Here is a 282,156-nt window from a genome sequence, read left to right as displayed (position 1 = left end):
GAACCATCAGAAGTATGCCTCACACATACATTTGTGGGCAAGGGAGGGACATGAAAATGTGATCATAAAGTCATTGAGACTGTATGTCATTCAGCCTTGATTGAAAAACACTACAACTTCATCCATTTGGTGAAGGCTACCACGTTCAAATTTTGCAAGATAGGCTGTTGTTCAGTTGCTCAGTCATGTGCAACTCTTTGTGACCCCATGGACTGCAGCACACCAGGCTTCCCTGTCCTTCACTGTCTCCCAGAGTTTGCTCAGACTCCTGTCCATTGAGTAGGTGATGCCATCCAACCATGTCATCCTCTGTTATCCACTTCAATAACTGCAAATCCCATTTGTGTTCCCTAGTACATTATTAGTACATTACTAGTACAAGAAGATCCAACCAGTTCATCCTCAAGGAAATCAGTTCTGAATATTCATTGGAAGGACTGATGTTGAAGCTGAAACTCCAATACTTTGGCCACCTGATGCGAAGAAGTGACTCATCTGAAACAAACCCTGATGCTGGGAAAGATTCAAGGCGAGAGGAGAAGGGGATAACAGAGGATAAGAAGACTGGATGGAATCACTGACTCAATGGACATGAGTTTGAGTAAACCCCAGGAGTTTACTGGAGACCAGAAGTCTCCAGGCTTCTCTGTCCATGGGATTTCTGAAGCAAGAAAACTGGAGCATGTTGCCATTTCCTTCTCCCGGGGATCTTCCCAACCCAGGAATCGAAACTGTCTCCTGCATTGGTAGGTAGGTTCTTTAACACTGAGCCATCAGGGAAGTCCAAAAACCGGATTAAGCACTACAGTATTTTATAACAACATAAGGTAGCTGAAGATACTACATGCTAACAAGCAATATGATACATAACCCCTGGGGGAGGAGTCAGCAGGGCATTTGGCTGAGGTCACCTGTTTAGACTAAGAGCCTTTCAGTGGACTGCTGCATAGATTGGATCTGCTGCTTCAGCTGTAAGTCTTCTTTGAGGGTGACAGAACAAGTGATGACAGGTCTGGAGATGCCACAGGCTTGCCCCAGAGCCTGCTTTGAGCCCCCTTCCTTTCACGAGTAGCTCTTGGCCCTCTTTAGTCACTTGGCCCAGCTCATCCAGCATTCCTGCCCAAAGTCCAGAGTTCACAAGAGGCAGCTTGATAGTTCTGCATAGGCACGTGGACACCTAGGTCAGGGCACATGGGAAGGCCCCAGAGTGGGCCTTGGTGGAGGTTTCCCATATTTGCATTCCCAGAGCTTGTAGGGCTGCAGGCCTAAAGGGAAAACAGCAGAGGACAATTACAAATGACGTTGATGCCATAGCAGGAGAAGCTTTGCCCAAAATAACTTTCATATCTTCACTGACCCTCCTCACCCACAAAATATAGCATTTTGTACTTTGAATAAATCTGCTTGGATGGCCCATTCTTGAAACATTGTTTTCTTTGACCATGGGCCATGTTTCTTGCGGGCCATGTTGGGTTAGCAACTAAGGACATTAAAATTCTGTTGATCTCAAGTGGAGTTTTAAGTTGAAATGATTTGTCTTGAAATAACTCCTTGAGGTTCTTCCTAAGTGCTTTTTGTCCTCTGCAATTTTCTAACTCATTATAAGTCTAAAACATTCTTTTTCTAAAAGTGTTTTTCAGACTTTGTCCTTGTCTCAAGATTCCTTTACACACTTAAAAATTGTTGAAGACCCTAGAGAGCTTTTGTTTATGTGGGTTCTATCTACTTTTTTAGGGGTTACAACTGAGAAAGGTTTTACTTTTTTAATTAATTTTATAATATTAATAAAACCATTTTGTGTTAAAGTGAATAATTAAGAAAAGTCACTATATTTGCCCCCCAATTTTTGTGTTTGAGAAGAGTGACACGTCTACGTTTTCACAGACCTCTTAATGCCTGCCTTAATGGCCGACAACTGGATTCTCATTCTGTTGTGACATCATAAGTCATACAGCCTCTGGAGAACTCCACCATACACTTGTGAGAAAATTCTAATGAAAAAGATAAATAACATCTTACAATTATTATGACTAACAGTTTTGACCCCTAAGGAGTCTTGAAAACCCCCAGACCACATTTTGAGCATCAATACTGTAAGATGACAAGCTTTCCGAGTTTGATGCACAGCTTCATTTAATCCTAAACTTTCTTCCCTTTGAAGCGGGGCCAGTTCATTACTGTTTCTCCTCCCCACCCTTCCATCTGAACTCACTTTTCTTTTGCCTGAATAATGAACACTGATTTTTTTTTAATCTGCAGATCTACTGCTGATTATTCCCTCAGTCTTAGTTGGTCCAAAATGTCATTTCGCTTCTTCATTGAATGCTAACTTCCTCATGCATAGAATCCTAGATTGGCAGTTATATTATGGCAGACTTTCTTGCTGTTCCTCTCTTTTGTCTGTGTTCCTGAATGGTTTTTTCTAACCCAGCCTCCAATTCAGTGATTCGTCAACTGTCTAATCTGTTGCTATAAATCAATCAAATTTCTATTTGGCTCTTTTTCAAGTCAATTAAGTGCCTTTCTTTTGTTTTTTTTTTTTTTTTTTTACAATTTCCAGTTTTCTGCTTAATTTTTCAGCCTTATTTTGTGTTTCCTTGTGCATATTAAGCGTGAGTCTTTTTCAAACCTACCTTTATTAGGTCCAGTGTCTGAAGTCCCTGTATTAAGTCTTTATTTATATTGTCTATTGAGTAGAATTACTATGCACGGAATTGATGCATAAAAACATGCAGAGCAAGAATGTTGATAACACAAAGAAAAATGGCAAGAAACCCAGAGGTGGGAGACTCGGCTTCTCGGCCATTAACACAGAAAGCAGAGACTCCCGTTATCAGGTAGACCAACTCGTCCTGTTTGTCCAAGCCCTTCCCAGTTGCAGCGCAGGAAGCCCCACTCCCGGGCAAATCCGGACGGTTGGTCACCTGATTAAGACCCAAAACCCCGCCACGTCCCCTCCCCCAGCGCTCGCGCTGTTGGCGTCCATCCGGCCGAACCGCTGGGGGCGCTGTGGTGCGCAGGCGCGGTCAGGTAGGCGCGCTGGCCGGGGTCACCGTCGCTCCTTCCGCCTTCCCGGCAGGCCCCGCGCGGCGTCTGCGCGCTGAGTGACCTTTCCCAGTCTGCGGTTCTGAGTTGGGGCTTCCTGAGCCTCTGGTTCTTGGCCGAGGTGAGTGTGTGGCCGGGATCGGCGCTCGGCGCGGGGCCACCGGGATGGTGAGGGCTGGACCGCGGGCGGCGGAGATCCGGGGCCCCGTATGGCCTCCACGGCCGCGGGCAGGAGCTTCCCCGGCCCTCCCACAGCCGCACCTCGACCCCCGCTGACCTTGGGGCCCAACCGCTCCCGCTGCCCACGCGCGTTTTCCCCCGCGGCCCCGCACTGTAAAGGGAGGCCATGAAAGTCGGCCACCTCTCCCGAGGTTACGGGGCTAGTAAGTGATGCAGTCAGGATCCAAGCCGAGATTCGGCGCCACGTCTAGTGTCCTCTCGCCTTTATTCCTCAAGGTGTCCTCGCTGCTCACAGTTCTCAGAGCTACCCTGTACGTATGACAAGGCCATGGGAGGGGCGAGATGGGGACCAGAAGGGGATCCGAGGTGGTGACTGCAATTGCACGGACTTTCAGCCTGTGAAGCCTGGTCCGGGCTCAACGAGTCAGACGTTTCCGGTCTTACGTGTAGGTTCAGGTGACGGTTTACTGTTAACGTAGCGCGCCAGAAACTGCAGACTTAAGTGGCACAGTGCACTCCCATCTGGCTTTTGACTAGGATGGGCCTTTGAAGGAATGGGCGCTCATAAAACCCACGCAGAGCTAGGAAACGTGGCTGGACAGAGTGGACTCAGGCAGGAGAAGTAGGGGACCTCTGGGACACTCTCTTGTCCGACCTAACGTGGAAATCTTGAGTCAAAGGCGGATGGGAGGTGAGCATTTGCAGTATACCTGCCCTGTAGCAGTCTCAGTTCGTTTTAAGTGAGAGAAGGCCAGGGGCCTGGGCCTTGAGCAGCAGATCCCAGATAACAGGAGGTTAGTTTGGTCTGTTCCTGGGGCCTCTGACCTTCCCGGTTTGCTTTGCACTTTCCTTCTAGGTCTTCCTCTGGCCTTGCTCCAAGGCCTCTAGTGGGCCTGGGCCTTGCCCTCATCTTCTTAAGCTTCAGTCCTCTGTAGAACCCCGAGAGCTTAGTACTGTTGCAGCCAGCTGGCCTTTTGCAGAGGTTCCTTCTGTGCTTGTTGTGATCATTTACTGAGTTTTTATTCCTCACCAGGCAGTAGGCCGGGCTTCCCTGGTGGCTCAAAGGGCAAAGAATGAGCCTGCAATGCTGGAGACCTGGGTTCAATCCTTGGGTGGAGAAGATCCCCTGGAGGAGGACGTGGCAACCCACTCCAGTATTCTTGCCTGGAGAATCCCCAGGGACAGAGGAGCCTGGTGTGCCACAGTCCATGGGGTCGCAAGAGTCGGAAACAACTGAGCGACTGCACAGGCAGGCCAGGGTCCTTTGTGTTTCCTCCTGAAATTCCATTGAGAGCCCCTCAGGGCAAGTAGAGCTGTCTGTGGTTCACGGAAAGGGAAACTTCTGAAACGACATCTTTGAGACTTGCCCAAGGTGGAGGGCAAAGTAGGCAGAACTCATGTAGGAACCCAAGGTTCACAGGCTTCCAAGCCCGCTGGTTTTCCTTCCCAGTCAGTGCTGGATGCAGCGAGGAGAGGAATACGCTCAGCGCCTCTGAACTCTTCCCATCTGGGGCTTCCAGAGGCCGCCTCCATGTCCTGTGGCATCCTCTCTGGTGCCTTTCGAGGTGGGACCATTGGCTTCTTGGAGTCTTGTGCTCTGACAGAGCATCCCAGTACTGCCTGGGGACAGGACGTATGAGGGCACCGCCACGTCTTCCCAGGCCACTCGGGGGCAAGCCTCCAGGCCTGGGCCTCAGCCTGGGTCTGTGCTCTCCTGGGAAGAGCTGGGAGCCAGGCCTCAAAGCAGATCCTCAGTCACAAGGCGCAGATCCAGCTGGGTGAGCTCGGGCAGCTTCCTCCTGGGGTGCAGGCGATAAGTGTGTCAAGTGCTTCACAAGTGTGTTAGGTTTGTGTGACAGCCTTAGGGTAAGAACCACGCTCTCTGCTGCGGCCCCCAAGGCCCTCCGTGCTCTGGCCGCCTGCCACCCCGGTGCAGCTGCAATGCCACGTGTGTGAACGCTTGCCGTGGCACAGCAGGTGCTGTGACGCAGAGCAGCACCTCTGTCTTCCCCACAGCCCTTCGAGGGCGGTGGTGGTTTTATCCCTGCTTTAGAGATGAAGAAATCAGGATAGTTCAAGTTAGCTGGCAAGAGGGACAGTCCAGACGTGAGCCCCGGCAGCCGCCACGGCCTTCCCGAGGGCCTTCCCACTCCAGGCACGTCCTGACCGTGGGGTCTCGGCCTTGCCTCTGCTGAGGACAGTGCTCCCCCAGGAGCTCCTGGCTCTTGAGGAGCCTGTGTCTCAGCTCCGGAAACAGTGCCTGCCGCCTCTTACATGCACACTTCACATCTGCTGAGTAAATAATGGTCACACTATACGGGTTTCACTCATGGAAAACCAGAGGAAACTGAAGTGAAATTCTGTGTAGCCAAGTAGAGATGTGAAAGGAACGGTTGGTGAGGCGCGATCAGCCTGGGGCTGGGGCAGCCTTGCTAACTGAAACCAGAGCAGTGTTGCCTAGTAAGATGAGAAGTACTTAGATGTCAGTGTTCCTCACAATGATTTGAGTGGCAATAGTTTAGTAGATCACCTTGGGTGTTGCAAAGCTTATTAAAATGAAAGTGAGAGCACCTGATGTTAGAGTCTTGTGAATTATAAACATGAGCAAAAGCATTGCTTTGAGAACTGCACATAAAGTCGAGCTATATCAGTTCAGAATGTGATGGCTTTTCCTAATCAAATCCAGTAATTATTGATTAAATAAATTATTACTGCATCTCTTTTGAAGTGACAGCGTCCTCTCAGGCTTTCCGTATTTAACAGTAGACTTCAAGACTGGGATGCGTGTAACACTCTGTAGGTCCTAACACTGAATTGCATAGTTGAAGTGTGCTAAGAGAATAGAATTGAAAGTTCTCTTAAAAAAAAAAAAAAAAACAACAGTGAGGTGATGGGCATGTTACTTAACGGGATGGGGGAAGTTCATCCACAAGGTGCACGTGTCAGGTCTCCACTGTGGTGTTCACCATAAATACCGCACAGGCTTATGTGTCACTTATGTCTCAATACCGCTGAACTTAAAACAGAGAAGGATTGAGATTCACTGGATGAACGTGAGCCCAAGTCTGGGTGTTACTGTCACAGGGAAATCACCACGTTCTTTTTCAGCATTGAGTGCAGACAACTCTTAACACGGTGATGCAAATGTACTAGTTTTAAAGTTTTAGAAGTGTGTGGTTTTGGGCATGATTTGGGGACACTGGTGGAGGGTAGCCTTCAGAGGCAGGCTGCCAGGGACAGTGTAGGCTGGGAGAGCGCTGGGCCTGGAGGAATGTGAAGTGGCCGAGTGCCTGGGTGGCCAGGGCCGGGGGTGTTGCCAGTGTGTGGAGCTCAGAAAGCTGTTGAGATCGGAGCCCCCACGTAGATGTTGGGATGGCTTTGGGGAGCAGGTCTGGCATAGAGGCTGCTGCCCACTGAATAGTTTGAGAAATAGGGTCAAACTTAATAAAGGGAAACGTCTTAGCAGTTAAGTTTATTAAAACAGCATTCATGGTAATACTTAACCACTGTGCTCCTTTTCAGATGCTTCAGAGTCTTATTAAGAAAGTGTGGATCCCCATGAAACCCTACTATACCCAAGTTTACCAGGAGATTTGGGTAGGAACGGGGTTGATGGCCTACATCGTTTATAAAATCAGGAGTGCTGGTAAGTTTCTTTGTTTGATTCATTAGAGGTCAGGAAGGAAATTCCTTTCAAAAGGAATCACAGTTCATATTGTAAAGAAACCATGGCCCTTAACTAGCAGGGCACACCAGAAACCCTGCTGGTCCTTTGTCAACACATGGGGCGTGTGAGAGCTGTGTCAGCTATGAGAGAGATTTGAACAAGGCTTTGATATCAGGGAATTGTGAATTTTCTTAGGTGTGACAATATTCAGAGTGCATAGGAGACATCCTTAGTTTTAAGAGAGGCAGGTTAAAATTTTTAGGGGTGAAGTGTCATGGTATACACTATTCTATTGTACCTTTTCCACTGACCTGAATGAATGTTTTCATAATAAAACTTGAGGCAGAGCAACCAACCTGGTTCTCAGTAGAGCAGAGATGAGGCCCAATTGTGTATGAATAAGAGTGAAGAAAGGAGAAAACTTTAAATGCAGGACTGGAGTTTGGGATGTGGTGGGGACTGAAGAGTCCTGCAGATCATGAAGGGCTGTTTAACTGTTCAGAGAACATCTGTGGTGGAGCTTTTACCACTTTGTGGCTTTGAAGCACTATAGGATTACTATTTTCTGAAAGCTTCACGTAACAGCTTTACCTAAGGTATGAACTTTTCAGCCAGATGATGATTTTAACAATAAGTTGGCTAAAGGCATTTTTGCACAGAATTGATATGACCAATTTTTCTTTCCATTTATTTTAGATAAAAGAAGTAAAGCCTTGAAAGGTAAGATTTCTGCTTACAATGGGTGGGGAGTGAAAAACACCATCATACCTTTTCAGGACAAGGTACCTTGTTATTGTGAATTGAAGTCAACAGCTGTTTCAGGCCCAGAGGGGACATGTCAGAACATAGAGTGCTCGTCTGCTGAAGCAGAGCCTGCTGTTCTGCTTCCTGTAGACTGAGCTTAAAAACCATTACTCAGCCCTTGGGCTGAGTGAAGTGAGTTGATCAGAGCTAGCTGGTGCCAGCAGTAGGGGGACGCAGGAGTTACCTGTGTGAGTGGGCTGCCCTGAAAATGTAAAGTTGTACTCTGGTGCTGGATACCTCTTCACTCCCCTTCCACGTGACAGTGGAACTAGCCGTCTGAGCCCTAGACAGACGCGGGGCTGGCCCGTGAGCGCTCATTGGGCAGGGGCACTTGCCCGCCCGCGCTCTTTGTGCCCAGGTGGGTTCCCCGGACCCTCCGTGTGCCCTGCCGTAGACACAGCCCTCCTCTCACCTCCTGGTACCGGAAGTCGTCCTTCTCACCTCTGGCTTGTCAGAGGCTTACGTGACAAACTGCAGTCTGCCCTTCCCTCCCCTCCTAAACACCCTCTACGTTGTGCTTCTCTTTGGAAAGCTTCCGGCCCCGCGCCAGCTCACGGTCATCACTAACCAGCTTTCCGCGGACGGGACATCGGCCTGGCTGTGCTCTGGGAACGTGGGACCCCGTGTTGACGTGCTGCGGCGCCGCTGCCCTCGGGCATGAATAAACGTACCTGTGAGATCCACGCTGTCTGCACCCGTGTCCCTCCCTGCGCCCCTCGCCCGCCCTCTGCCCGCCCCGCCCCGAGCAGGTCTGCACGGCAGGTCGGCCATCCTCAGGGGCCCTGAGGGGCTGAGGAGTACGCACCCCAGTGAGTCGGGGGTCACATCTAGGCACTCAAGGTCAGTAAATGTTTGTTGAACAGATGATTCTGCTGCTTAGTACTGTGACCTCCCTGAGCCTCCCTTTTCTCATCTGGAAAATGAACAGGGAAGTTCTAACAGGGTTACTGTGGAGCTTAGTAAGAGGAGGTGTGGAAAAGCATGTGTTATTCAAACTGTAAAAGGCTTCAGAGGTAAGGCAGTGTTAAATCACATAGTAGGTGGAATGGGAGACTCCGGGAGAAGATTTTGTCCAGAAGTCACTTATAAGGCAAGATACATAATAAAAAAAAAAACAATTGATACTTCTTTTAGCTTGACTGATAGCAAATGAACACTGCATAATGTTTTTCTCCATCTAAGACAATTACCAGAACCCCTAGAACTGCATTCAGAAAGTAGATCCTGAAGCAGCAAGCGTAGGGTAGAAGTGCAGGTGGTGGTGTCTACCTGTCGAATAGAAATGGTGGCCCAGGTCTTGGGCCTGGTCTCTGGCCAACTTCTCTTCTTTTAAGAGCAGTGACCATCCCTGCTTTTCATTTGTTCTCCAGGACTAGTGTCAAGTCAGGCACATGGATGGTGCCTGAGAAACGGCTGCCACTCTCAAATGGGGTCTCTGACGTAAAACAGGGATAAAACCCACTTTTCAGCCTCACTGGCTGCAACAGGGAGCTGGTGTGAAAGTGTCAGACAGTCCCAGAGGGCCTTGGCGTTGGAGCTGGGAGCAGGGTTCCATTCTCTTGCAGGAACAGCATTTTCTTTGATAACTGCCTCCAGAGGATGAGTCAGCTCTGCAGTTGAGAAGGACCTCGTTTTAAGATTTGCTCATCTGGGCCGTCTGTCTGAGACGGCATCCCCTGGAGGGCTGTCAGCAGGGGCAAGCAGTTCCCAGCGTTTGCAGCTTGCTTGGGTGTAGAAGAAGCCTGAGAACTTGTGTTTCTCACAGGTCCCCAGGACCACACTTTGAGAACTGCTGATCCATACAAAAAACGCACCCTACCCAGAACCCTTAAGGTCCACTCCACCAGCGTTCACCCACATTCCCCACGGTGCTGCCCGTCAACACATGCAGTCCTGAGAACCTAGCGAGGTGGGGCTGTCGTCCCGTATTACAGAGGAGCACACTGAGGCTGAGGGGGGCAGTGATGCGCCAGGGGTTGGCCGGCCAGGGCTGGGACCAGGACCTGGACTCTGAGAGCCTGAACTCTGTCCGCAGAAGGAGACAGTGAGGCCGGGAACAGGCCCTGATGTCAGCAGAGGCGTTGGTGTTTAGGAGGCTGCCTTTGCTGCCTGCAGGTTCCCGTAGTCAGTCATGGGAAACAGCCATCTGTGAAAGATGCTCACCCCTCCTTTAGGGCCTGTGCGGGAAATGGGCTGAGGGGCTGTTGGGACTGTGGCCCTGTGGCTCCTGAGTGATGCGCAGAGAGACCCACCCCTGGAGATGAGCCACCTGGTTTCTTGCTTTCCTTTTTTTTTTTAATTGAGTTTTTTTTACAATATCGTTTGTGTTACGTTTTGATTTTTTTTGGTCACGTGGTATCTGGGATCTTAGCTCGCTGACCAGGAATTGAACCCTCATCCCCTGCATTGGAAGGTGCAGTCTTAACCCTTGGACCAGCAGGGAAGTCCCACCAGCTGGTTTCTTGTCCCTGACTCCTACTAAGTAGAGGCAGGGAGGTAGGTTGTAGAAAGAAGCACTTTTATTGCTGCTCAGAACCCACTTGCTGTTTGCGCCCAAGGCAGCCTGTAGGGGGAGCTGCTGCTCGCCGCCAGCCCGTCTTCCCCAGGCCTCCTGTGGGCGCCGAGCACCAAGCGGGGACAGCCTGGAGCGGTGCTGGGGACGGGAGGGGAGCGCTCAGAGCACCTCTGAGGGGGTGCTGACCTGAGAGGTGTCCACAGACGCAGAGAGGGCCTCGAGCTCGGCTGCGAGCAAGAGCGGCCAGTTTCCTTTCCAGACGGTGCTCCAGGGGGCCCTTTATCCTGAGGTCTCCCTGCCCCGGTCCTCGCCTCGTCCTCTGCTCTTCACCCTAACCGTGGCGCATCCTGAGGCAGGCGGGGGAGGACACAGCTCCAGCATCTGAAGGGCTAACTTTGAACAATGTGTTTCAGCCTCAAAGAAGCTTCTGGGAGGAGGCACATGTTTCTAACTTGTCATTGTATATCCCAGGGGTACAAGCGCCCCAGTCGAGCTGTAAAGCAGCTGTGAGGTGATTGATTATACATTCCAGATTTATGTGGAGGACACTAACTCACCTCTTTCCACCTGGTATCTCATGTAGGACCAGGTGTTAGCATTAGGCAGTCGGTGAAAGCAAAAGCTTGTACTTTGAGAAAATAAATAAAATGGACAAACCCTTTAGCTGAACTGGTGAAGAAAAAAAAATAGTATCAAGAATGAGGGAGCTGTCATTACTATAGATTCTAAGATATTGAAAGGATAAGGAGGGCTTTCTGGTGGCCCAGTGGACAGCAGTCCACCTACCAATGCGGGAGACCGGTCCCATCCCTAATCCAGGGAGACCCCGTGCGCCCGAGCCGTGCGGCACCAGTACTGAGCCTGAGCTCCGGAGCCCAGCCTACAACAAGAGGCCGCCACGGTGGAGAGCCCACGCGCCCCAACCAAAGGCCCCCTCCTACCACGGCCACAGACGCCCCCCGCACAGCAACGAAGGCCCAGCCTGGCCAGTAACAAAGGTCAAGGGGGTATCACAAAGAGCTCTAGACCAGAAAATTCTACAGGGTGTGTGAAGTAGACAGATTCTTGCACAAACCACTAAAGCTCACTCCAGAAATGGAAACTGGACAGCGCTGCATCTGTTCAAGAGGTGTAGCCTGTAGTTGAAAACGAAACTCCAGGCGCAGATGGCTTCCCTGGCGAGTCACACCAGATTTTGATGAAATAATAACCAATTGTACACAAATTCTTCCTTAGTATAATGGGGGGAAACACTCCCCGACTCATTCTGTGAGATCAGCACCAGCTGCTCTCAAGGAATGGAAAGTAGAATGACATTAAAAATCAGACACCAGTATTCCTCCTTGAATATAGATGCCAAAGTCTTCAGCAAAATTGTAGCAAATTAAATTCCATCAAAAGTAAAAAGAATAATCATGACCAATGTTTAAAATTTAAATATGTTTAAGATTCAAAACTCAATGGGACATGTAGGAATTCCCACATAGCACAGCTGGTAAAGAATCCACCTGCAATGCAGGAGACCCCGATTTGATTCCTAGGTTGGGAAGTTCCAAGAAACCCTGACTAGGGTTAGGCATAAGGTTATACTAGCAGATCCCCCAAGAGAAGAATCTGGCAAACAGCAGAGAACATACTAATTCTTAAGAACAAAGACAGCACAACCCTCAGCAGACTGCTAGTCTGTCTACAAGATTGTTTTCTCCAGGGAGTAGGAATCACTGGCATGCTCTTTAATAGGCATGCATGCTCACCTGTATTTTTTAATACCTGTTACAATGCCAAAACTAAAATAGTACTAGGGAAGGGATGGAGTGGAAGGTTGAGGTTTGCAGATGTAATAAGAATCCATATGGAAATTAACATTGTAAATGAACTATACATCAATTGAAATAGTTATTTCTTAGGCATTATGCTGTTATATATAGCAGAAATAAGGAGAAATAAGGTGTTCTTTGCTTAACTAAGGAAAAAATCAATGTAGCTCATCATATTACAATAACAAGGAAACACTGGTCATCTCAAGAGATGACAAAAGAATTAGACAAAATTAAGCATCCCTTCATGTCAAGTTTCTCATCTAAGCAAGGATAGAAAACAACGTCCACAATTTAAGTGCATCTATAAGTGCGTCTACTTCCAGCGAAGGTCATCCTCAGTGGTGAGACTGACTGCTTTCCCTTTATGATTGGGAAGATGAGGTTATCTGCTCTCATCACTCCTATTCCGTGTCGGGCTGGAAGTCCAGGCCATTCCAGCAGAGCAAGATAAAGACGTAAAAACACATAGAGAATGGGATACAGTAAAACTATGCACAGACAACATGATCGTATGTAGAAAACCTTAAGTCATCTTCCATAAAGCCGCCAACTCTATTAAATAGTGTTTAGCAAGTCTGCAGGATCAAATGTCAAAATACAAAAATCAGTTGTATTTCTCTGACAGCCTAGACAGCGTATTAAAAAGCAGAGACATCACTTCGCCGACAAAAGTCCATCTGGTGAAAGCTACGATTTTCCCAGCGGTCACTGCTAGGTGGCTCTCTGAAGCCCCAGCCGCTGCCTCGCCCCAGCAAGGGACGCGGCAGGTCTGGGGCGGGGCCTGGGGACCTGCATTTCCCACGGGTTCCCAGGTGCTGCCGCCGAGGCAGGAGCCCCAAGACCCCGTCCTGAGAGCTGCCGCTGTGGCCGAAGCCATTGCAGAGAGGACTCGTTTGCGGTCACTCATCGGCTGCTCCCCTTCAGAAGGACCCGCAGCCCCATCCATTGCGAGTGAGCCGTCTCTGCTGGACCGCTGGCTCCATGGTGCGGAGCTTGAGGGCAGGGCCTCCCTTCCGTCCTGAAGGTGGGTGGGGGCCTCGAGGCACTGCCCGGGGCTCGGCACCACTGACTCGCGGCAAGGGGGTCTGTAGGGATGGAGGCCCAGGGACGAAGGACCCCACCTCCACGACCAGGGGCGCCTCGGCACGCGGGGTGGGCTTCGGAGCCGCTGCGGCTCCCTGGGTGGCGGCAGGGGAGGCCTCGGTGCTGGTTTCACTGGCAAAGTCACTGGGTTTCAAGGCCACTGGCTTTCTGCCGTTTTCAAAAGGCAGAACGGCCGCACCTTAAGGGCAGTGTCTGCTCTGAGTCCGGCGTTGTTCGCAGCAGGCAGACCTCAGCCGGAGGCCAGGCGGCTCCTCTGCGCCGTGGTCCCCGCGGGAGCCCCTCTGGGGGCCTCCGCCAGGCTCCTGGGCGCTTGAGGACGCCGGCAGGCCGTCATGACACCCCTAAGTCACGAGCTGGGCTGTCAGGTCACTTGAAGGAAGGTATTGTGAAGGGCGGGAGGCTGTGGTGGCCGTGCTGAGGCCCCGTGTCTGGGGCCTTGTCCTCGGCACCCCTGGGGTTCCTCTCACCTCACCTGAAGGGTGTCAGGAGGCTGAGGACGGCCCGTCAGAGGCCGAGCCCAGGTGGGGACGCAGGTGCAGGTGGCTCCTTGGGGAGGTGTCCCAGGAGAGGCCGGGAGGTGGAAAGGAGCAGGCCTGGTTTAACACAGTCTGGAGGAGGAAGAAGCCAACCCGGGGGGCCCGGGGAGTGGCCACTCTGGCGGTCATGCACAGCCAGCACTCCTGGCCCTCCTGGGACCGGCCCCCAGAAGCAGCGTTGTGGGGGCTGCCCTGGGGGAGAGCGGCAAAGCCGGGAGGGCGCTCAGGGCCGGGAGCGGACGGATCTGGAGCAGTAGTGACAGGCTGCACCTCATCTGGGTCCTCCCCAGACCCTTCAAGCTAGGGAGGAACATGTCCCCGCAATGATTCTTTCAAGAAATTCTTGTCATCTACTAATGAAGATGTGTAATGATTAAAAGAGTGTAGTTATAATAATAATGGAAAAATCTGAAAAAGAATATGTCTGTGTATGTATAACTGAATCACTGTCTATATTCTTGAAACCAACACAACACTGTAACTTAATTATACTTCAATTTAAAAAAATAAAAGAGCTTAGTGATACCAGAAGGGCGTATGCAAAAGAGCTTAGGCCAACGCTCACCATGAAGAGAGAAGACCCAAGTAAACAAAATAAGAAATGAAACAGGAGAAATCACAATTGATACCAAAGAAACACACACAAAAACTAATACTATGAACAATCATATGCCAACACCAGTTGAACAATCTAGAAGAAATAGACAACTTCCTAGAAATGTGTGGTGGGTTTAGTTGCTAAGTCATGTCTGACTCTTGCAACCCCGTGGCTCCTCTGTCCATGGGATTCCCCAGGCAAGAATACTAGAGTGGGTTGCCATCTCCTCCTCGAGGGCATCTTCCCAACTCAGGGATCGAACCCTCATCTCTTAGATTGCAGGCAGATTCTTTACCACTAAGCCACCAGGGAATCCTGTCAGAGTCCACCGAAACTGAATGTAGAAGAAATAAACAACTTGGACAGGCCAACCACTGGAAGTGAAATAGAATCTGTAAACAAACTCCCTACAGACAAAAGTCTAGGAACAGGTGGCTTCACAGGTGAATTTTACCAAACATACAAATAAGAACTCACTGATTCTTCTCAAACTCTTTCAAGAGATTAAGAGGAGGAAACACTCCTAAAGATATTCTGTGAAGCCACCATCACCCTGATACCAAAGCAGATAAAATTACAGGTCAACAGCAGCCTGCAGGGAGGCCGACAGGTGGGGCTGGGCACGAGCCCGGTGAGCGCAACGTTGGATCTGCAGCCCAGGGGAGGGCCGAGCCCGGGGAGTGGTTAGCACAGGGCCCTGATTGAGATCTGGCCTCATGCCGCCCCTTAACCGCAGCCTGCTGACCTGGGAGAGGCCCTGAGCAAGAACCCAGGTTATGTCAAGCTGCGCAAGATCCGGGCAGCCCAGGACATCTCCAAGACGATCGCCACCGCACAGAATCGTATCTGTCTCACTGCTGACAACCTCGTGCTCAACCTGTGTGCATCTGTCTCACTGCTGACAACCTCGTGCTCAACCGACAGGATGAGTTTCACCTGGGGAAGTGACGGTCTCATCAAGGGCAGGAAATGAGCCTGGTGACCAAGAACTCTGCCTCCAGGGAGTAAGTGGGTCTGTTTCTGCCTTGGTGTTTGAGGACCCACCTTGGGGCCCACCCCGCCCCACCCCGCTATCGTGAGAGGGTCCCTCTGCGTCGCTCCTCTCAGCCCTTCTGATGAGCAAGGACTGACCACTTCTGGGCAATGACTTTCCTCCCCGTGTTGGCCAGGGGTGTGGGGACAGTGTGATTTCTCAGTGATTTGCTACGGTGTTGATTCCTCCCTCGTGGTCCGGAGGCGATAACCACCACCCCAGGAATTCTCAGTAAATTTTTACCACTGAAGCTGAAAAAAAAGAAAAAAATTACAGGTCAAAATCTTTGATGAATACAGATGCAAAAATTCTCAACAAAATGTTAGCAAACTGATTCCAACAACACATAAAGATATACCACGACCAAGCTGAATGCATCCCAGGGTGACAAGGATAATTCAGCATACACAAATCAATCAGTGTGATATACCACCTCACAAAAGAAAAGATAAAACCACATGATCATCGTTACTACAAACAAAGCTAGTGGAGGTGATGGAATTCCAGCGGAACCATTTCAAATCCTGTAAGATGATGCTGTTAGACTGCTGCTCAATATGCCAGCAAATTTGGAAAACTCAACAGTGGCCACGGGACTGGAAAAGTTTCATTCCAATCCCAAAGAAGGGCAATGCCAAAGAATGTTCAAACTACCATACAATTCTGCTCATTTCACATGCTAGTAAGGTAATGCTCAAAATCCTTCAAGCTTGACTTCAGTAGTACATGAACCAAGAACTTCCAGATAGACAAGCTGGATTTAGAAAAGGCAGAGGAACCAGGGATCAAATTGTCAGCATCCATTGGATTGTACAGAAAGCAAGGAAATTCCAGAAAAACATCAGCTTCATTGACTATGCTAAAGCCTTTGTGTGGATCATAACAAGCTGTATAAAATTCTTAGAGAGATGGGAATACCAGACCATCTTACCTGCCTCCTGAGAAACCTGTATGCTGATCAAGAAGCAACAGTTAGAACCAGACATGGAACACAAGTCTTGTTCAAAATTGGGAAAGGAGTATGTCAAGGCTGTATATTGTCACCCTGTTTATTTAACTTCTATGCAGAGTACATCATGCAAAATGCTGGTCTGGATGACTTACAAGCTGTAATCAAGATTGCTGAGAGAAATATCAACAATCTCAGATATGCAGATGATACCAATTTAATGGCAGAAAATGAAGAGGAACTTGATGAGGGTGAAAGAGGAGAAGGAAAAAGCTAACTTAAAACTTAACATTCAAAAAATTAAGATCATGGCATCTGGTCCCATCACTTCATGGCAAATGGCTGGGGAAACAGTGGAAACAGTGACAGATTTTATTTTCTCGGGCTCCAAAATCACTGCGGATGATGACTGCAGTCATGAAATTAAAAGACACTTGCTTCTTGGAAAGAAAGCTGTGACAAACATGGACAGTGTATTAAAAAGCAGAGACATAACTGCTGACAGAGGTCCATATAGTCAAAGCTATGGTTTTTCCAGTGGGCATGTACAGATGTGAGAGCTGAACCATAAAGGCTGAACACCAAAGAATTTATGGTTTCTAATTGTGGTGCTGGAGAAGACTCTTGAGAGTTCCTTGGACTGCAAGGAGATCAAACCAGTCAATCCTAAAGGAAATCAACCCTGAATATCCACTGGAAGGACTGATGCTGAAGCTGAAGCTCCAGTACTTTGGCCACCTGATGCGAAGAGCTGACTCATTGGAAAAGACCCTGATGCTGGGAAAGACTGAAGGTAAGAGGAGAAGGGGACGACAGAGGATGAGATGGTTGGATGGCATCACTGAAACAACAGACATGAGTTTGAGCAAGCTCCGGGAGGTGGTGATGGACAGGGAGGCCTGGCGTGCTGTAGTCCATGGGGCCACAGAGTCAGACATGACTTAGCAACTGAACAACAGAGCAAGAAACAAGTGGAAAAGAAGTATCTTAAATGCCATTTAAAATATTATTCTGGGGCAAGGCCATATGTATGGATACATTTGATAAAAGATGTGCAAGACCTGAAAAGTAAGAACTATGAAACAGCACTGAGAGAAATTAAGACAAATAAATGGGGAGGTGTACTCAGGATAGGGCTTCCCTGGCTCTCCAGATTCTTTCAGACAGTAAAGAATCCTCCTGTAATTGGGAAGACCCGAGTTCAATCCCTGGGCCGGGAAGATCCCCGAAGGAGGGCCTGGCAACCCACTCCAGCATTCTTGCCTGGAGAATCCATGGACAGAGAAGCCTGGTAGGCTACAATCCATGGGGGTCGCAAAGAGTCAGACATGCCTGAAGCAACTAACTCTTTCACACACTCATGGATAAGAAGACTCAGTCTTGTTAAGATGTCAAGCATCTTCAAATTGACCTATAGATTCAAGACAATTCCAATCAAATCCCCAGTAGGCTTTTATAGAAATTTCCAAGCATATCCTAAAATGTATATATATGTGACTGTTCATAGCAATTTCCTTAATAATAACCAAAAACTGGGAGGAGGGGAAATCAAATGTCCATCAGCAAATGAGTGATAAATTGGAATATCCATACAGTGGATGATTCCTCAGCAATGAAATCTATTATCAATACATACAGCAAGGGTCAGTCTCTGGATAACCATGCTGAGTGACAAAAAAACTAGGAAAGAAGACATACGGTGTGATTCCACTTTAATCAGTTCTAGAAAATATGCACGAATGTGTAGCAACATGAAAGGCACCAGTGGTTGCCTGCAGTGGGAGGGTGGAGCACAAAGGGCAGGAGGAGACTGGAGTTGACGGAGGTGTTCATTTTCTTGATTACAACGATGGTTTGACAAGTATATACATATGTCAAAACTCAAATTGTACATTTTAAACATGAAGTTTATTGTACATCAATTATATCTCAATAAAGCTGTTACGGGCTTCCCAGGTGGCGCGGTGGTAAAGATTCTGCCTACCGTGCAGGAGACGCAGGAGACTTGGGTTCAGTCTCTGAGGTGCGGAGAACCCTGGAGGAGGAAATGGAAACCCACTCCAGTATCCTTGCCTGGAAAGTCCCCTGGACAGGGGAGCCCGGCAGGCTACAGTCCACGGGCCACAAAGAGTCAGACAGGACTGAGCACATGTGCAAAGCTGTAAAAACGATTTTCAAATTTCTAGTCAGACCCCTTCAAAAAATAAAGATGTGGTTCAGTGAACCGAAGAGGCTGGCATGCCAAATCCCATGAGTTCAGCCTCCACTCACCTTCACTTGAGCAAAGCGTGTCTCAGCAGATGGAGATGATGTGGGTTTTTCAGATGCAAGAATAATATTAAACACTTGAGGAGACCTGAAATTTAAGTATACATGTGCATTTAGAAGTACACATTCACAAAATAAATGAGGGGTTGATTGTACATAATCCTTACTCAGTAATGCAAACTTAAGATACGTGTGAACTTGCAAACGGCAAAAACTGGCCAAGTTGAGAAGTAAATGAGCTATCAATAAACCTAAAACATTTTATCAGTCTTTCATGAGTAAAACTTCCTTTCTCTTCATTTCAGTGCATAAGTTTCACTATAATCACAGGTTGAATTCAAAACAATTCACTTAGGGTTGATTTGGGAGCAAAACGAACTCAGAATAAACACGGCAGAGTCTATAGTTGTCACATATGTAAAGGGGCTCCTATCACCATAGCGCTCAGGGGTCCGGTGGAGAAGCCGCCCTGGGAATTGCGCCCTCTGTTGGAGAGAAAGTGACGGTGCCCACGATCCCGTTCAAGACTGAGTCCTCCAAGGGGAAAAACTCTAAGGAGTTTAACCCAGAGTGTCCCAGCTGCGTGAGACCTAGAAGCCTCTTCCTCCCGGAGTACGGTTAGGCATCGCCAGGTGTCCTGCCTAAATCTCTTCTCCGAGAGGCTTTGGCCCTGAAATTTTTTTTTTTAAGCTTTATTGAAGTATTGCTGATTTACAGTGTTACTAATTTCTGCTCCACAGCCAAGTGACTGTTACGCATGTATGCTTTTTCATATTCTCTTCCATTTTGGTTTATCACAGGGTGTTGAACACTGTTCCCTGTGCTCCACTGGAGGACCTTGTTGTTTTATCCATTCTCCATGTGACAGTTTGCATCTGCTAATCCCAACCTCCCAATCCTTCCCTCCCCCTCCCACCCCCACCACCGCAAGACTGTTCTCTATGTCTGTGAGTCTGTTCCTGTTTCATAAATAAATTCCTCTATGTCATGTTGTAAGTTCCACACATAGGTGATGTAATATGCTATTTGTCTTTCTCTTTGTGAATTTGCTTCGTATGATGATCTCTAGATCCATTCATGGGTTGGTTTTTTTTTTTTTTTTAATATTTATTTGGCTGTGCCAGGCCTTAGCTGTGGCTCATAGGATCTTTTATTTGTGGCATGCGAACCCTTAGTTGCAGCATGTGGGATCTAGTTCCCTGACCAGGGATTGAACCCGGGCCTGCTACATCGGGAGCACAGAGTTTTAGCCACTGGACCACCAGGGAAGTCCCTGTAGACTTTCTGATGATGGCCATTCCGACTGATGTGAGGTTGGTACTGCACTGCAGTTTTTATTTGCATTTCTCTAATAATTAGCAATGATGAGCGTCTTTTCGTTGCCTATTGGCCATTTTGATGTCTTCTCTGGAGAAATGTCTATTTAGGTCTTCTGCCCATTTTTCATTCTGTTGTTTGTTTTTGTTTCTTTGTAATTGCATTATAGGAGCTGTTTGTATAATTTGGAAATTAGGCCCTGGTCAGTTGCATCATTTGCAAATGTTTTCCCCCAGTCCATAGACTGTCTTTTTGTTTCACTTATGGTTTCCTTTGCTGTGTAAAAGCTTGTAAGTTTGATTAGGTCCCATTTATTTCTTCTTGCTTTTATTTCTGTTGCCTGGGGCGACTGACCTAAGAAAATATTGGTGTGATTTATGTCACAGAATGTTTTGCCTGTGTTCTCTTCGTCATGGTGTCTTAGATTTAAGTTTAACCTATTTTGAGTTTATTTTTCTGTATGGTGTGAGAGAATGCTCTAACTTCATAGGTTTATATGCAACTGTCCAACCTTCACAGCACCACTTGCTGAGGAGACTGTCTTTTCCCCACTGTGTATACTGTCTCCTTTATCAAAGATTAACTGACCGTCGTGTGTGGGTTTATTTCTGAGCTGTCTGTTCTGTTCCACTGATCTGTATGTCTGTTTTTGTGCCAGTATGATGCTGTTTGGCCTTCCCAGGTGGCTCAGTGGTAAAGAATTTGCCTGCTAATTCAGGAGATGTAGGTTCAGTCCCTGGGTTGGGAAGATCCCCTGAAGAAGGAAATGGCAACTCCAGTATTCTTGCCTGGGAAATCCCATGGACAGAGGAGACTACAGTCCATGGGGTCACAAAAGAATCAGACACGACTTAGCAACTAACCAACAGCCAATCTGTTTTGATTACTGTAGCACTGAAGTATTGTCTAAAGTCTGAGAACGTTCTGCCTCCAGCTTTGTTCTTTTTTCTAGGATGGCTTTGGCAGTTCTGGGTCTTTTATGTAGTTTTTGTTGTTCAATCACTAAGTCATATTCGACTCTTTGTGACTCCACGGACTGCAACATGCCAGGCTTCCCTGTCTTAGGAGATTCTGATCACAGTCAGAATTTTCAAGACCTTGGAAGAGCCCGCCTCTGAAGGAAGCCTGGAGCAGAGGCTGTGGCAGGGCCGTCAGCCACCTGGTTCTGCCCAGGCAGTGAGTCACGGCGGGCACACTGGGTTTTCCTAACACGGGGCCCCTCCACTCAGCACCCAGATGTCACTGGGGAGCGGCTGCAGGTCCGAGCTCTGGTCTCCTTTCCCTCCCCTGCCCCCATTCCTGGCCGAGGCTGGGAGCCCACCCCACCAGTGGGGGGGGCCACAGTCAGTCTTGTGGCCCTAGACTCCATTTCTGGGGGACTTGGGCCCAGGGTCGTCTCTCCTCCAACCCCCAGTGCGTCCAGGCAGAAGGCTGGGCTGTCGTCTGCCTCCCAGCCCTGATTTGAGCATGAAGCTGGACGTCAGAGGTCCTGCCTGGTTCCGTCCTCTCTAGGAGGGCAATCACCTTCCAGTCCCCTGTTTGTGGTCAAGTCTGTGTATAACAAATATGGAGCTAGTGTTGCAACTGACCAGAACCTCCCAAGCCCACCCCCCCCCCACCGGCCCGCACGGCCTCTGTTCTCGCCAGAACGCTCTCACAGGTGGGCCACACCCCACACCCACTGCCAGGCGCCAGCATCGCAGCCTGTGAGCCAGTGAGAGCCGACCCGTGTTTCCCAGGAGGTGGACGTTGGACCCACACTGGACTAGCCCAGAACCGCCCCCCTGTGCAGGGGCCAACCCAGCTCCACCCCTGCCCCTCCTGTAAACCCAGACAGGCCAGGAGGAGAGCAGCCCCGGGGTCCACAGGTGTCTGTCCCAAACGCTCTCACTGGGCCTGTCCACTCATGTCGGCCCAGGAGGGTCAGGGGGTCCCTGGAAACCCCAGGAAAGCACTGGGGTCCCTGGGCCTCCTGGAACCAGAATCGGCTCTGGGAGGTGGAAGCTCTCCGCATCCCCCCAGGCCCCACTGCACGTCTTCCCCCTGGTGCCTGAGCCGCCCACTCCTCTCCTCTTGGCCCGAGGACACGGCCATGATGCCATGAGGGGCCCATGTGACACTTTTGCTGCACTGCCCTCCTCCCCAGGGCCTCTCCCTCTCTTCCTGGTCCAGATACCTGCGGGGGACATCCGACTGGCCCAGTCCATCTTTCTACACCAGGCCAGTGGGCGCGGCCATCCTGCGCACGGCCTGCCTTCAGGTCCAGTGTCGAGCAGAGACTGAAAGCATCTTTCCTTCACGACAGCTCTGACCATCACCTCTCACTCCATCATTGAGTAGGCTTTGAAAATTTTGATTTGTAAAGCTCCCCGGTGGGTGTGTCAAGTATGCCAACACAAGGCCCCTGACCCAGAATTCCAGGTTTGGTGGCGGTTGCCGTGGCTGCGGGTTGGGCCCTGGTGCCAAGAGCCAGCCTGGACGTCTGCAGTGCCCCCTTCTCCAGCCAGGAGCCCAAGTCAGCTCGTATTCGCTCCCAACGGGAACTGAACAGACAGGTTTCTCACCTCCCAGAGGAAAAAAAAGTTTGCTAAGCCTCTGGTTTCACTGCCCAGATAGTGAGGACTCCCTGCTCACTTCTGCTCTTCTTCAGGGAAGGCTGAGGGTGGCCCACGCAGGACCAGCGTTCTGGGGGGGAGGGACTTGGGGCCCCAGGGACAGCCATGGCCAGCTTCTCTGACCACCACAGGGAGCAGTTAATAACCACTTGGGCTGGCAGATGCCTACCTTTCTTCCAGGAAATTAGTTCAGGAGAGCTTGGTGACCTGGATCAAGTCTCCTGTTAAAGAGTAACTTACACCCCATATTACATTCAAGTCCCGGGAGTAAATATCCAGGGGAAGTGTTTATTTTAACGGGGAACAAAGCATCCTTTGTGGGCCAGCTCCGCCAGCGCCCGGATCTCCTTAGATAGGAACTGGCTGGCCCAGCCCCCTGGGAACATGCAGCCTTGTGGTTGACCAGTTAACCTTTATGAGTGGGTTCACACATTGTGGTCTTCGCTCTCCCTGAGCGCAGGGTCAACAGAGCTGTCGGCAGCCCCTGCGGGCCCCTCAGGTCCAAGCTGGACAAGACCCCTGTCCATGTGTGGTCTCCCCCTCATCGGGAGTAAAAGCATCACGCACCCTCTGAGTGGCCCGTCCAAGCCCGGACATGCCATGTGGGCCTCACCTCGGGGGCTCACAGTGTCACCTAGCCTCTCCTGGAGGGAGCACCATAGATCTGCCAGCTCTGAGCAGCCCCCCAACTGGCTGCATCTCTGTACCTCCCAGGAGGCAGTGCTGCTAAAATACACTTTTTTGGGGCCCCAGCCTGGATGACTCAATTAAACTCCTAGGAGTGAGTCTGGAACTTGTACTTTAAAAAAAAAAAAGGAAAGAAAAAACAACTTTCTTTGCCTGATTCAAAACAATGTAAGGAGAATTGTGCAGAGTATAAATAAAACAAGATGGGCATGAATTGAGTTGATCATTGACATGAAAGTTCATTATAAATCCTGTTTCCTTCTGATGGAAGGTTATGCCTGATGGAAAATATTAACAATGTTTCACATGAGGAAAAATTTCTAAATGCTCCCCAAGAGATTCACCTCTGCAGCCAGATTGAGAACCCCAGAAAGTGAGCCTCATGGGCCTCGACAGGACTGAGCCGGCTTGCTCCAGATGTAGACCGACCCAGCACGCGAGTGTCCCCAGCGCAGCGGACTGTCGCCAGCCTGCTCCGCTCCTTCTGAACAGATTCCAGTCAGATCCAGGTAACAGCACCTGAGACAGAATCACCCTCCGCTGTAGGTCAGGAGGCCTGCAGGCCAAACCAAGGTCCTGTGGGGTGGGACGCTCCTCCCTGGGACCCCTTCAGGAAGACCCGAGTGACAGCCTGCTGCCAGCGGGGTCCCTGAGCCGCTGGGCCCAAGTGGCCTTGTGAACGGGCCGGTGGCCTCCCAGGAGATGCACAAGGTGGTCCGGTGGGGAAACCGGGCCGAGAACACAGCCCGGCCGCACCCACGCCGCCGCAAACCCTGGGGATCGCCGCGGCCTCTTTCAGCCTGGAGAGTGGATCAGCCGGGAGCACAGGGCAAGGTCCTTCAGCGGAGGTCCGGGGATTTCCGGCGGCCGGCGGGCGGGCCAGCAGTGAGTCGAGGACACAGTGCCCGCGGGAGGCTGGAGGCCACTTCCCCGCGTCCTTCCGCCTCCAGGGGAAGCGCGCCCCAATTAGCACCTTGGCCTCCGCGGGAAGCGCCGCGGGCCACACCCCGGCCCACCCGGGGGCCTGGCCTTCCCCGGCAGGCAGAGGCCACCCAGCGCAGGCGTCATGGGGCGTGGGGAGACCTGGGCCCGCACCTGGCCCGGCAGCGGCCCGGCTGGGTGTCCTGGAAGGCGGGGCCCCCGCGGTCGGCGCCCAGCCCTTAGCACCAGGCCGCGGGAGGGGAGGCTGCGGGCAGCAGAGCCACAGGGAGAGCGGCGGGGGGCGGGGCGAGGGGCCCTCGGCTTCCGGCCGGAGGCCAACTTCCGGCGCGCGCTCTGGACCCGCGGCCAACTTCCGGCGCTCCGCGTGGGCTCGCTGAGACCCAGGGAGGCCCGCGGACTTCCTCCTTGGGGCCTGGCCCGGGTGTCCCCCTCAGCTGCTGCAGCTTGCCTTGTGCTCCACGCTCAGCAGTCACGCCTGCCCCCCTCCCAGCCCCTGACCTCACACTGCGGGACGCGACCCGGGGCAGGTCACACAACCTCCAGAGGAGGAAGCCTCACCTTCCTCCTCCACAGACAGGGTGCCTACTCCTGTGGTGGCCATCGCTGCAGCCCGGGGCCCTCTGCAGCAGACGCAGGTCGTAAAGAAGATCTCTGCACACGGACAGGCTCTCCAGGGTTGAGTCTGCTCAAGGCAAAAGCACATCCAGAGCGACTCGGTTTGAGTTTCAGCACGCCCACAGGCACAACACTCAGATTGTGCGTTTATAGAAGCACGAGCTTGTGTTAAGTTGACCAGAAAAGTTCGGTTGGGTTTTTCTGTAACATCTTCTGGAAAAAACCAAAAGAACTTTTTGGCCAACTCAATATACAAGTAAGGGATGGGATGCGTGTGCCTGCTCAGTCGTGTCCAACTCTTTGCAACCCCATGGACTGTAGCCTGCCAGGCTCCTCTGTCCATGGGGTGTTCCAGGCAAGAATACTGGAGTGGGTCGCCATTTCCTCCTCCAGGGGATCTTCCTGACCCGGTGAGCAAACCCGAGTCTGCAGCGTTTCTTGCACTGACAAGTGGATTCTTTGCCACTGAGCCACCTGGGAAGCCACATCTGCCAAAGTGGACGCCAAAACTAAACAGCAAGTACACCGGGAGTCAGGGGCTTGATCAAGATAGACTTGGATTTTATTGGTAACACCTTGATTTTTATGAGACTGCTCAAGAATTACTGTGTGATCTCAAATAAAAATGTAAATTGCACCCTTCTTGCAAAGGTGTGGGGAGAATTATACCCTGAGAGCCTAGCACAGCCCTGCCCTCCTACACTGCTCCTCCTCAGCACCTCCATTCCAGGAACCAGCCCAGAGCCAGGTCATTTATTCACTCAACAAGCTGGTGCTGCTGCTTCCTCTGTGCTGTCCTCAGCCTGGATTCTGGGTCAGAGGTGGTTCCAAGGTGGGCCTGGCCTGGGCTGGAGAGTCTCCCGGCCCCAGGGGACATGGCAGGCGGACTTGATGCCCAGCCTGGCTTCCACATATGTCTCCTAAATGTTTGGAAGTGCTAAAAACCCAGTAATAGTATTTTTCATGCCAAACACCCATGAATAAACATTTTCTTCCAAAGAGACAATTTGTGGGACTTCCCTGGCAGTTCAGTGGTTAAGACACCGAGCTTCCACTGCAGGAGGAATGGGTTCATTCCCTGGTCAGGGAACTAAGACCCTGAGTGCCCCTCAGCATGACCAAAAAGTAGAGAAAAAGAGAGAAAATTTGTCAGACCGAGACTGATTAGCCAAACAGTAAAACACAACAAAAATAAAGTTTTTTCTGGAAAAACCTAAAAGAACTTTTTCGCCAACTCAATATATTAGTAATGGATGGGATTCGTGTGTGTACTCAGTCGTGTCCCCAACACCCAGGCCAGTGAAGTTACAGGAAACAGGTGGCTTGGGGAGCTTTGTCAAGCATCTGTGACACCCCTGCAAGGTGTTCTGAACTTGAGATCCTTCTTGTTCCCTGCTGTTTAGTTACTAAGTCGTGTCTGACTCTGGCAACCCCATGAACTGTAGCCCACCAGGCTCCTCTGTCCATGGGATTTCCCAGGCAAGCATACTGGAGTGGGCTGCCATTTCCTCCTCCAGGGAATCTTCCCCACCCAGGGATCGAACCTATGTCTCCTGATGGGCAGGCAGATTCTTTACCACTGAGCCACCGAAGACTCGGTTCTAGCAGCCCCCTCGGGCACCAGCGTTGACTGCAGCGCACACCAGCATTCCACACTTGGCCCTTCCCCACCCCGCCACGGACCACCAACCCTGTCTTGGCACCCCACCCCATTCTGAAACCCTTTTCCAGTCCCTCCTCTCAGCCCAAACCAGGCCCAGGCACCTCTAAACCAAGTGCACCCATGATCCAGCTATCCCCAGGGCATGGTTGACAAACACAGAGGACCTGCTTGGCAGGATCCTGGGGGCGCAGCATCCAGATACCAGCCCAGCATCCCAGGTCACCCCAGGGGCTCTGGGAGTTTCCCCAGGTGTGGCCACCCTTGCCTGAAGGTTCACACCTAGGCCTGAAAAAATGTGTGTCAGATTCAGTGGAATGCAGTCCCCAGGAGGGCACCAGGAAAAACAAGTTCCAGAGCTGGCCTCCCAAGAAGTCACACCTGCTGCCTGGTCACCGCTGGGCTCTGGGAGCTCCTGCTTCCGGAAGATGGGCAGCAGCATCGTGTCCACAGAGTCAGGGCCTGGGGAGCCCAGTGTGTGTGGGAAGCTGGGAGAGCTTTGGACATGCGGGCATCATCCCCCAGGCCTCAGCCTCCGTACCTATAAGACGGGGTTGTGCTGTCCCCATCAGCAGCTCTGGTGAGACTGCCCGGGAATGAATGGAGGCGTCCTGTGAGCCTCAGGAGGGGATGGTCTGGGGTGGGGGAGGGGGATGTCCCTAAAATCGGGGTCACAGAAAGTCACAGCACAGAGCTCCTCTGCATGACCCCTGCCTCCAGGGCTCCCCAGAAGAGCCTCACACGCACAGCCCAGGATAGGTCTTCAGGTGCCTACACATGAAGGAAGGGGGTCAGCCCACGTCCACCAACTCTCAGTGACCTCCCCCAAGGAAGCACCCAAGTGTCAGAGCAGCCCTGCCCCGTCTTCCCCCAGTCCCAGATCCGGCAGCAGGAAGCAGCTGCAGAAGCAAGATGGACAGTCACCCCGTGGGCCCCCAGTGGCCATGGGACCGTGCCAGCATCTGCTGTGAGACCCCCTGCCTCACCTCCCCAGAGTTGTGAAGAAAATACCCTCGCTCTGGTCAGCTTTTGGTTGGGAGGGTCCCTATGCAGACTGTGTCTGTCTGCCAGCAAGCAGCCTTCCCCAGCTGTGTCCCAGAGGACAGTGGCTAAAGCCTTTTTGTCATCCTGCTGCTGATCCGATGAATTGCAATGGGCAGCGTCACCTCCCCATTCGTGAACCGTGAACCGAGCTAATAACACCACCCACTCAGTGCTCACAGGTCTTTATCATGAGTGTGTATCGCTTCCGTAATCAAAAATAACAACAGGGCACTTTAAAAACAATGAGGCAATAATCCCCCAGCCCAGCCAGCCTGGGCGGCATCCCTGAGGCCACTTGGGGAGGGCCTTCCTGAGCTCCGGGCCATTCAGGGTCCAGACATCCTACCCTGGCTGCCTGACCCCCGGGATGGGGCAGGACGGTTCAGCTCCCCCGCCCTGCCCTTTCACCAGCGGCTGGGCGGTGTCCCTGGTCCAGGAGCGTCTCTGCCCCTTTGTCACCAGCTGAGACCACCCAGACGCTGCCTCCTGCCAGGAAGGACAGACAGACCCCGCTCCCAGCGCTGCCCTCAGCGGCCCTCGGGCGGTCTCTGAGGTCCGCGCCCCGAGCCGGCTTCCGACTCCCGTCCCAGACCCAAGTGTGCGGAAATAGGAGAACTTGCAGGGCTGGGACTAGGGTCAGGGGAGTGAGGCGCCCAGGGCACCCCGCGGAAGGGCTGCCCACTCTAAGGGCCCATGATGCTGCCCGGGGCTGCCCCCGCCCCCAGGACCCTCCCTGGCCTGTCCCAGCCCTGGGAGCGTAGACCTTTGAAGTGGCTTTCCCAAAGGGCCTCAGAGGCCTGCACCACTTCCACCGTAGAAGGATTTAGGTAAATTTATTTATTTTTTTAATTGAAGTAGAGTCAGTTTACAATGTGGTATTAGTTTCAGCTGTACAGGAAGTGATTCAGTTATTCATATAGGTGTATATATATATATATTCTTTTTCAGATTCTTTTCCTTTGTAGGATATTGCAAACTGTCGAGTATAGTTCCCTTGGGTAAAGTTTTTAAATGCCAAACCCGACTTAAAAACCCTGCGATGCAGTGTAAAGTTTACATTTCCCCGAGTGTCACCTGTCACTGGCTCTGAACCCCCTGACCTGACCTCACTGGAGCAGGTGCCACAGGCTCACAGTCTGAAAGGAGGGCTCCGGGCGGGGGGGCCCAGCTCCCACGCCCCTCTCCCTGGCTCCACCCAGCCTGGACGGGGCACCCGGCCCGGGCCTGCGGCCCTCTCAGCCAGGGCCCAGCGAAGGCTGCAGGCACGGAGCAGGTGCAGAGGGGACCGAGGGCCCGTGGGGCTCCGGCCGGGACCTCCTGCGGCTGAGGTCACTCCCACTCTCGGCCTCGCAGAGAGGCAGTCCCGGTCATCACCCACTTCCTCCTCCTGCTCCGTGATTCACCTGCTCTCGGGTCATCATCACGCCTGACTCACCTTCAGCATCAGCTGAGTGAGGCCGGAAGCTGACAGACGCTGTGGGGGCCAGGGGCGGGGAGGGAGAGGGGGGTGGCAGGAGCTTGGGGGATTCTCTGCTGCGGCCTCAGAGAGGAGCCCCGCTTCCCACAGGGGCAGCGGCCCCGTGTGTGCACCGCTCTCTACAGTGTACACACGCCATCTCCCATTGTCTCAAGCGGGCGGAGGCCGAATGTCCCTTTGGCTGATAGGGAAACAGGCTGCAGAGGGGCCTTGACTTCCCAGAGAGCGACAAGGCAGGGCAGGCAGCCAGCCTCGGGCAGTGCCTTCCTGCTGCGTCGTGCAGAACCCGGACCTGTCCATCCCAGGACTCCAGCCCCAAGCTCAGGGCCAAGGAGGGCCGGGGGGATAGGCTGGGTCGGGGGCACAGCACTTGCTGGTCTTGGAAAGATCTTCATAAGACCCGCCTGCCCCACCTCTTCCTAGACCTCCCATTTAACTCACCTGGGAAAGGTTAGAGGTCAGAGGCAGCTCCTGAGGGGGTCACCCCTCTGAGGGGGGGATTGGGAAGAGGTGAGGGAGGCTCCACCTCTCTAGCTGGATGGGGGCTTCCCAGGTGGCACAGGGGTAAAGAATCCATCCGCCTGCCAATGCAGGAGATGCAAGAGACCCGGGTTCAATCCCCGGGTCAGGAAGATCTCCTGGAGGAGGAAATGGCAACCCACTCCAGTATTCTTGCCTGGAGAATTCCCTGGCGGGGGCTGCAATCCACAGGATCCCCACACACACACACACACACACACCACTCTCTAGCTGCATGGAGGCGGCAGACTGGCACACCCGCCGGATGCTGTGTGTGTGGCTCACCCAGCTTCAGCGAGCCCTGGGAGGAAGCTCCTTCCAGCAGGTGGAGGCTCCAGTGCATGGAAGCCATGCAGCACCCCCAGCGATGTGCCCGCCTGGAAGCCAAGCGGCCCCTTCCGTGTGCCTCCTGGTACAGAGGCCCCGGGGTGCCCACGAAGCTCGAGGGAAGGGCGCCCAGCGGGCATCCTGCCCACACCGGGCATGCCTGAGCCCCGCCTACAGACGAAGGAAGACGTGAGGCTGGACACCTCCAGGCCCGTCCTGACCGGCTGGAGCTTCTATTTTTACATCCACACATCCCGCTTCTTTTCCTGTTCTCGGGAAAAGCTGATGGAGAAGAAGGGGTGGGGCCTGGGGTCGCTCCCTGGGGTGGGAGGCAGCCGGGCAGCATCCATGTCCTGGTGCTGCTCTCCGGACAGAGCCGTCCCCAGAGGGACTCCGCCCTGCGGGGCGGCCTGGGGGACACCTCTCCTGACCTGGGCCTCGCAGGCTGGGGGACTCAGGGATGCTGCAGTAACTGGCCTCGTGCCCAGAGCGGGGCACTCGACGGGGTCTGGAGCGGCCGCTGCCCACTCATCTGGGGTGTCCCGCCTACACCCTCCTCTCAACCCCAGACTCATCCTTCCAGCCCCATCCGGCCATGCCCCTGACCTCAGAGCAGACGCGGGAAGAACCAGGGAGGAAGGAAAGCGTGTGCAGGACAGACTTGACAGGACGCTGCTTGCCTTTCTTACAAAAAAAAAAAAAAACTGCACGCGGGTTCTCGGAACCTGGCTCGGGACCTACTGCGCGGACCCCGGCAAGGCGGCTCCCTCTCCAGGCCCCCGTGTCCTCACCTGTGAAGTGGGACCCACAGCCTTGGCGGGAGGGCTGTGTTAGTCCTTAGGCTGCCAGTGCTCAGATGCCAATTCTGGGCAACTCAGGCCACGAGGAGACAGAGCGGAGAGGTGAGGCGTCTCCCAGGTCAACGCGGAGCTTGACCATCAAGCCCGCACCGCTGACCTCAGGGGCCTCCATGGAGCACAGCTGGTTCGGCGCCCCCAGAGATGCTTTTATTTCTTCTCAAACAGAAGGAAAATAAATAAATAAACTTTTAGGTTGAAGAAAATGTTTCCACGTATGATATGAACATGCTTACCTTTATCACAACACAGCTATAAAAGGTCCTTTTTAATATTCATTTACGGAGGAGGCTGGGGCCCGTCTCCAGGTGTGGCCCCTCCATGAGCCCATCCGCAGCCAGGTTCCAGGGAGGAGATTCAGACCAGTCAGCTTGAGTCAGGACCAGCGACCGAGGCCAGCAGGCAGGGCGACCAGGTCCAGACTCGGCCGCTGGGCAGCCCGCGTCGAGGCCCTTCCTGGAGAAGCCAGCGGCGGGAGCCCCCCGAGGTGAGGAGCGGTGCTCTCCACCCAGGCCTGCGGCTTCCCCGTGTCCCCTCCGGCCCCGGGGCCCACGCGCTGCCGTGGGGTTCACACACAGCAGCCCTCGGAGCCGGGCCGGGGTAGTGGCAGGAGCAGGAGGCCGCTCCCCAACATCTGGAAACATCAACTCCTCGGCCGTGCGGTGCCAGAGGTGACAGCCTGTTGCTTTGGGGAGACACAAGTCCCTGACCCTGGGTCAGGGGACCAGCAGAAGGGCGCGTGGCGCTGCTGGCCTCTGTCTTCACTGGACGCCTGGCCCAGGGAGAGGGGGCTGACTGCGGCCCTCTCCTGGGCGAGGATGCCCCTCCTCGGGCAGGTCCACGCTCACAGACTTCCCTCCAAACGTGTCCAACTTGTTTATGTTCAGCGCCTTCATCCCTCGGGGATGCGTCTGTGAGTGAAGCTATTGAGTAACCAACCAGCTTCCTGCAAACCCTGCTGACCCCAGAGGCTGCCTGACCCCTCTGATCGATCTCTGCACCACTTCTTGGTGGGTCAAGTCCTTTAAGATTTTCAATCTGTTCCTAAAGCAAGAGACGAGTCAACAACTCAAATGCAAGAAGCAGGACCGCCATCTGCGCTGGTCCAGGGGGCCTGGCACAGCAGGGGTACCGAAGAGAGGGTGGGCGTGGAGGGGACTTGGGGGGTCTGCTCCCAGCGAGGTGCCTGCTGGCCTCCCTGTGAGCACCCCCGCTCTTGGGCAGCAGGGTCTGGCTCCCCTGGCGGAGCCAAGCACAGGGCCCGGGTCCCGCAGCAAGACAGGGGCGGGGTGCAGGGCCCTGGGGGTCCTGCCTGAGCTCTCCTTCATTTCCTGGATTTCTGGGAGGCTTCTGGGGGCAGTGGGCGAGCCCGTCCACCCAGGGCATGCACACTCTGCAGCCCCAGACGGCCTTTCCAGTGCCACGGGAGCCCCATCCACCACCGGCTGGAGCCGCTGTGAGTGTCTGGCCACTGGAATGGGGGGCGGCTGGTGGGGAGGCCCCGAAGCCTTACCGGACAGCAGGGAGATGATGCCCAGCGGCCAGGGTCACAGAGCGGAGCCCAGGGGAGGCCCGAGGCCGCTTAGGGGAAAACAGGCAGTGGCCGCGGCCGCGCCCAGGCTCTGGCCCGACTCTCAGTGTCCCCGGTCCCCACGGCCCCTCTGGGGTCAGAGTTGTCCCCAGCCGAGGGCGGATCACGTGGTCACCCCTGAGCAAGACCACCCGGTCCCCCAGACGGACACCGCGGCGGAGGGCGGGGACGGCCAGCCCCTGGGGACCTGCGGGGCAGGGGCAGCCGGGGGTTCTGAGGGTTCAGTCTCGGGTTTCTGGGGGCGGCTGCAGAGGTGCAGAAGGGCAGGAGGGGGGCGTCCAGTGGTTCTGGGGGTGGGGCGTGTCCTGGGCGGGGAGGTGGTTCTCGGGGCAGAGGGCGAGGGGTCCCCTCGTGATGGTGACCGTCAGGCAGTCAGCATTCGGTGACGATAGGGGGTTAGCTGGGAGGGAGTGGAGAGTGGAGCCCCGCAGGGAGGCAGAGGGCCCCCCGGAGACAGCGAAGCACCACCCTCCTCCCGAGCAGGCTCCTCTTGGCCAGCCGCGCCCTCCAGTCCCGGCCCCCTAAATGCCAGAGCGGCGGAAGCACAGGGGGGCTGCACCAGGAGGCCACTGGGCTCCCAGGGCTCCTCTGGGGGGCGGGGAATGGGGTCTGGGTGGGAGTCCGGTGTCAGGGGTCAGGGGAGGAGGAGGGGACTTTGGCACCAGCATCCGGAGGAGCCCTGAGTGGGCACCTTGAGCTGGAGGCTGGCCCGGGCAGGGAGCTCACTCCCGCACCCTGCAGGGTCCACAAATCTCAGGAGGAGTGAGCAGTGGGCGCTGCTCCCTGGGCCCCCGCCTGGGCTGAGGGCATGGGGGAGCCGTGAGTCCCCACGGCTTTTCACTCGGGGAACCAGCAGCAAAGGGGTTGAAGCTGCAGACGCCGACTTTCCCGGCTTCTGGGAGGCCTGCCCAGAGTGGGGACTCTGGGAGGGGGGGTGGGGGGTGCCACCACACAGCCATGGAACAGGCCACGTTCTGGGACTTCCCTGCTGGCCCAGTGGTTAAGAATCTGCTGCCAGTGCAGGGGACATGGGTTCGATCCCTGGTCCAGGAAGATCCCACGTACCGCAGAGCAACAAAGCCGCTGAGCCACAGCTGCTGAGCCGGTGCCCTAAAGCCCGAGCTCCACAACAAGGAAGGCCCCGGCAACGGGGAGCCCACAAGCAGCAGTGACGACTCGGTGCAGCCCAAAATCAGCCAATGAAAATTTGGAAACATATAAACCAAGGAAACATTACTTTTTAAAAATAAAAGAAATAGAAACCATTTCCCAGCCCCCAAAAGGCGTCCCCGCCCACAAAGGCCCAGATGCCAAGAGGCCAGTGTGGCTAAGGGATCTCTCTGTAGGCCACCTTTATCAGCTAATGGCAGCTAAGAGTGATTTTACACAAAATAATGTGTCGGAGGTAATTGCTCCTGGGCACAGCTCCCAAATTCCAACCTGAAACCAAAGGCCAAATGTGCCCGTTAATGATTAAGCCTCTGGAGTGGGCGCCGAGGTGCAGAGCAGGAGGGGGAGGGGGCTGGGGGGGCCGCCCCACGGGGGAGGGGCAGCACTTCTCCACCCAGGGAAAGCTAAATATTGTCTAATCCAGCCCCCGGGGTGGCAAACAGGCCTCCCATTGTCTGTCTGGGAGCAGGTCACAGTCACGGCCCAGGCTGCACCCACCTGAGGTCAGGATGAAGGCCAGGGGAGGTTGGAGCATCCTGGTACCAGTGGGTAGGACAGGGGTGAGATGGTGGGGTGGAATGTGGGGGGCTCGCATTCACTGCCTTCCTCTGCACTGAGGGACATTCTTGGGGATGTGGCTTGCATCCTTCAGAGGGTTTAAACCACAGAAAATGAACAGGGCTATGTGAGCTCTGGCTTAAGAAAACCCACACTCAGAGACAGAAAGCAAATGTGGGCTGCTCTCCCAGGTGGTGAAGAATTTCGGACTGTCACTCCGAGAGGCCCGGGCTCCGATCCCAGCTCTGCCACAGTCCAGCAGTCAGGTGACAGCTCTAAGTCTCAGTTTCCTCCTCCATAAAATGGGGACATGATACCTGAGCTCAGGTCATGCTGAGGCTTGACAAGAGGATGCATATGAACCACAGAGCACCGCCCCCTGGCACGGGGTGAGTGTTCAATATGCAGCGACTGTTTTTAAATCACAGTTATGATCCCAGCAGGATTTTGCCTCTTTGCAAGATCCTCTCCTTCCCTCAGCCTCCCACCATCTGTCAGCGTGAGTCCATAGACCAATGTTGGACAGCGTTCAGGTTCGGTGTTTGGGGCTGATTGAGGAGGTTTGGAGGGGTGGAGGAGAGGGCACCAATGACCCTGCCTCCCCAAAGTGGGCTCAGAAGTGACTGTAAACAAATATATATATAATATATATACACCTTATATATATAATACATACATATATATATATGCACACACATTATATGTCATATTCTTTTCCATTATCATTTATCACAGGATATTGAATATAGTTCCTCGTGCTCTACAGGAGGACCTGGTTTATCCATCCTACACATAATAGCTTGCACCTAATCCTCTGCACCTCCCTCCCCCTCAACAAGTACAAGATTGTTCTCTATGTCTGTGAGTGTCTTCCTGTTTCGTAGACAGGGTCATTTGTGTCATATTTAGATTCCACATATAAGTGATCTCATATGATGTTTGTCTTTCTCTGTGTTGCTTACTCCACTTAGTATGATAACCTCCAGGTACATCCATGTTGCTGCAAATGGCATCATTTCGTTCTTTTACACGACTGAGTATTTCACTGTGTGTGTGTACCACATCCTCTTCACTCAATGAATACATATTTTTACATATGTTACATATAACAGCTTTATTGATACATAACTCACCTAGCATAAAACACACCCTTTTAAAACATATGATTCTGTGAGCTTTCACACATTCGCAGGGGTGTGCAACCAACCATCACCATCTATTTGCATCAATTTTGTCACCCTGCAAAGAAACCCTGTACTCATTAGCAGTCCATTTCTCCCATTTCTCCCTCCCCTCCAGCCCTGGCATCCACTACCCTACCTTCTTTCTCTATGGATTTGACTGTTCTGGACATCCCACATAAATGGAATCATACAATATACGTTTTTGTGTGCGTCTGGCTTCTTTCACCAAGCATAGTGCATTCAATGCCAGAACCTGTCTCAGTACTGCCTTCCTTTTTATAGTCAAATAATACCCCCTTCTGGGCTTCCCAAGTGGCTCAGTGGTAAAGAATTCAGCTGCCAATGCAGGAGATGCAGGTTCAGTCCCAACTCAAGAAGGACATGGCCACAGACTCCAGTATTCTTGTCTGGAAAATGCCATGGACAGAGGAGCCTGGCAGGCTACAGTCCATGGGGTCATAAAAGAGTCGGACATGACTTAGCAACTAAACAACAACAACAATATTCCCTCTGTGAACAAACTGCATTTGTCTCACCATTCATCAGCTGCTGGATATCTGAGCTGTTTCTCCCCCCCACTTTTTTTTTTTTTTTTACAGTTGTGAGTCATCCTGCTATGAACATTAGTGTACAGGTTTTTATGTGGACACGTTTTCATTTCTCTTAGGTATATATGTAGCAGTGGAACTGCTAGGCTATATGGTAGAAAGAAGGTTTCCCAGGTGGCACTAATGGAAAAGAGCCTGTCTGCCAATGCAGGAGACGTAAGAGATACAGGTTAGATCTCTGGGTGGGGAAGATTCCCGTGGAGGAGGAAACGGCAACCCACTTCAGTGTTCTGAACCCGCTCCAGGTAACTGGAGAATCTCCATGGACAGAGGAGCCTGGAGGGCTACAGTCCATGGGGTCACAAAGAGTCAGACATGGCTGAAACGACTTAGCACGCATGCACATGGCAGAAAGAATGTTATTTAAAGTCACCTAGGAAGGGATAGTTACGGAGTTTGGGATGGACATGTATACACTGCTATATTTGAAATGGATAACCGCCAGGATCCTCTGTCCATGGATTCTCCAGGCAAGAATACTAGAGTGCGTTGCGATTTCCTTCTCCAGGGGATCTTCCTGACCCAGGGATTGAACCCAGGTCTCCTGCATTGCAAGCAGCCTCTTTACTAATTGAGCCACCAAGGAAGAATGGACAACCAACAGGGACCTATTGTCTAGCACATGGAGCTCTGCTAAATGTAATGCGGCAGCCCAGACGTGAGAGGCTTTGAGGGGAGAGTAAATACCTGTGTGTGTGTGACGGAGTCCCTTCCTTGTTCACCTGAAACGATCACAACATTGTTGATCAGCTACACCCCAAAACAAAATAAAAAGTTCAAAAGGAAAAAAAAAATAAAGTCACCCAAAGAGCAGTAGAAGAATAAAAGTAACTATGTGAGAGTCTTGTAAAGTAGCCTCTTGAACAACATGGGTGTGAATGGTGTGAGCTCACTGATGCTCGAGTGGTTGTTTTTTCCTTCACTCAATGCCTACCATGTCTGTGGTGTGCTAAGTCACTTCAGTCCTGTCTGATTCTTATGGACTGTAGCCCGCCAGGCTCCTTTGTCCATGGGACTCTCCAGGCAAGAATACTGGAATGGGTGGCCATGCCCTCCTCCAGGGGATCTTCCCGACCCAGGGATCGAACCCACATCTCTTGAATCTCCTGCAATGGTAGACGAGTTCTTTTACCAATAGCGCCACCTGGGAAGCCCAATACCTACCATGAAGTAGAAGTAAGTGAAGTAAAGTTGCTCAGTCGTGTCCGACTCTTTGCGACCCCATGGACTGCAGCCTACCAGGCTTCTCCCATGGGATTTTCCAGGCAAGAGTACTGGAGTGGGTTGCCATTTCCTTCTCCAGAGGATCTTCCCCACCCAGGGATCGAACCCGGGTCTCCCTCTTTGTAGGCAGACGCTTACTGTAGCACTACCCAATCTGAGGTTGGTTGAATCCTCCAATGTGGAACCTCAGATGGGAGGGCCACCTGTAAAGTTATATTCAGAGTTTTGACTGCAAGGGGCTCAGTGCCCCTGTTTCATCGTTCAAGGGTCAACTGTAACATACTTGAATTTCCACCTTTCCTATTGAGGAGACCATAGTATCTGAAATGTGAAAAGTCAGAGACAGAGTGTGTAGAGCTGCAGGGGCCACACGAGGCCCAGGGAGAGAGGAGCGGCCCCAGGGAGGGCGGCCGGGGTGGGGAGATGGGTGGGTACCATGCGGCTTTGCACCATAGGCACCTCTGTGTCATTCATCCGGGACTGAGTGTATTGCTTGCAACAGAAAGATACTTTGTTAATTAGAACATGTTTGGAGTCACAGACAAATTTTGGAACTGAAAATGTAACTTAGCAGGAAAACCAGGTTCCCTGTGTACCATTTGTCAGGAACACAGCAGGAGAGGAGGCGGGTTCTAGCATTTGGCTTTGCCTCAAGACACCATCTGCGTCCCTCCCACTTCCCCACTAGTCCTGGGACCATCGCTAGAGTCACAGGCTCAGGAGGGGGTGTGCTTGCCTTTTCCCAGGGGAGAGCCCTGCAAACCCTCAAAGGCAGCTCTCCTGCTCCCTTGAGGCTTGTCTGCTGCAGGCTGAACTTCACCCACCTCCTCAGCTGTTTAATGAACAGCCTCGATGACTCCTTCCTGGCCAGGCACTCTGGGGCACTCAGGGTGTGCAGGGAGGCAGGGGTGTTCTGCTGGCCTCTTGAAAGGAACATGATATCTGCCCACTCTCCAGCCATCCACCCATCCATCCACCCACCTGCGAACCCACTCACCCACCTGTTTGCCCATCTATCCATCCATCTACCCATCCACGCACTCACATATCCAACCATGTATTCGCCCTTCCATCCATCCACCCAGTCACCCAGCCATCCACCCACCCACCCTCCCACTCACCCATCCATATCTACCCACCCACCCACTTACAAAACCATCCATTCCTCCATCCCTCCATGCTTCCCCCATGACTTGCTGAAGTCTCCTCAGAGCCAGCCCCTCGGGCTCTATCCTCAGAGAAAGTCCAGTGAGAGGACCAGACACAGCTGTAAGCCAGCAGTAACCACCTGGTCTGAGGAGAGCCAGGGCAGAGGTCAGCCCTGGGAGCATCAGTGAAGAGTTTCTACTTGAGGGACCCAGAGAGGGAGATGCTTAAATAAACAGCCTTGGAGTCAAAGCAGCAGAGAGCTGGAGAAAGGGGGTTGCTCTGCGGGAAAACTAAACCTGACCAACCCAGGGGTCAGCTCAGGATGGGAGCAAAGGTGCTACCAGCTGTAATGGCTCCTTCAGGGGGCACTCTGTTTTCAGGGACCCCCCCTCCTCACCCCCAGCTCCAGGACAGCACAGCAGTGAGGCCCGGGACTTCCCGGTTGTGGGGGCTGGGAATGCGTGTGGTGTGCCCCTTTCTCGTGGAGACCCGGTCCTGTGGCCACGCAGGATGTCTGCTGAGGACCCTCCAAGGGCAGGGGCCAGGGAAAGGTGGGGGACAAAGCTCTCCTTATCGTCCATGTTGTCACTGTTACCATGTCTAGGACACAGGATCGGAGAGGGGGGCGCAGGGAAGAGCAGCACAGTAGAACCCCGCCTGGCCAGACAGTTCAGTTCAGTTCAGTTGCTCAGTTGTGTCCAACTCTTTGCGACCCCATGAATCGCAGCACGCCAGGCCTCCCTGTCCATCACCAACTCCCGGAGTTTACTCAAACTCATGCCCATCGATTCAGTGATGCCATCCAACCATCTCATCCTCTGTCCCCTTCTCCTCCTGCCCCCAATCCCTCCCAGCATCAGGGTCTTTCCCATGAGATGGCTCTTCCCATCAGGTGGCCAAAGTATTGGAGTTTCAGCTTCAGCATCAATCCTTCCAATGAACACCCAGGACTGATCTCCTTCAGGATGGACTAGTTGGATCTCCTTGCAGTCCAAGGGACTCTCAAGAGTCTTCTCCAACACCACAGTTCAAAAGCATCAATTTTTCGGCGCTCAGTTTTCTTCACAGTCCAACTCTCACATCCATACATGACCACTGGAAAAACCATAGTCTTGACCAGACGGACCTTTGTTGGCAAAGTAATGTCTTTGCTTTTTCATATGCTATCTAGGTTGGTCATAATTTTCTTTCCAAGGAGTAAGCGTCTTTTAAATTCATGGCTGAAGTCACCATCTGCAGTGATTTTGGAGCCCCAAAAAATAAAGTCTGACACTGTTTCCACTGTCTCCCCATCTATTTCCCATGAGGTGATGGGACCAGATGCCATGATCTTAGTTTTCTGAATGTTAAGCTTTAAGCCAATCCTTTCACTCTCCTCTTTCACCAAGAGCCTCTTTATTTCTTCTTCACTTTCCGCCATAAGGGTGGTGTCATCTGCATATCTGAGGTTATTGATATTTCTCCCGGCAGTCTTAATTCCAGCTTGTGCTTCTTCCAGCCCAGCGTTTCTCATGATGTGCTCTGCATATAAGTGAAATAAGTAGGGTGACAATATACAGCCTTGACGTACTCCTTTTCCTGTTTGGAACCAGGCTGTTGTTCCATGTCCAGCTCTAACTGTTGCTTCCTGACCTGCACACAGGTTTCTCAAGAGGCAGGTCAGGTGACGCCCCCACTGAAGGCAGCGTGGCCTGCAGGAGGGGACTTCCGGTTTCCGACAGTAGGCCCCGCCCCACCGCCGAAGCCACGCCCACCCTCGGGTTTCTCCCCTCCTCGCCCCGCCCCTCCCCTTGCCTCTGAGCATCCCTCGGCGTCCCTAGTGACTCAGACCTTAAAGAATCTGCCTGCAATTGCAGGAGACGCAGGTTCGATCCCTGGGTCGGGAAGATCCCCTGGAGAATGACAGTGACAGTGGAGAAGAAGGAGGGTGAGGAGTCCAGGGTGTGACATCAAGTGCTCCCGAAGGCTGCCAGAGGCAAGGCCCGCCCTTCCCTCCCCACCCGGCTCCCAGCTCTTGCCCACAGGCCTGGTTGATGAACAGATAAGCTGTCTTAGTAGCAGCTACCAGCCGCCGCCAATAGACGCAAAGCCTATTGAGTTACAGAGGCCTGACTCGCTGCAACTTGGTCTACCTCCCAGCAGTGCACACCTGGGCCTCGAGGGAAGTCTGGGTTACCTCTAACTCAGAAACGAGGCGGCAGCGGGTTCGCGGGGTGCGTGTCGGTGAGTGGCCGGCTAGGGCGGCCCTCAGCCTTGATGGAGTAGGAGTGCAGGCCCGCGGGCCTGAGTGGACAGGGGGCTGAGAACCCCTCCTGGCAGGCCTGGGCAGCCGGCCGGGAGAGCCCTGGGAGTGCAGCCCGGGGCCCGGGCCGGCCCACACCCTTCCCTCTGGCCTGCCCTGAGTTTCGGAACAGGAAGTGCGCCCACGGCTGATGCGCACGCCCGTCCCGCCCAGCAGGCTGTGTCCGGTGCTCTGGGGATGTCATGAGATTAAGCCTGCCGGTGGTTTAGGAGGATGCCGCAGTAGACAAGCTGAGAAGGGGTTGGGCCGGGGGCGGCTTTGCCGAGCAGGATTCTGAGCAGGGAGGATGGGAGCAGGGGGACGCTGGGGTCCAGAGACCGCGGGAGCAGAGGCACCGGGTGGGGCGGGGAAGGCGGGGAGGGAGAGACCAACGGCAGGCTGAAGGGGGCCGGCCGCATCCCAGAGGCGCAAGAGTGGGGGCCCCAGGGATCAGGAGCCAGGCCCCCCCGGCAGGTTCCCTGCCCACCCCCCGCCCCAGGTCAGCGGCAGGTGACCTCTATGCTGAGCTCTGAGGGGCACCGGGGAGGCCTGGCAGCATCACACCGCTGCCGTTTGCCTGCCAGACCAGCCCCCAGGGCAGCACACTGGGCCCGGCTGGGACCCAGCCTGATCAGTGGCCTCTGGCCAGGAGGCTGTGGAGGTGGTGAGGGGACCAGGGGCCCCAGCTGGCTGGTGGAGGAGATGAAAGTCCCTCTGTGATGAGAAGTCTGGGTGCAGCGTGTCAGCAGATGGATCCTTTTCTGCCCGCAGGCCCAGGTCCAACTCCACCCTCCAGCCCCACCCCAGCCGGCACTGCCTGGCACCTGTGTTCAGCTGGGCCCTGGGCAGAGGCCTTTGCTGCTGGAAACACAGGCACCGCTGCCTGCAGGTGTGGGCACTGGGCTCCAGGCCCCCTCCCGCGGGTGCGACCCCAGGTGGCCAGTTACCTGTCCTCTCTGGCCTCCGTCTGCTCATCCATCAGCTGGCTATGTGGTAGCAGCACTCGCTTCCCAGGGGCGGGAAGAGGTGAGGATAAAAGATGCTGTGTGTCAAAGCGCCCCCAGGGAGCTAACAGGAGGCAGACTCAAGCAGCGAGCTCGCCGAGAAACCGTCAGAGTCCGGGGTGCTGGGAGGCTTCCCACAGGCAGCTCCTGGAGCAATGGCCCCCGCAGAGGCCCCACAGCGTGGAGCGCGCCCCTGCTCCCCGCGCCTCTGGAACGGGCCCTGTTTCCTCCTCTTCTCCAGGTGGTGGGTCCCGGCCCCTTCTCTGCACTAACCTGGTCCTTTGGGCTGAATAGCCAGCGCTGCTCTCCGCCAGGTCTGGCCTGTCACCCTCCAGGGATGAGGTCATCTGCACAGTGCCTAACCTGGGGCCTGTGCCGCTTGGAGGGGGGCAGACATGGACCCCTCTGCAGCTCCCCCCAGCTTGGGAGCACCCCAGGCTGCTTCCTCTGTGGATGAGGGCAGTGGGCATCACCCTGCCCAGGGCTTCCCCGGGGAAGAGCAGCAGGTTCCGGTGACAGGCTCCAAGCGCTTGGCCCGTAGCTCAGTCGCCCCAGAGTCTAATCCCAGTGACAATACAGGCTCCCGGCAGAAGGCTCTGCCAGGGCGGGCGCTCCCCACCCAACTTGTCTAATCTGGACAGGCGCCCGGGCCGGGGGCAAGGGAGCAGTTCAAGCCAGGAACTCTGCGGGCTGGCGGCTGAGGCTCAAGTCCCCGCCCAGACACTCGCAGCTGTGCGGCCTCGGGCACGTTGCTCAACCTCTCCCCCTCAGCTCACCCACCAGTGGGAGGGCCGATGGTATCTTTGTCTGAGAGTCATAGTTTTACCAAGTTGGCTAGTGCCTACAAAAGAGCCTGGCCCTGAGGGCTGAAAAATCTGAATTTCAGAGGAGGGGCAGCACTGAGAAAGGCCAGGCCTGGTCAGACCGGCAGAGTGGGCAGCAGGTCCCGGGTGCCACCCTGCAGAAGCCCGGAGCACCGAGGGGCTGGCCGCGAGCCCGCCAAGGCAGCAATAGGCCAGGACCCTGAGCCAAGAGCGCAGCCCTGGCTGTGAATGCCGAGAGCGGCGGGGCGAGCCGGCAGGCCCAGGAGGTTGCAGAAGCATGCCTGTGGGAAGAGAGCCCGTGCGGCCACTCATCCACTCGCTTGCTCGGCTGTGCGCTCAGCCACCGAGCACCTCTTACATGCTGGGAGGCGTTCTAGGTGCTGGGGAGAGGCCCCCCCCCCCACCAAGCATCTCTTCCAGAGGTGGGTACGGTGCCAGCTGGAGTGCAGGGAAATGGCATGCCAGGCACGTGGGAGGGGTCGGGGGCCCTCCATGATGACGCTGGGCCAGAAAAGCATGTCCAGGGCCCACTTCGTGGACCAGCACGGGGTCCCGCCCCCGGGCATCCGCTCTGCCCTCTGTCCTGAGTCTTGATCATTCTACCCTTGAATGTGTGTTACGAGTGGAGTCCAGTGCCCTGGGAGTTGGAGCTGAGTCTTCCTGCCCCCCGTTTCCCTGCCTCTCAGCTGCCCTCTCCTCTGCTGGCTGGCACCCCGGACCCCATCAGAGCTACACAGACACACACACACACACACTCACAGTCCAGCCACGGCTGACACCTCCTGCCCCCAGTGGGAACCGGAGTGCAGGCAGAGTCAGGGATGGTCACGCGTGTCCCGGGGCATCTCAGGGTAGGGCATGCAGGTGGCGGTCCCTGCCCCGGGCTGGCAGCTACGTGGCGTGTTCTGTAGGATGTTTGGCACGGCCAAGGTACTGAATAGTTCCTGAACAGAGGTGGTAGCCCCTGGGGGGTCGCCCATGGGAAGGGGAGGCTGTTTCCCAGTAGAGGTGACTCAGCAGCCAGTGATGTGTGTGTACACCCGAGGTCCCATGGGTTCTCGTGAGGGTCGCAAGTTCGGCAAGTAGCCCTTACAGGGAGCACAACATTAAGTAACAAATTAAAAAGAGCAGGACAGATCAAGAGAGAGACTGTCTCTTGGAAGAAAGGAAAACATTTTATACCTTGGACCATTTAATAATACTTGCTTGGTTGGTTTTTTTTTTTTTTCTCTTTGGATGAGTAGTCCTACTGGACCGCACAAATGACACAGCCAGCTCTGGTCACGTGGTCCTGTGGGATCTGGGAGGACTTCCCAGGACAGGAAGAGCAAGTGCAAAGGCCCTGAGACAGAGTGTGGTTGGCATAACTGAGCAATTGGCCATGTGGCCGGATTAGACAAGGGGAGAGCTGCTGGGCGTGAGGCGACAAAGCGGATGGAAGATGGCGTTGGTGTCCACCCTGTCAGCTCTGGAGGGACTTTGGCTGGGTGAGATGGAGAGCCAGTGAGAGTTTAAAGAAGTGAAATGATCTGGTTCATTTTGAAAGGATCATGTTGGGTGGTAGGCTGCGAATGGGCTCAAGGGAGGAGGGTGTGTAGTCCAGAGCGCAGCAAAGGCAGAAACGGGGGATCATTTGGAGGCCGGTGTAGTGATCCAAGGAAGGGGCGAGGCCTCCCTTGCCAGGGTGGTTGCGGTGGAGGGGCGAAACCTGGCCAGATTCTGAAGATGCTTTCAAGGTAGAGCTGAGTGTTCTGGTAGACTGGATGTAGGGTATGCGTCAAAGAGGACCCGAGGACCACTTGCTGGTTTTGTCCTGAGCTATTGGAAAGATGGGAGTGCCCTCAGCCAACCTGAGGTAGGTTCTGATGCAAGTGAGGTGCGAAATGTGCCCGTCTCTGACTGCTGCTATAACAAATGACTGCAAACTCGGTGGTTAAAAATGACACTTTTTTTTTCTCTCTAGAGTTCTGGAGGCCAGAAGTTTGACACCAGCTTCACTAGCCTAAAGCTAAGGTGTCAGCAAGGCTGGCTCCTTCCGGAAAGCTGTGTCCTTCTCTTCCCTAGCTTCTGGAGGCCACCTGTATTCTTTGCCTTGTGACCCCTCCCTCACTTCACTCCAACCACTTGCTTCTGCTGTCGCTTCTCCTACTTGCTCCTCTGACCTTCTCCCCTCCCTTTCATGATGGCATTTAGGATTCACCTCATCTCCCTGTCTCCAGAGCCGTAACTGAATCACACCTGGAAGTCCTTTTTGCCATATAAGGTAATATCCACGGGTTTCTGGGATTAGGATGTGTTTATCTTTTGGAGGCCATTATTCGGCCTAGCACAGGCAGTTAGAAACTAGATGTTCAGCTTTGGATATATTAAGCCAAGATTATTAGAAATGCAACGAGAGATGCTGAGAAGTTGGTTGTATAAAAGAATATGGAGTTTAGGGGAGAGGTCCCGGCTGGAGACGCAAATTTGGGAGTCATGAGCGTGTAAACAGCATTTCGGGATCATCATTTCCTCGAGCTGAAGAAATTTCCCAAAAGACAGAGGTAGAAACGAGGAGAGAAAATTTAATGAGAAAATTAAAAGATGAAACCAGGGAGTCCCACATCCAAAATGTCAGGAATTCCTAACACACACACAGAGAGAAAGAGAAAACAAAAGAAAGAAATTATCAAAGATATTTTTAAGAAAACCTCCCAGAAGGGAGTTCCCTGGTGAGCCAGCGGTTAAGACTCCAAGCTTCCACTGCAGAGAGCACAGGTTCAATCCTGGTCAGGGAACTAAGATCCCGCATGCACGTGGCATGGCCAAAAGATTAACACAAAACAGAAACAAAACCTATTTTAAGGACCTCCCGGGTGGTACAGTGGGTAAGAATCCGCCTGCCAACGCGGGGGACACAGGTTTGATCCCCAGTCCGGGAAGATCCCACAAGCCGCACAGCAGCTAAGCCCGTGTGCCGCAGCTACTGAGCCCGCACGTTAGAGCCACGTGTTAGCGCCACGTTGGAGCTGCAGCCTCTGCAGCCTGTGCGTCTAGAGCCGGTGCCGGAGAAGCCTGGGCACCGCCACGCAAGCCGCTGCTCACCGCAGCTGGAGAAGGCCTGCATGCAGCAACGCCCCAGCACAGCCAAAAATAAACGTTTTTAAAAATAAAAACTGTTTCAAGAAGGTGCGTTTATTGAGGCATAATCTGTACACAATCAAACCTTTTATTTTTTTTAGTAAAAGGCGAAAGATTTATTCTATCTGAAGAGAAACCAGAGTGTACAATCAAATCTTTTAAAGTGTACAATTCGATGAGTTGTTAAACATGTAAATAATCATGTAACCTCCACCACTATCAAGATACAGAACGTTTCTGTTATCCCCAAAGCTGCCTCAGACCCCACTGCAGTCATTTCCCCTTAATCCTTCAGGAACCACTGATCCGGTTACACTCGTTATTTCAGTGCCTATGACTTTCAGAATGTCATAGAATCATCCAGTATGTAGTCTTTTGTGTCTGAATTCATTCACTTAGCATAATGCTATTTTAGATGCATCCATTTTGCTATGTATACAACTAACTTAGTTTGTCCCACTCTTATTGCTGGAGTCATAGTTCATTGTATAGAGGTACCACATTAACCATGTGACTGGAAGTTGGGTTATTCCCAGTTTGGGGTTATGACTAAAGCTACATTTAGGCAGGTTTTTGTACACAGGTCTTTGTGTGAACTTATACCTTCATTTCTCAAGGGTAAATGACTAGACGTGGGATTGCTTATCATTTTACACACACTCACGCAGACCCAGATACCAAACTGAGAGCCCAGAAATAAACTCACACATCTATGGTCAATTAATCTATGATAAAAGAGGCAAGAATATACAATGGAGAAAAGACAGTCTCTTCAACAAGTGGTGCTGGGGAAGCTGGACAACTATATGTAATTCAATGAAATTAGAACACTCCCTCACACCATATACAAAAATAAACTCAAAATGGTTAAAAGACCTAAATATAAGACATGACACCTTAAGGTTCCTGGAAGAGAATGTAGACAAAACATTCTCGGATATAAATCACAGAAATATTTTGTTAGATAATTTTCTCAAGGCAAAAGAAATAAAAGCAAAAATTAATAAATGGGACCTAATTATGCTCAAAAGCTTTTGGATGACAAAGAAAACCATCAACAAAACAAAAAGACAACCTAGGGAATGGGAGAGAATATTTGTAAATGATGTGACTGATAAGGGATTAATATTCAAAATAAATAAACAGCTTGTAAAACGCAATATCAAAAAGACAAACACCCTCATTAAAAAATGGACAGACGACCTAACTAAATGTTTCTCCAAAGAAGACATACCGATGGCCAACAAGCCCGTGAAAAGATGCTCAGCATCGCTAACAGAGAAATGCGAATCAAAACTGCAATGAGGTGTCACCTCACACCTATCAGAATGGCTATCATCAAAAATCTAAATAATACACGAAACTCTCCTACACTGTTAGTGGGAATGTAAATTGGTGCAACCGCTATGGAGAACAGTAAGAACAGACCAGTATGAAAGTTCCTTATAAAACTTAAAATAGAGTTATCAAATGATCCAGCAATCCCACTCCCAAGCATATACCCAGAAAAGATGAAAACTCTAATTCAAAAAGATACGTGTACCCCAGTGTCCATAGAGCACTATTTACAGTAGCCAAGACATGGAAGCAACCCAAGTGTCCAATCAACAGACAATTGTTATAAGATGTGGTATGTAGACAATGGCATACTACTCAGCCATAAAAAAGATTGAAATACTGACATTTGCAGCAACATGCATGGACCTAGAGATGATCACACTAACTGAAGTAAGTCAGATAGAGGAAGACAAACATTTATATGTGGACTCTAAAAAATAATACAAATGGATATATATTCAAAAGAGAAACAAGACTCTCGGATATAGGAAAAAAACAAAAAATCTTACAGTTACCAACGAGGAAAGGGAGAGGGGGAGGGATAAACTAGAAGTATGAGATTAACAGATACAAACTAATACACATAAAATAGATAACAAGGATTTGCTATATCGCACAAGGAACTATAATATATTAACCTACAGCGGAAAATAATCTCAAATGTAGATATGTATATATATATATATATACACACACATATCTGAATCACTTTTCTGTATACCTGAAACTAAGACAATATTGTAAATCAACTATACCTCAACGTTTCAACTAATTAATTTTACTTTTCACCGCACTGGGTCTCCATTGCTGCATCTGGGCTTTCTCTAGTTGCAGTGATCAGAGGCTACTCTCGGCTGTGGTGCGCAGGCTTCTCGCTGCACTGCCTCCTCTTGTTGCCTAGCACTCTAGCGCTCTCGAGCCCACAACGGGTTCAGAAGTTGGGGTGCATGGGCTTTGTTGCTCCATGGCATGTGGAATCTTCCCTGACCAGGGATCAAACCCATGTCCCCTGCATGAGCAGTCAGATTCTTATCCACTGTACCAACAGGGAAGTCCAACTATACCTCCATTTAAGAAAATAAATTACAGAGTGTGAGATGCATGAAAGAGTAACATGGAGACTTATATTACCATATGTAAAATAGACAGCCAACGGGAATTTGCTGTCTGGCTCAGGAAACTCAAACAGGGGCTCTGTAGAAACCTAGAGGGGTGGGATGGGGCGGGAGATGGGAGGGAGGTTCAGACGGGAGGGGATATATGTATACCTACGGCTGATTCTTGTTGAGGTTTGACAGAAAACAGCAAAATTCTGTAAAGCAATCATCCTTCAATAAAATGAATAAATTTTTTAAAAAAGAAAGAAAAGAAAGTACACAACTTTTCCCAAGGGGTTGAACCATTTTGCATTCCCAGCAGCCCTCTATGAGAGTTCCATGTGTCCCACTTCCTTGTTAACACTTGACATTGTCATTCAGTCATTTTAGTCTTTATGGCTGGTGTGATGGTATCTCATGATGAGGACCAATGATGATCTTTTCACGTGCTTATATGTCATCTCTATCTCTGCTGAAGTATCTCTTCAAAATCTTTTGTTCAGGTTTTATTGGGTTGTTTGTCTTATTATTGAGTCATAAGAATTCTTTCTGTATTCTGGATACACATCCTTGATTAAGAATATATTTTGCAGAGCTTTGTAAGCAGAGCCCTAAGACACACGACAATGATACTAATAAAGATACTAGCACAGTCATTTCTCCTCTGGCATCAGCATCTAGCCTCCCTATGCAGTCTTAGTCTTCAGGCTTCTGCTTCCTTCTCAGAGCTGTTGACCCTTGAAGATGTTCGCCTCTAAAAGAGACCAGTTTAATCAACAATAAAAATACAGTTTGGAGGGCTTCCCTGGTGGTCTAGTTGTTAAGAATTCACCTGCCGATGTAGGGGACACGGGTCTGATTCCTGGTCCAGGGGGATGCAACATGCCCAGGAGCAAACTAAGCCCGTGAGTAACAGCTGCAGAGCCCACACACCGCAGCTACTGAAGTCCATAAGCCCTAGAGCCCCATGCTTTGCAACAAGAGAAGCCCTCACACACCAGTGAAGACACAGCACAGCCAAAAATAAACAAACCTTCAAAAAAAATTACAGTCTGGAGGTAGCTCTGTTTATGCATCAAAAACAAAACGTTTTGCAGCGTCCCTAGTGGTCCAGTGGTTAAGAGAGCAGAGGCAGGCTCCATCCCTGGTCAGGGAACTAAGATCCCACGTGCCCTGGAGCAACCAAGCTGGAGTACCAGGAGTAAAGACACTGTGCACAGCTTTGAAAGAGCCTGCCCGCGGCAACTAAGACCCCAGGCAGCCAAATGAATTCTTTTTTAAGAAATGTTTTAATAGAAGGGCACGTCTTTGCAGCTTCTTCATCGGCAGGCTCAGCTTCCCCAGCCAGACTGAACACGGAGAGGATGGAAATGGCCCTACGGTACGTTTCTTGCACTAAGGAAAGACTTCCTGTGGGATTTTCCAGCTTACCTTAGCTTTTTAAGGCCTTCATATACTACTAAGGACCTCTTTTTTTTTTTTTTTTTCATTTATTTTTATTAGTTGGAGGCTAATTACTTTACAATATTGTAGTGGTTTTCGTCATACATTGACATGAATCAGCCATGAATTTACATGTATTCCCCATCCCGATCCCCCCTCCCACCTCGCTCTCCACCCGATTCCTCTGGGTCTTCCCAGTGCACCAGCCCCGAGCACTTGTCTTCATGCATCCAGCCTGGGCTGGTGATCTGTTTCACCCTAGATAATATGCATGTTTTGATGCTGTTCTCTCAAAACATCCCACTAAGGACCTCTTTTAATTGTTGAGATTCTTGTCTCTGCTGACCTCAAAAACATTAACACACTGGGGAAAATTGTGTAAGAGAGACCCAGGTTGTGCTGATGTCATGGCCCTGTCCACCAATCACCAGTGAGATAATGTGCGTTAACAAAACACGTGTCCTAGCAAAACAGTCCTTACACAGCTTAGCTCAGCCGTGAACAGTATTTATAAAGGTACCATAATGAAATTCTGAATATTGCTTAAGCCAGAAATATGATATAGCTATGCTGTGAAAAGGGAAAAGACATTTTGGGAGAGGCAAGTAAGGTTGCTAAATTCTCATTTGCCATAGTAGGGAGACAGTTGATAATACGTCGAACTGAAAACTCAAGAAATAACAACATCAGCATAATTTTCATAAAAATGAAGGTCTCTCTCTCACACACACAAAATAATTGAAAGAGGTTCCCCTCTGGGGCATGTGAGTCTGAGATGGGCCTGTGAGGCGTCCATCAGAAGTATTGGCATACTATTTGCATTAGTTAAAAATCTGGTGAAAAATCAAGTCCAGAGAGTACTTCCCTGCTGGCACAGTGGATAAGAATCTGACTGCCAATGCAGGGGACACGGCTCGATCCCTGGTCCGGGAAGATTGCATATGCCATGGGGCAAGTCTGTGTGCCATAATTCCAGAGCCCACACCCTAGAGCCTGTGCTCCAGGAGAGAAGTCACCACAATGAGAAGCCAGTGCACTGCAACAAAGGCCCAGTGGAACCAAAATTAAACAGATAAATAAAAATTTTGAGAACTCAAGTCCACAGATTATCTTGATAATAATATAAATTGGGCTTTTGAATTGGAATTTTTTTTTTTTTTTGAATTGGAATTTGAATCAGATCTTTCTGATGGTAATCACTTGTTACAAGTAGGGAGCATTAGAAGCTGATTGGGGAGATGACAAGCAAGCGGTGGGCTGTGACCTATACGTGTGTGTGGGTGTGTGTGTGCCCACGCGCCGTGTGCAGCCCCTTCTGGCCCAGCAGGGCCCATCTGTCAAGACCAAAGTTCTCCAGCAAGGCTCCCACATGGCCTTACAGTGCTCTTCACACCTCATTCAGCAGCACCGCCCTCCTTGCGCAGCCAGGCAGGCTAAGGGTTGGCGATTACCCTTCAGCGTCACTCGGAGGCATGTCAGGGGTCCTTATTCACTTGGAGGAAATTCCCGAACTTGTACAGAATCGTCTCAGGCACCTGGGTACAAGCGGTAGCAGTCAGTCACTTTATCCCCACGTACCAAGAGGAGTGCCACCAGCTGCCTGCTCTGGGGCTGGCAGAAAGGACAGATCGCCCTGTTCCAGCTTGTGTTGTGTTATGTCTGTGCGGAGGAGGCTGAGGCGGGGGGCCAGGGGGAGAGAGACAGAGAAGAGAAGGCTCCGCTCTTCAGCCGGTGAGGGCTTTTTAAGGTCAGGCTGGCATGCCTAGGCACCCGAGGCTGCAGAACTGTGGATGGGGGCAGTGACTCTGAAGCCAGGGACCCTCCTGATCTGGCAGCAGAACCTCACCTAGTTCAGGGTGACAGCAAATGCCCACTTGGCATTCACTGTGTGCCACACTCATCACTGTGTGTAATCGAGACAAAAATCCTTGAGGAAGGCACCGTTATCCCCATTTTACAGATGAACAAACTGAGGCACAGAAAGCTTACATAACTTCCCCAAAATTACACAGCCAGACCTAAATAGCAGGTGGTGGAGCTCCACTATCCTAGCACAGGTCCTGTCTGAAAGCTCATCTGGTTAACTTCTTGCTACAAAATATCCAATCAGTAATTGTGAAATGGATTCTAAGCTCATAAAATAAGGCAAGGTGTGTATAGAGTGCAGGATTTAGCATCACAACTGTTTGAATCTGTCTCCTGCCGGAGGAAGCCTAGCTCCATGACCTATATCCACAGCCTCCTGGCACTGAGAACCCAGTGGGCTGGCTCAGCGAGTGCCCTCCTGGGAGGTCAGGGGGCCTTGATTGAATGTCATTGCTCTCAAGGTCAGGGTCAGGTGCCCCCTTGGTGAGTCTTCTTTTTCATTTTCTGGGGACCTTCCCTGGTGTTTCCCTCCAGCCCTGGGGTTGGTAACTGTCCCCCCTGCGCTGGTCCTGGAGGGCTGGACTCATCCGCTGGTTCCCTTAACCCCCCGTGGCCCTGCCCATTTGCTAAGTAGTCCCCTTTGTAAATAATCCTCCTGGAATTTCCCTGATTCGCGGAAGCCATCTGCTTTCCCACGGACCCTGACTCATGTGACAGCGTCATGAATAATGGGGGAACTGGAAGCACCTGAACTGTGGGGGAGCAGGGGTGGGGGGCGGGGAGGGCTGGCTGACCAGGGGCCACTGCACAGCGGCTGGGCGGGAGCGGAGGCCAGGATGTTGCGGGAGTGGAGGAGGGGCCGCCAAGGGCAGGACGCTTGAGGAAGAACAGAAACCTGGAGACGGAATTGCCCAACCTGCACTGGTCACGACCTCCAACAGACTCCTCACGACTGGTCACGACCTCACGACCTCCACCCTGGAGGCAGCGAACCGCAACCTGGGGGCCTTGAGGCCAGCACGGAGGACACAGTCAAGGTCGGAAATGAACGCATCCATAAACGACGGAATGCGTGTGCAGGCCCAGCACTGCCTTCTCTTCTTCCCATGGGGTCCCTAAGCGGACCCCAGGAAGACAGCAGATAGCGATTTAGGTCTCACACCAGGATGAGGGGTGTGTGTGTGTGAGAGAGAGACAGAGAGACAGAGAGACAGAGACAGGTGTGAGGTGTAGGGTGATGTGTGTGCGACTGTCCGTCAAGGCAAAGTACCGCGTGGACCCCCAACCTGGGGTGAAGCCCCGCCCACACGACTGCCCCGCCCACCGGGGCCACGCCCACCGGGAGGCCCCGCCCACTCGAGGCGGAGGCCTTGGCGCCGCGAGCCCCCGAGTCTGCGAGAGCGCGCCTGACCCGGCGGCCGCGGGGCGGGCGTCCGCTCTGCCAGGTTCGAGCCCCGGGCACTGTAGGTCCCCGCGTCCCGGCCCTGCACGAGTGACGAACCCTCTCTGGGCTTCAGACGACACCGGCCTCACGAAGTGCCCGCAGGGATGAGCCGAGGCTTCGGTGTATAAAGGGTGGCCGCGTCCTGGGCAGGGGGCGCCCCTCCGCCAACGACGCCCCTGCTCCCGCCCGCGCCGGGGGCGGTCACCCAGCCCCTCGGCCCAGTGGCAGCAGCAGGGGCCTGTGGGCATGGGCACAGCCCCCAGCTGCCCCGCGCGGAGGTTCGGCGGCCTGCTGCTGCGGGGTCGGCCGTGCGCTCCCGAGACGGAGGCGGCGCGGGGGCGCGCGGAGAGCGCCCCTCGGTGCTGGGCGGCGGGGGACCCCGTGGCGGACACACCCCCGCAGGGCCGCGTCCAGCAGAGCGAAACGGAGAAACAGACCGCTGGCTGCCTTCCTATCAAGTTCTTTTCTAACCTTGATCACCGAAAATATTACTATTCTGATGCCCCAGAGGAGCGAATGGAACCACGATTGGTTCGCAGCCAAGGTTTGTGGAAACCGGTTTCCCCGGGAACCGCGGGGGCGGAACACGCTCGCCTCCTTCCCGTCCCCCCATTCCTCCCACACACCCGGGGGGGAGGGGAGACGCAGGGATTGTGCGGGTGGAGGGCTGCCTGGGGGCGGAGTGGGAGGGGTAGGAGCTGGCCTGGGGCGGGAGGAGGCGGGAGGGCCTGTCCCGCAGTGGGTAATAAGCCTGGGCACACAAGGCCTAAATCCCCAGGGCTTTAACTTATTCCCCTGCCACGTCGGGCTTCGCAGGTGGCGCTAATGGTAAAGAATCTGCCAGCCAATACGGGGAGGAGGGGGGAGGTGTTCAATCCCTGGGTTGGGAAGATCACCTGGAGGAGGAAATGGCCACCCACTCCAGTGTTCTTGCCTGGAGAATCCCATGGACAGAGGAGCCTGGTGGGCTAGCGTCCATGGGGTCGCAGCGAGTCAGACACATCTGAGGCGACTCAGCACACCTTTTGTCAGCAAAGTGATATTTCTGTCTCTACCCCCTGAGGAGGCCACTGAGGGGTCCCTGAGAGGCAGTGGGCAGGTATAATTTCCACATTAGAAAAACCCCTTTAGTAGAGAAGGGTCTGAATAGAGCGGAGAGGCGAGGGTGTTTCCAGCTGGGAGTAGGGCAGGGGGAGAAAAGGGGCGGGGGTGGACAGCAGTTGGGGGTGGGCCGAGCAGGGGAGAGGGTTAGCTGCCTGCAGTGCTGGGTCAGTGAAGGGCCCAGTGGGGTCCGGACTCAGAGGAAGAGGAGTCCTGACTTGTGTGTGGCCCTTCGGTGGGCATGACAGAGCAGGGCGTCAGCACGGGACCTGATGGCTCCTACTTGCAGGGGGCTCGGTGGGCCCCAGACGGCCTGCTCCGACCCCGTGCCCAAGCACCGGGCTGTCCCAGGGCCCTTTCTCCCCTTCCCAAGTCCCACCCTTCAAAGCACATTACAAAGGGGACCCCTTCTCTGCACCCAGCACCCCCACCTTAGTCCCCTTAGGGGACTCCTCCCCTCCTCCTGCCATATGCCAGCCAGCCTCCCCATGGTGGCCAGGGGCATTGAAAAACACCAACCTGGTCTCTCTCTCCACCCAGAATAAGAGCCAGACTCATGGCCCGCAAACCCCAACCTGACCTCACCTCCCTCCTCCCCTGCTCTGCCCGCTGCGCCCCCGGGCTGCCCCCAGAGCTCCCCCTACCTCCTTCCTTTCTCACCCACTCTCCTCCTTCACACACCCCTCCCCAGGAGCCCCAGAAGGCTGCCTGCTCAGTATTCAAGCCCCATCTTAAATGTCACCTTCTCCTGGCAAAAGCAGCCATCTCTGTAACATGAATCTGCGTTTGTTTCATTTTCTGTGTATGCTTACCAGCATTTGAAGAGTGACTTTACTTGTGTTCTTGTTTATCATTTTCTCCCAGACCAGAATATAAGCTCCCTGAGGACAGGGACCATGTCTATCTTACTCAAGGTTATGTCGCCGGAGCCTGGACCAGTGCTGGGCACATGGGAGAAGGCCAGTGAACACTTATTTCCCGAACGAGCCTGCTGGCCGCTGGGGGAGACAGATATGTCTCCAGGTTGTGATGAGTGAGCCAGGTCCAAGCAGTCTGGGAGAAGGTGGCAGAGCTGAGTCCTCCTGGGGGGAATCTGGAAAAACCTTGAAGAAGAGGAAGGATTTGAATTGTGATAAGAGCAGGTAACAATTCTTGAGAAAATTGGGAGAAGCACCTTTGCAGGAGTAGGGTCCTGGAGGAGAGGAGGGCCCGGCCTCTGGATGGCTGACGTATGAGATCCAGATATGTGGGAATTCCCTGATGGCTCAGTGGTTAGGACTCGGAGCTTTTGCTTCCTGGGGCCCAGATTCAATCTCTGATTGGAGAAACTAAGATTCTACAAGATGAGCAGCCAAAAAACTCCAAACAACAACAAAAACCAGGTGTGGGATGCTGGGGGCATAGGAGATTAACCTGAAAAGGTAGACTGAGGCCAGGCTATGAACTGTCTTGTTAGGGATTGAATTGTGTCCCCGACAAGATTCATATGTTGACCTCCTAACCCCTAACACACCTCTGAATGTGACTGTCTTTGAAGATATGGCCTTTAAAGAGGTAATCAAGATTAAACAGATCCTATGTTGGGCCCTAATCCGGTAGACTGAGCGTGCATGCTAAGTGACTTCAGTTGTGTCTGACTCTCTGTGACCCCATGGACTTGTAGCCTGCTGGGCACCTGTCCATGGGTTCTCCAGGCAAGAATACCAGAGTGGGTTGCCATGCCCTCCTCCAGGAGATCTTCCTGACCCAGGGATTGAACCAGAGTCACTTGTGTCTCCTGCATTGGCAGATGGGTTCTTTACCACCAGCACCACCTGGGAAGCCCCCGTAGACTGATGACCTTATAAAAAGAGGGAGAGGGACTTCCCTGGTGGTCCAGTAGCTAAGGCTCCGAGCTTCCAATGTGGGGGACCCAGGTTTGATCCCTGGTCAGGGAACTAGGTCCCATGCTGTAACTAATGATCTTCATGCCACAACGAAGATTGAACACCTCACAGGCTGCAACGAAGACCTGGCACAGCCAAAAAATAGATGTTTTTTAAATAAATAAAAAGAGGGAGAGAAACCAGGGACAAAGGAACACCATGCACAAAGAGGAAAGACCATGTGAGGGGCTGGCAAGGGGGCAGCCGTCTGCAAGCTGAGCAGAGAAGCCTCAGAGAAACCCAGACTTGCCAACACCTTGAGGTGGGACTTCCAGCCTCCAGAACTGTGAGAAAATAAATTTCTATTGTTAAGACTAACATAGGTCTTAAGATTGAAATTTTTGAATTTTAAATCCTACTATATTAACCTGGTTCAAAAATCAAACAGAAAAAGTCATAGTGACTAGATGAGCAGGTCAGCGTCAACCAGTGAAACTGCATGTTGATAGTATGTGATGATCATGGCATTTTATCCCTGTGATATTCCTCCCAAATCCCATAAACTCAAGCGAATCATGAAGAAAATATCAGATAGATCTCAATTGAGAAATATTCTCAGTTCAGTTCAGTCGCTCAGTCATGTCCGACTCTTTGTGATCCCATGGCCTGCAGCACGCCAGGCTTCCCTGCCCATCACCATCTCCCGGAGCTTGTTCACTCATGTCCATCAAGTCAGTGATGCCATCCAGCCATCTCATTCTCTGTCATCCCCTTCTCCTCTTGCCTTCAGTATTTGGCAGCATCAGGGTCTTTTCCAATGAGTCAGTTCTTTACATCAGGTTGCCAAAGTATTGGAGTTTCAACTTCAGCATCAGTCCCTCCAATGAATATTCTCCCAAATACCTAACCAGTATTCTTCAAAATTATCAAGGTCATATAAAATAAGGAAGGTTCAGGAAACTGTCACAGCCAAGCGGAACTGAAGGTGCCATGATGACCAAATGTAATGTGTCCTGGATGGGTCCCATAGTAAAGGACACTGGGTAATGTGTGTGTGCTAAGTCGCTGCAGTCATGTCTGACTCTGCAATGCCATGGACTGTAGCCCACCAGGTTCCCCTGTCATGGGATTTCCCAAACAAGAATACTGGAGTGGGTTGCCATGCCCACCTCCAGGAGATCTTCCTGACCCAGGGATCGAACCCGAGTCTCTTGCGTCTCCTGCATCAGCAGGCGGTTCTTTACCACTAGCACCACCTGGGAATCCCAAATAAGTTATTGTGTTCAGTTGCTAAGTTGTGTCTCACTTTACAACCCCGTGGACTGCAGCACTCCAGGCTTTCCTGTCCTTCACCATCTCCCTGAGTTTGCTCAAACTCATGTCGTTGAGTCAGTGATGCCATGGACTACAGTTAATAAAAAATGTATCGATTTTGGTTCCTTAGTTTAAATGAATGTACCACACTAATGGGCTTCCTCGGTGGTTCAGCAGTGTAGTATATGTCTGCAGTGCAGGAATTGAAGGAGATGGGAGTTCAGTCCCTGGGTCAGGGATCCCCTACAGGAGGGCAGGGCAAGGCACTCCAGTATTCTTGCCTAAAGAATCCCATGGACAGAGGAGCCTGGTGGGCTACAGTCCACAAGATCGCAAAGAGTTGAACTCGACCGAAGCGACTGAGCATGCATACACCACACAAATATAAGATGTTAAAAGCAGGGGAAACAGAGTGGGCTTGGGGGAAGGAATATGGGAACTTTGAATTATCTTTGAAATTTTCTGTACATCTAAAGCTGCTCCAAAGTTTATTTTTAAAAGTAACAGTGAAAATGCTCACTCTGATTTCTGACCTAGTCTACTCAGTTCCCACTCCTACCTGCAATCCTTTATTAGGGTTCTTGCTCCTTCAAGAATTCCTTTATGCAAGTTTGACTCTATACTTTCTCCCCAAATGGGCTTTTTAACTTGCTTGAAAGACTATTTAATCATTTTTAATATCAAATAGTTCAAACATACAAAGTAGAGAGAAAAGCACATCCCAGGGACCCATCACCCACATTTAACAATTATCAAGGATTTGCCGAGTGCGCTTAGGCTGGATAGGATCTCCTGCCTGGCTCTCTCTCTGCTGAACCCTTGTGCATCTTTTAACAACCCAGATATCTTCTTCCACCACCCTAGGAACCATATCCCACCATCAACAGTGATTCCTGAAGGACTTCTTGTGAACTTTAATCTGAGTGATGTGGAAACAGACAGGCTGTTTATCCCTGACCTGATTATGTCCACATGTGGGATGGTTTGGGCGTGGAGGAGGTCAGAGCGGGGAGGCCAGTTATGCACGCCCTTGGTCTAGATACCAGGTGATGGAGCCTGGTGCTTGGAGGTTGCAGCAGAATGGAGACGAGGAGGAGGACTAGCCAGAGCCTGCGTGCCTGGTCACCGAGCAGCCTGGCCTCACATGGGTGCCTGCCGGGAGGACAGAGGGTACCTCGGTGTGAGGGCGGGGCAGCTGCCTCCGTCTGTGCCCACAGGTCCTGCAGGCAAGAGTGGGGACCCAGTGGCCTAGCTTCCTCTTCTCGGGAGAGGGAGCTCATTTTGACCACCTCATCCCAGGTGGCACTTCTCTGCAGTGCCCTGACAAAGCCTGTTCTTTGCCCGTACCCACCCCTTCACGACTCAGGACTGGAGCGTGGCAGAGCTGAAAGGCCCTCAGCAATCACTGACTCTAGACTTGCCCCAGTTAGACATGGGGAAACTGAGACCCAGAGAGGAGATGCAAGCTGCATAGGGCCACATGGGGAGTCAGAAGCAGGGCTGGAGTTAGAACAAGGTCTCTGACCTTCAACCTGGGATCTCCTGTTATTACCTAGAGCTCTCTCTTCTCTCCCAGAAGAGATGTATCACTAGCCATTGGTGCCCAGCGTGTATAAATTTAAAAATCTCCGCGTAATCCCTCTCCCAGGGGATTACCTGGGTTACCTCTGTATACTAAGCCCTGTTTGCTAAGGATAGCATAATTACAGAAAACTACTGTTTATGGAGCTGCTCCCATGGGCCACAAACTGTGCTGGGAGATTTTCATACACATTCGAATTTTCCTAAATCCCATGAGGCAGGTGTTATTATTTCTGTAATCTCCCATTATAGAGATGGGCAAATTGAGATAAACAGAGAAGGTGCAGCTTGTCTAAGATCATACTTGAGGGCGTGGCGGAGGCAGTGTCTGTTTGACTGGAAAGTCTACACTCAACCACAAACCAACCGCCTTGGCCTCTGAAGAAGCAGCCAAGAAGAGGATGGTGGTGGCTCCCCAGCCTCCTCCCTCTTTGTCCCTCAGCCCCACCCAGCGGCTCAGGCCCCTCAAAGGAGCAGACAGGGTAGGGATAGACTCTGATCATCTCTGTCCCTAGAGACGTCCCTCTGACATCACCTGCTGTCATCTCTATGGTCCATTTCCAAGGTGGGTTTGGGGCCCTAAACAGACCCCTTCACTCCAGATGCTCCAGGGAGTTTCAGGGCTGCCTGTGGAGTGCACCGATCACCATCGCATCTCGTCAGGGTTCCAGTGAATGGCACAGTGTGGAGGGCACAGAAAGGATGCATGCTCACTGGGCACTGAGGGTCTTCTCAGCCCCAGCCCAGCCCTGGATACGTGGGTGGCCCTGCCCTGGCCTCTGTAACTCAGGCGCTCAGACCGGGGTGCTGGTGAGGCAGGGCTGTAAGGACAGAACAAGACCCTGGAGAGGAAGACTGCGTGCCGCCCGGGACGTCGGACGTCTGCGCCTCTGAAGGACGCTGGCACAGGTGCTGCAGGCGTCCTAGGCCAGGGGTACCGCCTGCGGGAAGTGCCAAGGCTGAAGAGCCGCCACGTGCCCGGGAAGGTCGGCTGGCCGTGGGGAAAGGGCCCCTGGAGGGTGGCAGAAGCCGCGGGTAGGTGGTGGTGGCGGGGAACAGGTGCCCAGGGCCCGAGCGCCACGCCGGCTCGTGGGTCCGTGCTGAGCAATGCGGAGCCAGGTCACACGCGTGGTCTGGGGCGCACCCACCCCCTTCCAACCCGAGCCCCGCAGCCCCGCGGGGCGCCTGGAGGCCGGGGTCGGGACGCGGTCAGAGGGGCACGCGCGCGCCGTGGCCGCGGGATGCGCCCCGCCCGCGCTGGGCCTCCCGGAGCCCGGGTTCGAGCCGTGGCCCCGCCGAGACGTGCTGCGGTGCCCGGCCAGGTACTCCTTCCTCTGGGCCTCGGTTTCCCCCACGCCGGAGGTCTCCGAGGAGCCGAGACCGCGGCGGCGCACCGCCAGGGACCCACAGGCCGGCCCGCGGGGCGGGGCAGCGGCTTCCGCAGCGGGCGCGCCCCCCGCCCGCGGGAGCGCGGACGCGCGCGTACCTGGCCGCGCTCGGGAGCGAGGCGGGGCGGGGCGGGACGGGAATGCCCCGCCCCCCGCGCGGGAGGGCCAATCGGAGGGGGCGGCGGGCCCCGTGTGGGGCGACGCGCTGGGGGCGGGGCCTGCGGGCGCTGAGGGGAGTCCGCGGGCTGGCGGCGGGAGGCGGGCGGCCGGAGGAGGTGGCGGCGTCGGCAGCCGGTCCCGGGACAGCGACGCAGCGCGCCGGCTGCCGCGACAGAGCCGGCCGGGCTCCGCAGCCCGCCGCAGCCGCCGCCTCCCCGTGAGGGCCAGAGAGCGCGGCGGCGGGCGCGCGGCCTGTGAGGGCGACCGGAGCGGAGGGCACGGCGCGGCGCCGAGCGTCCTGTCAGGCGGCCGAGGGCGCCGCGGACCCGCGCCGCGATGATGCCGGTGGGTGCGGGCGGCGGCGGCGGCTTCCTCCACGGGCGGCCGGCCAAACCTCCTTCCTCCCGCGCCTCCCGGCCCCAGGGGCCCCGCGCGAGCTCGGCGGGCCGGGCGGGAGGGGAAGGAAGTGGCCTGGCGGGCGCGCCCGGTCTCGGCGCCCCCCCCGCGGGCGGGCAGGTGGGGCGGCGCCGGCTGTCAGCGCGGGCTGGGCCGGGGTCCGGGGATCTGGGGGCCGGGGGTTGCAGCGGGGTCCTGGAGCGGGGGCCGGCGTGGTCGGGAGTCCGGGGGCGGGGAGGGGTCCCTGGCCGGCGCCCCCTCGGCCGCCAGCGCGGCCCTTTCCTGCCGAGCCTCCGCGGCCGGGCTACCCGGGAGGTGGGATTGGAGCCGGTCAGTTCACCCAACCCCACCCCGTCCGTCCTGGCGGGGGGTCGGGCGGGGAAGCGGGGTGTCGTTTGGCGCTCGCCCCGTTTCAGGGTCTCGAGGCGCCTCTGTGCTCCCACACCCCCCACCCCCGCCCCGCCGCCTGAAATTTGCTGGTGTCGTATTTGGAGTCGGCAGTGTGGGCACCCCCGTGTGGTGTTCACGCTGGAAACCCACATTTCTCCGTAGTCCTTTTCGTGATTTCTGAAATCCTGTTGTATTTAGGAATTTACTTGGGGACTGGATTTTGAGAGCCATTTTAAGCATTCCCTTTTACCGTACCTTCGAGATTTGTACATTTGGCGTTGTCTGGCCTGTTGCCACCGATTTGAAGGTTGAGCTAGGTTCATTTGTGCTGTGGTGCCGCCGTGTCCTGCCCTCAAGGATGCGTTCTACTAGCAGACCCTGCTCGTTAGATTGCCGGGCTCCTTCCGGAGTTTTTCCTTTACCTATCATCTAAAGAGCCATGAGTGCTGACTTACAGTTTTTCTATTCTGGCTTTTTGTGAAGTAAATGTCTTGATTTATGAAAAAATGAAGGGCGGGTGGTACCCAGTTGGATGTATTGGTTTTCTGAGTGCCTATATATTAAGTAAAATTCTCAAAGACATTTGTAGTAAAGTAACAATTTCGCCTACAGTTTCTACATTGAAAATCCATTTCAGAAGGAAAGTACCGTTTCTCTGCATTTTCTGCTTGAATACTATTATTCCGCCATGCTGCACCCAAGGACATTTAGATTAGATTTTTTTCCCCCCTGATCTTTCAAATCATTTCCTGTCTCTTGGTAATCTCTTCTGCCCTTTTTGAACTGATTCCAATGCATTGCCTTTGCAGAGTCTTAAGATTTGACCTAGTTGATCCTTAGATCCTTCTTTGGCATCAGAGCTTGTTGTATTTCTAAATGTTTGGTTTTAAATGAATGATTGTCTTGTAAAGAAAGAACTGTATCAGCATCAGAAGATCCAGGATCCAGTACTGGTTCTGCTACTTTTTAGCAATGTGACCTTGAACAATTCAAGGTCTCCAAGCCTGGAGTAGGGATAAAAGTAGGGATAAAAACAGACCAATATCTGATGGCTGTCCTGAGGATCAAAAAGGATGATGTGGCCAGAAGTCCTTGTTAAACAGAATGCCATGCAGATATGTTTTATGGTTAATATGGCTCTGAATTGTCAATTTCTAATTTTAACCTCTGCAAGATAAGGCATTTGGAAACAGTTCTCTCCCTAATTCTCACAGGCTAGATTTGGAAAAGGCATTATGGTGTTATGGAATTTTGAAACCACTTTTAGCTAAATCCTGTAATTGATACTATAGTAATATTGAAGCACACCTATAAAGTTTTGACTGATTTCATCACTGTATGATGTTTCATTTTAAATACTCTGTTAAGGAATTTGGCTTACATTTTCCGTATGATACATTCAGATGTATCACATCTGCTCCACATAATTAGAATTTTTAGTCTACCTGACCAGCTTTTCCTTTTCAGAAGTTTGCTTGGCTGGCAGTTGGGAAATTTCTTTGTGATACTCATGATAATCAAATACTGTTTTTAAAAAACAGGCCTATTAAGTATTTAAAGCACACTGCTTTTATTTTAAAATGCCTTCTAGAAACAGATGGTATTTCTCTTAGTCCCACTTTCAAGGTCTTTACTTTTGTATTTCCTTCTTGTTCCCTAAGTACGACTTTTAAGATTGAGTCCTTCCTCTATAAATGTAGTTGGGGTTGGTTGTAAATTTCATAGAAGTTTTAAGGACATGCCATTCTTACTTGGTACTGTCTTAAACTGTGCACCCAAGATATAAGATTTTTCTTTATTATATATTTGGTGTTCATCATCATCATCATCGTGAATCATTGAAGGAAGATTAGATCATATTTTGCAGAGTTTGTATAGAGTAGCACTACCCAATAGGAATGTAATGAGCCACACAGATGCGATTCAAATTTGTCTAGTAACTAGTATTATTTTTAATAGTTTATTTTATTAACTCAATATATTAAAAATATTATAACTAACATATACTCAGTATGAAAAAATTACTAGTGATACTTTACTTTTTTTTTGGTACTAAAATTTTGAAATCCAGTGTGAATCCAGTGTGAATCCACTGTAAATCCAGTGAAGTTCTATGTATATAGCACACCTCAGTTCAGACCAGGACATTTCAAGTGCTCAGTAGCACATGTAGCTAGTGGCTACCATCTTGAACAACATAGGTTTAGAGTGTATGCTATTTTACTCACTTGAGAATTGGCAATTAGTATGTAGTGTCTGTAATAACTTTTAATTGATCAGATGACTTACTGCAGCAGCCAGTCTCTCAGCTGTTGGAAATGAATGTCTTGCCATGTTCTCATCTGACACAATAAGGTCTTTGTAGAAGTCTTCAATTTGCTTATTATATCAAGTTTCATGACTGTCAATTTTAAACAAAGTTATATTTTGGAATTTTCTGTTATTAAAATATCATTGCATTCTTGTATGTGTGGTCATTCACCTTTTTTCAATGGATGACATTTTAAAACAGTTTCCCAGGGGGGAAAAGGGACCACAGTTTAAAGATGACTTGTTGGCTGGTCCCTAACGTCTGGACCTGAAATCATTTAGGCCATACCTAAACAACTTTGATAGAAATAAGGATTTTAATAAAGGTAGCCTGGTTCAGAGCATGAAAAGGCTGAAAAACTGCCTTGATCATTAGCATCATTCTTTTCTACAGAATGAATACTTTGCAGCTGTAAAGCTTTTTGTGCACAGGTGAAATGTATCTGGAGCATGGTGCTAAGGGTACTGTTTTCTCTTTCAAAGGACTGTTGACTTGGGTAAAGGAAGTTCTATGGCTCTGAAGTATGTATTATTTGTAAGAAAGGCACTCTGGTGGTAGTGTTTCGGTCATGTTAGCAGTGGGACTCCTTACCTCCAGTAGACACCATGCAGTGATTAGTTGATTCCACTTATTTCTGTCCTAGGAGCTCTTTCCGCATATTCACTATGGGCTGTGGGTTACATTAGTTTGTGCTCAATATTTAGCTCTCATTAAACAAACATTCAGTTATTTCAGGTATTCACTTTCAATGATGTAGAAAACATTTTGAGGTTCTGAAATAGATTCCTTTTGAAACCATCAGCTTGCATGTAATTTACAAAACAGTGAACTGGAAGCAGAGAGGCTAAGGTTCTAGTCCCCACTTGTAACTCTGTGACCTTTGGACTTAAATTTCTTTGAGCCTCTGTTTTCTTACCTGTAAAATGAGTTGGTTCTGGTCTTTTCCAAGTGTTTGTGATTGGTCTAATAGTTGATACGTGGCATATAGTTTAATGAGGATCAATAATATTCTCATTGGCTGCATCAGAGGTTGACGCAACCTGTCACTTGTTTCGGCAATCTTTTAGTAAGTGCATTCACTGCCCAAGTATTTTGGTATGATAGAACTGATAGAAGCAGCTCAATGGATGTTCATTATTATTGTTAATAATTAAGTCATTTGATTGACTCTAATTTCTAGACTAATTCCGTAAACAAAACACTAAGGACTGGAGAAGATTTTTTTTTTTTAATTCTAGTGACTCCTTGAACTGTAGCCCTTCAGGCTGCTCCTGGCTTCTCTATCCATGGGATTCTCCAGGCAAGAATACCAGAGTGGGTTGCTATTTCCTTCTCCAGGGGATCTTCCTGACCCAGGAATCAAACCCGAGTCTCTTGTGTCTCCTGCATTAGCAGGCAGGTTCTTTACCATTAGTGCCGCCTGAGAAACCCAGTTAAGTCATTTTGACCGGTTTTATTTTGTAGCCTAACTCAGTAAACAAAACACTCAGGACTGGAGGAGTTTTTTGTTTTTTTTAAAACTGTGGTTTCTTTGAGACAAAAATTACAAAGATAATATTACCATTTAAGATAATCAAACTATTTCTAACTTTTGGAGTGCCAAAAAGTTCACAGAAGGAAAAGGAAAGCTTCGATCATACAAAGATGCATATATGAAAGGTTTATTATTACAGTTTTATTGAAATTAACAATAATCTTTAGGAATAACTCTTCTGAAGGCTACAGTATTAAGTACAGCAGTAACGTTTTCCAGCTGTTTAACTTCCTACAATTTAATTTAGTAGTAGTGAGCACTCAGTGAACGGTGCTTGTCATGTGCTAACACTGTGGCCTCTGGGCTTCCCTGGCGGCTCGCTGGTAAAGAACCCACCTGCCAGGCAGGAGATGCGGGTTCAATCCATGGGCCAGGAAGGGCTCCTGGAGGACAAAATGGCAAGCCACCCCAGTATTCTTCCTGGGGAATCCCACGGACGGAGGATCCTGGCAGGCTCAGCAAGAGCAGTTGTGTCCTATAGGTTTTGTGGTGGTGTCTTCATATTTATGGAACTGAGGCTCAGGAGGAAAAGAAACTTGGCTAAGGGCCCCCAGCTACTTACTGGTAGAGCACTGTTGGGAAACAGACTGACTCAGAAGTCCTTGCTCCTGGCCTTTGTGCCGGTCACTTACAGGAGCTTGCTACAGTCACGGCGTTCTGCTCGTGGTGCTAGTAAGTTGAATTAGGCTAAATACTTTCATCTGATGCTTAGCTCAGTTGGTGCTTAATATTTAAAAGGATCTCACGGTGAACCTACCTGATAAAAGACGATAGTTTTCGCCATCTTGAATTTGGGGATGACTCCGTTTTAAACGTAAATGTAGGGCTTCCCAGGTGGCTCAGTGGTAAAGAATCGGCCTACCAGTGCAGGAAATTCAGATTCGATCCCTGGATTAGGAACATCCCCTAGAGTAGGAAATGGCAATCCACTCCAATATTCTTGCCTGGGAAATCCCATGGACAGAGGAGCCTGGAGGGCTACAGTCCACATGGTCACAAAGAGTTGGACATGACTGAGCACGCACAGACGTCTTAAATGTATCCTTCCTTTCTCAGCATCCTATTTTGAAAAGTCTATGTCAGCGTATATTCCTAAGAATTACTTAGAATTTTTAGCAAGATAGAAACTTAAAATATAACCAGGTTGCTGTGTTGAAGTTACATAACTGGTTGTCAGTGTGCATTTTTGTGTGTTTGCACAGATGGGCAATAACTTCTCAGCAAGATCTTGGTGGGATTTTGATGTCTGAAAGTGCTGTTGCCATAGTTATTTCACAAACTGTGATTCTGGGGCTGAACAGAAGAATGGTGGTATTCAGGTTCTATTGTGACACTTTCTTGGCTTAATTGCTTTGTTTTATTTCACTGCAAAGATAGCCATATGACTGTTGTTCATACTAATTGGTAAGCAAAAGCTGCTGTTACTATACTCTGTAAAATAAAAATCTTTGCTAGGTGGCATCATACAGAACAATAAAAGACTAGAAAATGAGGTAGTTTTGATTAAAATTAATAAATGACATTCAGAATGTTAGTGTACAATTCAGAACAGGGTCTTGCTAGCAGTACTGTGTGTCCAGAGAAACTGTTAACTGAAGTTTTGACTGAATCATGCTTTATAACGTATGTTGTGATCGTAATCATTGTAGCTCTAGCAAATGCAAAGGCTCTGTGGTAGGAGCAGGCCCAGCATACTGGAGAAACAAAGGGGTGTCTCTGTGGCTGGAGTACAGTGTGTCAGGGGCAGGGTGGAGGGGATGACGTAGGAAGGTGGTGGTGAGTGGATGGGTCAGGATCTTACAGGGCCTGTGTGTTACTATCAGGGCAGAGGACGCGGAGAGACATTTTCTTTGGAAGAAAAGAAACAGGTTTACTTGTTAAACACAGTGGTTTACTTATTGCGTCACAGTAGCTCTGAATCAGTAGTCATCGCCTGAGGGACCTCACTGTAGCAGGTAAGAGTCTGGGCCCTGGCATCCGCTGGCCTAAGTGTGGATTCTGGTGTCACCAATTGACTCTCTGACTAGTTCACTGTCTTTAAACTGAGGATAATAATAACAGCAACCCTTGGGTTGTTAGGATCAGTGGATTATCACATTGAAAGTGGCCTGTTGTGTAGTCAGTGTTCAGTAAATGTTATATGTAATAAGTTAAATTTCCTTTGGAAAGCTTTCTCATCTTTGCCTTAGCCAATTACGTCAGTAGAGGCACTCCTCTACTGGTGTGCCCTTTTTTTTTAGATGTAATTCACGTACCATTAAATTCACCTTTTGATGTGTACAATTTAGAAGTTCTAAGTTTATGTATAAGATTGTGTTGTAATACAGTCTTTGTATTACCTTGTTTTGTGTTGTAATATAATACAACCTTTGCCACTATCTTTTCAGAACATTTTGCCTGGTCTACCTTTGCAGTACTTGTAGATGAAGTCTTAAACATTTGTTTGCGTGACTGGTTAATGTCCTTTTTTGTCCTAGACTGTAATTTCCATCATGGCAGGAGCTTTTTACTGTTTACCACCAGTGCCTGTCCCAGTGACTGGCCACATAGTTGGTGCTTGGTGACCATTTGTTGAATGAAAGAAGGTATGATGTGGAAAGTAGTGTCAGATCCCTTTATGAAGAGCTGTGCGTGTGCTCTGATGGGGTTTGCACTTGATCTATGGGTGATCAGAAACCACCAAACGTTTTTAAAAAGTGGAGTGATACAGTCAGATTTGTATGGTGGAGGGAGAATTCTGAAACCAAGGCTGGAGGAGTAGACCATGGAGTGAAGTGAAGTGAAAGTCGCTCAGTCGTGTCTGAGTCTTCGCGACCCCACGGACTCGTCCGTGGAATTCTCCAGGCCAGAATACTGGGGTGGGTAGCCTTTCCCTTCTCCAGGGGATCTTCCCAGCCCAGGGATCGAACCCAGGTCTCCCACATTTCAGGCTGATTCTTTACCAGCTGAGCCACAAGGGAAACCCAAGAATACTGGAGTGGGTAGCCTGTCCCTTCTCCAGGGGAGCTTCCCAACCCAAGAGTTGAACTGGGGTCTCCTGCGTTACAGGCGGATTCTTTACCAACTGAGCTGTCAGGGAGGACCATGACATAAGGCAAATTAAAAAGAAACAGGAAAAACACTTAGGAGACCAGTTGGTACAGGTCAGACTTGACCGGAAGGTGAAGGGAAAGATCCAGTAGGAGGTAAAAGAAATCGGCTGGAGTGAGAGGGTGTGTGGAGTGTGTGTACATGTGAGTGTGTGTGACCAAGAGGAAGGAAGTACAGTGGCTGGAGCTGAGGATAACAGGTTTATTGCTTCAGCAGCCGGGCTTGTCTTTCCTGTGATTAAGCTAGAGAACACGTAGAGGGAATCGGTTTAGAGGGCTCTAAGGGGATGAGGGAGGTTTATTTGGAGTGTGTTGAGCTTGAGACGTCTGCTGTATCCAGAAAGATGTTACTCTTAAAGTAAAATATATATGTTAAGTTAAAAAAAATCATTTTTTGTATATTAAGTGATTTTTAATGTTGTGTTTTTGGTATTTGCTTCCTGGGCATTTGTGGCACACCTCGTGCATATGGCATTCCTTGTAGTTGTTATTTTACCTGATCAGCCCCACCCTGAGCCCCCACTAGACCCCCTGCCTGGGGCAGTGGCTGGCCTGGGCCTCCGCCATCTGTATGGAGTTTATGCGCACGCTGTTTGTAGCAGTGTACCGTGTGTGTCCGCATTGATAGTTTATGTTTTGCTTGTTGTTTACATTGCATGCTTATATTTATACTTAATGGCAGTTTTGAAAATATCAGTAAATAACAACTAAACTCTTGAGTGATCAGAATATGAAGACAGGTGAAGTAAAATTTGATGACTTTAGGATTAATAGTAAAAAAGCCCAACGCTAGGTACAAAGAGTATTTGTGATAGAAATACACATGTAAAACAGGGGTCCTAGTGGTTATCAGCTCAGACTCTGGAGCCAAGACTGTCTGGTTTCAAAGTCTGGCTTCGCCACCTACCAACTCTGTGACCTTGGACAAATTATTTAACCTCTCTGTGCCTTATTTTCCGCTTTAAAATGGGTTTAATAAGAGTATGTTTCAGAAGGCAGTTGTGAGGATTGCCGAGTGCTTAGTGCATTCTGTTAATGTAAAATAGCACTCAGTCATTCCTGCTCCTCTTAAGTTTTCTCCAGTAGCCGCAAAGCCTCACGGCAGAGGGTCCTGCGTGCACTGTACCCCAACTGGGTAGAATGGCTGTGTTCCTCCTCCTGAGAGAACTAGGTGGTAACTGTGAAATCTGTCAAGTTGCTAGGTCAGAGAGGGACGGTTTGCATTTCTTAGAAATAAACGTTTACCTTCTCCTTCCAGTACCCTGTTTTATTGAGACCACAGCTAGAACCAGCTGGTATTCTCTTCACTCAGTGCTCTGTCCCTGAGTGGGAGAGCCAGCCCTGTCCTTCTGGTCTCCACCTAGTTGGCACACCTGAGCACCCTGTATAAAATGCCCTTCCCTGACTGCGCTTCATTTCTCTTTAGAGTGCTTACATCCACTGGCAGTTACTTGTGGATGCTCCATGAAAAGGGGGCTTCGTTTTCTTTTCCCACTGCAGGATCCCCAGTGCCTCTGGTCGACACTCATTAAGTGCTTGTTTACTGAATGGCCTCAGCAGGCATTTAGGAACCATCCCTTCATGCTGGCACAGTCCCTACTCTCAGTGAGCTCACGGTGGGGAACAGGCCTGTAAACAGAAAGTGCCATTCTGGAAGATAAAGACTGTCTGGGTGTCAGAGTGCAAGCTCCGGCGGGGTGCAGTAGTGAGAGGAGTCTTCTTGCCCTTGGGATGTCAGGAGAGTTTTCACAGAGGAGATGACATTTGAGTGGAATTGAGAAGGATGGGGAAGGGATTTAGATAGAGGCCTTCACTTTTGTGGTCTTGTGGCTCAACTGGTAAAGAATCCACCTGCAAAGCGGGAGACCTGGGTTCAGTCCCTGGGTTCAGAAGATCCCCTGGAGAAGGGAAAGGCTACCCACTCCAGTATTCTGGCCTGGAGAATTCCATGGACTGTATAGTCCATGGGGTTGCAAAGAGTCAGACGCTACTGAGTGACTTTCACTTCACATTTTCAGGGCATTTAGATCTGAATTGTGGTGTGTTGAGGGAAATCAGAGAAGGCAGTGGCACCCCACTCCAGTGCTCTTGCCTGGAGAATCCCATGGACGGAGGAGCCTGGTGGGCTGCAGTCCATGGGGTCACTGAGAGTCAGACGCGACTGAGCAACTTCACTTTCACTTTTCACTTTCATGCATTGGAGAAGGAAATGGCAACCCACTCCAGTGTTCTTGCCTGAGAATCCCAGGGACGGGGGAGCCTGGTGGGCTGCCGTCTATGGGGTCGCACAGAGTTGGACACGATTGAAGCAACTTAGCAGCAGCAGCAGCAGTTGAGGGAAATTGCTTAGAGCTTAAGGCCTGATGGAGCAGGGGGGCTGGTGAGGTAGACAGAGGTCAGATTCCAAGGACCTTGTATGACCTGCATAAGAGTTTGAACTTCATCCTGAGAAACATGAAACTGTTGAAGTTTGTTTTTTAGTTATGTTAAAATGTGCATAAAATTTACCATTTTAGCCATTTTAAAGTATACAGTTCTGTGACATTTAAGTACATTCACATTGTTCAGCATCCATCACCACCATCCATCTTCAGAATTTTTTCATCTCAAACTGAAACTGTTGCAGGATTTTAAGCAGAGTTGTAAATGCTCAGGTTTAAGTTGGCGTTAAGTGTCTGGAATCCATGAGAAGAGTCTGCGGGGGTCGTCAAGACAGGAAAGGTCTCTGAGCAGTCAGAACAGTTGTCAGAGAGCCGCGCACTGAGGCTGGCTTGGAGAAGACCCTCCTCAGCCCTCACTTACCCTGGACTCTAACGTGTCGCACAGTTTTAATTTACCTGGCTTTTAAATCTTCACAGAGGCTGCAGTCAAGGTTGCTGGAGGGTGTAACTATGAGCAGACGGGCTGCTGGAAACCACAGAAAGAAACAGCTTTAAGAAACCCCAAGGTTGTGGTCTGAGGGTGGGCATCCTGACCTCAGTCACCACCAAAGATAGCATGATGACAGATTACAGACTACACACAGGGTGGTGGTTAAAGTCCTCATGATGACTGAGTCATCAAGGAAAGGGTAAATAGCATCAGTAACATAGACATCAGTTGGACGCATTTAGATGAGCTCTGTCCAGCAGCAACGTAAGGCGAGCCACGAGTGCAGTTTAGAATCTTCTGGTAGCCACATAAAAAAGTGGGAAGAAATGAGTGACACTAATTTTAATAATTTATTTAACTCACTATATCCAAAAATTATTTAAACATGCAGTTACTATTAAAACATGATTAGTGAGGTATTTTATGCTCTTTTTTCATACTGAGCCTCTCAAATTCCAGAACGTATTGTATTCGGATAGTACATCTGATTTTGGACTAGCCACATTTCACATTCTTGATAGCCATGTGTGCTGGTGGCCACACTGAATGGACAGCACAGTTTCAGATTTGGGGCTCAGACAATGGGGTTAGAGCCTCAGCTATTCAGAGAACGCTATCATTCATAAGAGTTAATTCCTCGAGGATTATACATGGCTGGTGTTTTATTGTGGCAGTTTTCATTTTTGCTTTTATGTTTGAAAAACTGTTGAGAGACAGTGTAACGCAGTAGTTAAAGAGCACCGATTTGGGGGTGACTGGGTTTGAATCTCAGCTATTTAATTTCCTACCTGTGTGGTCTTGGGTGAGTTACCTAGTCTCTCTGTGTGTTAGTGTCCTCATCTGTAAAATGGAGGTCATAGAAGTACCTACCTTATTAGGTTTTGTAAAGATTCAATGAATTGTTAATATGTAAAGATCCTGTGGCTGGATGGCATCACCAACTCAATGGACATGAGTTTGAATACACTCCGGGAGTTGGTGATGGACAGGGAGGCCTGGCGTGCTGCGGTCCATGGGGTCGCAAAGAGTCGGACGCGACTGAGCTGAGCTGAAGGAACCTCCAACAGCGGCTGGTGTGTAATGAGCACCATAGACCTGTGCTCTTACCCCCGCATGTTGGTGTCTCCACAGTGTTAAAGGGCCTTGACTCAGTGGACTTAAAGACATGTTTGCTTTAGAGATTGCTTCCATAGGTGTTTTCACAGATGAAAACATGTTAAATTGTAATTTTGTGAGGATACGTTCTAACTGATATCTTTGGGTAAATAACTTTGTTTGCTGCAACACTGAGGGTGCTAACAACCACAGAAATAGTGTAATTAATAATTAAAGGATTTTAGGATTATGAATAAAATTAGGAAAATTTGAAAGGATGATTTTATCAATATTTAATTACTAGTACTGTTAGCCTTCCTGGTGGCTCAGATGGTAGAGTCTGCCTACAGTGCAGGAGACCCAGGTTCGATCCCTGGGCTGGGAAGATTCTCTGGAGAAGGAAATGGCAGCCCACTTCAGTACTCTTGCCTGGAAAATCCCATGGACAGAGGAGCGTGGTAGGCTACAGTTCATGGGGTTGCAAAGAGTTGGACACGACTGAGCGACTTCACTTTCACTGTTATAATTAAACTGCTCTCTCTCAGAAATGCTGTGTCAGGCCTGCTATGTCTGAGAAGACTACCTACTTCTAACTTTTTTCCTTCGGTATTGTCAGCACTGAATTATTCTGAGAGTTTCGTCTTCTACTCTTATTTGCAAATAAAATAGAAAAGAATAGCAAAAGTAAAACCAAAATATGAAAAGATCACTGTTTAGCATGTCGAAGATGTTTGAGAGGAGGTCCTTTATCACCCTTAAGAGTGAAACATGACTGGAAACATAACCAAATTAGGGTGTGGTTATTTAAATGTCAAGTTTTTGGCACAGAAGAAAGAAGTGCCTAATGGGGGTAATTTAATCATGGCCATTTTCATCTGTCATTGATTGGTGGTCTGTGGAACAGTTAAGCAGACTCTCTACTTAGAACATAATCTCCATACACAAAAATAAACTCAAAATGGATTAAAGACCTTTATGTAAGACCAGATACTATAAAACTCTTAGCAGAAAATATAGGCGGAACACTCTCTTGACATAAATCACAGAAAGATCTTTTTTTCATCCACCTCTGAGAGTAATGAAAATAAACAAATGGGGTGGACTTCCTAGGCGGCACAGTGGTAAAGAATGCCAATGCAAGAGATGTGGTTTCTGTCCTTGGGTCAGGAAGATCCCCTGGAGACAGAAATGGCAACCCACTTCAGGATTCTTGCCTGGGAAATCCCGTGGAGAGAGGAGCCTGGTGGGCTACACAGCCCATGGAGTTGCGAAGAGTTGGACGTGACAGAGCGACTTAGCACACACACACAAACAAATGGGACCTTATTAACTTAGGAGTTTTGCACAACTGTGGAAACCATCAACAGAACAGGAAGAAAACCCACAGAATGGGAGAAAATATTTACAGTCAAAGTGACCAACAAGGGATTAATCTCCAAAATACACAGACAGCTCATGCTCAAAATCAAAAAAAACAAACAGCTCAATTAAATGGGCAGACCTAAATAGACATTTCTCCAAACAAGACATCCAAATGGCCGATAGGCATGAGAAAAGTTGCTCAACATCACTCATTATTAGAGAAGTGCAAATCAGACCTGTAATGAGGTATCAGCTCGCACTGGTCAGAAGGGCCGTCATCAGAAGATCTGCAAACAGTAAGTGCTGGAGCGGGTGTTGGGGAAGGGACCCTCCTGCACCACTGGTGGGAGTGAACATTGGTACAGCCACTGTGGAGAATGGTGTGGCATTTCCTTAGAAAACTGAAAACAGCTACCATAACCTTCAGTCCACTCCTGGGCATGTATCTGGGAAAAACCACAATTAGAAAGGATACATACACCCTAGTGTTCACTGCAGCACTGTTCACAATAGCCAGGACTTGGAAACAACCCTGATGTCCTTCAGTAGAGGAATGGATAGGGAAGGTGCGGTACGTAGATGCAATGGAGTATTTCTCAGCCATAGAAAAGAACGGAATAACGCCACTTGCAGCACCGGGGACGGACCTAGAGGCTGTCATGCTGAGTGAAGTCAGACAAGTACCATGTGCTGTTGCTTACATGTGGGGTTTAAGGAGATGCCACACGTGTACAAGTTCACAGAGCATGTAGAAAACAAACTCGTGGTTACCAGGGGCAAGGTGATGGGGGTGATACGTTGGGAGATTGGAACTGACATATGTGCACTGCTATACATAGAATAGGTCTTTAATAAGAACCTGTTGAATAGCGCGGAGAACTCTGTTCAGTACTCTATAATGACCTACATGAAAATAGAGTCCAAAAAAGAGCGGTTAAATATTTGCGTATAACTGACTCGCTTTGTCACACAGCAGAAGCTCACCCAGCATTCTAGATTGATGCTCCAGGAACCTGGGGGAGGAACTGGCAACCCACTCCAGTGTTCTTGCCTGGAAAATCCCATGGAGAGAAGAGCCTGGTGGGCTACAGTCCCTGGGGTCACAAAGAGTCAGATGCAACTTGTGCACGCCAGTTAAAAAAATGGGGAAAAACCCAACAGCCTGCCCGCCTTCTGCCTCCCACAGGCATTGCCACTCCCGTCACGGCTGACTCCTTCACTCTCAGCCCACACGTTGCTTCCTTTGGCAGGTCTCCCCTGACGCTGGTGTCCAGGTCGGGCAGTCCTCCTGGGGGCCTTGTGGCACACTGCAGTTTGCCGCTGGGGTCTCCTGGTATCCCTTCGTCTCAGCTCCAGGTCCTGTGAGGGGGCAGTGTCGACAGGGCGTGCTCAGGGCCTTGCTGGGCTCAGTGAAATACTCCTGAATGAATGAATGAGTGATCCATCCTGTCAGTGTGTCCAATTTATGTTATACACGTTGTCAGCCTTTGCTTTACACTAAGTTTTGGTTTTACGTGTCTTACTACACTGCGGTGTCTTGTCATAAAACAAACTCAGGAGTCTAATTTTAATCTCCTTATATGGTTATTTGCCTCTAGGATTGAACAGATTCTCAAATATTGTTAACAGAGAATACCTCATGGTCCAGTGGGTTTCTGGTAGGAGTCCTCCTGCAGAATTGCTGATAAGCAGATATGAAGGCCTATATGGGGTAACTGAGAGGGAAGGTGGGCTATTTTTATATTAGTGATAGCAGCTACTTATGCTTTCAGTAGTCAAGTCAAAGTAGCTGAGTTCCATGACTAAATTTAATGGAAAGTTATCTTTTGTGTTTGTTTTGCCAGCTTTTTGTTATGCAAAACTATCATTAAAGCCTCTTAATCTGCAGCTTTATGGTTAGTGATGCAATAGTCAGTGAGGTGTTGGCTAATATTCAGAGAAGTCTGATGCTAGAGGTTGCCAAGGTCAGAATTCTGCACCACTGAAGAGTCAAGACTGTAAACTTAGGAGGAGTAGTTTTTTGGAGGCTCAAATACACATTTAGATTTTTGTATTAAATAAAATTCCACTGCCTTCTTACCTCGCCATCTCCCTGCCTGAGCGGTACGTAGCAAACTCTCCTTTAAGTGCCTTTCGTTTTGTTTTGAAATTTTCAATCACTTCTAGGTTGCAGCCTTATTAGTTTGTCATAAAAATGTGGATTACTCTCTCCATTACTACAAAGTGAGGAGGGGACCAGGATGAGTAACTGCTAAGGTCCTTTCTAGTGCTAGCTTCTTACGGTGTTGTGTTCATTGAACAGAGGGGTCTCCATGCGAAAGCCCTCTCAGGGAAGTTCCTGGAGAAGCAAGTGGGCTCTGAGCTTGCGTTGCATCCGAATTCTGAGACGGAGAGGGGCCAAGTGGCCCAGCTGAGAACGGGGGGCAGTTCTCTTCTGGGCGGGAGAGCTGTGCTTTCAGCAGGTACGTTCGTGCCTCCAGCATGCGCCAGGGCACTGTGAGAGGTGAGAATGGCGTGGGAGGGCAAGTAAACGTGGTACCAGAAAACTGACATTCAGCAGCTGTTTATACAAGTATTTACTGACTTTGATAATGTGCCAATGCAGTGCTGGGCATTGGAGACTTAAAGACACTAATTCACTGTCTTGAAGTGGGTTGTAGTCTAGTTGACAGAAACATTCAGGACAGGTGTCCTGTGGGACCCAGTGTTTGAGAACACGGGCTTTGGAATCAGGTAGGCCTGGGTCTAGCCCTGTCCCTGCCGCTGACTGTGTGACCTTAAGTCAAATACCTGTCAGAGCTTTATCTCCTCATCTGGAAGTAACAGCGCCTCTTGCTCAATCAATGCTGGTGTGGCCGTAGGGAGAAATAATATGTAGCCTTTTTATAAAAAAGAGGCAGAGCTGTGTAAATTCTTGTGGAAAAATGCCTCAAATGAATTATTGGCTGGAAAACTGATTTTCTACTTAATGTGGTCTCACTGGGAAAAAGAAGAGTTTTGTGGTGAAAAGAAAGGTGTGCAAGGATGTATACCAGCTGTTTAAAAGCGTGAGTCATTGGGGGAACCATCTTTTTATTACATCTGTTGTTTAAAGAAGATTACATGTGTGTTAATTTGCCGCCTAAAAAATAAGAATGACAGAAAAAAGAAAAACCTCTTCCCCAGGATATGTGGCAGGACTGAGTGATATGCATGGAGAATGCTCAGGTGAGGTCTAGCACGTGAGTGTCCGTCATTGAGTGGGTGCCGTTACCACTACTGCTGGACATAGCAGCCGAGGAGAACGGCAGAACCCTTGAAGGTTGAAGCTAGGTTCTGTGGTTTGAATTTCCAAAATCAGTTGATTCCTTGATTGTAGGATCTTGGTTGTGTGTGGGCGTCCTTGATTGTCCCCTGGGGCCCAGATCTGGGGACTAGGGTCCTTGTGGTCCTGAAAGAGGAGGACCCTCTGAGGGGTCAAGTGTGCTAAGCCTACGTGATGACCTCTTCACGTCTCTCTCTCTTTTTTGAGGATGAGAACAGTGCCTGCCTCATCTTGAAGGGAAGGAGAAAGGTGGCCTGCCAAGCTGTGATAGCTATCCTGAAAGAGACCTGGGAGCCTCAAGGGCGTTGTGGCTTTCTATGTCATCCCTGGGTTTAGATTTGGACCTTGAGCCATATAATCCTTTCTGGACGCTGCTCCTCCTTCTGTAGAATGGGGATGACGCTCCTGCCGCTCTCATTGGCATGGCATAAGTAATTCTTTTCCTTGTTTCTGTTGGATGAGGGTGGATACAAATTTTTTTGAGGTAGGATTGATGAGTCATAAGGCTTACTTTTCATCTGCTGGTGAAGTAGATAGTTGGAATGAATCTTCACTAAAAAAAGAAATAGATCTGTTTCTGTAGTTTCTGTTTTCTCTTTAGACCTGATTTTTAAAATATTTGCTGCATCTTGAAACTCTACCCTTCAGAGGGCTTTGTTGCAGATGAAACAATGCAGCTCCCTGGGTGTAGCTTACACTGATGCCCACACATCCCGGTGTGCGAGAGAATGTCTCGGGTTGTTGCTGCTTGTCCTGGCAGTTTTGTCAACTCTTTTTTTTTTTTTTTTCACTCAAAGTGGCCATGTTTTTAATTATATGGATTTTAATTGTATGGTCACCTCAGTTATATTCCAGTTGAGTTCCTTGGACTTACTTATTTTTAACTAATAAGGTCACCAAGCTTTCTTTTTCAGGATCCTGTTGATAGTCATGGAGTCATTTTCAGATTTTGTTATAGGGCTGATTTATGATTAGCTATTCTTTATAATTTGCACATGGTAATGTATTCCTGTGTCAATTTTGTTTCATGGTTCTCTTTTGTAATTTAATTCAGTTCATTTCTGTAATTTTTAAAGTTCTGGGGTTTTTCTGGTTTCCACAGTGCCCAAAGCTGTTGCCAGGTATTTAAATAAAAAGGGGAGGAAATTAGATTTGAGAAAATATTGTATGTCAGACTTCTTGCTGGACAGTTCCCAGACCTTCTCCTTCAATATAAAGTCAATAGTGTAACTAAATAAACTGCTAAGGGAGAGGAAGCCTGTCTGGCTGAGAATCAACAGACCTGATTTCAGTCTTGGTTTTGTTACTAATAAGATTTGTTAACCTTGACAAATTATTTCCTTCTCTGGGCTTCTGCTTCCTCATCTGCAAATGGGGAAAGAGGGGTGGTTATTATAGATAAGGCTCCTTTCTGGCTCCAGGATCTGATGACTGATCTTTCTGATAGCTTAAATGTTAAATTCTCACTGTATCTCTTTTAATTGCATTGAATGCCTTTATAAATGGATTAAGAAGCAAGTGGTCACTTAGGCTAACTCAGACTACCAAAAAATATTTTTTATCTTTTTTCCCAAACAATTCTAGTGACTATTGAAAAGAAAATTGAGGCACCTGTGTACTGTCCTCTCAAATTTGCAGCTTAAAGTGTATGCATTTAATAGGCCTGGCGTGAATATTACCTTAGGGAACACATTATTTTATTTTTGCATTAAAATGTGGATCCTTGTGAGACACTGAGTGCCGAGCCAACAGCAGTCACTAGTTTTTGCTAGCAGAGAGGGAAGAAGACTGTTTTGTAGCGGTGCATGGAGCGGCAGAGTTTGGTCACATAGGCTTAGGCGAAAGAGAGGCTCTTGGGGGGCACAGACTAAACCCTGCGCGCCAGAACCTAAGGGAGAGGAGCGGTGACCCGTAAGAGGCTGCTCCAGACTTGGCCGTGAGTGTTTGGGAGTCTCCTGTAGAGGCGTGGGTCAGCGGTGGCCTGCCTTGTGGCCGGGGCGCTGCCAGCAGCAGTCCTGGGGGGCGCAGCGTGCTGGAGTAAGTCCTCTGAGGAGGTCGCCATGAGCCCTTCCTTAGAGCCCGTAATGCCAGCATAGGGACTTCGAACTGCAGGGCAGGGCCACCTTAGGCCAAACTACAGGGAGGGATCACAGCCCCCACCCATCAGCAGAAAATTGGATTAAAGATGTACTGAGCATGGCCCTCTAGTGGTAAAGAACCCGCCTGCCAATGCAAGAGACTGAGAGATTCACGTTCAGTCCCCTAGAAGGAAATGGCGACCCACTCCAGTATTCTTATCTGGAGAATCCCATGGACAGAGGAACCTGGTGCTACAGTCCGTAGGGTCGCAAGGAGTCAGACAGGGCTGAAGCAATTTAGCACGCATGCAAGCACACATGAGCGTGGCCCTGCACACCAGAGCAAGACCCAGTTTTCCCTATCGCTAGTCCCTCCTGTCAGGAAGCTTGCATAAGCTTTTTATCCATCAGAGGGCACAGAAGAAGCAAGAGCTGCAATCCTATGGCCTCTAAAACAAAAACCACAATCACAGAAAACTGACCAAAATGATCACATGGATCACAGCCTTGTGTAACTCAGAAACTGTGCGCTATGCCATGCAGGACCACCCAAGACAGATGGTCATGGTGGAGAGTTCTGAATACTGGAGAAGGGAATGGCAGACCACTTCAGCATTCTTGCCTTGAGAACCCTGTGAACAGTATTGTTGATGTTAAGTTGCTCAGTTGTGTCTGACTCTTTGTGACCCCATGGATGGCAGCACGCCAGGTTTCCCTGTCCATCACCATCTCCCAGAGTTTCCTCAAACTCATGTCCATTGAGTCAGTGATGCCATCCAGCCATCTCATCCTTTGTCATCCCTTTCTCCTCCTGCCTTCAATCTTTCCCAGCATCAGGGTCTTTTCCAATGAGTCCACTCTTCGACTTTGGTGGCAGAAATATTGGAGCTTCAGCTTCAGTATCAGTCCTTCCAATGAATATTCAGGGTTGATTTCCTATAGGATTGACTGGTTTGATCTCCTTGTAGTCCAAGGGACTCTCAGGAATCTTCTCCAGCACCACAGTTTGAAGGCATCAGTTCTTCAGCACTCAGCTTTTTTTATTGTCCAGCTCTCATACTTTACGTGACTATTGGAAAAACCATAGTTTTGACTATATCGACCTTTGTCAGCAAAGAAATGTCTCTGCTTTTTAATACACTATCTAGGTTTGTTATAGCTTTTCTTTGAAGGAGTAAGGGTCTTTTAATTTCATGGTTGCAGTCACTGTCTGCAGTGATTTTGGAGCCAAGAAAATAAAGTCTGTCACTTTTTGCATTGTTTCCCATCTGTTTGCCATTAAGTGATGGGACCAGAGTGATATGAAAAGGCAAAAAGATATGAAACTGGGAGTTGAGCCCCCAGGTCAGTAGGTGTCCAGTGTGCTACTGGTGAAGAACAGAGAAATAGCTCAGAAGGAGTGAAAAGACTGGGCCAAAGCGGAAACGACACCCAGTTGTGGGTGTGTCTGGTGGTGAAAGTAAAGTCTGATGCTATTAAGAACAGTATTGAATAGAAACCTGGAATGTTAGGTCTGTGAATCAAGGTAAATTTGAAGTGGTCAAATAGGAAATGGCAGAGTGAACATCAGTATTTTAGGAATCAGTGAACTAAAATGGACAGGAATGGGCAAATTTAATTCAGATGACCGTTTTATCTACTACTGTGGGCAAGAATCCCTTAGAAGGAATGGAGTAGCCCTTATAGTCAACATGAGTCTGAAATGCAGTACATGCGTGTAGTCTTAAAGACAACAGGATGATCTCAATTTGTGTCCAAGGCAGACCATTCAGTGTCACAGTAATCCAAGTTTGTGCCCCAACCACTGATGCCAAAGAAGCTGAAGTTGAACGGTTCGCTGAAGACCAACAAGATCTTTTAGTTGTTGTTTAGTTGCCAAGTCGTATCCGACTCTTCTTGACCTCATGGACTGCAGCACGCCAGGCCTCCCTGTCCCCCTCCTGCCATCTCCTGGAGTTTGCCCAGGTTCATGTCCATTGCTTCGGTGATGCCATCCAGCCATCTCATCCTCTGTTGTCCTCTTCTTTTTCTGCCTTCAGTCTTTCTCAGCATCAGGGTCTTTTCCAGTAAGTCAGCTCTTCATATCAGGTGGCCTAAGTATTGGAGCTTCAGCATCAGTACTTCCAATGGGTATTCAAGGGTGATTTCCTTTAAGATTGACTAGTTCAATCTCCTTGCTGCCCAAGAGACTCTCAAGAGATCCTCTAGCACCACAGTTCAAAAGCATCAACTCTTTGGCACTATGCTTTCTTTATGATCCAGCTCTGAGAACCATGCATGACTACTGGAAAGACCATAGCCTTGACTATACGGACCTTTGTCAGCAAAGTGATGTCTTTGCGCACTGTCTAGGTTTGTCATAGCTTTCCTGCCAAGAAGCAATTGTCTTTTCAATTTCATGGCTGCAGTCACTATCCCACCATCCACAGTGATTTTAGAGCCCAAGAAGAGAAAATCTGTCACTGCTTCCACCTCATCCCCTTCTATTTGCCATGAAGTGATGGGGCCACATGTCATGATCTTAGTTTTTTTAATATTTAGTTCTAAGCTGGCCTTTTCACTCTCCTCCTTCACCTGCATGAAGAGGTTCTTTAGTTCCTTTTCACTTTCTGCCATTAGAGTGATGTCATCCGTATGTCTGAGGTTGATGATACTTCTCCCGGCAGTCTTGATTCCAGCTTATAACTCATCCAGCCCCATATTTCTCATGATATACTCTGCATATAAGGTAAAGAAACAGGGTGACAATAAACAACCTTGTCATACTCCTTTCTCAATCCTGAACCAGTCTGTTGTTCCATACAGGGCTCTCTAACTGCTGCTTCTTGACCTGCGTACATGTTTCTCAGGAGCCAGGTAAGGTGGCCTGGTATTCCCATCTCTTTTAAGAATTTTCCACAGTTTGTTGTGATCCACAGAGTCAAAGGCTTTAGCATAGTCAATGAAGCAGAAATAGATGTTGTTCTGGATCTCTCTTGCTTTTTGCGATGATCCAGTGGATGTTGACAGTTTGATCTCTGGTTCCTCTGCCTTTCTAAATCCAGCCTGAACATTTGGAAGTTCACGGTTCACGTACTGTTAAAGCCTTGCTTGGAGAATTTTGAGCATTACTTTGCTAGCGTGTGAAATGAGTGCAATTATGTGGTAGTTTGAACATTCTTTGGCATTGCTTTTCTTTGGGTTTGGAATGAAAACTGATCTTTTCCAGTCCTGTGGCCTTTGCTGAGTTTTCCAAATTTGCTGGCATATTGAGTGCAGCTCTTTAAAAGCATCATCTTTTAAGGTTTGAAATAGCTCAGCTGGAATTCTATCATGTCCACTAGCTTTGTTTGTAATAATGCTTCCTAAGGCCCACTTGACTTCACACTCCAGGATGTCTAGCTCTAGGTGAGTGACCACACCATCATGGTTATCCGGGTCATTAGGACCTTTTTTGTACATTTTTTCTGTGTATTCTTACCACCTTTTCTTAATCTCTTCTGCTTCTGTTAGGTCCTTACCGTTTCTGTCCTTTATTATGCCCATCTTTGCATGAAATGTTCCTTTAGTATCTCTGATTTTTCTTCAAGAAATCTCTGGTCCTTCCCATTCTATTGTTTTCTTCTATTTCTTTGCATTAATCATTTAGGAAAACTCTCTTATCTCTCCTTGCTATTCTTTGGAACTCTGCATTCAGATTGGTATGTCTTTCCTTTTTCCTTTGCCTTTTGCGTCTCTTCTTTTCTCAGCTATTTGTAAGGACTCCTCAGACAGCCATTTGGCCTTTTTGCATTTCTTTTTCTTGGGGATGGTTTTGGTCACCGCCTCCTGTACAGTGGAACCTCCGTCCATAGTTCTTCAGGCACTCTGTGTCAGATCTAATCCTTTGTGTCACTTCCACTGTATAATCATAAGGGATTTGATTTAGGTCACACCTGAATGCCCTTGTGATTTTCCCCATTTTCTTCAATTTAAGTCTGAATTTTGCAATAAGATTTTTTGCCCAGAGGCCGTCCAGGCTGTGGAATAGGTTCATCTTTGGATTCTGTAATGAATCTCTACTAATTTACTCTTCTGTATTCATATCATACTTTACAATGTTTTGCTTTTCAAAGAAACATGTGTATTATACATTTGAGTTCTTCAATTATAAAAACAATAGTTTGTTTCTATCTCATGACTTTTGAATAGAGATTGTTTCTTACAGTTTCACAGGGAAGAAGAACTTGAATAGTTCTGTGGTTTTTTTTGTTTTAGGTGTTCACTGCTTTGTTCCTAAACCCTTCAACTAGTAACTTAAGCTTTGGAGTCAGACACTCCTGGGTCAGACACTCTGGCACTTTCTAGTCATACGACCTTGGGCTGTCCTTTACTCTGTCTGCAGCGAGGATCATCCCAGCACCCCGTCCCATGGACTGTCGGGAGAGTTCAGTGATGTGATGTGGGTAAATAAAGAGCCTGTCTGCGAACACAGCAAACACTGAAGTAATAGCCATTTTTGCTGCTAAAAAATTGTGAAAGTCCTTTGAAGTTAAGTATCTTGTTATAAACTTCAGTTCTCATGTTAAGTACCCAGGATATGTCAGTGCTAGCAGAATTAATAAAAAAAGAAACGCTGTAGCTCTGTATGTGCCCTACTTCCAACAAGCAGTTTTTGTAAGCATAAAATATAGACAAGGTATTTATTATGAAAACTTATTTAAAAACCCTGAGATCTTGATTTTTTTAAGTTAACGACAAAACTTAGGCAAGTCTGTAAAAAAAATAACGGGTTTTGTGTGGAAATTAGTAACTTAAATGTTCAGTTTACCCTTTATAGTGATTTCCAGGTCCTGGTTACAGTTGTTATTGAACAACTGACTTTGAACAAGCTAACATCAAACTTTTCCTTCAGTGGATCTCACCTAATTAGGTGAAACCCTATCCACCATATCACTCTGCTGTACCAACAGTGGTCTGTCTTGTTTCATTAGGACGTCTTATCATTGCTCATGTCTTTAGTGCCTGAATTTAGATTCCATAAGCCCAAGAGGCATCTTTTGAAGTACTTTTTTCTTTGTAAATGGCATAGATAATCTCCAGGCACTGAGACTTTTGTTTTCTACAGTTGAGTTTTGCTTAGTTTTCGGAAGAGGAGAAACATTTTGAGAATGGTAACTCAGAGCATTATAAGCAAATTCAAAGTAGCACCATGCTTTTTAAGAGCTGGCTCAAACCTGAAGGACAAAATAGAGTCATTTGCAAAAAGATAGGAGGGCTATTGGACTACTTTTCTTTGTAAATTGTGTTCTGATTTTGTACAGATAGATAGTATTGTCTATACACATGATTATATTAAAGTGCTCTTCAGAGACATTGCTTTACTAATTATTCCTGTTTTGAATTTTATTTCCTACTGGCAAAAGAATTAGTACTTGACTTTTGGTATTAGCAGACACGAAAAAACAGGATTTGTCTAATTACAAATCTTTATTACTAGGGAAAAGAAAAATAAATACAAAGAAATGATATAATATTTATTTGAAGTTATTTCCATTGGAAAAAATACTGATTGAATAGGTTGAATAATTGGTATAGCTAGATATTTTTAAAATAACAGTTTATTGATATATAATTCACATACTATCACATTCATGCCTTTGAAGTATGCAATTGAGTGGTTTTCGTATATCCACAGGTTTTAATATGTCCACCGGTGATGTAACCATCACCACTAGCTAAGTTTAGAATGTTTTCATCACCCCACGAAGAACCCTGGTACCCATTAGCAGTCACTTCCTATTCCTCTTTCCTCTCATCCCCTGGCAGCCACTCATCTGCTTTCTGTGTGGACTTGCCTACTCTGGACATCATGTGTAAGTGGAGTCATACAGTGTGTGCCCCTTTGTATCTGGCTTCTTTCGCTTGGCATCGTGTTTCTAAGGTTTATCCATTATCTAAGAAATGTAGCATTCTCTTCATTCAATTTTATGGTCAAGTAATATTCCATTGTATAGACAGATATACAACATTTGGCCATTCATTGGTTTTGACTGTTTCCACTTTTTTGCTGTTATGACTGTAACTATAGTCATGCTATAATTTTTTTGTTCAAGTTTTTGTGTAGACATACTTCTCTAGAGTATATACCTAGGATTAGATCAGTGTTTTTCAAAAATGCATATAGGAATATATTTTCTTGAATTTTACCAAGAAATATGTAGAAAAAGGAAGCCTAATTCTGAGAATTGTTAATATACCTAATTTAAAATTCTGTCAGGTCACTAAAGTGTAATTAGAACATCTATTAGGAGATCATCTTTATAGCTGAATAATTAGAAAAAAATGCATGAATCTTTATTCTGGTTCCCTTGTATGATTAACTTGTGCATTTCAGATAGTTTCAACTGTAGACACTGGATAAAACTTGGTTAATTGAGAATTTACTTAGTAATGGCAAGTATATTCTAAGTACAAAGGTATTTGTTAAAATTTTGCTGTTTTTCTTTTTTCTTTTGGAGTAGTTTAGAGTAGCGATTCAGACCATAGCTTTGGAGTCAGTCAGATCAGGGTTAAATTCTGGTCTGGCATTCATTAGCTTGGTGACCTTGGACAAGTTATTTAACCTCTCCAAGTTTCCTTTCCCTGACCTGTAAAATGAAGGGTGGTATTTGTCTCTTGAGTTGGTGTGAGAATTGAGGATGTGTGAAGTGCAGATGGCAGTGCCTAGGAATAAGCACTGGCAAGCGTTGATGGGCGCGCCCTCCCCCAGGTGGTGGTGGTTTATTTGATCCTGGTGGGTTTCATGAGACCCTGAAAGCAGTATCTTCCAAACTTCATGGACCATGACCCATACTAAGAATCACCTTTTACAGGATGCCCAGACTTAAACGCACTCCTGCGTCTCCACATGAATGCAGTAGTCAGCATTTCGGGAGACAGCACTTAACCTTTATCATGTGTATTTTATTTTAAATTAATAGACTCTGTTTTGTAGAACAGTTTCAGGTTTCCAGAAAAATTGAGGCCCAATTTTCCCTATTACTAACAACTTGCTTTAGTGGGGTGCGTTTGTTAATGAGCTAATGTTCATACATTATTAACTAAAGACCATAGTTTTCATGAGGGTTCACTATGTCTGTTCTACAGTTCTGTGGGTTTTGACAAATGTCGAGCGTCTTTTATCTTCCAATATAGTATCATACTGTGCAGTTTCACTGCCCTAAAAAATTCTTAGTGCTTCGTTTACTCATCCTTCCTTCCGCCCTCAACTCCTGGCAACCACTGATTTTTTTTTTTTTTTTTTTTTACTGTCTCCACAGTTTTTTATTTTTCAGACTGTCATTTAGTTGGAGTCATACAGTATGTAGCCTCCTCAGACTGCTTTCTTTCACTTAACCACGTGTGTGTGTTTCCTGTGTCTTTCTGTGACTTGATAGCTGTTTTTGTCACCGCTCGGTGTCCTTTGTCTGGACGCACCACAGTTTACCCATTCATTCACCTACTGAAAGATACGTTGGTGACTTCCAGGCTTTGACAGTTACGAATAAAGATACTATAAACATTGATGTGTAGGTTTTTGTCTAGATACAAGTTTTCAACTCATTTGGATCAATACTAAGAATCTTTAATTGTTAGATCCCACGGTGAGAGTACGTTTAGTTTTTTTTTTTTTTTTTTTGAGTACGTTTAGTTTTGTAGGAGACCGTGAGGTGTCTCCCAGAATGGCTGTCTCACGTTTCCACCAGCGAGTCCCCGTGCTCCGCTTCTTCACCACCATTTGGTATCCTCAGTATTCTGGATTTGGGACTTTCTGTTAGGTGGGTGGTGCTCTCTTTGATGAAGTGTTTAGATCTTTTACCCACTTTTTGATTGGGTTCTTCGTTTTCTTATTACTGAGTTTTCAGTTGTGTATATTTAGGATACAAGTTCTTTATCAGTTGTATGTTTTATAAATATTTTCTCCCAGGCTGGTCTTTCAATTTTCTTAATAATTTGTGTGTGTGTGTGTTTGGGTTTTGTTTTAGTTTTTGTTTATACTGAAGTATAGTTGATTTGCAGCGTTGTATTATAATGCTGTTTTATGTTGTTCTGCTCCATTAAAAACAAAACCGGCCCCGACGACACTCACAGACCATGCAGCACATGAGCAGGTCACAGCCTGTGGCTGGGCATCAGTGTCTGTTCTGTTTCCACAGCATCCACGCGAACCAGCCAGTCAGTGAAGCAGCGGACATTCTGGGCAGTGATGCCCAACATTGATGAGTAGGGGTGTCAGGAGTTGATAGTGCCTTTTTCCTATTCAAGGATTCTCTCAGTTTTGGAGACTAGATTAAATTTGCTCAGCTGCTTCACCTCTACACGTGCTATGGACTTATGGCATACCTAGTCTTTATGAAAAGCTTCTTGAGTTTTGCATTTCTACAAGGTTTTAGACAGGTTTCTCAAAAATGCATATGCTTTTAAATACTGGAGGGAGTAAATAAGTTAGGTGAAGGGAAGCCAAGATGTATATTTTCTATTCCCAGGAATAGTGTATAACCAGATTTCACCAGTTCAGGGTACTGAGAGGAAGTTTTCATATGATGCAATATATATTTTTAAAGCACTAAATTATTAAACAAAAACAGTGACTTGAACTAAACATAATTGATACCGTTTTTGAGGATCTAATTTAAAGGTCACTTAACTGTATTAGTTTTGTCTTATGAGTAGATGCAACTCAAATATTTAAATATTTAAATGTCTAAATATATCAATATTTAAATATTTATATCTGTCCTCTCAAGAGTGTTAAATGTTTCTCACTTATTTAGAAAAAATTGTTCATTGTTCTTCAAAGGCTAGTTCTAGTTCTTTGCCAAAATAATACAAGTTGTAGTCATGGGAATTGAACTTAACATGATCTTACTAAACTATTCGTTCTTCTTTGGAGTTAATTCTTTTCCCCAAAATTTGCTGGAGTGTGTGTGGGAGGGGAGCGGTGGAACTCACCCCCTGGCACCCTGCAGTGCCACCTTGTGGAAAGCGGGAAGGCTTTACCAAGGGATGTCTGTGATGTCTGGGTTTGAGTGGAATCTGCCAAATATCATATATGTGTGTACAGGCTTCTGACTTTTACCCTAGCATTTTAAAAAGGTTCTTTTCCTTCTTCTAATGTGGAGTAACTCAGTGACTAGAGGGGTATAGTATTAATCTTTTTTTTCCTGTTTGAGACCTTGAAGGTAGTATAAGAAGGCAGACACCTACCCTTTATGACGCAACCTACTTTAAAAATAATTATTTTACATACTTAGGGGAGTTTATTGAGTGCCAGGCTCTACTCTAGGCAGTAGTGATACAGCAGTGAACTAACTAAATCCCTGCTCTTCCAGGAGCTTAAGTTCTAGTGAAAGGTGACAGAGGATAAACAAATAAATACACAGCTTCCATAGGTGTGTAAGGTGATGGTGAACACGGAGAGAACAAAGCGGTGAGAGGCTGCAGTGAGTTGGGGAGGCTGCTTCAGACAGGCCGCTTAGGTGAGCAGAGGTCTTAAAGGCCCCACCAAGGCGATTCCTTACGTCAGTGGTTGATTCCTAGTGACTTTCTTTATGTGGCTCAGATGTTCTTGAGAGTGAGGATAAGGTGCCCTCTTAAGGGATTCGATATGGTTATGCTGGTAGCTGCCTGCTAGGCTGCCTCCATCTTTCACTTACCGAGTACCACTTATTAATATAGTTCACTCAGGCCCTGAGTTAGAGGACGCAAGTGCTGCCCGCAGCGTCCTATGGCTGTTCAGGGTTTTTAAACAACTTTTTGAAAAGTAAAAGTATGTAGAGCTTGGGACACACTTAGATCATTTTAAGAGCAGATAATGGGGTCACAGCTCACCCCTGTGAGTCACAAACACTGTTTCAGTAGAGGGTATAATCATGAAAACCATTGATAATTTAGTGCAAGAATGTTGTGCCAGAAATAGCCACGGTCTGTTATAGGAGAGCAAAGGAGAAGGCTCTGACTCTCACCGGGTCAGGATGGGGAGACAGTGTGTCAGGAAATGCTCCCCAGAGGAGGTGGACGGCTGTGGATGGCAGAGAAGGAGGGCCAGGGCCGGCAGGGTCTGTCAGCGTGGCTTGTCTGGGCAGAGGGGGCGGTGTGAGAACAGGCCTGTGAGGCATCGTATCGTCACGCGCTCTGCTTGTTGCAGCACACGGTGTAAATCTGTGTGTGTTTCTGTGGTTAACCAGATCTTTTATTTCCAATATATTAATCTTTTAGAAAGAATAAACAGTAACTTCTTTTTTTCCTTTGTCGTCTTAACCCTTAACCCTATTGGGTTTCATCTCTATACATACTATTAGAAAGAAAAAAATAGCACTGCCCCTTAGATTGTGACATGCTGTCCATTTGTAAGATACATTGTGATTTCAAAGATACTTTTAAAAATGCGTCTAGAGTGAATGCACATGTTACTTGTGTTGAAGATCCTTCCATTTCTTTTAATCTGGGGAAACCTTGCTATAATAATGGTAGCAACCCGATGCCTTTTCAGCGCTAATTTTAGAAAATACTTTAGGAAGTATGTACCATCCAGGTCAATGCCAGCTTAATTTATCTCAAAAGCTTTTAAATCTCATGATTATAATGAAGTTAGCTTTGACTGAGTAGTGGAGATTAGAGGAAATGGATTTTGCTAAGATTAGGAAAGATAGGGTTTAGTAAAGACTTTAAAATAGAATTAAAAACTGAAATAATGTGTAGTGACTTTTGGATCAGTTATCTGGGAGTTCTTAACTTTTAAAATTGAAGTTCAGACTGCAACTTTGCCATTCTGCCTCTCCTCTGCTTCTCCCATCACGTTGAACTTATTCACAAGTCTTGGTAATTCAGAAAGCATTCCCAGAGTGTCACGCCGTCTTTCATTCTGACAACAGGTTCCTAAAGAAACCTGCTTTCTGAGCGGAGCCGCGCAAGCCGTGCCTTTGTGGATGCCGCTGTGTGCCCGTGGTGGGTGTGAGCACGCGAGACTGGTTCTGGCCAGAGGCCTGGCTTCCCGAAGCACATGCTGGTGTAAACCTTCACTGGCTCAGAGCATGGGGAACAAACCATGGACCCCGTAGTGGGTGTGGGGGTGTGGGATGAGGCTGAACGGGCTAAAGAACCGAGAGAAGCAGGACCCTCTCCTGGTCATTAGTGAGCTGTAGTTCCAACACTGAAAGAGCAGATGATTTTTTAAAAAATTTTTTGCTGCCTTGAAATTTCAATTTATAAACTATGGTTTAGGAAAATAGATCTTAAAAAGCATAGCCTGAAATCACATGGGAAAGTATTTACCATGTGTGGACTCGGGCTCAGTTGTGTCCAGCTCTGTGACCCTGTGGACTGCAGCCCGCCAGACTCCTCTGTCTATGGGGTTTCCCAGGCAAGAATATTCCAGTGGTTTGCCATTTCCTACTCCAGATTTACCATTAGAACTGTAAAATAAATGTGTAAATAAAAGTCTATTCTAATTCTTCTGGTGAAACTGGTATAGCTTAAGGCCCTTCAAGATCTGGACTTGTTTGTACAAGATCCAGGATTTACCTGTTTTATTCCAAATTATACAAATTCCAAGCCAGTTATGTTAGTGTTTAAAAGACCCCCGGCATTTAGAAATTTGTCTGGGTCAGTGAGCAGAAAGAACGGTTTTATTCCTTGTGAGGTGGAACTGTGTTTGTAATTTCAGGAAGAACTGAATGGAAGCGCTTGTCTCCTGGGCGGGTTGGATGTGTCTCGCTCAGAGCGTGCGCAGCGTTTCCTCAGTGATGTGGCCTGGTGGGGGCTTTCCATTTTGCGTGTCACTCGTGGAGTTGACCCGACTTCAGGGAACCTCGCAGGCATCAGATGCTGATCAGGAAGTGGAATGAAAGATTCCAGACTGAATTGCCTGGAGCCTAGTGAGGAGGGTAAACAGGTTGGCGCTGTGATGTAATAAAGATGTGTGTGAAGGGTTACTGGATCACAAAGGAAGGAACATGTAGCCTCCCTGGTGAGAGAAGGTGGTGAAGGGAGGTTTCGCAAAGGCGGTAGCACCTGAGCTGAGTTTTGCAGGGCGAACAGCTGGTTATAGGCACACAGGAAGGGTGCTGGCGCAGAGGCGAGTGGCCTGAGAGAACTGGAGAGGAGGGAGCAAGGTTGAGCACAGGAGGGCAGTGGGACGGGGAGACCAGGAAGGTGGTGAGGAATGTTCCCCTTGATCGGAGCCTGCAGCTTGTCCTGTCGTCCAGGCTTTCTCGAAGGGTGTCCTGTGGAGATCCAAGCCCTGCAAGAGTCTCTGGGGCAGAACAGTTAGAGGTTGCACATGGACATGGCGATGTTAGCCTCTGAGTGCTCAGTGAGGAGCCCAGTTTCCTGTTTATAAACCGGAAGAAGTGTTTGGAGAAGGATGGCTGTTAGCCGGTACAAGGCTCCTGAGTGTTTTCAGCCAGGAAGTGACTTCACCCGGTTCGCATGTAGAGAGGGAACTGGTGACGGCACGGGGCCAGTGGGGTGAGAGGAGACGGGGCGGGAGGGGGCCAGAGCGCGGTTTGTAACTGTGACTGGATTTGGTCAAATAAAACCTGGCCACCAGTGTAAAGACGTTACATCTCAAAAGTTACCCCTGTAGGGCACTTGTAAGAAAAAAATATTTTACGAATAAACTATACTAAGATACTCAGTTGACAGCTGAGATTTTTGAGAAGGGAATTTTGGGACAAGTACAGATTTTGTTTCTGACTTTGATCAAAGATTAAACAAGTATTTTATGATATTGTCTGATTAAAGAAAATCTTTGGTTTAAATTTTATTTTAGGAGTAATGTTTTTAAAAATCCCTTCTCACAGGATCTCTTGAGTTTTTAGGTCAAACTGATAGATTTTTGGGTTTTTTTTAAGATTTTTTAAAAAATAACACTGGACAATTTTTATTTCTTGAAATTATAATGTGCTTTCATTTAAGAACCATTTTCATTTTTTTACTGTGATATATTATTTCTTCAATTTTAAAAAATAAATCTGATTTTTGGTCTTTCTTCTACCAATTTTTAGGAGCCCTTTAGATATGAGGGCTTCCCTTGTGGCCCAACTGGTAAAGAATCCTGCAATGTGGAATACCTGGGTTCGATCCCTGGGTTGGGAAGATCGCCTGGAGAAGGGAACGGCTACCCACTCCAGTATTCTGGCCTCGAGAATTCCATGGACTGTGTAGTCCACGGGGTCGCAGATTTGAACACGACTGAGCAACTGTCACTTTCACTTTAGATATTGAGGTTGACTTTTTATATGTAATATTAGTTGCAAATATTTACCCCCAGTTTGTCTTTTTTGCTTTGTAAAAGATCCTTGTATTTAATTATTTGAATATATCTTATAATGGTTTTTCAATCATAGTGAGAAAGGGCTCTGTACTCCAAGGTTACAAAAAAATTTACCCAGTTTTAGTTTAGAATTTTTATAATTTTGTGATTTATTTTAAAGTATTTGATTAGGAACTTATTGCTTGTGTATAGTATGCAATATATATCCATTTTTTTTCCAGTGGGGTATATTAATTATTCAAGCATCATTCACTGAATAGTCTTTTCCCTCATCAGTTTTGAGGTCCCTCCTTCATCATTTGCCTCCAACGTCGTTTTATGTTTCTGGACTTCATAGTTTGTCCCATTGATCTGTTAATGTTCTGGTGCCTTACCATATTGAGGCTTTATAATATCCAGTAATGCTAGTTCCCTTCTAATACTCCTCTTTGGGCATTTTCCTGACTTGTCTTACATTTTAATTTTTCAACATGAACTTTAGAGTGAGCCTAATGTGTCCTGTAAGCATTTCGGCCAGGTGGAGTGGTGGGAGGAAGGTAGGGAAATCACTTTTAATTTGCAAGTTAATCTTTTTATTGCTTAATGACTCTAAGTTGTAGCTTTAATTTAATCTTTTTTCTTCCAGATGATATTAACCGTGTTCTTGAGCAACAATGAACAGATTTTAACAGAAGTTCCTATAACACCAGAAACAACATGTCGTGATGTTGTCGAATTTTGCAAAGAACCTGGAGAAGGCAGTTGCCATTTAGCTGAAGTGTGGAGGGGAAATGGTATGTATTAGGCTCTATAAAGGTGACCAAGTACATGAAATCCGATGTTTATTGAATGTACAATATTGTTCCTGGTTCTTTGTTATCTGAGGTAACAAGGAATTGAGAAATTAAAAACTTGTTATATCACATGGGGATAGGATGTTATAAATGCTATTTTCAAAAAAAGTGTTATATAGCAAGGAGCTCAACCCAGTCCTCTGTGACGACATAGAAGGGTGGGTTGGGAGGGACGTTTAAGAGGGAGGGGACATATGTTTAAATATTAATAGTAAGCTCTTCATAAATATTTATTAAATTGAGAAGAGTTAAGGCTGGCTCTTATATTTAAGGATTTGTCAACTAGCTGGACAGAGAAGATCAGTGCAGGTAATATGATTGCTGAATGCAGAAAATTCTACAAAATAACATGACTCTTAACGGAGGGGTTGAGTTGAGCTGGGATGAGATATGCCGGGTGAGAGAAGCAGTGTGTGGGAAGGACTGGAGAAGAGGATGGACAGAGTGTGCCCCTCAGCACTGAGAGGAGGGGCTGAGGTGGGCACGGCCTCCGCTCCAGCAGCAAGTGGAAGAAGGGGCGGTGTGCACTCACGACTCGGCATCGGGGAGCAAGAGAGTGGCCAGTTGGACGTGCTGCGTTTGAGATAGGTGTCCGGGTGGATGTGTTTAAAGGACCCTCCGGGATAACCAGTGAATTCTTAACACTTCTTAAAAACAATTTTTAACTGAGGTGTAATTGGCATACAACCTTATGTTTGAAATGTACCACATAATGGTTTGATTTTTGTATGTATTGTGAAATGTTCACCACAGTAAGTCTAGTTCACATCCATTGCTGTACACAGTTACAGAATACTTGTTCTTGTGATGAGAACTTTTAAGATCTACTCTCTTAACAACTTCACACATGCAGTATATAATATTAACTATGGTCACCATGCTGTACACAACATCCCCAGTAAGAGTTCTCTATGTGTTCTAGATACAAGTCCCTAATCAGGTATATGACTTATAAATATTTTCTGTGTTATCCTCAAATCTGGAGTAAAAACTTTAAGGACACATTGAGAGAAACTTGACTTTGATAAATGGTGGACCAGCACTGAAGTAGCAGAAAGAGGCCAGGTCCTCAGGTATCAGCCTGATAAACAGGAAGGGGTGAAGTATGGTGGTTTTAGGGGGTGGATGTTAGAGCCTGGTCGTGCCATCCTCGTGTGCTCTTTTCTGGCCTCTTAGCACTCTTGTCTTTGTTGCTTGTCATCACTTCTAATTCCTGCTCGGCCTCTTTTATTAGCGTGGGAGAGCCCAGTGGTCCCGGCTGCTGCAGGATGCTAGTCTCTTCTGTGAGTCTTGAGCTGGTGCTGTCCCTGGCTCCATGGCCATCTGAAAGCATGACCCAGGGTTTTACCTCTCTGCCTCCCCAAAGAACAGACGGTCACAGCCTGCTGCTCCCTTTGTCTAGAGCAGTCCCCAGCACCCGGCCCCCCAGCCTTCACTCTCCGTGAATCTTGGAGGGTGTTACGTGTCCCTCCTCTTTGCTTCAATACTGTCATTGTGTTTATCACAACAGGACAGTGACTTTCATCTCTTCCTCTCTCATTGGACTAGAATTGCTGAAGGCGGGGACTTGTTCACCATCATACATGCGGTGCCCAGCCTGGTGCTCATAGCAGGCCCTGAGTAAACAGATCCCTGAGTAGATTGGAGCTGCAGAGCAAAGTCTGGGCAAGATGGTGGCAGATGAGGTTCAAAGGAAGGGAGAAGGGATGGCCTTTCTCAGTCTTTTTACGCTGGAGGAGCGATTCAAGTGATTTTCAGATTTTGGAGAACCCTTTGCATAAAATTACTGCATCCATTATTCATGATATACTCATGTCATCAGTGTTGTAAATAGAATACTCCAATATAATCCTCAATGCTTCTTTAAAGATTTTAGTATTGGTTTGGCTATGTCGGGTCTCATTTGCAGCATGCGGGATCGTCACTGTGGCACAGAGCGCGCAGGCTCAGTGGCTGTGGCCAAGGGCTTAGTTGCTCCACCTCACATGGGGTCTTAGTTCTCCCACCAGGGATCGAACTCGTGTCTCCTGCACGGCAAGGCAGTTCTTAACCACTGGATCACCAGGGAAGTCCCTGTCAGTCCCCTGTTGAGAGGAGAGTATTTCTCTCTGGGTCTGTGTATTGGTCTGCTCAGGCCACCATAACAAAGTACCACAAACTGGGTGGCTTAAATAACAGAAATTCATCTATCTTTTCACAGTTCTGGAGGGTAGAGGTCTGACTTCAAGGTGTCAGCAGGGCTGGTTCCTCCTGAGGCTTCTCTCCTGGGCTGGTAGATGGTCATGCCTTCTCCCTGTGTCCTCATATGGCCTTCCCTCTGTGTGTGTGTCCTAATCGCTTCTTAAAGGGACACCAGTCACATTGGATTAGGGCCCACCCTAATGACCTCATTTTTTACTGTCTACCTCTTTAAAGATCCTGTCTCCAAATAAGGTCATATTCTTATGGAGGACTAGGTTAGGACTTCAGCACATGGGTTTCTGTGTGAGAGGACACAGCCCAGCCCGTAACAGCCCGTTCATTTGAGCAGCTTGCTACCGTGCTCTCATCTGGTTTGCTTCCTCACACGGGGCATCAGCTTTAATGCACATCAGGTGGGCGGGTAGGACCTTCAGTTTTTCTTTTTGTGAAATCTTCTAATTGGTGTTTTTTTTTTTTTTTTTTTTGCCTTTTCCAAGAATGCCTGAACGTTGTATTACAGATTTCTCCATTATATACAATGCTAATGAGGTATAGTATTTATTACATGATATGTGCAGGGTAGTTTTGTTTTCACTTTAAAACAGAAATAACATTTTATTTTAAAAAGCTACTGAAGCTTAGTTTGCTTTTCTTAAAGTTACTATTTTCTTTAAATTTTTTTTATTTGTAAAGGAAAACAAAATTTTTTAAATAACTGGCTTAAGGAAAAATTAGATTTTATATTTATAAAGTTATGCTCAGACTTGGTGAAGTTGTGCTCAAATTTAAGTGAAGATTATGTGAAAGTCCCTCATTCATGTCCAACTCTTTGTGACCCCGTGGACTATACAGTCCATGGAATTCTCCAGGCCAGAATACTGGAGTGGGTAGCCTTTCCCTTCTCCAGGGGATCTTCCCAATCCAGGGGTCAAACCCAGGTCTCCAGCATTGCAGGAGGATTGTTTCCCAGCTGAGCCACAAGTGAAGCCCAAGTGAAGATTATAAGTTGATTTTAATTAATGTGAAAAAAATTTGTAAGCCAAAGGAATGCTAATAAAAATATGGCCTAAGATAAAATTTTACGTTGAACTGAGGCACATGATTAGTCTTAAATTCCACAGCTATAGCATTATAATATACATGTTTTTTTAAAAAAAATTTTATATGCCTATATCCACAAAAATTGTAACTTTCAAAACTAAGTCATGTTAAGGTTTGACAGAAAACAACAGAATTCTGTAAAGCAACTATCTTTCAATTAAAAAAAATTTAGAAAAGCTAAAAATATGGAGTGGTAACACTGACTGCTTCTTTAGTGTTCAGTTTGTGCTTGCTTCTTGCTGTTCAGATACTCAGTTCTGAGATGAATTAGCCAAGAGGAGACAATTTATGTCCTTGCCCTTGAGGTTTGTGGAATAAGACAAAGCTTGCCTGCACATGTAGGAAGATGAAACGGCAGCAGCATAGTGTGTGTGGTGTTTCTGTGAATGGCGGGGTTTTCTTCCTTGTGGAAGTCTGGCCCTTCTCTTGGGCCGAAAATTAAATCACATCTTGTGTGTATGATGCGGCTGCCACACGCACTCGATCTGAGCAGGAGTCTCTCACCCACCCAGGCTCCTGCGTTGAGAGGAGGGAAGGTACAGTTCAGTTCTGTCCTGCTCCTCCCAGGGCAGGTCATTTTCTGCCAGTATCTTTCCTCACTTTCAAGCACAGGCAGCATTGGAGACATTTCAAGATTTCCTTCCTTTCCCTTTAAATTGGGATGAAACTCACATAGCATAAAAACCCCCATTTCGGTGTATGACTTCATGGGTTCCAGGACGGTCTGTGTTGCGCAGCCATCTCTGAACTCCGTGCCTCCCACCCCAGCCCCCGGCAACCACTGTGTCACTGTCTGGCCCTGTGTGTTTGGCTCGCCTAGGTACCTCATATACATTGGATCATAGAGTATGTGACTGATCTGGCTTTTTTTCACTTAGCTTGCTTAAGATTCATCCATGTGGTAGCACTCATCAATACATAATTCCTCTCTTTGGCTGACATGCTCTGTTATATGATACCCAGCTTTTCACTTATCCTTTCATCAGTTGGTGGACGTTTGGGTTGTTTGCACGTTTTGACTGCTGTGAGGATTGCTGCTGTGAACATTCTCGTGCAAGTGTTTGTGTGAGCTAACTGCATTGCCAGGAAGAGTGTGTCATGCCTTTGTACATCTGATTGCCACCTGTAACATTTTAGTGAATAATAAGATTTGGGCAGTTTGTTAATGTGTTCCTTTGAAAGAGTGAGAGGTACACTGCTTCATGATAAATACAATAAAGGACATTTTTTCCGATGTTCCCTATTTAATGTTGCAAAATTGCCTTTATGATTACTTCTTTGTGTTTATAGTCTTGCTTTTATTTCATTAAAGCTAAAATTTTGTGCTTATAATAATCCTTGAATTCTAATATATATGTGTGCATGTTTATTTAAATTTATTTTTATTCAGTTTTTACTTTTGATAGAAGAATTTGTTTTGTTTGTCTCTGGGAAAAGTAGTAATTTGTTTGTTTTTTTTTCCTAGAGCGTCCCATACCCTTTGATTATATGATGTATGAACATCTTCAGAAGTGGGGGCCACGAAGGGAAGAAGTGAAATTTTTCCTTCGACATGAAGATTCCCCAACAGAGAGCAATGAACAAGGTAGATAAGTGCTTTCCCCCCATTTGCTAGTTTTTGCCATGAAAGTTAATTTAAGAAAAATAGGAATAAATGTTAAATTATTCCCCTGTTCACTCACAGGTGGCGAGAGGGGGAGTTGGTGTCTCATGGGGTTTTACCCCTGTTACTGCCATTTGTGATTACTTCACACTTTCAGGCTCCCAGCCCTTGCCTCCTCAGGATCCTGAGTCACATAATGCATGAAACACATGCATGGACTTGCTGCCAGAAGGGACTATTTTTGATAAATATCACATGGTTGAAATCTCTGGATTTTAAGAATAAATTAAACCATGAAAAACATCATAAAAATTCTTAGAAATATATATATGTGTATATGAAGAGCGAGAAAGAAAAAAAAAAAACAAGAATACCACCTAAGTGGGGAGTTCCCTAGTGGGCTAGTGGTTAGGATTCCAGCCTTTCACTGACATGGCCCAGGTTCAGTCACTGGTCGGGGAGCTGAGACCCTGCAAGCCTTGTGGTACAACAACAACAACAAAATATATATATACAGAAGACCTAAGTGTGACGCTACACCATAATAGAAAAGACAAACAGTTATTTAAACAACAGCGACAACAACAACAAAAAACTGCATGGCAGTAACCACCCTAAAGCAAAGTCAAAAGACAAATTATAAACTGGGAAATAGCATTTATACTTCATATTGCAAAGGGTTAGTTCCCTTTCTTTAAAATGATAAGAAAAAAGGCAATAAAATGGGCAAAATATATAGACATGTAGTTCATAGCAAAGGAAATATACATGGCCAGATGTCCAGCCATACTCCTAAAAAAGAAATAGAGGGCAAACACTGAGATAGTGTATTTCACCTGTCACGTCGGCGAAGACGAGGGCAGTGAGTCAGTGTTGGCAGGGACACTGAGAGGCTGGCAGCTCCTGCAGAGGGCGGTTGAGCAGTGTCTGTTACACTTACAAGAGCGTAAACCTTTTACCCGGCAACCTCCCTTGCGAGAATTGTCCTACAGCTGCGTCTGCACACGTACAAAGTGACACATCCACTGTGTCGTGCGTGGGGCCCCGCCGGCAGGGCCTCCAGGGGTGTTGGCTGAAGAAGCCGGTGCCCGTCCCGAAGCCCCCCACGCCCGTCCCCGAGAGAGCACAGTGCGCTCACGAGCCGCCGCCCGTGCGACACATGCAGGGGTATGGTGTGTGCTGCGTTGGCTGGTGTGTGCACAGGATCTTTGGGGCCATCAGGAAGAAACTGGTCACATGGCTAGCCTGCGGGGAAGGGGAGGGAAGACTGGTCATGTATACCTTCTTGTTCCTTTTGAATTTTGAACAATGGGAATATACTGCTTGTTTTGAACACTTTCTATTGGAGTACAGTTGAATTACAATGTTGTGTTAGTTTCAGATGTGCAGCCAAGTGAATCACTTGTGCATATACATATATCCGCTCTTTGAAGATCCTTTCCTCATATAGGCCGTCACAGAACATTGAGTGGAGTACCTTATGCTACACAGTATGTTCTTATTAGTTACCTATTTTATATACAGGAGTGTGCATATGCCAATACCAATCTCCCATAAATTACTCATTTTTTAATTAAAATTTAAATAAGGGAATCTTTTTTTTTTTTGGAAAGCATATACACTGTACGGTTAAAGAAAAAATCCCTTGTTTAACAGTGATTATGGATTACTTCTGGTATTAAAAAAAATTGGAAGGACATCCTTTTGTCAAAAGAAGATTATTTTATTGCAGATTATCCCTGTTTGTTTCTTTTTGTTTGTTTTGTTTTGGGCCGTGCCATGGAGCACATGGGATCTTAGTTCCCCGACCAGGGATCGATCCTAGGTCCTCTGAATTGGAAGCAAGGAGTCTTAACCACTGGACTGCCAGGAAAGTCTATTTGTGTGTGTTTTTTTTTTAATGAGCAAAATATACAAACATGCAGTTCGTAGCAAAGAAGAAATATATATGGCCTGGGAATATATGGAAAGGTGTTCATCCATGCTCCTAGAGAAAGCAATGCAGGGAACACAGTGAGGTGGTGTGTTTCACCTGTCACGTCAGCAGTTAGGATGGTTAATAACAGTGTTGGCAGAAGCAGAGGACTTTCCCCACTTCAAAGAGTCGGGATTCTCTCTGGAAGCTAGAGGGGAGCGTGGAGGACGGTTTCCTTCGGTCAGCTGTTCACTTGGGGAGCAGGAGCCTAGTGTGTACGGGAGCTCGAGGCAGGTCACATGCAGAGCATTAGCGAGGCTGATGGAACGGAGCTTGGAGCCGCCTGGGTTCAACACTAGTCCTGCCGCTTGCTCAGCGCGGGCCCTGGGCACCTGACTTCACATCCCTGTGCCTCTGTTTCCTTACGTGTGTGGTTCGTAGGGTTGTGGTGGCGGTCAATGAGGTGTCCTGGTGCGGTGCTCACTGAATGTCAGCTCTTACTGTTTTCTGACTTTGGAGTGCAAAATCATCACATTTCTTCTTTACCACCAAAGATTAAGTGACTCTTGATGTAATTTCTCTCTGTTTGATAGTATTCTGATTTGATTGTTTATTGTTTGGAAGAAGCAGCAATTCTAGAATATTAAATTAACCCGAGCACCTTACTTCGTAAAAGTACTATTACTTTCAGTAAAGAATTTAATTTACCCTGTAAACTGGTAGATACCATACTCCAGAATGAGTGTATATGTAATTTCTGCTAACAGAAAATAGCTCTTATGAAGTGCCTTTTGTGTATTATGTGGCTGTGTTCGGTTGCATGCTCTGCCATTCCCATTTATTTAACCTCATTTTTCATTAATTACCCCCCTAAGGGCCCTTTATTGGATATTGTATTCTTACATGCCCTGTCTTCCCCATCAGATGTACCGTGTGTCTGTTTATGTACTCAGTAGCTTTGCTTTAAACATAAAAAGAGTAAGATTTTTTAATCTCCTGAGAGCCAGTCTTTGCGTCCTTGGGGGTGATAGCACTCTCTGAGAATGTATGGCTTAAGGTGAGGCAGTATTTTCCATAATATAATGTTTCTTCAAAATTTTCAAAGTATCAGGAGGGAAATAGAAGAAAACATGTTATTCTTTTCTCTCTATTTTAACATTAGCTTCATGATCCTTTGAAGCTATGTTTTCTTAGTAATAAAGCAGGCCGTGGGGTGTGATAATTCTCAAAACAGCATCAGGTGAGAGATGAGTGAAGTAGGAGCAGGCATTCAACACAACACAGTCATTTATATGACTTTAGATTCACCTGGTACAAAATTGTGCAGCACACTTTATTTGTTTAAAAAAAAATGACAGGAGAATTTTGCCAGTTTAAATTTGAAACCCTTAAAATTAAAAAAATATATATATTTTTTATAGAATAAAGGAGAATTCAGAAGATAGTATCCCATCTCAGTTTTAACCCTAGTAGTGAAGATCAGTTTTGTGTATCAGTTTTTTAATTATTGGATATTTTGAGTTCTATTTTGTCTCTCTCAAAATTTTTATCGAAGTATAGTTGATTTACAACACTGTGGTAGTTTCAGATTTACAATCAGTTATATATATACATATATCCATTCTTCTTTAGATTATTTTCCCATATAGGTCATTATTTTAGTCTCTCCTAAAATAATAAATAAAAGCTTTAATTTTTAAAAATAGATAATATGTGTAAAATACACATAACATAAAATTTACCATCCTGACCATTTTTAAGTGTTAAAACTTTTTGATATAAATCAGTTTCAAGATTCTGTAATAGAATATATTAAAAAAGTTCATTAAAACAACTTTATGTATACGGGTTGATTATAAAACATTTTTTCAACTGTACTAATTTTTGAGTTGTCCAGCACGGTATTTTATACTTGTGCTCAACAAATATTTGAATAAGTGAAGAAATTATAAAATATTGTTTTTCTAGGCTATCTTTTGGTAAGTTTGACACTCTCATTTCTCTAGGTGGCCGTCAGACCCAGGAGCAAAGAACTCAGAGAAATGTAACAAATGTACCTGGAGAAAAACGCCCTGAAAATGGGGTAAGTAATAGTGAATTTCATTGAAAAATTTTAATTGCTTTTTATAGGTTAGAAACTAATGATTTTTGGTTATAATTTAATTGTTAATGTTTATTTTGACTGTGCTAAATCTTCGTTGCTGTGTGCAGGTTCTCTCTAGTTGCACTTGTCGGGGGCTGCTCTCTTGTTCCGGTGTGAAGGCATCTCATTGAGGTGGCTTTTCTTGTTGCAGAGCACGGGCTCTGGGGCACATGGACTCTAGAATTAGGGCCCAAGATGTGGCTCACGGGCTCAGCTGCTCCGTGGCCTGTGGACTCCCCCTGGACCAGGGGTGGAAACAGTGTCCCCTGCGTTGTAAGCCAGATTCTTAACCACTGGACCACCAGAGAAGCTGTATAATTTATTTTTAAAGAATTATCTTTTGAGTAGTACTAATCTAAAACAGTAAAACTACCAATTATTTACCAGCAAAACAAGTTTATTTGGGAACAGCAAAAAACTGTAATTCAGGACATGCAGCTGTGGACAGCCACATGCGAGTCCTCTGAAGCAAGAGGAGAAGGGGAGGTTGGGAGGGGCTGTTATCAACAAAAGTCTTTCGGAGGAAACTGGGAGTTTGAAGCTTGGTGGCCTTTCCTTAGCTGCATTGTTGCGGGGCAAGGAGGAGGTGGTTCTTCCTTCTGCTGGTGGCTGTGAGTGGTGGTCTTCCTCTGGGGACACACAGTACTCCTCTTCCTGCTGGGCTGGGATCTGCACGGGTGTCTAGCTCTGTGTGTGTGAGAGCTCCCCGATGTGGCCTCCCAGCCCCGCTTCCTTGGGTTTCCCTGTGTGTTTTTCCAGTGGAAGTTGTAGCCGTCGAGTGTTTCACTCGTTTCTATGAAGGTGTGACGCAGTGGTCCTGAATGCTCATGGTTTCATCGTCCTCACGGCGCCCACGCACTGCGTGCCCTCCATGCCCTGTACGTGCTGCTGCCACGGCAGGTCCTGGAATAGCAGCCACGTGCCTCGGTGCCCGGAGGCAGGTGGGCTCGTCTCTGGATTAGGAGATGGGCGTGCAGACTTGCTTTGTGGCTTCGGTGTTGATGTCTTGATCCTTCCGTCAGGTTTTAAAACAGGATGACTGATGGGTTGAAGTCTTCATAGGTGTCTCCAGGAGAGAGGACTTCCTTTGTCATCTGGTGTAGAGTTGGAGAAAAGGCCTAGCATCTATTGTAGGGGAAGAAGTTTGTCCAAGTAGATGGATTCTTTTTAAGAAATTTGTGTTGAAAGAGCAGAAATGAATGAATGACAATGAGTGAATGAGAGAAGGATGAAGAATGAGAGGAATTTTCATCGTGATCTTTTCTGGAAATTTTCGTAGTAACTTTTCCAAATAGTTTTCAGGCTGAAGAATATTTCTTTTTCTGGCTCTGCCCTTACTGGATGTGTACCTTCAGCAGGTCACTGCCTGGCACAGTGCTTGGCACGGCCACACACGGGTGACAGACATGGGTCTGGAGGATGGAGGGCCCATCTTCAGACGCTGGCTTAAGAACTTTCTAACTAGCTGAACTGAACCAAGTCCCTTTGCCCCTCCACTTTCCAGCTTCATGTTACTGACTTGCAATTTTCTTTCTTTTATTGGTTACCATTGTTACTTTAAATGATGTACTTATGTCTCTGTTTCTTTGTACAATCAGCTTGAAACCGTGTCTCTGGGCCTCCCTTTTCACAAGAGGAGGCTCTCAGCACCCCCTCGCCTTTTCTCCATCTCGCTCTGCCTCCTGCCTTCCAGCTTTTTCAGCTGTACCTCTGTGTTGTCAGTGCTGATAATATTTGTATACTTTTATCTGAGTGTAATTAAAGACTTTTACACTTTGTTTATACACTAGTTATAAAGTTGAAAAGCATTTAATGGGGTTTTGATTTTTCAGTTACTAACCACTGTGGGGCCAAGTGCTGTACTCGATTATATCTTCTTCTTTTGAGTGCCACTCAGGGAGAACCATTCCTCACGTCAGGATTAAGAATTCTCTTTCCTTACCCTCCAGTTGCTAAAGATCATTCCACAGATCCTCTTCTTATTCCTGCGTTCTGACTCTGAGTCTGAAGCCTCTGTGGGGTTCTGGCAGGCATATGTGTCAGAACGTCTGAAGGAATAAAGGCCCAGGCCCCACAGGCAGAACTTCTGATTCAGTGAGGCTGGGATGGGCCTGGAAGACTCATGTGACTCTTGCCCTGCCAGGTTCGGAACCTCCAGGGTGCATGTACCCACTGTCTAAAGCATTCAGAACTTACCTGTCCAACAGAATCTTGAAGACCCCTTTGTGTTCTAAGATTTCCTGTGGCCTGAACTTCAGGGGAGGTGAAATAAGTATGTCAAATAGGCGGGGACTGTGTATGTGTGTATGTATCATAAACGGAAGGGACTCAGGAGGAAAGGAGACCAGTAACATAGTATGGTGAGTTTTGATGCGATGGGTCCTTGATCTTTCCAGGATGAAGTTGTTTATTGTTAACATGGAGATGATGTTTACATGTCAAGATCAACAAAACTGAAACCTGAAACCAAAATTAAAGCTGTGTTTGCAGCCTATATGGGATGTTATAATTAGAGGAAGGTTGAGAGCTGGTGAGGAGGCATGACTCTTGTGCTAGAAGCATGACATCTAAGAGGTTACAGTGTTTGTGGCACACACATCTGCCTTTTAAGCCTAATAATATGTTACCTTTGTGAAGCACTTTATTGTCTACAAAGCACTTTTATGTGCGTTTTTTAAAGTTAATAAGATGTTAAAAATATCCTTCTCCAGAAATGTTTTCCTGTGCACCCTGGACCTAGAATAACAGCCCCTGAGCCTGCGAACCCCATGACTGCTAGCAGCTGCTGAGGCAACTGCTCTCCCTGAAGTGCAGGCCACCCGGTCAGCTGTCTAAGAAATAAAGGCCCTGGCCCCACGGGCAGAACTTTTTGTTCAGTAAGTGTGAGGCGGGCCTGGGAGGCCCTCGTGTGACGCTGTCGATCTGTGAGTCCGGGACCTGCAGGTCAGATGTGCGCACCGCCACAAGCACTCGGGGCTCGCTGGTCCAACAGAAGTTTGAAGATCTGCTTTGACTTTGTGGTGTCAAGGCAAATTGATTTATCCTTACTGTGCATGCCTGTATCAGGACTACCCCCGGGATCAGCAGTTTGCTCGGAGGACTCACAGGACTCAGCCACGAAGGGAAGAGGCACGCGGGGCCGAGGAGGCGCGTGGGGTGGTGTCTGGGGAAACCTGCCCATCTCCCAAGGGTCCCCTCCAGCAGAGTTGCACGGGATGTGCTTCACTCAAGCCAACTGTTTGCTTGAAACTAGCGTCACAGTATCACTTCTTCTGCAAAGATTTGGATACCGCTTAGTGACTGAGCAACAGCAGCAGCTCAGCACTTGCTAATGTGTTTTTGGATGAGTCCTTATACCAAAAGAAAGTTGTCTGGAAAATGGCGTCATTTCCTAGGAACTCCGGTGGTGAGGAGTCATTAACTGAACAGATACTGTGCTCGGTGATGAACCCTTTTGTTTTCATAGACAGATTTGCAGTCCTTGATAGTTTTTGGCATGTATTGGAAAAACACATTTAGCACATGTTGGCAGAATGTTTTCATAGTACAATAAATGGGATATAAAGCTAAGTCTTTTTACTAATATTTGAAAGACTAAATATCTATAAAAACCTATAATTAGAGGCTTAGGATGGAAGACAAGTGTATTGCGTAATTGTCTACAATGGTTTGCGTTGAGAAACCATATTATATGTTTTTAATAAATGAATTATTGCAACACCAATTTCAAAATTATATATAAAACAAATTACTTGAGGAGATGAAAACACATTTGACTAAAGTCATGTTATCAACTGACTTGTGACCTAAAGCTTTTAACCATAATTATCAAGTGAGTTGTAGTTAATACCTAAAAAAATCTGGTTCTGATAGCCTGTTTGTCAAGCATACTTAATTTTGTTAGCTTTCTTAGTTGTGATTCAACATAATTAGTACAATTGAGACATTAGCCAATAAGTCCCCCTTTACGTCTCACTTTTAGCAAATTGAGCTAGCTAATTTACTGGAAATCTGACTATAGTGCATTTGGGGTCAATAGCTTAATAACATTTTTATGCTTACCTTTTTCATTCTTATAAAAATAAAATACCATTATATGACATTCTTTCTTCACCAGGAGGTTAACATTTTATTATAAAAAGAGGATAATTAAAATACAAACCCTGACAACACCAAACGTCAACAAGGATGAGGTGATGCTAGAACTCTTGTGTATTTTGCTGGGGGAGTGTAAAATGACGCTTCACTCTGGAGAAGAGTTTGTCAGCTTGTGTAAGTGAAACCAACACTTAACCACACAACGCTCAGTCCCCACGTTCACTTCTTGACATCAGTTACCCAAGAGAAGCCAGAACATTTGTCCACATAAATACTGGTACATGAATGTTCAAGATGGCTTTATTTCTCATAGCTAAGGAGTGAAAACAGCCTGAATGCTCCTCAGCAAATGAACAGGAAAATAAAAACTTCATACAAGTGAATACTACTTGCCAGCAGAAAGGAAGGAATTCCTGGTATAGGTAACAGCATGGATGAGTCTCTAAAACGTGGTGGAGGAAAGAAGCCAAACTCAAGGAGGTGGCCCTGTCAGCGAGCTTCTCCAGCACACAGGACCTGGCGATTGTAGCGCAGCCACCCCCACCCCCATGGGTGGGATAATTGTCCGGGAAGTGCAGTGGGGAGCTTTCTGGGGTGATGGAGGCGTTGTGTTGACTGGGGTGGTGGTTACACTGCGATGTGCAGTGGTCAGATAATGCAGCAGCATACTTCAGATGGTGTGCTTATGGTCTGTAAATTATGCATCGGTGAAAGTAAATATGAAAATTTTCACTGTGTGTTTAATATACTAGCCTGTCATTTCATTTAGTTAACTTACTACCATTATGGACGTTTTTGAAGCTTTGTATCAGAAATGGGTTAGAATATATGCTTATCAGTTTTTTAAAGTTGCTAATCTTAAATTTAGGAACATAAAAATTAGAAACTCATGGGGCTTTTATTGAGTGTTATGAAAGTCTATATATATGTCCATTTAAACAGCACATAGTATCTACATAGTTTCTAGGGGTCAGGAAGTCAGGACTGGCCGGGTGACTTGGGTTCCGGGTCTCTTGCAACATTGTGATCAAGGTGTTGGCCACGATCACGGCCATCCAGAGCTTGACCGGGCTGGAGGATCTGTTTTCAAGCCCATGAGATAACATTTTTATGCGGAGCTTCTGTGAAGTCAGGAAGTCATGTAGAGGGCTCAGCTTCTCATTTGGATTCATTGTTTTGGGGTAGGAGGCTCTACGAGGCAGTGTGTTCTCAGACCTGCAGGTCTCAGGTGGACCAGGGTAACCGACTGTGGTCCCGCTTTTCCGAGCTGCTTGCAGGCGTTCCCAGATGGTGCCGGCCGAACAGGGCACTTTTCACCGCGGTGCACGGTGACGCGAAAGTCCTCGCCGCTGCGCTGGGAGAATGCTCTTTTTGTTTCACAGTGAGAATATGAGGATAAAGGACTGAGCTCAGGGTTCATCCCTCGTAGTTGAACTTGACGGGTAACCTGATTTCTTCCCACGTGAGATTCTTACCTCATTCGGCAGGAGAGGCTCGCTCGTTGGAGACAGGGAGCAACTGCATTTTCCTTTTTTGTTACTTACAGTGTCAGGGATTATATCTGGCATATCAAGGGCAAATGCCTTACCATGATATCAAACATGTATTAGTGCTCAAACAGAAAACAACTCAGTTCTCCTGACCCCTCCATCTTGTCAAGGCTGGGGAGCTGAGTCCTTTCTCTGGGCCTGCCGAACTGTCCCGAGAGAGCTTTCCCACTCATTTTACTGGTCGTGGAAGTGACTTCTCCTCTCTGTAACCTGGAGTTGAACTCATCAGATAACTACCATAATGAGGGACCTCTAAGTGCCCAAGGGAGCAGGATTTGATTTCTTCTCATTAGATGCAATGAAAAGAAATAAGTGAGGAATTAGGTCATAGGTTTGTCTGAATAAATTGAGTTCATATGGAGAATTTAAAATTATTCCTCTGGGGTTTAGTTTACACAGAGAGAATACATGCTGTTAGGCCTGTCATAAACGGATCAAATTTGCATCAGAGGTTTTTGTTTTCTTAAAAAAACCCTGAAAAGATACTTTCTGCTAAATTTTCATATTGAACAAATGAGGGAATATGTACTAAAGTGTAAAATGTTGCATATCTGTTGACTTACAAGTTTATGGTGGCTTGTGTTTTTATAACCCATTTAAAATAAGTTACACAGGTTTGTTCACTTTGAAATAATTCACTGAGCTGAACACAGATTTATACAGTTTTCTGTTTGTAATATCTACATCAATAAAATTTCTGTTCAACTTCAGATTAAGAGCTTTGTGTTGGGCTAGCCCATGTGACATATAGATGTTTTGAAAGTCAGGTGGCTCAGTCGTGTCCGACTCTTTGCGACCCCATGGACTGTAGCCTACCATGCTCCTCTGTCCATGGGATATTCCAGGCAAGAGTACTGGAGTGGGTTGCCATTTCCTTCTCCAGAGGATCTTCCTGACCCAGGTTTGCATTGTAGGCAGACACTTTACCATCTGAACCACCAGGGAAATTTTCTATTAAAGTACAATATGTATTAGTATATACTTAAGATGTAATATCTGAATTACTTATGTCAATAGAATATATCTTAGTTTTATAATTAGAGATACACATAAATAACACATACAAAGAGCTCTTGTTCACAAGTATAAATATCAGAATATGCAACAGTTCAATTTCCCTTCTGTCTTCTTTTCATTGTTATTTTAAGCCATTGGTGGGGAGGGGAGACCAAAAAGCTAAGTTTTTGTTTTTTTTCTTCAAGTTGTAAAATTATGAAATTAATATAAATTGAAAGATTTGTTACAGGAACTGCATTTTTCCCTAGTCGAAAATATGTTTCTGAAAGTTTCAAAAATACCTTTTGTTGAACTTCCCTGATTAAGAATCCACCTGCCAGTGCAGGGGACATGTGTTCAGTCCCTGGTTCCGGAAGCTTGCACATGCCGTGGGACACACTAAGCTCGCAAAAGCCTCAACTCCTAGAGCCCACGCGCCGAGAGCCTGCGCTCCGCAACAAGAGCAGCCTCTGCAGGGAGAGACCCGTGCATGTGACTGATGGCAGCCCCTGCTCGCCGGAACCAGAGAAAGCGTGCGCGGCGGCAAAGACCGAGCACAGCCAAAAATAAATAAGTAATTTAAAAATTGCTTGTTGTGGTGATTGGAGAAATCTCAGTAGGTGGAAATTAGAATACTTTATTAATATTAAAGCAGAAATTTGAGTGCATTGTGATAGTTGGGGTGTTTTTGTAGAATGAACAAATCTCAAATGAAGTTTCTGTAACTTGGCAGTTTACAGTATCTGGTTTAGAAAAGGGACTTGGTCCACATTGCTTTCTCAGGACTTTAGATAACCAGAATGGGGGCTCCAGTTAATTAAATCGTGATTCCACTTTCTAAGAGTCCAGAATGGGCTTACCACCATGTGATTTGGGAAGGACTGGGGTCGCACAGGGTCGGACACGACTGAAGTGACTTAGCAGCAGCAGCAGAGTCAGAGGAACAGGGCTTGGCACCCTTGTGAAAAGCTCCAAGAGGCTCAGAGTACTGAGGAGCCCGGAGGTGGACAGTGAGCTCCACGGAGGAGCTATGCACCTGCATGGCGGGACCCACGGGGCCGGAGGAGGCCGGAGGAAGACCGGCGTGGCTGGACTCGGAGCTCTGGCCCTTGTCAGCTCTGTGTCCTTAGCCGTGTCCCTTTACCTCCCCCGGGGTTCCTCTGCAGTGTGTGCTCGTCTGCCTGCAGAGGTTTGTTGTGAAGATTGTGTGATACAGTGCACGTCACACGTCCAGCCTAAGAGGGGGTGCTGTAGGAGATGGGCAGGAACAAGCCTCTGCATCCTTCTCTGTCTGTGCAACTGACCTGGGGCACATTATTTGACCTTCTCTCTGCTTATTTTCTCGTCTGTAGAATGGAGCTGTAATGATCTCTGAGAGTGTCATTTTAAGGCTTAAATGAGTTCATAAGTGGAAAGTAATTACTTTAGAGCAAGGTTCATGATGAACACAATAAAAATGCATCCTGTCATTAACAGGATGGGGACATGCTTTCAGATTCCATCAGTTGCCACTCCTCTGGATATGGATAATGCTCTGTCAATCATGGGTCAGTCTTTGGTTGTAGGCCATACCTATGGTGTTTTTAATGAGATATTTATATTTCAGAATCTTTGATGCATTTCAGTTTCTTGAGACCAGGTGGCAGTGAAATGACATTTGCCCTTAGGTATCACCTGCACATTTATTTTTTAGTTTGTGTACTCTTAAACATTTGACATCCCTACTTACTCAAATAAATTTAATAGAAGTGGTCAACAATGAGGAAAGGTTCTTAGGAGAAAGTAAACTAACTTATGTTCCTCTAACTTCTAGGGAACCTGTTTAAAAATCTTGATGTGTGTGCATTCTGACATTAGAGCAGAATGATGATGCAGACAAGCATCCATTCCAGTCTGAGCGTGTTTTGTTCTCTGTAGGTTGGGAATCCACGTGTTGAACTTACCCTCTCAGAACTCCAGGATATGGCCGCTCGGCAGCAGCAGCAGATTGAAAACCAGCAGCAGATGCTGGTCGCCAAGGTATGTTACTAAGCAGCAGTGGGAATGGTCAGCAGGAGTGTTCAGCGTTATTTTAGATTCCATGGCTGACCCTTGCAGGTAGACGTGTGCTAGCACAGCGTGAACACAGTGTCCCTCTTAATGATCTCTTCTGTGATGATAAATGCACACCGTGGCTTCTTGACATTGGGGAAGTATCGGGCAAGAGCATCTGACCCTTGACTTGCACACTTAGACTTCCAGGACAGGAAGCAGTTGAACTTAACCCAGTTGTAGATAAAGTTTGGAAGGAAAAGATGCTCTCCATCGTCCCCTCCTTTTTCCTCTGGGTGTTGTCTCAGCTGGCATGGTTGGCATTAGTGTTCTAGAGGAAGCCAGCGATCCGTGATAAGACACTGGTCATGGGCCCCAAAGGCAGTGGCTTCCCTGTACCCCACCCTGCAAGGAATCTGTTTGGGGCATGTAGACACTCATTATATACACTGAGAACTAGATTTGTCACTGAAGCTCTGTCACAGGATTTGAAACTATTGACCACCCATAGTGAGGCCAAAGAAATCAAAATGGAAATATTGGAGTTTAGAAAAGAGAAAGGTTTATTGCAGGGCCAGGCAAGGAGAACAGTTGGCTCATGCTCAAAAAATCCAAACTCACTGACGGTTCTCAGGAATGTATTTTTTTTAATAAGCAAAATTTGGGGTGAAGACTGTAGAGTGTGTGACTGTCTTCTGATTGGTTGGTGGTAAGATAACAGGCTAGTGTCCAGGAGTCTTGTGCTCAGCCTGGAGTCACCACCCCGGTGGTGCCTCAATTTCTGCAGGGGAGCTCAAGATGCGCTGTTAAGTGTGTCCCCGGGGGGGCGGGAAGGCGATGGGGGGACCAGGACCGCTTCCTGATAGCTCCTGCTGTGTTTCTGCGTTCCCTCACCTCCCTGGTTAGTGACTGTTTGAGCCTGCCTTTTGAACTCAGGGATGGTGTAGGAGGCTGAAGCCTTTTTCCTATAAACCAGAAATGGGGACATAGAAGGGCTTTTGTACCCAGGATGGCCCCACAGGCTCCTGCTTGGTTTCAAAACTGTTGTGAATAATGGTTTAGTCTTGGACTAAAACATCAGACCTGCCTCGCATGCCCCATGAGAAGGCTTCCTGATGTAATGATCTTAAATGTCCTGACCCTGCTACCCAGAGAACTCGCAGACGTCACTGCCCAAGTTCTTACTGATTTACCTGTAGAGAGAGATTCTTAGTGACCAATGGTCCAATTCAACTTATTTTAACTTATTGAATGACCATGTGGACTCTGTCCATATTCATGTTAATAATAGTTTAAGTTGGACTTGTTTTTGAAAGTAGTCTTGCAAAGTTTATTGGATTTTTTAATAATACAAGAATAAAGAACAATTAAAAGCTAAGTAATTTGGAAGATATATTCATTCCATTATTAATAATGTTTTTAAGATGAAATGTACATGGTATTATGTCACCTTAAGCTTTTCTAATTCTGCTTTTCTTCTTCTCTCCAAATATTGATTCAGGGGTGCTGCTATTGAAAGGAATCTTTAATATTTTCAGCAGTGTAACTCAAGTTAATGCGGGTTATTCCATATTTAAGCGCATCTTCCCTTCCCTAGGTTGCACATACCTCTCCTTGGGTATATTCATGCATACGGGTAGGACCACAAGTAGCGCTAACTGTTATCCTGAAGGTATGCCTTCACATGAGTCGGGAAAAAAAGTACTGAGGAATATTACATATGCTTTTACTGTAAGACTGTCCTGTTCTTTTTTGATAATAAAATGTTTGATTCCTTTTGAAGGAACTAATCCTAAAGAAAACAAGCACTTCCTCCAATGTCCCTGCCACTTAGCAGATTAGAGGTTCATCTCTGTACTAATCACCTTATCTCTTTTCAGTATAAAATCTTCTGGTCAGTGCTCATTTCCTTTGGGAGGATAAACAGGGGTCCGTGGAAGCTGCTCTGTAGGCGCAGGAGACCTGGTGCCAACGGCAGGAAGCCTGGGCTGCTGGGCTTCACACAGGAGGGCAATGAGGGGTTGTCTAGCATTTCTTTAATATTCATGAAGACAGGAGATCCTGTGGAATCTGCTTAAACTGTTTTTACAGTGTACAGAAGTGACCGTGCATTTCAATTTTCAAAGCTAGCTATTCTCCTCTCTCGATAGGAACAGCGTTTACATTTTCTAAAGCAACAGGAGCGCCGTCAGCAGCAGTCTATTTCTGAAAATGAAAAGCTTCAGAAATTGAAAGAACGAGTTGAAGCCCAGGAAAATAAGCTGAAGAAGATCCGTGCCATGAGAGGACAAGTAGACTACAGCAAAATCATGAATGGCAATCTGTGTACGTGCCACGGCCCAGGGCGCCCACGCTCCCTAGGTGTAGACCAAGTGAGACAGGCTGACTTCCAGGCGCCTCAGTCCCAAGCTGGTGCCAGAGCTCGCTGTAGGGAAGCTCTGGAGCTTTGCTCTGCCATCGGCAGCTGCCGGGATTCGTGATGAGACTAGGGGGTCCTAGAAGACCTTCTGCAGCCTTAGCAGTGTATTAGGGAGACCCTTCTGTTAACCTTGCTTGCAGCCGCCCTTTAGATTAAGTCTTGGGTCCTCTTAAGACTCAACTCATGAGGGAGGTTCTGTTTTAACTGAACAGCCTAAGTTTTATCTGTGTATTACGATAAAGCATACAAATGCTCACTTTGTGTGTGCATGGATTGTTACTTTATTATTCAATTCAGTTAATACCCGCTTTAGTAGTAGTAGTGTTAGTCGCTCAGTCGTGTCCGACTCTGCAACTCCATGGGGTTCTCCAGGCAAGAATACTGGAGTGGGTAGCGAGCGATTCCCTTCTCCAGGGTATCTTCCTGACCCAGGAATGGAACCTCGGTCTCCTGCATTGTCGGCAGATTCTTTACCATCTGAGCTACCAGAGAAGCCCCAGTGCCTCCTTTATGCCACAGTGATAAGCGGGAACCCTCACACGGTGGTATCTGTGGTGCACTGAGCTTCCTAAGTGGCTTGACCAGCGTAGCTTTGGGACGCTTGCCCTAATTTAAAAACATTCAGGCACTTCCCTGGTGGTCCAGTGGCTGAGACTCCTCGCTCCCAATGCAGGCAGCCTGGGTTCAAGCTCTGGTCAGGGAACTGGATCCCACATGCCACAGTTAAGACCCAGCACAGCCAATGAAATAAGTAATTTCTTCAAAATTAAAATATTCAATAAATAGTGCAAATAATTGTCTTCTGAGTAGTCACGTGTTCCAAAGGCTTGTTGAAATATGTTTTGGATTATGCACCTTACAGTTTTCTCTCCAAGGATAATGCTAGAGTTGAGTTAAAGGTATAGAAGTGAAGAAATACCAAAAAAATAGAAAAATACCATGAAAAAACTAAGTCAACTAATTATGTTTTTTTCCTTTACTGATGGGAAATTATAGCTGCTGAAATAGAAAGGTTCAGTGCCATGTTCCAGGAAAAGAAGCAAGAAGTACAGACTGCGATTTTAAGAGTTGATCAACTCAGTCAACAATTGGAAGATTTAAAGAAGGGAAAACTGAACGGGTTCCAGCCTTACAGTGGCAAGCTGACAGGACCGGCAGCGGTGGAGCTAAAAAGACTGTACCAGGAGCTTCAGGTAACCCCCCTGAGTTTGAGGAATGATTCTGTTAAAACTTCCTTCTCTTGGGCATCCTTCCGATATAGGCTGTAAACCTCAGAAATTGGAAATGAATGAATTCTCATTTAATAGTAGGCACCAAGTGTATTCAATACAAAAGAATGTTTTGAACAGCTTTGAGCTATAATTCACATAGTTTATGATACACACATTTAGAGTTGACCAGTAAGTGGTTTTCAGTATCTCCATAGAGTTCCATATCCACCACCATAGTCTATTTTAGAATATCTTCACCACTTGTGGGGTTAAAGCAATGCGGGAGACCTGGGTTGATCCCTGGGTCGGGAAGATCCCCTGGAGAAGGAACTGGCAACTCACTCCAGCATTCTTGCCTGGAGAATCCCGTGGACGGGGAAGCCTGGTGGGCTACAGTCCACGGGGTCGCAAAGAGTTGGTAAGACTAGTGAAAGATAATAGAAAGAAAGACTAGGGAAAGATTGAGGGCAGGAGAAGAAGGGGACGACAGAGGAGGAGATGGTTGGATGGCATCGCCAACTCAATGGACATGGGTTTGGGTGGAGTCTGGGAGTTGGTGATGGACAGAGAGGGCTGGCGTGCTGCAGTTCATGGGCTCGCAAAGAGTTGGACAAGACTGAGCGACTGAACTAAACTGAACTGAAGACTAGTGAAGGGGCATTCTCTGTTCCCCTTCTGATGTCTATGTCAGAAGCTCTCTGTCCCTTTTTCACTTCAATAAAACTGATATCAAAAGCTCTTGAGTGATCAAGCCTGCTCCCTGGTCCTGAAGCTAAGTCTTTTTCAGAGATCACGAATCCAACATTGTTCACTGTAAGCTATCAGTACAGACCATAGATGCAAAACCTCAGCCAAATTTTACCAAATCAAACCCAATAATATCAAACAGACTTATATAGGGCTTCCTTGGTGATTCAGATGGTAAAGAATCTGCCTGCAAAAAAGAAGAAAAAAAAAAGAATATCTTCACCACTTGTAAAAGAAACCCCACACCTCTTCGCCATCAGCCCACAACTCCCTACCCCTCTAGCCCTAAGCAGCCATGGCTCCACTCTCCGTCGCTGTGGATTTGCCGATTCTGAAAATTTCATGTGGATGGGATCGTGCAGTTGTTCTTTGTGAGTGACTTCTTTCACTTAGCATGTTTTCAGTACAGAAGTTCGATAGGAGTTTAATTGGCAGTATAATGAACTGGTGAAGAACTAAGCTTCAGATAATACCTAAGGCCTTTGTGTAAACTGTATTTTGACACGATAGATGCCTGTTGTTAAATCCTTGTCTTTGTCAGCTTGGGCTGCCTTAAAACTGCAGACAGGTCTGTCTCACAGTTCTGGAGGCTGGAAGTCCCAGATCAGAGTGCTGGTAGACTCAGCTCATGGGGAGGGTCCCCTTCCTGGCCACCTTCTTGCTGCGTCCTCACCCTTTCTGCTTTCTCTCCCTCCTCTTACAACCCCACCATGGAGGCCCCACCCTCATGACCGACCCAGTCACAGTGGGGACCAGGGTGGGTTTCGGGAGGACACGGCCGTTAGCGGCCTTCAGAAGGCATCGTGCAGCGGGGTGCTTTGTCAAGCCAGAAGCAAGTTTTATGCTTCTGTTAGCACTTGCTAGAAAAAGGATTCTATCACTTTACGAAATGGGGACTTTTAAACACAGGGAGTAAACTGGCTGGTGGCTGCCATTAAGTTCTGTAATATAAATATTACAATATTAAAATGACATGAAATAAAATGTTATAAGAATTTATAACTTTTTATGTTTTTAAGCAATTGTTAAAAAGTACAGTTTTTAAGAAGTTTTTTGGTGAAATGTGATGAATGTTTTATATTTATTTATATACATTTCCAACTTTTTTACTGCAGTGAAGCTTAAAAAGTACATGTTACTTCCTGTCTGGTAGCAGTATGTATGTGCTGGTACCTGTATGCATTTGAAGGTTTGACACGACAGCGTTTATTAACCTCCTGTGTGCAGTGCACTGTGATGTTTTCTGTTCTCCATTTCATATTTTTAAACTACCGGTTAACCCATTAAAGTAGCATAAAAGGGACTTCCCTGGTGGTCCAGTGGGTGAGACTCCAAGCTCCCAGTGCAGAGGGCCTGGGTTCCATCCGTGGTCAGGGAACTAGATCCCTCATGCCACAATTAAGAGTTTGTGTGCAGCAGTTTTTAAAAAATGATACAAGAACTTTCAGTTTGGTGTTTGGACCATCCATGGGTTAGAACCAGACACCTCTCCCTGGGTCCCTCGACATGTCCAGGATGGGATCACTGAAGTGGCCCTCCCACCCCAATTCCCTAGGACCACAGGCATGTTTCCCACTGTCATTACAGGTACTAGTCCTTCTGTACACTTTTTGTTCCATAAGAATTACATTCCGGCTTCATCCATGCTGTACCTGTAAAATATTTAGCACCTGGGATAATGCCTGTATGTAAATACACATAAGAACCAAATGTTGCTTTTTTTCTTTTTCCTTTTTTTAATCCCCCTAACAATGAGAATTTGACCTTTTAATGAAAACAAATCATAAACACTGCATTTTCTGTTCTGCAGATTCGTAATCAGCTCAACCAGGAACAGAATTCAAAGCTCCAGCAGCAGAAGGAACTCTTGAATAAGCGCAACATGGAGGTGGCCATGATGGACAAGCGGATCAACGAACTGCGTGAACGTCTTTACGGGAAGAAAATTCAGGCATGTGAAAAAGAAAATATTTCTGTGAGATAAAACACTGAAAATGGTTCATCCTCAGAGTGTACATCTTTGCCGTAAGGCTATCCTGCTGCCCCCCACTGCCATAGCTGATAGAACACGAATTGGCCGTAAACCATAAAAAATGACAGTAGAAGTAAGTTCTTGTTCCCAGAGACACAGCTGTTTCCTGGTGTGTGGAATCAGGCCATCCTGTCCGCACCCCAGGCTGCTGCTGCTCACCAACACCGTCCCCAGGCGGCTCTGTCTCCCTCCACTGCGGAGCTTTGGGCCCTGGAGTCACGGGCTGGTTCTGGCTATGCGCATAGAGTCCTTGACCTTGTGTAGCCTGAGGTACTTACTGTGAACTGAGAGTTGCTGTAAGAATTCTTAGAAGTAACCTTGGAAGGGCTTTGTAAACTCTTGAGCAAAGTGCTATATAAGGGGTTAGTGCCTTTTAAAAATCTTTATTTAGTATTTTGACTTTCAAAGGTAATGAATACTCACTGGAAGAAAGTTAAAACAGTATGTGCTAAGTCGCTTCAGTCGTGTCTGACTCTTTACAGGCCTGTAGACTGTAGCCCACCAGGCTCATCTGTCCATGGGATTCTCCAGGCAAGAATACCGAAGTGGGTTGCCGTGCCCTCCTCCAGGGAATCTTCAAAACCCCGGGACCGAACCTGTGTCTCTTACGTCTCTTGCGTTGGCAGGCGGGTTCTTTACCACTGGTGCCACCTGGGAAGCCCTAAAACAGAACAGAAATGTTTCAAGGAGACTTGGACATCCTGCTGTCCTCCTCATTCTCCAGGGATGATACTTGCTAATAGTGCCAGTCTTTTGCTTAACATAGACAGAAAGATATTCAATTTTTAATTGAAAATGGAATTGTAGGAATTACATCATAGCTCAGTTGGTAAAGAATCCACTTGCAATGCAGGAGACCCCGGTTTGATTCCTGGGTTGGGAAGATTCGCTGGAGAAGGGATAGGCTGCCCACTCCAGTGTTCTTGGGCTTCCCTTGTGGCTCAGCTGGTAAAGAATCCGCCTGCAATGTGGAAGACCTGGGTTCTATCCCTGGGTCAGGAAGATCCCCTGGAGAAGGCAAAGGCTACCCACTCAAGTATTCTGGCCTGGAGAATTCCATGGACTCTATGGGGTCGCAAAGAGTCGGACACGACTGAGTCACTTTCACTTAACGTCATTTACACTGTTCTGTACCTAGTCTGTTTCTGTTTAACTGTGACATGGGCGTGTTTCCGGTCAGTACTTCATTCCTTGTGTAACTTCTGGTGGTTCTCCACATCCCAGGGCCCGTGTTCATGTTTTCCAGCCCTGTAGTCAGTAGGCTCCCCTAGTCTTGCTGTTACTCCCAGCACTTCATGAGTGTCTGTATCACAGGGAGCATATGGGAGGATGGGCTCCGCTCTGTGTGGTGTCTGGCTGGCCCTGTGTTCCCCCAGCGGTGCTGCGGGCTCCAGGGGAGCAGGGTGCAGAGCTGACCGGCCCCACCCCTCGGCAGTGGAAGGGGAGCGGGCAGCCCGGCAGCTGAGTGCTGCTCTCGCGGTGGACCGGCCTCCTCTGGGCAGCTCAGGGGGCGAGGGCTGGGCGTCAGGGGCTCTCCTAGTGGGGCGGGGGGAGGAGGCCTGGAGGACGGGTGCCACCGCTCCCATGGGCCTCACGCTCAGTGCTCCTAGCTAAAGAGGCTCTGGCTTACAAGTCTGCACTGTTGTCTTTTAACCAGTGCTTAAAGGTCAGTGGTTCATCTGTGTAACGCCCTGATTTCAGATAATGGCTCCCGTTTCTCCGAATTAACAACACAGAGACCGTGGGCGAGAAGGCGTGCCCTTGCTCCACGCTTGCTTACGTTTCAGTCTTACTGACGGTGGGTCAGTCCTCTGTGCACCCTGCGTGGAGATTGATCAGTCAGTCAGCTCGTTGTAAGGAGTTGTTGGGCAGGCGTGAAGGCTGGCACATCCCGGCTCTGTGCAGCTGGCCTACAGCCTGAAGAACCCAGGGAGTTGCTGCTGTTGCAGGCTGGGTCTGAGGCCATCTTCCCACAGAACTCCCTCTGCTTCCAAGGACCTCAGTCTTTGCCTTTAAGACCTTCAACTGATGGGGTGTCCCAGCCACATTATGGAGGGCAATCTGCTTTACTCACAGTCTGTTGATTTAAATGTTAAAAATACCGTCACAGCCGCACCATGTTGATGGGTAAAATTAACCATCCCAAGCGGCTATACAGACATTACTGCTTACTGAACCTGATACATCAGGGCATCTCCCTGGAGAGGCTGGTGGTCCTGCAGAGATGTGTCTTCAACCCAAAGGTTTCTGGAACCTTTGAGCAGCTGTCGAAATCATGAACCCTGGGACTTCCCTGGTGGTCCATTGGTTAGGACTCCACACTCCCAGTGCAGGGCGCCTGGGTCCGATCCCTGGTCAGGGAACTAGATCTTGCATACCACAAGTAAAGACCCACAAGCAGCAACGAAAATAAATAAAAATAATTTAAAAAAAAATCATGGACCCTTTCTCCAGAGTGATACATGCTCATGCATGCAGACTTTTGCAAACAGTTGGAGGAAAGGCCTGGAAGTCTCACTTAGAGCCTGTCTGGGGAGCTCTAAGGGTCCGTGTCTTCCTGTCAGATCTCTCTCACACACTTCTCTGGTGGGGCAGTATCCCGGGACCAGTGTCCTTGCTGAGAAGGGCGGAGCTGCCTTCAGGGAGCTGCTCAGAGTCTCCCCGTCCGGACTCTGTTACTGCGTCCTGGGTGTCTCCTTCAGTCCTCGTGACAGCCCTTCCCCCAGCTTTTCGGACAGGGCCGCAGAGGCTCAGAGACGTTCAGTCACTTGCCCACGGCAGCACGTGACTAAGCGGGAGATCAGGGTTTGAAGCCAGGCCCAGAGCTCAGGCTTTGATGACGCCTCTCTGCTCGCCCAGGCGAGGGGCTCCCCGGGGGCTGCTCTGCCTCCCCTCACGCCCAGGTTGGTGTTGTCGGGGCGCCACCCATGCAGGACTGGGCCAGGGCCTGTTCCGGAGGTCCCGCCCTTTCTAGGCACTGGGCTCCCAGACTGGCGCAGCTTCCTACGTGTGGCTTAGGTCTGAGCCGTCCGTCACACTAGGCTGACAGTTCTCCTGACTCACTCCTCTCCGTGTTGCAGCTGAGCCGCGTGAACGGCACGTCGTCGCCCCAGTCGCCCCTGAGCGCGCCCGGCAGGGTGGCGGCGGTGGGGCCATACATCCAGGTGCCCAGCGCCGGCAGCTGCCCCGCCCCCGGGGACCCGGTGAAGCCCCAGTCCCTCACCGTCGCCTCGAGTGCTGCCCACGGAAGGTCCAAATCCGGTGAGTGGCCCTGGCCCTCTTCTGGGGAGAGCAGGGGGGCAGGGACCTCAGAGGGACCCCACCTCGCACTCCAGCCCCAGTGAAGTGTCCCTCAAGGAGCTGTGCGCCACCAGGGTGATGACCATCCTGAGACTGGAGCGGGCCCTTTCTTGGACTCAGCGTCCTTAGTCTGGTTTCTCACCACACAGCTTAGTTAAGACCTGGGTCTCTCCCACCACAGGTTTTCTTTCCCTTGAGGGCACTCGGTGGCCGGCAGGGGCGCCTCCCTGCAGCCGGGCTGCTGCTCGTCCTGACCCAGCTGCCTCCCCAGGGGCAGAGCCCTGTAGCTCAGGGGTCCCCAACCTCGGGGCCGTGGGCTAGGACTTCCTGTCAGATCAGCGGCAACATGAGATTAGAAACAAGTGCACAATCAGTGTGATGCGCTTGAACCATCTCGAAACCATCCCTCACCTCCTGGTCCGTGCAAACATTGTCTTCCACACACTGGTCCCTGGTGCCGCAGAGGTGGCGGCACACGCCGCACCAGTCTGCTCTGCCTGCCCCACCAGCACGGGCTCCGTCCATCAAAAACCACACACCAGCCCTTTGGCCCTCGCCGCCCTGAGCTGTATGGTGTGACTGGACTCAGGCCCCCGGCTGCGTGCAGTGCATAAACTCCCTGAGGACGTGGGGTCCCTGCAGTGCCCCGGCTTCCCAGCTGAGCACAGCCCTGGTCTCCGTGGAGAGTCCACACTCCTTTCTCACAGGAAGACAGCCCAGTAAGAGTGCATGTTTGACCCTGATGCATACAGGGCTGCGGCAGTGGGACGTCACGGCAGGGGCCACCCGTCACGGAGGTCACGGTGCAGGTGCAGCCGCCGCTCGTCACTCGTGACGGCAGGACTGCCAGCAGGCCGGGCCTCCATTCTGGGGTCATCACAGGTGGCGGTCAGTCGGTCTGTGCGCTGCTGCTTGCTTGCCTGGCACCTGGTCTGAGTGACCGTGCCGCTGGAGGACCCGGGGCTTACCCTGACCCCGGTGGGACGAGGCGTCCCCAGCCCTCCTGGGCCACGTGCCCTGGCACAGGTCCCTTCGTGGCCATGTTTCAGAAGCCACACGGCACACGTAATCTGCATGAAACTTGAGTTGCAGCTTTCGTTGATAAGCTGTTACTTATAGTTTGACCCACCCAATGGTGGGAGTAGATGATCATTGGGTCCGATGGCAGGTAATTAGCACAGCCAGCTCCTGCTCATCTTAAATGTTGCCAGCCTGCCTGAGCTGCTGGTGGCTCGTGATTCCCTCCTCTTCGTGGGCGTGCGCTGGTCCGCCTGGCCGGAGCCGCCCCGAGGAGCCCCCCATGGGGCCGGGAGGCTGTGTCCCCAGGGTTCGGCTGTGGCCCTGCCGCCCCTGTGCTGCAGGGCGAGTGGGTGCAGGGGCCCCGTGCCAGCCCACAGCCCAGGCGGAGAGCTGCAGTGAGAAGGTTCCGGGGACTCTAATGTGTTGTCGGCTGTCCTTCTGGTTCCCTGTCGCACAGATGGCCGTGGTCAACCCAGAGTAACCCGCTTGTGGACAGTGTCAGATCTCGACGTCGGGCCTGACCGCGGCTCGTCGCAGCGCCCCGCAAGCCCATTTGCAAAGCGTATGTTGGCCGGCAGGCCTGCTGGGGAGCTCTGGTGATGCTGCTGAATCTGCAGTTCTTCCAAACTGACAAAGGCTGCTCCCCGTTCAGGCCTGACCAGAAGGCCGCTGCATGTGGCCGGTCCCTGCCTCCCGGGCAGGAGTGGCGTCTAGGCTGGGCCAGAACCCAGACCTCCTCAGGAGGGGCCTGACAGGTGTCAGCCCAGCAGGGGTGTTCTGGTTTTGTTTTTACAGAATTAAGATGATTTTCTGAGTTCATTATGAGACTTTTAGTTTTCGCTTCATCTAGGAATCTCCCATCACACTTAGAGATGGTTGACCGTTGATAACAAAAATAAATGGGTCTTCCTTCTGTACCTCCTGCCTCATGCTGAAGAAGTCCTCGTCCCTCTCCAGTGCCTTTGTGCCTGATTTCCACAAACTCTCCCATGGGTCTGGCATTTCAGGAGCAGCTGGCAGCCCCGTTTCCTGTGACCCTTAGCGAGGCCAGCCGCCCCCTCCTGAGTCAGCTCTGTTTATTGCCCCTTAGCCTGGGGTTTGCCCTCGGTGCATCCTTGGTGAAACTGCGCGTCTGTGGCCCACACAGCCCAGCCTGATGACACCGAGGGGGGTTAGAGCGCACACCTCCGGACGAGGAGCGGCGTGGCCCACGAGAGCAAAGGGCTGGCTTGGCCTGAGGCCTGGGGAGTGCTCACCAGGGCTGGCAGCCGGGCTGGGCAGGGAGGCAGGGCGCGCAATGCTGCAGCCACAGGCAGACTCTGCCTCGGAGGTGCCGCCGCCGGGCGCCCTCAGGCCCTCTGCGGGCTGTGTGAGGCCGCGCCTCCCCTTTCCCCAGGCGCGGTGTGAGCTGCAGCAGAGCACTGTCCGGGAGGGTGGCCGCCCAGCCGCTCCTCAGCCACCCCCGCCGTGTTGGCAGGGGGCAGGAGGGTCTGGACAGGGACCCGGGCGTCCCTTTTCCCCTCCAGCCTAGGCCCTGCCACTGCAGAGAGGCCTGACCCTCACTCCCTGAGAGCCAGCCTGTGCCACCAGGGGACGCTTCTGCACCCTTTCTCAGTTTGGAAAACAGTTAAAAAGTGTGCCTTTTCAGTGACTTTCCTGAAAACCTGGGTTCACTGGTTTTCTGATCACTGCAGCAGATTGATGGCCTGCTCCTCCAATCCCTGGGAACTGTACCTCTCTCCTGTGATCATGAATTATTTTCAGAGGATGGAAATTTCTAACAGACTAAAATCAAATTTTTCTTTTAATCCCGGAAGCAGTACAAGTCAAACCTGTTACGAAGTCAAGAGATAAAGTTTTTTCTATTGCTGTGTGTAATTGTAAATGTAAATAGTGTTTGAAAACCAAGTGCCAGCGCTTATGTCACTCACTGGTGTTGATGTAACGGGTTTGACCTGTATTTCAGTGGGAGCTGAGAGTGTTTCTCCAGCCCCCTGGCCCCTCGCCGGGGGTGGAGCAGCCGTGTGCTTGGTCATGCGTCTCTGCACGCGTGAGAGCCACGTGGTGCTGGCGAGGCCCCTCAGCAGAGGCTGCCCGTGCGGCCCCACCAGAGTGTGGTGGCTCAGAGGTGACTTCTTTTGCTTCTGGCAGAGGGTTATTCTTACGTTGGTTAAACTAACTTCAAGAAAAGTTTTACTTAAATTCTGTGTTCTTTTCAAGCCAATGATGGAAACTGGCCAACCTTGAAACAGAATTCTAGCTCTTCGGTGAGACCGCCGCAGATCGCCGGCGTGGACTGGAAGGACGCGAGTGCCGAGGGGCCACTCAAGCAGGGGGCCGTCTCTAGCCAGCCCGTGCCCCTGTCAGCCCTGAGTGCCCCGGAGAAGCTGGTAGGCCATCCGTCTTTGTCCAGAACACAAACAAGCCCATAGCTGAACACACCCCTCTTTAGCCTTCGTCTTCGTCTAAGGGGTAGGAGGTGTCATGAGGCAAATTAAGCCTGTTAGTGTCCATGTGGTCCCCAAGTCTGAAGGAGTTCAGGACCCTGAGCACCTGAGCTGGGCGTGTGTGCGAGGCTGGTGGTCAGGATTGTCCCCCTGCTGTGTGCCCCCCTCGGCGTGCCCCCGCCTGCTCACAGGCCCCTTGGAAGGACAGACCCTGGGTGAAAACGTGCTGAACTTGTCAAAAGCTGACTTCGTGTTTCTCTGTAACGTCTTGATTCAGGGCATGGAGATCGGTAGAGTGCCGCCCCCCCTGCCTGGTGTCGGCAAGCCGCTGCCCCCGAGCTACGGGACGCACCCAAGTCCTGCCCCTGTGGGCCCGGGCTCGACCAACTCCCTGGAGAGGAGGAAGGAGGGCAGCTTGCCCAGGCCCAGCGCAGGCCTTGCCGGTCGGCAGAAACCCGCCCCGCTGCCCCCTGCGGGTGGCCCGCACCAGCCGGGCTCCTCGCAGCAGATTCAGCAGAGGATTTCTGTGCCCCCAAGTCCCACATACCCGCCGGCAGGACTGCCTGCCTTTCCAGCTGGAGACGGCAAACCCGAACTCCCACTGACTGTGGCCATTAGGCCCTTCCTGGCTGATAAAGGGTCGAGGCCACAGTCCCCCAGAAAAGGACCCCAGACGGTGAATTCAAGTTCCATATACTCCATGTACCTCCAGCAAGCCACACCACCTAAGAATTACCAGCCAGCAGCGCACAGCACCGTGAATAAGTCAGTTAAAGCAGGTATGGTGGGCGTGTACTCCTTCTCCTGGGGCTGGGAAACCCTACTTCAGACGAGATCGGGCGCGTTCAGGGTGGTATGGCCGTAGACGGAAACCCTACTTCAGAAAACGCCAGTCTGTACCCTGAGTTCCGGGCACAGGCTGTTTAGGGTTAGACTTGACTCCTACTGACGTGTGGCTGTGGGCGTCTGTGTGAGAGGGGGATAAAGATGACATACACAGAGTGGTTCTGCCGGTAGACCCCAGCTTCCTGACTTCCCGTCTGAGAGCCCACCTGTCCACATTACTCAGGAAACCCAGGCTGTAGAAAGCTGACACCTCAGGATTTGCTCTCTCTTCTCCTGCTCTGTAGTGATTTGTGCAGGCCTTACCTGGGAGCGGGCGGCGTGGGGTCTGCCTGAACCTCGTCCCCTGGCCCCTAGCAGTCGCTTGGCCAGGCCCCGGGAGTGATGTGCGGGAAGGGTCTTGCTGCTTTGGGATCCTCTTGCAGTGCCCACAGGGACGAAGAGCCCTGGTTTGGGTGCGGGGAAGTCCGCCCCGGTCTCCTGGGGAGGCAGGTGTGAGAACAGAACTCGGCTCCTGCGTGCGGAGGCTGATGGTGCTTCCTCCTGGGCAGTGGGATCTGGGCCTCAGGGCGTCTGGGGTCTCCTCAGAGTTCTTCCGTGTGGGCTGCAGGTTCCAGAATCTAGTTTGAGAATCTCCAGGCTCCCCACAGGGGCCCAGGGGGTCCTAGGTGGACATGCCAGCCCTGACCTGTGGCAGGTTCTGACCTTGGGGGCGAGGCACACCAGGGCCACAGGGGGCCCTTCCTTCCTGAGGCGGCCTGTGGCCTTTGCTCTTTGGTACAGTCCCAGGGTCACGTGGTTCTTCTCGGCCAGCAAACAGCGAGTGCCTGTTGAGGGTGGGTAGGCCAGTTTGCAGCCGTTTTCTTTTTTTCATCTAAAAAAGCCCTGATTCCATACACACCAGTCAAGTAGAGTCTCCCTCCCCAGGGAGGGGTTGGCGGGTTCCCACACCAGCGGCCTCTGGCGGGCAGGCGCTGAGCTGAGCGCTGGGCCTGTCTCCCCAGTGTACGGGAAGCCGGTTCTGCCGTCTGGATCCACGTCCCCATCCCCGCTGCCCTTCCTCCACGGCTCGCTGGCCCCGGGCGGCACGCAGCCCCCGCCTCCTGCGGAGAACGCCGAGAAGGAGCCGGAGCCCGAGAGCCCCGCGCCGCCCGGGGACGGGGCCGCCGTGGAGAGCCTGCCGCGGCCGCTCAGCCCCACCAAGCTGACACCCATCGTGCACTCGCCACTGCGCTACCAGAGCGACGCCGACCTGGAGGCCCTGCGCAGGAAGCTGGCCAACGCGCCGCGGCCCCTGAAGAAGCGCAGCTCCATCACGGAGCCGGAGGGCCCCGGCGGGCCCAACATCCAGAAGCTGCTGTACCAGCGCTTCAACACACTGGCTGGCGGCATGGAGGGTGCCCCCTTCTACCAGCCCAGCCCCTCGCAGGACTTCCTGGGCTCCTTGGCCGACGTGGACAATGGGAATGCCACTGCCAACGGGAACCTGGGCGAGGCTGGCCCCGCCCCGCCCACGGCCCCACTCCCTGCCGAGCCCGCCCCTGCCTCCGATGCCAATGACAACCGGCTCCCTTCCCCCGAACCCGAGGGCCTGCTCTGTCCCCCGAACACCCACCAGACAGCTGAGCCAGCCGAGGACGACAACAACAACGTGGCCACGGTCCCGTCCACCGAGCAGGTCCCCAGCCCTGGGGCTGAAGCCCCCTCTCCAGGGGAGGAGCAGGCGCCCCCATCACTCGCCATGCCGCTGCCCTCGGCCTCCACGGTGGGTGTAGACCTAGACCAGGGCACCGGCTTCCTGGCCAGACAGCCAGGGCTTGTCGGGGACACACCTGGGTCGGGTGGTGCCGGGCAGTGGGGCCAGCCTCGCCCTGGGGGCCCAAGGGTTCCTGAGTAAGGGGGCCACCACTGGGATCTGGGCAGGCAGCGAGGGGAGGAGACCCTTCTAAACAGAGTGCTGGGGGGAGCAGTGCTGAAGGAGCAGAGGGAGGCAGGGGCCCCTCGCCTGCGCCCCTTCGCAGGGCAGGAGCAGTTCAGCTCAGGGGTTCCCCTCGCCGCCTTCCTCGGGCGCCTACAGGGATGCCCCTGGGAGCCAGGCGCAGGCTGGTCTGCAGTGCCCCCTTCTCGCTCCTGGGGGCTGCAGGTGGAGGCTCTGCAGGTGGAGCTCTGCCTCGGGCTCTAGGACCCGTCATCCTGCCTCCTCCCCTCTGCTCCCAGCCTGCTTGCGTGGGGTCACTTTGAAATCCAAAGCACGCTTCCTCCCCATAGAACAAGCGGACCAACCTGAAGAAGCCCAACTCGGAGCGGACGGGGCACGGCTTGCGGGTCCGCTTCAACCCACTGGCGCTGCTTCTGGACGCGTCTCTGGAGGGGGAATTCGACCTGGTGCAGAGGGTTATCTACGAGGTAAGCGTGTGCCTGTGTGGGGCAGCGGCCCTGGCGGCACCCGGCGGGGTTCACGTGCCATGTCCCATGTTGTAGGTGGAGGACCCCAGCAAGCCCAATGACGAGGGCATCACCCCCCTGCACAACGCTGTCTGCGCTGGGCACCACCACATCGTGCGGTTCCTGCTGGACTTTGGGGTCAACGTGAACGCCGCCGACAGCGACGGCTGGTAAGGCCCCGGGATGCATGGGGGCAGAGGAGAGGAAACAGATGGCCCGCGTCCCGGGGCCGCACGTCCTCCTGGCCTACGTTCTCACGCTGGTTTTGCTAGAGGCTCCGCTGTGATCACGCCCGTCACACGGGCTGACCACAGAACGCAAGCTAAGCCCCTGCTGATCCGTTTGTTCTCAAGTGGCCAGAAAGCCTGTGTGGAGGAACCTGCGCCGTTGACTGTGAGCCTCAGGCCACGGTCTGTGCTGCCGCCTGTCAACATCTGTTTCTTTACATCATGGTAACATACAGCCGTTACCATCACAGCTGCTTTGAGGGCCTTGTCCCCGGAGCGAGGACACGTTCATGTCACACCACGAACACTCAGATTACAGGTTGCTTCTCGGTGCGCTCACCACCCAGCCTTTTGAGGCCCTTTTCATAAGTGGGTGTGGGTGTGGCGTGTGGGGGGCAGTGTGCGTGCATGTGTGGTCTGTGTGGCCATTCTAAAAGTGGGAGTAGAGCCAGGCCCCTGCAAAGGCGGCAGCACAGCAGCTGGCTGGACGCTGAGCGCACGCTGCGGGCCGCCGGCAGGGTGTGAGGCCTCCCTGTGTCCCCCCAGGACGCCCCTGCACTGCGCCGCCTCCTGCAACAGCGTCCACCTCTGCAAACAGCTGGTGGAGAGCGGCGCCGCCATCTTCGCCTCCACCATCAGCGACATCGAGACGGCCGCGGACAAGTGCGAGGAGATGGAGGAGGGCTACATCCAGTGCTCCCAGTTTCTATACGGTAGGGGCGTGGGCACGGGCCCTTGGGCGCTGTTCCTGGGCCAAGAGAAGCCCCAAGTGCACCCTTGGGGAAGCCCAGTCTGTGTCCTGGGAACAGAGGTCACCCCGGCCCTTGGGCTCATCCCTGAAGACCTGTTACATCCTCATGGTCAGGATTCCATGCCGAGTTGCTCAGAACAAAGTCTTCCCCTTTCTGCCAGGTGTTCTCTGGGCAGAGGAGGGGGACAGGGAGGCCAGGATGCCCTGGGCACACAGTGGCCCCGGAGCGAGGTCTTGAGGGCGGTGTCCCGGATGGTCCCCTGTCCCCACCCTGTGCGGCCCGTGGGTGAGGGCCGCACTCCTCTGCTTTGAGCCGTTTTTGGCAGGGCTGGAGCGTCGATTCTGTGGGCTAAACAACCACAGGCTGTCCACGCCACACTGGAGCACCCGGGGGCCCAGCCTGCCTGGGACCCTGGGGACAACGACACCCGGAAGGGCATTGCTCCAGGCCCAGCCCCAGGACAGAGGCTGTGCGGGGGAGGCGGCGGCCTGTCACTCTGGTGGACCGTGCTTCCCGCTGCCAAGAGCGGCACACGGGACTTCAGTCATGGGCTTGTGGGTTGTAAGTTTCACCCTAAGAAACAACACCTTTTCTCCTTCCTGGAGAAGGGCACGGCGACCCACTCCAGTGTTCTTGCCTGGAGAATCCTGTAGACAGAGGAGCCTGCGTTACTTAGGGTTGCAGAGTCAGACATGACTGGAGGAACTTAGCATGAACGCACCTTTGCTTCTGGACATGACACTTCTGCCGCGGCCTCTTGCTGGGACACGGAAGGGACTGGCGGCGTCACTCAGGGGGCAGTAGCCGGCCCAGCCTCTAAGCGCTCCGCTGTGCCCAGGCGAGCTGCCCGAGGCCAGTGGCGTCTCCGGGCCTGGCGCGGACACTCAGCAGCCTGTCCTGCAGACTTGACTGTTGGCTCTCCTGTCACAGGCGTGCAGGAGAAGCTGGGCGTGATGAACAAAGGCGTGGTGTACGCCCTGTGGGCCTATGAGGCCCAGAACAGCGATGAGCTGTCCTTCCGAGAAGGGGACGCGCTCACCATTCTGCGGCGCAAGGACGAGGTCGAGACCGACTGGTGGTGGGCTCGCCTTGGGGACCGGGAGGGCTACGTGCCTAGGAACCTGCTGGGGGTAAGGCCGCGCTGGAGCCCTCCTACTGCCTGGGGGGGAGTGGGGGGCGGGGGGGCGGAGCCTGACTCAGACCCCGGGGGCGCCCGGAGGGTCGGGGGACATCTGCTCTGGGGGAAGCCTGTGGGGAGGCCGTAGCCCCTTGGTGAGGGCTGCTCACGGCGTGTTCTACTCCTGGGTGCTCCACGTCCAGTGGGCTGGCAGCTGCTCTTATCCCGCAGTCACTGGACACCTGCCAGGCACCTTTGGGAGCCTTACAGACGGTACTCGTATCTTAAGTGGTCCCGAGTGCCCTGAGAGAAAAAGGCACGGGGCCTCTAGGTGTTTGGGAGGTGTCTCCATAGGAGGGTGGCCTCTGCAAGGGCTCTTGCCCAGCGGTTGTCCCCTCATCCTAAGTCCTGTCCATTGCCTCCCAGCTGTATCCACGGATCAAACCCCGACAGCGGACGCTGGCCTGAGCGCCCCCTGCAGCACCGCACAGGCTGGCCAGCGGCGGGGAGCGGCTCGGGCTGACTCGCCGTCTCCCAGAAGTGGACACTGGACACAGCTTCAGGGGCTCCCGCAGCAGACCGTGTCCGCGGTGTGAGGACCCCTGGGTGAGGGTCTGCCCTCAGCTGAGAGAGAGGCCTTCACCTTCAAGGAGAGTGAATTTTGCCAATTACTGTAAATCCAAATAAATACCCAGCTTTCTAAACCACCACCCTTGTTGCCAATAAGATTACCCTGTCGTTGACCCTCGAGTGGTTGCCAGTGAAGACGACGCTCTTAGAACGTGGGCCCCAAGGCCCCCCCACCCCCGGTATTGCCCCAGCCCCCCAGAGAGCCTGCCGCTGCCGTGAGGTGCGCCCCTCGCTGGAGCTCCGCCCTCCCGTCCACCGGACGTCAGAAACCCGGCACCTTGTCCATCCTCACGTGCATTTCTTTTCATCACCACAGGAGCCCTGTTTGGAGCGGGGGTGTCTGAGGTGTGGGCTCCTTTCTCGCTCCAGGCCTCGGTCTAGGTCACCCACAGGCCACGGGCACAAGGGACCTAGGACCACGGGACACCGCCGGGCCAGAGGTTTCCACACAGCGCGCCTCCCGCTGCCCCGCCCCTCCCGGGCGCTGTGCGGGCCAGGGTGCGTGGATCGGGACGCCCAGATTCCCCGGTCCCTCTGCCCTGGTTCCATAGTGAGGCGCTGCCCCGAGACTTGAACTGTACCTACCGGCTTTTGTATACCAGAAGTATTTTTTGACTAAACCACTGAAAACTGTCAGACCCGTGTTGGAAATGTTTTCTTCTCATTAAAGTCCAGGCCCTGAGCTTTGTTCCCATGTGCGAGTCTCGTGTGTGATTTGCATGTGGACATGTGTAGCCTTGGAGCGCCGACTGTACAGTGTGCTCACGAGAAGCGAGCACGCGCGGGCAGCCTGTGCTGAGGCCGTGTGCATGCACGCAATAAACCGCTCTCTCTCACGGGCGGCTTCGAGTCTTGTGTTCTGGAGCCGGAGCTGAGCGGGAAGCTCGGGTTGTCTGGACACAGAGAGGCAAGGCCTGATCCTTACTTTCAAAATAAGTTTTAATCGTAAGCTTTATATACAAATTGTTGTACAGTTAAAGTGAAACAGTAAGTGAAAAGTACAAAATATAAAGCATGCTCCTTCCCCAGTGAAGTACCAAAGGTTTGCTCGTGGCCTGGGTTAGTGACACGCTGAGCGGGCAGTGTGAGAAGCGCACCAGTGCAAATCAGGCCGGTGACCACTGCCCGGGTCACGTCTGCGAAGAACCAGTGAACACCAGGGGACCGGAGCCTTCTAGTAAACGTGGGCACTCGTAAAAACAGATAGAGTATTAGCAGAAGTGCAGCTCAGCCTCTCCTCCGCAGTTAGCTATCAACCAGCGACAGGCTCTAAAGCCAAGTGGTCTCAGCGTTGACCGAGGCGCACATGCTGCACTAGGCAGCGCCGAGGGCCCGGCTGCGTCTCCGGCGCTCGGAGGCTTAGTCGTGCCTGTGCGCCCGAGAGCAGGTCTGCTGCCCCAAGCGGGCCGTCCAGCCCGTGTGCAGTTACTGGTCCCGAGACTCGTGGAGGAGCTTGGCCGCCTGCAAGGGACCAGAAAAAAAGGCGTGTGCCTGGCTGAGGTGGGTGGAGGCGCCTCGGCTGGGCGGGGAGCGGGAGTGCGGAGCAGGAGGTAGGTACCTTGTGCATGGCCGCCAGCCACGCCGTCGCCTGCCTCCTGCTGCCCTCAGCATCCTCGCCGGCCGTCAGCGTCAGCTGCGCCAGCCCCTCCACCCCCGGAGCCGTGTACTGCAGGGTCATGCCTGTGGCCCTCGCGTTGCCTCCTGGAGTGGGAACAAGGTAAGGATGGCCCAAGCGGCTTCGAGCACCAGGGTGCCGGCCGCCCCAAAGCAGCGGCCCGGGCACCCCCTCCCTGACCCTGGTGCTGGCCTCACAGCTGGCCTCTCGGTGGGGCCTGTGTCAGGGCAGCGGCTGCCTGGTGGCCGACCCTGAGCTCACAGGGCCGGCCAGGGCCCGGGTCAAACACTTGGCGGCCCATGGCTGAGACCCTGCGAGAGGCATGCTGGCGGAAGCAGGCCCCGCCCCAGGCTACACTCGCCCGTCGTGCTGGCCTCACACCCACCCCACTGCGAGCGCCAGGGTCGAAGCAGAGGAACCACAGGCCACCCCAGGACACAGCTCCTGGAAGGCAGTCTTTGGCGGGTCCCCGCAGCTCAGAGCCCGGCCGGAAGTGCCAAGCCCCCAGGACGTTCACAAGCAGCGGTCCCAGCTGTGTCAGCCGGCTCCTCCCCTGGACTCTCTGAAGCGGCGCCAACCCCCCACCCCCGCTCTGGGGCAGCCCGCTGCGCTCTGCCCACCCCCTGCTCCTGGAAGGGGGCTTTTACAGGCCCGTGACCACACCTCCCTGACTCCTGTGCCTGTGTTGCATTTTGAGAGCCTGCGGCCGTCAGGGCTGAGTCGACGTTCAGCCCGACCCTCGACAGAAAGTGGGCGACCCGGCTGTGGACAGCGCACGCGCAGAGACCCTCCCTGCCCTCCACCGCCCCCCGCACCCCCGCTCCAAAACAGGGTTCTGGGCATTGACTGGTTCCAGGACGCCGGGCAGAGCGGGCTCCCTGCGCTCCAGGAGCCGCCAGAAGGGGGCGCGGCGCCAGCAGCCCGGCCCGGCCCACCTGGCCCTGCCCATCCGGAAGGAGCGGCCCACCTCCCAGCGGCCGCGCGCGCTAGCAGGTCGCCACCCACTCCGCATTCTTCCCCGGCCAGGGCCGGCGGACCCTGGCCGCAGAGCAGAGCTCCCCCTCAGGAGAGAAGAGCCGAGCCCAGGGGACAGACGGCCTCACCGTTTGGCCGCCTCAGGCCCGAGTGTCTCACAGGGAGCCCCACCACACCCACGCCCGCCCCGAAAACACGCTGACCTTCGGCGACGGGCCGGCTGGCGGGGAGGCTGGTGTGAGTGAGAGTGTCTACGTCAGGCAGGCAGGCAGGCAGAAGAGGACAGCGAGGCCGGTCAGAAATCAGAGAGAGGGGTCGGATCAGCCTCCGCGCTCGGACCCGTGGCCCAGGAGCGGGGTTCAGGGGAGAGGGCCGGGCCGTCCCCGCAGACCTTGGGGGGCGGCGGAGCTGGGGGCCCCGCCACCGGCCCTGGGGAACCGGGTGATGCCAGCCGCGAGAGACGGGAGCGCGCGGAGACCACTCCAGGGAACCTCCTCTCCGCCCCACATGCCCGCGAGCAGAGCCCCAGAGCCCCCCGGCCCGCGGTGCCTACCTCCGGGAGGGAGGCCCTCCGTGAGCATCTGCACGGCGGCGATGCGCGCCACCTCTATCTCGCGGTGATCGTCCCCGTCCCCGTCCAGAAGCAGGAACCTGCGGCAGACAGAGGCGTCCGTGCCACGGCCCTCCGAGGCTCCGGGCGCCCGGTGCCAGGTGAAAAGCACCCGCCCTCACCTCTGGTTGCTGGAAAGACGGCAGACCATCGTGTCCGGCTTCTCGGAGTTCCCGAAAGTCACGAGGAAGGCGGCTCCTGCGGAGGGGCCAGACGTGAGCACGCGGCAGCCCCCCGCGCCGCCCCTCCAGGCGAGGGACGTGTGGAGGACAGAAGGGGGCGAGGTGGCGGCGGGAAGGGCGTGACGGGGTCGGGGTGCAATGCCGGAGGCCAGAGGCGCCGCCTGGGGCTCCCCCGAATCGCAGGGCGCCGACCCGCCCCCAGGGGACCCCCAGGGCAGCCCGGCCCGATGCTGCCAGGAGGTGGCAGGGGGTGGGGGAGAGGGCTGCCAGGTCCTGGGGGCTCCGCCCGCCCGGCGCCCCGAGGCGGCTGGGGCCACACCCGACGGAGTCCCACCCGCCGACCCCCGACCCCCGCCCGCCCGCTCACCGCTCAGCAGCAGCTTGAGCTGCCGGTCGTAGAAGTCGGCCTCGCGCCGCGACACCGGCGCGCACCCGGCGCACTGCCGCACGGGGTCCACGAAGCACATGCGCCGCAGCGCCACCTTCTGGCCGCAGCACTTGTCGCAGAAGCACTTCCCGCAGCGGCGGCAGTGGTGCTGGCGAGGCGGCAGGGGCGTGAGCGCCCCGCAGAGCGCGGCTGGGGCCCGCCCCGCGCCCACCCGGGCCGCCCTCCTGCCCCGCCCAGCTCACCTTCCTGGTGAGGAAGTCAAACTTGGTGTCACACTGCATGCACCTCGGGCACTAGGAGGCAAGGTGACAGGGGGTCAGGCCGCGCAGCCCGAGACCCCGCAGCTGGGGCAGCGGCCAGCCGGCGGCGGTGCCAGGCCCGGGCGTCCGGGGCTCGGGAGGAGAGGCCGGGGGCAGTGCTCCCGGGGCCGCCAGGGCCCAGCCTGGAGACGGCCACGTCGTCACCCAGCCACCACCACAGGAGCGCCCCGACCTGTCACCGGACAGCGCGGACGCGCTGTCCCCACGTGGCGAGGCCCGGCCTCCGCGGTGGGAAAGCCGCGCACTCCGACGGGCCGGTGAGATGCCGCCACCAGGCGGGGGGCCAGGCGCCATGACCCGCCCGCCCCAGCGGGTCCTGGTCAGCAGGGCCGCCCTCTGCCTGGCTTCACTCAGGGCAGCCAGAACCCAGGCAGGCGCTGCTCCTGCTCCCAACACAGGGCTTGACCTTGACCCCCCTCGCCTCCCCCCAGACCCAACTCGGGGCAGGGCCGGGCCCACGGTTCCAAGTCGATCTAAAGCCGGGCCCAGCGCCCTTCTCCAGGGGAGGGTGGTCGGCAAGGCCAGTCTGCAGGTGCCCCCCCCCCCGCCCCACCCGCACCCGGCGGCCACGGCCCCGCACTCAGCAGCCGTCCAAGCTACGTGACCCGTGACTGAGGCTTTCTTGTTTCTTTGTTCAGCAGCTTTCCCGCCGGGACCCAGGGCCTGGCCCTCCGGAATCACCTGCAGGGTCTGCCCGCCTCAGGCCCGAGCTGGCCAATCCCAGCTGTCCCTACCAGCCCCGCCACTGCCTCTGTCAATTCTGGAACGTTCCGTGTGTGGCACCCAGACCAACACGTGGGGCGGGACCGGTGTGTGCCACACTCTCCCGTGACCTCCACGTCCACCCACCGCAGAGTCCCCTGGGTGAGGGTGCGGTCGCGGAGATGCCGGGAGGCTCACATCTGAGCAACCAAGACCAAGCTCTAAATTCAGACCACACCACACTCCCTGAAAAACATCAGTGAGCTGGACATTTTGCATTAATCTAAATAAACCAATGAGGTTATTCAGAAAGCAGATTTTTAAACAAGGTAATTTTCCTAGGGATTATATAAGAGAAAAGAAACTTTTAAAATTATCAAGAGAACGATTTGACATGAAAATAGAATTAAACAAAGAAACGAGAGCAGCAGGTGAAGACATGAAGGTCAAGAATTCACACCTGGTCCGAGACCAGCTACAACGCCAGCCCAGGCCAGGGCCCAGCGCTGCGCCCTGAGCCGCTGACTGAACCCAGAGGAGAGGCCCGGGGTGGGGGACCGCCGTCGGGGAGACGGTCCGGAAACCAGGAGCCAGCAGTTCCCCCGTGAGGCCTAAGGCCCCGGCGACGCCCGCCCCTGAAGCCACAGGCGCCCAGGCCGGTCCCCACGGCGCCCCCAGGGCGGGCGGGGGCTGGGGTCTCACAGGGGAGAAGCTGGACCCGCACGCAGACACACGCGCTCGGGCGAGCGGCCACTGCCGGGTCCTCCCCGGGCTGCCCGCCCACCCCGACCAGGTCAACCACGAGCCGCCAGCCACCTGCGGGGCCCCTGCACTGCCCCCCAGGACTCTCACCCACAGACACGGGAGGGAGCCGGTGCTAAGGGGGGGTCTCCACAGGTCCCCACGAGAGGGCAGGGGAGCCGGGGGTCCGACTCGTCCCCTCGCTGCTCCAGGAAGCCAGCAGGAGACTGCGACGACGTGGGGGGAGGTGAGCAGCAGCGATGAAGGAAGAAACCAGAAAGGGCCACAGGAAGCCGGGCCGGAACAGAGGCCTCCGGGGACTGGGGGCCTCGCTCGGCAGCCCAGCGCAGAAGCCCTGGAGGCCTGCTCGGAGACGGTGGTCTCTGGCGACCAGCTGCCCGGGAGCCCTGGGGGTGCTCAGGCGGCTCCTTCAAAGTACAACAGTCAGAAGACAGACTGGAGAGGCTAAAGCGATGTTTAAAGAGAAGCGCCTTTAGAGAGAGCGGCGCTTTGGGACAGCCGCCCGTCCGCCCTCTGAGGCTGGAGCGACGGGCCCGCCGCCTCGGCGCTGTCCTCCGAGACGCCAGGCTGTCCTCCGAGGCGCCAGGCTCCCACGGGAGTGTTTCTCAGGCTCCTCGAAAAGAAGTCAGTCATAAAGATACGTTTCCCAATTACATGTGTTAAGGCATCTGTTGAAAAGCAACCATTGTTAAAGAGTAAAAGTGTAACTCCTACAAATATGAAATGAACCCATGTCAAAGATTTAACTCAATTAACTCAGCGAAGCAATGAAATGTTAAAAAAAAAAAACAAGCTCAGGGGCCAATCTGAGGAGCAGACCCCCCAGCAGCCCAGGGACGCGCTGAATCCGACAAGGCGGGGTGCGGGCGCCTCCCAGGACAGGCCTGCCTCCCCCGCAGAGCCCCCCGGGCGTGGACACCGAGCGGGCGGGCCTGCGGGGCCCCTGGGCCCCACCACGAGGGACCCATCTGGGATCCCGGAGGCCCAAGATGGGGACCCCGCAGGCAGTGTTCTTGGAAAGCGTAATGCAAAGAGCCCCCTCCTCACATGCCCTGGAGGAGACGCAGACACCCCAGCCACCCTCCACAAGCCAGACGGGGCCGCAGGCGGGACCCACAGACCTGCCTGTCCCCTCATGGACGGAAACGACGTGCGCAGGAACCTCACTTGATGCAACGTTCATTAATCTCTCCTTCCTTCAGGCCCTTGAACTCTGACCCACTTCTTAGCCTGAGACGGTCCAGGGATGATGCATCCGACCAGCTATGAGATCACACCATCCACCTCCCCCCTGCCCCTCCCACCCTGCTCCCTGCAGCCTGGGCCGTGCCCCCATGGAGAAGCCCGCTGCCGCCTGCCCCTGGGCAGCCTGTGGATCCCTTGGTCTGAACCACCCCACCATGACCCTCTGAAACATAATCTCTCCCCACCCAAGTCCACCTTTGCTTCTTGTTTGACACACCTGTGTCCCCCGTTTGCCTCTGCCGAGCATTTGACGTCAAGACGACTACTATCTGTTCAAACTACTGCACAATTGCACTCATCTCACGCGTTAGCAAGGTAATGCCCAAAATTCTCCAAGCCAGGCTTCAACAATACGTGAACCGTGAACTTCCAGATGTTCAAGATGGATTTAGAAAAGGCAGAGGAACCAGGGATCAAATTGCCAACATCCGCTGGATCACAGAAAAAGCAAGAGAGTTCCAGAAAAACATCTACCCTGCTTTATTGACTATGTCAAAGTCTCTGACTGTGTGGATCACAACAAACTGTGGAAAATTCTTCAAGAGATGGGAATACCAGACCACCTGACCTACCTCCTAAGAAATCTGTATGCAGGTCAAGAAACAACAGTTAGAACTGGACACAGAACAATGGACTGTTTCCAAATCAGGAAAGGAGTACGTCAAGGCTGTATATTGTCACACTGCTTATTTAATTACATGCAGAGTACATCATGCGAAATGCCAGGTTGGGTGAAGCAGAAGCTGGAATCCAGATTGCCAGAAGAAATATCAATAGCCTCAGATATGCAGATGACACCACCCTTATGGCAGAAAGCGAAGAAGAACTAAAGAGCCTCTTGATGAAAATAAAAGAGCAGAGTGAAAAAGTTGGCTTAAAACTCAACATTAAAAAACGAAGATCACGGTGTCTTCTGGTCCCATCACTTCATGGCAGATAGATGGGAAACAGTGGAAACATGACAGACTTTATTTTTTGGGCTCCAAACTCACTGTAGATGGTGACTGCAGCCATGAAATTAAAAGATGCTTGCTCCTTGAAAGAAATGCTATGACAAACCTAGACGGCATATTAAAAAGCAGAGACATTACTTTGCCAACAAAGGTTCGTTTAGTCAAAGCTATGGTTTTGACTAAAGTCATGTATGGATGTGAGAGTTGGACTGTGAAGAAAGCTGAGTGCGGAAGAATTGATGCTTTTGAACTGTGGTGTTGGAGAAGACTCTTGAGAGTCCCTTGGACTGCAAGGAGAGCAAACCAGTCCATCCTAAAGGAGATCGGTCCTGAATATTCATTGGAAGGACTGATGCTGAAGCTGAAGCTCCAATACTTTGGCCACCTGATGCGAAGAACTGAGTCATTGGAAAAGGCCCTGATGGTGAGAAAGATTGAAGGCAGGAGGAGAAGGGGACCACAGAGGATGAGATGGTTGGACAGCATCACCGACTCGATGGACATGAATTTGAGCAAGCTCTGGGAGTTGGTGATGGACAGGGAGGCCTGGCGTGCTGCAGTCCATGGGGTCGCGAAGAGTGACACGACTAAGCGACTGAACTGACATTGAGACAACAGCGCAGAGCCGCCGTCCCCGCTGTCACACCCAGGACGGCAGGAGCGGGTGCATGTGCACGGGCCACTGCAGTCTCCGACGGCTGCACCCCGGACACGCTCCTCGCCAGGGGACATGCGGATGCAGTCACACGAGGCCCAAGCTGGGCCCAGGTCTCCGCCAGGGCCCCCATGTCCCACCACTGCTCCCCCCAACCTCACAAGCTCTTGGAGGCACACAGAAAAGCGAGTCTGTTATTTCTGGCGGCAGGAACCCCTCTGAGAAGCCAAGAGTCACAGATAACGCACAGCCCCAAGTTTCCCAGCATCTGTGAGGGACGTCCCCGTGGGCCCGAGGCACCGAGGTGGCACAGGGCCAAGTGCGGGGTCAACAGTCGACAGACCCCCGAGAAATGATGGGTGCGGACGGCTCCAGACACGACCGACACTCATCCCCGCACAGCCGAGTGGGCGCGGGTGAAGGCATGTTCCCCGCCCGCCCCCGCTCTCCCTACACCCTCCCCCTGGCTGCTCCAAACCACACACACCCCGGGATCGTGGCCCTGGAAGCACGGGGCGGGCTGAGCGCCGCGGAGCCGGGCGGGCAGCAGGGGAACCCCCACCTCCCCCCGGGCTGACCCAGATCGAAGGCAGACTCCATCTGACTCCCAGCCCGAGCTGCCCCACCCCAGGCTGCTCTCCTCCAGAACACTCCCCTCGGTCACTGCAGACACGGCCCCTGCCCAGTACATGTCAACATGCACTTCCTCAAACTCGGGTCACGGCCACTGGGAGGCCTCCTCCCTCCTCAGAGCTCCCTCCGCCTTCTTTGGATGCTGAGACGGCAAACTGGGGTGTGTTTCTGGAGGGCACCCCGCCAGCCTTCCAGCACGAGAAACTTCCACCGAGGAGGGAGCGCCGAGGCGGCAGCACCTCCGCCTGACTCCTGCCTTTCCCCCGGAGCCCGCAGACCCCAGGCCGGGCCGGACGCCCCACTGCTCAGAGAGGACTCCCGAGGCAGGGGAACAGCGAGGCGGCCGTTTCAGGAAAGGACAGAGGGCCCTGCAGACGGACAGAGGGGCCCCGGAGCGAACCGCAGGGCGTCCAGGCGCTTCCACTCACACACGGCTCCTGCTGTGAGCAGTGCACGGGGACCAGTCGGGGAAGAAATGTCTAAAATGGCCCTCGGGGACAACCCCAGAAACGGCTGACACGCTGGCCTGGGCTGAGGGGGTGGAGAGGCTGCGGGCAGCGCACTGGCCCGTCCTGACTCCGCCCCCCACGGCGGAGCCGGTCCATCCGGCTGGACCTCGGCCCCTTCCCCTGCCGCCTCCCAGGCCAGGCGGCGCTGCTGGGGCTTCCCTCTGAGCCCTGATACCTGCCAGGCTCCCTCACTGATTCAGTTAAAGGAGCTCCTGGACACGCGCTGGCTTAGAGGATGAGAGCTGTGATGCTACCTTTTTCTTTCTTTAACCACCTTTCAACAACACTAACCGAGGAGACCTGTGAGGAAAAGTACACTCCCTGAGTTCAGAGGCTACAAGCACCGGGAGGACAAACACAGAAAAGAAAGGGCACAGCTGGGGCGACAAGAAGGCCAAGAGGCGGGACGACGCGGCGAGCCCGGCCAGGGACCCCCGCGGCCCACGCCCAAAGTCCTGCCGCCTTGGAGCACCGCGGGGGGCCTCGGTGACCAGGGGCGGAGGGAATGAACCCTCCGCTCGTCCTGCCCGCGGGCCAACCGCCCCTCCCCAGCTTCTGAGCGCTCCGTGCCTGGAAAACACCCGATCGCATTCCTCCCGTACCTCCCCACCCTTCCCTGCGGAAAACCTGCCACCGCGATTCCCCCGGCAGAGAGGAAGAGCGGGCAGCTAGAACACGAGTGGCTGTAACTTAAAGCTTGCTCCTAAAGCGTGGACTTTTCCCGTCTCTTAGACGCTCGAGATTGACAGGAACGCACCAGGCTTCTCCGCCAGCCTTCGCACAGCTGAGAGCCACTGGCTTAGGGATCCGGTCCAAACTCCTGAGCGCAGCACACAAGGGCAGAGGGGCCGCCCCGCCCCGCCGGGAGCAGGTGCGACTCCCCGGGCAGGCCGCCCTGCAGACGCCGCGCCTGGCCACGCCCGCTCGCACCCAGCACCCCCAGCACCGCAGCGCACCCCGAGGGCCCTGTCCGAGCGCCGATCGCAAAGAAACGCCGCCCCCCACTCCCGGTCCCCGCGCGGGGAGGGGGAGGCAACTGTCAGAAAAGTTCCAGCCCAACAGCTCGACCGCGGGAGGCGGTGGTTCGCAGACGACGGCGCAGGGGGCAGGGCCCGGGCGGAATCACGGAGGGAGGTCGAGGTGGGGGTGCTGCGCACCAGCGAAAAGGGTCAGGCGGAGCGCCCGGGCGAGGGTGGAGCTGGGGGCCCGCCAGGGAGGACCGCCGGGGCCGGGGGCGCGGGGAGCCGAGGGCGGGGCGCACCGCCCGGGCAGGCCCGGGGAGCCGGCGCGGACGGAAGGAGGGCCGGGGGAGCGGCCGGGGTCCCGGGGCTGGCGGGCGACCGCGACCTACCTCCTTGTCCGGGACCCACGGCGGCTCCTCCAAGCCGAAGGGGCTGCCGTAGGCGCGGTGCTCAGGCACCATGCGCAGGCCGCTGGGGGAGCGCACCAGCTTCTTGGCGTCGCGGCGCGCGGCCACCTCGGAGGACATGACGCCGCCCGAGCGCTCGCCTGCTGCCCGCCGCCCGCAGCCGGGCCCGAGCCCCTCGGGAGCCCCGCCCCGCCCCGCCAGCGTGGCTGACAGCGCCCGCGTCCAGTCGTCACGCCAAGTCCAGAACGCGGACCAATCGGCGCCCGGGATCCGCCCCGCCGCCGCGTGCTCCAATCGACGCACGGGCGCCTCCCCCGCCCCCTGCGGCCAGTCACCAATGGTCAGCGAGGACCCGCCCGAGCACGCCCCGCCCCCTCGGGGCGACTGAGACTTAGGATTGGTCAGTCAATCGGCGACGTGGGCCCCGCTTCTCTTCTGATTGGCGCATCCGGCGCGGGGCGCCCTGTGCTCATTGGAGGAAGAGGCAGTAAGGGGTGGGGCGGCGCGAAAGAGCGTGCGGAGCGCGCGCGAGGTGAGGACGCGGGGTTGCCCCTGCGGTGCGGGGCGGCCCCTGCGGTCCCGGGCGGCCTTGGGCACCGAGGTCCCTGGGCCGCGGTCAGGGCCCGGCTGGGCGCCCGCGCGGCCCTGCTGCTGGGGTTCGCGGCGGGGGCCGGCTGGCGCCTCCCCAGTACCCGGATCGGCGGTGCGTAGCCGCGGACTGGCAGGAGGGACTGCAGAGCGCGGGCCCCCGCAGGTCCTGGGGGTGGGAGGGGGCCGGGCGGATGCTGGGCAGGGCTGGACGGAGGGCCTCGGTCCCGGGGCGGTGAGCCCGCGCAGCTGCAGAGCCTGCTCGGACTGTGCGGCCGCGCCGGCGCCGCGGGGTGGGGCGCGGAGGGTGGGTCGGGCTCAGAGCGCGCCAGGTGGGAAGCGCAGGTGGGCGTGGGTGGCAGGGTGCGGCTGCAGCGTCCCCTGGTCCCTCAGGACGGCCCAGGCGGGGTCCTGCTGGACACGCAGGCCCGCGGGACTGGGGAGTGAGTGCTTAAAGCCCAGGGCCTGAAAAGAGGAAAGGTCCTCAGAGGAGCAAGAGGGTCCTGCGAAGGGAGCAGGGCCAGAAGTCCAGGCTGGCCGGCTCTGGAGAAACCACAGTGCTGGCCTAGGCGGGCGAGGACCTGTGTGCCCGCCCAAGGGGTCCGGTGAAACCTCCGTCCCGCAGCCCTGGGATGAAGGCGTGCTTATTGGCGCCCTTTCTGGGAGGGGAGCGGGAAAAGAAAGGGAACGTCTGTGAGAGGGAGCTGGACACCCTCAGGCGGGTCAGCCTCTGGATGACCGAGTTCTGTGGTCCCAACAGTTCCCTTTGGAGCTGTTAACAGATAGAGCCCAGGCCTGGACCTGCATCCCATGCCACCCACTTGCTGTGTGACCTGAAGCTTGTTGCTTAACCACTCTGTGCTTATACAGGGGTTGTAATACTTTTGGGGTGACGTTCATACTTGCACACACTTGGAAGAGACTTTGGTAAATGTCAGCCCTCGACCTTTGATGATTTTAGACCAATAGCCTGGAGCTGTGTGTATTGACCCTTTGCCTGATTTCAGAGAAAGAGTAACAGTTTCAGTTTGTGGGAATTTGGCAGCTGCCTCCCCCGGGCCTCCTCCCTGCCTCCTCCTGTCTGGTACCCGGTCGAGTGGGAGAGGCACTGAGTGCATCAGTTCAGGAAGATCTTCCCTCCTTCTCCCATTGAGTCCTCAGTGTGTATCAAGTGAAGCCGCCAGGAAGCTGAGTATTGCCTCCAGAGTGGGGGCGGGCCCGTCCCAGCCTGTTTTGGTGGCACAGAAGTCCCCGGGCTCCCTTAGAGCCCCAGAGACACACGAGAGTGATTCCACCTGGGGAGGAGTCTCGTGTTTGGCCCAGGAGCTCACATGCCTTCACGCTGGCTCAGCAGCAGCACCTGCTGTTAATTGTCCCGTGAGACCCCTCCACGCGACGCTCCCGGGAGCTGCCCGGGCCCACCCATGCCCATGCTGGGTGCTGCGGGGCACACACTTGCCCCTGGCAGCCTCGCCCAGGCCCCTCCCGGGGCTCTCGGGGGGGGGCTCCCGGGCCCGTGTCGGGTACCAGCAGGTGCTCTGTCAGCACCCACTCTACTTGGGCCCAAGGCCCCGCGGTTGGTCTCCTCCGTGTGTCCAGCTGCTCTCAGGACCGAGTTTTGCATCCAGGCAGCTCCCGGCCGAGTCCCTGCACAGGCTTCCCACCCACGGTCATTCAGAATCCAGACCTCCTGCTCCCGGAGCTGCCTCTGAGGGCCCAGGGCCACCCCAAGATGGCCGATGGGCGCTGCATAGCCAGGCCCTCGCTCCTGACCAGACTGGATGAGGGGGTGGGTGGCCTGTCTCTCGAAGCATCGGGGACAGCCTGCTGATAGGGTCAGCAGCGTCCATGCAGAAGGCCAAATCCCCACTGTGCCGCCCCCATGGCTTCGGGAGCCCCGGGGCACGGGCCTTCCTGCTGCTGGCCGCTGGGGCCGGCCTCAGCCAAGTGGCCACGGCCTGGCATGGCCACCCCGCCCGCCACACTGCCCCGGGCCGGTGGCCAGGGCGAGCTGTGGGCCAGGTGGGCAAGGTGTCCGCCGCCCTTTGTTGGAGCGGCTCGGCGGTCACAGCGGTTCCGACCTCCCGGGCGCCCGCGGGATCCACCACTCGCCCTCCCGCTCTCTCCAGATCCCCACGGAGACGCGCTCGGGGGCGTACGCCAGAGAGTGCGGCGTGGGCCCCGCTCGGGCGAGCCCGGCACCTGCGTCCCAGAGAGGTGGGTCACGGAGGGCAGGGCGGGGACACCAGGCCGCTTCTCACCTTCCTGAAGCGGATGAAGCAGGCTGACCTTCGGGGGGGTGCTCGGGGGTTCCTGAAACGCATGCCAGGGTGGGCTGAGCCCAGGCCTCTGAGTTGCTGGCGATCAGCCTGGGGCGATCTCAGCGCTGGCCCTGGGACGGGGGCGTCCCGAGCCCCGGGCCCCACAGTCGCCTGGTGCCCCCAGGCTCGGTCACCCGGCTGGCACTCGCCTCCCGGGCCGCTCGAGAGGGCAGCCGGCACGTCAGAACCCGCGTCGCAGGGCAGTCGTCTGCTCTGGTTGTCCCCGCTGAAGAGATGGATTTGGATCGGCTCGACCTGCATCCCAGAATCGTCACTGCAGTTAAGAAAGGTGTGTCTGCTGATGCTTGTGTGACGTGACTGGGGTGACCGTGCACCTCTGCGCACTTTATGGACAACAGTTTACCGGGTGGCCTGTCCGAGCCTTGGGAACCCTCTGCCTCCTGGCCCGGAGGCGCCCTGATGCTGGCCTGTGCCGGGTCTGTGTGTAACTGGCTTTTCATGAAGCCGTACATACAGTGTCTGCAGTGAGACGGGACTCCTTGCTCCTTGCGAGTCTTTCAGCCCTATGTCTGTATTTACACCTGGGTTTCTGACGATGTGCTTCTCTGACTTACGCCTCCTCACGGGCCTCCGTTTCAGGGGCGGGAGCTGGCTTCCTCGCCCCCCGCCCCAGTCGGAACACAGTTTGGGCCACGTCAGCCATCAGAGTTGTCACCGGGACATCACGGCTGTCACAGAACCTGGGCGCGCGACTGTTTCCTTTCTTGACCATCTTTGGTTTCCCCCCAAAGTTAGTGCTCATCTCCCTGTTCACGGGCGCGTTTTCTCTGCCTTCCAGTTAGTCCCACACTTCGCAGGTGTCTGTCAGGCCCAGTGATCTTTTCTAAATGCTCGTGGAGTCTGCTGGCGTCTGGGCACATCCATCCCCAGGCTGTACCAGCTCCTCCATTGCACGGCTGGTCCCCGCACCCCTCCATCCCCCCCCAGGCTTGGTCCCCGCGCCCCTCCATCCCCCACCTCCAGGGCCGCACCCCCTCCATCCCCCCTCCTGTCCCCGCGCCCCCTCCATCCCCCCCATCCCCCCGCCCTGGTCCCCACACCTGCTCCATCTCCCCGTCCCCGGATGCTGTGAGGTCAGGCGCTCAGCATTGGTGGGCGGAAGCCCTGAGTGTGCGGGACTGGGCTCCTCCCTCCTGAGGCCTTGAGTGTCCCTTTGACCCCAGCGCGCGCCTCTAACTGAAGCCTTTGGCGTGTGTGTATTTAAGGCTGCTCCTGGGAAAGCTGGCGTTCACACTCCCTTAGGTTCTTTGTGTGTGTGTGCTCTTTTTTGCCTTTTTTTGGATTGATTTGATGTATTGTTAGCCTTTTTTCCCCCCACTAGTTTAAAAATAATACACTGATCTAAGCTCAGAATTACTCCCTTTCCTCCCAAACACCAGCTCTCGGGCCCCTCACCCCGAAAGCCCCCCGCGGTGCCGCCAGCGAGCTGACTCTCCCTCTTCACCCCGGCCATCCGCGGGCTGGGTCCCTTCCCGCGGCCCCTCGCTGGCAATGCACACGCAGGCCTGTCTCAGGAGATGTGTCCGGGGCCGCTGCTCCCCGCCCTGGGGACAGGCCCCTTCCTCCCTGACCTGTCGTCCAGGGGTCCATGCAGCTTCAGGGGGCAGGTGGGCTGGCCGCTGCCCGCCGGGCGCCCAGAGCTGGTGGTCACCGCTGTCCCTGCGTCACTGTCGCCGTGGGCGGCGCATCTGACTGCATCCTGTGACTGGTTCTGTGATTTCAGCCAAACTGAGGTCAGTGAAGGAGGTCCTGCATCTTTCTGGGCCAGATCTGCAGAGACTGACCCGCCTTTCCAGCCCTGACGTGCGGCTCCTGCTGAGGGCAGCCGCCTCACTCCTGCAGGGACATGGCGTTTGCACAGGTGCTGGGGCCCTGGCGTGGGGCGCGGGGGGCCTGGGCAGCCTGGGTGGGGTGCCCGCGGGGCTGGGGCCCTGGCGTGGGGAGTGGGGGCCTGGGCAGGATGCCCGCGGGGCTGGGGCCCTGGCATGGGGCGTGGGGGCCTGGGCCGGGTGCCCACAGGGCTGGGGCCCTGGTGGGCGTGGGGGGCCTGGGCAGGGCTGGGCTCACCTGTCACCCCCACCCTCGCCGCTCCCAGCGCTGCACCTGCAAGAGGGGCTGTTCCCGCAGCAGCACCAGCGCCTGAGCCTGGGCTGCCCCGTGCTGGACGCGCTGCTCCGCGGCGGGCTGCCCCTGGACGGCATCACCGAGCTGGCCGGACGCAGCTCGGCCGGGAAGACCCAGCTGGCGCTTCAGCTCTGCCTGGCCGTGCAGCTGCCGCGGCAGTACGGAGGCCTGGGGGCCGGTGAGTGCCGGGGGCGGGGGTCTCGGCCTGCTGGCCCTGGGGTCCGTTTCCCACGTTTCCCATCTCTTCATGCCCAGAGGGGCCCCCTGCCGGCTGAGCGCAGAGCCCGGGGCCTGCCCGCGGGGACAAGCTGGCCTGGGGTGACTGTAAATGGGCGTCCCCCACAGGGGCCTGGCCCACGGCCACCGTGACTGTGTTAAACGTGGGTCTGCTGAGAAAGCGACTTGCTGAGAAAGCGACTTCCCCGAAAGCCCTAACTTTGAAAGGCGTGGTACTCCTCTCTGGATGTGCGTAGGCGCCGTGTGGGGACCAGGGGCTCGGCCTGGGGGGCGCGCAAACCATCTGCCCGGGACGCGGGCAGCCCTGGCCGCCCAGGGCAGCTCTCCTGGCTCCTCACCCCCCACGTCTGAAGTTCTGTGGGAGCAGGACCAGGTCACAGCGGGACTCGCACGCTCACAGACGGGCGCGGGGCTCTGGTGACCGACACGGGGGCTCAGCCAGCGCTCGGCCGGGTCACAGGCCCTGCTTCTTTACTGATGGCGAGACGTGATCCACCCCCTGGGAAATTCCTTCCTGAAGTGGGGTCAGTCCTGCTCAGCTGCACGCCCACCGCACCCCTCCAGCTCTGGATGGAGCCTCTCCGCAGAGCGGCGCCCCGCCCCATGAGCGGGCACCTGCCGCTCGCCCCCCTGCCCGGGGCCCCCATCCACTTTCTGCAGACTCGCCTGTTCTGCACGTTGCATGTAAACAGGATTGTGGAAGGTGCCCTTTCTCCCAGTGTAATGTCTTCAGGGCTTACCCACGGTGGCGCGTCAGGCCGTCCTTCCTAGGGCTGAATACCTGTGTTCTTGTTTTAAAACGTTCATCTGTCTTTGGCTGTGCCGTCTTCGTGTTGCACACGGGCTTTCTCAAGTTGCGGCAAGCAGGGGCCAGTCTTCACTGTGGCGCGGGGCCTCTGGCCACGGCGGCATCTTGCCGTGGAGCGTAGGCCACGGGCACACAGCTTGGGCACACGGCACTTAGGCTCGGGCCTCAGGGCCCAGGGCTTCCTCAGCTGTGGTTCTCGGGCGCGGCAGCGGCAGCTCAGGGGCGCTGGAGCCCAGGCTTAGCTGCTCCAGGCACGTGGGGTCCTCCTGGACCAGGGCTTGAACCTGTGTCCCCGGCGTTGGCAGATGGGCTCTGACCCAGATGGGCCCCACCAGGGAAGCCCCCAGCTGAGTTACCACCCTTCCATCTGCCGACGGGCACGTGGCTCTGGGTGCACGCCTAGGAGTGATGCAGGGTCTCGGGGTAGCTCCGTGGCTCCAGACTGTTCTCAGCAGCCGCTGCACTGCCTCCCTTCCCAGGACGCCTGGAGGAGGTGCCCGGCCCCTGCATCCGAGCTGGCCCTCGTCCCTCTGACCCAGCGTGGGTGTGTCCTCACTGTGGCTCCAGCCACGCTCCCCTCGAGAGCAGTGGTGCTGAGCGTCTTGCCGCGAGCTGCCGCTCACTCGCGTGTCTTTGGAGAAATGTCTCTTCCCGTCTTCTGCCCATTTAAACCCTTGGGTTATCTGTCTGTCTGTGACGGAACTCCCCCAAGTGATCTTTGTGCCATCCGGACACTAGACTCGTGTCAGATACACAGCTCGCAGTATTTTCTTTCTGTAAGTGGTCTCCTCACTTTCTTGATGGGCTTTTGAAGCTGCTCTTCACTTTCATAATGTCCAGCTCACCTGGCCTTCCTCGCTTACACTTTTCATGCCGTATGTAAGGACCCACTGCCTAACCCAAGGTCCTAAGATTTACGCCTGCCTTTTAAGAGTGCTGTGGTTTGGGCTCTCGCAGTTGATCCGTTGTGATTCAGTTTTCGTATGTGGTGTGAGGTACAAGTTGATCTCGCCCTTTTGTATGTGGGTGTGTGTGTGTGTCTGTCCCGGTACCGTTTTTAAAGACTCCTGTTTCCCACCGGACTATCCAGGGACCTCTGTGAGCCCGTGGGCCCTGGTTCTTTCCAGCGGCGGGACTCGGGCTGATCTTCTGGAGGCGGTTCAGGCCCCGGCGATGTATCGCCGGTGTTTTGTTGACTGGCTTTTCCAGGCACAGCAAAGACCGTTCTCTCCACGCAGCCCAGGGAGGAGCCCTGACACTGGGATCCAGGAACCTCTACTCCACGGGGCCTGGGATGGGTACACCCGTGTCTGCAGGAGGGGGTGTTACTGAAAGCACAGAGCCCCTGAGAACGCCACCCACTCCCACCCGAGACGGCTGAGGGGCAGACCCCCAGGGTGACGTCCCGTTGGCGAAGTGGGAGGCAGGCGCCGGCCAGCCCCACCCTGGGTCGGGGGAAGACCCACAGGGCAGCGCAGCAGGGGGGCGTGTGCCGGCCACTGACCGCGCGGCGGCCTCCCAGGGGCCGCGTACGTGTGCACAGAGGACGCCTTCCCCAGCCGCCGTCTGCAGCAGCTCATCGCCCAGCAGCAGCGCCTGCGGGCAGACGTCCCAGCGGATGTGATCTCGAAGATCAGGTTCGGCCATCAGATCTTCATCGAGCACGCGGCCGACGTGGTGAGTGTCTGAGGGGAGGTTAGCCTGCGCCTGCCTGTGGGGTCGCATCCAGGGGCCACGGTCCTGCTCAGGCCAGCGTTACGCGGTGCCTGGACTTGGGGTGAACTGGCCGTCTTGTGTGTTTCTGCCAACCATGGCCCGAGGAAAGAGAGAGGCCAGGAAGGCACTGGACATACCCCCTCCTGCCCCCAGGCCAGCCCCCGCGCCCCCAGGAGCAGGCCCCACCAGGCCAGCCCCGTTTACCCGGCCGCAGAGACACCCACCACCCGCACAACGGGGCCGCCGCCCAGTGGGCGTCCAGCGCGCTTCCAGTCTGCCTCTGGAGGAGGGGAAGGCCCCCTTGTCACAGCCCCGGGCCCCAGCTGGAGAGACCCCTCAGGCTGCTGGCCGCTGGCGGGCCGCCAGGACAACGCCACGTGTGGAAGCTGTGCCCGCGGAGGGGTCGTCATCTGCGGCTGAATAAGGGGGCGGGGGGCTCAGAAGGGAGCCAGGCTGCGGAGAGCAGAGCAGCGCGCCCCGATCCGGGCCCTTCCCGGCTTACGGGTTGCTATAGAAAGAATGTCAAGTAAAGGCTAAGATGTATAAAGTTTAATTTTAGAAATTTACAGTAAAGTACATGATCACACGTAGCCCAGGACAGGGGCCGAGCAGTGGCCTGGGCCGGGCTGGTTGGGGGCACGCGTGCCGTCCTGGGGCTTCGCGGCGAGAGGTGTGGGGGGTCAGGGCGCTGGGATGGGGGCGCTGGTCAGCACTGCAGGCACCGCCCCAGGCCCTCCAGCCTCGCGACCTTCACGGCGTCATCGGGCCCTCGGGGCGCGCACACAGCTCAGGCCAGACTCCTCCGCGGCCGCCTCACTGCAGAGGGGGCGGCGGGTCAGGGCCGGGGTCCTGGCCCCCACCCGCGGGGCTGCGCCTGGCAGCCCCTCGGCAGAGCCCGCCCCTGTGCACCGGCCTCGCGGCCCAGGCCCCCTCGCCTCCCGGGGGCGGGGTCTCCAGCCCGGCTGCTCTGGGGAGAGTCCCGCCCCTGCAGCCCCGCCCCGGGTGATGGACTCACGCTCAGGCTGGCGTCCTCCAGGCCGCTGCTGCTGCTGTCGTCCAGAGAGAGGGGCTCTGCCGGCGGCGCCCTGCGGGTGAAGCACAGAGCGGACCCTCACTCGGGGCGGGGACGCGGGCACGGGCAGCTCCCGGGAGTGCCAGCGGGGTTGGTCCCCGAGGACGGCTGCTCCCCAGGGCCCCGCCTGGCGTCGTGGCGTGTAGCCTGGGCCCAGCCCGGGGGTCTGCACGCCAGACACAGGATGGCTCCTGTGTCTCCTGCAGCCCCGCGCCGCGCCCACCCTGGCTGGGTGTAGGTAGCCGGGGTGGCGACAGGTCAGCCTTGGCGATGCCGCTGGGTGCAGGCGGCAGCGCCTGGCTCAGGGCCATGGACGGGGGTGGGGGCAGGGCGGACGGGGGCTCTGAGCAGGCGCTGACGGGCTCCCCGGCCCCCAGGACACCCTGCTGCACTGTGTGAGTGAGAAGGTGCCAGTGCTGCTGGCGCGGGGCATGGCCCGGCTGGTGGTCGTCGACTCCGTGGCAGCCCCCTTCCGCTGCGAGTTCGACGGAGCGGCCCTGGCCCTCAGGGCCCAGCGTCTGCTGGCGCTGGGAGCCGAGCTGAGGCGGCTGAGCTGCACCTTCCGGAGCCCCGTGCTGTGCGTCAACCAGGTGGGCCTCCCCCCTGCCCCCCGCGGGGCCGGGCCAGCGGGTCCCATCGCTGACTGCTCTGCACCCTCCAGGTGACGGAGGCCCTGGAGGAGCAGGACTCAGTGGCCGGGCTGCCAGGGTGAGTGACCCCCTAAGGATGGAGGGCTTTGGGGGCCCTGGGGGCGGGGGTGGGAGGGAGGCACTGGTTCTGCAGGTGACACGTGGCGGCGTTTCCCGTCTCAGGATGTCCCCAGCCCTGGGAATAACCTGGGCCAACCAGCTGCTCGTGAGGCTGCTGGCCGACCGGCAGCGCCCCGAGGAGGCTGCGCTCGCCCCGCCTGGCCGCACCCTCAGGGTGGTGTTTGCCCCCCACCTGCCGCCCTCATCCTGCTCCTACACCATCGCCTCCGAGGGCGTGCGGGGGACGCCTGGGACTACGTGCAGCTGACCGCGGCGTCCAGGACCCCCCTCGGGGCGCAGAGCTGCCCCTGCTGCGGGAGGCAGCTCAGCCCGTCTGCAGGAAGCCCCTCTGGGCCCGTGAGGACTCGTCTACACTGTCAGCGGCTCCCCGTGTGCTGCAGCAGCCGGGACCTCGGTCCTGGCCTTGGGGAAAGGGGGTTCCACTCTGGCAGGAACTGCTGCCCAGACCCAGCTCCCCGGCGCTTCTGCACAGAACACGGCCCTCGGCTCAGCCCGGCCACGACCATCCCGTGTGGAAGCACGAGGCCCTGCAGTCACCGAGGACACGCAGGCCCAGTTCCAGAAGGGCTGAGTCACCCTCGCCACACCTCTGCCCACCTCCGCCAGGCAGCCGGCCCAGCAGCTGTGGACAAACGCGCTGAGTGAAGGTGCCCGCCGCCCCGGGCCCTCAGCAGTACTGGCTCTCTGCTGGGCCTCCCCTGCCCGACGTCAACCCCCTCACGGCCGCTCTGCTGGCAGGGTGCAGGCCGACCCCCCCTGCGGGCTCTCAGCTGGACCGCCAGCCCTGGCCGTAGGCACTCTGCTGTGTGTTTTCCTAGGACAGGATGATCCGTTTCCAGCTTTCATCATGTTTTCAAAGTAGCCTGTGACCCTAAAAGACCGAGTGGCTAGTGTTAAATAGGAAAGGCTGCTTCCAGGCTTGGACTTTTACAGAAGAGCCTTTCTGCAAAGTGCAGGGACTTTTCAACAGGAAATAAAAGTTTATTTTTGTAATTAACTATGGACAGTTCCAAATGATTTCCTAGTCAAGTCACACCCACAGTGAGAAGAGATGGAGAACGGCCGCCCCCGTTGGAAGGCAGGCCGACCCGCGCCGGAGGTGCCGCCCAGCATGCGCGCCGCCACAGGCCCCGGGACTCTGCAGTGGGGCTTCCCCTCCGTGTCTCGGGAAGGAGCCCGCCTGCCTGTCCCCAGCCCACACCCCAGGGACCGCCAGACGGGCCTCGCAGGCCCGCGACCCCGAGGGTTGGTTCCACCCTCTCTGAACCGCCCGCGTCCCCTGCCCTGCCAGCGAGCTGAGTGAAAACACACACGTCTGTGTCGGGGATTCCACGGAGGCTGTGTGCCCCGCGACTCAAACACAAGTGCAAACAGAAACCCATCAGAAGCTGACCCCACACAGACGGAGCGGGCCTTCCCCGGGTCTCCTATAAAGTCTACCCCCGAGAGCCGCGCTCCGTAAACCGACTCCTCGGGGAGGCTGCTACTTCCCTGAGAGGACGACGACTGGTATGTGCTATTCCCAGCCATCTTCTGACCAGACAGAGGAATACTTTTAACTTTCAGAAAATAACCAGCTGAATCCCTGCAGCACCCAGGGGAGGGGCAGGAGGCTGAGAAGGCCCGGGTCCTCCCGACCTCCGCCCTGACACAGCCCTACCCTCACATTCCTGCGGACGCTCAGACCATCCCCAGCCTGGGTTCTCTGGCTGGGGTGAGTCTGACTCGTCAGAAACAATGGAGAAACGGGTGCTGGTCCCCAGGGGTCCCCTCACCAGGAAAGGAGAGTGGGCGGGCAGGCGGGACCCCAGCTGCCCTGAGATTACACTGGGCTTCCCTCAGACCGAAACCAGGCACCTCCCCGCTGAACAGGCCAGCTCTCAGCAGCCCGGCCCTGCTCACCCAAACACTGCCTCCAGGCGGCCTTGCAGAGGCCACCACACCCCCAGGAGAGGGGCCAGCACGCTCCACGCCAGGCCAGGGTCAACCAAGGGCCCTGCAGGGGAGGTCAGTTTCCACCAGCTGGGAGCATTCTGGCCTCAGCCCCACATTCGCTCTTTCTGAATGCCCTTTGTTTTTCCAGAGACAACAGTCAGGAAGGGAACCTGGTGGCTTCACACGTCCTATACCAGCTCCGCGGCTGGGAGAAAACATGAACGCAGTGGAGGCGGGAGCTGGGACCGCGCCGTGGCCCCGCTCCGGGCAGTGAGGTGACAGACACATCGCCCCCACCTCAACGGGCACCTGAAGGGGCCACAGTGCCCGCGTGGAGACACGGCTCTGCCTTCCTCTCCCCTTCCTTGCACCTCTGGGGAGCACTCAGAAACGTCCTGACCGCTGAGCGGCTGCAGCGCATGGGGGTGTCAGGAGCCCCAGCCCGGCGGCCCCCCGCCTCCAGGGACACAGCAGCACTCACAAGCAGGCCCCTGTGCAGGGGTGGCCCGTTCCTCGATTAGAGAAACCCCACCTCGCCATGACGACCCCAGGGGGCTGCTGCCTCCGCCACGCCCCGCCCCCTGCTGGGTGAAGGACGTGTGCAGCTAGGGCACCCCAGAGGGAGCCCCGGGGAGCCCCACTGCCTGACCCAGAGCAGCTCGGGCGGGAAAAGCAGCTGGAAGCGCCTTTGCTGGGACATCTCCCTCCAGAACAGGAAGAGAACTAAACCTGGACTCCACGGCACCAGGACGCCCGCACCCCCAGCCCCTCAGCGAGCGCGCGCCCCGTGCTCCGTGGGCGTCACCTGGAGTCACCCTCAGCGAACCAGCTGGTGTTCAGGATTCCCTTCAGCAACCTCAGGGCTGATCTGCAAATGCCTCCTTCAGAACCACCCCGGGTTACTTAACTCTACAAAGAAGAGCTGTTAAAAGGAACACACGCATCTCCATGTGCGAAGGGCCTGCAGCCCGGGGCGGGGCCTGCCCACAGCCCCCATCCCCGATTCCCGTTCTCCGAGGACGTGGTTAAGGCTCCCGTCTCCGTGAGCAGCCTTAGCACAGCACAAAGTGAAAGCGGGTTTCAGAGCTGGGCGGAGTCGGCGGGCAGCGGCCTCACTGTCGGCTGTGGCAGCTCCTGGGCACCAGGGCTGCAGAACTTAATGGAACTCAGCAGAGGCGGCGGTCCCTCAAGGGGGAGGGCCCTGGCCAAGCTCTGAGGGTCTCTGCGTGTTAGCCTCGGGGCTTAACTTAGCTCTGCCTCCCCCGGGGGGCTGGCACTCAGAGCCCTCGAGTCTGCCAGACAACGCCTTCGTTCCTGCATGAGAGAACAAACGGAGAGGTCATTCTTTCCCAGCGCCTCACAGACACCAGCCTCCCGTGGTCTTGGCGCTGACTCACGTCACAAGAGTCCTGACGCTCAGACGTGCGTGTGCAAGAAACAAGAATCAGACAGAAGGGCTGTATCAGCTCCCGACCTTCTGAAAACAGAGGGGCTTTCCTTCACCGTCCTCACCAGAAACGCATCCTCCAGGCCCCAGGCTGCCCGACAGACAGATCGGGGGTCAGCACCCCTGACCAGAGGCCTGTGCACAGTCTCCCCGGGTGCTGGGGGAGCGGGGGTCAGCACAGCAGCTGGCCTGCCACCGCCTGAGGACATCACAGTCACCAGGGGGACTGAGGCGACTGGGAGCCGGGTGCGGTGCCCAGGATGCCTGGTCCAGGGGACAGCTGCCCACTCCAGGTCACAGAAGGGCCACACATGGAAGACAAAGAGGCCACGTCTGATGGAGAGGGGGACACCAACGGTCTTAAATGCAAAGATGGCCGGTTCGTGTAAGACTTGGACAGGTGACAAAGTGACACTGTTCATCTTAGGAAAGTTTCAGGCATTTAAAAACACTGAACAGCTTAGCCAGATGTATTAGTTACATACACCGGCACCGCTGGAGGCTAAAATCATAAACTAATAATACACATTAACAGCTGGTCAAGTTTTGTTATTACTTTATCATTTAGCTTTTAATTGTCAATCAACATTTTGAAGACCATTTATATGCTGAGAATGTTTCCGAAGCGAGCACTCCCACCAATCGATGGTTAAGTCCGTGCTGACTGTGAAAATGGCATCACGATGTCTGCTCGTCTGGGACCAGGAAGGCTATACACGGACAGGCTGTGCCGAGGCCGCGGCGGTGCGGAGCCAGGGCCCCGCCAGCACGTCCGGAAGGCGACGGATGCTACAGCGGGGTGGGGCTCCTTACTTGGAAATGGTCTTCGGCCACCTTGCCACCCACGTTAAGGACATTCAGAGAACTGGCTCGCTTCATGCTGCACCGGCCCGGCGGACATGCAAGGACAAACCAGCAGCACACGTGAGTCACCAGAGTGGGGAGCGCAGCCAAGCCACCCCTCCACGGCCGATCACCACAGGGCCTGGGCCAGCCCTCCACGGCCGAACACCACGGGGTCTGGGCCACCCCTGACCGGGAGCAGGCCTGCAGCTCGCCTCGTCTGGGGGGCCCACCGGTTCCCAACACAGATGCCCCAGATATACTGTATTCGACACCCGTTAGACAAAAACCGCAGTTTCTCTGCGTCTTCCTCGTCAAAAAGCCTGTCTCGGAGTGCCACGGATAAACCTCGACGTCCTCAGAGCCTCCCTTTCTGAAGCCTGGCTCCTTTCTGAAGCCTGGCTCCTCCCGGAGCCGAGAGGCCCTGCCATCGCCGCCCGCGGGCCCATAAATGTGGCCCTGAGCAACCACGCCAAAGAGGGCCCCGCTCACTACTGAGATCAAATGCATGAACGCAGTATGTATTTCATAGATTTTTTCCATATTAAATCTAAGGAAAAACAAATAACTTTTATTAGTAGAACTTTGAGGCTAGGGTTTCTCTGCCTAGAAACCAAAATTTAAAACAAATTTCATGGCTTTGGATTTACACAAAATAGAGTGATTTATACATATATTTACTTTTTTCTTCGATTTGACACCTTTAAAATACTTAATATATCCTGCAAATTACCCACAATCTAAACTTAAATTATGGATAGTTATAAGATACTGTATTGCTTAATGCCACTATGGATGACCTCAAACAGAAAGTCACCTTAGCTTTAAAAGCTAAAAGGACCAACAGGAAGGGTGATTTCTAATTGCTTTTGATAGGGTCAGTAGTTCTGCATCTGGACTGCTGACGTCGGCTATGCTGAGTGCGTGGCCGTGAGGCTGGGGCACAGGTGTGGCGGCTGAGTGCAACCGGACACGCACACGCACACACAAGCGCTCCAGCTGCGGGGACCAGAGGTCCGGGGGCTGGCCGCGGGGCCACCAGTGCCGCAGGCAGAGTGCCAGGCACACGGCAGGCAGGTCCTGGGGTCCCACCCAACAAACTACACTGAAAACAAAGCCTGAACTGACTGATCGCCAAGTAAAACTCGCTCCCCAAACTCCCCCCAGGACAGGACAGAAACAGCCCAGGAACCCGGAGCCCTGCATGCTTTTCCTCTGTCCAGAACCTCTCAGGAGCAAAGCGCAGCGCAGAATCAACCCCGATCTCAAGCACGGACATCTGGGCACACTTCATGATTCTCTGATGTAACTGGCCAGCTAGCGTTTTCTAAGAAAGATACACCACCTTTGTGCTCAAACTTCTCTTTACAAGATGAGATGAAAGAATAACTTGATGCCTGTCAACACCTCTGAATCGCATCCTCACCCTGACTTAAACCCTCAGGGTCTGCAATGCCAAGGCAGCCAGGGCCTCCTGGAGTGTGCCCACCGTGGGCCACAGACCCCGCTCCCACAGGCCCCAGCTCGGCGCCTGTCGGGCAAGTCCCCCTCGTGTGCCCCCCGCCCATCAGAAACGCAGGGACGGGCCCCGGCCCAGGAAACACTGAGGCCCGCTCAGCTTGGAGCCACCTGTCCAGGGAACTAAGATTGCTCCTCTTATCTGGAAAGATTACCTTCTCTTATGCATTTGATGGAATAAACATAAATTATTTACTTTTCAAAAAGTTCCATAAGATGCCATCCCAAGTTACATTATATGTGAAGACTGTTAGTCTGCTCCGTGGGGGTCCATCCTCAGCAGGCCCGCCCTCGGGCTGGCCCAGCACTGAGCGCCAGGGAGCGGCCACACACGCCACGGCAGAGACCAACCGCGGGCTCCGCGTCACAGGCGGGCCGCAAGACGCCCAGGCCCTCAGCCGGCCGACGTGTGCGCGCCCAGGGGCGGCCTGTGGACACCGAGGGCATGCCGGGCGGTCCCCGCACGCCTCAGAGCCGGCTGCGGAAGGAGCGGACTCGGCCAGGGCCCAGCAAGCGGCTCAGCCCTCCCAGCATTGGGAACAAGAGGCTCAATCTTCCAAACGTCGGAGGGGCAGGCAGCACCCCATCGTTTTAGTTCTGAAAATCAAACGGGGACCCCTCAGGACCTCCTTCCCTAGCCGCGCCTGTCTCCTGCAGGCAGGACCGCCGCCAGCACAACAGCCCCGCGTCCAAGCCCTGCAGCGGCTTCCCAGCGGATGTCGGAGGCTCGCACACGGCTCCCTGTGCAGGCGCGGCTTGCAGACACTGCTGAGAAGCAGGGCGACGGGAGCATGCAGAAATCCAGCTGTCCCTCTGGCCTCCAAAGCAAGTCCGCCACCAGCCAAACCACGGTGGGGGCAGAGCCGAGGCGGGCCCCTCTCCCCACCAGCGAGGCTCGGGCCCGAGGGCAGGGCTGAGCAACACCAGGGGTCTCGGGACTCAGACCCTCCCCGAGGACGGAGGAACGAGACAGGACATGCCCGACAGCAAAGGGCACAGCTTTACATTCCCACACGTCACCCGAAAGAGTAACGGGTCAGCACTTAGCATGAAATGCTTCACAACTGAGTCACACTAAGAATCAACATTTAAACAGCAGGGACCGTTTTAGAGAGGCTGAGTTTCACAGCCCAGCTGACAGCACAGTGCAGTGCTTCTAGAAGAAATGCACCCAGAAAGAGGAAGCCATTTACACCAAAAATAACCAGAAACCAGGCAACCTGTTAACACTTAACAGAGAAGGACAAAGAGCCCTTCCTCTGAGGACCCTTATAAAAGACAAGGACTATCTTAGAACCAAATTCCTCTGACAACTTAAAAGCTTTTGTTCCAAAGACCCTAAAAGATTCATCACCAAGACACTTTTCTAAACACATGGCAAAAGCTAAGGTTTTTTAAATCTCCAAAAGAAACTCATTATAAAAAAAAGTCTTGTCAAACCATCTTCTTCCTATAATACCTGTATGATGGGATTTAATATACTCAGCTGGCATTTGATTTCAAAAGATTAAAACTGGCTTTAAAAATGAATAATGCATGTTAAGAGAAAAGTTAGTATGCTCAGTATTTTAATATTAAATTCTTAATTTTCACTGCTAAGGCTTTCTCTGAACATGTAACGAAACAAAAGTAAAGAACTCCATACATTTTTTAAAGCCTTCAGCTCTTTTAGCTTCTAAACAGGAAATTTCACAATTATTTCTCAACTTGTCCTGGCAAATAATTAGATTGCAACTACTAAACCTTTCCATGGCTACCACGTGGGGCGCAGGCTGGAGTGTGTGCCGAAGCCAGTGGGAGAGGCGGGCGCGGGCGGGGCAGGGGGCGCGCGGGCTGGAGATAGTTACCCGGGGTTCTTTGGTTCACTGTCTCGTGAACTTCCTCCCTTCAGCTTCCTAACCAGCTTCTCACTGCTGCGTCTAATTGAAGCCCGGAGTTTGCTAAAGGAACCACTGCGTTTTAAAGATCCAGTGCCATCCTGAAAGAAACGTGAACAAATGTGAAGCTGCAGGGGGTTCTCCTTCCAAGAATCCACACCATGGTTGACCTGCCGGTCTGCGACTTGCTGGTTATATGAGTCCTATGGAAATTACCAATTTACCATGTATGCAAATACACTTCAAACAGAAGTCTGCCTATTTTAAATTTCATTAAAGATAACCCAAAGAATATGAAAACGTTTGAACATGAAAAAGCTTATTCAAATAAAAGTAATAAAATCCCCGAAGGAAAATTAATTACATTACTGTTTTGAAACAAAAGATACGCAGAAAGTCTCAAGGAAATTAAGGCAGCTTCTAGAAATAGCACCAAAATCAAACTCTACATGGAGGCGCTGGGTCCACATAACGTACAGGACCCAGACCACGCAGATCTGACACCGGCAGCTGCCTTTCAACAGTTCCATCGACGTGCGACAGACACACTGCTGCTTCGTTCAGTTTTAAAGGACTGTTTTATTACATGCTGATTATAAAAGTAGTGGGGAAGGTAAACAAAACATTCATCCTATACACGTAATTAAAAGCCCTTAGACCCTGGTAGGAAACAAGTAAAGTGCGCCCAGCTCTCCCGTTCTTGACTCAGACATTAATAACTAAAACCCGCGGCAGGATCTGGACGTGAAAATCAAACACTTAGGAGTGAAAAACATGTGTACAGAGCAGATTTTATTCTCAGAAGGAACCACCTGGTTAGATGAGCAGGAGCCCCACCCCTCCCCCCGTAGAAGCCCCGGCAAGGCCGCATCCCATGGAAAGCGTGAGAAGTTCTACGAGGCAGACAGACACCAAGACGCAGGTCAGTTGGGGTGAGTTTATTAGAAGTTAGAAAGACACAAGTACACAAATCACTCAACACTTAAAGATTAGCAGAGGAAAGCAGAATCGTCAAAATTCCACACAGCAGGTTCTACGTGAGCACGATCCAAGGGGGAGGGCCCAGGGCCCGGGAGGTCCCGCCAGGACCGCCGGGCGCCGGGAGAGCGCATGCCCCGCTCTGACAGCTAGGAGGGTCACGGGCGCCATCACGCCACGGCAGGGACTCGGGGACTGCCGCTGCCTCTCACAAGGGGACGGCTGACCGCGCGTCGCCGCCTCACTCGTGTTACACAGCAGGGGGCTTACTGACACAGTCTGGGTTACTAAGTACATATCTGGCAAAGCTACATGTATACAGAGGTGAGGAGCCCCGACAGGACAGCAGCACCAGGAGGAGTGGCCAGTCAGAGGGAGAGTCCTAGGGATGCTAGACAGCGGTCAGCGCTGGAGAGAGGAGGAGCCCGTCATGCAGGAGACAGCGGGTGTCGCACAGGGCGGCTAGGCCTGTCAGACAGAGAGAGAGAGCCGGTGAGCGGCCCGGGCCGCGCCCTCACAGCGCGGCTCGGCCCACAGTATTTCTAGGTCACAACACCTTGGCGGCGTTTCAACTGCTTCGGTATCTGGGATGACCTTCTGCCTGCTCCTGTCAGCCCCGGATGAAACAGGTCCCGGGCCTTATGTAAGCTACCTTTACTTCATCTACCCATCATGCCAAATCGTCGTCTGAATAAAATCCAACAGTTTAGAACGTGGACTGGCACCGTGGCAGAGATCTCCTTGACAGACAACCAGGACACGGCTTTCGAGCCACTGAGCGTAAGGGGATTCCGGGACGAAAGCACAGTGGCTACAGCAGAGTCCGCGCTTGGCGAGGAGTGCGCTCACGCCAGCCTGCGCCAGGAGGCCCGCAGCCCCGAGCCACACGGGGGCCTCTCAACTCAGACGGGGCTTCCCTAACGTACACTGACATTTCAGAAGTTTTAAGAAACACTGGCTTCCAAAGTTTACAGCACATTTTAAACATGCAGTTGATAATCCAAAGTAAAAGTAACTAAGGACGCGGGTCTCCGCGGCGGCGCGCATCCTGGTCCTGGCCAGCAGGGAGCCCGCCCGCGGGGACCTGCGCCCACCCGCCCGCGCTGACTCACCATGCGATGCTGAGCAAGTCATTTAACCAGCCCGAGCTTCATCTTTCTCATCTTTAAAATGGAAAAATAAAACTTGTTACCAACTCCCCATCAGTGCTGGGAGGACAAGAAAACATAAGTTCTTGCTGCTCTTCAGAAAAAGAATGTTATTAAAATGTTAATATAATTCTGTAAATAGTACAACTTCCGTTCACTTCAAAATTCAGTGCTACACTATAGGAGTGTCATTTATAATATTCCTGTCCTAGACACTCAGGGTACGGAAGAGTCAGTTCACTCAGGTTCCAGAAGTACCTCTCACACACATGCACACACTCACTCTCTCCCGCCCCCCCACGGGGTAAGCTGGAGGGGGAGCAAATCTGGGGAGGGGTGCCCACCCTCCCTGCTCTCACCCCCTGGGACCCTCCCCTGGGACCCTCCCCTGAGAGAACCAGCCGAAGGACAGCACAAACCGACCCAAGCCGGGCGGGTTTCCACTCAGCACAGACTTGAGGGGTGGGGAGTGTCCCTGCATTCAACCTGGCCAACAGTCTAGACCGCTATCCTCCACGGAAGAACGCCTGCGTCGAGAGCGGGCTTCTGAACAGACACTGACGGGGCAAGGGTCGGGCAAAGAGCGGCACGGCAGTGGGCATCAGCCACGGCCTCGGGGGACTCGGTCCTTTTAAATTCTCTCCCTTTGGTATGTTCTCGTTGTCTTCCTAACGTCATTTTTTAAAAATAAAAATTAAACTATTTGTCATTAACAGTATATCTCATTCCCAGTAATCCCGGGGAAGAGCTGACTGTGTGAGAAGCTTTCGGAATCATTAACATGGGGGGCAGCCTGACAAGACTGCGCGTGCGGAGCGCAGCTCCTTCAGGAGGACCCCGGCAGAGAACCCGGCACTCCGGGCTGACACTCCACTCAGAATGGGAGACGTGCGGCCTTTCCTGGGGCCTGGGGGACCACTGCCGATGCAAGTCCTTAATCACAGTGCAGCCCCGAGGCTCTGCAGAGCCCCCTCGGCTGACACGCGAGGCCGCAGAGGCCCCCAGGCCAGTTTCACCCAGAAAGGGTTAGTGTGCATGGAGCATCTGTGTCTTTAGAGGCAGGACCATTCAGAGACTTATCCTGACAGTGACTTTTAGACCTGAAGAGTCTACCTAAAAACAACTCTTGATGAAGTTACACTTTCATGCACTTCAATTATGATCTTTACGGTACATTAAAAAAGAACAGAATGGTACCTCTCTAAAGAAGTTATCTACCACGTTGAGAATCTGATCCAGAAACGTCACCTGAACTATCAGAATATGCCCCGCAGGCTTTCTGCCCGTGCATTGTGACAGCATGCGGTTCAGCGGGGCGCTGAGCCCGCCGTGCAGCTCCTGCAGGGGTCAAGGGTCAAGGTCACAGCCCACCGGCGCTGGCTGACTGCCCCTCACGGCCAGTGCTGCTTCTGAGTGTTGGGGAGGCCTGCACCCGGGGTCCTGGGAGAACCCAAGTGAGGGCTGCTCGCTCAGCGCTCTCCCTCCACAGAGGCCTCCGAACTTTTTAAGGAGCACTGAAACCCTTTTGTGTTTTTGTCCACTTGGCTCACATTTATTTATTAGGGGACAAATTCTTTACCCGAGAAATCCTTTTTTAAAAAATTAAGTTCTAACATAGAACCCCAATATAAAACACAACCTAAATAGCATTTTCTCACTGTGAGTGTGTACCAAGTCCTTGTGATAGTAAAGAACAAGGTGCCTGCCTCACAGAACCTGTGATCTGAAATGTGAAGTTACAGACACGTCCAGCCTCAGCGTCTGCCTCAACTCAGTTTATTTCTATCTTTTATCCTGACCACGTTAACACTGAGAAGATCTTAATGCCCACAGGAAAGTGGCTGCAAACAGCAACAATTCTTCGTCTGTCTGCCTTGGAGCCCCAGGGAAGCCTGCACACACGCCGAGATGGCATCAGGCACCTAACCTCACACCCGGGCAGAGAAGGTGGGGACAGCGTGTGTGAGCCCCAAACCCAGGTGAGGCTTACAGTGGGCTCCTCTGATTCAGCAAAGCTGAATTTAAACAACACTTAAGGGGCATACAGCTTTCCTGCCTCTTCAAGTCAACTGCAGCATGGCCCCCGAACCTCAGCGCTTCCAGGGACGCTGGTCTGACAGCAAGGCCCGCGGGGGCGGGGTGGTCTGAGCGGGCTCTCCCTGTCCCTCCCCAGTGAACCCCAGGAGCTTTCTGCTTACTCGCTGCTGCACAGAAGACCCCATTTGAAGGGGGGGTCCCTTATGCTGCCCAAAGTGACTTTAGGCGCTGCACTGGATGACCTAAAATCTAATTCTTTTCAGCCAATGAACCTACTGCCACGCCAAATGCCCTGGAGTGGATTTTGTCGAAGACGCAGAGCCGCTGGTGTCCAAGAGTTAAGTAAAGAGGTGCCCCGTGCCCACGTGTGCACGTCCTAAGTGACAGCCTGTCCCGGGGAGAGGACGTGAGACGAAGGCGGGACCAGGCAGGCACTGGGGGAGGGAGGTGGGGGCCTCCACCCTCTGCACCCACGACTCCACGGCCCAGCCCTCCACGGGGGATGAGAGCAGCTCTCCTCACCCCGGGTCTCAGTCGTGAAGACTCTAAGAGAACCCTGAGGTGTCAATGATTTTATTATCCCTTGACATCACTGAAAGAATGACCTAGAAATACTGTCTCAAGAGAAAGCTCCCCCAGGACTTCACTCTGAAGGCTCCAACGCTGCCCCCTGGCTTCTCAGGACTAGCGGCCGGCGGGCCCTCCACACCAAGCTCGCGGACAGCAGCCACCACGGGGAGCACAGTACACAGTGCGGGGGACGCGGACGCCCCGGGCGCCTGCCCGAGGGGCGCGTGGTCGAAGCACATGCTGATTGGTTGTCTTGGCACAGAAGATCAAAGCCGGGAAGCCGCCGCATAAAGACAGAAACAGGCGCTCCCTCAAAGGCTGGCCGGCAGAGTTCTGTGCGAAACGTCAGCCCAGAATGCTGACCCGTGCCCAACTGCTATAGCCAGGGAAAATCCCGAAGGACAGATTCAAAAAGACAGACTGTAAGAGAGACCCTAAACTATTTGGCAAAACATCTGCACAGTCATAACTGGTCAGATTGTACTTTTTATTATTGTTTAGTCCAACTCTTTGCAACTCCATGGACTGTAGCCCACCGGGGTCCTCTGTCCCTGGAATTCTCCAAGCAAGAGTACTGGAGTGGGTTAACATTCCCTTCTCCAGGGACTCTTCCCGACCCAGGAATAGAACCCAGGTCTCTGGCACTGCAGGCAGATTCTTACCACTGAGCAACCTGAAACCCTCATCAAATTGCATAACATGACTTCAAAAAAAACAAAAAAAGAACAGCACACCTGACCGTATTAAAGGTGAACCTGCATCCAGCCCTCGCCTGTGAAAGTGAACTTGCAAAGACACCGGCTCAGTGTTACAAAAGCGCACTGGAGAAGGTGCAGAAGGCCACACGCCCTCTGGCAACCCTGGGGAACAGCAATGGGAAGACATTCCTCGGAGGGAGTCCGCCAGGGGGGTGAAACGTGTCTGACGCAAGCACAAGCCTGCAACCCAAAGGCCCTCCGTGGACTGAGCCGGCACAGGAAGAGGGTGCACATGTGCCGAGTCACTCAGTCTGACTCTTTGCGACTCCATGGACCGTGGCCCGCCAGGCTCCTCTGTCCACGGGATTCTCCAGGCAAGAACACTGGAGTGGGCTGCCATGCCCTCCACCAGGGGATCTTCCAACCCAGGGACTGAGCCTGCGTGTCTTATGTCTCCTGCATGGGCAGGTGGGTTCTTCACCACTGGTGCCACGTGGGAGGCCCCACCCTGTCCTCGTCTACAAACAAGTTCTATTTGATCATCATCTTCCTGTGAAGGACTGATTAATTCTAACAAAATCTACAGCAGCCTCGTCAGTGAAATTAGGAGCACTGAAGTTAGCAATGAAAATGGGTTACGTTAAAAAAGCGAGTTAGTTCTCTGCCGCACTAATCCTAACATTGAAATCAAACCAGATGATGGAGTGTGCTTTAAACAACCAGGACACTCAATCAGCATTACGTGCTCAGAGGAAAGCCAACAGCTCTCACAGATTCCTAAAGAGAAGACAATCTCTTCAAACAAGTACAGACTGCAGTATTAGCAGAAGGTTCGAACTTACAAAAGGCTTAATCTGAACTTAGTTGGAGAAAAGCAGGCAGCCCACGGGGGAGCGGGGCGGCCCGGGCGCGCGCTGTGTACTGTACTTACCCCGTTCCACTCTACGCTCATACTCACTTCCTCGCCGCCGTCAGGGCCGCTCTCGTACTTGACCGCGTCCGCGCCGAGGCTCTCCCGGCTCCGCCGCTTCTCCGCGCTCTCGGCGTCACTCAGCACTTCCGCCACTCTCTGCTTGTGAACATTGTCAAGGCCCTGCGAGCCAGGCAGGGGACGGGGGTTTCAGCCGTTAGCACTCACGCTGTACTCGGACTTGTGTGCTTTATTTTTTATTGAAGGATAACTGCTTTACAGAACTGTTGTTTTCTGTCAGCCCTCAACATGAATCAGCCATAGGATGCACATACCCCCTCCGCGTGAACCTCCCTCCCATCTCCCGCCCCATCCCAACCCCCAGGTGGGCACAGAGCCCCTGTTTGAGTTTCCTGAGCCGTACAGCGGATTCCCACGGCTCTCTGTTTGACACAGGGTGATGGAAGTTTCCATGTTACTCTTTCTATGCATCTCACCCTCTCCTCCCCTCTCCCCACGTTCCTAAGTCTATTCTCTATGTCCGTTTCTCCACTGCTAAGTCGCGTCAGTCGTGTCCGACTCTGTGCGACCCCATAGACGGCAGCCCACCAGGCTCCCCCGTCCCTGGGGTTCTCCAGGCAAGAACACTGGAGTGGGTTGCCATTTCCTTCTCCAACGCATGAAAGTGAAAAGTGAAATGAAGTCGCTCAGTCGTGTCAGACTCTTAGCGACCCCATGGACTGCAGCCTACCAGGCTCCTCTATCCATGGGATTTTCCAGGCAAGAGTACTCGAGTGGGGTGCCATTGCCTTCTGCCCTGTAAATAAATTCTTCATTACCATTTTTCTAAATTACGTATATATGCGTTAGAATACAATATTTATCTTTCTCTTTCTGACTTATTTAACTGTATATATAGGTTCTAGATTCATCCACCTCATTAAAACTGGCTCAAATGCGTTCCTTTTTATGGCAATTTTCTTAAATTTACTGGTGTTTGATTTGTGACCCAAGATGTGGTCTATTCTGGAGAATATCCATGTGCACTTGAGAAGGTGTATTCTTCTGCATTTGGATGGAATGTCCAAAAGATATCAATGAGATCCATCTCATCTAATGTATCATTTAAGACCTGTGTTTCCTTATTAATTCTGTTTGGATGATCTGTCTATTGGTGTGAGCGGGGTGGTTAAGGTCTCCTACTGTTGCTGTGTTACTACCAGTTTCTCCTTTTATGTCTGTTAGTGTTTGTCTTACGTACTGAGGTGCTCCTGTGTTGGCTGCACAGGTATTTGCAGTTGTCATGTCTTCCTCCTGGACTGATGCCTTGATCATTATGCAGTGTCCTTCCTATCTCTTGTAATCTTCTTTATGTTAAGGTCTATTTTGTCTGATATGAGGATTGCTACTCCAGCTTTCTTTTGCTTCCCATTTGCATGGAATATATTTTTCCATCTTCTCACTTTCGGTCTATATGTGTCTTTAGGTCTGAAGTGGGTTTCTAGTCAACAGCATATATATGGGTCTTGTTTTTGTATGCATTCAGCCAGTCTGTGTCTTTTGGTTGGAGCATTTAATCAATCCACACTTAAAGTAATTATTGATATGTATGTTCCTATCGCCATTTTCTTAATTGTTTGGGGTTGGTTTTGTAGACTTCTTCTCTTGTACTTCTTGACTATACAAGTCCCTTTAACATTTACTGTAAAGCTGGTTTGGTGGTACTGAATTCTCTTAACTTTTGCTTGTCTGAAAAGCATTTTATTTCTCCATCAATTTTGAATGAGATCCGTGCCAGGTACAGTAATCTTGGTTGTAGATATTCCCCTTTCAGTACGTTAAATACACCCTGCCATTCCCTTCTGGCCTGCAGTTTCTGCTGAAAGATCAGCTGTTAAGCACATGGGGTTTCCCTTGTATGTGATTTGTTGCTTTTCCCTTTATTTTTGCTGCTTTTAATATTCTTTTGTGGTGTTTAGTCTTTGCTAGTTTGATTAGTATGTGTCTTGGTGTGTTTCTCCTTGGGTTTATCCTGTATGGGACTCTTTGCACCTCTTAAGACCTGATTGACTATTTCCTTTTCCATGTTGGGGAAATACTCAACTATAATCTCTTCAAAAATTTTCTCATACCCCTTCTTTTTCTCTTCTTCTTCTGGGACCCCTATAATTCAAATGTTAGTGCGTGCGTTTGATACTGTCCCAGAGGTCTCTGAGACTGTCCTCAGTTCTTTTCATTCTTTTTACTTTATTCTGCTCTTCAGAAGTTATTTCCACCATTTTATCTTTCAGCTCATTGATTCGTTCTTCTGCTTCTACTATTATTCTACAATATTCTACTATTGATTCCTTCTAGACTATTTTTAATTTCAGTAATTGTGCAGTTTGTCTCTGTATATTTATTATTTAATTCTTCGAGGTTTTTGTTAATTGATTCTTGCATTTTTCTCCATTTTGTTTTCAAGGTTTTTGATCATCTTTACTATCACTATTCTGAATTCTTTTTCAGGGAGTTTGCCTATTTCCTCTTCATTTATTTTGATTTCTGTGTTTCTAGTTTGTTCCTTCACTTGTGTAGTGTTTCTCTGCCTTTACATTCTTTTTGTTTTTTTTAACTTACTGTATTTGAGGTCTCCTTTTCCCAGGCTTCAGAGTTGAGCTCCTTCTTCCTTTTGGTTTCTGCCCTCATGTGGTTGGTCCCGTGGATTGTGTAACCTTCATACAGGGTGAGATTTGTGCTGAGTTTTTTGTTTGTCTTTCCTCTGCTGGGCAAGGTTGCGTGAGGTGGTAATCCTGTCTGCTGATGACTCGGTTTGTATTTCTGTTTTGTTTGCTGTTTAGATGAGGCGTCCTGCACAGGGCGCTAGTGGTGGTTGGGTGATCCCGGGTGATGTATTCAAGTGGTCTCCTCTGTGAGTTCTCACTACCTGATGCGCCCCAGGGTGCGTTCTCTGGTGGTCTAGGCTCTTGGAGTCAGTGTCCCACTCCAAATGCTCAGGGCTTGATCTGTCGATCTCCTCTCCTCCTACCAACCCTGTGGTGTGGGTTTGTCTGTGAGTTCCCGGGAAAGAGGGCCGCCAGCTTCAGAGGTCGCTGTGGGGGAAGCGATTTTCCTCTCACCGAACTGCTGCACCAGCCTTCTCTGCCCTCCACGCATGCCGGGACTCTGCCACGCTGACCTTCTGACTCTAGTTTTGAGCCTATTGTGGATTTCTGGGATGACTAAACATGTACTAGCGGGGAAAAGCTCTGAAACATTGGAGAGTAAGTGAGAACAGGGATTCTTAAGAACATAGACTTGTACATTCCACCGTATGTAGATTTTTATCTCAAATTTTAAAACACTATGAAGGAATACTGAGCTCTGGGTAGTGAGGGGCATGCGGAAGTATTCAGAAGGAAGTGTACTGAGGCAGACAACTGTGAAAGGCATCCCAGCAAAAGGACTGAAGGACAGATGGGGGAGAGACGCTGGTGACTCAGTCTAGCTGGTGAGCACACGGGGACGTCTCTCCTCCACACCTGGCAAGTTTCCTCGTGAGATGGTGGGGAAACGCCCAGTTTCTAACACGGTAACGCCAAGGGCTCGGTGTTCCGCACCTCCAGAGTACAGGGTGAAGACATGGGTTACACTGTTCTCAGTACAACATTTTAAGAAACTAGCCCCTGGCTTACGAACAGCATTTTCAGGGCAAACTCCTGCTCCGGAGAGGGAAGCGGAGGCCACGCGCTTTACCCTCAGGATCACCCGCGCACACCTGCGTGCAGGTCCCTGCGTCAGCGCCCGGCAGCGGGCTTCCCACGCGCACCCCAGAGCCACGGATGAGCAGCTACAGCCCGTCTGAAGTTGCAGGTGGAGCTCCCACCCAGACAACGCACGCAAACTCCATCCCTCCACTGACCCTCACGGTCTCCTCCTCAAGGGGCACAGCCCCAAACAGACCACACGCTGCGGCGACGTCCACAGGGAAGTGGACCCTGGCCCTCCTGTCAGGAGAGGCCGTTCTCAGCAAAGCACTGGCAACCCCTTCTTCAAACATCTGCAGCTCAGCTCCAGACTCAAGACGCTGCTGGCCGGTAACACTGCGCGGTGCTGGGTCACAGCAAGGCCCGACGATGAAGGGGCATCGCAGACCGAGGGCCAGAAGCCCAGGCCGCACACACCCAGGGCGCGTGCTCAGAGCCCCTTCCCCAGGACAGCAGTCCCTCAGTCGGAGACCCAGGAAGGGTGACAGAGGGGCTCCCGCGGGGGCAGCGGCAGGGACAGGATCATGGCCAGGCCCTCGGCTGGGCCTTCCCTAATCCCTCTGCACAGAATCTCAACAGGTAACTTTTGTTACCTCAACAGCCCGAAAGTCGCCATAAACCAACTACTGCATGACAACCTACACATATACCATTCTGGGGGGAAAACCACATCAGCCCCTCCAGTCCTAAAAACAGGAAACAGAACCTGCCATCTTTATACCTGTACACGGATATAGTAACATATTACCCTCTTAACTCTGAAAACTGGTAACTAAAGGGCAGTAAGCAAGCCTTCTCCTTGTAAGTTCCCTACAAACCGTGTTTCAGCGTAACTAAAACACCTCAAATGAAGCAAAGTGCTTCAGTAGTCCTTTTGATTTCCAAATAACATTCCATCGCATAGATACACCACACGGTGTATCCATTCATCCATCGATGAACATGCGGCTGTCTGGACACTGAACCTACTGAAACCAACGCTGCCATGAACATATTTCCTCATCACTCACGGAGGCCATACCTGCCAATTCACCTACCGGCCAAAATGGATCTGTCATCCCAAATCAACACTCTCAGTGCTTCCGTGGGGGTTCACAGACACACAGAGAGTGGAGGGAAATTCAGGTCAGTTGACATGCACATCCCCACTAGGACGGAACAAGGTGACACTGCTTTCCTGCGTCATCTCATGCTGCAGACAACGTCCTTCCCCCAGTCTGAGGTGCTCGGAACCGTGCTGTCCACATTTTGGTCGGCGGCCCGAGTGGTGCTCGAGTCTCCTCTGGAGACCTGAGCTTACGTGAGAGGCGGGCACGTGCCTCGTGGAGACGAGCTCCCTCCAGGCAGGAGTTACGCTGCCGGCCATGACGTCAACATTAACGAGTCAGCAACATAGACTACAGAAGGCGTCCTTGGACAGAAGCAGTGCAGACAAGCGCCGTGCTGGCCTGGTGACTGAGTGTGACCAGAGACGTGCAGGAGCGGAGTGTGCCTCCCAGGAGCAGGGGGTCACCACTCGCTGACTCAGCAGCTGCACAGAACACGGCGCGGAGGAAGGGGAACCAGCAGCATCTGCCCCGGCACCCGGGAGCCCTCTCGGGCAGGCAGCTGGGCCGTCCACGTCCCCACCAGCCGTGAGCAGGGCTGCAGTCCCTACAGCTCCTCCTCAACACCTGCTACTTCTGCCGTGTTTTTCCTGCCAGCCGTCCTGGAGGGTGTGAAGCGATGCCTCGCCGCGTCTCCACGTGCCTCCCCCGATGACTGACGACCTGGAGCGTCCTTCCATGTGCTGGTGGCGGCTGTGCGGTATCTTCAGAGAAATGTCGGCTTAGGGCCTGTGTTCATTTCTTCACGAGCTGGTCGTTTTGTTCTTATACATTCTGGATATTGGACCGCACCAGAGATGTGGTCTGCAAACCCGTCCACCCACTCCGTGATGCCTTCTGTCTTCCTGACAACGTCCCCGAAGGCACAGACGTTGCTGATTCTGGTGGTTCTGACTCCTGCTTCTGCAGCTGGTGCCTGTGGTGTCACGTTTACGTCACTTGAGCAACCCGATTTTATTTGTACAAACTAAAACAGGAAATGTTTCCTCTCTCTAAATCAGTATTTCAACAAGTCTCATAAAACAGAATCAAACTCAAAGCTATAAGCAGAAGGCTGCTAACTGACCTGTTTACGAGACCTCATGGCTGCTTCTTCCAGTGTTTCCGCAGCTTCAAATTTACCTTGACGTCTGTAAAGTGCCCCAAGGTTTTTTAAAGTAGTTGTGACAGTTGGACTGTAAGAAAGCATACAATACACAAACTGATTCAATATAAGTTTCGGAGCAGCCACTATCAACAGCACTTAATCTAAAGGACAAACATACTTATCGTCTGGCTAAAGTTAAATTTCTACAGTACTTTTTCCCTGTAAAATTCTAAAAGGCTCTTCTAACTCAAGCATGCCCTGCCTACAGCACTGAGCCCCGCGGCTGGTGGGACAAACCCCGGAGCTCTTTCCGCTCACACAGCCTACTGGGCAGTCTCAACAGGGAGGTCTGTGCTGGGTCTGTCCAGTGGCCATCAGGCGTCCCCTGGAGGCAGAGCTGGCTGTGCCAGGCAGTACAGAGGACACGCGTTCCAACGCTGCTCTCCACCTCCTCCTTTCCCGCTGCAAGGAGAGGGGGAACAGCGCGAATCCAGAACTCATCAGCAGCAGGGCCGGAGTCAGAGGATGACGGCTCTGTGGAAGACCAAGCAGCGAGGACACAGAGGTGTGTTTCTGTGCTGCTGACAGAGCAGTCTCGTTAACAAATGAGAAGTAAATCTAGCTCATTTCACTACAGATGCTCCAGGGGATTGTCCTCTTACTGATGACGGGAGCTTCAGAAATAGGCTGGGAACTCCCCGGTGGGCCAGAGGCCAGGGGTGCAGGGGTCTAGGGTCGGTCCTTGGTCAGGGAACTAGATCCCACACGCTGCACTGCAACTAGGGCGGCGGGCCACAGCTAGAGAACCTGTGTGCGCAAAAGGACACTGCAGATACAAAAAGATCCCATGTGTGCTGCAACTAAGGCCCGACGCAGCAAAAAGGATACAATAAACAGTTTTAAGTAAATGATAAAGCAGCTATACTCATGTTTTCAGACAGTCTACACGTACTGGGAGAAGGCATGTGAAATTCAGAAATTATGGTAAGTGCTATGGGGAGTCAGAGGAGGGATATTTATTCCAAACTAGGGATTCAGAATAAAAAGCGTCTTCCTGAAATAGTAACAGAAGACTAGTAAACTGAGTCTTAGAGAATACGTGAAAGTTAAAACAGGAAGAGACTACTGACAAGAAGTGTTCCGGTCAGAAGAGGAAACCGCACTGGGCCAGGCTGGCAGGCTGACGCTGGAGGAGCCACACGGCCCTCTGCAGACAGGAGGCCCTGGGGCCGTGGGAGACGGGGTGTGCGCCTGGACACAGCTGCAAAGTGCTGGCTCCGCAGCGCTGCCGGCCTGCTCCTGCAAGTCTGCCCTATGGCCTTAAAGGCTGTGTCTCCGCTTAGCCATCTCTCCTCCTGCAACCTGGGAGCTAGTCTTAAGACTCAGCGTTAATGAACAGGGCCCATGGCATCATATTAAGGTGGGTTTTGTATACGCAAATTATCTCACTTACAAAGTTATGGAGTTTTATTGGAACCTGGGGGAAAATAAGGGCCTGTGCAGCCACATCGCCTTGAGGAACTTTACCCATGACGTGGTTGACAGGCTGCCTTGGAAGCGTCAGCGCCTCCCACAGCTGAGTGTCTGTTTCCCGGCAAGCAGACGCACCTGTCAACTTTGCAGGCCTTGTACCAGCCACCGTACTCTCCAAAGGACGTCCCATCCTTCTGTTTTCCCTAAATTGCAACAAAGAATTTCAAGTAGATAATTATCAAGCAATATATTCAGTTTAGAAAACTTCACAAAATAATGTGTTCTTACTTTGCATTCTTCCCTCTCCTCAGCATGCATCCAAATGGGTTTATTTTCATCTATGGAAGAAAAAATAACATGCTGTGAATCGAGGTGTAACAGAGTCCACTACGTAGAACTTGTCAAGTTCCAGCGTCTGCAGGGTTTCTGCTTTGTTTTCCACATGATCCTTCTCAGATGTTACTTTTCACAACAAGAACGGACTAGGCATCACACTGGAGAAAAAGGACTCTGATGGCAGAACCAGACCCAAGAAACAAGAAGGAAATGACCATTTACGCGCCATTCTGTGAACAGAAGGCACGGAATCAAAGGTGCCTACCTAGACAGGGCTCACGTCCTTATAAGGAAACTTCCTGCTGTTCACCGACTTGTTTCTCCAAACATTTACTGAACGCCTACTATGTTCTGAGAGCTGGGGATTCAGAGATAAAAAAGAAACGACCTCAGTTCTCCGGTACCTGACTGTGAGGCGTGAGAGAGACACTGTCTACGGTGGGCATTTGATGATGTGTGTTGTTTTCTAGCCTCTTTCCCAGCAGGGCCAACACCGTGCTCCTAGCGAGCTGCAGAAGCTATTGAGAGTTCCCTCAACACAAGCCAAGCTGAATGTCTACAGCAATCCTGACCCCAGTGCGTCTGGGGTTGCACAGCTCCGCTGCTCAGGCCCCAGGGCGCGGAGTCTTTACAGAGAGAAGGTGTGCTTCTTAGTAGGCCAGGCTCCCCGTGGAGCTTAGGTAAAAAACCCTGTAAGAAAATTTTCAATGCTAGAATCTTCACATAACACTTGGACCATTTAGAATTTGAGGAACCTAACATTAAACAAAGTAGTAAGATGTTGAGAGAAAAAGTAAAAAAAATTATAAATCAACATTCCTTTAAATTTTTCTTAACTTTTGAGAATGCTGACACATACCGTTCACCCAAAACTTCCAAACAACTAATGTACCACAACACGGCAGGCAAGCGGTCTTACCAGTGAAGGCTGTGACCTGAAACATGCTTAAGCTACTAGCATAAAGGAAAATAATCAGTAGATGTGATTACATGTAAAGTGTTGCTTCAACTACACAAATCAATAAGAAAAAAGGAAGGAGAGACGCTAAAAACATTAAAAGACGCATCCAGGTAATGAAATGACAGTGATTCTCCTGTTCCCGTCTCTGCACTTATTTTTGAGGTTTCGTGCAATGAGGACGTATTTCAGGCTCTGGAGAACAAGACCTGTGTCCCCACCCAATCCAGCCACTCATAACTTCCTGATCTGGGAGAAGCACTTAGCCTGCAGGGTCCTCGCGCCTAACATGGAGTAAGGTATGACCCACCTCACAGAACTGCTAAGGAAAGCAGCATCACAAATTTCACCTTTTTTCACTGAAAGACTAGTGCATATGGTTGACTACTATCATGATTACTTGGCACGTCATAGGAGGAGAGTGAAGCCAGTTTTAAATACTGGTTTTAAAAGAGTGAATACTTGCACAGAAAAGGGAACCATAAACAAAATTAAAGACAATCTACAGAGTGGAAGAAAATATTTGCAAAGGCTGCAACTGACAAGGGATTAATCTCCAAAATATACAAACAGCTCTCACAATTAAGCAACACAAAAAAGAACAAACAACCCAATCAAAAAATGGTCAGAAGACCTAAACAGACGTTTCTCCAACGACGACATAGAGATAAGCAACAGGCACATGAGAAGATGCTCAACGTCACTAATTATTAGAGCTGTGCAAATCAAAACTACGATGAGGTACCACCTCACACCTGTCAGAATGGCCATCATTAAAGTTTACAAAAGTCAGTGTTGGAGAGAGTGAGGAGAAAAGGAACCCTCCAACACTGCTGGTGTGAATTTAAGTTGGTGCAGCTGCTACAGAAAGCAGTATGGAGGTTTCTCAGAAAACTAAAAAGAGTTACCATAAGAGCCTGCAACTCCACTCCGTGTCACACACCCAGAGAAACTCATTTCAAAAAGACACATGCACCCTTATGTTCGGAACAGCACTTTTTACAGCAGCCAAAACCTGGAAACAAACCTAATGTCCATCAACAAATGAATGGATAACATATATACAATGGAATACTACTCAGTCATTAGAAAAACAAAGAATGAAATAATGCCATTTGCAGCAACATGGATGCAACTAGAGCGGATCGTACTAAGTGAAATAAGTCAGAAAGAGAGAGACAGATACCATACGATACCGCTCAGAATCTAATTTATGACACAAACGAACCTGTCCATGAAACAGAAACAGGACTCACAGACAGGACAGCCTGCGAGGTGCTGACGGGCTGGGGGGAGTGGAGAGGGAGGCCAGGGCCAGCAGGCGTAAACGATCACAGAGGATGGACAAACCGCAAGGCCCTACTGGACGGCACAGAGGCTGAAGGATCTTGTGATAACCCAAAGTGGGAAAGATACTTTAAGAAGAATGTATATATGTTCATAACTGAATCATTTTGTTGTAAAGCAGTAATTAACATTTTATATCTATACTTCAATTTAAAAAATAAAGCAAAAAAACAAAGTGAGACCAGCCCAGGAAATTTTGAAAGCGAAGATTAATCAAAGAGCCCTTGGCACATCACATATTCTACCTTCACCCCCTCTCACGCCTGCCTTACTTCAAACCACAACAGCCAAGAAGATGTGCAACTGGCACAAGAATCAGTATCTGCATCAGTGGAAAGAAACACTTCAATACAAAAACCACCCCCACCATTAACAACAGCAATAAAACCCCTGACTTGATAAGGAATTTAGAATATGACCAATATGACCTTAAGATTTAGTGGTGGGAATAGATGGATTATTCAGTTAGGGGTGCTGGCACAAAAACTGTTTAAATATTTGAAAAAATATTTTAAATCTCAATTTAAAAAAAAAAAAAAAGACTGAACAGTATTTAAAACTTACTGACACAGCAGTATTCTTGCCTTAAGAACCCCATGAACAGTATAAAAAGGCAACAAGATATGACACTGAAAGATGAACTCCCCATGTCGGTAGATGCCCAAAATGCTACAGGAGATCAGTGGAGAAATAACTCCAGAAAGAATGAAGAGATGGAGCCAACGAAAACAACACCCAGCTGTGGATGTGGCTGTAAAGAATACTGCACAGGAACCCGGAATGTTAGGTCCATGAATCTAGGTAAACTGGACATGGTCAAACAGGATGGTAAGAGTGAATATCGCTATTTTAGGATTCAGGGAACTAAAATCGACCAGAATGGGTAAATTTAATTCAGATGACCATTATATCTACTACTGTGGGCAAGAATCCCTTAGAAGAAACGGAGTGTCCCTCCTAGTCAACAAAGGAGTCCAAAATGCAGTACCTGGGTGCAATCTCAAAAATGACAGAATGATCTCTGTTCGTTTCCAAGGCAAACTATTCAGTATCACAGTAATCCAAGCCTATGCCCCAACCACTAACGCCGAACTTGAAGTTGAACGAGTCTATGAAGACCTACAAGACTTTCTACAACTTAACACCAAAAAAAGATGTCCTTTTCATCATAGGGGGTTGGAATGCAAAAGTAGAAAGTCAAGAGATACCTGGAGTAACAGGCAAGTTTGGCCTTGGAGTATGGAATGAAGCAGGGCAAAGGCAAACAGTTTTGCCAAGAGAACGCACTGGTCACAGCAAAAACCCTCTTCCAACAACACAAGGGACAACTCTACACATGGACATCACCGGAAGGTCAATACTGAAAACAGACTGATTACATTCTTTACAGCCAAGATGGAGAAGCTCTATACAGTTGGCAAAAACAAGACCGGGAGCTGACTGTGGCTCAGATCATGAACTCCTTATTGCCTAATTCAGACTTCAATTGAAGAAACTAGGGAAAACCACTAGGCCATTCATGTATGACCTAAATCAAATTCTTTATGATTATACAGTGGAAGTGACAAATAGATTCAAGAGATCAGGTCTGATAGATAGGGTGCCTGAAAAACTATGGATGGAGGTTTTAACAGTGTACAGGAGGTGATGATCAAAACCATCCCAAGAAGAAGAAATGCAAAAAGGCAAAATGGTTGTCTGAGGAGGCCTTACAAATAGCTGAGAAAAGAAGAAAAGCCAAACGCAAAGGAGAAAAGGAAAGATAGACCCATTTGAATGCAGAGTTCCAAAGAATAGCAAGGAGAGATAAGGAAGCCTGCCTCAGCGATCAATGCAAAGAAATAGAGGAAAACAATAGAATGGGAAAGACCAGAGATCTCTTCAAGAAAATGAGAGATACCAAGGGAACATGTCATGCAAAGATGGGCACAATAAAGGACAGAAATGGTATGGACCTAACAGAAGCAGAAGATGTTAAGAAGTGGCAAGAATACACAGAAAAACTATACAAAAAAGGTCTTAATGACCCAGATAACCATGATGATGTGATCACTCACCAAGAGTCAGACATCCTGGAATGCAAAGTCAAGTGGGTCTTAGGAAGCATCACTACAAACAAAGCTAGTGGAGGTGATAGAATTCTAGCTGAGCTATTTCAAATCTTAAAAGATGATGCTGTTATCATCACGAGGAGACCAAACTGCTGTATTCAATATGCCAGCAAATTTGGAAAACTCAGCAGTGGCCACAGGACTGGAAAAGGTTAGTTTTCATTCCAAACACAAAGAAAGGCAATGCCAAAGAAACTTCAACACAATTGCACTCATCTCACATGCTAGCAAAGTAATGCTCAAAATTCTCCAAGCCAGGCTTCAACAGTACGTGAATGTGAACTTCCAGATGTTCAAGCTGGATTTAGAAAAGGCAGAGGAACCAGAGATCAAACTGCCAACATCCACTGGATCATTGAAAAACCAAGAGATCCAGAAAAACATCTGTTTCTGCTTCATTGACTATGACAAACTCTTTGACTGTGTGGAGCACAATAAACTGTGGAAAATTCTTAGAGATGGGAATACCAGACCACCTTACCTGCCTCCTGAGAAATCTGCATGCAGGTCAGGAAGCAACAGTTAGAACTGGACATGGAACAACAGACTGGTTCCAAATTGGGAAAGGAGTACATCAAGGCTGTATATTGTCACTCTTCTTATTAAACTTACATGCAGAATACATCAGGCAAAATGCCTGGCTGAATGAAGCACAAGCTGGAATCAAGATTTCCGGGAGAAATATCAATAACCTCAGATATGCAGATGACACCATATGGCAGAAAGTGAAGAGGACCTAAACAGCCTTTTGATGAAAGTCGAAGAGGAGAGGGGAAAACTCAACATTCAAAAAACTAAGATCATGGAATCTAGTCCCATCATTTCATGGCAAATAGATGAGGAAACAATGGGAAAAGTAACAGACTTTATTTTCCTGGTCTCCAAAAATCACTGCAGATGGTGACTGCAGCCAGGAAATTAAGATACTTGCTCCTTGGAAGAAAAGCTATGACCAACCTAGATAGCATATTAAAAAGCAGAGATATTACTTTGCCAACAAAGGTCCATTTAGTCAAAGCTATGGTTTTCCAGTAGTCATGTATGGACGTGAGAGATGCACCATAAAGGAAGCTGAGTGCCAAAGAACTGATGCTTTTGAATTGTGGTGTTGGAGAAGACTCCTGAGAGTCCCTTGGACAGCCAGGGACCAAACCAGTCAGTCCTAAAGATCAGTCCTGAATATTCATTGGAAGGACTGCTGAAGCTGAAATGCCAACACTTTGGCCACGTGATGCAAAGAACTGACTCACTGGAAAAGACCCTGATGCTGAGAAAGAATGAAGGCAAGAGGAGAAGGAGACAACAGAGGATGAGATGCCTGGATGGCATCACCGACTCGATGGACATGAGTCTGACCAAGCTTCTGGAGTTGGTGATGGACAGGGAGGCCTGGTGTGCTGCAGTCCATGGGGTTGCAAAGAGTCGCCCACGACTGAGAGAATGAACTGAACCAACACTGTTGTTTACTGACGTTTTAGCTATATGTACTAATCTAAACCTACTGTCAGACAAGAATCCACCTCAGTTAGGAGAACTGGATTTCCTGACAAGGAACCGGGTCGTGCGCATCAGTGCTGCACCAGAGGAAAGGCCTGTGGCCTGAGAGCCATGCCCCACAGCCCCTCCGGGCACACCTGCAGCTTTCTGTCCTATGTCCTACCGTCTGTGTGCAGGGTGGATCCAAGCACCGAAAAACCGCTTCTGACTAGAACCCAACTAACTGGACTCCATGCTATTATTTTCAGTAGAGAGAAGTTAAAATCACAAGGAAAGTTAGCAGATCACTTCCCTGAGTAAAACTGATTTGAAGCAGCCTTAAGTTGATGACCTGGAATCAACCCAAACCCAGCAAAGGCTTCTGCAGTGAGAGGACACGGAAGCTCCCCGGGGACCGTGAAGTCCGGGGAGGTGAGCTGTGATCCAGTAAGGGCCTGAGGCAGACAGAGTCCATTTCCAGAATGACAAGCCTGGGGCATTACTACCTTCTGACAGTGAAACAGACTTACTGCTCCTCGCTGACAGAGAAAAACTAATACACTTCTCAAAAGGTTTTCAAAAGGGCTTTCCAGAAATTCTCCATAAAAGGAAGTATTTATTAACCGCACCTCTTCCCCACGAATCCTAAGGTTTCTAACACACTGGTAACAACCGTCCACATTCTCAACCCCTCTTGCCACGGCCACCGAAGGGGGAAAGATGCCTCACGTAACACACAGATACTGTTTTACTGAGCAGTTAAAAGTCTGACAAAATATTTATTCCAAAACTGTGTATTAAGCACCTACAATACTTTAAGGACTATAAAGGAGACAGGTCTCAGCTCCTTACGGCCATCGAACAGGCCGGCAGGACTGGCACGGGCGGGGGATCTGCATTTCTGACAGGTCCCAGGTGGTGCTGGAGCTGCTGGGTTCCTGCCGGCACTCTGAGAGCCACTGGACACAGAACAATTCAAGAAAGCAGTCAAGGACTCCAGGAAGGAACTCTGGAGTTACTGCACCCAGGCTGTACCTCACGCAAGCGCAGACTCTGGGTGAGGGCGACCTGGAAACACACGAGGCAGCTGGGCCATCACCAAGACTGTGAGGACCCGGGTGTCACCGAGTTTTAAGCTGGAAATCCCTGTGTTTAACACACCCTACAGCTGCATCTGCTTAGAAACACAAGTGCATCTCTTACCATCCACTGAACCAAACTCCCTTTCGTGTGCGCGAGTGAGGATCTCTTTGTACAGGGTTTCTGCTTGCTTGAATTTTCCTTGCTTCAGGTAGCAGGAAGCCTTAAAATAAAAACAGCACTTACTACTCTTCAAACATCAGGGAAGCACACATTCTCATCTACCAGTTAAACTATGAAACAGCGCTGAAGCTTCAGAAGAAAGGAATCTGTCTACAGAGCTGACCTCCTGTCAACATACCAGGTTATTTTTTGTTTTGGCCACATTGGGGTCATCAGGACCCAGTTTTGTCTGGTAGATCTCAAGGGCTCTCTGATAATAATACTCCACTTCTTCGTACTTGCCCTGGTTCTGGCACAGTAGAGCCAAGTTATTTAACTGCTTGGCGACATCTGGGTGATCCTTTCCCAAAACCTAGGAATGAAAAGCAGCATTAGAGACACTTGTTACTTGTTTCACAGGGTACCATCCAACCCAGGCCCTGCCCTGCCACAAGAAGGCTCTTCCTAACATCGAGAGGACTGCGCCTTGCTTCCAAGCTTATGACACTTAAACAATCACCCACACAGTAGAAAAATCACTTAACCAGCCTTTGTTGAGTCGTCTTCTTGGGGGAGGGAGGAAGCTGTGCTGATTTCCTTCCCAAGCTTTGGAGTCTTGAATCCTTACAATAATCCTAGATGGTAGGTAATATTATGGACATTCTGAAGATGAAGAAACTGGATTTTATAAAGGCTATCTAATATGACTGCCAAGTTCTAAACATGCCCAAACTCACACTCAGCCCTTCCTGACTCTAACGAGATTACACTCATTCCTGTGAAGAACAGCCTCAAAGGGAACTCCCAGCTCAACTAACATCCTACGCATCCCTTCTTTAAAACCAGATTCTGTAATCACAAACCAGGCCCCTCACACTTCAAACTCAAATGTGCTGTCCCAGACACACGACACTCTTCTCCCAGCCCTACCCAGCTCCCCACTCCCACCAACAACTCATCCTGCAGGTCTCAGGTCCCCTCAGAAGGGACCTCCTTATAGCAATTTAAGGGAACCATGAGTCCGTCCCCACCCAGTTAACTCACAAGCACATCGCTTGCGTTTTTTTCTTTCTTTGCTAGTATCACTACTCAAAACCCTCTTATTTATCGATTTAGTTCTTTATCGCCTGACTCTCCCCTGTTAAAATGCAAGCCTCAGAGTGCTCTGTCTCAGTGTCTAGATGCAATGTTATCTCAGCACCTACAAAGGTGCTGGCACACAGGTGGATGAATAAACACGAACTTTCCCTTAGGACCTGAACAAGCCTTCGGTCTCGCCCAGTGCCCTTACCTGTGCAGTCGCCTCTCCTGACCTCTGCATTGCCCTCTTCTCCCTGGCTGGGAAGCCCTGAGACTCGGCTCCAGACCGAGCGATGGCGGGAGGCCACGTCAGCAGAGCCCCAGCCCTGGGCCTGGAGGAGCCGCTGCTCTGCACCCTCCCTGAGCTCTCGGCCAGAAGCCAGCGTCTGCCTGACGGGCCGTGCGCCCCGGGAAGAGGCTGTGGCTGATTCGAAATGATCACCCCTAACCAAGTGAGGGTCCCCAAGTCCTCAATAAACATTTGCCAGATTAGTGAATGAGAGCAAATAAACACAAAAGAACCTAACAGACCGTCTATCTAGAGTTCATAATCCGCAACGTGATACATTTGTGGTTATCCCTGATTTTAACCCCAGCCCACTCAAAACCTGAGTGGAAAAATAAAAAATAAAATAAAAATCATTCTATTTCTTAATAAATATCACGCAAATGACAGCATGGACAAAACTTGACCTGTATAATCTGATAATGAGCTTCTTCTCATTTTCTTTTCCCCAAGTCCTTGCCATTATGACTCGAAATTAAATTATTAATCTCTCAATATCAACGATAAATAACATTTGATAATATGATAACATTTGATAACAATGACACACACAAATTAAATCATCATGGCGTGGACCTGCCCAGTGTCTGCAACATTTGAATACACAGTTATATGGAGTACTGTGGAAACTGACAAGATCCAATTTTAAAATACCTAATTACTATAACCTGTACTGACTCACAGTGAACATCCATGACACTGACTGAATCTGTAGTTCTGAGTTATTTTTTAGTTCTCAAGAGAAAAGCTATTGCATTAAGTTTTATAAGCATATTTGGTGACTTTAATTTTCACATCTTTCTTCATGACAGGCACGTGCCCCACTGTAAATGAAATGCCCCATGCCTGGCACTCACAGGCCTCAGAAACTCCTTCCTCAGCCAAGTCACTTCAGGCCACTCTAGGCCTCAGGCTGGGAGGGCCTAGAACTCAAGGCTCCACCCTCTGCACCCCTACCCCGCCGACTCCCAGGCAGGGCCCGTCGGCTGTGTCTCAGACTGCACACCGGAATGAAGGGCTTATTTCTGGTATATGGCCAGTGAGGATGTATCACCATGGTCCTATCTCACAATGTAGAGTGAATTATTTGAAAGCGTAAAGCGCGGCGTTCCGGGAACAAGGACCACCCTGGGCGCACCTTCTCTCTGATCTCCAGGGCTCTCTTGCACAGCGGCTCGGCTTCTTTGTACTTCCCTCTTTTGCCGTAGAGCACTGCGAGGTTGTTCAGAGTTGCTGCCACCTATTAACACAGGAAACCAGGAAGAACGGTAAACGCCAGGCGGAGGGGACGTCGGACGTCACACACACACAATCCCCAGTGCGTGATGGAAGTGCTCGCCAGCTGACTTCACTCAGAGGCGAGAGAGCAACATCACTGTCCAGTGGGTCATAAAGTAACACCACAGGCCATTATACAAATCAATATGATCTTGATTGTTTTTATAAAATTTCACTTGGAAGCCACAAAACCAATCAAAATAGATCTATATGCAAATGTAACCAGATTTTAATAAAAAGACAATACAAAATCTTTAGGAAAAAATTTATAGAAGTACATGCAATTTGATTCAGGATCAAAAACACTGCACGTGATCCATTTGAGGTGGGTGATCAACAGAAGTGCACGCTGAAACCTGCTAACTGCGAGTCACCCACACGGAGCTCATCACTGGCTCCGAGTGAGGAAGTCCTACCTGTGCCGTCCAGTCAAAGGGCAGCTCTTAAATCTTCCCTGTTAACAGTGAAATGAGTTGGGTAAAAAAAAATGTATTAGGGACAGTAAAATTTGAAAAGGATGGAAGAACCAGTATACAAACCGCAGGATGATCTTTGCCCAGAGTTTTCTCACGGATGGCCAAGGCATCGTTCAGTAGGTTAGCTGCATCTTTATATTTATTCTGGTCTCTAAATTAAAAAACACACAATTACATGTTTAGACGCAGCTCACTACATCTTTTTGAAATGCAATTCTGGAACTAAGGAAATAAAAATTAAGTTTCAGTTATGAAAAAAATTAAAAGTTAGCTATTAAAACTATTAAAAACACTCCTAATGTAGGAGAGAAAAGACTCCCTCAACAAGCACGTTGGCAAGGAGAGCTGGAAATCGGGCCTGCTAAGCTAGACCGCTGGGACAATACCGCCCCGTGTGCCGAGGGGTCTGCACGTGCCCGCTGCCCCGCACAGCTAAGTGTGGCCATACAGGCCGTGCAGGCAGGCAGAACGGATCCGGCTGCAGGCCGCGTGGCCTGGCGTGTCACGTGGCCTCCTCAACCAGCCTACTGCAAGGAAGGACAGGACGCACAGAGCTGCCCTAAGAAGCCAATGACTTGCCAAAGCAGCAGCTCAGGACGATGCTCGCACAGACACGGCTGTGCCCGCGGACACAGGGTGGGGCGGAGGGGCCTGCTGACGGCGGGGAGACAGCAGCAGCTCGGGTCCAGCCCGGCCCCGGGGGCCTCAGTGTGACCGACCGACTGACCGACGGGCTGCACACCGGTCACGCGCCATGTGAGAGAGACCACGCACACACGCTGCCCCAGCGCCAGGACAGCCGCCCCGCGAGGCTCTGCCCGCGCCGCCCTGCGAGGGGCGGAGGCTTCCGGGTCCTCCCAGGGCGCCGACTCCTCTGAGTAACTAAAGTTTTTCTTTTATATTAAACTTACATTATCATCTTATACTGTGTTAATTATTAACATTTTATACTAAACTGACTCAAACTTTCTGTGAAAGTCAGCAGGTATGAAACAGTGTTTCAAAAACTAGCAGATCCGGCTGATTCATATCAATGTATGACAAAACCCACTGAAAAAAAATAAATTAATTAATTTTAAATAAATAAATAAATAGATAAACTAGCAGACCCAGTTAAATGTGACAGCCACAGCCATGTCCCAGTTGTGAGAGTGAAATGGGATGAAGAAGGTATACTGAGAGCTGCTCTAAGACTATGAGCTGTCGTAAAATGTCAGGGACTATCAATCAGCCAAGAGGGCGGTCACACCAAGAGCAAGAGCCCCAAGCCACAGCTGGAACCAGTAAGAAACCTGGCCCCCCCCCACACCCGCCGAATCAGAAACTCCTGGGGTGGGGTGGGCTCAGCACGCATCCCACAAGCCCATCCAAAAATTCAAGCTCAAATGAAAACCAACGCACACCTTGCCAGCATTAAAATAAATCCCAGTACAGAAGTGGGCAAGATCACAGAACTTTCACAGAAGGCCCAAATGACTAAAAACGCAGAATCGCAGAACACAGATTAACACACAGAGCTGTCTGTCTCTGTAATAAAGAGCAGGAGATGACCAGCCCCGCCCTAGGCTGACGACGGTCAAGGAGGGTGAGCTGACACCACCTTCCGGAGCACCTGGGCAATCTGTATCAAGAAGCGTGTAAGGTGTAGACTGGTACCGCTCAGAAACTGACACTGAAAAAATTTCAAAATCTTTTGTGCAAAACTTGAGCAAAAGATGTTCATCAGTATGATATTAATACTCCTCCCCCAAAAAGCTTAAAATTAGATGTCTCTTAATAGAAGAAAGTTGAAATAGTGAGTTATGGTTCAGCTTGAGGACTCAGTATTGAATACAACATGAACAGAGACGCAGCTGCTGTTCCCAAACATTTTGCTGACATGAGTAAACTCTCACGCTACAGTACCAAGAGAAAAGAGGAGAGGCCATCGAATTCCTAGCACATCTATGTGACCATGGTCCTACGTACAACGAATCCCAGTCACGTTCTACATGCATTTTTCTGCTAACTCATTCACAATAAAAATACCTAGGACTAGCCAGAAACCTCTCTCTCTCGATGGCTGACTGCTGTCTCTTCACAGACCCTCTGGCTCCCGTCTGCGCCCCGCTCAGGGGCCCAGCTCCAGCCCCAGCTGACCCCACAGCCCGGCCCCCGGGCCGCTCTGAGCTCCACCCCCCCACAAGTCTCTTCTGAGACCCGCCACTGGGCACGGGCAGTGCCAGCACGCGCCCCGCAGCCCCATCGCCGCCCCCACACTGCCACTGCTCGCCCCGTGGGAAGCAGGAGTGAGTCCCCAACACACCCTGCGAGGTCCCCGAAGGCACGCGCACCCGCCACCAGGCCCCCCCAGTCCTCTCAAGCAGAAGGCCTCTCTCCAGTCCACCAACGCTTCTGTGTGATTTTATTACCTATTGGCCATGCCACAAGGCCTGCGAGATTTTAGTCCCCCGACCAAGGATTGAACCTGGGCCCTGGCAGTGAAAGCACTGAGAACTGAACACTGGACTGCCGTGGAATCCCGACGTCTGTGCTATTTTATTAACGACAGTCTCCCTGCTTCTGTAATTACACATGAAGATAACCAGCCTATTCCCTAAACAAGGTTCTAAGTTCCTTGAGAAACATTTAGGTGATGCTATCTATTTCACACTGCCACGTAACGTCCCATTTCACAACCCCTGCAACCCTTCTGAGGCTCAGAAAACCAAGGGCTCCGACAACACCTTCAGTCTAGTGGCCACTTAGCAGAGATACAAACTGACTTCTCCTGACTTCCAATTCAGTATCCTGGTTTCTCCTTGAGAACAGGTGTTATGTGTTCATCTGTACAGCCTCACAAGAACCAGCCCAAAGTTTTACACACACTTGGGTCTCAAAAATGTCTGCTGAGCTGTAAATAATCAAGCTAGTGAAGAAGCACGATGCAGCTCCCTGAAACCCACCACGCCAGAGTGCCCACCGCAAATCAGTCCTGTCCTGGGAGTGACGGCCCCTCCTGAGGTCCCCACTCATCCGGCCTGCTCCATTTCAGCTCAGCTCAACCAAGGACTCTGGTGGACCGCTGCCCCAGGCCACAGGCAAACTACTCAACCCCATTCAGTAAGTTCACCAAGGGCTTCTGAGTTAGGAAACATGCTCAAGGATGTAACTCAAGGCAGAGATCGGACAACCTGGTCCTCAACCTCAAGGAATCAGGATTCCAGAAGAGATGACAAAATTCAAACAAGCATGCCAAGCACAGAGCAGGAGCTATGAGAGAGGTGGGGCCAACGGGACCGGCGCGCGGAGCCCTGGAGCCGGGAAGGAGAGCTGACGGGGATCAGAGAGGTGGGCAGACAGGCAGGAGGAGCGGGGGCTGTTCTGGGCACAGGGAGCCTGGTACACCAAGCACTGCGGGGAGAAACAGCCAACAGTCTCGTGCAGCCTGAGGGAAGGAGGCCGGCCTGGGCGCTCCAGGCAGCGTCCGCTCTACAGGGTGATGCCCCTGCCAGAGCGCGGCTCCGTGTTCTGAACGAGAACCCCCGGCTGTTCTGAAGACAAACGGACGGTAAGGCTGGAGAAGCAGCTCACAGCAGTTTATAAAAACACATTCTTGGGGCAAGTTCATTAAAAGCGCTATCCAGGTGAAGTGAAGAGGGTGAAAGGAGAGTACTCGCCTGTACACCAAGGCCAGGATGTTCAGCATGGTGGCCACGTCGGGGTGGTCGTGGCCCGAGGTCTTCTCCAGGTCCTCCAGGGCCTGCTTGCAGAGGGGCACGGCCACCTCGTAGCGGCCCTGCGAGGCATACTGGATCACCAGGTTGTGCAGGGTGCGCAGCCGCGCGGGGATCTCGTAGCCGCCCTGCTGCGCGGCCGCTGCGGCGCTGCTGTGCTGCTGCTGGACTGCGGGGAGAGGCCAGCTCAGACGCGGGAGGCTGGAGGGGCACCGCAGCCACACCGTCCCCCGCAGCCTGTCGTGGCGGCTGAGGGGGTGCCGCCCACCCCACCACACAGCCGGGCTGCCGCGGCCCCAGGAGGACCCCCCTCCTCTGCGCGCTGAGGACCCAGACCGCGGGGAACTCGTGGTGCACACCCTTTAGAGGGGCCCGCTGAGCACGCGACTCTATCTCAGAGAAGGCGACCTGTGAGGCAGTCTGTGTGTATGTTCGCGCTCTTGCGAGGTGGGCTGCAAGCACGCCAGCACCCACTAATAACAGCAACTACCCCCAAGAGGAGAGGCCACCTCCCACCGACCGGCCGCCGCTCACACACCGCTCCCAACTCACTTCCTTGACCGGGTTCATCGTCATCATTTGGGAAGAGGTCATCCAAAGGTTCCTTGGTGGAATCAGCGTCTTTGTCCTCCTGTGAAACCAACCCAGGACAGTATTAGTTTCACAAATATTATAAAAGCTGCGCTGGATATCTTTGACATAAATTTCATTTTAATTAAAAATAGAAGAGACAATTCCCTTTCCAGATCAAATCTAGGATTAGCCACAATTTGCTTTGTCCATCGGTTTAGGGAAGTGCAGTGAGTGGAACGCCTGCGGGCCTGAACTCAAAGTGCCTGTGCAGGCTGGAGCCGCAAACAGCCCCCGAAAGCAAACCTGTGCCTGAGCCGCCACCCGGGCCCCAGGAAGTGCAAGGAGCAGGGGGCGCTTTCTCACCGTGCTTGGAAGGAAGTGATTGACTGGCCGACCTCCGAGGACTGCGGGACTGGCCGGCTGGACACCCCCTCCCCACCCAGCACCACACGGGACCCCCCCAAGAGCAGTGCGACAGCTTGTGGCTGTGTCCCCCGAGGTGAGCCCGTAAGTAAAGAGTGATCAGACGGCGGGGTGGACAGACAGCAGCTCAACCCGGTGAGAACTCGGCGTCATCCCGGCACAGACGGACACCAGGCTCCTCTGGAGAGGACACCGAGAGGCACACACCACTTTTCCAACACTCCCGTCTAGGACGCACAATCCAAATACACTCATGAGGAAACGCTAGACAAATCCAAACTGAGGGACAACTCATGACGTAACTGGCCTATATTCTTCAAGAATACCAATGTCGTGGAAGACAAAGACGGACTTTCTTCTCCCTGTGAAAGGACCTGTCCCCGATGAAAGATGACTGAAGGGGCATGACCACCATGTGCAATGTGTGGTCCTGAGCGGGATCCTGGATGAGTGGGAAGCGCCACCAACGACTCCGCAGAGATCAGGAGCGAACGTGGACTCTGGGCTGCAGAGGAGAGGGGACACGGCACCCCGTTCAGCCTCCCGAGTCTCCCTGGCCCCCACAGGAGACGCCTCGGGCTAGCGAGGCACACCGGCAGCACGAGGAGGAGCAGGACAGGGCAGGAGCATCACCACAGGAGCACCTGAGAGGGGAGGCGGGGCTGGCTCACTGCATCTCTGCTCCAAGCCAGACATGTTTCCAAAATACTAAGTTGTAAACGTCTCTGAATCTGAGAGAGCAGCTTTCCGCTGCTCAGTGTTACCTCGTTTTCCAGGTGAATCAACTACTCTACTCTTATCCCCACAGCAGCCTACAGGAGTGTCTTTTAAATCAAAACAGCAGCTGCTCCTGATTTAGAGATGCAAGAAAGAAGTGCAGCAAGTCTAATGAAACAGGGCGCTTTGGACTAACTGTACCCCGAATCACGGCAAAGCCGCAACCCCACGTGACGGCATCTGGAGACGGGGCTCTGGGAGGGAACCGGTTAGAAACATCACGAGGCTGAGGCCCTGCTGCGGGCCCTGAGACACCAGAGCGAGCTCCCCCCGCGCCATGCCCCCACCCCATGGTGTGAGAGCACAGTGAGAGGGCAGCTGTCTGAAAGCAGGGACGAGTCCTCCCCAGAAACCAGGCCTGCTGGCACCCTCATCTCTGACTCCCCACTTCCAGACCTACGACAAAACTCAAGGTCTGTGGTTTAACCCACCTAGTCCATGGTATTTTGTATGGCAGCCCAAGCTAAGACAGAGTAAGTGCAGGTCTGCTGGTGCAATGCACAAACTATTCTAACAAACGGGATGCGGGCTCAGACAGGAGACACAAACGCAGAACTCAACAGCATACAGATTACGTAGTGATGACGCCTAGAACTATAGAGGCAGTAAACAGTCCTTAGGCCCACACACAGTGTGAAACCCTGGACTGCACCCTAGAGCAGAGAGGGGGCACTGAAGGAGGACCGGAATGCAAACACAGGCTGCGGCTTGTTCACAGCGATGCGCCAGCGGCGCTTCCCCACTTCCAACACACGCACCGCTACAGACTGAAAGTCTGGCCCCACCACCCCCCTCAAATCCACATGCTGAAGCCCTAAGGCCCAATGTGATGCTATCTGGGCGTAACGTGGGTCAGACGCAGCCCTGAGGGTGGGGCCACCGTGATGCCGTCAGTGCCGCGATAGCACCAGGAGCAGACAACAGGTCCAAGAGGCCGTGTGACGGCACACACCAGCAGGAAGGCCCTCACCAAGACTGCAACAAAGCTGTCACCCTGCTCAGGCTCAGATTTCCAGCTTCCAGAAGCAGGAGGAACAAGTGTCTGCTGTCTGAGCCGTGCAGCCTGCCGTTCTCTGGAGACAGACATGGCCTGGGTTAACTCAGACACACGCTGGGGAGACACAAGATGCAGCACTAGGGAGACTGAAAGTGAAAAGAAAGTCGCTCGGTCGTGTCCGACTCTGTGACCCCATGGACTGGAGCCCACCAGGCTCCTCCGTCCATGGGATTCTCCAGGCAAGAGTACTGGAGTGGGTTGCCATGTCCTTCTCCAGGGGACACTCCCGACCCAGGGAAACTGAGTAAAGGGTATATGGGGCTTCTCTTCACAGTACCATTTCAACTTTTCTGTGAATCTAAAATCATTCCAAAGTGAAAAAGGTTACTTTTCTAAAAAGTTAACTGAATCAGAAACAATAGTAATAGAGACTAGGATGAAAATCCAGAGAGCACCTAAAGAAGGAGAAAAGGACCAAGACCCCGGGGAGCCCCAACATTGCACGAACCCCAAGAGAGACCAAGGCAGACACACGAGCAAGGGGGCAGAAGGACCAAGCGGTGCCCTGTGGCCGGGGTTGGGGGAATCTCAAAGACAAAGCCAAGATCCAACACAAACCACAGAGGCATCCCGAGCCCCAACAACAGGGGACTGGACGGGCACTGCTGACGGTGCATCGGCGGCGGGCTGGGCGGGGAGCGGACAGGAAGCACCAAGGGTGCCCAGCAGATCTCGAGCTGGGACAGCCCTCACGCCTTTATTTTGTATTTACCAAGTACTTTTACATTTTCTGACCATTGTTCAAAAAACACACATATGAGAAAAGTACTCCAAAGAGAATGTGTATGACTCACCCAGGGACTCAGCCCAGGAGCGCTAATCCCTGGTCATGGTAAAGGCAGGCTCCGGAGGGGAGAGGACAGCACGGCTGGCTCCACGGAGCCCACCGCGGGGGAAGGTGCACCCTGAGTCCCGCATTCCTGCGGAACCACTCACCGAAGGGGAGATGTCGTCGTCGTACTTCTTCAGCTGATTCATGAATTCCAGATGCTTCTTCTCTTCCTCCAGCTGAGCCACAGACTGCTCGCTCTTCTGCAGCTTCTGCTGAGTGTTGGCCAGCTCGTCCCGCAGCCACTGGTTCTCCTGGCACAGACGCCGGACCTGCGCACGCAGCTTCTGCTTCTCCGACTCCACGGCGTTCAGGTGGTTTGACAGCGCCATCATGACCTGGACCAACAGAGACGCTGATGGCACTGCAGCGCTCAGCCTACCAAACGCCACCTCCCGCCTCCACAAGCGCCCTGGGGCAGCAGCGCCAGCTGACCCTCGCAGACGGGCACTCCAGAGTGCGTCCAAGCGCAGTTTGCTCTTTCCATTTCCACCCTTCAGTCACCAGCTACATGTAGGGCATGATCAAGAATATTACCCACTCCTCTCTCTCTCTCTCTGCCTCTGCCTCTCTGCCCACCCCACTCCCCAGCCTGGTGAAAATACAGCAAGGAGGCATCCATCGGCAAACCAGCTGGCTCCCACCAGAACCCAACCGTGCTGATACCCTGACCTAGAACTTCCTGCCTCCAGAACTGTGGAAAATAAACGTTCACTGCTGAAGCGCTGACCTGACGGCATTCTATTCTAGTAGCCGGATCTGACTGAGACAACAGCTAAATTAAATGCCTCTTCCTTCTCTCTTGGGGAAAAAAAAAAAGAATGTTGACTTGCTCACAACATCTATTAAAAAAATTACAATTTTTTTCTATCTGAAAGCACCTCTAATGGTGGACAGGCAGCGACTGTTCCGACGAAGCTGTGTTCTTTTATTTTTTACCCAGGTGGTGCCAAGAGAATTTCTCAGAAACTCTTTGCCATGAGCAAAAGCCAGGCACACACACACAGATCCACGTGCAGAGTGGGCTGCGGACGGGGCAAGTCGCCCTCGCCACTGCAGGGGAGGGAGGGAGGCTCTGCGGCCAACAGCGAGAGCCAAGACGCCCTGACGCACTCGCAGGCGGAGGTCCCCGCCGGGCTCTGCCGGGGATACACTGGTGGGCCTCAGGGAAGGGCCAGCCTGGGGCAGAGACAAGTTCCTGGGAGGACAAGGGCTGCGAAGGAAGGCTGGCTGCGGTCGGTCTGTCCTCTCGGCAGTCCGGGCGCCTGCCCTGCCTTCTTACTATCCTCCCAGGCCTAGAACCTGAATGTCTAGGATGAGGGGCTCTTCCCTCCTCCTCCTTTTAACTCCAATATCTGCCCGCCTGACCAAAGAGGCTCACACTCACAGAAGTGAGCTGCTGGCCAACATCCACTCAGCCGCTTCCTTAGGCTTAAGAGCCGGGAGCTGTAAGGGGAGAGCCACCATTCCGCGGTGTCCCTCACAGCCAGATGTGCCCGTGGGACCAGCGAGATGCAAGCAGAGTGCCGGGCACAGCTCAGGGAAGTCGAGGGAGGCACGACCTCCCCGCGCCCTTCGCAGTCCCAGGACAGGGTCGCGTGGCGGCAGCTGGACCCTGTCTTGGTCCACGAGGCAGGCGGGCTGGGGTGCAGGGCAGCAGGGGCAGGGCCCCAACAGCCCGAGGACCGGGGCTGGGACGGGGCTTGGTCTGTACAGATGCGACAGAGCAGGTGCTGGCGAGCTGTCTGGCTTTCTGGGGAGAGGCAGGAAACCGGAGGCCAGTCTCGGGCTGGAAAGTGAGTGCAGCGTGTCTGCACGCCCCGCCCCGCCCACTTGTCAGTGAGGGGCATCTCCTCCCTCTCCTGAAAAGGGCAGTGGAGCTGTCTGGGACGGCCCACCTCAGTGATGCAGTCTACCTCCGACATGGGAGCGGACGCTTTTGCTTTTGTGCAGCTGAATCAAACCCCAACTGACACCAAGGCTTACCTCTGTTTTCACTCTACTTTTTAAAACTGAGGCATGCCCCAATCACTCATCGTTTGCACAGCATACATAACCCGCATATAAGAAGATTTCGGTTATTCTGTATCTGCCCTCTAGTTTAAACCTCATATTCCAAACAGTCTCCGTTTTCCCAGACTGGCAAGTTCACGATCATGTCATGAGACCGTACCTGAGCCTCACTCAGGCCAAGCTCCAGCATCTCCAGGGACTTTCGGATCATGTTTGATTTCTCCTCCACCAGATTACTTTCGTCATCTTTCTTCAAACACTTCAGTGTCTCCAGTAAACTCTGCAAAATGGAATTATGCTCATTCTTCAGGGCTTCCAGCCCCTGGATTACTTGCTTTGTCTTGGAAATAATCTCATCCTGCGTGAGCTTCTCCAGCTTGTCTTCCTTCATGTACACCATTGTGGACATGTTGTCATACATTCTAGAATGGAAAAAGCAAAGAGTCAGACATCACATTACAGGCTAAATTCACGTTACACCTTTAGCAAAGTACACATATGAAGACTTTTAAATCAACATTTTTACAGGTAAACAATAAATAAGTACATTATGATTTATTCCCTTGAGATACTATAAATGCACTGTTTCTGTTTTTCGTTTGCAGACCAAATTAATTACTTTTCTGGCTTATGTCTGAATTTTTTTACAGAAAAATGACAGTAATGCCAAACATTAAAAGCAGCAGAACAGGGAGGGGGGATCAGGATGGGGAACACATGTAAATCAATGGCTGACTCATGTCAATGTATGGCAAAAACCACTACAATACTGTAAAGTAATTAGCCTCCAACTAATAAAAATAAATGAAAAAATAAATAAATCAGTAAAAGCAGCAGAACATCCAAATGACATTTCCAAGACACAAGGTCTCAGTGAACAAATTTCCTCTGAATGTTTACCAGCTTTTTTCTCCTTAATGAAAAGAAGAAAGTTAAAGTGAAGTCGCCCAGTCCTGTCCGACTCTTTGCGACACTTAGCCTACCAGGCTCTTCCCTCCATGGGATTCTCCAGGCAAGAGTACTAGAGTGGGTCGCCATTTCCTTCTCCAAGGATGAAATGCAAAGGGGTCAGTAAATTCCATCGCATCTTTACCGGATAAAACCCTGAGAAGCAGCCACAGCTAGAAAGAGAGGAACCAGCAAAGGAACGCAGAGCAGCCAGTGGCAAGAGGGCCGCCCCCGACTGCGGCCTGGTGACACAGGAGACAGCGGCATGAGCAGCGCTGGGAAGACGCCGGGGGGCGTCTCTGGCGGGCCAGTGGATGAGCGTCTGCCTGCCAACTCGGGGACGTGGGGTCCACAGGCCGCAGAACAGCTGAGCCCGTGAGCCACGAGTGAGCGCTCGCTCTAGAGCGGGAGCTGCAGAAGCAGCTCACACACCGCGACCAGAGAAAACCCACCGGCAGCAGCCAAGACCCAGCACAGCCAAAAAGCTCAACAGTCAGAAACTACCAGCGTTCACCGAGAGGAGAAGGAAAGTGGAGAAGGCACAACATAAAACGGGGCCAGCAAAGCGGTGATGACGGCTGAAACGAAGCAGTGGCTCTTTTTACTATCGTCTCTCAGTTTTTAGTGTCTGCTTTTAAATCCTATAATTCATTTTTTTAGGCCATAAACAGTGACCATCAGGAAAGCCTGTTCGGGAGAGTGACAGGGACGGAAGTCGGAATCCACCACGTCAGGGTGATTTCCCGCAGAGCACCTGCGACACCGAATCTTCGTTCTCTCGTTGTCTTGCATCCCCGTGGATGGGAGCTCTATTTAAAGGGCAGGAGGACCCCGTCCTGTAGCCCGCCAGACGCACACGACCCCGGACAGCTCCCACACCCACAGGCCACCTGGCGAATGGCTGGACTGACAGACGCCGGCCACAGGGAAGTGGCTTTTTTGCAGGGTGTCAGTTCCCAACCAGGGACTGAACTGAGGCCACAACAGTGAAGGCACAGAGGCCTCACCACGGGGCACTCCCAGGGAGCAAGGTGGAGGCAGTGAATGCAGACCAGGGTAGGGTTCCAGGATTCGGGACTGAGGCTCGAAGACCCCTGGGGAGGAGACCCTCACTGACACCACACAGACACGCTGCACTCACTTTCCAGCCCGCGACTGGCCTCAGGCTCCCTGCTTCTCCCCAGAGAGCCAAACACCTTGCCAACAACTGCTCTGTCTATCTGTACAGACCAAATCCTGTCGGGTTGTAAGGACAAGCAGTGTCACACCTCTACAGGTTGTAGCGGTGGCTGAAAAGGGAAGTGGGGACAGTCATGTTTATGAAAAAGAGAAAGGGGGACAGAGTGTTTACATAAAAGCAGGAAAACCACACAAGGTAGAACAAAAGCAAAACAAAATGAAAAGACTGGCCGTTTTAACTAGGAAACGCCTCAATTAAGTAAACCCATTTAAAGAAACCCAACTTTAAGTCTTTAAGGACTATGTAACAAAACCAGTGACAGGGCACTGCATGCTCACACACTTCTGTGACAGTTTTAACCATACACAGGAATGATGAGTAAAAATGTTATGTGGATGCGTGCACGCATGTGCACACGCGCGCACACACCACCAAGAAGTCACTTAAGGCAGATCTTTTTAAAACTCTCAAAAGAAAATTAATCACAGAGTCCAAACGCTCCTGGGCCCACAGCTCTCAGGGTGCAGTGGGCAGCCCGAGGCCTGGCTCTGCCACAAGCCGTCCCCACAGCGCGGCAAGGCCCAAACCTCCTGGGCGCCGTGGGCAGAGGCAAGGCCCGAAGCGCAGAGCCACGCAGGACTCAGCACCGCCCCCCCGGGGGCTGAGGTGTCAGGAACACCCGACAAATGACCCCGGCAGGTCTGCAGACGCAGGCCCATAGCTCAGCGCTTTGCTGGACAGTTCCGTGGTAGACTGCTCCAGACCTCAGTTAGGGAGTGAGTCCTTCTGCCACATTGATACCACCTCCCCTTGTAACTTCTACCCACTGAGAACTTACCACCTCTGCCCTCTACAATAAACACAAAATACCTTCACTACCTCATCACAAGACAACGTTTCAAATACTGTGTTACAAGAACAAGAGTCTCTAAACTGTCCATCTCCTCAGGCACACGCCTTTATCCTAACAGCTTGCTTACCTCCCATCGGGATCACCACCACGTGGACACAACTCTACCCGCCGCTTCATCACAGGGCAGCACACGGTGGCACCTAGATTTAGTCTATTCACGCTCTCTCTCATTTGCAAGCTGGGCCATTATAACCAAAGGTGGGGTACGTAAAAAATAGCGCTGAGGCAACTGTCTATCGAGGGGAAAAGAAGATGCATTCCTACCCTCACTATACACTAAAATAAATTCCATACTGAATAAAGAATTAAAGTAAAAAAAAAAAAAAAAACACAAGAAACCAGAATAAAATTTAGGCAAACATCTATACACATAGAGATGAAGGTAAAGAGCGTCCTATGAATAAAATAGCAGAGAACTAGGAGAGACAGATAAGAGCCTACGTAAACGAGGAACCTCTGAGGGAGCTCCCTGGCGGCCAGGTGGTTATGGGTCTTTGCTCTCGCTGCCTGGGTTCAGTGGCTGGTCAGGGAACGAAGATCCTGCAAAACACACGGCGCAACCAAAAAATATCTCCCACTGAAGTCTGATCTGGAGACCACCTTTCTGAGGAAACACTCTTTTGCAGTGTGTGTGAAGAGCTCAAAGATTTAAGGCAGGGGGTCACACTGACGTCTAAAAGGTAGAAAATACTAGCGTCCAGGTGATCTCAGACACCCGGGCTCGTCAGCCCTCCCTCCAAGCCTGCTGAGGAGTGTGCCCTGAGGAGACCACACAGGAGGACAAGCAGCGTCAGAGGCAGCGCATCGGAGTCCAGTCAGACACCCTGCCTTTCGCTCACCTGCCTCGTGAACTCCTGGAGGCTCGATCTCACCGCATGTCAAGTGGCACGGATACACACCTGACCTGGGACATGGTTAAGGGCTCAGAAATACTCCCCTCCCTTCCCCTCAGCGACATACACAACATCTGGCCTCAGGCTATTCTAATTAACCATTTCAGTTCAGTCGCTCAGTCGTGTCCAACTCTTTGCGACCCCATGGACTGCAGCACGCCAGGCTTCCCCGTCCATCACCAGCTCCTGGAACTTGCTCAAACTCATGTCCATCGAGTTGGTGATACCATTCAACCATCTCATCCTATGTCGCCCCCTTCTCCTCCTGCCTTCAATCTTTCCCAGCATCAGGGTCTTTTCCAAGGAGTCGGTTCTTCGCATCAGATGGCCAAAGTATTGGAGTTTCAGCTTCAACATCAGTTCTTCCAATGAATATTCAAGACTGATTTCCTTTAGAATGGACTCGTTGGGTCTCCTTGCAGTCCAAGGGACTCTCAAGTGTCTCCTCCAACACCACAGTTCAAAAGCATCAATTCTTCGGCGCTCAGCTTTCTTTACAGTCCAACTCTCACATCCATACATGACAACTGGAAAAGCCATACCTTTGACTAGATGGACCTGTGTTGACAAAGTAACGTCTCTGCTTTTTATAAAATGCTGTGTAGGTTGGTCATAACTCTTCTTCCAAGGAGCAATCATCTTTTAACTTCATGGCTGCAGTCACCACCTGCAGTGATTTTGGAGCCCAAAAAAAAATAAAGTCTCTCACTGTGCTTTTATTTCCAAAAAGAGAACTCTTTAAAGTCCCATTATTCCTCTCGGAAAGCAAAGAAACTAAACACTTAACTGCCTGATCTCCAAGGCAGAACCTGAGAAATCCAACATCTGAATTAAGTTCCTAAAACACAAGAAGTTCTTCTTCCTATCAAATCTCTTAAATCCACAGTTCAACAGGCAAAGCTATTATTACTAAGTTCCAACTCTCAGGATTCAAGTCCCCCAAAAATTCTCTACCCTGACTGCAAATGGTAATAGTCACTAAGTAAAATAATGAAGACGAAAATAATCCTAAAGCTTAGCTTTAGAACTATTTTTGTTCCCATTATTTTAAACACTGATTCAATCTTTGTAATTTTTATCCAACAGTGTATATAACAGGTTTTTAGAAAAGATTTACTTATTAGAAAAGATTTACTTATTCGGCTGCATCGGGTCTTAGCTGTGGCACAGCAGCTCTTTCCTTGGGGCACACTGACTCTCTAGTTGTGGTTTGCAGGTTTAGGTGCCCCATGGCATGGGTTAGGGAATATTTAGTTCCCCAACCGAGGATCGAACCTGGGTCCCCTGCATTGCAAAGCATAATCTTAACCACTGGACCACCAGGGAAGTCCCAGTGTAATAGCTTTCATAGGCATTTTTAATACACAGGAGTCGCAACAGACGTAGAGAGCAGACGTGTGGTTCCCAGGGGCTGGGAGTTCGGGATCAGCGGATGTAACTATTACACACAGAACGGATGAACAACAAGGCCCTGCTGCAGAGGACAGGGAACTATATTTAATACCCTGTAACAAACACAATGGAAAAGAATGTGTGTGTGTGTGTGTCTGTAAACAACTGTACTTCAGTAAATCTCTCTCTCTCTCTCTCTCTCACACACACACACACACACACACACACACACACACACACACACGAGTCTCACATCCAAGGATTTATTGCAATCATTCACTCACCTGACCACACTACGAACAGAGATTGAGAACTAATAAGAATCTAGCTTATCTCCACATTTAGACCCTCAATTAAATCCTGCCTGGAGCATTCCGTAACCTAAAAATAATTCTTACTTCTTTTTAAAATGCCACTTGAAAAACACAGTACTCCTTTTGAAAGGCTGTCCTGCCCCTGGGAAACACAGGAAATCAAAACACGGGCCCTTCACTAAGGAAGGGACTAAGTCAGTGCACGCTCAAGCTTGAAACAAAATGGACAAGGCAAGCGCCTCACCTCTGTCTCTGTCACACGTTCTCCGAAACAGAGGCAGGGCGAGGCTCTGGGCCCGGCGGGCCCCGGGACGGACGCCCAGCCGCGGGAGCGCGCACGGACAGTCCCGGCGCGACAGACACTGCCTTGCACGTCCTGCCCCGTTCCCTCTGCTCTCACGTCATCTGTGAGAGGTGAGGCGCCAACAGAAACGGCTCACAGCACACACCACAAGCCATCACTCCTTTCGATTCGTTCTTTAACATAACTTGTGCTTTATGACAAGAGTGGTTTTTCACTTGCTCTAACACACCAGGAATAAAAAGAGAAATCTTCAGAGTTACAACTAACTCCTGCCAGGAACGACGGGAATGGAACAGTTAAGATGGACAATTCGGTACGATCTTAGCTTGGGGCTCTAAACTGAGAAAAAAGACTGCCAGGTCCAGTGAAGCCTGGCAGCGGCATGTGAGAACTGAGCTCGGCAACACCAGAGAGAAGCCGGAGGATGCCTCCTCAACTCGAGCAGGCCTATAGGTCCACAGGGACCAGGCAGCTGGGCCTCGCCTCCAAGGGGACAATCCCACCAGCCCAAAGACAGGAACATGCCTTCACTCAATAAATATTTACCGAGCCCCCAATTCCACGCCAGACACTGTTCTAGGCTTAGGGGTTAGACTTTACCGAAGGACTATTTCTTAAAGAAAACACTGTGGTGACAAAGGAATATCCTACATGCGGGGGGCAGGGAGAGGTCATGTAGATAGAATCAAAACAATCAGAATGACTTCAGACTTCTCAAGAACACTGGAAGCAAAAGGCAATAAACAAAGGCCTTCAAAATTCTGAAACAAAATTATTTCCAATTTAGAACTCTACAGCCAGCCAAAGTCGCAGTCAACTGTGAGAAGACAAGAATGACCTTTTCAGTCACAGGTCTCGTTACCCGCCACGCCGCCTTCCGCAGGATATGGAAGACGCGCTCCACCAGACAGAGGGCAGGCAAGCGAGGCGCAGCACGGCGCAGAGCAGGAGCCCCGGGCTCCGCACGGAGGGCTCGCGCAGCAGGAGGCAGCCCCGCGCCAACGCGGGCTCCGCGCTCAGGACTCCGGGCGCGCCGGCCCCAACGATAAGAGTGAGGACACAAAACCAAGTATCCACTCCGGAGAAGGCAAGAGACTGGGGAGGGAGGAGCAGGCGGTGTGCCGCATGGCTCAGCTACGGCGCTTCCACAGTGGTAAAGACACAAACGGTCAAGGCTGACCCAAGCAAGTCACAGCGTAATTCCATGCGGAGGTTGTGCCAATGCAAAGGACGCACCTGTGCAGTTAGGAGGGGCAAGAAAACAGGCAAGTTCCAAACATCTAGAGCGGGAAGTCAAAACTGAAAAACCATCAGACAGCAATATAAGCATGTTATCTAGAAATGGTGGTCGTTATAGAAATACCACCACTTCACTGAAAACAGTTACTCCTGGGGAGAGGGAAAGGAAGAGCAAGTGACAAAAACCCAACGGGACGAAACCATCAGACTGTGTGAAGAGGGACGGTACCACCGTCCTCGCGTCAGCAGGAGTCGGGGCCCCGCCTGAGCCGCGGCGGGCTCGGTCACCTTGCTGAGGCCGTGTGTGTGGCCCCCACTGCAGCTCACCTCCCCACACACCAGCAGGTCACTCAGGGCAGCCCACGCTCAGCGCTGGGGAGAAGCACTAAGAGCTCTTCCAGAGACCGTGTAAGTTTTGTCAAACTCTCCTGTCTGGGAGAGGGCCTCTCTCCTCACTCGTTTATCACTTACACCAGTATCGACTGTGGGCGTTTGTTCTACACCTTTGTTGTTTAGTTGCTGAGTCACATCTGACTCTTTCTGGCCCCATGACTGCAGCCCCCTCGGTCCGTGTGCCTCTCCAGGTAAGAACACTGGAGTGGGCGGCCGTCTCCTTCTTCAGGGCACCCTTCCAACCCAGTCTCCTGCGCTGCAGGCAGACTCTCTAGCACTGTGCCACTAGGAAAGCCCGTTTGATATCGGCTGTCCCTACAGAATACTAATCATTAAAGACGCCACACTGCTTACGGTGTGGCTCAAGCTGCTCCAGCTCTGGCCACGGGAGCCGCTCCGCTGCTTCTGCGCCCCCGACATGCCCATCCTTTTGTTTTTCGAGCACTTTCTGGCACCACAAGATCTTCCAGGCGCATCTTGTGTTCTCCCTAGCATAGCCTTAGAATCAGCCATTAGTCCAAGGAATCTTAGTTTGTTTGACAGAATGGTTTAGAAACCACCCCTGGGCCCAGTGGTCCTCCTCCCAAAACCCATAAACCCAATCTAACCATGAGAAATAGACCAGACGAATACAAATTGAGGGGTATTCTATAAAATACTGACCAGTACTGCTCACAGGGCTCCCTAAGTGGTGCTAGTGGTAAAGAACCCGCCTGCCAACACAGGAGACAGAGGAGACGCAGGTTGGATCCCTGGGTCGGGAAGACCCCCTGGAGGAGAGTGTGGCAGCCCACTCCAGCATTCTCGCCTGGAGACTCCATGGACAGCGGAGCCTGGGAAGCTCCAGTCCATGGGGTTGCAGGGAGTCAGACACAACTGAAGCAACTTAGCACGCATGCACTCACAACTGTCAAAAACCAGGAAAAATGATAGCTAAATTCAAGGTGATATGATGCCCTGGATAGGGTCTTGGGACAGAAAAAGAAGAAAACTAGTAAAACCCAAATAAAATGTGGAGTTTGGTCAGCAAATTACGTACCACTGATTCCTGAGTTGTCACAAGGCAGAGCAGTGACACAGGAGGTCAACACAGGGAACGCAGTCCCCACTAGGGACATTTCATCCTCAGGAATGCTCTGTGCCATCTTTGCTACTTTTATGTGAACTAAGAACTATTCTAAAGTAAAAAGGTTATTTTTTAAAATCAATATGCAAAGCATACAAAAAAAGTACATGTATAGCTTTGACAAAAATAAAACCAAAAAGTTAATATGCAATATGTGTATTAAGAACTGACATCAACCAAGCAATTTCATTTTTGAGCATTTTCATATGTGTTGTTTTAAAGGAACAAAAACAACAAACAGCCAGTAGGTAGTTTAGCCGACTGATAGTGTAATTCCTATTCCCCACGGAGGAGACAGACCGTTGATGGACTGAAGCTCACACGACCCAGACAGGAACCGGCCCAAGCCCGTCCACCCTGCTCAGGCGCGCCTCTGCTCCAGCCCCACGCTGCGGTGCCTCTGTGGCTCACCACTCAGGAAACGGGGACACCTGACCGCGCTGTCCGGAGCTTCAGGCAACGGGGCTTCTTAAGACCTCACACAGAGAGGGTGCAACACTTCTGCCACAGTAAAAACAGGCCAACCTAACACTGAGACAAGAACAGAAAGAGTGAACACACTGCATATTTCGTAAGGCCAAAAAGTCCAAAGCCACTCTGCAAAGACCACTCCAGATCACACAATTGGAGGTTCTGTCATGCCAGATCATCATTTTTCATGTGACAGTCTTGTTTCCCTCTCTCCCACCTGATCATGTATTCACTCTCTCCTCCTTTGGACCACAGACAATGAGATTATACACACACAGTCAAGTATCCTACCAATTAACAGGCAATACAATTTTCAATAGCCTGACAGCTTTCACCACAAACTCCCCCCTCTCAAAAATTAATAAAAACAAAGCAAAGTCCAGAGATGGAAAGAGTACCTATCACCTTGGTCACCTTACCTCCCGAGGTTTTATAATATGAAATTCCGCTAGGAAGGAGTTGAAAAGCTCAAGATAAAGAAAGTTAAAAAATAAACAAAACAAAGAAACCCAAGCACTCCAAAAGGAATGTGTACAATTAGATTAGCAGTGGTGGTATTTGCCCAAGTATATAGAGAATATACTTTTTTTAAAAATCACTGAATTATACCCTTTAAAATGGTTAATTTTATGTTATTATGAACTTATAACTGAAAGTTATATCTCAACTTTTAAAAAAAGAAAAGGGGTTGGGGGAGCAACAGGTCTGTATGCAGAGTGAATCACAGCCAAGAAAGGAAGGTGAGTTGATCTGACAGTTCTCGAGCGCAAAATGAACTTCCTATAAATACAGCAGAAGATAGCATAGAGAAATAAAAATAAGACGGAGGGGAAAACATATTAGTCTTTGCCTTGCAAAGATTAATAGCAGAAAACCATAGTTAAGATGTCTTTCCAAGAGCTGACCCAGTGAGAAACTGGCAGCCAGCCAGACCCATGGCCCATCTCTCTACACAAGCCCTGAGGAGAGGAGGCAGGAAGGTCCTGAAGTAGGGGGGTGAGGAGAGAAGGGGGGAGTGGGGAGAGAAGGGGAGAGAGGGGGGTGGGGAGAGGGGGGCGTGGGGAGAGAAGGGGGGCGTGGGGAGAGAAGGGGGGCGTGGGGGAGAGGGGGGAGTGGGGAGAGAAGGGGAGGGGGGGGGAGTGGGGAGGGGGGGTGGGGAGGGGGGGTGGGGAGAGAGGGGGGGTGGGGAGGGGGGGTGGGGAGAGAAGCGGGGAGCCCCTAATAGGTCTGAAGAAACAACCCAAGTTGTACTCAGGGAAGTTCAGGCCCGTGACCTGAACGTTCGTGCTCCCCCGAATGCCTATGCTGAAACCCAGGCCCTGTCATGACGGCGTCGACAGGCAGCCTTCAGGAGGCCCTGAGGGCAGAGAGGAGCCCTCCGGAGGCTCCGGCTCTCCCAGAAGAGGCCCTACAGGACCCCCTCACCCCTCGCCAGGAGTCCGGGGAGACTCCTCCTCCTGAGACAAAAGCAGGTGCTTAACCTCCAATCACCAGGAGCTCAGAATTCCTCAGAATTATGGGAAGCAAATAAATCCCTGTTGTTGATAAGCCAGCCAGTTCGCTGTATTGTTATAACAGCCTGAACAGACTAAGACATTCAGTATCCCGGAACCCAGGATTACAGTGTTTTGTGGGTAAAATGATACAAGTGTCAAAACTTAAAAAATTTAATGACTTATTTGCGAAACAGAAATAGATACAGAGAGGTAGAGAACAAACGTATGGACGCCACAGGGGGAGAGCGGGGGAGCTGGACCGACACACACACACACACACACACAGTCTTGACACTGCACGTGAAACAGGAGACCGATGAGAACCTGCTGTAAGCTCGGGGAGCCCTGCGCAGCCTCTGCGGCGACCTGAATGGGGAGGCCAGACAGAAACAAGAGCAGATCCACCTACGCAGAGTCAGCCCACTGGGCCGCGCAGCAGAGACGAACACAACTCGAGAGAGCAATAAAATTTAAAAGATGTAAATACATGAATGACCCATCAATTCCACTCCTCGGTATACACCCAAGAAAACTGAAAACACGTTTATGTAAAAACTTACACCTGAACGGTCCAAAAAAATAAAACTCTGGACAATGGAGAACTTGTAAACAAAAAATTTCGCCATTAATCCTAACAGTAAAAGTGTGAAAACAACCCAAATGTTCTTCAACTAATGAATGGATAAACAAAGTATGGTACAGCCAAACAGTGGAATATTATTCAGCAATAAAAAGGAACAAAACACTGATGCATGTTACAACACAGGAAACCTGTGTTACCTGAAGGAAGCCAGACACAGAAGGCCTCACGTTGCATAATTCCATTTATATGAAATGTTCATGGAGCTGGAAAGTAGATTAGTAGTGGCCAAAGGCTGGAGGGCGAGGAGGACAACCAGAATTTTTTTTTTAGTTCTACCAGTTTATTGCTACCAACCCTTCTCCCTCCACCTTCATGCACACATGCTCAGTCATGTAACCCCATGGACTGCAGCCCGCCAGGCTCCTCTGTCCATGGACCTTTCCAGGCAACAATACTGGAGTGGGTTGCCATTTCCTTCTCCATAGAATTTTTTTTTAAATTAAATGATACAAGGCACAGGAAACAAAAACACAAACCCCCACTCTGAGACCTACCTAATCTAGTTTAGCTTTGTCAGGGAGTCACAGAAAGCGTCATTTCTCAATCTTTTTACCTTCTGTCCCTTTCTGATAAACAACAAAAATCTAAAGCCCTTTACAAGGTATTTTAAAATTTCTAATACACTAACCCTAACCCGAATTACTTATCGCAATTAGAAGAGCAAAGTAATCAATAATAATGTTAGAAGTAAAAATGTACATACCCTTTGGTTCTGAAATTTCAGAATGAAAATTACACAGTGTGGAGTCAAAGGGAGAATACAGCTTACATGAAAAGTAAACAGTAATTCGAGAATTTCCAAGGGACGGCTGGTTTTGTTTTGGTGGGGGCAGGGGAGGATAAGCAGAGAGAAAGTGTGGCACTCAGTTTATATAATAAAGTTAAGGTTCATATTGAAGCAAAATTCAAAAACGTCTCCTGCAGGGTCTCAATCTTTTTCACACCATGACATTTATGGCTAAAAATGCAAATGTCACGCCCTTTCGCGCTTTGTATTACAATAGTGAATTTGTTTCCTAAATATAATACCACATTATAACGATAAACATATTTTATCCAGCTCTACATGGCCTACCCTTTACCCCTAAAGAACCACCATGTCTCCTCATGGGAGGAGGTACTCTATCAGAAAACTTTACCTCTGGGCTAGGAAAAGACAGAGGTAACTGACAGGTATAGGTCTAAAGTCTGAAATCTTCCCAAATGGAGACTTGACTGCATCATTTTCTACTAGAACCACAGCATCTTCTCTGATCTAACTGTATCTAATCCTTTTATTTCCTCTGCTAAACTTGAATCACAAGGAGGAACTGAATGAATGAATCCTGCTGGCTTAAAAATCAGAAAAACCTATAAAGTGAAATGCTTTAAAATTAAAGTCTCCACAATTACAGCATCTAATTTGAACGTGTTTCCATGCAGAAGCTATAACCCACTGGATAAAACAAAAGCATGTATTTTCCTCCTGGGTGACTCTACCATAAATGCCCTTGTAGAATCAAAAAGGAACGCAGTCAGAGCTCTGGGTACTTATCCACACAGCCCTACTCAGAACCTGACTGAGCGTGGTTCTGTTTTGCAACCGGCCACCTCTGTGTACAGAGATCCTTTAACTCCATGATAACCAACCACACCAACTGTGGAAAGAATCTTACAAAGCAGCTGGGTCCCTCACCAGCGGGTGACGTGCCTCCCTCTCCCCAAGCACGGCTCCAGGCCAGGGCCGAGAGCGTGAAGAGGTTGTTTAATGTGATGTGGGACCACAGGCCCATCTCTCTGGATGCAAATTTTAAGCATGAGAAACTACAAGGAAGGGTACTACATGAAATTATAGGAGAACACGCGTTTTCCTAAAACAAGGATGAGTGAGCCCAAATGATGCAGATGTCTCTGTTACAAGTCCTTGGTTGAGCAAGTGGAAAGGAAAAACCACTTCACCAGCCAGTGTAACTAAGAGAATACATAAGAGGGGCCAAGCGAGTATAAATACAGAGTATTCATTCTGTGGTTTAAAAAAGCGTTTTTATTTCAAAGTGAAAAATGTCAGCATATTAGCATAATACCGTAAGACTAAAAGTTTATGTAGTTAAGTGCTAATCAATAACACACATATGGAATAATATTCTTTCTTTTAACTAAAAAAAAAAGAATTTTAAAAAATCTTTGAATTCTCTTGAGAGAAAGAAAATGGGAAAAAAGAAATAGACAACTCACTTAAACCTTTACATCTTTCTGTATCCTAAGTTTTTCCTAAAGAGCACACGTTTTTAATGGTTTTCAAACAAAGAAAACAGAAAGCAAGAACCATGAAGGAAAAAACCTGATAATGTGGACTTCATCAAAATTTAAAACTACTGACTATTAAAAAGTGAAAGTGAAAGTCACTCAGTCGTTGCCGACTCTGCGACCCCATTGACTATACAGTCCACGGAATTCTCCAGGCGAGAATACAGGAGTGGGGTAGCCTTTCCCTTCTGCAGGGGATCTTCCCAAACCAGAAATCGAACCGGGGTCTCCTACAGGGCAGGCGGACTCTTGAAAGGCACAAGCAAAAAACAGTTAAGCCCCAGATTTGGAAAAAATATTTCCAACATATGGCAAAAGACACAAATCCAAATACCTAGAGAACTCCTACAATCAATAATTTTTTTAAAAATTGTTTTTAAATGGGCAAAATAATTGAACAGACACTTCACAACAGCAGGTATATAAAAGCAAGAATGCTAACAAGTGCTCACCGTCGTTAGCCATCTGGGAAAGGTGCCCTAAAGCCATCACAAGACGCCACTAGCCAGCAGCCGCTGCGACGAAGCAGACGACACCAAAAGCTGGAGAGGAGGGTCAAACGCACAACCGCTTTGGAAAGCTGGCAGTGTCTTCAAGGTCAATCCTACACCTACCCTATAAGTGATTCCTTTCCCTGGTATTTATGCAAAAGAAATGAAAATGTGGGACTTCCCTGGCAGTCCAGTGGTTAAGAGCTTCCACCGCAGGGGACATGGGTTTCAGTGAACTAAGACCCCACATGACCTGGCCAAAAAAAAAAGGAAACGTACGTCCACAGTCCTCACAAGAATGAGTACTCCCTGCCCCAGATGCACATGAGGAAAGTGGCTAGACCACGGTAGATCTGTACTTGGGAACACTGCTCAGCAACGGAAAGGGACAGACCGCTGACACACGCTGTTCCATATGTTGAATTTTAAATGGTTATGCTGGGAAAGAAGCTGGATGCAAAATGTACACACTGTTTAATCTCATTTATATGATATTTTAGAACAGACAGAACTAAGCTGGAGTTACAGAAGAAAATCAGTGTTGCTGGCAGGGGAGTGCAGGCCACCTCCAGGAGCTGAGAGAGCCAGCCCTCAGCAAGAGACCAGTCGGTGAGAAAACCAGGACGTCAGTCCTACAATCAAAACAACTGAATTGTGCCACAACCAGAAGAGTTTACAAGAGCACCCTGAACTCTGGAGGAGAACTAAGCCCAGCACAAGACGGCAGCCACGTGAGCTCTGAGCAGAGGCTGCAGCCAATCACGCCTGGACCCCTCACCCACAGAGACTCCGAGACAACAAAGGTTACTGTTTTAAGCGACTAAATCTGCAGTAATTATATGGTAAATAGAAAACTAATATAAACATCACACACACAAAAAGCTTTAAGACTTAATGATGTTTTAGTTTAAACGGACAGAAATTACAGAAGACTCTTGAGAAGCCTATGCCAAGTGAAAGAACCCAGTCACAAAGACAAAAACTGCAGGACTCCAGCCGTGTGAAGCATTTAAGGTAGACAAAGCTACAGAAACAGGAAGCAGAACTGTGGTTGCCATGGGCTAAGGGGATGGGGCAAATAGGGAGTTATTTAATGGATACAGAGCTTTAGTTTTAAAAGATGAAAAAGTTCTAGAGACTTACTGGACAATGATGTAAATATGTTTATAAGACTACTGAACTTATTTAAAAATGATTAAGATGGTAAATTGGGTTTTTTTAAGATCACAATCTAAAAAAAAATAGAAAGCAACATAGTCTTCCCATTTGGTCAATAACACAAGTCATTTTTAAACAGAGTAAGTGAATTTAAGAGAAAACACAACACCATAATCACCATAAGAATGAAGACTCAGGTCAGGAGCCGAGATGGCGGCGGCGGTCGCTCTCTCCTTGAGGCGCCCGCCTGCAGGCCTGCCGTGGGGCCCAGACAGCTGCAGCCGCAGCACCACGAATCAAAAAATTTGCCATCTATCGATGAGACCCAGACAAGACTGGAGACAAACCTCACATGCAGACTTATGAGATTGATTTGAATAACTGTGGTCCTATGGTGTTGGATGCTTTAATCAAGATTAAGAATGAAATTGATTCTACTTTAACCTTCCGAAGATCTTGCAGAGAAGGCATCTGCGGCTCCTGTGCCATGAACATCAACGGAGGCAACACTCTGGCGTGTACCCGCAGGATCGACACCAACCTCAACAAAGTTTCCAAAATCTACCCTCTGCCACATATGTATGTGATAAAGGATCTTGTTCCTGATTTGAGCAACTTCTATGCTCAGTACAAGTCCATCGAGCCTTACTTAAAGAAGAAGGATGAGTCCCAGGGAGGCAAGGAGCAGTACCTGCAGTCCATAGAAGACCGTGAGAAACTGGACGGGCTCTATGAGTGTATTCTCTGTGCCTGCTGCAGTACCAGCTGCCCGAGCTACTGGTGGAATGGAGACAAGTGCCTGGGCCCCGCAGCCCTCATGCAGGCCTATCGCTGGATGATCGACTCCAGAGACGACTTCACGGAGGAGCGCCTGGCCAAGCTACAGGACCCCTTCTCTCTGTACCGATGCCACACCATCGTGAACTGCACGCGGACCTGCCCCAAGGGGCTGAATCCTGGGAAAGCTATTGCTGAAATCAAGAAGATGATGGCAACCTACAAAGAGAAGCAGGCTTCTGCCTAACTGTGCTGAGCTCAACCTGACTGTAGCAGGCTCAGAATGCAGTTGACCTCCGAGTTCCTTCAGAGGTCGTGATTTCCCACAAATAGAGCATGTACAATAAACAGTCCAAGAAATAAACGTTATTCTAGTTTATTAACAAAAAAAAAAAAAAAAAGAATGAAGACTCAATCAGCTCTCACTGACCACACAGCCTGCTGACCCTCTGTGAAGAACACAAATACACCAGCGTAGTGACCCAAACCACCACACCTTAGGCAGAAACTTCAGGGAGTGACCATGACCCCGCTGCACCACTGCGCTTCTGAAATGAAGGAAGTGGGGCAGGTGCTTCCCAGAGAAGGCAACTGGAAGGCTGAGCTTAGTACTGCTGTGATTAGTGGTTCAAAACTTGAAACATGCAAGAAAAAGACAAGTTAGAAGCCTGACTTCACAGCTATATACCTCTGGTTGCCGAAACCTTATCAAATGTCTCCAATCCTCAATTTCCTCAGCAACAGGATGGAAGCGATGACTGTAGCAAGTTCACCGAGCACAGCGACACATTCACCACTACCAGTTTTATCAGCAGTAGTAACTTCAAAGAGGCGGAGCTTAAATTTCCACAACATACCATCAAAGGGAACAATCCAAGGTTGAAGTCGAAGTAACTGGGATATTTCACTACCAAGGAAATAACTTCTACTTTATATATGCACTTAGCTTAAACTGTTTGTTCTTTTGATAGTCACTTCAGTTCACTTCAGTCGCTCAGTCATGTCCAACTCTTTGTGACCCCATGAATCACAGCACGCCAGGCCTTCCTGTCCATCACCAACTCCCGGAGTTTACTCAAACTCATGTCCATTGAGTTGGTGATGCCATCCAGCCATCTCATCCTCTGTCGTCCCCTTCTCCTCCTGCCCCCAATCCCTCCCAGCATCAGGGTCTTTTCCAATGAGTCAACTCTTCGCATGAGGTGGCCAAAGTATTGGAGCTTCAGCTTCAGCATCACTCCTTCCAATGAACACCCAGGACTGATCTCCTTTAGAATGGACTGGCTGGATCTTCTTGCAGTCCAAGGAACTCTCAAGAGTCTTCTCCAACACCACAGATCAAAAGCAGTAATTCTTCGGTGCTCAGTTTTCTTCACATTCCAACTCTCACATCCATACATAACCACTGGAAAAACCATAGCCTTGACTAGATGGACCTTTGCTGGCAAAGTAATGTCTCTGTTTTTTAATATGCTATCTAGGTTGGTCATAACTTTCCTTTCAAGGAGTAAGCATCTTTTAATTTCATGGCTGCAATCACCATCTGCAGTGATTCTGGAACCCCAAAAAATAAAGTCTGACACTGTTTCCACTGTTTCCCCATCTATTTCCCATGAAGTGATGGGACCAGATGCCATGATCTTAGTTTTCTGAATGTTGAGCTTTAAGCCAACTTTTTCACTCTCCTCTTTCACTTTCATCAAGAGGCTTTTTAGTTCCTCTTCACTTTCCGCCATAAGGGTGGTATCATCTGCATATCTGAGGTTACTGATATTTCTCCCAGCAATCTTGATTTCAGCTTGTGCTTCATCCAGTCCAGCGTTTCTCATGATGTACTCTGCATATAAATAAGCAGGGTGACAATATACAGCCTTGACGTACTCCTTTTCCTATTTGGAACCAGTCTGTTGTTACATCTGCTTTATTAAGTTATCAACAACACAACACGCCAAGTATATTTAAAAGCTCTCATCTACCGGCAAAAGTCAATTAAAAATAAAATCACAGGACTTCCCTGGTGGTCCAGTGGTTCAGAATCAGCCTGCCAATACAGGGGACACAGGTTCGATCCATGTTCCAAGAAGATCCCACGTGCCTAGGGGCAACTAAGCCCGTGCACCTAGAGCTGAAGCTCTGCAACAAGAGAAGCCACTGAATCAGAAGCCCCGGCATAGCAACAAAGAGTAGCCCCGACTGGTGACAACCAGAGACAGCCCAAGCACAGCAATGAGAACCTGGAGCAATCAAAAATAAAAATTAATTTTAAAAATATTTTCAAAACTAAGTAAAATACAAAATCATAGTTCATTTCTGATCTAAGACTGTATTAGCCAGCAAGCTATGGGACAGAATGGCACAAGAACACCTTAGGAGAAAAAATGCAGATCATCTCTCAACTAGCTTTCCTGCCTTGGAAAGCAAAATGCTGCTGCTGCTAAGTTGCGTCGGTCGTGTCCAACTCTTCACCCCATGGACTGCAGCCCACCAGGCTCCTCCGTCCATGGGATTGTCCAGGCAAGAGCACTGGAGTAGGGTGCCATTGCCTTCTCCAGAAAGCAATATAGTCTCAGGAAAACGTGAAAAGGTCACTAACAGCCGTCCAGAACCAAATCCAATACTTTTCCGTCCAAATCTTCCTTTGCCGCTTAGCCGACGGGATACTACCCTCCTCCTCCATGTCCCTGGGCTTCCCTATCCTAGGGCACTCCGCAATTTCACTACCAAAAGTCAGATGCTCCCAAATCTTTATCTCCAGCCTAACTCTTTGTCTTGAGTTCCAGACCTGATCTCCGACTGACCACCAATCCACTTGGCCACCCATAAGCACTGTGGATTTAACTGACCCAAACCCACGCTCACCAATTCCTCCCATTTTTCCCATCGTGGTGGGCCTCACCTGCCAGTGAGTCACCCATGTGAAAGACAAGGAAGTGATCCTAGATGCATTCCTTCACGTTATATGCCAAGGAGCGACACTGAACACACCAGCGCCCTCATGGAGACTCTGGATGTAAGTGGAGGAGACAGATGATAAACTAAACAAGAAAATAATTAAGTAGGGAATTTCCTGGCGGTCCAGTGGTCAGGACTCCATGCTCTCCCTGCCAAGGGCCCAGTTCGATCCCTGGTCGGGGAACTAAGATCCCAAAAGTCAAGCGGTATGGCAAAAAAAAAATAATAATAATAATAATAATAATTAGTAAAATGAGGTAGTATTGCAAATAGTGAGACATGCCAAGGACTGCTTGGGGAATTGAGGACACACTGACACCCAAAAAGCAGACTCCGGATGCGCCTGGACATACCTGGATGAGGGCAAGACAGAAGATGAGGGGGAAAGACGGGCTGGGGCACTTCAGAACACTGCGAGAACTTCAGCAGAGGAGGGACGGGCTGAAAACCGCCTGCAGCCCCACCCTTCCCCGTCAGTCCCTCTCTAATTCTTCTGCTCCCGGGCTCCTCTCGCCCTGCCTGGTAGCTCGGAAGCTGCGTCCTCAGGAGCGCCCCGAGCCCCTGCACACACTGCCTCTCCTGCTCTCACCCTCGACCTCGCCCCTTCCCAATCTGCAGCATCACCACTCCCAGGGCCGCCCCACTTTTCAAGTCTCACAGTCAGACTAACTTGCGCAGAGCATTCAGCACACGCTTCCTGTCGTCTATGGTCCAGACTTCGAGCTGCCCGCGAGGACAGTGACTCCTCAGCAGAGCACCTACCACTCAGCCGGTTCTCAACGGACACATAAGACCGTGCCTTCGCATCTTAACAGGCTAATCATGTTTATCCCAGGCCACAAAGCTGACATCTAAATTTCCCAACACTTTTGTACTGATCATGTATTTGTTAATAAAGTTCTGCTTTCTTATATTTCACTTACACTCCAGGTTATATGAACCCTACAGTTTATTTAACTTTTTATTTTTCTATTTCTAGTTTTCTTTTTATAGAATTATAGTCTGAGATAGTTTATAGCCCAACATGGAAAGCTACACATTGACTTATTTTTCAACATTATGAAACATGCTTAAGAAGGTATAATTTTTTAAAACAATGTAAAATGTAAGTAACTGCAGTTAAGCTTTTACTTACTATAAAATATTTTAGGTATTAGGTGCCTCTCCTCAGAGCCTTCCCCTCCCTCCTCCGTGCTGGCAATTCCCACGCATGCCTTTCTTCACTATGCACTGTAGACAGTACTCTTAGAAAACCCTGCCAAGCTAGGTGACCGAGCCACGACACAGTGAGGTGACCACCCCACTGTCAAGTCATGACAGCACAGGGTGGCCAGACGCGTCTGCAACATGAGGCTGCATCCTTGGGTGACTCGGAGAAACTGGCTCTTAAGAGAGGGCCCTCCCCCCACATACAATCCCACACAATTTGGAATTTTTAGCATTTAGTATGTCTGTACTCTTAGAAGTACCTAGAAAACAGAACAACGGATCAAATTGCCCACGTTAACAGTCTTGCTGCCAGTCCCTGAAAGAGGGTCATCCTAAATAAGATTATGAGATTTAAGGACGCTGTTCCAATTTCTAATGGAACTATTCACTGAACTATTACAATGTATATACTGAGCTAATTATTCCGATCAATGGCTTAGTCATGCTCTACAAAGAAAGTCTAAAAATTTAACCCATGCAAAGAATCAAAGAACCAACTGACCCTTCACACAGCAATTTAAATGGTGTATCACAAATGTTCTGCTCTCACACTTTTAGAAAAACATTTTTTTCCAAGAACTCCTTATCAAACGGTTAATATGCAAACTCTGAATATGTTGCTTAAGGAAAAGGTTAAAAAAAGCAACAATACATAATCTTTAATACAAAACTGCCTGGCTCTACAAATCTTTTCATTTTTTAAAGAAAAATGTGCAAAAAAAAAAAAAAAAGAAAAACGTGCAGCAAATGTGACCAGAGTACGTATTCCAGGGCAGCGATGCTGCAGGTTAAGCAGGCGCAACTCCAACCCAGGCGAACGCTGTGGCTGAGGCGTTGAGGGTCCGTCACTGCAAGAAAGGGGCCGCGGGCGGGCGGGGTCCAGCCGGCCTCTCCGGAGGGACCAAGCACGCTTCCGAGCCTCCGGCCGCCCGCCCGGGAGCGTGACAGGCGCGTCCGCCCAGGGCGGTGCCGCGGGAGAGGGCGGAGGCCGGAAGGAAGGGGACGAGCTCGGACAAAGCCAGCCGGGCCGACCGCCCCCTCCCCGCGCGCCCCGGGCCCCCTCCCGGGGCGGCTGCCGGGCCCCAGCTGTCCCCGCGGCGGGGCCGGGCCGGGGATGCAGGGCCGGGACTGAGATGCTGGCCGGGCGGGGCCGGGGCGAGGTGGACGGGCGAAGGGCGCCCGGACCCGCAGGAGCCGCGGAGGGAGGGGGCCGGGGCCTGCAGGGGCAGCGGCCCTGGGGGCGGCCGGGGCCGGGGGGAAAGCGGACGCGCCTGCCCGAGGACCGCGGCCGGCGGGGGGACCCGGGCCGGCCGCCGACTCACCGTGCTGCTCCCGCGGGTCTGCGCGCTCGCGCTGTCAGCACCGGGAGGGCGCGTGCGCGGAGCCGGGGCCGCCGGGGGCCGCCGCCTCAGCCGCCTCAGGCGCGGCGCCGCGGTCACGAGCGATGGGCGCTGGCGCGGCCGCCGCGCAGCATCCTCGGCCGCCCGCGCGCGCTGTCTCCCGCTGCGGCTCCTCGCAGCTGCAGCTCCGCGCCCGGCAGGTTCCGGCTCCGCCGCTCGCGCCGCCGAAAATGGCGTCTCCGCGTCCCTCCCCCGGCTCGGAGCTCCCGCCCCGTCATGCCGCGCGCCTCCGTGACGTCACCGGCCCGCCGCCGTGGGGCGGGGCGGCCCGGGGGCCCGGGGCGGGGCGCGCCTCGGGGATGGAGATGCGGTCCCCGGGCTGCCGCCGCGGGCAGCCCGGGGGCGGGGAGGGGGCCCTGCCGGGGCGGCCCCGCGGGGTACGGGGCGGAAGGGGTCCTGAGGCAGGCGCCAGGAGAGCACTGCCGGTCAGCACCACGCCTGGGCCTTTCCCTCCTGGGCGCGCCGACTCGCGCGCTCTCGTAGCAGGAACAATGTTTATTCTCATGCTTTATGTGCTCATTTAAATCCTTCCAGAAGCCCTGAGGCGGGGTGGGCTAGGGGAGCTTTCGCCAGCCCCACCAAAGGAAAGGGTCCAGAGGCGCTAGGCTAAGCCAGGAGGCCCCTGTCCAGAAAAATCCAGGCTTTGGTGGAGACCTGGCTCCCAGGCCCCCATGCCCTGCCCGCCGTCTCGTTCCCTCGCCCCTGGGCCACCGGGTCCTAGAGGGCCCGAGCTCAAACGCACTGTCCAGGTTCTCCCCTCGGCCACCAAGGCCTCGCAGGAACCGCACCCCAGGCTCACGCGCGGGGTGGGCTGCTTACTTAACCCCTACTTCCGGGCAGAAACAGAGATGCCACCCCTGCTGTCGGACCCCACCCGGCAGCCGTGGCCAGGGCACGCCCCTGGCCGCGCGGTGCCGTGACCTCCAGCCCAGCCCGAAGGGCAGTCCTTCCAGGTCAGGCGGTGCTGCTGGGCCCCATCCTGCTGCATCGCGGTTCTGCGGGCCTGACTCAGCAGCCAGCCCAGAGGACGTGCTGATGCAGTGGGCAAGGCTCAGCTTTCCTTGCCTGCCACCAGCTTGGGAGAACCTCGTCCTCCCCACCCCACCCCCGCGCCTGCAGAGGTCCCAAGGGGCATGATTAACCAGGAGGGCTGTCTGCGCCAGCCCCACCCCCCGCCCCCCACACACTTGCTTTTGAACTGCTGAGCTTTTCACATGTCACCACCCCAGCACCAGCAGCCATTTTTAACCCTGCAATTACTGAGTCACCCCGGAGGAAGTAAATGCCCCTAGACTTTCACAGGAAGGTCCAGCTCCTTTGCTTTCATTTATAAATGCGAAGTTGAGCTAAAAGTGGGGACTCCCCTAAAGTGACACAGCAATTACTGGGCAGAGAGAGACCAGCAGTCAATCAAACCACCCCTCCACACTCCCTTACTGGATCAGCCACACCGCAGCTTGGATGTGACCTGCTCCTCAACAACCGCCTTAGACTGGGCATGGCGGGCAGCTGTGACTAAAGTGCTGCAGAGAAGGAGGAGCAGGCTGAGCGAGGCTTCCTCCTCGGTCTGTGACTCTGGGCTCGGCGACTGTTCCTTCCACTCACCCATCAGGGAAGCAAGTGAGGGACCTGGGATGCTCATGCCCTTTTCCGATGGGTGACCAAAAGTGGACATCTTTACAATTGCTCGAGCCCACCCCTCCTGCATCCCCACTGCTGCCAAGCTGTTCAGGCCTTATTATCTCGTTCTTTTATTCTCACAACAAATATCTGTTGAACTGCCAGTGGTCAACATAAGAAGCAACATGCACTGGTAAACAGGATACAGAAGATACCTGCTCTTGCTTCTGCAGTGCTTAATGATGCCTAGGTGGTTCAGTGGTAAAGAATCAGCCCGCCAAGCTTGAGACGCGAGTTGGATCCCTGGGTTGGGAAGATCCCCTGGAGAAGGAAATGCTTGCCTGGAAAATCTCACAACCAAGGGGAACCTGGTTGGCTACAGCCCATGCGGTTGCAAGAGTCAGGCACGACTGAGTGAGCAGGCACACAAGATCACCACTGGCAGAGGCAAGGTGATGGGGTCAACTCTGAGGCAGGCAAGTGAGCTGAGATCTACAACAGAAAGGAGCCAACTGCAAAGCAGCTGGGGACACGAGGATACTCCAGGCAAAAGTCCTCGGGTGGGAATGAATCTGAAGCGATGACAAAAAGAGAAAAGGGCAATCATCCATCATACCCGCGGACCCTCTTGGAAGCACAGCGAGGCACCCTCCTCCAGGAAGCTGGGCGGAGCGCCCATCCTCACCCACGGTCTCCCACTGAGACCAGCAAACATCTGTCCATCTGTCCATCCTCCCTGAGGATCCCAGGCATCCTGTCTCCTTCAGTCCTCTGACTCTCACCATGACTCCTAACAGAAGTGCCGCTGTTTCCATTTCATAGATGTTGCAGCTGAGGCCCTGCATGTTCGGAGGTCTGCTTGCTGCCTCCTGGGGAAGAGGCGTTCATTCAGCTTTAGGAACAAATGGCAGGCCCTGGGTCTCCGTGTGCAGACACCCACAGAGCCAGGAGTTGATGCCTTTGTGGTGGGGAAGCCTCTGCAGGGGCAGCGAAGCCTTCATCTGTCCTTCCCATAAACCTGGAGGCGAGCAACATGTTTGCACATCCCTGTAGTCAACAGCCTGCCTGACCAGCCTGGGTCCTGGAGGCGTGAGGCTGTGCCTGGGGGGCCAGCGGGCACCCCACCCCATAGGCAGGACTAGGGGTTCCTCCCTCCTCATCCCGGGTAAGTGATCTTCCGTTCTGGAAAGGCAGCTGTGGCCGCCTCCTCACTCTGTCTGCCTGTCTCTGTCTCTCCATCCTCCTGCCCTCCTGTTTCTGTCTCCTTTCCACCTTCCACGCCCCTGTTCTAACCCCGAGACGTCAGCAGGCAGCCTGTAGGTCGAGACAGAGGTTGGGGCCGCTGTACAGCCCCCAGGGCCCAGATGGAGCAGTGACTGACGTCCCTGGTCAATGAAGAGTGGGGAAGAAAAAAAAAAACACGCTAAATGCTAAACTCCTGCTATTTGGAGTCACTGAGGCATCACACACAGTCTGGGAGGGCTCAGTTCAGTTCAATCACTTAGTCATGTCTGACTCTTTGCAACTCCATGGACTGCAGCACACCAGGCTTCCCTGTCCATCACCAACTCCCGGAGCTTACTCAAACTTATATCCATTGCATCAGTGATGCCATCCAACCATCTCAGCCTCGGTCATCCTTTTCTTCTACCTTCAGTCTTTCCCAGCATCAGGGTCTTTCCCAATGAGTCAGCTCTTCACATCAGGTGGCCAAAGTATTGGAGTTGCAGCTTCAGCATTAGTCCTTCCAATGAATATTCAGCACTGATATCCCTTAGGATTGACTGGTTGGATCTCCTTGCAGTCCAAGGGACTCTCAAGAGTCCACTCCAACACCACAGTTCAAAAGCATCAATTGTTCAGCACTCAGCTTTCTTTATGGTCCAACTCTCACATCCATACATGACTACTGGAGCCAGGATTTATTGAGAACCACTGATGCAAGGTTGGGCAAGGGGAGGACGCCCCTGCACAGGTGAGCCCAGGGCCTGCAGCAGCTGAGACAGGAGGCTAGCCTAGGAGGCTAGCTAGGTGAGGAGGTGGGCCAGGTGGGCCAGGGATCAGGGGACCCCTGCAAGAGTGGCATTCACATGGCAACTGGGATCGCCCCAGCGGAGGAACCGCAGGAAGAAAAGCATGGTACCCAGCAAACCACACAGGCTTGTGTCTCCAGGGGACAGCGGGGCCCTGTTTTACCATGGTTTTAAAGCATCCATCTTTTTACTGAAAATGTCTGTGGTTGTCTGTGTCCAGAGGCAGCCCTTTGGGGGAGACCGGGATCAGAGGTTTCCCTTTGATCCTGCGGGGTCTTCAGAGATGGTGGGAGGCGGCAGCGGCCCCAGTCCCGAGAGGGCCTGAGAAGGAGGAAGGGAGGGAGGGAGGAAGGGGTTAGGAAGCCAGCCTGCCCGGGAGGGGCCTTGAGTGGCGTCCCTCGGGTCCGGTCCGAAGGGCGACCTGACCAGTTGGCCCAGGCCACACGGGCCTTGCTCCCGCGGAAGGGCAGGGAGGGGGGAGGGTAAATACAGGCCGTGCGGCCAGGACCCCCCAATTTCCTGCCGGCCCCACCGCGCGTGCCCCTAGCCTGGGCACCGCCCACCAGCCCGGCCGGAGCAGCGTGGGCATTCTTGGGCCTTCTCCTGGCCGGGGCACCCGCGGGGAGGGGAAGCCTGGCATCCAGACCCCCCGGGCCGACCCCTGAGCGGCCGGCCTCTCTCTCCGCGGCCGGTCACACCCTCTCGGGCTTCCGTTCTGAAAATGGCATTTATCAGATTTTCAGAGGCTTTTCCTTTATAGAAGTGGTGCTACCTCGCTTCACTGAGCTCGGGGAACCCCTTGCTCAGACAAATGGGAAAACAGCGGCACGAGGGGTGGGAAGGGACCGGGGGTGGGCCCGGGGCGAGGAGCTGGGGGAGCTGCAGGGAGAAGCTCCGCCCTCTAGTTTTTTTTGTTTGCTTGTTCTGTTGTGAAGCCTGGGTTCTGCTGGAGAAGTCTGAGCCCGCAGGAGTGCCCTGGGCCCCCAGCGTTCCTGAATGCTGAGTGCAGTTCCTGATTTCCTTCTTTTTTAGGAAAAACCTACACAACGTAGAATGCACGTTTTTTTTTTTTTTTTAATTTTCTTTTTTCAAATTTTATTTTGTTTATTTATTCGGACGTGCTTAGCTGCAGCATGCCAGGGTCTTCCCTAAGGCGTGTGGGACCTAGTTCCCTGACTAGGGTTCAACACCCCCCCACCCCCGCACTGGGAGCGGGGAGTCTTAACTACTGGACCTCCAGGAAAGTGCCCGAATACATCCCAAGGAGACCACTTGGTGCGTTCTGATACATTCTCACAGCTGTGTCACTGAAAGCCCCATCAGAAAGTGGAAACCTCCCATCACAGCACAGAACTCCCTCACGTGCCTTCTCAGGCAGTCGCCCAACCACACTGTGTTTCGCTGTCTCACTTGGTTTCACTGTAGATGAGCTTTGGGTGCCCAAGCATTTTACGTAAAATGGAACCACAGGTGTCTACCTGTGAGCCTGGCACCTTTCATGCAGCTAGAAGTTTGCACCCCTGTTGTCGCCTTCCTCCTATTGACAGGGACTTGGGCTGCTTCCACTATGTTTATTGTGAATAAATCTGATCTAACCTTTCTCCTACAAGTCTTTGGGGAACATGTTGTTGTTGTCCAGTCGTGTCCAACTCTTTGCGACCCCGTGGACTGCAGCACACCAGGCTCCTCTGTCCTCCACTATCTCCCAGAACTTGCTCAAACTTATGTCCATTGAGTCGGTGATGCCATTCAACCATCTTGTCCTCTGTCATCCTCTTCTCCTTCTGCCTTCTATCTTTCCCAGCATCAGGGTTTTTTCCAATGAGTCAGCTCTTTGCATCACGTGACCAAAGTATTGGAGCTTCGGCTTCAGCATCAGTCCTTCCAATGAACATTCAGGACTGATTTCCTTTAGGATAGACTGATTTGATCTCCTTGCAGTCCAAGGGACTCTCAAGAGTCTTCTCCAGCGCCACAGTTGGAAAGAAATGGGGGACATACATTTTCCTTTCTCAGGTGAATACCTAGGACTGGAACTGCCGGCTTATAGAGCAAGGGGCATGTTTCGTTTTATGAGAAACTTCCAAATCTTCTTAATGACTGGCCATGTTACACCCCAGTGTATCAGCATTCCATATGTGGCAATCTGCTGGCCTAGCACCCTTGAAAAGATGGTTTGGAACAGAGGGCAGTCATACCTCCCAGCAGAAATCCCCAGGGGTGCCACACCTGGATTACGGTGGGGTGATGCTGGCCAAGCAGATGGCTGCTGGGAGGCCTCAGGCCTCACTGGAACATGTGCTCCAAAGCTGCAGAAACTGGAGGTGCGGTGTGGTGCAGATTGAGGAGGAGGCACGAACCACCATCTCAGGGGGAAAGATGGGTGGCAGCTGGGTGGTCTTAGGACCAGCCCCGCTGCAGGCCCAGCTTACAGTTTCCAAAGATGGCAGCTTCAGTATCTTCCCCCCCCCCGCCCCACCCCACCACCAATACCACCACATTCTTCTTACCGAGTGACTTTGACACTCCTCCCAACAAAGATAGTGTCTCTGTCCCCTCCCTGTGAATCAGGGCAGGCCTGGGCTACAGTGGAAGTGACTCTATGAGAAGCCAGCTCTCACGGGCTGATCCTGCCTCCGCCTGGCTCTCTTGGGAAGCTCACTCTCGGCACCCGACTGCCATGCTGCTGGGAGGCCTGAGCGGTCCCCAGGTGAGACGGGCCAGAGCAGCCTGCATAGACGGTCAGCTGACAGCCAGCTTCGCCTGCAGACGTGTGAGTGCAAAGGTCTCCAGACGGTGCAGGCCTCCAGCCCTGGTATTCCCCCGCCCCTGAGACGTTCGGGAGCATGGACAAGCCACCCCAGTGTGCGTGCCCAGCCCAGACCCCTGACCAGGCTGGCCTCGAGCCCAGACCACTAGGCTGTGCCGCTGAGCTAGGGGGTGGCTTGTTCCCCAGCAGGACCCCGTTCCTCCAGCGCTCACGGCCCTTTGGGAGCCCCTGACACCGGGGGACAGACGGGGCGGCCCTGAGGCCCATTCCTGCCCACAGCTGAGGTGAGGTCCTCCTGGTGGGCACGACAGGGTGTTAAAGGCGGAGGGCGGGAGAGAGAGAAAGAGGAGGCACCGCGTTCAGTCCTGAGCTGTCCACTTCCCCCTGTAATCAGGAGGTTCCTGCCGGAGTCCAGAGATCCAGACCCAACTGCGCCTGTGAAGTGGGGATAATCACGCTGCCCATCTGCCCCTGGGAAACTTGGGAGGAGCCCGTGGCTGGGAGAGGTCTCAAGAGTGCCAGTCCCGTGTATCACCCTGATCCCCGGGCACCGCTGATCAGTGGCAGCGCCTGGGGGCATCTCCTCGGGGAAGGGGCTCAGCCAGTCTCCATGGTGATCACCCGGCGGGGCAAGCTCCCCCAGCTCCCTCGGGGGAGGGCTGGTGTCTACAGCAGGGCTCAGAGCCTGAGGGGCTTCGGGCGGTCTGAAGGCCTGGGCTGTGGTCCCCGCTGCCCCGTGCCCCCGCCCCCAAGGCCCTGAGTGGATTCACGGCCTGGACTGACCCTGTCGTGTTCTCTTGTATCCCTGCCCCATCCACCTAGCCCCACACTTTATGGTCCAGCACAGTTGGCCTCCTCCAGGCAGTCCTCCTGGTCCTTCTCTCTCCTGAGGATTCTGCTGCCTCAGCTCTGCGCTCCCAGCGCAGGAGCAGCCTGGAGGCAGGTGGCCAGGCCCCTCCGGAGAGACCATCTCCCCATCTCCCCATCAGCCGTCCTTGTACGGAATGCTGAAGGCCCGGGGGTCTACAACCTCTTGGTCACCCCCTCTTTTCACCTGAGATGGCTATGGTTCCCGGGAGGGGGTGTTGACTTGCTCAAGGACACAAATCTGGGGCTCCTCACACGGCCAGATGCATAGCTTACTCGTTTTAAGACAGAAAAAGTAGCCCTGTAGGTGCCAGGTCTCCTGGAATCGGCACAGGCTGCAGCCCCCCCACAAACAGGAGCTGTTGGGGGTTTAAGCTCTGGATGCTGACGGCCAGCCTCATGCCGACACCTCAGGACTCAGCCTTCTCCTGCCTCTCCGCGGCACCAGCCTCATCCAGCGAGACCAGCTGTCTCCCAGCGTCACGAGTGCCCTGGGAGCACAGACCCGGCCCTTCCCCCTTCCACCCACCCCAGGTTCCCCTAGCTCAGTGGAGCTGAATGAATGAATGAGTGTGTGAATGAGTAAATAACGAACGAGGATACAGTCAGCACCCTAGGGGCTGATTTCACATGTCCCGGTTGGGAATCCCTGTGTGCCTTGCCCCTCCCCACTCCCGGGTCCATGGTCAGGCTTTCTCCTGTGGCTTTCTCCCTTCTGTCTCTGTCTGGGTGTGTGGTCAGGCCTCAGTCTGGCTCCCTTTATAGGAGCAGAAATGGCTGCAGCAGTTCCAGACATCACATCTGTGCGCCCCACTGTCCAGAAGGAAAGAGCCTCTCACCTCTCATCCACCCATTACGCCTGGCCCGGGGCTTCAGCGGGATTTCACCTCCCAGGTCCCAAGCTCCCTGGAACCCACCTCTGGGAGAACACCTCGCCTTGAAAGGGAAAGTGTTAGTCGTGTCTGACTCTTTGCGACCCCATGGGCTGTATCCCTCCTGCTCCTCTGTCCATGGGATTCTCCAGGCAGGAATACTGGAGTGGGCTGCCATGCCCTCCTCCAGGGGATCTTCCTGACCCAGGAATAGAACCCAGGTCTCCTGCACCGCAGGCAGAGTAAGGCGATGGGAGCCTGCTGCCGCTGGACGGGGGACAGAATGGAGGCTGGGGGCAGGTCCTCTGTACAGGGGGCTCTCTGAGCTCAAAGCAGGCATTTCCTTCTGGGGGTGGGGTGCGGTGGGGAACCTCCAAGCAGACCTCCAAGCAGAATCTGCTCTGGCTCAGCCAGTCAGGTTTGTTGAACCCTCAGGCCCCATGTGCCTGCCTGCAGACTGGCTTCCATCCTTCCTCCCGCAAACCCCCGGCTGCCAGACACGCCTGACTATGTGTGGAGCGCGACTGCGGGCGCCGTTGACGAAGGTTTTCTCTCCTCGTGGGTTTCTTGGTCCCCACTTGACCTTTGGGAGAGGAGGGCCCGTTATCCCCGCCCACGGGAGTCACCTGCAGGCCGGCCCAGCTGGGACCACGTGACCTGAGAACCGCCCAGGAGGAAGGGCCGGGGTGGGGGGCAGAGGCCAGTCGGAGTGCACCCAGAGGAGTGACTACCCCAGCCCCTCGCGACGGCCGCCGCGCTGGTCCCGCATGCAGAGGGGAAGGCCAGGCCGGCAGAAACCCTGGAGCCAGCAGACCCAGCCGCCGCGCCCAGGGAGCACTCAGCCCTGGGGCGGGCCTCTGTCTGTGCCGGCCCCCCGTGCGGCTCTGCAGGGCAGGGCCGGGAGGGGCAGGCGCTGAGCAGGGAACTGTGCGAAGGGACACATCGCAGCCGGGGCTGCAGAGGAACTCAGTTGCCTTCAGAAGAGCCGAGGTGAGCTCACCTGGGCTGGGTTCTGCCGGCCCCTCTAAGTCGCACCCAAGGCCTCTGGCTTTAACCAGCACTGTGACCCCGTCTGCAGAGAAGCTCAGAAACCACAGACCACCTCATCCCATGTCTGGTACACCCATTCCCCAAGAGCCAGCCAGGACAGGCAGCACGATCCCACTTCACAGATGGAGGAGCTGAGGCTCGAGAGTGGAAACCGGCCGTGAGGCCTCAACTGAGGTCTAGTCCCTGGACCCCAAGTCGAGTGCCCACTTGGCCGCCACAGTGAGAAAGACAAGCCTCTGCTCACGTTTTTGCCTCTGAAGATTGGATTCAGGAAGAGGCTTTTAGTAGGACCTCTGGAAATTTTCATTTATTGATTCATTGTAGAAGCTGCTGATCCATCAGACATAAATCTCCTTCTCCTTTTTCAGGGCTGCGAATCGACCCAATCTCATCCAAAATGCAGTGAGTTCGCTTGCTCATCTCCTCACTCACCATAAGTCTGGAGCCCATCAGAGTATGTTTTCTGTGGTGGCTGGAACAAAAGGCCACAAACCGGGGGCCTTCAAACACAGAAATGTGCTCCCTGGAGGTCAGAGGCCGGGACTGAGGTACAGGCATGGCTGCTTCCCTCCGGATGCTGTCGCCGGCCTCTCCCCAGCTTCCGGCAGCTCCTGAGGCCCCTGGCTTGAAGATGCTGCGCCACTTCAACTTCTGTGTCCGTCTGTCTGTGCACAGCCTCCCCTTGTGTGTCTCGGTCTCGTCTCCCTCCCCTTTCGAAGGACACCCTTAAATCCAGGATGACCTCTTCCTGATATCCTTATCTTAATCACCTCTGCAAAGTCTCTGCTTCCAAATCAGGTCACCCAGGTAGGAAGGCTTAGGATGTGGACGCACCTTTTGGGAACGACCAGGACAGTCAGGCTCGTCACAGAACCAGGAAACTAAAGTAAAGCCACAGTGCTGTTTAAAATTGTGGGGTAGCCACAGAAAAAAAAGGTGAAAAGAAGCAGGGGAAACTAACCTTACTAAGACAGATACACATATTATTGTTCTTTCTTCAGCAAATTTTATCAGAAAAAAATTACTGTTTTTAACTGGGGCAAAATATGTTGTTGCTATTTAGTCACTCAGCTGTGTCTGACTCTTCCACACTCCATGGACCGCAGCACGCCAGGCTCCTCTGTCTTCTACTATCTCCGGAGCTTGCTCAAACTCATGTCCCTTGAGTTGGTGATGCTATCTAACCGTCTCATCCTTTGCCGCCCCCTTCTCCTTTCGCCTTCAATCTTTCCCAGCATCAGTGTCTTTTCCAATGAGTCCGCTCTTGGCATCAAGTGACCAAAGTATTGGAACTTCAGCTTCAGCCCTTCCAGTGAATATTCAGGGTTGACTTCCTTCAGGATTGACTGATTTGATCTCAAAATAAACATACTAAAATAACTTCTGTTAGCTACCGTAGGTGTACAGTCCAGGAACATAAAGTACATTCGCATTATTGTACGACCATTGCCATGGAACTTTTTCATCTTCCCAGGCTGGGATTCTATACCCACTAAACAATAACCTCCTGCAGCCCTTGGAAGTCACTGCTCTACTTCCTGTCTCTGGGAGTTTGCCGACTGCATGTACCTCATATAAGTGGAATCACACAGAATGTGTCCTTTTCTGTCTGGCCTATTTTACTTTATACACTGTCCTCAAGGTTTATCCATGTTACAGCCTCTGTCTGGATTTCCTTTTTTAAAAAAATGTTTGATTATTTGGCTGCACACAGGATCTTCGACCTTCACTGCAGCATGTGGGATCTTCCCTTTCTGACCGGGGATTGAACCCAGACCCCCTGCAGTGGAAGCACAGAGTCTTAGCCCCTGAAACTCCAGGGAAGTCCCAGAATTTCCCTTAAAGCTGTTTAATAGAGTCCCTTGGACTGCAAGGAGATCAAACCAGTCAATCCTGAAGGAAATCAACCCTGAATACTCATTGGAAGGACTGATGCTACAGCTGAAGCTCCGATACTTTGGCCACCTGATTTGAAGAGCCATCTCATTGAAAAAGACCCTGATGCTGGGAAAGATTGAGGGCAGGAGGAGAAGGGGACGGCAGAGGATGAGATGGTTGGATGGCATTACCAAGTCAACAGACATAAGTCTGCGCAAACTCCGGGAGATAATGAAGGACAGGGAAGCCTGGCGTGCTGCTGTCCAGGAGCTCACAAAGTCAGACACGACTGAGCGACTGAACAAGTGCAACCGAGGGACTGAGTTTTAACTTCACTTTACATTTACTGAAATGTAAAGAGCCACACTTCTCACTTCTCGGCCTTTTGGCTAAGATCAAAGGCCTTCCCTGTGGCTCAAATGGTGAAGAATCTACCTGCTATGCAAGAGACCAGGGTTCCATCCCGGGATCAGGGAGACCCCCTGGAGAAGGACATGGCAACCCACTCCAGTATTCTGGCCTGGAGAATTCCATGGACAGAGGAGCTGGGTGGGCTACCGTCCATGGGGTCGCAGAGTCGGACATGACTGAGCAACGAACACACAGACACAAATAGCCACGAATGGCTAGTGGCTCCTGGACTGGACAGGCTACTCTGCGCCGCCTTCCTTGCCACCCCGAGTCCTGGCAGGAGCTTAGCAGGGCCTCCCCGGCCCTGGCCACCTGCGGAGTGATCAGGCCACGGCCTCCCTTGCTCAGAGCCCTCTGTGGCTCCCCCCTTGCACTCAAGGGGACAGCCAGGGTCAGTGTGGTGGCCAGCCAGGCCCTGGCCTACCTCCCCAAACCGCTGTCTCCCGTGGTTCCCGTTGCCCCACCACGCTGGCCATCCTGCTGCTCTTGGCTCTGCTGGACCCCTGCGGCCCCAGGACCTCAGTCACTTCTGCCCAGACCTGGGTCAGGCATCTGCCATCCGCTCCCTCCTGAACCCCGCACTTGCTTATTTTCCCGGCACTGAGCATCTGGGGACCTTCTGTATCATCTACTCCTTACTGCACACATGTCTGCCCCTCCAGGGTTCCTGCCAGCTCTGTTCACGGATGGCCCCCCTCCCCGCAGTAGCCTTGTGCATCAGGCACTGAACGGGAGGCCTCCAACCTGGGCTCTCAGCATCCATCCTCCCTGCCGGGGGGCGGGCCCAGGACCCGGCCGGGCCAATCAGGGCAGGTCTGATTCCAGGGCACCCTGGGTGCAGGGGCCTGCCTGGCCTGGCCCGCCTGGACCCTGTGCTCTGAGGGGCCGCTGAGCCCCTCCGAGGATGCCAGGCAGCCATCTGAATGAAGCTCCACGAGCCGAGCCCGGCAGGGAATAACACTGGCTCACTGTTACTATTACTCAGTAACGGGGTCCAGGCTACAGGGCTCTCCTTAGCGCATCTGTGTGTCCAGGGCCGACCCTGCACCAGGCAGCGTGGGGAGCCGGGTGGGGGCTGGGCACGGCGACCAGGAAGAAGGCCGCCTCCCCCGGACGGGGCAGTCATGTCCCCTGGTGACCTCTGGCCCATGTCTCAGAGTCTGGAGTTTGGGCCCAGGTGCAGCGGGGCTCTGGCTGATGGGAGGCCCGTCCTCGTTCTCTGCGGAAGCCCCTCGCTGGGGTGGGGAGCTGGGTCTGTGCAGGTGGCTCAGCAGGGGTCCTGCCAGAGGGGACGCCCCCCGGCCAGGGCTGTACTTGACGTCTGGCCACCGTGGCCGGGCCTGGGGGGGCAGCAAGGAGCCACTAGGGCGCTCCTTTCTTTTTAAAACAAGTCTTGTCTGCCTTCCGCTTTCCCGGCAGATGGGCCACGCCGTCACAAGCCAGTGCCCGCAGCTGTGGCCGGGGCTCTGACATGAGGCTTGTCCACTCCAGCAGGGGGGGCGTTCTGCACAGGCTTCAGGATTCCAACGAGAGCGGTCACAGAGGTGGGTCTCCTCAAGGGAGGGACGGCAGGGATCAAAGCGCAGGCTCATTCAAGGAGGGGCAAGCCTGCAAGACCCCCCCATATGTGACACCTACCTACAGACACCTCCCGCTGAAACTCCCGCTGGTGCTGGGGCTCGACTTCCTGTCCCCGTGGAGGCAGGAGGTGCTCAGGAACCGGCCCTTTGGATGTTATTAGGCGCTAACTTCTGCATTTGTGAGGAGCCTGGTCAGTGCCAGGCACTGCCCCCCACTCACACTTGCAACATGCTGGGTGAGTGACTGCAGCCAAGGAGGCTGAGGCCGGGCTGGTCTCCCTGAGAGTCTCCTCAGTGCAGGCTGGCACACAGCCGCTCCTCAGGCCCTCCTCTGGAGGCGGCCAGTCCAGTACGCGGTGAGGGTTATGACACGGAAATACAATTCAGATGCACCATCAGTGACTCGCGCCAGAAAGGACCAGAAAGTCCCCTGCGCTTCCGATGATCATCCTGGTTCCTTTGTGGGGCTGGGGGGGGGGGGGGGGAGTAGCAAACATGAGCAACTAAAAAACCAATGTCTACAAACAGCACCCGATGACCAAACTGGAAAGCATGTGAAAAAGCAGAGACATTACTTTGCCAACAAAGGTCCGTCTAGTCAAAGCTATGGTTTTTCCAGTAGTCATGTATGGATGTGAGAGTTGGACCATAAAGAAGGCTAAACGCCGAATTTATGCTTTTGAACTATGGTGTTGGAGAAGACGCTTGAGAGTCTCTTGGACTGCAAGATCAAACCAGTCTATCCTAAAGGAAACCAGCCCTGAATATTCATTGGAAGGACTGATGTTGAAGCTGAAACTTCAATACTTTGGCCACCTGATGCGAAGAGCTGACTCTTTGGAAAAGACCCTGATGCTGGGAGAGATTGAGGACAGGTGAAGGGGACGACAGAGGATGAAATGGTTGGATGGCATCACCAACTTGATGGATATGAGTTTGAGCAAGCTCTGGGAGTAGCTGGTGATGGACAAGGAAGTCTGGTGTGCTGCGGGCCCTGGGGTCGCAAAGAGTTGGACACAACTGAGTGACTGAACTGAACTGAATAAAGAGCACCCACACACAGAGGGGGAGAGAGAATTTTATTCTACTTTTTAATTCAGAACAGAAGCATTAAATCTATCAGAGATGTTTTCTGGGAAAAGCAGAATAAAATACATCACTGAGATAACTTTTATTCTGTAATTATTTAAAAGTCTATCAAAATATTTAAATATGGCTGTGACAGAATCATCTTAAAACAACCTAATTTTTTTAAACTGAGCATACAAATTTAGAATCAAATGTGTGCGTGCCCTCTGTCCTGTCCGACTCTTTGTGACCCCCTGGACTGTAGCCCTTAGGATCCTCCGTCCATGGGATTCTGCAGACTAGAATACTGGAGTGGGTTGCTATTTCCTACGCCAGGGGATTTTCCCAAACCAGGGATTGAACCTGGGGCCTCCTGCATTGCAGGTGGAGTTTTTATTACTAGCGCCACATGTAAATAAACGTAATTAAAATTTTCTTGATAAACAAGGATTTACTATAATGGAAAATAATTTAAAAAGAACATAGGCATACATATACACATATATATGTATAATCGAAGCACTTTGCTATACACCTGAAACTAACATGGTATTAGAAATCAACTGGACTTCAATAAAAATTTTATTTGCATTTATTTGTGACCTAAAGTAACATTTAACACCATCATTTAATTTTAAATGTTTAGGAACTGAAGAGGAAAACAGCACTGTCATTTCTTGTTAATTTCACTCAGTATTTAAGAACCTAGCAAAATGGTTTACACCATCAGTCAAGTAGCCACTAGGCATTAAATTATTACAGAAAGACAACATACAGTTACTGCATTTCAACCGCCCTTAAGACCCATGTTGCTAAAACGCTTCTCGAGTCCCCAGTGTCTAACTGCCATGTAATTTATGGCAAGTGCAAATGCCCGGAGACCCACTCGGGCCTCTGGCACCAGGACTGGGGGTGCCCTGCACCGCGCCCCCCGCCCCGGCCGTCCTGTCGCCGGGGTGACACAGGGTGTCGAGACGCCCGTCGTCCCCTCCCCACCCCCCAGCCCAGGACGCGGCCACTGTGGGCGCTGCTGCTTCCGATCATTCTCAAAGCAAGCTCGTCTTTCACAATTTTTAATTACAAAGTCTGAGAGTCACGTATGCCTTTTGTCTGAATACAGAACATGCTTTTGGCTCATCCTGAAGCCACTCTTTATTTGGCGGCGGTGGGTCCCAGCTGTGGTGTGTAGGGGTCCCTCTCTGCCGGGGGTGCAGGCTTCTCTGGTGACGTGCACACGCTTTTCTCTCGCTGTGATGAAGTCACTCTTGAAGCATCCTGGAAACCCTGAGGGTAGCAGCATCTCCTGGCCCCAGCCCCGAGGGGCTCATGCAGGACCAGAGCCTCAGTCTCTGCCCGGCCCTGCATCGCCCCGCCACCCCGAGCACCCAGCCTGGGGATACAGCGGCCCTGGCTGCTGGGCTTTCCCCAGTGTGGAGGCCCACGGGGCCTGCTCCTGGAGACCTCTGGCTTCCACCTGTTACTTGCCCCTGACCCCTGCCCAGAGCTTACCTGAGGTTCTGTCCCTTGAAACCTCAGGAGGCCTGCCCAGGGAGGCAGGTTATGACCCGTGCGGGAAGAGCTGCGGAGGTAAGGCGTTCTTGGACAAGACAAATACAGGGAGTGCGTCACCAGGTCATCAGCTGAAGCCCAGACTGCATTTGCTCAGCGAGCCCATAAATCAGCTGTCGGGAGGTCCAGGCAAACCGCCGGAACCTCGGGATCTCAGAGGGCGTCTCAGGACACACCTGCGTCTGCATGGCCGCCCACCAGCCCACAGGTGGCCATTTTCAAGATCTCCCTCAGTCTTCACAGAGATGGTAACTCATAACAAGAGGGATCTTTTAACTGTTTGCAACTGGTTACTGTGAAAACACACCCTCAAAATTGATCCGCAAAAGGAATTAGAAACCATACCACTGGAAGTTGTTGGGAGAGCATGTTGTTGTTCAGTCGGCAAGTCGTGTCTGACTCTTTGCGACCTCGTGGACTGCAGCACGCCGGGCTTTCCTGCCCCTCACTACCCCCTGCAGTTTGCCCAAGTTCCTGTCCATTGAATCGGTGATGCCATCCAACCATCTCATCCTCTGCTGCCCTCTTCTCCTTCTGTCTTCAATCTATCCCATTTAAGACTTAAATAACCTGAAAGCCAGTCAGTGAGTCTGACCGGATGGGAGCAAGAATTAAAACCCAGAGAACAACAACAAAAAAGGCCGAAGAACGGTTCATGCCTCCAGGCTCGCTCACACGGAACCAGGGCCCTGCCTGGCCCCCTGGCCCTGCTGCTCTCTCTCCACAGACCCGCGGTGTCACCCGGCTGGAGACGGGCTGTGTTGAGTGGTGGCGTGATGAGTGAGATGGGGTTATTCCTGGGAAGCCTGGTGTTTCAGGCTGCTTGGTGCACGCGCTCCACTCCGCGGGGACCTCTGTGGACACTGGGTTAAGAGTCCACGGAGCTGACGGACCGCGCAGCCTCACCCGGCACCTCGGTGTTCCCACGTCTGTCCGCGGGGCCCTTAGAAGCCAGGGGTGTGGGTGGGGGGTGAGTGTGCGTCCCCTGGGCTCCGGAATTTCTCCTTGGAGGTCATCTTCTGTGGCAGTTAGTAAGCTACAGAAGAAACCTAGCCTGTCGACCACTGTGACACCTCATTTTGGAATAAAAGCCTTTGCCTTTGGGTAAAATCCAGATGTCTCGTCTGTCCTTGAGGACGGCCCTCCCGCCCACCGCCACGGCTCCGGGACACAGCACAGAGGGAGCCTCGTCACGTTATAACCACATAGCCCACTTCAAACAATGCTGCTTTCAAAAGGATTGGAAGAGAGGGACATGACCGTAGCAATCTCTTGTGGAAAACTCGGGGAACAGGCTCTGCCTCACTGGGGTAAACCGAGAAAACTCCCAGGCACCCCTTCGGGCCCCTGGGGTCTGTGCAACTCCCGGGACAGCTGCGTGTCTTCAGGGCCTGGACCTGGGATCGCCAGTCACCAGGGCCCACCGGGCGGGGAGGCCATGGAGACACCGCAGCCAGCTTCCAGGTCATTCCCGTCAGTGGGGTCGAATGTTTCAGTCGAAGTTTATTAATATTTTTATATCGCTGTCTTCCAAATTGTGCGTGTGCGGTCAGTCGAGTCTGGTTCTTTGCGACCCCATGGACTATAGCCCGGCGGCTCTTCTGTCCATGGGATTCTCCATCAGAAACACTACAACAGGTTGCCATTTCCTTCTCCAGGAAAGCCTCCCAACCCAGGGATCAACTGTGCGTCTCCTGTATTAGAGGTGGATTCTTTTACTACTGAGCCACTTGGGAAGCCCTCTCTTTCAAACTGGTGTAATTCAAAAACTCAGAGGACAGTGCTTGTGTTTTATTTGCCATCATCTCAGTGGCCAAGAGCCAGCGTGGAATTCACCGTCAGGACGGAGCCACGTGGGCCTCGGCATACGTACCAGGACCCGCGTCCTCCAGCCTGCCCGGCGCTCACAGGTTTCAGAACCCTTGTGAAACGAGTCCCAGAGACAGCTGCTACTCGAGGAACCTCAGGCGAGGAACCGGGTGGATGGGTGAGGGTGGGCTCCTAACTGCTGGTCTTCTGTTTCGGTCTAAGCTTGTTCCAAATCCTCTCCAGCGCCACTTTTCCCATGAAGAAGGTGATGGCAAAATTACGCTTGTACCAGTCCCTACAGGGGAACAAGATGAGCACACGTGACACACGCTCAGAACCCCAGGGCCAGCAACCAGGCATCTGAACTGCCTCCTCCCCGCCCTTCCACACCATCTCTGCCTTTTCCCGCCCTCACTAAAGCTCAGCTGTCCACAAAAGCCTGCTCTCCTTGCACCTGGGCTTTCATCAGGCTGATGTGCCCGGGGCCCCCTTTCCACTCCTGGAGGCCGCTGCAACCCTCCTCTGATTTTTGCTAGAAGCTCCAAAAGAGCCTTCAGAAGCCTTGAAGCCCCAGAGCCCTGTGGCATCCTCCAGGAAACAGCACAGAGTGATGGGGGCGCGGCCACTTAGCAGCAGGACCGCAGGCTCTGTAGGAGCGGTGGGGACCGGTGGGGACCCGCCTGGCTCTGGCCCCTTATTTGAGTAAGACGCACATGCCACAAGCACTCCATCTTGAGACACTAGCTTATTGCAAATGCCAGCATCATAAAGTTCCATACCTTCTTCTAGGTGATCTGGGCTTTTGGATAACTTGTGTCTCTAAAGCTTCTCATTGAAATAAAATACTAGGATGGAGTTACAGGCTGTCACAGGCACACTCGCCTGTGAGTTAATCTACAGAACATGTCGGAACTTGCAAATTCACCACGTTGTCAGCAGCTGAATGGCAGCACTTGGCAGGTTTCCCAACGGAACACGCACATTCCAGACTCCCAGTGCAGCGCCCTTGGAAGCAGAAGGCAACAAGTGCCAACGCTTTTCGTCCAAATGAGCCAGTGCAGGGACATGGAACTGCTGGTCCAGATGGGACTCGAAGGACTGACTGGATCTCAGCATGGAAGACACAGAATACCAAGGGCTTAAAGGCAAGAGGAGCCTTCACGGGACCAGACTGATATCCCTCTCCACAAGCGACGTGATAAACGGGAAGCAACGCCCGAAATAAATAACAAAGGCTTCTAGGAAAAAGAAAACTGGTATCCCATGGAGACGAAAGTTCCCATGTTGTTAAGGCAAAGCCAGATTCCACTGCAGCATGCAGACAACCCCACTGATAAAGCGCAGTGGAGAAGACAGACTAAGCCTGCCTGTTTCCTAAAGAAAGCAGGGACGGGGGAGGTGAGGCCACGGCGAGGGGGCGCTCAGGCTCCACTACCGCCGGCCCGCTCTCTACACGCCTCTCTACTCGCGGTGCCGCAGGGGACACATCGAGCTGGCCAGAGAGGAAGCAAGATGTCAACCTACTATGTTCACGCCAGAAATCAAAGGTCCAGGGAAACCTGGCTTGACTGAATTATTCATCTAGTTCAGAGCGACACACACAGCGTCTGCAACAGACTCCGGACGCTGCAGGACTGGGCTTCACGTTCGCGCGTCACTCGAGAGCTCCTCGACCGTCAGCCCAAGCTCCGGACCCTGCCCCACCTGCCCATCCGGCATGGTCACTGCTCCAGGAATGTCAGAGCAAGCCTCAGACCACATCCCGTCACTCTACCTGGGAAACATGTGTTACTGTGCATCGTCAGAGCACTTCTTAAACGCTTTTTAAACACACAGAACCGCAATACCATCGAGCATCTGATACAGTGAACGATCGCTTACCACTCACAGTCCCTGAGCATTAATACAGCCTAATACACAGTGACTGCCTGGTCTCCCCTGTCAAAAATAACAGGTGGTCTGTCAGAATGAAGGCTCTCTTACTAATAGTCCCCGCTCTTCCTTCACTTTTCTCCACCCTCGTTACTTGCTGAAACCGGAACATCTGTCTCGCAGCACCTCCAGCCTCTGGGGGCTAGGTCCTCAAGCCCTCACTGAGGCACGGCCTGTGAGCGCCCTCTCATCTCCTTCCCGTAACCTGGCGTCAGACCCGGGGGCTGGGCAGACGGCAGCCCCCGCGCAGGTGAGGGCCTCCCTGCGTCTCACCGCCTGGCGCACAGGCCACGGCCTCGCCCCGCCCGGCGTGAAGAGGCCCCGGAGCCCGGGCGCCGTGAGCCAGGCCCAGCCACGGCGGCGTCCCCGTGGGCCTTGCCGCCCAGTGCCTCCGGTAGCTGTGGGCGACTGCGCCCAGACCTGCCACTGCGTCAGGAAAGCGCTCCCTTTGACTCCACCGCTCCTTCTCGGCTGAAACGGCTCGCCTCTGGCCTACAGGAGCCTCTGCTGCTGCCTGCTGGGCCACTCCCCCCGACCCTGCTGGGCTCCCCGCTTTCAAACACGAGATGCCTGACCCCTCCGGCTGCCCCCGCCCCGGGCTGTGCTCCCCTTACCGGCAGAGAGCGTGCGGGCAGAACCCACTCTCTACGCCCAAGCGGTGCGCACTGCCCGGGGGCGGCCACGCAGTAACTGTGAGCCATCCACTTGATTTAAAAGGACAAAAGCTAAGTTGATGGCAATGCCTACTTTAAACATAGACAAAAATGTTAAATTCAGGGAGCAGAACGATCCTGGCCAACATGCATGTGATTTTCAGGTTTTCAGGAAAAAAGCAGACACCCACCTGTTATAAAACATGTGCTTCTGGAAATTTTTACTTAAAAATTCCTTGTAAAAGTCAGCCATTTCTTCTGCATTCAACGTTGCTTTCTGACCTGAAAATTAAATACAACTTAAACAAGACTTAGGAGAAGGTTCGACAAACGATCACTAGAGATGATGGATGAGTTCAGCAGGGCTGCGGGATGGACCATCAATACACGGACATCAACTGTATTCTGATACACACGCAACATACAATTTGAAAATAAAATTAAAGCAATTCTAGGGACTTCCCCTAGTCCAGGGGTTAGGAATGCGACTTGCGATGCAGGGGACAAGGGTTCAGTCCTCAGTCGGGGAGCTGAGACCCCACATGCCCAGGGGCCGAGGGTCCAGCCCCGGTCAGGGAGCTGAGACCCCACACGCCCAGGAGCAGCTAAGCTCATGAGCCACAGCTAGGTCTGCAGCCACAACGAAGGCCCTGGGCGCTGCAGCTGAGACCCAGTGCGGCCAAATCAACGTTCTTTTAAAGGTATGTTTACATCATACTGTGGTCTATTACGTTTGCAATAGCATTATCTCCTAAAAAACATACATAACTTAATTACACAATAATGCTGTTAGAAAAATTGTGCCAATAGACCTGCTCTATAAAACATCTAATCTGTAAAAAAACCACAGCATCTTCAGAGTACAAATAAGGGGTGCCTGTATAGGATGCCGTTTATCTGGGAATGTCCAGAAGAGATAAATCCATGGAGACAGGAGTGGTAGCTGCCGGGGGCTGGTGGGAGGAGGCAGTTGGGAACGACTGCCAGTGGGTACAGACTTTCTTCTTGGGGATCAGACAGTGTTGATGGGTGTACAATCTAGTCAGCACTAAAACTGCTGAGCGGGACACTTTTAAAGTGTGCGTTTTGTGGTAAGCGGATTATGTCTCAGTTTTTCCTCCTTCCTTAGGGAGGAGAAACCATCTTCCTCTATCGTTAGACCCTGGCCACCTCAGGGGAGGAGACGCCCAGCGCGGCGCCCTCTCTCAGCGCTCCCTTGCACCCCCACATGCCCACCAGACCTGCCAGGCCACACAGAACAGCGCCCACAGCTGCGCAGTAGGGCTCCTGTGACGCAGGGCGGCCCAGCAGACAGGGGCTCCGGGTGAAGAAAGGAGACCACGTGGGGGGGCACTCTGGCTCAGAAGGCCCAAGCTCCTGCGCGTCCACCCGCCCCTGACGGATACCGTCTCCAGGTGGAGGCCGAGTCTCCCTAATGCAGAGCGACGCTGATGCTTCCAGCCCGCCAGCATTTGGGGGAGACAGAGGCAGAGCCGGGAAGGCAACCCCCGGGACAGCTTTAGAGAAACAGGAGGGCCGTGGCCAGCGCTGCGCCGCACAGCACGATCGTGGCCATCCCCAGGCAGGAGACAAGGGCCACGACCCTGCCAGCCTAACGAGGGGCCCGCATGCCACCTGGACACCCTGCCTGTGTGAAGTCCTCGCTCCTCTGACTCAGGCCCCTGCTGCTCCTCAAAACCTCCATCTAGAAGATCCTCTGCCAACCTCCCCCGCTGCCTCCCCCGCGAGAGGCTTCCTGGAGGCCCCTGTGGAAACACCCACTCCGTCTGCCCTCCCAGCTTCTTCCTCCTCCAGGGGTCAACGACCAGGGTGTGCAGAGCACTGCCTGAGCGGGGCACCCTCCCACCCTACCCGAGGAAACCAGCCCACAAAGGCGGGGCCACGGCTCTCTTGTCCCCACTAGCCCCCAGACTAGCCTGGGATGTGGCAGGCGTTGGAAAAACACTGGAAATCAACCAATGCATGGATGCTAACCAGGGAAAGAGGCGGAACAGCCGCCGCCCAAGGAGGAGAGGGACGCTGAAGGCTCCAGGGAAGGTGACCGTCTGGCTGGGTCTTGAAGGATGAATAGGATCCCGCAGGGCAGAGAAAGGGGGGCAGCCCAGGCAGAGCCAATGAGGGTCTGCAGACACAAGCGGGGAGCCCGGCATGAGCACGAGGGGCAGAAAGGGCGGGGGCACGGGGCTGGCAGCCTCAGGGGGTGGGCCCCGGCGGTCCTCCAGGGAGAGGCGAGGGGGCGCCCTCCTCCAGCGCCCCCAGCCGCTCCCAGGACGGGAGGGGTGGAGGAGAAGGGCAGTGCCATTTGGGCACAGCAGGTGGCGGCTCCCTGGACAGGGTTCTGACCCTCACTGGCCCGCAGCCAGCCTGTGGCGTCTCCCGTCTCCAGGACGCAGATCACCACAGCACACCTCACAAGGCTGCTTTGAGACAAACTGAGTCACAGCCGCGTGGCAGGCGGGCCGGGCTGGAAACAGAGGGGCGCGCCCATCACCACTGCGGGCAGAGGGGCAGGGGCCCCGGGGTGCTAAGGACAGGCAGGCTGCCACCTTCAGCTACTGGTCGAGTTTGGGGTCCTGCCCAAACGTTCCCGGGTGACGCTCAGCATAAAGCAGATGCACCACAACTGCTGAGTAATTCGGATTCCACACCTGTCAACACTGCCATGTGACACTGAACTGGTAAAATGAAAAAGATGGTGGAACAACCTAATTGATTACACGTTCCCTGAGAACCTGGAGGGTGTTCCATAAACACCAGCTGACTAAGTAAACCCATCTTGACGGCACCCCCCACACCTGCACAAACACTCCAGCAGTGAAAGGAATGAGGGGCGAGAGGCCCCCCACACCTGCCCTGCAAGCGAGGTTCAATCTGGGGACAGGCAGAGATGAAGCCGTGGTATTCTGCTTTTTGAACTTGAAATTAAGTCAACAATTTTTCTCTACTGCTGCAGAACATTCCAGCGAACGTCTAGAGCCAGTGGGCCCCCATGGCCTTATCTAATCTAAAATTATTAGATGCTTCCCTGCTGGCTCAGATGGTAAACAATCCACCTACAATGCGGGAGCTGCAGGAAACGCAGATTGGATCCCCATGTCGGGAAGATCCCTTGGAGGAGGGCGCAGCAACCCACTCTCGTGGACTCTTGCCTGCACAGTCCCATGGACAGAAGAACCTGGTGGGCTATAGTCGCAAAAGACTCGGACATGACCAAAGCCAGCTTAGCTTGGCGCGGCACAGATGCTCCCACCGCTGGTTGTGAGGGACGCCGCCGCATGGAACACGGAGAGCCCTTGCTCCAAGATAAATTCTTAAGATATTCTGTGGCCAGAATTTCCCTGCCTCCTGGCACATGCATACTTCATGCAGCTGAATCCTTCTGGAAGGGAGCTGGGAAAGCGTCTCCACCTTGAGTTCAGTAAGTGTCAAACGAGGCCTGGCTGCTGGTTTAACACGCACTGCAAAATATGGAGTTTGAGCAAATTTTTTTCTTGGAGTCACACTATTCATCTGTAGGTGTCCAGTTACTTCTGCGAATTTGTTAAGGCCTTTCACAGAGTCCAGACTGCCTCTCCATCTCTGCCACAAACCCCCCACCCTGCGGTCCACTGCTGAAGTGTCTCGGGACGCGGGCCTCTGTCTGCCCATCCCTCAGGCCTGCTGCGCACCGTGTGTGGAGCTGCCCCGCTCCCTGGACAGAGCCCGGCCAGGGAGGAGGCTCGGGCTGCTGACCTCCTCGGACTCGGGAGGGAAAGCCCACTCACAGCAAGAGAAGGCCGAAGCAGGGGGCAGAGCGGAGTGCACACGGCAGGGGGAGGCGTGCGGGGCTCTCGGGCACGGCAGTCAGCGCGGCCCGCGCCCAGGCCTGGGCACTTCCTGTCTCCTCAGCAAACTCTCCTTTCCAGGAGAGACCACGGCGAAGGCTACCCAAGCCAGACAGCGTCGGCTCTGACGTCCCTGGATCCTCTGCCCTTACTGGCAAGCGCAGGGACTCGCCACTACTCCGATAACGGAGGCTCCCTTTTATCCTGTTAGACTTTCTACAGTTGGGAGTGATGTACTTAACTTTTTACTTCAGGAACAACTGTTTCTTAATAATTAACCTGATCCATTTGGAATATATTCAAATTAAAAGGAGCAAGAATCTAAATTGACCTGTTTGGGCTAAAAGTACTTACTTTCTCCAACACCATTCATTACACAAACCTCCGCTTCCCTGGGTTCTGTGGGACCCCTGCACTCACGTGTCACACATGCGGGTTCTGGCCCGAGGGGCAGATGCACCCGTTACCCCCCCGCCCCGCCACACACACAGCATTTCCATCACTGCAAGCTGGTAACCATTCAAACAGCTGACACAGCGGGCAGATCCCTCCATGAGTCCTTCCTTCAACACATTCCTTCCTGTTTTCTTACCAAACTAATCTGATATTTAATTAAGGCCCGTCTTTCAATACTCAGTCACGCCATCAGTAGGAATCCACAATATTAACAAAAGACCCAGAACAACTTCCCCATCTGTTAGAAGAGGGCTCGTGGCTGTGGCCTGGGACCCATTCTCCAGGACGGGACCTGGGCCCCCACCCCCACTTACTCACTGTGTGATTTTGGTCAAACAGCTTGCCCTCAGTCATCTCCTCCACAAAACGGTAAAAGTAACAGTTGTTGTTCGGTCGGTCAGTCATGTCCGACTTTTTGCAACCCTTGGACTATAGCACACCAGGCTTCTTTGCCCTTCACCCTCTCCAAGAGTTTGCCCAAACTCATGTCCATTGAGTCGGTGATGCCATCCAACCGTCTTGTTCTCTGCCACCCCCTTCTCCTCCTGCCCTCAGTCTTTCCCAGCATCACGGTCTTTCCCAATGAGTTGGCTCTTTGCATCTTGGTAGCCAAAGCACTGGAGCTTCAGCTTTAGCATCAGTCCTTCCAGAGAACAACATTAACTAACAGTATCCACTTCAAGGAGTCACTGCGGGAAATAGCAGAAAATATGTGCAAATGGCAGCATAGTCCTAGAATCAGGGTCATCATTCCAGGCTTTGGGAAGACAGCCCATCCTCACTTCAATGCCCCCGCCCTGGCCTCACACTTGGAGGCTTCAAAGGGAGTGTGCAAATGTGAGATAAAATGTCTCAGTTGCACCTGCTTGTGGTTTAGCTTAGTATTTGAAAAAAAAAAACACAAAACTTGAAGATTGTCATCATAAAAAATAAAACAGAAATTAAAATATTTATTGCTGGGGACTTCCCTGGTCGTCCAGTGGTTAAGAATCCACTTGCCAACGCAGGGTATGCAGGTCTGATCCCTGGTCAGGGAACTAAAACCCCACACGCCAAGGAGCAGCTAAGGTCACACACCACAGCTAGAGAGAAGCCCGTGCACAGAACAGAAGATCCCTCATGCCACAGTGATGATCCTGATGCAACCAAATAAATTAATTAAAAATGTATTTATTGCTCAGTAAAACAAACAAACCAACCCTGCTGGGACATCGCACCTTTGCTGGCTCCTGCGCTCGCAGACCCTGGATGGGGCCGTGCAGCAGACCGCACACGGCCGAGCCCCGCCCCAGCCCCGAATTCTAACTCACACCGGCAAGGCTGCAGTGAGCAGATAGAGTGACGGTGCTCTGGCCCAACACGGACCTGGCTTTTGGGGTCAGTGGTTTCAGGTTTTCCATCAGAATGTTTTCACGTCTGCTTAACCACCAGTATAAAACGCTCAGGTCTAACATCAACAGCCGGAGGAGAAAATGATGAAAGGCTACTTTGAGCACTAGAATCTCCACCCACAAAGAAAGGACTGCACGGCAGGCAGGGGGAACATAGTGCAGCCTGCCCAGGCACACCAGGGGCGCGGCCCGGGGAAGGAGCCGGGGCGGGACAGGGCAGGGGCCCGGCTGGCCTCCAATCCACACATGCGGAGGAGCATGTCCTTCTGCCACCACAGGAAATCTAAACGCCTAAACAAGCTGAGTGCAATGTCAAAGCTGCATTTTGTAGAAGAGTCTGGCTACACTGCAAAGAATGGGTTTCAGACATGAGTGGCTAAAGTACAGCCTGTAGGCCAAACCTAGCCTACCACCTGGTTTTGTAAATAAAGTATTATTGGGGCAAGTTCGCACTCATTAATTTATGTATTTTCTACAGCTGCTTTCACAGAACAGCAGAATTGAATAGTTGAAGGAGAGACCCTCATGGCCAAGAAAGACTCCACTGTTTACTATCCGGCTCTTTACAGAAAGCTTGAAGAGCCCTGATTCCAAGACTGGGGGCCAGGGAGCCGGTCAGGAAGATATCGCGCTAGGCGGAGTTAACGAGGGCCTGAATTAAAGCTGTGTTTCCAGGACAGGGAGAGCGAAGGTGCTGAGCACGGCTAAGAGGTAAACCCGGGGGAGAGACCACGGGGGCGGGGGGGGGCGGTGTCGAGGCTTCCAGGATGACCCTGTAGCCTCCAGCTCACGGCCGGTGGGACCAGGAACTGCCGCCAGGGATCCGGGGGAGAGGCCAGCGCAGGACAGAGAGGCTGCTGAAGCCACGGGACCTCGGATGGAAGTCCAAAGGTCAGCAAGAGGTCATCAATTGGAACGACCCAGAATGGTAAGTGGGCTGACCTCGTCCAGAGGGAGAAGAGGGAACGTGGGGAGGACGGAAACACGTGCTGCCGAGAACGTGCCTGCCCCACGGAGCCAGACCTGCCCCCCGAGCTTCCGCTGCTTCACTCAGCAACCCCCAGGCCCTGCTTCTTTTCTTGACTGTGCAGAGACAAGCGGGATCTTGGTTCCTTGGCCAGGGATCCGACCAGTGCCCCTTGCAGTCTGCCACGGAAGCCCCCAGCATCCTCGCTTCTTCATCTCCCCATACAGTTACTCCAAGAAAACAGGGAGAACAGAGAAAGAACAAACTAACCTGATTCGGTTCTCAGATCCAGGCCTTTGGCTTTGAGTCTTGAGCGAACAAATTCTTCTTTTTCCTAAAAGAAGACAGCTATCAGAACTCCCTTTCTTCATCTCTCTGTTTTCCTCGGCTAGGACAAGCTCTCAGTGCTCTGGAGAAGTCTGGATGTGGGTTTCCTGAGAAGCGGCCCATCTCAAAGCCCGTTTTAAACCATCTCGACTTAGTTAAAAGTTCCCTGCTTGAGAGAGGATTTGAAACTGAGAGCTTTAGTAAACTTAGGGAGACACTGTTTGTTTGTAAATCCACAGAAGATAAATACACTCCATTTGACTTAGCCTGCCCAAATGGATAAACACACACCGCCTAAGTCGTCCTTCTGGATTAGAACAGTTATACTTCTTTCTGGTGTAGTTTACTGATTAGCATGCTGTTAAGAATTCTGGATTCTCAGGAAGAATGACAACACATCCTAGACCCCCTTGTTGTCATAAACACACACACACGGGTGTGTATACACGGGAGTCCGCAGTTCTAGTTCTGGCCCTGCTACTCACTCCCTTTAGTTCTTGGAGAGTCTCAAGACCTGTGAGTCTATGGAGGACCAATGTTCCTTCTCTACAGTTACATGTTGATTTTAAACTTCTGTGTATATACACACACATGTACATGTATGGAGGGGAGGGACTGGGGGACTGAGAAGCTACCAAGTAACTGAAAGGCAGGGCAGATACTAAAGCTTCAGCGCCCCCAAGTGGCCAACTGTATTATTTCTCATTCTGACCTGAAACCTAAACATACCTTATGAAAAGTCAAATTCTGGTCTGCCCAGAACTGTTGGTTCCACTCTTGTGTTTCTTGTCTCAATTCTCTTAACTTTTGTTCCAGTGGTGACTCATTTTCAGGGATGTAAAAGTGAATAGGTCGAAGGTTTGAATATTTATCTGGAGGTCCTATCCAATCATGGCGAGATTTTCTTGGAGGGCAGAATCTTGAGACCTTCAACAAAAAGCGTGGAGTTAATATACAACTAAACGAATCTCTAGTATTATAAAATGAACAGTCCGGATTTATTAAAGACCCTTGTTAACGTCCTCTTTTTAAGACTATGTGCCAGAGAATATCCAAATTTAACTGTAATAAACAGCATTAACACAAACAGTTCAGTTCAGTTCAGTGGCTCAGTTGCGTCTGACTCTTTGTGACCCCATGGAATAAAGCACGCCAGGCTTCGATGTCTGTCCATTACCAACTCCTGGAGCTTACTCAAACTCATGTCCATCAAGTCGGTGATGCCATCCAACCATCTCATCCTCTGCCATCCCCTTCTCCTGTCTTCAGTCTTTCGTAGCATCAGGGTCTTGGATTTCCAATGAGTCAATTCTTTGCATCAGGTGGCCAAAGTATTGGAGTTTCAGCTTCAGCATCAGTCCTTCCAATGAATATTCAGGACTGATTTCCTTTAGGATTGACTGGTTGGATCTTCTTACAGTCCAAGGGACTCTCAAGAGTCTTCTCCAACATCACAGTACAAAAGCATCAATTCTTTGGCATTCAGCTTTCTTTACAGTCCAACTCTCACATCCATACATGACCACTGGAAAAACCATAGCTTTGACTAGACAGATCTTTGTTGGCAAAGTAATATGCTTTTTTTTTTTTTTTAAATTTTATTTTATTAGTTGGAGGCCAATTGCTTCACAACATTTCAGTGGGTTTTGTCATACATTGACACGAATCAGCCATTGAGTTACACGTATTCCCCATCCCGATCCCCCCTCCCACCTCCCTCTCCACCCGACTCCTCTGGGTCCTCCCAGTGCACCAGGCCCGAGCACTCGTCTCATGCATCCCACCTGGGCTAGTGATCTGATTCACCATAGATAATATACATGCTGTTCTTTTGAAACATCCCACCCTCCCCTTCTCCCACAGAGTTCAAAAGTCTGTTCTGTACTTCTGCGTCTCTTCTTCTGCCCTGCATATAGGGCCATTGTTACCATCTTTCTAAATTCCGTATATATGTGTTAGTATGCTGTAATGTTCTTTATCTTTCTGGCTTACTTCACTCTGTATAATGGGCTCCAGTTTCATCCATCTCATTAGAACTGATTCAAATGAATTCTTTTTAACGGCTGAGTAATATTCCATGGTGTATATGTACCACAGCTTCCTTATCCATCCGTCTGCTGATGGGCATCTAGGTTGCTTCCATGTCCTGGCTATTATAAACAGTGCTGCGATGAACATTGGGGTGCACGTGTCTCTTTCAGATCTGGATTCCTCAGTGTGTATGCCCAGAAGTGGTATTGCTGGATCATATGGCAGTTCTATTTCCAGTTTTTTAAGAAATCTCCACACTGTTTTCCATAGTGGCTGTACTAGTTTGCATTCCCACCAACAGTGTAAGAGGGTTCCCTTTTCTCCACACCCTCTCCAGCATTTATTGCTTGTAGACTTTTGGATAGCAGCCATCCTGACTGGTGTGTAATGGTATCTCATTGTGGTTTTGATTTGCATTTCTCTAATAATGAGTGATGTTGAGCATTTTTTCATGTGTTTGTTAGCCATCTGTATGTCTTCTTTGGAGAAATGTCTGTTTAGTTCTTTGGCCCATTTTTTGATTGGGTCATTTATTTTTCTGGAATTGAGCTTCAGGAGTTGCTTGTATATTTTTGAGATTAATCCTTTGTCTGTTTCTTCATTTGCTATTATTTTCTCCCAATCTGAGGGCTGTCTTTTCACCTTACTTATAGTTTCCTTTGTAGTGCAAAAGCTTTTAAGTTTCATTAGGTCCCATTTGTTTAGTTTTGCTTTTATTTCCAATATTCTGGGAGGTGGGTCATAGAGGATCCTGCTGAGATTTATGTCAGAGAGTGTTTTGCCTATGTTCTCCTCTAGGAGTTTTATAGTTTCTGGTCTTACATTTAGATCTTTAATCCATTTTGAGTTTATTTTTGTGTATGATGTTAGAAAGTGTTCTAGTTTCATTCTTTTACAAGTGGTTGACCAGTTTTCCCAGCACCACTTGTTAAAGAGGTTGTCTTTTTTCCATTGTATATCCTTGCCTCCTTTGTCAAAGATAAGGTGTCCATAGATTCGTGGATTTATCTCTGGGCTTTCTATTCTGTTCCATTGATCTATATTTCTGTCTTTGTGCCAGTACCATACTGTCTTGATGACTGTGGCTTTGTAGTAGAGTCTGAAGTCAGGGAGGGTGATTCCTCCAGTTCCATTCTTCTTTCTCAAGATTACTTTGGCTATTCGTGGTTTTCTGTATTTCCATACAAATTGTGAAATTATTTTTTCTAGTTCTGTGAAAAATACCGTTGGTAGCTTGATAGGGATTGCATTGAATCTATAGATTGCTTTGGGTAGAATAGCCATTTTGACAATATTGATTCTTCCAATCCATGAACACGGTATGTTTCTCCATCTGTTTGTGTCCTCTTTGATTTCTTTCATCAGTGTTTTATAGTTTTCTATGTACAGGTCTTTTGTTTCTTTAGGTAGATATACTCCTAAGTATTTTATTCTTTTTGTTGCAATGGTGAATGGTATTGTTTCCTTAATTTCTCTTTCTGTTTTCTCATTGTTAGTGTATAGAAATGCAAGGGATTTCTGTGTGTTAATTTTATATCCTGCAACTTTACTATATTCGTTGATTAGCTCTAGTAATTTTCTGGTAGAGTCTTTAGGGTTTGCTATGTAGAGGATCATGTCATCTGCAAACAGCGAGAATTTCACTTCTTCTTTTCCTATCTGGATTCCTTTTACTTCTTTTTCTGCTCTGATTGCTGTGGCCAAAACTTTCAAGACTATGTTGAATAGTAGTGGTGAGAGTGGGCACCCTTGTCTTGTTCCTGATTTCAGGGGAAATGCTTTCAATTTTTCACCATTGAGGGTGATGCTTGCTGTGGGTTTGTCATATATAGCTTTTATTATGTTGAGGTATGTTCCCTCTATTCCTGCTTTCTGGAGAGTTTTAATCATAAATGGGTGTTGAATTTTGTCAAAGGCTTTCTCTGCATCTATTGAGATAATCATATGGTTTTTATCTTTCAATTTGTTAATGTGGTGTATTACATTGATTGACTTGCAGATATTAAAGAATCCTTGCATTCCTGGGATAAAGCCCACTTGGTCATGGTGTATGATTTTTTTAATATGTTGTTGGATTCTGTTTGCTAGAATTTTGTTAAGGATTTTTGCATCTATGTTCATCAGTGATATTGGCCTGTAGTTTTCTTTTTTTGTGGCATCTTTGTCTGGTTTTGGAATTAGGGTGATGGTGGCCTCATAGAATGAGTTTGGAAGCTTACCTTCTTCTGCAATTTTCTGGAAGAGTTTGAGTAAGATAGGTGTTAGCTCTTCTCTAAATTTTTGGTAGAATTCAGCTGTGAAGCCGTCTGGTCCTGGGCTTTTGTTTCCTGGAAGATTTTTGATTACAGTTTCGATTTCCTTGCTTGTGATGGTTCTGTTAAGATCTTCTATTTCTTCCTGGTTCAGTTTTGGAAAGTTATACTTTTCTAAGAATTTGTCCATTTCATCCAAGTTGTCCATTTTAGTGGCATAGAGCTGCTGGTAGTAGTCTCTTATGATCCTTTGTATTTCAGTGTTGTCTGTTGTGATCTCACCCTTTTCATTTCTTATTTTGTTAATTTGGTTCTTCTCTGTTTCTTAATGAGTCTTGCTAATGGTTTGTCAATTTTGTTTATTTTTTCAAAAAACCAGCTTTTAGCTTTGTTGATTTTTGCTATTGTCTCTTTAGTTTCTTTTGCATTTATTTCTGCCCTAATTTTTAAGATTTCTTTCCTTCTGCTGACCCTGGGGTTCTTCATTTCTTCCTTCTCTAACTGCTTTAGGTGTAGAGTTAGGTTATTTATTTGGCTTTTTTCTTGTTTCTTGATGTAAGCCTGTAATGCTATGAACCTTCCCCTTAGCACTGCTTTTACAGTGTCCCATAGGTTTTGGGTTGTTGTGTTTTCATTTTCATTCATTTCTATACATATTTTGATTTCTTTTTTGATTTCTTCTATGATTTGTTGGTTATTCAGAAGCGTGTTATTTAGCCTCCATATGTTTGAATTTTTTACAATTTTTTTCCTGGAATTGAGATCTAGTCTTACTGCACTGTGATCAGAAAAGATGACTGGAATGATTTCAATTTTTCTGAATTTTCCAAGACCAGATTTATGGCCCAGGATGTGATCTATTCTGGAGAAGGTTTCGTGTGCACTTGAGAAAAAGGTGAAATTGATTGTTTTGGGGTGAAATGTCCTATAGATATCAATTAGGTCTAGCTGGTCCATTGTATCATTTAAGGTTTGTGTTTCCTTGTTGATTTTCTGTTTAGTTGATCTATCCATAGTTGTGAGTGGGGTGTTAAAGTCTCCCACTATTATTGTGTTGCTATTAATTTCCTCTTTCATACTCATTAGCGTTTGCTGTACATATTGCGGTGCTCCTATGTTGGGTGCATATATGTTTATAATTGTTATATCTTCTTCTTGGATTGATCCTTTGATCATTATGTAGTGTCCTTCTTTGTCTCTCTTCACATCCTTTATTTGAAAGTCTATTTTATCTGATATGAGTATTGCGACTCCTGCTTTCTTTTGGTCTCCATTTGCGTGAAATATTTTTTTCCAGCCCTTCACTTTTAGTCTGTATGTGTCTCTGGTTTTGAGGTGGGTCTCTTGTAGGCAGCATATATAGGGGTCTTGTTTTTGTATCCATTCAGCCAATCTTTGTCTTTTGGTTGGGGCATTCAACCCATTTACATTTAAGGTAATTATTGATAGGTGTGGTCCCGTTGCCATTTACTTTGTTGTTTTGGGTTCACGTTTATACAACCTTTCTGCATTTCCTGTCTAGAGAAGATCTTTTAGCATTTGTTGAAGAGCTGGTTTGGTGGTGCTGAATTCTCTCAGCTTTTGCTTGTCTGTAAAGCTTTTGAATTCTCCTTCATATCTGAATGAGATCCTTGCTGGGTACAGTAATCTAGGTTGTAGATTATTCTCTTTCATTACTTTCATTAAGTCCTGCCATTCCCTTCTGGCCTGGAGGGTTTCTATTGATAGATCGGCTGTTATCCTTATGGGAATCCCTTTGTGTGTTATTTGTTGTTTCTCCCTTGCTGCTTTTAGTATTTGTTCTTTGTGTTTGATCTTTGTTAATTTGATTAATATGTGTCTTGGAGTGTTTTGCCTTGGGTTTATCCTGTTTGGGACTCTCTGGGTTTCTTGGACTTGGGTGGCTATTTCCTTCCCCATTTTAGGGAAGTTTTCAGCTATTATCTCCTCGAGTATTTTCTCGTGGCCTTTCTTTTTGTCTTCTTCTTCTGGGACTCCTATGATTCGAATGTTGGGGCGTTTCACATTGTCCCAGAGGTCCCTGAGGTTGTCCTCATTTCTTTTGATCCTTTTTTCTTTTTTCCTCTCTGCTTCATTTATTTCCACCATTCTATCTTCTACCTCACTTATCCTATCTTCTGTCTCCGTTATTCTACTCTTGGTTCCCTCCAAAGTGTTTTTGATCTCATTCATTGCATTATTCATTTTTAATTGACTCTCTTTTATTTCTTCTAGGTCTTTATTAAACATTTCTTGCATCTTTTCAATCTTTGTCTCCAGGCTATTTATCTGTAACTCCATTTTGTTTTCAAGATTTTGGATCATTTTTATTATCATTATTCTAAATTCTTTTTCAGATAGATTCCCTATCTCCTCCTCTTTTGTTTGACTTGGTGGGCACTTGTCATGTTCCTTTACCTGTTGGGTATTTCTCTGCCTTTTCATCTTGTTTAGATTGCTGTGTCTGGAGTGGGTTTTCTGTATTCTGGAGGTCTGTGATTTCTTTTTATTGTGGAGTTTTTACCCAGTGGGTGGGGTTGGACGGTTGACTTGTCAAGGTTTCCTGGTTAGGGAAGCTTGTTTCAGTGATCTGGAGCGTGGAACTTGATTTCTTCTCTTTGAAGAGCAATGGTGTGCCCAGCAATGAGTTTTGAGATGGGTCTATGTGTTAGGTGTGACTTTGGGCAGTCTGTATGTTGACTTTCAGGGCTATGTTCCTGTGTTGCTGGGGAATTTGTGTGATATGTCTTGCTCTAAAACTTGTTGGCTCCTGGGTGGTGGTTGGTTTCAGTGTAGGTATGAAGGCTTTTGGACGGTCTCTTATTACTTAAAGTTCCATGTAGTCAGGAGTTTTCTGGTGTTCTCAGGTTTTGGGCTTAAATCTCCTGCCTCTGGATTTCAGTTTTATTCTTCCTGTAGTCTCAGGACTTCTCCAACTATACAGCACTGATAATAAAACTTCTAGGTTAATGGCGAAAAGATTCTCCCCTGTTAGGGGCTCCCAGAGAGGTTCACAGAGTTACATGAAGAAGAGGACAGGGAAGAGGGAAATAGAGATGAGCAGGAGGAGAAAAAGGGGGACTCAAGAGGAGAGAGACAGATCTATGCAGTCGTCTGTTCCTAGAGTGTTCTCCGTAGCCCAGACACCAGCAAAGATTCACAGAACTGAATTGGGAAGAGAAGGGGAAAGGAGGAAATAGAGGTGTTCTGAGGTAGAAAACAGAGAGTCAAGATTGGGAGAGAATAATCACCACACTCCTGAATAAAAATGGAAACTGAATATTGGATTCTTAAATGTTTACAGTTTATATCACATACTGAAGAACAAAAATTAAAAATCTAGAGTATAGATTAGACTCATAAAAATACTATATTAAAAACAAAAACACCCCCCCCAAAAATTTTAGAAATATATATGAGGTTCGGTTTAAAAATAAGGCTCCTCTTCTTTTTTTTTCCTTTTTTCCTCTCCTCTTTGTAAGGTTATAGTGTATTGAAAATGAATAATTAAGGAGTAGTAGAGGAGTACTAGAGGACTTTAAAAGAAATAAGAGAAGAAGAAAAATAAAAAATAGAGGAGGAGAAGGGAAAAAAAAAAAAAGAAGAAGAGAAAAAAAAGAGGAAAAAAAAAATTTTCCCTAACTACAAAACTCGTAAGAATTTATGAAAATGAATGTTAAGGAGTAATGGGGGAGTAATAGGGAATTTTAAAGAAAAATAAAAGAGAAAAAATTAAAAAGAAAAAAATAAAACTAAAAAAAAAAAAATTTCTTTTTTTTTTCCCCTGCTTAAAAAAAAAAAAAAAAGTAAAAATATATGTAGGAAGTTCTCTGGAGCTGTTGCGGTCAGTGTGGGTTCGGCTCAGTTTCAGATAGCTCCTCGTTCCAGCTTACACTTCTCAATATCTACAGGCCCCTTGTGGTGTGGTCAGTGTTTCCTACAGGGATTTTAATCTGTTGCACCAGTTCCTTCTGAAGCGGTTTGGCTTCTGTTTGCCAGGCTCTTCAGGGCCTCATTTCCGCCCTGACCCAAGCGGGCGGATGTGGACTCTTATTCAGGTAGCTAGTTCCGTCGCGCTGCAGGGAGGGGCTAGAGTTGCTCGGGCTCCGGAGCTGCTCAGGCTCCCAGCTGTTATATGGAGCGGCGCTGCGCGCAGTTCCAGCCCTCGGGTGTTCCGCCAAGGGTCGGCACTGAGATCTGCGCCTGCTCCCTGTGCCCTCCCCGTCAGAGCGGTCCAGGCAGCCAGGGGCTTGACGCTTGACGGGCGCACTCTCCCCGGGTGCGCGCGCCCACTCCCTTCCGCGGTCCCAGTCTCAGTCCCCGCCGGCGCCAGTCCGGTGCGTGCGCCTTCTGCCCGTCGCGTCCCTAGCCCCAGTCCCCGCCTGCGCCGGTCGGGTGCCTGTGCCCTTTGTCTCGCCGCGACCCTCCCGGCGGATGTCGACCATCCAGAATCTCGGTCCCTTTGGTCTGCGAACCGCAGGCAGCGTGTTCTGGCCGGTTAATTTTCTCTCTCTTGCTCTCCCACAGTTCAAGCTGGGAACTCACAAAAGCTCCCTCCGATTGTCCTCAGGGCTCTCAGGCCCGGATCCAGCCCCAAGTAATGCCGCCCGCTCCTCTCCGTTCCGCCCCCACTGGCTGGTGGCGGATGCGGGTGTCTGGGGTACTTTCCTGCTGGGAGTTGCTTTTAGGCTCGTAATCTGTGGGTTTTATTATTTTTTCTCTCCCAGTCAGGTTGCCCTCTGAGATTCAAACACTTCCCCCAGGCCCGCCAGGTCGAGGGTTCCCTGGTGTCTGGGAACGTCCTCTATTAAGACCCTTCTCGGGACGGATCTCCGTCCTTAGCTCTTTCCTCTCACTTTTTATCTTATATATTTTGTCCTACCTCCTTTCGAAGACAATGGGCTGCTTTTCTGGGCGCCTGGTGACCTCTGCTAGCGATCAGAAGTTGTTTTGTGAAGTTTGCTCTGCGTACAGTTATTCTTTTGATGAGTTTCTAGGAGAGAAAGTGGTCTCCCCGTCCTACTCCTCCGCCATCTTGGCTCCTCCAGTAATATGCTTTTTAATATGCTGTCTAGGTTGGTCACAGCTTTTCTTCCAAGGAGCAAATGTCTTTTAATTTCATGGCTGCAGTCACCATCTGCAGTGATTTTGGAGCCCAAGAAAATAAAGTCTCTCACTGTTTCCATTATTTCCCCACCTATTTGCCATGAAGTAATGGGACCAGATGCCATGATCTTAGTTTTCTCAATGTTGAGTTTTCAGCCAGTTTTTTCATTCTTCTCTTTCACTTTCATCAAGAGGCTCTTTAGTTCTTCTTCGCTTTCTGCCATAAGGGTGGTGTCATCTGCATACCTGAGGTTATTGATATTTCTCTTGGCAATCTTGATTCCAGCTTGTGCTTCATCCAGCCTGGTAATCTGCATGATGTACTCTGCATATAAATTAAATAAGCAGGGTGACAATATATAGCCTTGACATACTCCTTTCCTGATTTGGAACAAGTCTGTTGTTCATATACAATTCTAACTGTTGCTTCTTGACCTGCATACAGATTTCTCAGGAGCCTGGTCAGGAAGTCTGGTATTCCCATCTCCTGAAGAATTTTCCAGTTTGTTGTGATCCACACAGTCAAAGGTTTGGGCGTATAGGCTATAGCCACAAAATTAAAAGATACTTGCTCCTTGGAAGAAAAGCTATGACAAACCTAGACAGCATATTAAAAAGCAGAGACACCACTTTGCCAACAAGGTCCATATACTTAAAGCTATGGTTCTTCCAGGAATCATGTACAGATATGAGAGTTGGACCATAAAGAAGGCTGAGCTCCGAAGAATTGATGCTTGCCAACTATGGTCCTGGAGAATACTTGACAGTCCCTTGGACTGCCAGGAGATCAAACCAGGCAATCCTAAAGGAAATTAACCTTTAGGTTAAAGCTGAAGCTGAAACTGCAATACTTTGGTCATCTGATGCGAAGAGGCAACTCACTGGAAAAAGACACTGATGCTGGGAAAGACTGAGGGCAGAAGGAGAAGGGGGCAAAAGAGGATGAGATGGTTGGATGGCATCAACGACTCAATGGACACGAGTTTGAGCAAACTCTGGGAGATGGTGATGGACAGGGAAGCCTGGCGTGCTGCCGTCCATTGGGGCACAAAGAGTCAGACATGACTCAGTGACTGAACAACAATAATACCAAACATGTTCAACAATGGTACTGGAAAAATTTACATCCTCAGACCAAAAAAAAAGTGTCAACTTGTGCTTTATACAGTATACAAAAATTAACGCAAGACAGATCAAAGACCTAAAATATGAAGTGTAATCCATAAAATTCCTAAAACACAGTAAAAATTCTACACTCTTAGATTAGGCAAAGACTTCTCACATCAACACCAAAAGCACAATCCACAAAAGAACGAATAAATGAACTGGACTTCATCAAAGTTAACTGTCTCTTCTCCTAAAGATACTATTAGGAAAATCAAATGACAAGCCACAGGCTGGTAGAAAATACATGCAAATCTGTAAAAGGACTTGTTTCTAGAACATACAAAGATGTCTCAAAACTCCATAATAAGAAAACATACAACCCAATTTAAAAATGGGCAAAATATCTAAAAGCTTCCCAAGATATAAAGATGGCAAACAAGCACATAAAAAAAAAAAATGCTCAACATCATGAGTCAATAGGGAAATGCAAATCAAAACCACAATGAGATACCACTCCACACCTATTAATATGGCTATTAAAAAAAATAAAACCTGCCAAAACAAGAGCTGTCAAGAATGTAAAACAATCAAGCTCTTAAATATTGCTTGTGAAAAAAAAAATATTGCTTGTGGCAATGCAAAATGGTACAACCACTTTGGGAAAAAAGCCTGCACTTCATTATAATATTAAACACACACTTAACATACAACCCAGCAACCCCTTCCCAGGTTATCTACCCAAGGTGCGTGAGTACATATGTTCACAATAAAACCTGGATATGACTGTTTAAAGTGGCTTTATGCATAACCACCAAAATCTGCAAACAGCCCAAAGGCCTTCCACTGATGAGGGGAAAAACAGCACGTTGTGTCCGTGTGACAGATACCACCTGGCAACAGAGGAGACTGCAGGTAACCTGCGTGACCCTCAGAGGCACCAGAGGCCGCGTGCTGGGTGATTCTACTGCCAAAGCATCTTGAGAAAGACAGGTGCTGGCGAGGAGGAAGAGGGTGACTACAAAGGAATTTTCTGGGGGTGGTGAAGGTGATCAGTACCTTGAATTGTGGTGTATGTGTTTGTCAGTAGTAAATTTTATTATATGTGAACTGGACTTCAATAAACCTGATATTTAAAAATAAATCATCTATGGCTGATTCATGTCAATGTATGACAAAACCCACTGAAATGTGAAGTGATTGGCCTCCAACTAATAAAATAATATTAAAAAAATAAATAAATAAATAAATCAGCTAAGCAATCAAAAGACTAGCTTTCCATTTGCTGATCAAAGGTCAATATAATCATAATTCATGGGAGAAAATAACAGCAAATTTGGAAATCTCTTGGCACTTTCCTGATGGTCCAGTGGCTAAGAAGCCGCCTGCCAACGCAGAGTACACGGGTTCCACCCCTGGTCTGGGAAGGCGCCACGTGCCGCGGAGCAGCTCAGCCCGTGAGCCACAACTGCTGCGCCCGCACCCTGGAGCCCGAGCTTCACGAGAGAAGCGGGCGCTGCGGTGAGAGGCCTGCTCACCGCAACTAGAGACAGCCTACACAAAGCAACGAAGGCGGGCAGCCCAAAAATACATCTTTCTAAAAAATAAACAAACTGCACTCAGCAAAGGCGACAAAGAGAGCGGTAAAACTTACAAGGAGAGAAAATTACCATACTGAACATAATTCACGGTTGTTTTGCATTTAGCAGGCATTTCATTCAGGATATTTCAGTCCTTCACTTTCACCACTTTCACTAAAGATAGAGACACACGGTTTGTAAAATTGGAGATAAAGCAGCTTTTTTCTATCGGTAAGCGGCTTACTGATCATTAACTTGAGAAACGTGGGTTTAATAGCTAATGATTTCTGACCAGCGCAGCTCGCCGGGGCAGCCGCGGGTTCTGCGATGGCTCCCCTGGCAGGAGCAGCAGAGGAGGAAGGTGAGGCCAGGGAAGCTCAGCTCTCCGCGCGGGCCTCAGCCTTCCGTCCACGGAGCGGTCTGACCATCTCTTAGGTCCCCAGACTCAACCCCTGACAGCTAGAGGACCAAGTGGAGACTGAGAAAGGAAACCAAGTCACTGTTTAGGAAACACTGACAGTTTTCATGGGGATGGCCTCCACTAATCATCACCAACCCACACCAAGCATCCTGAGAACCAGCCACTGACTGAAGCAGACAGCTAAACACCGCGCCAACAGCCGGCGTTCATACCTGCCTCGGCCACTGTGACCTCCCTAAACCGTCTGGATTCCCAAGCAGTCTAAAAATAGGGAGAGTGTAAAACACGACCAGGATGGCATCAGGTTTGGTTGGAAGTGGGTTACAAAGCCTGGTGCAGCGACTCAGCATGAACAATTCAGACCACAGAGAACATTCCAGGAGGTCACAACTGCTCTGCCATCACCCCTCGGGGTTCAGCAGGTCTGGTTATAAAATACCCAGGGTCAGCTGCCCCTTTCCTCACATCCGAGAACACAGCATTAGGACGGCACTGGCATTCATGATATTTAATTAAACACCTGTGGTAGGTTCAGCTCAGCATCAGAATGCTTACTATTTAGAAAATTATTTTGAGTCTAGAATAAGTGAATGAGCAGGAAATCTTGAAAAGTATATATGATTCCCTCAGACTTTCAAAGTTTTCTAGAAAAGTATTTTTTTTTCCAGTGGGTTTTGTCATACATTGATATGAATCAGCCATAGAGTTACACGTATTCCCCATCCCGATCCCCCCTCCCACCTCCCTCTCCACCCGATTCCTCTGGGTCTTCCCAGCCCACCAGGTCCAAGCACTTGACTCATGCCTCCCACCTGGGCTGGTGGTCTGGTTCACCACAGATAATATACATGTTGTTCTTTCGAAACATCCCACCCTCATCTTCTCCCACAGAGTTCAAAAGTCTGTTCTGTACTTCTGTGTCTCTTCTTCTGCCCTGCATATAGGGCCATCGTTACCATCTTTCTAAATTCCGTATATATGTGTTAGTATGCTGTAATGTTCTTTATCTTTCTGGCTTACTTCACTCTGTATAATGGGCTCCAGTTTCGTCCATCTCATTAGAACTGATTCAAATGAATTCTTTTTAACGGCTGAGTAATATTCCATGGTGTATATGTACCACAGCTTCCTTATCCATTCGTCTGCTGATGGGCATCTAGGTTGCTTCCATGTCCTGGCTATTATAAACAGTGCTGCGATGAACATTGGGGTGCTCGTGTCTCTTTCAGATCTGGTTTCCTCGGGGTGTATGCCCAGAAGTGGTATTGCTGGGTCATATGGCAGTTCTATTTCCAGTTTTTTAAGAAATCTCCACACTGTTCTCCATAGTGGCTGTACTAGTTTGCATTCCCACCAACAGTGTAAGAGGGTTCCCTTTTCTGCACACCCTCTCCAGCATTTATTGCTTGTAGACTTTTGGATAGCAGCCATCCTGACTGGCGTGTAATGGTACCTCATTGTGGTTTTGATTTGCATTTCTCTGATGATGAGTGATGTTGAGCATCTTTTCATGTGTTTGTTAGCCATCTGTATGTCTTCTTTGGAGAAATGTCTGTTTAGTTCTTTGGCCCATTTTTTGATTGGGTCATTTATTTTTCTGGAATTGAGCTTCAGGAGTTGCTTGTATATTTTTGAGATTAATCCTTTGTCTGTTTCCTCATTTGCAATTATTTTCTCCCAATCTGAGGGCTGTCTTTTCACCTTGCTTATAGTTTCCTTTGTTGTGCAAAAGCTTTTAATTTTCATTAGGTCCCATTTGTTTATTTTTGCTTTTATTTCCAATATTCTGGGAGGTGGGTCATAGAAGATCTTGCTGTGATTTATGTCGGAGAGTGTTTTGCCTATGTTCTCCTCTAGGAGTTTTACAGTTTCTGGTCTTACATTTAGATCTTTAATCCATTTTGAGTTTATTTTTGTGTATGGTGAAGCTATTATTTAGTAACAAGTTAAAGATTTGATGACAAGTGGACTACTGCCGAAAATTCACCGAAATTTACCCAGAAATAATGGAGCTTAAGAAGCTCCTGGGATCCAGTGGCTAAGACGCCACGCTGCCAGTGCAGGGGGCCCGGGTTCAATCACTGATGGGGAACTTGAATCCCACATGCCCCGTCGCATGGCCAAATAAATAAATAAAAATACATTGAAAACTAATAATTCTGTACCATTAGCCTCATTTCTGAGCAATGAGCATTAAATCTTAGCAGGTTCTAATGCCTCCAATACTTTTTTTTTTTAAATCATCTTCAGACTTTTGGAGAATGAAGCTGCTAGAACTAAAACCTTCTATCCATTTCATGCTAACTGATTTCATGATTGATGCAAACATTTTTATTAAGATGAATTTTTCTCACAGATGCAAAAGCAGTAAGAGCCTGTAGTTGATGAAAGTTAAAGGGAGTCAAACGCTATCTTTTGAGAAGCCTCCTTCTTTGTGGCTCAGAGAATAAGCTTACGGAACTCCAGGCTCAAGGAACACTTAACTCTGGCATCCTCACACCAGGCCCGGTGGGGATTCAAACAGCTGCAGCTGCACCGACTTCCTCCCGCAGCGGCTGCTCCAGGCCCAGGGCGGCAGGCAGACGGCTCCAGTTCTGAGCTCAGCCAGAGTGAGCAGCGCCAACTGCCTCCAGACTCGGGTCCCCAGGGCCACCAGCACTCCAGACTGCAGCCAGAGGGACCTCTCCACAGCACCCACCCTACCTGTGCCATCCCTTCCCTTCAAATCCTTCAGTGACCCCTCACCCCCTCAGGACGAAGTCTAAAATCCTCACCCGCATCTAGCAGTCAGGCCTGCCCACCTCTCCTTCCTCGGCCCCAAACAGAACTTCCTTTCATGACAACAGGGCCAACTTCGGACCTCTGCCCCCCACAGGCCTCAGCGTCTCTTCCAGGGTGCATCCCCAGGGTGTCCTGAGCCCCCTGGGAGGTGAGGAGACACAGCTGCCTCCCACTGGACGGCAAGCCCACGGGGGCAGGAACTGCATCCTCTGGAGAAGAGGTGTGAGTCGCAGGAATGCTCTTCCCAGCTGCTAAAACTCCTTCCTGTTCCTTTTCTCTACGCTTACACGGAGAAATCCCTTCCTCCTCAAAAAGCCTGATTTGTATGAAGGTCCGGTGGAGAGACATCCAACCAGTGTAACTAGACCCGGCGGTCACCGATGACGAGCCCCAGAACGCTGAGCAGCTCTGAGCCTGCTAGAAGCCGCCACCACCAAGCTGCTCCTTACATAACTGCGGGCTCTCTGGGAGACTCCAAGGCTGCACGTCGGAGACACAGAAGCGCGCGGACTGGCTGCGTGCTCTGGAGGACAGCTCACTCGAGGTGGAGGTCCGGGGAGGTCCAGGCGCTGGTGGGCACGTCAGAGCTGCAGGGGAGGGGGAAAGCCAGGCTGACCACTGCTGGCGACGGGCAGAGGGAGACGGGGCACGTCTAGGCACGCCGGCACCTCCACGTGGCCGGTGCGCACCCCACACCAGACTAGCTCGGCACAGCTGTTTCACTCTGCATTCGTTTCTTCTTGCAGACTCAAGACATCTTTACCTGTGACCATTCTTACTTTCATCTGGTTCTTCTCTTGGTGTCACTGGGAGGCAAAGCTGAGCCATAAAGAGGCACAGCCAGAGTGGCGAGTTTCACACGAAGGCCCGGCCAGTCCCCATGAAGGGACTGAACTCATTCTTCGTGTGTGGAAGGAACAGGGCCCCCGACAGGCAGAAAGGCATCCGCATCTGCCCCTCAGACCGAGACTATGTTCCTTACCAGCAGGGGCGAAGTACGCCGACTTGACAGGAGACTGTTGTGAGAATCCTCTTTAGTAAAGGCAGGACTGCAACGAAGATCTTCAACGGTTTATCCGTTATTCTAAGAACAATATATGGTCACCACATTTTCCTTTCCTTTCAAAAAAGCCCTTATGGAGAAGGAAATGGCAACCCACTCCAGTGTTCTTGCCTGGAAAAGTCCATGGACAGAGGAGCCTGGTGGGCTGCAGTCCATGGGGTCACATGACTGAGCACGTGTGCACGAGGGTGGAGGGAGACGGGTTGGTAGCAGTAAACTGGTAGAACTAAAAAAATAAAAATAAAAAAGCCCTTAAAAAAAAAGCAAACTACTTTTATGCAAGTATTTCTGGACTTTTCCCACAGAGTTTTTGCATCTGTGATATTCAGACATTCTCAGAAACTGAAGGCAAGCCACACAAAGGGATCCAGTGAGCGGAGACGGAAACAGGCCTGGGCCCTGCGCCGGGAACATCCACCGCAAGCTGGGGCTCCCTTCTCCTTCAGGCAGGCCGGGGAGGCTGCAGAGCAGCCTGGGAGGAGCCAGCCCTGCTGGCAGCAGGCAAAGGGGGGGCAGGTTCCACCCTAACGGTACAGTGTTACCTTGCAGAACTGTACCCCACCTGTCCCGACAGGCTCCCCACGAAGAATGCTCAAGAAGCTACCGCAAGCTGCCCACACGTGACGAAGCAAGTCAAAAAGGTGCAGGTGTGTCTGTTACCGTCCCTAGGTATCTCTGAGTTATTGCTGATAAACTGATTTACAGTTTACATGTGAACTCTGTGAACCAACTCCTTCAATTATTCTCAGCTTTCCATTATAATTTGAGAGATCCTATCTTCAATTATGGTGGAAGTAGTTCCTCTGCTCTCCCCTATAAACATCCATTCTGTCTTTGTTCACCCTAGAACTGCTATTTAAAAGGGAGGAGAAGGAGCAGCTTGGGGGAGGAAAAGAAAGAATCCCTTTGAGGTTTGAATAATTACCGTAATTCACGGTTCTCACAGCAAAAGCATACAACGCCCAGCTTCCTGAGGCTCGGGGGGCAGGGGTGTGCGTGGGGAGGTGTGCGAGAACCGCCAGACCCGCCTGTTCCGCCTGGTCACACTGCGCTTTCATGACTGGGGGTGGGGTGGAGGTGAACCGTCCAGCTTTCTCTCTAGTGGTAAAGTGCCAAGGCCGGCAGCCCCACGCCGGCGTCTTCTTGTCCAGCTCTGCGGCCGCAGCCTGGCCCTCCACCCCTCTGCCTCACAGCAGGCTCCTGAGCTCAGCCGGCACACCCCGGCCTCGCCTTCTAGAAGCCGGGACTTTCTGCAGCGCCCTCCTTCCCAGAAGTGCCTGCACACAACACAGATCTTCCACAGCCAGCCACTGGGGACGTCAACGGGCAATGATGAAAGGAATAAACATTGGCAAGACTCAGGCTGGTTGGTGTGTTCCTGGCCGAGAGGCCTGGCTCCCCTGGGGTGGGAACTGAACACCTTTTGGAGGGCTGGAGCCCCCAGCCTCCCACTGTAGACGGATGCTCGACACCAGCACACCAAGTTCACGGTACCCAGCAGGGCCAGCGCGTCGGGGCCAAGCTGGGTTTACACTGGGGGCGCAAGGTTGGTTTGACATCAGAAAATCGGTCACCAATGAAGCAGCCTTCTGAAAATAAAAAAGTCAAACCCGCACGAAGTCAGGGCTCAATAATGCGGATGTCTGTTTACAAGCGACACACAGTTACATCACACCATGGGAAGGCACTCTGCAAAATCCAAAGGACACACTCCCTGAGCCCCCCAGAAAAACTGCCTGAGAAAAGGAAAGGGAGGACCTCTGGTGGTCCAGTGGCTAAGACTCCGAGTTCCCAATGCAGGGGACCCAGGGTTCAATCCCTGGTCAGGGAACTACATCCCACACGCCTCAACTAAGAGTTCGCATGCAGCAACTAAGACCTGGAGCAGCAAAAAAAAAAAGAAAAAAAACTGTTAACGGAAGGGCATAGAGGCAAACCTTATAGATTAAAAGACAGCTAAAAGGATATTAATCAATCATAGTGTGTAGGCCTAATTTGGATCCTGACACAAGCAAATTGTAAAAGGAAACATTTCTGATATTTCTAAGACAAAGAAATTTGAACATTCAAAATTTGCTGGGATTAAGGAATTATTGTAATATATTAGGTGTGACAATGGTATTAAGTTTTATATAAATATATATATATTTAGGTCCATATCTTTTAACAATACACACTGAAGTACTTACAAATGAAATATGATGCCTGCTATTTGCCACAAAATTATCTGGAAGGGGGCATTGGATGGGGGTAAGGATGAAATAAACAGCCATGACTGGATGACTGCAGAGCAGGGTACTGGATACAGGGCAACTCTTCATATTCTTCTGCTGCTATTAGTCACTAAGTCATGTCTGACTGTGCGACCCTAAGGGCTGCTATCCGCCAGGCTCCTCTGTCCATGGGATTCTCTAAGCAAGAATACTAGAGTGGGTTGCCATGCCCTCCACCAGGGGATCTTCTCCACCCAGGGATCAAAACCAGGTCTCCTGCACTGCAGGCAGATTCTTTAAAGCTGAGCCACCAAGGAAGCCCTATATTATTCTATCTTTGCACATTTTAAATTTCCCATTAGCAACAACAACAAAAAAGAGAAACCCAAGAAATCAACGTAATTTTCTGCATTAACAGAACAAGGGCAAATCATGTGATCATTTTAACAGGTGAGGAAAAAGCATTTGGAAATGTCAAAACACTGGAGTAAGAGTGGGCCAACCCTGGTTTCAGTCCTGAGTCTGACACCAGGCAAGTCACTTTACCTCTCCAGATCCCAATTTCCTCACCTTCATGATAAGACAGTTAAACTACATGGTTTTTAAAGTCCTCCCACCTCACCTTTGTTTTCCAACTATTTATTGAAAGGCTTTTAAATACCAGAAATAGACATTTGGTGTATGTGCTTGGCTGAGGAACCAATGGGGTGAAGCTACCATCTGTGGGATTATGACTGAACGCCTCTAACTCAGAATCCCGCCCAGGCGGAACGATAAGGCAGCGCCGCGGAAGCCTCGTTGGCCTCGGATAGTCAGTCCCCCGCCGTCGCCCGCGTCCCTTGGGGTGCAGCTTAGCGCCCCCCGCCGCGCGTCGGGACCCGGGTCCGGTGCGGAGAGCCCTTCCTCCCGGGACACGGGGCGCGGACGGAAAGGCGGCCGCCCCCTCGCCCGTCACGCACCGCACGTTCCTGGGGAACCTGGTGCTAAACCATTCATAGACGACCTGCTTCTGGGTCGGGGTTTCGTACTTGGGCAGAGCAGCTCCCTCGCTGCGATCTACTCAAAGTCAGCCCTTGACACAAGGGTTTGTCGCTCTGGCCGCCCGCCGGCGGGCCGGGGCGGTGGTGGTCCGTGCCACCCTCGCTCTTTTCCCTCTGCGGGCTCTGCCTCTCCGTGGGCGGCGGCGTGGCCCCGGCCTAAATACCAGAAATATCCTCGTTAACCATAATAGTCGATGACTTGCTTTCTCACCAGTTTCCCAGGTATCCTGAGTTTCAACTTCTTCCCATGAAGTTTACTCCAAATCTAAACTTGGGAATTTTGGAGACCATTCTGCTTTGTTTTTGGCGGCACTGGGCTTTCTCCAGCTGCAGCAAGCGGAGGCTACTCCCCATTCGGAGCACAGGCCCTGAGCACCAGCTCAGCAGTTGTGGGGCACGGGCGTTGTTGCCCCACGGCATCTGGGATCTTCCCGAACCGGGGATGGAACCCACGTCCTCTGAACTGGGAGCAGATTCTTAACCACTGGACCACCAGGGAAGTCCTGGAGATCAGTCTCCTTGATGAAAACGTGACACAAAGTGTGGCGTCAGTAGCTCCCATTCTCTGTCGCTGGTAAACATTACCTCTCTCTGCTGAGGGCCTGTTTCTTTGCTCTTGTTCATCTAAAAACTACTACAAGAAAAATTTGAATTCATCTTCCCTTAAATAAAGGAACTAAAACATACATAGTCCTATGTGTAAGCATTATGATCTTGAAAAAATTATTCAATCTTACTGTAAAAGTAAGTAATTACTGAAAAGTAATTACTCAATATTTAACTTATATGCAGAGTACATCATGAGAACACTGGGCTGGATGAAGCACAAGCTGGTATCAAGATTTCTGGGAGAAATGTCAATAGCCTCAGATATGCAGATGATACCACCCTTATGGCAGAAAGTGAAGAACTAAAGAGCCTCTTGAAAGTGAAATAGGAGAATGAAAAAGTTGGCTTAAAACTCAACATTGAGAAAACTAAGATCATGGCATCTGGTCCCATCACTTCATGGGAAATAGATGGGGAAACAGTGGAAATAATGACAGAGTTTATTTTGGGGGGCTCCAAATTCACTGTAGATGGCGACTGCAGCCATGAAATTAAAAGATGCTTGCTCCTTGGAAGAAAAGTTAGGAACAACCTAGACAGCATATTAAAAAGCATAGACATTACCAACAAAGGTCCATCCAGTCAAAGCTATGGTCATGTATGGATGTAAGAGTTGGACCATAAAGAAAGCTCAGGGCCAAAGAATTGATGCTTTTGAACTTTGGTGTTGGAGAAGACTCTGGAGAGTCTCTTGGATTGCAAGGAGATCCAACCAGTCCATCCTAAAAGAAATCAGTCCTGAAATTTCATTGGAACATGAATTTCATGCTAAAGCTGAAGCTCCAATACTTTGGCCACCTAATGCGAAGAACTGACTCATTTGAAAGATTGAAAGGCAGGAGGAGAAGGGGACAACAGAGGATGAAATGGTTAGATGGCATCACTGACTTGATGGACATGAGTTTGAGTAAACTCCAGGAGTTGGTGATGGACAGGGAGGCCTGGAGTGCTGCAGTCCATGGGGTCGCAAAGAGTCAGACACGACTGAACGACTAAACTGAACTGAATTATTCAATCTCATCTGTAAATAGGGATGATCAAAGCACCTACTGAACAGAATAGTGAGGTTTAATTAAAATATGCAAAGCTTTCAGAACAGTGCATGCAAATGCTTGAGAAATGTAAACTATAAGTATAAACGTCAATGAAATTCAGACTATAAGCAAATACTAATGCATATAACATGTAGCTGTGGTTCTCTAACTTGTGAACCTATTAGACTTGAACCCAAGAATCCTGATGTTTTAAGGGAGCCGAGCCTGACGCTCCATGATAATCTAGAAGGGTGGGAAATGGAGAGGGGAGGGAGGCTCGGGAGGGAGGGAATATATGAATAATTATGGCTGGTTCACGTTGTTGTATGGCAGAAACCAACAAAACATTGTAAAGCAATTTTCCTACAATTAAAAAACAAATTAAAATTTAAAAAAGAATCCTGATGCTTTATCTTAACAAAACTGGGGGAAAAACAACTAGACAAACGGGGAAAATAAGTAAAGATCCTGACGCCCAGGCTGCATCCCAGACCAACCACATGAGACTCTCCAGGGGAGGCCCCAGCACTTTTTACTCTTCCAGATGATTCCAAACATGCAGGCAAAGGTGTAAAACAATGACATGAACAATAAAGCTAAGCAGGCATGACACAGCTAGAGAACATGTGATCTGACAGCTGAGTTGGATTTGGAAGGAAAAGTGGTACTTAACACTAAGTTCTATAATGTTTTTCTACAAAAACCTGGTAGTCAGAGAACTCCCCGGCAGTCCAATGGTTAGGACTCTACATTTTCACCACTGAGGGCCCAGGTTTAATCCCTGTCCAGGGATATCTCACAAGATGTGCTGTGCAGCCAAAAAATAATAATGGTGGTAATTTTTAAAAAGCTGGTAGTCTGGGGCTTTCCTGGTGGCTCAGTGCTAAAGAATCCTCCTGCCAATGCAGGCGACATGGGTTCCATCCCTGATCTGGGAGGATCCCACATGCCATGGAACAATGAAGCCCATGGGCCACAACCATTGAGCCTGTGCTCTGGAGGCCACGCTCCACAACAAGAGAAGCCTCAGCAATGAGAAGCCCAGCCACCTGGAGATTAAGCCTCCACAGCAACAATACCCAGCTCGGCCGATAAACAGACAAAATTAAAAACAAAACATGGACTTCCCTGGTGGTCCAGTGATTGAGAATCCACCCTGCAGTGAGGGAATACAGGCTCAATCTCGTCAGGGAACTAAAACCCCGCATGCCATGGAGCAACTAAGCCACCAGGACCACCACTAGCACCTGATGCAGTCAAATAAATTAATCAACAAACAAACAAACAAACAAACTGGTAGCTAGAAGTCAGAGAGGTAGATAATTCGTGTAGGTCATAAAAGCAGATCTCCTTCACTCAAGTGAAGAACAAAGAATTAATTTAAAAAATATATAGAGTTAAATAGAAATACAGGATTAAAATACATCTCTTTAGATTAAAAAAAAAAAAGATGTACAGCCTGTGACTTCTAAGAAGATCTCATATTTGAAATCAAAGACTGAGAGACAACAGTCTGTCTGGGCTGCAGGAGTTGAATTACCTGGAGAACTGGCTGTGTGCGCAGAAAGCACAGAAAGATGAGGCCCAATACACAGGAATTACACATTTCCCTGAGGAAAGAACTGTTCTTTAATGTCCCCGCCAATACCTCGCATAATGGGGAACACATCCCAAGAAAAACAAAAGTCGTAAGGCTAGAACTAGAAGGGTGACTCATGGGTCAGCTCCTCCCTCTCAGCATCATCGCCTTCACAGGTGCAGGCAGTCTGACAGGTGTGCACTGGCTTGTCACCCGGACTGCAAAAGGCAAGACAGGGCTCGTCTCAAGGGACAGACCCACGGTAAGACTTACTTTAACAAAAGGCTGGGTGTCAGTGGAGAAACCCCTGTTTGGGCGCTCTTCTTTTTTCCAGCACTGGCTCACAAAATAAGTTGGGCTAAGTCCTCGCCCTGGGGGCAACTGTTTGCCCTCCCAGAGCATTTTCAGATACCTGTTGAGTATCTTTCTGTCCAAAGAGTGGGATGCTGGGTGCATTTTATGTTCTAGGAATAGAAGTCAGAGACTGTGGCCACTGAATTAGGGAACTGAGCCAGAGGCTTGGGGTCCCAGTGACCAGCTGCCCTGCTAACAGGCAGGCACGCTTTGGAATTAACAGGCTCTTTTTAATCCTTCTTTAAGGATGGTTTAAAGGATGCTTTTCAGCCTCCCTCCTTAGCCTGTTGGCAAATGAAGTGTTAGTATTTGGATGCTTGGTTTAAATTTTCTATCTGCAGCCCATTCCACGCCGTTAGCCCACATTTTCATATGACAGCTGGAATGAAGGTGTAGGGCTCCCTCAAACAAAAACATCCTTCCCCAAAGCCGGGCAACTTCTAAAAACTGCTTGCCACTCCTTGCCGCTGCAGATATTCATCTTTGGGGACCTTTGGTCAGGAACAGGCATATATACACACACCGTTTCCAAACTAGAACCGTTCAAAGTGTTGAATGGTCCTACGAAATACGATAGTAAAGTTTGCCACCACTTGAAGAAAAGCACTAATAATCTAAATGCAGCCAAACGCGCTAGTGCGCGCACACAGGCACTTTGCATATCAAGAGCTCTTTAACCATAAAGACTAGTTATCCTCGACAAGAAATACGGTACAAATCAACTTGCTAGCGGACTCTGCCCCTACTTGACAGAAGTTCTGTCAAGAGCCCCGGGGTGGCGGCGACGCAGAAGCCCCGGAGGCTCGGGACCGCCCAACTCTCCCGCCGCCTGTGTCCGCGCGGCGGACCGCCGGGCGCCCGGCCCGCGCCGGCTCAGAGACCCCACTCCTGGGGAGCTCCGCGACGCGGGGGACGCTACCACGGGTGTCCCTGGGGGGCGCGGCCCGGCCTCTCCGGGAACCTCACTCACCCGGCTCGGCGCCGCATCTCTGCGCTCGGCGCCGCGCTCGGGGGCGAGCTGACAGCCGCGGCCCGAGAAGGCGCGGCAGAGAGCGGTGAGGACGAGCCTCCTCGCGGGCCGCCGGGAAGCCATAGCTGTCCTCCGCTGACTCCCGCGCCGCACGGCAGAGTCGCGACGTCGCGAGGCGCTACCTTACGGCACCGTCGCAAAGTCCGCGGGAGGGCACGGCGCGGCAGACCGTGCGCTCGCCTGGCGTCTGACAGGCCGAGGGGTTGGACTGACGGCGCGTCAGGGCGGCGGCTCTTCGGGAGCTGCCATTCTAGGCGGCTTCTGCGCTGGGCGGCCAGCGGCGGGCTCGGCCAGGGGAGAGGTGCGGCGCGGACGCCGGAGGACGTTTTTCCCAAGGCGGGGGGCGGGTGTTCGGCCAGGCCCGGGGCGACGGCGGGAGCTGCGGAGTCGCGGGGCGTCGGCGGCGAGGTGCGCCATGGCGCGGGCGGCACAGGTGAGCGAGGGCGGCCGCGGCGCGGCCCCTCTTTCTCCGCGCGGGCGGCAAGGCCGCCCCTCGGCGCGGGCGGTCCCCGGACGATCCCTGTCCCCCGGTTCCCGCCGCCCCGCCGCGGCCCTGCCGGAGTCGACGCCATCCCCGACCCGGGTCCGACGCGGCCGGGCCTGGTCCCGGAGCCGGACCCCCCGCCCCCCAACCTCGAGCCGGCCGGGCCCGAGTCCCCTCCCTCCCCGTCGGCTCTCCCGGCCCGACCGAGCGCGCCCGCCCCCTCCCCCCGCGGGCTATTGTGAGGTCAGGCCGGCGGGCGCGTTGTGGGGTCCGGGCGAGACGCCCGGAGCGGCCGCCGCGGCCAGTAGCTGCCGCCGCCACCGCCGGCCCCTTCACCAGCTGCCCCGTCCAGACCTAGCCGGGAGGGCTGAGAGGGATGCAGCTTGGGGCCCGGCTCCGGTGCCGCACCCCGTAAAGGGCTGACCTACCACCTGGCCACTTCACCCGCGGGGCGCCAAGACCAAGCCCGCTTAGACCGCGTCTGGGTAAAGTGCTGGGAGGGCAGGGCGAGAGGGGAGGGAAGAACCGAGGCAGCCCGCCGTTCCGGGGCCTCTCCGGAGGCGCGTTCTTGGCTCGGACACCCGCAGGGGATTAGTTTCGATTGAGCATCCATCCCCCGCCCGTGAGCGTTTGATAGAAACCCCAGAATGTGGGGGTGGGGGTGGGGGGAAGAAATGCGTTAAGCCACTGGAGCCTCAATGGGAGGCTGATGAATGAGTTAGTCATCGTTGTCTCATTGTCTTGGGGTGTGTTTTGGAGTGGGGAGGGGTGCATAACAGAGCCTAGGGGGTACTAGGCCTCCAAAGCCCAAGCTGGTGCCTTTATCATAATGCTAGGCGCCTTCCCTGTGGAATTTCAAGCCTCTGCAGGAAAGGTTTATGAGGTACAAAAAGGGTGGGGCGAGAAACAGGGCGTCTTTCTGGAAGTGTTTAACGGGTGGAAAGGCATGTAGAAAGGGGGACTTCCGCGAGTGCCTGCGAACCCCTAGTGTTTGTTTCAGTGGCTCAGTTCCTTTTACAGGAAGCTAGGCCGGGTGGGAGTGCCTAGCTGTACTCAAAACGCCTGGAAGTTTAGAAGAGCTACTGGTTTACTTTCCACAAAGGTGTCCTGCTCTTGCCAAAAAGCAGTTTCCACTGTGAAGACCTAAGGTGCTTGTGCTTTTTCCAAGCTGACAGCTCAACCTCATGCCATACTTATGTAGGCACACACTGTTCTCTTTTACTACTGAGAAAAATAGAGGTTCCCAGGCCCATCGCTCCAGCTTATCTTTCACAGTGCAATAACCCAGTCTCAATCACTGCCATGTGGAGGTTGCTTGCAGGAGAGGGTTTGATAGACTCTGATTTCTGTACGGAAGTGTGGTCTTTGGATTGCAGTGACAACAGGCCCTTTCCTAAGCATATCTTTTTAGAATGAGATAATACACAGTTACCATTCTTCAGGCTTTGTGGTGTAACAAGTTATTTTTGTCATCTTTTAGTGCTTGTGAAACTGAACACAACAAAAGTATGGAGATGGGAAACCAACACCCTTCTATTAGTAGGCTTCAGGAAATTCAAAAGGAGGTAAAAAGCATAGAACAGCAAGTACTTGGTTTCAGTGGTCTGTCAGATGACAAGAATTACAAGAAACTGGAGAGGATTCTCACAAAACAGCTTTTCGAAATAGACTCTGTAGATACTGAAGGGAAAGGAGATATTCAGCAAGCCAGGAAGAGGGCGGCACAAGAGACAGAGCGTCTTCTCAAAGAGTTGGAGCAGAATGCAAACCACCCACACCGGCTCGAAATACAGAACATTTTTCAAGAAGCGCAGGCCCTGGTGAAAGAGAAGGTTGTGCCATTTTATAGTGGAGGCAACTGTGTAACTGATGAATTTGAAGAAGGCATCCAGGATGTCATTTTGAGGCTGACACACGTCAAGACCGGAGGCAAGGTCTCCCTGCGGAAAGCACGGTATCACACCTTAACCAAAATCTGTGCCGTGCAGGAGATTATCGAGAACTGCATGAAGAAGCAGCCTTCCCTGCCGCTCTCTGAAGACGCGCACCCCTCTGTTGCCAAGATCAACTCTGTGATGTGTGAAGTGAACAAGACCAGAGGCACACTGATTGCCCTTCTGATGGGCGTGAACAGCAAGGAGACGTGCAGGCACTTGTCCTGTGTGCTCTCGGGGCTGATGGCCGACCTGGATGCGCTCGATGTGTGCGGCCACACGGAAATCAGAAACTATCGGAAGGAGGTCGTGGAAGACATCAACCAGTTACTGAGATACTTGGACTTAGAAGAGGAAGCAGACACCACGTATGCATTTGACCTAGGACAGAACCATTCCATTCTGAAAATCGAAAAGGTCCTCAAGAGAATGAGAGAAATCAAAACTGAACTTCTCCAAGCACAGAATCCTTCTGAATTGTACCTGAGCGCCAAAACAGAACTACAGGGTTTGATCGGGCAGTTGGACGAGGTGAGTCTTGAAAAAAACCCCTGCATCCGGGAAGCCCGGAGAAGAGCAGTGATTGAAGTGCAGACCCTCATCACCTACATTGATTTGAAGGAAGCCCTGGAGAAAAGAAAGCTGTTGGCTTGTGAGGAGCACCCCTCACACAGGGCGGTCTGGGACGTGCTGGGGAACCTGTCGGAGATCCAGGGCGAAGTGCTCTCCTTCGATGGCAATCGAACCGACAAGAACTACATCCGCCTGGAAGAGCTGCTCACCAAGCAGCTGCTCGCCCTGGACGCGGTAGACCCGCAGGGCGAGGAGAAGTGTAAGGCCGCCCGGAAACAGGCTGTGAAGCTGGCGCAGAACATCCTCAGCTATTTGGACCTAAAGTCCGACGAGTGGGAGTACTGAAGAGCCAGAGAGCCTGCGGCTCCTGATTCTTGTTTTGCACTTTATGCACACATCTGTGTATCTGTAGAGAGTTTTCAGTTCGTTGAGCCTAAATGTGATTTATACATGCATATATCAATCTCAGTATTTAATGATTTAAGCAAATTATATTCAGTATCTGCTGCTTTTGATGTTGCAAAACAAATATTACAGCATACTAACTTTTGCATTTGGATCACTATCCTTATGTTGTGGTGTGGTTTTTTGGGTTTTTTAAAAAATCAGAAAATGAAATGGGGCAGCTTTTAAACCTTTTTTTTTTTTAGTTTTTAAAACATTTTTAATGGTTGTTCAAGCGTTAAAATACAGCTATTTCAGAATCTAGAAATATGTGATAAATACTAAGACAATTATGAGGAAGGGGGAAATTTTTGGTTAAATAGAAGTAAGGTCCAAGCACAAACGCAGTACAATGATATGTTTTGTTATTATGCTAAATAAAGCAGGAAGATTTTTTTCATTCATAAAACCCAGTGGTCCCACCCAATTTAATAGGGTGGGAGTGTTTTTTCTAGATGGTTGGTTCTTTGGTAAACATGCTTTGGTTTGAAATACAGTGTATGTTCCCCTGTACCCTGTCCTATTTTTGTGAGCAATAAAGGAAAATTATGAAAATTAGTAGCAAAAACACCTTTGAGACTGCAGCAAAGAAGGGATGAAGCACCAGCTGATACTTTCAAGTTGTTTTTGTTGATAAGATCTAAACTTATAATTTCTCTTAGAAATCAGTAAGGATAAGAACATTTAAATGAAGCTAATGAACTTAAAAAAAAAAAGATAAAATACCCACACCCATAGTAGGGTAATGAAAAGTGGAAATCAGTTACCAGTTATCAGGTTATGCTAAAATAAGCAAAAAAGTCTGCACGTATCATAATGGGCTTCCTCGAAACAGACCGCCTTGCTCGCTCCACATTCCTGATGCGTGTGAGAGCAGAGGCCGTCAGTAGCCGCGCAGGACCAGGTCTCCCAGCTTGTTGCGCTCCTGGCCCCTGCTGTGCTCCTCAGCCCGTGTTACTGGCACGTGGATGTTTCTGTAGTGCCTGAAAGGGCCGATAAGGTCTGTCACTGTGTGAAATTTTTCTTCTCCCACCAAAGGGTATACATATTTCTGTATATTTTGAGGAACAAGTTTTACAGTTGCCTGTTGATGTAAACAAGAATTTCCCAAAGTTCTGAAGTGCCTTGATAACATGCTGCCCCAGTATCATAACAACAAACTGCTCTGTAGTCACCCTCACAAAATAATTGTATCAGAGTACATCTTTTGAACTCTGAAGTAATTCATTGTTTTCTTTCAGATATTAATTTGTTAACTTTGTAACCAGCTAAACAATAAGGTGAATAAAGGAATAGCCCTAAATACCTAAAAGAGTAAATGTGTAGCCCTAAGGTATTTTCACTTTGCCTCAGTACTGCCCAATAATGAAAAGCCCTTGACATGTCCTTCCTACTAAAAATACCCTAGATTTATAGGATAGTGGGGTCAAAGGGCAATTGGAGGTCTTTGGGTGATGAGCCTCCCGTCTGCACATCCAATGGGCTCTCAGTGCCCCTTATTGGTAGCTCATTCCAACCAAATGAAATCTTGAAGGGTTGTTAAATTCAAGCACAGTTTGAGTTATATCAGTGGGCGATCAAGGTGGTAACCTCACTTCAGACGTACCCACATCCTGCCCCGGGCCTTCTGCTTCACATTCCCTTCAGATTTGAAGGTTCATTGTCAGCACTTCCTCTGAGTGTCCACGGTTACCTGAAAGCCCATCTTCCCCTCCTGTTCATCTCCAGCAGCTTCCCATGGCCGCAGAGACGGCTCAGACGGCTCAGTTTTGAGCGTCGGGGTGAGTACAGGATACCGGCTGTCCAGTTGTCTCGGATTTCTCACGTGGATTATTTTGGTCCCTGAGATAATCAGATCAGCCTTGAGTGACTGCTGAGGAGTGATGTTTCCTGACTCCAGTCTGCTCCAACTCCTTGTACCTGATGACCCTCTTCCCTTCATGAGCCCTCTCGACACTGGGTTTAGCTTTCCTTGTCCCTTGTTGGGAGGTGTCGTGTGACCATGGGCTGCTGCATGTAACTTTTAAGTTGGGCTCACTGCATTGTATTGTATTTTTATGATCTTACATGAAGAGAATCTGTACTAGAAGTAAAACCTACCTACCCCCTTAAAGTGTTTGGCCTTGGGTCTGCATTAAACTGTATCATACGTGTTCATGCAAAAAAAAGTGGCTGGCAACGTTTGCTTTCTTTACCTTCCCCTCAGCTTTGCTTTCAGGTCATTCTTTCTCCAAGTGAACTGATCAGCCTATAATGAAGTAGTTACGAGAATAAATGTAATGAATGTGTCTACTAAGTACAATTTAACGCTCTATTTTGCTGAACTGCCTTGGTATAGTATATTGATATTTGACATGATTTAGTATATTTGAAAGGTTTAACCAGTATTTTTGTCATTTGTTTTACTTGGCATGTTTTTAATGTTTTATTGAGGCTCTAAGCTTATCCTGTACATACAGGTTTTTTTAAACAAAGCTCTTTAGCTTTTAAGTCATAGTGTTTTTGAGAATGATTGGAGAAATATTTGCCATTGATGTCAATGTGTAATAAAGGTGTGTCATTCCAGTGTGTTGGTTCCCATCCCCCTCCATCAACCGTGTGACTATTATAATACCATGTCTTAAATAATTCAGTATTATTTTGAGATATACATACTAGTATACCCTTAATTATTGATGAAATAAACTCTCTTAGCTTATCTTTGCAGTGGAGAAAGGCTGTGAGTCTGAGGTGTGAGTTCTGTTCTCATGTTCTCACCTTCGGGTCCTGTCTGACTTGGACGTGCCTTGGGCTGGCCGGGGCCCCGGGGCGCCTTCACTCTAGGTGGGGGCAGTGATGTAGGGAGGCGGCTGCAGTGAGCACAGACCAGAGTTGGGGGGGTGGGTAAAGGCGTAACTGTTCCCGTTCAAACAACCCAGGAAGTGTGAGGGCCAGAGACCCGGAGCAGGCGTGGCCTCAGCCCGGCTTTCCTGGGGAGCGTGCCCTCCGGCCGCTGCGCACACGAGTTGCCCCAACGTGTAAGAGGGAAAGCTCTGGAAGCGTTCTGGAAAGAACCTCTCCCCGGAGAAAAGGTTAGGGTTAGTGCGCTGTGGAAACTCATTAATGGAGACCTACTTCTGACCATTAAAGAGTCTGGTGCTCCACCGGCCCGGCCAGCTGGGCGGCGGTGCTTCTGCCTGTGAGTCCATCCGGCGTTTCCAAAACGCCCGGACGGCTGCCCTCGCCCGCCTCCCGGCTCTGCCTGTCCGAGGACCTGTCGCCCTCGCTCACTACGCGGGGGCAGCAGCTGGTTTTGCCTCTCCCCAGCCTCTTCCTGCAAGCCCCCCTCTGTCTTCTCCGGGCTCCTCCCAGTGATTCAGGTGGAGAAGCCGTGCGGCCAGCCCTGCCCCGCGGCCGTGTGACCTGGGCAGGGCCGGGGCCGCGACAAGTCAGTCGTACAGGTTCAGGAGAGGGACTCACTCGGGGGAGACCTGGCAGCTTCAGCCCCTGCCACCGCCAGGCTGAGCGCGCCCGTCAGGCGGGGGTCTCCGACGCGTGAGAAACCGTCGTCAAGGCCTTGCCGCGCTCGGCCCCGTGGGCTTCCCGACGGCTCAGCGGGTCAAGACGCCGCCTGCAGTGCCAGAGACGGGAGACGGGCTCGATCCCTGGGTCAGGGAGGTCCCCTGAAGGAGGAGATGGAAACCCACTGCACTATGCCTGCCTGAAAAATCCCGTGGACAGGGGAGCCTGCGGGCCTCAGTCCGTGGGGCGGCCAAGGGCAAAGGGCGGAGGACAGCACAGTGCGCCTCAACCAGACGCGGCGGTGAGCCAGCCGTCCCGCCGCTGTCTCGGGCAGAAACACCTGGATGTCAGAACTGGGCAGGTGTGCTGGAGAGAGAACGTGGGCGTCAGAGGCCAGGGAGGCTGAGGTCTGAGGCTCAGGGACCCCCGAGGCTGGTCAGGAGCGAGACAGCGGAGACCCCAGAGCAGGCCGGGCGGCGATGTTGCCCAGGGGCTTAGGGGCCCGGCGCGGCCCAGCGGGGCTCTGGGTTCTGGGTGCAGAGGCGCCGGCTGTGGGCCTGCGGGGGGCAGGTGCAGGTGGGCGCCCGGCCGTCCGCGTTTCTGGGGGGCCTCTGTTATCACTGCGTCACCTTCAAGCTATCACTGGATGAATCATTCCATCTGCCGGACCCTGTGGGAGAGAGCCTACATGCGTGTTAGGCTCTGGGAGCCCTTCTGAGGCAGGCTTTGGTACTAAATGTGTTTCACTTGCCCAAGACCTCACGGTGAACCGGGAGGGAAGCCCGCGGCCCAGGCAAGCACACGGCCTACTCGGAGGGGCCCACCCCAGGCTCCGGTTTCATCCACGAGGGCCAGCTGGACAGGAAGGGGCCGGGGGCACGGAGGGTCAGGACCCGGCAGCTCATGGTTGGCAGGTCCCCCGGGGAGCCACAGACCTTCTGAGGCCTCGGGTCCCATGACTCCCCGCTTGAGAAACACTGAATGCCACACCTTGTCTTCACTCCTGGGTCACCGCAGAAGGCTGCTTTTGTTTAATAATCCTTTAAACCCCTGTGCCCTTATCCCTGTAGCCCCCGGCTTCCCGGTCCTCATGCCCACGTGACTGTCCCACCTCGTCCTCCAGGGGACTCAGGACGCAGAGGGAAGGGCGGCAGGGCGGGCCACCTGTGGGCTCTGCGGCCTCCTGCCCATCCAGTGGGCATGGCCAGGTACCTGCTCCCCCCCCAGGGCCCACTGCCCGTCACTCCGCGGCCAGGCAGTACCCTCCCCGGCAGAGCCATCTCTCCGTCCTTGCCGCCTGAGGCCCTGGCAGCGGGAGGCACTCGGGTCTCCTTTGGACGCGCTCCTCTTTAGAAAGTGTCTTCGGCTCCTGGCACATAATGCACAGCCCCCGAAACACTGACTGAAAAAGTGAATGGAAAGTCTCAGATGTTTGCATCGCTTCATGAAGTGTCTGAAATTGGGAATTCCCTGGCGGTCCAGTGGTTAGGATTTGGCACTTTCACTACCAAAGGCCCCGGTTCAAGCCCTAGGCAGAGAACTAAGATCCTGCAAGCTGCATGGTGTGGCCAAAAAACCAAATCAAGTCAGCAACCCTTTGTGGCTCATCAGGATTCCAAGCCCCTTGGTCTCCTGCACCTGCAGCTGAAACCCTGGTATCACCAGCAGGAAATCGCCTCACGTCCAGCTCGCCACCAATGCTGGTGTGGCGGGAAGGCCAGCCAGGTTGGCGTGTAACAGTCTTGCCTCTGAGCAACGCTAAGCTGAGCTGAGCTTGGCTGAGCGCCCAGCTGGGTGACCCGCCAAAGGGACATGGCAGCCCCCACGTGCAGGGCCCCCGGGTTGGGCCTGCGGTTTCCTCCATCACCTTGTCTTGCTGGCCAGGCTGGTGGTGAGGGTGCTTATGCCCTGGGCCCCTGTGCTGGGGGCCGGCCCTTCACACTGAGACTCCCAGAGTGGGGGGCCTCGAGGGAGCATTGGTGCAGGGGCCCCGAGTCTGGACCCAGGCACTCTGGGGGGCCTGGGAGAACCCGGCAGGGAGCAGGGGGCTGGGCGGGGGTGGGGCTGGTGAGCCAGGGGAGGATTCGGGTCTTTGAAGACTAGGAGCTTTGTTGAATGCTTGCCCCAGTGGCAGAGAAGGGGCTGAACTGGGAGCAATGGGCCAGGGCAGGGGGGCCAGAGAAGCAGGCAGAGTGAGGGACCCGGGGGAGGACTTACAGGGGTGGTGAAGGTGGCACCAGGGACAGGGGACTCCCGGGGTTCTGGCCTAACGGCAGGAGGGTCTCCTCACGGGGACAGGGTCACATAAGCAGTGCAGAGACCCCTGGGTCGAGCTGAGTAACCAAATGGGCTGGTTATTAAAGGTGCGAAGAGGGAACTGCCTGGTGGTCCTGTGGTTCAAACTCCGTGCAGTCACTGCTGAGAGCCTGCCTTGGACCCCTCGTCCAGGAACTAAGATCCCCCAAGGTGCACGGTGTGGCCAAAAAAAAAAAAAAAAAAAAATCAAAGAATCTAACAGGCACATAAGCCAGCCCTGTCCTGGGGTAGCGAGGACCTGGCCTTTAGCTCCTAAGCCTGAGGTCTTGGTGCTGTCTGCAGCCTCCTCACGCCCAGGCCGTGCTCAGAGGTCTTATCTTCTCTGGGAGGCCCAGGTTCCATCTTTCCAGAAATAGGCATCTGGCCCTCACCCTCGACCTCAGGTGTCCTAGGGGTGGTGTAGGAAGCAGGCCAGCGCGGTGGGTCTGGGGAAGAGCATGCAGGCTGACCGAGGCCCAGAGGTGCAGCGGGGGAGCCTGCAGACTGGACCCTTGGGGCCTCGCTGGTTTGGGAGCTAAGGGCACCTGGAAGGACCCGACTCCATCCTAGACCAGAGTCCCGCCCAACCCCAGTACGGAGAGCCACGTTCAGGCGCCTCTGGGACCCGGTGCTTCTGGGGTGGGAGAAGCCCAGCCCGCAGCAGCTCCACCAAGCCTGGCCCGGGGACTTTTGCCCTGGACGGCCGTTTAGGGTCGAGAGTGTGTTTAGGGGCGAGAGTGTGCCAACTGTCTGCCCCTGGGTGTTGGGGCTGGGGGTCTCCCCAGATGAACCCCTGGACGCCTGTGTGAGCCCCACTGCGCGGCGCCTGCCAGGGCGGGTGGGAAGGGATGACCTAGAACGACCCGCCCCACGGCCCGGGCCCCCACAGAGCCGGGCCCGCACCTCGGGGCACCTGCTCCCGCGCGGCCCGGGCCCTTGGAGCGCGGCCTCCGGAGCCCGGCGCGCCCCCCCTCCGCGCCCCGACCGCTTGTTGTTCTCTGTGCGGCCGCCACGCGGCGCCCGCGGCCCGGGATCGCGAAGCCCTGGACCCGCCCGGGCCGGGTCGGGGGAGCAGCCGGCCGCGCAGCTGTCGGGCCGGGGCCCCGCCGGGCCCACCTGCCCTGGAGATGCTGGACAGGTGGCCGCGGCGCCGCTTGGCTGCGGCTTCTGCCCGCAAGCTGGCCGTGCTGCTCCTGCGGATTCCATGACCTGTCTCACGGCGACCTTGCGCTCTGACGATCCTTGCGGGGGCCGGAGCCTCTCGCAGGTTCTGACCCGCCCCTCGAGCTGAGGGCTCGGCGGGACCATCCCCGGCCCACGGCTCACGTGGCACCATGCCGTCAGGGTGGAGCCGGGCGGCCTGGCAGCCAGGGCAGCCTCGCCCCCTGCCTGCATCCATCTCCAGGCAGGCTGGCCCTCCCTCCTGGGCAGCTGAGGGCAACCTTCACACTCAAGCCAAACGCCACTTCCTGCAAGTGCCACCCCCTGCCCCCAGCCCGTGCGCTGGCCCTCAGGGCTCCCAGATGCTCTGGCCCTGGACAGACACCCCCCAACCCCAAGCTGGGTGATCCCAGTCTGTTCTCTGGCCCCCACTGGGGCTCCTGTATTTTGAGGTCTAGGGCAGGAGGGCCCAGGAGCTGGAAGACCAGCGGCACGTGGGTGAGCGCAGGCTGGGGGCCTGGGCCCTCGGGGCTGGAGAGGCTGCTGCGGGCACTGGGGAGGGGAGGCTGGGCTTCACCGTGCCCGGGCGTCCCCCCGTGTTCCTGGCGCCCAGGGAGGTCTGTCCTGCTCCGGGCCCCCACTCCCCGCTGCAGACCTCCCGGGCTGTGTCCGCGGCAGCCGTAGCAGCTCAGGCGACTGTGCGTCTCGTCCCCTGGGAGGCAGGCTTCTGGCCCCGTGCTGCCCGCAGCAGCCGGGCAGGGCGGGTGTAGGGACAGAGGTACTGGCTTCAGCCACCTCGCCCCCGGGGTCTGGTGGTGGCCCAGGGCGCAGGGGTTCCTTAACTTCTGGCCCCGCCTGGCCTCAGGGTGGCACTGAGCTGTCCCCAAAGCAGGTCTCGGTGACATTGCCACCTCAGCCCATGAGCAAAGCCCTCTCCGCTGCCCCTGTGCTGACAGCGGCTCCCACCTTGCCTTTCCCCCTGAGGACCTGGCATGCTCGCTCCCGCCTCTAGCCCACCACCCGCCCCTCCACGAAGCCCCCTCCCTCTGCCACCGCTCCACCAGGCTCCTGCTCAAGGAAGCGTGCGGTGGGGGCCCTAAGACCCGCTCTGCCTGCCCCAGGCCCGGCCTGCCCTTCCAGCGCGCCACCCCAGGCCCCTCTCGCCACTCCTCCACAGAAGCCGCGCTGTTGAAACCCCGCAGGGCCCAGGTGACCCCGAGTGAACCGTGCGGGGAGAGGGGGTCTTGAGTGACCCAGAGAGGCTGCGTGAACTGGGGAGGCCATGGGGGGCTCAGAGTTAAGGCCCCCACGAACAAGCCTCGGCCTCCTGGACCCTCAGGCCTTTACACGGAAGCCTGCCATTGCCAAGAGCTCAGGCCTTTCCTCGGGCCCTCGGGGTTCCAAGGGGCGCAGAGGTCACCCTGAGGATGGAGGTGCTCCGGGGCGGGGAGCGCCGCAGGAGGCAGCTCAAAGGACGCAGCCCCCTGTGGGGGAGGAGCCAGCAGGCCTACAGACGGGGGGCGCGGGGACCCCAGGCCAGGCCTGTGGTCAGACCGGGCCGGGGCTCTGTGAGCCCGGCTGCGACCCTGAAAGGGGGCCTGGGGGTCCGCCAGCCGCTCCTGCCAGCCCTGCCCCAGGGGACCCAGCCCTCCCCGCCCCCCTTGCTGGGGTCCCGGCCGGCAGGCCTTCGGGGACCTGGAGTCAGCTCCCTCACCGAGGCTTTGACGTCAGCTGATGGCAGGCTGGGCAGCCCAGGGCCGCAGGGCCTCTGCGCGCTCCCCGAGGCCCCGGACACGCCCCAGGGCCTCCCCCAGTCACTGTCCATGAAGCGGGCAGTGAGGGCCACTTCACCTCGGGCTTGAGGCCTGGGGCGGGCGCGGCAGAAGCCCGCGGTGTGAGAGCCCTGTGGGACCCGGGGCCCAGGTGGACCGCTGGGGCCCTGCTGAGTCTGCCCTTCAGGCCCGAAGAGCCCCTCCCCGCCCCGTCTCAGCAGGGCTGCCGGCCTTGACACAGCCCCTTGGCAAGGCCTCTGAGGTCCAGCCCTGGGCATCGAAGCCCCTCAGGGTCCAGGGGCATCTCGGAGCCGAAGCCTGCACTGCAGCCTGCCTCCCCTCACTCCTGCTGGGTCAGGCGGAGCCCCTCGTGTGGCTGCACGCGTGCTGTGAGTGGGTACACAGGTGTGTGGTGCTGTGTGTGCATGTGTGCTGTATGCACACGCATGTGAGTGCTGTATCTGCATGTGTGTGCTTATGTTCCATGTGTGCGTGTCTGTGGGTGCTGTGTGCATGTATGTGTGGAGTGCCGTGTGCACATGCATGTGGTTTGTGTATTTGTGTGTGCTGTATGCATGCCTGAGTGTGTATGCATATAAATGTTGTGTGTGAAACAGACAGCCCACCACAGAACCCCCAGAGGCCTGCGGGTGTTCAAGGGGTCTGGGGTAGAGGAGGGCTCGGAGACTGAGAGCAGCCCCTGACCGGGGCCGAGCCGGGGAGGGACGCCAGTTAGCCAGCTCGAGGTGTCCTGGGAACAGGGCCCAGGAGGAAGCCTGCACAGCGGCAACCGCGGTGCCATAGCAACGCAGCAGAGAGCGCTGGCCTACTTACACCCCGCCCCCCGCCTGCTAGCGCTCGCCCCAGGGAGGGGTGCAGGGCTCCTGGGATGCGCCCCGGCCTTTGGGGGCTCAGTGACCTGGAAGCCCCACGCTTGCTCGTCCACAGGTGGGGTGATGGGACAGAACTGTCCTGCACCGGATCGTGCTCAGCCCCCTAAGGCTCCTCCCGTCTCCTGGGGGCTGGGCCCCAGTGGTTGCAAAAGGGCTTTGGAAGTTTCCAGCCCAGAAATTTCTGAGCTCTCTGTGCTGCTGGAGTGACCGCAAGCCCCGAAGATCTCTGACCCCAACCAAACAACTGGGGCCAAGGTCCCCAAATCAGGACAGCGTCTGGGTGGGAGGGGTGGCCAGGAGCACTGGGGACGGAGTCCTGAGCTGGTGCCTCTGCCCGCTCAGACCTCCTCCTGGCTTCTGGCCTCAGCGTGGACAGGACGCAGGGCCAGGTTCTGTGCATGGCAGGTGGGCAGGTGCAGAGGGCTGTCACTCTTTGAAGGAGAGCCCCGAGGCCGGACATCAGCCCTGCTGACAGTACCAGGCCTCCTGGGCCTGCCTCCTCGGCCAGCCTGACATTCAGGGCCATTCCTCTGGTTGCCTCCACCTGCAGGAAGGCCACCTGGAGCACTCAGAGTCTTGGGGCCGCGGACAAACGTCTCCACTGCCCAGGGAGACTCAGCAAGCCCCAGAGGAGATCTGGGGCGTCCATGGGGCATGTCTGTGGCGTCCACGGGGCCTGTACCACTGGCCTTCTTGGGCTAACCCACCCAGCAGGGCCTCACGTAAGGGTCATCTCTGGTGCACGGGAGGTGACCTGAAGAAGGAAGGAGCTGTGGACCGTGGGGCCTGGGGACAGGAAGCCCTTGGCCCCACAGAAGGTGGCTGTCACCCGACACCCACCAGGTGTGTTTTCTCATTGAAAACCAGGTGTTCTCCGGCCCTCCCCTGCAGAGTGCCTGCTCTGTGGCCTCAGGCCTGGGCCTCGCTGGGCAGGCCTCAGCTTCCCCATGGGCACAGACGTGTGGCTCTGGGTGTCCAAGTGCCCGCTTCAGAGCAGCAGCTCCCTGCCCAGCTCCGAAGCCCGGGGGTCACTGTGACCCGCTGTCCCAAGTCCCTGCCCAGACGGGGAGCCCCGCCCCACCCGTCCACTCACGCCCTCATCCACCAGATGCCCTCCTGCATCCCAGGGCCAGTGCCCAGCTTCGGAATGAATGAAGGAGCAGAGGGGAATGAATGAGTGAGGCCCCGGGGGGCAGCTCACACTCCCATGTGCAGGGGGGGGCCTGTCTGCACACGAGGGCATGCGTGTCCTAGTCCAGGCGTCAGCTGCGGCCGCCCTCCCCTCCCCCCCGCCCCCCCCTAATTTATGCCATGAGGCCCCCCGCGGGGCGGCAGCTTTGTCCCCAGGCAGATTCCCAACAGCCGCTGCCTTTGGGAAGAAAGGGCCCTTCTCTGGCCCTCGGTGAGGTCACCAGGAGGGGCCCATGCTCACAAAGGCCGCCGCCCCCAGCCCGCCCCGCTGGCAGCTGCCTCTTTGTGCTCAGCTCTCAGCCGAGGAGAGACCCCGAGGGGCCCCTGCTCCATCTCGGAGGCCCGGGCTGGTCTCTGGGAAGTGGGGGGTGGGGGGCCGGGGAGGGGACAGGAGCAGCCTCTCCCTCTCCCGCCCCCCCTCCGCCTTGCTCCTGATCAGTGACAGCACCTGTTGAGGTGCAGACCCACCCGGAAGCCTTGCTGGGGCCGGCAGCTGGGGGGGAGTCTCGGCCCGGTGGGGGTGGGGGGTCCAGCTGTCTGTCTGGGTCCCCCAGGACCAGCAGGCGGGGGCCGGGGCTCTGAATCCATTATCTCCCCGGATCCTATGACGCCTGGCATGTGCACCTGTGCACTCATCTCTGCGCGTGTGTGCATGTGTGTGCGTGTGTGCACATATGTGAGCCGGGGTGAGGGGCTTGCAGGCCTTTGCCCAAAACCACCCAGCTGCCAGGGGCGGTAGGACTAGAAAAATTCCCATGCTCCTGCCAACCGTCCACGGTGAGGGCAGGGCCCCCCGCTCCAGATGGCACTGGGCACCTCCTCGGGCAGAGACCGGGGGGCCGGCCGGGGGGGCGGCCAGAAGAGACAGGGCAGCAGAAAGGAGGGACAAGAGCTGAGAAGGAGGGGGGGACAACGCCGGTCCTGTGGACGCGGTGCTGGTCCTTTGGGCCCACAAGGACCGCCCGGTTCAGGCAGAGCCTGGGCAGCTCCGAGCAGGAGGAGGCAGGCTGGGCGGGGTCCTGGACACCCACCTCTGGGGGCTGCAGGGGGCACGGGGGTCTCGGCTGCTCAGGTGGAGGCAGATCTGTGAGAGTGAGGGCCAGGGCGGACCAGGAACTCAGGGACCGTCGGCGGGGCGGGGGCTGCCAGCCCCTTCCCCCAGGCGCCAGCTGGTGGCGGGCGGCCCAGAGCTCCTTAGCAGTCTCTCCACGAAGGGAGGAAGTGGAGCCGGGAGGGAGCCAACACGGCCCCTTGTCTCGTCCCAGACAAAAGCTGCCGCGCTGGACTCCGAGGCTGGCTGCTGGGGGTCTGGGGCCCTGCCAGGCGTGGCCGCTGGCAGAGTCGGCCCTGGCCAGGTGGGGTGCCAAGCCTCTGGGCTGGGGATGGGTGGGGCAGAGGACTGGGTCCTACTGGGGCTTCTAAGCTCTGCTCGTAACCCGGTGAGAGCCCTGTGCTTGAACCTGGAAGGACCGTCCAGGAAGCCTGGTTCGTGGAGGCAGAGGCCTGGTGGAGGCGGCCGGCCGGGAGGCTGGGGCAGCCTGAGTCGCAGGAGCCCGCGCTCACCACCCTCCCACTGGGTGCCCAGCTCCCAGGCCTGGCTGTCGGGGGGCCTGAGGGGCCAGGCAGCCAAGGGCCTTGGTGTCCTGGGGGCCAGGGGAGCGGGGGCGAGGCGGCCTGGGCCGCATCTCCTCTCTCCCAGGAAGGTCTCCGGCCAGTCCGTCACCCGGGACCCGGAATGTCCATTGTGTCCGTAGCTTAGCAACAGGCCTCTGTGGGCCCTGCACTCCCGCCCCACGGCCGGCCACCCGCATTCCTGGGCCGGGCCCTCGCCCCCGCGGGCCCAGGCCGTGCTCACCGAGCGTGTCCAGCGGCCCCGAGCCTTCCCGTCGGCGTGTCCGGCGGCCTGGGCCCTGGGCGGCCTTCGGCCCACTGCCGGCCCTGTGGGTGCCTGTAGATGCCTCATCCCCCGGTTCACGCCCTCCCCCTGCACCCCCACCTCCACAGATTCACCTTCTCAGCGAGTGCAGTGACAGGGCCAGAAGGCAGCCAAGTGACCTTGATGGCGGGCGTGGAGGAGACAGGCTAGGGAGGGGCGGGGGGCCCCGGGGGTGCGTCTGTGGGTCCAGGACTCCCTGAGCTGCATGCAGATCTCGCTGCAAGAGGCTGGAGGCCTCAGCTACTTTCTAGGGGCTGCGGATGAGGTCAGGCCTTGGTGGCAGCTGGGGGCCAGGGGGCCAGGGTGATGGGAAGGTCTGGAAGGAGGAACAGGGCAGGTGTCTGGAGTCGGACGGGCCAGGAGAGGGGCCGCCTCGGAGCTCGGAGGCGGGCAGTGAGGGGTCCCTGCAGCCCTGCCCGTCCCGCCCTCCGAGGCAGGGGGGCAGCTCCTGAGGTCCACCCTCCCCCTCGGCAAGTGGGCTCCCGAGTCAGCGGCCACTGGACCCACGCTGGGAGGAGCAGAGTGCGTGGCTAACTGTGTGCCCAGCCGGGACCAGCCCCTGCATGTGTCTCGTGGCAAACAGTGCATGACCCGCGGCTCCCTGCCCCAGCGCTGGCGAAGCCCAGGATACGCCACCATCCTTGACTTAGGAGGAGTCTGGTGACCCTGGGCATTGACCTGGTTGGCCTCTTAATGGTTGCCTAGAGCATTGCTTCTTAAAAAAACAAAAGCCGAAAACAAACGTTTTACTATGGAAAATATCAAAGAAATGCAGAAGCAGAGAGAATCCCAGAGGCTGCCAGGTCTCGGGGGACCAGGATTTCAGCTTTCCCCTCCCCCCTAGGTTATTTTGAGGCAGACTGCAGCCACCCTATCATTTCACAGTATCATTAGCACGCCTAAAAGTCGTTCCCAAAACCTCAAGACATCCACTCAGGCCTCCAATGTTCCAACTGTCTTATTTTGTAAAATAAAACATTTGGTTTGTTCAAATCAGAACCAAAAGAGGTCCCTGCTGCTCTCGCTCCGGGATCTCGGGGGCCTAGTGTGATGAAGCCTCTGGGAGACACGGGGATCCCAGAGGGGCCTGGGGCCTGCACACAAACATTCCAACCAAAGGAGGCAAAATTAACCTCTTGCTGACTACAGCACGGCCTCGGAAAGAGCCAGGTGGATGGTGCTGGAAGCTCCCCGAGTTGTGACCACGTCATTTAAGCCCATCAAGTTTTGATGAACGCCAAGGTTTTATTTAAGAAAGGAGAGAGCAGTGTGAGAGGTCCCAGTTCCTCTGGTGGGGGTCACTGGGCCCTCCACCCCCCACCCCCAAGCTCCAGGTGCACGTGGTCAGGTGGGGCCTGGGAATCTGCACTTCCCCGAGTTCCCAGGTGACTCGGAGGCAGCTGGTCCAGGCCCCACCCCGCTCCGTAGCAGCTCCCACGTCTCCTGAGCACACCCACAGCCTGCGTTCAGGAAAGGTTCTGTCACCTGAAACATGATGACTGCCTGGTGCCTTTGTAACGACTAAAGAACCAAAAACAGCGGCGGGCATGGCCACAGCAGAAAGATATGGACATAGTTGTAGCGTTAGTTGCTCAGTCGTGTCTGACTCTCTGTGACCCAATGGACGGCCAGGCTTCTCCGTCCCTGGGATTTCCCAGGCAAGAATACTGGAGTGGGTTGCCGTATCCTCCTCCAGGGGATCTTATCTATCTCTCTCTCTGTCTCAGTCAGAGGTGCTTGGGGCTTCCCCGATGGCTCAGTGGTAAAAGAATCTGCCTGCAACGCAGGAGATGCAGGAGACACAGGTTTGATCCCTGGGTTGGGAAGATGGCCTGGAGGAGGGAATGGCAACGCCCTCCAGTACTCTGCCCTGGGAAATCCCACAGACGAGCCTGTGGCTACAGTCCACGGGGTCACAGAGTCGGACACGA

The 282,156-nt window shown here is 51.6% G+C and overlaps 7 protein-coding genes and 1 pseudogene across 31 annotated transcripts; 5 read left to right on the top strand and 3 right to left on the bottom strand.

The window, feature by feature from the left end:
• Positions 1-3,041: 3,041 nt before the first annotated feature.
• Positions 3,042-8,379, top strand: ATP5MJ (ATP synthase membrane subunit j). The gene is made up of 4 exons (XM_065906639.1): positions 3,042-3,166; positions 6,748-6,871; positions 7,589-7,612; positions 8,229-8,379. Exons 2-4 carry the CDS (start codon positions 6,748-6,750, stop codon positions 8,261-8,263), a joined length of 183 nt encoding a protein of 60 aa, XP_065762711.1. The 5' UTR covers positions 3,042-3,166; the 3' UTR covers positions 8,264-8,379.
• A 51,582-nt stretch (positions 8,380-59,961) lies between these two features.
• Positions 59,962-129,931, top strand: PPP1R13B (protein phosphatase 1 regulatory subunit 13B). Of its 4 annotated transcripts, none has more exons than XM_065906299.1 (18): positions 59,962-60,233; positions 92,220-92,367; positions 97,175-97,294; positions 101,234-101,310; positions 109,932-110,033; positions 112,196-112,370; positions 113,461-113,657; positions 116,233-116,373; positions 119,535-119,715; positions 121,232-121,336; positions 122,995-123,164; positions 123,499-124,000; positions 125,069-125,829; positions 126,333-126,470; positions 126,546-126,679; positions 127,283-127,449; positions 128,419-128,618; positions 129,032-129,931. In XM_065906299.1, exons 1-18 carry the CDS (start codon positions 60,225-60,227, stop codon positions 129,071-129,073), a joined length of 3,369 nt encoding a protein of 1,122 aa, XP_065762371.1. In that variant the 5' UTR covers positions 59,962-60,224; the 3' UTR covers positions 129,074-129,931. The 4 variants fall into 4 exon arrangements, with proteins under 4 accessions (XP_065762371.1, XP_065762372.1, XP_065762370.1 ...); XM_065906298.1 differs by lacking the exon at positions 59,962-60,233 and adding an exon at positions 91,989-92,130; XM_065906300.1 differs by lacking the exons at positions 59,962-60,233; positions 121,232-121,336 and adding an exon at positions 91,988-92,130.
• Positions 129,932-130,156: 225 nt separating this feature from the next.
• ZFYVE21 (zinc finger FYVE-type containing 21) lies at positions 130,157-140,364 on the bottom strand. Of its 3 annotated transcripts, none has more exons than XM_065906716.1 (8): positions 140,136-140,363; positions 133,248-133,298; positions 132,985-133,153; positions 132,558-132,633; positions 132,379-132,476; positions 132,029-132,076; positions 130,794-130,936; positions 130,157-130,696 (listed from the first exon to the last, which is right to left on the bottom strand). In XM_065906716.1, exons 1-8 carry the CDS (start codon positions 140,271-140,273, stop codon positions 130,661-130,663), a joined length of 759 nt encoding a protein of 252 aa, XP_065762788.1. In that variant the 5' UTR covers positions 140,274-140,363; the 3' UTR covers positions 130,157-130,660. The 3 variants fall into 3 exon arrangements, with proteins under 3 accessions (XP_065762788.1, XP_065762790.1, XP_065762789.1); XM_065906718.1 differs by lacking the exon at positions 140,136-140,363 and adding an exon at positions 138,704-139,370; XM_065906717.1 differs by lacking the exon at positions 132,029-132,076 and having other exon boundaries at positions 140,136-140,364.
• Positions 140,365-140,664: 300 nt separating this feature from the next.
• XRCC3 (X-ray repair cross complementing 3) lies at positions 140,665-150,371 on the top strand. 3 transcript variants are annotated; one of them, XM_065906014.1, is made up of 9 exons: positions 140,665-140,685; positions 142,871-142,958; positions 143,187-143,351; positions 144,807-144,944; positions 145,179-145,385; positions 147,775-147,929; positions 149,418-149,630; positions 149,702-149,748; positions 149,853-150,371. In XM_065906014.1, exons 3-9 carry the CDS (start codon positions 143,297-143,299, stop codon positions 150,055-150,057), a joined length of 1,020 nt encoding a protein of 339 aa, XP_065762086.1. In that variant the 5' UTR covers positions 140,665-140,685; positions 142,871-142,958; positions 143,187-143,296; the 3' UTR covers positions 150,058-150,371. The 3 variants fall into 3 exon arrangements, with proteins under 3 accessions (XP_065762086.1, XP_065762085.1, XP_065762084.1); XM_065906013.1 differs by lacking the exon at positions 140,665-140,685 and adding an exon at positions 140,703-140,856; XM_065906012.1 differs by lacking the exon at positions 140,665-140,685 and having other exon boundaries at positions 141,089-142,958.
• Positions 148,503-212,941, bottom strand: KLC1 (kinesin light chain 1). 15 transcript variants are annotated; one of them, XM_065906001.1, is made up of 16 exons: positions 212,669-212,941; positions 191,322-191,583; positions 189,256-189,486; positions 186,042-186,120; positions 185,433-185,658; positions 181,837-181,924; positions 181,158-181,259; positions 178,853-179,026; positions 178,615-178,714; positions 171,472-171,521; positions 171,319-171,386; positions 169,690-169,798; positions 163,793-163,954; positions 157,401-157,531; positions 148,984-149,053; positions 148,503-148,784 (listed from the first exon to the last, which is right to left on the bottom strand). In XM_065906001.1, the coding sequence occupies exons 2-16, from the start codon at positions 191,580-191,582 to the stop codon at positions 148,782-148,784; spliced, it is 1,854 nt and encodes a 617-aa protein (XP_065762073.1). In that variant the 5' UTR covers position 191,583; positions 212,669-212,941; the 3' UTR covers positions 148,503-148,781. The 15 variants fall into 15 exon arrangements, 14 of the variants coding, with proteins under 14 accessions (XP_065762073.1, XP_065762075.1, XP_065762074.1 ...); XM_065906003.1 differs by having other exon boundaries at positions 163,820-163,954; XM_065906002.1 differs by having other exon boundaries at positions 163,793-163,930.
• Positions 206,656-207,589, top strand: LOC136147121 (succinate dehydrogenase [ubiquinone] iron-sulfur subunit, mitochondrial pseudogene; annotated as a pseudogene).
• A 14,530-nt stretch (positions 212,942-227,471) lies between the features above and the next one.
• COA8 (cytochrome c oxidase assembly factor 8) lies at positions 227,472-264,144 on the bottom strand. The gene is made up of 5 exons (XM_065905971.1): positions 263,982-264,144; positions 240,574-240,771; positions 239,788-239,851; positions 233,050-233,140; positions 227,472-230,568 (listed from the first exon to the last, which is right to left on the bottom strand). The coding sequence occupies exons 1-5, from the start codon at positions 264,102-264,104 to the stop codon at positions 230,466-230,468; spliced, it is 579 nt and encodes a 192-aa protein (XP_065762043.1). The 5' UTR covers positions 264,105-264,144; the 3' UTR covers positions 227,472-230,465.
• A 54-nt stretch (positions 264,145-264,198) lies between these two features.
• BAG5 (BAG cochaperone 5) lies at positions 264,199-270,191 on the top strand. 4 transcript variants are annotated; one of them, XM_065905970.1, is made up of 2 exons: positions 264,199-264,449; positions 266,006-270,191. In XM_065905970.1, exon 2 carries the CDS (start codon positions 266,034-266,036, stop codon positions 267,375-267,377), a length of 1,344 nt encoding a protein of 447 aa, XP_065762042.1. In that variant the 5' UTR covers positions 264,199-264,449; positions 266,006-266,033; the 3' UTR covers positions 267,378-270,191. The 4 variants fall into 4 exon arrangements, with proteins under 4 accessions (XP_065762042.1, XP_065762041.1, XP_065762039.1 ...); XM_065905969.1 differs by having other exon boundaries at positions 264,227-264,342; XM_065905967.1 differs by having other exon boundaries at positions 264,341-264,474.
• The last annotated feature ends 11,965 nt before the right edge of the window (positions 270,192-282,156 follow it).

Source organism: Muntiacus reevesi, chromosome 15 (genome assembly GCF_963930625.1).
Source record: "Muntiacus reevesi chromosome 15, mMunRee1.1, whole genome shotgun sequence".
Classification (NCBI taxonomy): domain Eukaryota; kingdom Metazoa; phylum Chordata; class Mammalia; order Artiodactyla; family Cervidae; genus Muntiacus; species Muntiacus reevesi.
Note: the sequence above shows the minus strand (reverse complement) of the source record. Positions and strands in the feature narration are given on the sequence as shown.

Coding starts and splice junctions, on each gene's coding strand:
- ATP5MJ (XM_065906639.1), top strand. CDS start 6,748: ATGCTTCAGAGTCTTATTAAGAAAGTGTGGATCCCCATGAAACCCTAC. Junction 6,872..7,588: donor TTATAAAATCAGGAGTGCTG/GTAAGTTTCTTT, acceptor CATTTATTTTAG/ATAAAAGAAGTAAAGCCTTG. Junction 7,613..8,228: donor AAGAAGTAAAGCCTTGAAAG/GTAAGATTTCTG, acceptor CTCTTTGGAAAG/CTTCCGGCCCCGCGCCAGCT.
- PPP1R13B (XM_065906298.1), top strand. CDS start 92,065: ATGAACTTTAGAGTGAGCCTAATGTGTCCTGTAAGCATTTCGGCCAGG. Junction 110,034..112,195: donor AGCAGATGCTGGTCGCCAAG/GTATGTTACTAA, acceptor CTCTCTCGATAG/GAACAGCGTTTACATTTTCT. Junction 113,658..116,232: donor GACTGTACCAGGAGCTTCAG/GTAACCCCCCTG, acceptor TCTGTTCTGCAG/ATTCGTAATCAGCTCAACCA.
- ZFYVE21 (XM_065906716.1), bottom strand. CDS start 140,273: ATGTCCTCCGAGGTGGCCGCGCGCCGCGACGCCAAGAAGCTGGTGCGC. Junction 132,634..132,984: donor GCTCAAGCTGCTGCTGAGCG/GTGAGCGGGCGG, acceptor GCCCCTCCGCAG/GAGCCGCCTTCCTCGTGACT. Junction 130,937..132,028: donor CAGCCGGCCCGTCGCCGAAG/GTCAGCGTGTTT, acceptor TTCCCACTCCAG/GAGGCAACGCGAGGGCCACA.
- XRCC3 (XM_065906012.1), top strand. CDS start 142,523: ATGAGGGGGTGGGTGGCCTGTCTCTCGAAGCATCGGGGACAGCCTGCT. Junction 142,959..143,186: donor GGCACCTGCGTCCCAGAGAG/GTGGGTCACGGA, acceptor TGGTGCCCCCAG/GCTCGGTCACCCGGCTGGCA. Junction 143,352..144,806: donor CGTCACTGCAGTTAAGAAAG/GTGTGTCTGCTG, acceptor CTGTGATTTCAG/CCAAACTGAGGTCAGTGAAG.
- KLC1 (XM_065905997.1), bottom strand. CDS start 191,582: ATGTATGACAACATGTCCACAATGGTGTACATGAAGGAAGACAAGCTG. Junction 157,532..163,792: donor TGAGCGTAGAGTGGAACGGG/GTAAGTACAGTA, acceptor CGTTTCTTTCAG/GATGGCACTGGATCTTTAAA. Junction 154,073..157,400: donor AGTGAACCAAAGAACCCCGG/GTAACTATCTCC, acceptor GGGCCGGTGCAG/CATGAAGCGAGCCAGTTCTC.
- COA8 (XM_065905971.1), bottom strand. CDS start 264,104: ATGGCTTCCCGGCGGCCCGCGAGGAGGCTCGTCCTCACCGCTCTCTGC. Junction 240,772..263,981: donor GAGATGCGGCGCCGAGCCGG/GTGAGTGAGGTT, acceptor TTTTTGTTGAAG/GTCTCAAGATTCTGCCCTCC. Junction 233,141..239,787: donor GGATCTGAGAACCGAATCAG/GTTAGTTTGTTC, acceptor TTTAATTTTCAG/GTCAGAAAGCAACGTTGAAT.
- BAG5 (XM_065905970.1), top strand. CDS start 266,034: ATGGAGATGGGAAACCAACACCCTTCTATTAGTAGGCTTCAGGAAATT.